The 234,740-nt window shown below is 53.4% G+C and overlaps 1 protein-coding gene across 1 annotated transcript; it reads left to right on the forward strand.

Moving 5' to 3' along the window:
• The first annotated feature begins 14,111 nt into the window (after positions 1 to 14,111).
• On the forward strand, positions 14,112 to 145,404 carry gnmt (glycine N-methyltransferase). The gene is made up of 6 exons (XM_072500186.1): positions 14,112 to 14,410; positions 68,624 to 68,751; positions 109,220 to 109,333; positions 110,266 to 110,408; positions 140,694 to 140,815; positions 145,146 to 145,404. The coding sequence occupies exons 1-6, from the start codon at positions 14,205 to 14,207 to the stop codon at positions 145,315 to 145,317; spliced, it is 885 nt and encodes a 294-aa protein (XP_072356287.1). The 5' UTR covers positions 14,112 to 14,204; the 3' UTR covers positions 145,318 to 145,404.
• Positions 145,405 to 234,740: the final 89,336 nt, after the last annotated feature.

Raw genomic sequence — 234,740 nt, forward strand, 5'->3', positions numbered from 1 at the left:
CCCGCGCCCCCCCCAGGACCCCGGAGCCCGCCCGCGCCGCCTTGTCCCGCCGGTAAGGTAGGTGGTTTAATTTACGCCGGCGGGACAGGCATTTTAGCAGCGGGACTTCGGCCCATCTGGGCCGGAGAATCGCGGGGGGGGGGCTCGCCAACCGGCGCGGCACAATTCCCGCCCCCGCCGAATCTCCGGTGCCGGAGAATTCGGCAACCGGCGGGGGCGGGATTCACGCCAGCCCCTGGCGATTCTCCGACCCGGAGGGGGGGGGTTGGAGAATTTCGCCCCACATCTGGAGTATTGTGAACAGTTTTGACCTCCTTATTTGAGGAAGGATGTGGTGGCATTGGAGGCAGTTCAGAGGAGATGCACCAGATTGATACCGGGGACGAAAGGGTTGACGTTTGAGAAGAGATTAAACCATTTCGGCTTATGCTGGCTGGTGTTTTGAAGGATAAGAGAGGATCTGATTGAGGCGTATACAATACTAAAAGGGATTGATAACGTAAAAGAAAACCAAATGTTCCCCCTTGTAGGGTAATCTAGAACCAGAGGTCACAGATATAGATTGAGAGGCAGTAGACTCAAAACTGAGATGAGGAGGAACTACGTCTCTGAGAGGGTGGTTAATTTTTGGAACTCGCTGCCCCATAGTGCGGTGGAATTGGAGTCATTAAATGGTTTCAAGAAAGAGATAGATATATTTCTGATTTTAAAAATGGGTAAAAGGGATATGGGGAACAGACAGGGAGTGAGATTTGAGACCAGGAAGAGATCAGCCCTGATCTGATTGAATGACGGAGCAGGCTCGAAGGGCTGAATTGCCTATTTCTGCTCCTAGTTCCTAAGTTCCTGTGTTGATGGCGGGTGGTCCGTCCAGTTTCATTCCTTTAAAACTTTATAGCAGTTTAATACAACTCAGTAACATGCTCGGCCATTTCAGAGGGCATTTAAGAGTCAACCCCACTGCTGTTGGTTTGAAGTCACACATAGGCCACGTAAGGATGGCAGATTTTCTTCACTAAAGGACATTATTGAACCAGTTGGGTTTTTATAGCAATCAATAATAGTTTCATGGTCGCTTTTACCAAAACCAGCTCTTAATTCCTGGGGCTGGACTCTCCGCAGCCCCGCTCTGAAATCGCGTTTGGCACGGGGGCGGAGAATCGGAACCGGAAGTGCGGGGGCCCCCATCCGCAGCCAAAGCTGCGTGAAGACCTCGGGTCCCTGCTAGCCCCCAGAAGGGAAGTGAATTGCCTTTTATTTTTTGCAGGAAACTGGGGAGTGCAACGCCTGCGTTTTTACAGCGGCGTCGGGACATAGTCCCATTTAGGGAAAATCCAGGTCTTTTCTTAATTGTGTGAGTTAAAATTTCTCCAGCTGCTGTGTCGGGATTCAAACCTAGAACTTGAGCTGAGGTTTCTGGATTGCTAGTCTAGTGACATTACCTCCCCGATAACCTCGAACTCCATCTGTTCCACCTTTTCATTCATTTCACCTATAACTGACCCCTTGCAAGTTTGTACTCACTCTGCATCACCTGCTGTCCCATCTCATTTACTGCCATCGGCAAAATTTGACATACAGCCCTCTCTATCCCATCATGAAAGTCATTGGGCGGAATTCTTTGATAATGGGGCTATGTCCCCAGGCCCGCGAGAAAACGGGCGCAAATCATTCTAGACTTTCCTGGAGAAAGTCCAGAGTGATTCTCTGTTTTGAAGTGGGCCAGCAGGGCCCCCTATTCCACGCAGGTCCGGCTGCTGATACAGGGCCCTGCACTTGCAGCCGCGATTCTGCGCATGCGCATGGCGGCACCTCGCAACATAGCGGATCCACAGTGGGCCGGCCCCGACATTATAGGCCCCCCCCCAGATCGCCCGTGCCCACCGATCGGTGGCCCCCGATAGAGAGCCTGGCTGTCCTGGAGACCCCCCCCGGTGACAGATCCCCCCCGCCCCCCACCAGGGTGGTTGCGGACTGTGTCCGCAGCCGCCACTCCAAGTGCACTCTGTGAACCATGCCGGCAGGAACTCGGCCAGTTGCCGGCGGAGAATTGCCGCGGGGGACTCTTTCAATGGCCCCCGACCGGCGTTGCGTTCACCACGCGCGCGCGATTGGCGGCGATTCTCCGCTCCCTGGAGAATTGCGGTAAGGAGTCGGACCCGATCGCGGGTCTGACGCCCTGGGCGGGATTTTCCGACCCCCCACCGGGTCGTAGAACCGCCGGGGGCAGGCGTGAATCCCGCCCCCGCCGGTTGCCGAATTCTCCGGCACCGCCCCCTCCCCCCCTCCCCCCCGGCGATTCTCCGGCCCGAATGGACCGAAGTCCCGCTGCTGGAATGCCTGTCCCGCCCGCCGACGTGGATTAAACCACCTCTCTTACCGGCGGGACAAGGCAGCGCGGGCGGGCTCCGGGGTCCTGGGGGGTCACGGGGCGATTTGGCCCCGGAGGGTGCCCCCACAGTGGCCTGGGCCAGGATCAGGGCCCACCGATCCGCGGGCGGGCCTGTGCCGTGGGGGCACTCTTTTCCTTCCGCCTTCGCCATGGCAGAGGCGGAAGAGACCCCCTGCACTGCGCATGCGCGGGGATGCCGTGAGCGGCCGTGACGCTCCCGCGCATGCGCTGCCTGGCAAAGTCATTTCCGCGCCAGCTGGCGGGGCACCAAAGGCCTTTCCCGCCAGCTGGCGGGGCGGAAATCAGTCCGGCACGGGCCTAGCCCCTCAAGGTTAGGGCTCGGCTGCTCAAGGGGCGGAGGATTCTGCACCTTTGGGACGGCGCGATGCCGGACTGATTCGCGCCGTTTTTGTTGCCTGTCGGCGGACATCGCGCCGATTGCGGAGAATTTTGCCCCAGATCCCTAGGGAACACCATTCGTCACACCCCGCCAAGTGACATACAAATCCATTATTCCTAATGTCTCCTTCTTTGTAACCAATTCCATACCCCTGTCAATAAGTTGCCTCCAATTCTTTACTGAAATTAGTTTCAGTCCCCTGTTCTTTATCCCAAATCCCTGGTGGCTGAATTTGCCTCCTCCAGCCTATCAAGTAGCGCATTCTGAATCAGGGCAACTTTGGGAGGCAGTGGTGTTCTCACTGAACTAGTGACCGAGAGACTCAAGGCAATGTTCTGGCCACCTGGATAGAGACCCATCACGGGCCAGGGTTTAGAAAACTCCAAAGTATATAATTGAGTTCACTTGACCTACAACTGTTCACTGATGTTGGTTATGATGAGCACAAGGGCCTGCCTTTCAGGTGTTATTCAACAGAGGCCTTAAGCACTTTTAATCAAAAACAAGCTTTATTCTACAAATTTAGTTAACATTTTTATAAACATACACAGTAAGCATTTTTATCAACTACCAACATAAATACCCCACACAGCTTCAGTACTCTATGTTTAACCCTTAATAAATTCCCCCTTTAACTGTTCCAATTTAATAACAAGATCCCAGAAAGCAGAAAACCCTTCAAAGCTGTGGCCCAAATAGCACTCAAGACCTGGTATGGATGCTCCTGTTTCCTTTCCAAAACAGAAGGTTTGAATTTCTTCCAGAAAACAGTTATTTCTTTTCAAGTTATCAAGCAGTCTGGAAACAGCTTTTAACATGCAGATAGAGTAAAAAACCTTCTTTCAACCTGCGCAGAACAAAACCAGTTCAAACTCAAAACGAAAGTAAAACCAACTCCCAGAGCCACAGCCCAACTCCTACCACACAATGACATCACTGAAGCCATGGAGAAGACAAAAACATTTCTGAAAGGACAGTCCCATGACAAGTGGGTGACCATTAACCTGGACAGTGACTTTGGTGGGGGCAATCAGTCATGCAGTAATGCAGTTTAACTGCATTCACTCATCCTCGTTGGGCTGCATCAGGTCGAAATACCCTAGCTCTAGGCAAGTATGTTCCTCGACCAGGGTGACATGCTTCTTGAATGATTTGCTGTCTGCGGTTCCTCCGACCACAGGTGCAGTACCTCTGAGAGTTGTCCTCCAGGTGTTCAGGGAAGACGCCTTGCCTGGCTGCAGTGGCCCTCTGCCAATGGACTTGGCCCCGACATTGCTCGTGCAAGGGCTGGGTCCCAAAGGCTTTGTTTGTAAGGAGCTCCGTTTGACTGAATGGGGGGCATCCAACTCTATTTACCTCCACTTCTAATGCACCCTGGAGCTCCTGGGCTTCCTTTTCTGCTGTCTCCCATGAGAGGGAGATCTCTATGGTCCTTTTGTGGTCCACAGATTGTCCAGCCAGTAATTCCTGCTGGGTCAACATAGAACATAGAACATAGAAAATACAGCACAGAACAGGCCCTTCGGCCCACGATGTTGTGCCGAACCTTTGTCCTAGATTAATCATAGATTATCATTGAATTTACAGTGCAGAAGGAGGCCATTCGGCCCTTTGAGTCTGCACCAGCTCTTGGAAAGAGCACCCTACCCAAACTCAACACCTCCACCCAACACCAAGGGCAATTTGGACATTAAGGGCAATTTATCATTGGCCAATTCACCTAACCTGCACATCTTTGTTGTTGATTCCGCACACAAACCATCTCTGGTAGGGATGACCCGTAATCGCAGTGCTCAGTAAGTTTGTATCAGCGCACCAGAATCTCAGTTGCGAACTCTGCCCGAGTTCTCTCAGCCATATTGAACCAATACCTTTGGACAATGACACTCAGTTTGGGTTGATAGTAGTCCACTATAAACGCCACCAATTTGTCAAAAGTCTTGGATTCTAGGCCGCAGGGCAGGTCACACTTTTTATGACACTGAAAGTGGGAACGGTCAGGAGTATCACCTTCTGACAGACGTCCCCAATAATGGCGTTTGCACTGAAAAAGTAACAAATTCTTTAAGCGACTGGGCCAAGTCTTCTATACTTGTGCCAAAAGTGTTGAACCTCCAAAACAGTGACATTTGTGAATCAGTGCTAGCCTTGCTCCTCTGTGGTGAGATGCAGCCATAGTCTGAATGTCCAGCAACACCGCCTGTAGTTCCGTTTTGTCCTTGTCGCCAATATATTACTCACAAGGCTTCCCAAAAAGGTTTGTCCAAGAAGTTTTATTGCTGGTACAAAGTAAAACCACACGGCAGTGGAAAACCCAAATCGTGCCAGACTGGACCATCCTAAGATGCTGGTTCCCTTCTGGCCTGGCTTTTATCGGGTGAAATTCGTCCAAGTGCTTTAATTGGCCTCAATCTTTTGGTGCACATGCAACGGACGGACCTCGCCCTGAAAATCTTTGCCGTGGATTCTAGGTTGATATAAATTTTGACCTTTACTTCTCGAATCCAGCCTAGCTAGTTCCGAAACACATCTTTATAATTGTATAAGACTTCCCTGAATACACCGTCTGATATTTTGAAAATCTCCAAACAGTTTAGTTTGATTTAGCGCAGCCAATCCCGCCCCATGAGACTCGACTGTTGACCTTCTCCGACGATCAAGGGGAACTGGGCATTCTCTTGCTGATATGACTGTAGCACTGGTGTAGCAGTTGTCCCAAAATCTTCAGGGTCTCCCCTGTATATGCAGCCAACTTGGTGGTTTTGCTGCTTCGGCTCAATGGCTGAACTCCTCCTCAAAGGTATTTGAAAGTTTGCTCGCCCACAACGCCCCTGTGTCAACCTTCATGCTTATTAGACGTTTGCAGCACGGTAGCATGGTGGTTAGCACAATTGCTTCACAGCTCTAGGGTCCCAGGTTCGATTCCCGGCTTGGGTCACTGTCTGTGCGGAGTCTGCACGTTCTCCCCGTGTGTGCGTGGGTTTCCTCCGGGTGCTCCGGTTTCCTCCCACAGTCCAAAGATGTGCAGGTTAGGTGGATTGGCTATGATAAATTTCCCTTAGTGTCTAAAATTGCCCTTAGCGTTGGGTGGGGTTACTGGGTTATGGGGATAGGGTGGAGGTGTTGACCTTGGGTAGGGTGCTCTTTCCAAGAGCCGGTGCAGACTCGATGGGCCAAATGGCCTCCTTCTGCACTGTAAATTCTATGATTCTAAAACAGACCCTTCGGCCCAACTTGTCCATGCCGCTCAGTTTTTACCACTAAGCTTAATGGCCGCCTGCTAGCCATGCGGACTATTTCTATTGGGGCTGTTTTGCTCACTTTCACCACCTTCAGCTTGTAAGTTTCTGACTATGCACTCGAGTTCTTTTCCGCTATATTCACTGTTGCGATTTTTAAAATTTGAAGGTGTCTTACTTTGCGCGTCAAGGTGTCTGAATGTGGACCTTCCTGCTGCACCTTAAACAGATGAATTCGCTGCAGTGACACATTCCTTGGGGATGATCTCCCCCGCATCTATGGTATTTGATGCACTATCAATTATCACAAAGACGAGAGTAGTGGAATAATCGAGGCTTTATTGAGCAAGTATGTTGTGCCTCCTGTAGCTGGAACCAGAATGGCTGCAGCACTGGCAAGCACACACATTTATACGCCCCCTGCTGGGCGGAGCCAGCAGGCAGGGAGTTACCCATGTACCTCTATTATATGTGTCTTACCATAATACATATAATACTGCTAGTGGTGACTACCACATTCACCCCCTGTTAAAAAAAGAGTCCGGCGGGGTGGTGGAAAACATTACAAGTTCAGTCTGTCAGGGGCCTTGACCCTCCTCTGCGATCGCCTCAGTCCTGGTGGTGATGTGGGCACCGACTTGGTCACCTGTGACTCCGGGAGCGTGTTGTCCTCGTCTTCGTCACCCCTGAGTGGAACCAATGGCAGAACGGATCCTGCTGGGGTGGGGGCTGCGGTGAGGTTTGCTGGAGGGAGGGTGAATGAGACAACCGGGGGGGGTCAGGTCGGGGGTTGTGGGTGGGGATCCAGCGGGTGCCAGGTCCCGGAGGGAGACTGTGTCCTGGTGCCTGTCAGGGTGTGCCATGTAGGCGTACTGCGGGTTCGCGTGTAGGAGGTAGACTTTTTCAACCAAGGGGTCCGACTTATGGGTCCGCACATGCTTCCGAAGGAGGAAGGGCCCAGGAACTGTCAGCCATGTTGGGAGCAAGACCCCGGAGGTGGATTTCCTGGGGAAGGCAAACACCCGTTCGTGAGGGGTCTCATTAGTCGCGGTGCAGAGGAGCGATCGGATGGAGTGGAGCGCGTCGGGGAGGACCTCCTGCCAGCGGGAGACCGGGAGATTTTTAGACCGCAGGGCCAGCAGGACGGCCTTCCAGACCGTCCCGTTCTCCCTCTCCACCTGCCCGTTTCCCCGGGGGTTGTAGCTGGTCGTCCTGCTCAAGGCAATGCCCTTGCTGAGCAGGAACTGACGCAGCTGATCGCTCAGAAAAGAGGATCCCCGATCGCTGTGGATGTAGGTGGGGAAACCGAAGAGAGTGAAGATGCTGTGGAGGGCTTTAATTACTGTGGCAGAAGTCATATCGGCGCATGGGATGGCGAAAGGGAACCGGAGTACTCATCAATCACATTCAGAAAGTACGTGTTGCGGTCGGTGGAAGGAATGGACCCTTTGAAGTCCACGCTGAGGCGCTCAAAGGGGCGGGAGGCCTTCACCAGGAGCGCTCGATCTGGCCGGTAGAAGTGCGGCTTGCACTCTGCGCAGACTTGGCAGTCTCTGGTGATGGTCCTGACCTCCTCAATGGAGTAGGGCAGGTTGTGGACCTTGATGAAATGGAAGAACCGGGTGACCCCAGATGGCAGAGGTCATAGTGGAGAGCCCGGAGTCGGCCAATTGTGCACTGGCACATGTCTGCGGGATAGGGCATCAGGGGGCTCATTGAGCTTCCCCGGGTGATACAAGATCTTATAGTTATAGGTGGAGAGCTCGATCCTCCACCTCAATATCTTGTCATTTTTGATCGTGCCCCACTGTGTATTATTAAACATAAAGGAAACTGACCTTTGGTCAGTGAGGAGAGTGAATCTCCTGCCGGCCAGGTAATGCCTCCAATGCCACACAGCTTCCACAATGGCTTGGGCCTCCTTTTCGACAGAGGAGTGCCGAATTTCGGAGGCATGGAGGGTGCGGGAAAAGAAGGCCACGGGCCTGCCCGCCTGGTTGAGAGTGGCGACCAGAGCTACATCGCTCTCCACCTGGAAGGGGACTCATCGACTGTGTGCATCGTGGCCTTGGCGATGTCTGCCTTGATACGATTAAAGGCCTGGTGGGCCTCAGCCATCAGGGGAAAAACTGTGGACTGAATGAGTGGGCGGGCCTTGTCCGCATAACTAGGGACCCATTGGGCACAGTAGGAGAAAAACCCCAGACATCGTTTCAGGGCCTTGGGGCAGTGGGGGAGTGGGAGTTCCATGAGGGGGTGCATGCAGTCGGGGTCGGGCCCTAGGACTCCATTTTCTATGACATAGGCAAGGATGGCTAAGCGATTGGTGCGGAACACGCATTTCTCCTTATTGTATGTGAGATTAAGGAGTTTGGTGGTCTGGAGGAATTTTTGGAGGTTTGCGTCGTGGTCCTGCTGGTCGTGGTCCCAGATGGTGATGTTATCTAGGTACGGGAAGGTGGCCCGCAGTCCGTACCGGTCAACCATTCGGTCCATCTCTCGCTGGAAGACCGAGACCCCATTAATGACGGCAAAGGGAACCCTAAGGAAGTGAGTGAGGCGGCCATCTACTTTGAACGCAGTGTATTGGCGGTCCTGCGGTCGGATGGGGAGCTGGTGGTAGGTGGACTTCAGGTCCACTGTGGAAAAGACGCGATAGTGTGCAATCTGATTGCCCATGTCAGATATGCGTGGGAGGGGATACTCGTCGAGCTGCGTGTACCGATTGATGGTCTGACTGTCAATGACCATCCTGTGCTTCTCCCCAGTCTTTACTACTACCACTTGAGCTCTCCAGGGGCTGTTGCTGGCCTCAATGACCCCTTCCCGCAGAAGCCGTTGGACCTCCTACCTGATGAAGGTCCTGACTTGGGCACTGTACCGTCTGCTCCTAATGGCGACGGGTTTGCAATCCGGGGTGAGGGGAGATAGATATAGGACAGATGTCAGAGGTAGGTTCTTTACTCAGAGAGTAGTAAGGGCGTGGAATGCCCTTCCTGCAACAGTAGTGGACTCGCCAACATTAAGGGCATTCAAATGGTCATTGGGTAGACATATGGACGATAATAGTGTAGATGGGCTTTAGAGTGGTTTCACAGGTCGGTGCAACATCGAGGGCCGAAGGGCCTGTACTGCGCTGTAATGTTCTATGTACTATGTTCAAACAGGGAAGGTGGATCGACCTTAAGGGTTGTGAGGCCGCATACGGTGAGGGGGGTAGGGGTCCGCCGAATTTTAAGATTAAGCTTTGGAGATGGCACTGGAAGTCCAGACCGAGTAACAGAGCAGCGCAGAGGTGAGGGAGGACGTAGAGCCGGAGGTTGCTGAACTCTATGCCCTGGACGGTGAGGGCCGCGATGCAGTACCCCCGAATTTCCACGGAATGGGATCCGGAGGCCAGGAAGATTTTCTGGGTGATGGGGTGTACCGGGAGGGGAGCAGTGCCTTACCGTAGAGAGGTGGATGAAGCTCTGTGCTCCGGAGTCAAGAAGGCAGGTCGTCTCGTGCCCATCGATCTTCACCGTCGTCGTCGCGGTTGCAAGGTTGCGGGGCCGGGACTGATCCAGGGTGATAGAGGCGAGCTGCGGTAGGTGCTGGGAGTTCCCGGGCTGGTCTGTGGTGGTGGAGGAAGTGGCAGGCGATGGACAGCCAGACGAGCAGGGGTCCTGAGACGCCGTCCAAAATGCCCACGGACCGCACATGTCGGGCGACAGGAAAGATGGTGGCGCCCATGGGCCACACTTCCGAAGAAGATGGCGGCACTCACGGGCTGCATGTGGTTTGCGAAGGGGAAAATGGCCGCACCCGTGGGTCGCACGTGGGGGGTGTAGGAACACCGGGCCTGGAAACAGCGGCGACTGACCGGGCCTGGCAAACGGAAACAAAGTGACCCTTCTTCCCACATCCGTTGCAGGTTGCGCTCCATGCCAGGCAGCGCTGCCTAGGGTGTTTGTTTTGCCCGCAAAAATAGCACTTGGGCCCCACAGAGTTGGCTGGCTGCCGCGCGGCGCAGGCTTGTGGTGAGCTGGAGTCGGCAGCTGGTGGGGTCCACGATGCCCACGAGGGTGCCGCGCGGTCGGGGGAATAGGACTGGATGTTACGGGAGGCCACTTCTAACGAATTAGCGAGCGCCTAGTTCCTGCAAGATCAAGTGTACCCCCTTCCAGTAGCCGCTGGCGGACGTACGCAGACTTCATGCCCGTAATGTAAGAGTCTCGAATTAAAAGTCCGGTGTGCTGGACAGCCGAAACTGCCTGGCAGTCACAGTTCCTACCTAGGATGTGCAGGGCATGCCAGAAATCGTCCAGAGACTTCCTGGGGAGTTGCTGTCTCGTGGTCAGGAGGTGCCTGGCGTATATTTGATTGACTGGTCGAACGTAATGTCCCTTCAGGAGTTCCATCGCTTCGAAGTAAGTGGGCGCATCCCGGATGAGAGGAAAAATGTCAGGGATCACCCGTGAATAGAGGACTTGGAGCTTCTGTTCCTCAGCGGATGTTCGGAGATAGCTTTCGAAGCAGGCTAGCCAGTGGTTGGCTGCTTTAGGGCTCAGCTGCAGGCGATCAGGCTTGATGCGGAGATCCATCATTTAAAAAAATCTTTGCTCAATAAATTGATGCACTATCAATTACCACAAAGACGAGAGTAGTGGAATAATCGAGGCTTTATTGAGTAAAGGTGTTGTGCCCCCTGTAGCTGGAACCAGAATGCAGTACCGGCGGGCACACACATTTATACGCTGCTTACTGGGCAGAGCCAGCAGGCAGAGATTTACCCATGTACCTCTACTATACGGGCAGTGCCATAATACATGTAATATAACTAGTGGTGATTACCACAGTATTCATCAAAATTCCTGGGTTGCTGGTCCATTTTTCGCCCTAACCCCTGACTACGATCCTGCTCCTGGGACCGTGGTGAAATATCTTTTATGCCTGTCGACCTGGGTGCATGCCTTGCAGCTACACTGCTAGTTGGTTTACCTTGCCCTCTGTCTGTGCGGAGTCTGCACGCTCTCCCCGTGTATCCGTGGGTTTGCTCCAGGTGCTCCGGTTTCCTCCCACAAGTCTCAAAAGACGTGCTGTTAGGTGAATTCGACATTCTGAATTCTCCCTCTGTGTACCCGAACAGGTGCCGGAATGTGGAAACTAGGGGCTTTTCACAGTAACTTCATTGCAGTGTTAATGTAAGCCCACTTGTGACAATAAAAATTATTATTATTATTATTATCTTGCTCGCATTGAAACCTTCTCAGCACATTCGGTTGCCTGGTCTCGGGGCATGTCTGTCTCAGCGGGCAATTTCCTCTGCATGTTTTAAAAATTAATCCTTAGATGTTATTATTGATGCTGCATACTAAGCGGTCGTACAGCATATCATTCAATGCCGTGCCAAATTTTGTGCCGGGAGCCTCCGGGGAAGTCAAATTTCTCGTGAGATTGTAGATCTGGGGACAACAAACCATCAATAAAATTACCATCTGTTTTCTTCCTCCATGATTTCATTGGCAATAGAGAAATATCGAAGTTGCTCGACATATTGGCTCAAGTCTTTGGACCCCTGATCGAACGGGTCAGTTTTCCCAATCACAGGCATGGTTTTCTTTATTTTGTGTTCGCTCTTTTTTGATGTAACCCCTTCCCCCGTGAAATTTTGAGATGAGCAATGACTTGCAATTTATATTTGATTTACACTCGTCGCCAATGTAGCGGTTTGAGGCAATACTGCGGAGGCTTCTTGTATAACCAAAAGGGGGTATTGAGAACAAGGAAAAGAATAACGATATACAGGCACAGAGGTCACTAAAATAGGTCTTCATTCTACGACTCCCGGGTCCACGCTACCTGAGCTCCTGCTCCTAGAGCCCCGCACCTTTTCCCCATTGGTCGGGGTTTGCGCGCTCATGCGCGATAGACCCCGAGTCGGTCAGGTAGCCGGCAAGGGATCGCCTCTTAAAATGGCCGCGCTATTACAGTGACACAGCAGGACATTGAGAACTGGAAGAAATTGGCGGAATCCAAAGGAAGAAACTTTGCAGGTGCTGGGGAGAGATTTGGAGTTGAGGAAACAGGAAGGCAGGAGCCAGCCACAGCTTTGTGATGCCATTCTCTTCTCTCATTTCTCCTCACATTACCGTCTGGTCAACCGTTAGACATATTTGGGAGGAGTTCCTTTCTGTATGAGACATATTTGTAGCTACTTGTGAAAGCCATAAGGATGATCTCGAACTGGCACTGATGTTTGTGCTATTCAACCAGGATCATTGGGCTTCGAAGCAGGAGTACGCCATTCGGTCCTTCGAACCTGCTCTGCCATTCTATAAGATAATGGTTGGTCTGCGCTCCCCATAACATTTGTCTCCCATGTCTGTCAAAAGTTTATCTATTGAATTGAATGACCCAACCTCCACTGTTTTCTGGGAAAGAGAATTCTACCCGGTGAGAGAAAAAACCTACTTGCCCATGAACAGAATGACTGGAGACAATTTCTATACTAGGCCCAATGACATATCTGAATGATGAGCTGTTAAGAGATGCTTCTGGCTTCCGTTGCTTTGACTACGGTTTCAGCCAAAACTGCTCTCTGCTCAAAGGCAAACTAAAGTACTCATCCATCCATTCTTTGTACTGCCTTCAGTACAGAGCAAGGGCACATACTGTTGTAACATTGGAAAGCAGGCTTGCCAAGTTCAGCACCCCAGGTATGCAGTGCGCTGCACACCAAGCTTTATCTGCCGGACCTTTAAAAGTCAGCTGCACTGCCTCTTAATCAGATATTTGCTCCATTCTAGTGAGGCTTGTGTTGCCTGGTACTGACATTAGCTGAAGCTGCACTCTGAAGGTCGTTAGAGTCATAGAGTTTTAGGATTAGTGTATGCTATGGCACTTCAAGTTCTCATCTAAATGCTTCTTATTTTTAAAATGTTTTTATTGGCATTTTTCAATTTTACAGAGTGATACCTTTAAGGGATGATGTGTATAGTATTTACATGTTGTACAGTTTCTTATTGACATCTATATTTCTTAACATACATTCTCCCTGTTCCTCCCCTTTGCCCCCTCCCTGTCCCCTCATTGGTAGCCCCCTCTTCTGCCCTCGGTGTCCTACTACTGAGCTCCTATCCTCCTTTCTGTGGCTCTTGTTGTTGATCTTGTGGTTTCAGTGGGGTTGGGGGAGGCTTCCTGCCCCCACCCCTCCCCCCTCTTTTCCGCATGTTTCTCTCTGTGGCTCTCTTGGGTTTCCTCCTCATCTCCTCCCCCCTTCCCCCCCTGTACCTCCTCACTGTATGCATTCTTGTCTGCTCTCTCCCGTCTCCCCCTCTTTCCCCATCGCCTCGGACAGCTCTTGGAACAGGCCGACGAATTCTTAAATGTCAGTGGTTTCTTCAAAGAGACAAAATGGTTCTTTTTTAATATTCAACCAGACCTATCCACTTAGCTGTTACGCTTACATCGCCGGTGTAAGTCCACACGTCGCATGTTGCAAATGGACACAGCCAGAGGATTCTCTTCCGCTTGTCTTTCGAGCGACGAGCACTGTTGAAATGATAATGAAGAGGTTTGGGGACAGCAATGGGATTCATTCTGGATTGTTCTTACAAAGCTTGGCCGGCCTTCACTATAAAAGTCTACCTTCCTAAGACTTCTGCTTTACTCACTCCTCACTGTAACGGTGGGCAGCAGGGTGGCACAGTGGTTAGACACGGGGGAGAAAGTGCAAACTGCACACAATCGCCCGAGGCCGGAATTGAACCTGGCTCCCTGGAGCTGTGAGGCAGCAATGCCAACCACTGTGCCACCGTGCTGCCCGGGTCCCTGGCGCCGTGAGACACCGTACCACCTTGGCTACCTCACCATCTGAGCCACCTTACCTTTGACCTTCACCCAACCCGATCCACCCCCCTCTACCCCTGGCAAGGGGCACCCACAGCTCCCAGAGGAGGCGGGGTCAGCCCTTGCCCATCCTTTGTGACGTACAGAAGGGGGCGGGGTCCCCGGGCCGGGGGGGGGGGGGGGCGGAACCGGGTGTCGCTGATTGGCCGAGAGAGTTTCGCCCGAGTTCCAGACACAAACAGTTTGGGCTGTTTGGTAGGAAGTTTTTGCGGGAAGCAGCGACGGAGTGGCAGGTCCTCACTGCTCCTTGAGTGTGTGCCCATTCCCCACCTCCACCACAGAGATGGTGGACACCGTGTACCGGACCCGCTCGCTCGGGGTGGCGGCTGTCGGCTTGCCTGACCAGTACGCGGACGGCCAGGCAGCCAAGGTCTGGCAGCTCTACATCGGGGACACCAGGAGCCGGACAGAGGAGTACAGGAGCGCCGTGGTGCAGCTGCTGCGCCAGCACAAGTGCCAGCAGATCCTGGACGTGGCGTGTGGCACAGGGTAGGGCAATTGCACCAAACGCACCTTTCAAGCTAAGTTGCTCTCTCCTTCCGCAGCATTGGGCAGAAAACCCACCCAGCGCCTCTGCTGCTCTTTAAAGATCAGCGCAAGAGCTGTAAACACAGCGCCAAGCGTCAGCTTACAGCCGGGAGGCGGACATTGGCACAAAAAAACCCAACGTAGATCAAATGCTGGATAACCTCAGCAGGTCTGGCAACATCTGTGGCGAGAGGGAAACACGTTTCGAGTCGGTGTGACCCTCCCGCTGCTAAATCCCACAGCTTGCCGGGGAAGGTTCCACTGCTTTGGCATTGCTTTGCACCTCAGCCTTGATGTGATGCTAAAGTTGTTCTTTAAAAATCGAGTGTGGTTAATTAAATCCGGCACAAGTGCATCCATCACCATATGGAATCAGCAATCTAAAGTCAGCGGTTTAGCAACCTGACTCTGTGTGTGTGTGGGGTGCCTGCCCCTGTCCCAACCCCCCACCCAGCTTGTGTTGAGGGGAAATAAAGGTCCGTTTATTCATCACTGATGATTGAAAATCATCAGGGCGGCCACGGTCACACAGTGGCTAGCACTATGGCTTCACAGCTCCAGGGCCCCAGGTTCGATTCCCTGCTTGGGTCACTGTGCGGATTCTGCCCGTGTCTGCGTGGGTTTCCTCCGGGTGCTCCGGTTTCCTCCCACTAGTCCTGAAAGACGTGCTTTAGGTAATTTGGACATTCTGAATTCTCCCTCTGTGACCCGAACAGGCGCTGGAGTGTGGCGACTAGGGGCTTTTCACAGTAACTTCATTGCAGTGTTAATGTAAGCCGACTTGTGACAATAAAGATTATTAATTATAAATTAAAATTTATCTTAAAGGAGCCTTTTTCATAGAAGCACGGAATTTGTTACAGGCCCATCGTGTCTGCACCGGCTCTCCAAAGGAGCAATGGTGCCGTTCCCCTGTCTTTTCCCAGTAGCCCTGCACAGACTTTCTGTGCAAGTAATCATGAAATGTCCTCCTGAACACCTCGATTGAATCTGCCGCCACCCTCATTTCTTGGCAGTGCATCCCAGACCCGAACCATTCGCTGTGTGGAAATGTTTTTCCTCACGTCACATTTGCAAATCTCTTTAAATCTATACCCTCTCGTTCTTGATCCTTTCGTGAGCAGGGACAGTGTCTCCCTGTCTACTCTGTCCAGCCCCCTCATGATTTTGAACATCTCTATCAAATCTCCTCTCAGTCCTCTTCTCTCCAAGGACAGCAATCACAACCCCTCCAATCTATCCTCATCACTGACGTTTCTCATCCCTACACCCATTCTTGTAAACCTCTGCTGCACTCTCTCCAATGTGCTCGCAATGTGGGTGACAAGGCGGTTAGCACTGCTGTCTCACAGCTCCAGGGTCCCGGGTTCAATTCTGGCCTCGGTGACTGCCTGCGTGGAGTCTGCACGTTCTCCCCGTGTCTGCGTGGGTTACCTCTGGGTGCCTTGTTTTCCTCCCACAGTCCAAAGATGTGGATTGGCCATGCTAAATTGCGTCTTAGTATACAAAAGGTTAGGTGGGGGGTTACAGGGATAGGGTGGTGGTGTGGGCTTGGGTAGGGTGCTCTTTCCAAGGGCCTGTGCACACTTGATGGGCCGAATGGCCTCCTTCTGCACTGTAAATTCTATGATTCTGCCCTTCCTATAGTGTGGCGCCCAGAACTGTACACAGTATTCCAGCTGAGGTCTGACTAGTGTTGCATAGGTCTTGTGTTCCTCTTGTTACAAAGCAGCGTTCCCATTCCTGGCTAGTTTTTAGCAGGGCTAAAGCTGGCAACTGTTACTTGCAGAATGGATGCCATGGTTTGTTTTGATGGCTGGGATCGTCACTCGATAGAGCTGTGATAAAGTTGTCATTAAAAGTACATTTCATTTGAGCACGGTTACATGATGTTGGCATTGGTGGGTGGGGGCATCTAGTCAGTTCTTTTTGAAGGGCTGGCACAGGCATGGTGGGCTGAAGGGCCTCCACCTGTGCTGTACGATCACAAATCTAGGGGAAATGATTTGCAAAGTTTTACACCACAAAAAGAGGCCTTTCGGCCCATCGTGTCAAGCATGAGGGTGGGATTCTCCGTCCCGCCAGCCCCGTTTTCCGACACATCGTGCCCCCCGACGGCAGCGGAATCCTCCATTCTGGCAGCCAGCCAAAGGGGTTTCCCATTATGGCCATCCCACGCTGTCAGGAAACCCGCGAGCGTGGGTGCGCTGCCAGAGAAGTGCAGCATCCTGCCGACGGAGAATCCCGCAGGCTATCTATTCTGATTTTTCAGCACTTGATCCCTACCTAGCCTTGTGGCGTTACAAATACTCAGTGCTGTGGACAAAAACGGACCAATGGAATTTGGAGGAAATAAAAATGGGGTGAAGGTGGAGGAAGGAGTTCACAGCCTGAGGTTGTTGAAGATAATTAACCTTGTGGATTTATTGGACTATAATTTGCTGTCAGAATACATAGTGGTTAGCACTGTTGCTTCATAGCGGCAGGGACGCGGGTTTGATTCCCGTTTGGGTCACTGTCTGTGCGGAGTCTGCACGTTCTCCCCGTGTCTCCGCGGGTTTCCTCCGGGTGCTCCGGTTTCCTCCCACAAGTCCTGAAAGACGTGTTGTTAGATGAATTGGATAGTCTGAATTCTCCCTCTGTGTACCCGAACAGGTGCCGGAATGTAGCGACTGGGGGATTTTCACAGTAACTTCATTACAGTGTTAATGTAAGTCTGCTTGTGACACTAATAAAGATTATTATTATTTATTAATAATGGCAGGGCTAACAGTGCTCACCGTAAATGGTGTAGTGGTTGATGGTGAGGTGCTTTAGAACATAGAGAACATAGAACATAGAACGATACAGCGCAGTACAGGCCCTTCGGCCCACGATGTTGCACCGAAACAAAAGCCATCTAACCTACACTATGCCATTATCATCCATATGTTTATCCAATAAACTTTTAAATGCCCTCAATGTTGGCGAGTTCACTACTGTAGCAGGTAGGGCATTCCACGGCCTCACTACTCTTTGCGTAAAGAACCTACCTCTGACCTCTGTCCTATATCTATTACCCCTCAGTTTAAAGCTATGTCCCCTCGTGCCAGCCATGTCCATCCGCGGGAGAAGGCTCTCACTGTCCACCCTATCCAACCCCCTGATCATTTTGTATGCCTCTATTAAGTCTCCTCTTAACCTTCTTCTCTCCAACGAAAACAACCTCAAGTCCATCAGCCTTTCCTCATAAGATTTTCCCTCCATACCAGGCAACATCCTGGTAAATCTCCTCTGCACCCGCTCCAAAGCCTCCACGTCCTTCCTATAATGCGGTGACCAGAACTGTACGCAATACTCCAAATGCGGCCGTACCAGAGTTCTGGACAGCTGCAACATGACCTCCTGACTCCGGAACTCAATCCCTCTACCAATAAAGGCCAACACTCCACAGGCCTTCTTCACAACCCTATCAACCTGGGTGGCAACTTTCAGGGATCTATGTACATGGACACCTAGATCCCTCTGCTCATCCACACTTCCAAGAACTTTACCATTAGCCAAATATTCCGCATTCCTGTTATTCCTTCCAAAGTGAATCACCTCACACTTCTCTACATTAAACTCCATTTGCCACCTCTCAGCCCAGCTCTGCAGCTTATCTATATCCCTCTGTAACCTGCTACATCCTTCCACACTATCGACAACACCACCGACTTTGGTATCGTCTGCAAAATTACTCACCCTCCCTTCTGCGCCTTCCTCTAGGTCATTGATAAAAATGGCAAACAGCAACAGCCCCAGAACAGATCCTTGTGGTACTCCACTTGTAACTGAACTCCATTCTGAACATTTCCCATCAACCACCACCCTCTGTCGTCTTTCAGCTAGACAATTTCTGATCCACATCTCTAAATCACCCTCAATCCCCAGCCTCCGTATTTTCTGCAATAGCCTACCGTGGGGAACCTTATCAAACGCTTTGCTGAAATCCATATACACCACATCAACTGCTCTACCCTCGTCTACCTGTTCAGTCACCTTCTCAAAGAACTCGATAAGGTTTGTGAGGCATGACCTACCCTTCACAAAGCCATGCTGACTATCCCTGATCATATTATTATATGTGCATCTACAAAACTTGTTCCCTGTGTTATGCTGCTCCTCTGTTAGCTCTACAGAATCCGCATCTCATCCTTGATCTCTCTTTATTTTGGCACTTGCCCATTAATCGCCCACTGACCTCACCTGATCAAGGTAAGTCATGTTATACCATGCATAAATACTCTTCAAACAGCCTGAAACATATTTTTCCAAGAGAGAACCTTGTTGACGAACCTGAAAAATATTCTTCATATCAGTCAACTGCACTGGCACCAAAAATTACAAGTGTGGAAGCTCATTCTGTCAGGTCTTGAATTTTTCATGGAGATTTTTTAAAAATTGCCAACAGTTTCAAATGTAATCTTATTGCATGCGTCTCCTCTCTTCTCTCTGTCCCTAAGTCAAACCTTTCTCTCTCTTTGCTCCTCTTTTCGCGATTTGACATTTAATTTGCCGCCCTCTTTATTCGCCCTACTTCTCGGTCCTTTTGAATTTTGATTCGCTGATGTTGCAGTTAAACTAATACCTGACGCCTTTTTTCCCCCGTCGTGACGTATCAGCTTTCACTTTCAGCAACTTTGTGGGAAAGATGTTCTCGAGCTGAAGGGTACTGGGGCAAGCCTAACTGAAGGCCGGCACTGTTAGCTGGCCTGCGACTGCAAATTCTGTTTTTTTAAAATAATTCAGCTCAGAAGGACCTTCATGTCTCTGCCAGCTCTTCGAAAAAGCTATCCAGTCCAAACCCACTCTCCCCCTCTTTCTCCCCATAGTCCTGCAATTTTTCCTCAGTCCTTACCCAGTTCCATTTAAAAGCTGCTGTTGAATCATCTCCCGCCATTCTTACAGGCAGTGAATTCCAGATTTCAACAATCCCACTGTGTAAAACAGAAAATAATTCCCCTCCCTTCGGCCTTGATTCCTTTGCCACATGTCTTAAATCTGTAACCTCTGATCGCTGACCTTTCTACCAGTGGAAACGGTTTTACCCCATCTACTCTGAAAACCCCTGGAAATTTTGAACACCTCACAGTGGTTAGCACTGTTGCCTCACAGCACTAGGGACCCGGATTCATTTCCAGCCTTGGGTGAATGTCTGTGTGGAGTTTGCACATTTCCTCGTGTCTGCGTGGGTTTACTCCGGATGCTCCGGTTTTCTCCCGCAGTCCTAAGATCTGCAGGTTAGGTGGATTGGGCATGATCAGTTGCTCCATAGGATTCAAACGTTAGGTGGGGTTGCGGGGATAAGGTGGACCTAGGTGGGGTACTCTTTCAGAGGATCGGTGCAGATTTGATGGGCCGAATGGCCTCCTGCTTTCTACACTGTAGAGATTCTATGAATCTTGCCTTAGCCTTCCCTGCTTCAAGGAGAACAATTCCTGCTTCCCTCGTTTGTTCAGATGGCTAAAGTTCTTTACCCTGGTATAGTACTGTTTAATCTCCACAACACCCTCACTGACACTTTCACATGTGTGGTGGCCAGAATTGGACACGGAATCACATTAGATGCAATTGCTATAATGGTAGAAGACCAACTGGATTGTCATTTTTTATGGCGGTGTGGCACAATGGTATTGTCACTGGGCTAGCTAGTCAGAGACAATACTCTGGATGGAATCCAATGATGACCAGGGGCGCGATTCTCCGACCCCCCCACCGGGTCGGAGAATCGCCGGGGGCCGGCGTGAATCCTGCTCCCGCTGTGTCCCGAATTCTCCGCCACCGGAGATTCAGCAGGGGCGGGAATTGCGCTGGGCCGGTCGGCTGAAATCCCCCGGCGATTCTCCGGTCCGCGATGGGCCGAAGTCCCGCCGCTGTCAACCCACGCCAGCCGGCGTGGATTGAACCACCTTTCGAACGGCGGGACAAGGCGGCGCGGGCGGGCTCCGGGGTCCCCACGGTGGCCTGGCCCGCGGTCGGGGCCCACTGATCCGCGGGCGGGCCTGTGCCGTGGGGGCACTCTTTTCCTTCAGCCTTCGCCATGGTCTCCACTGTGGCGGAGGCGGAAGAGACCCCGTCCACTGCGCATGCGCGGGGATGCCGTGAGCGGCCGCTGACGCTCCCGCGCATGCGCCGCATGGCAAAGTAATTTCCGCGCCAGCTGGCAGGGCACCAAAGGCCTTTCCCGCCAGCTGGCGGGGTGGAAATCAGTCCGGCGCGGGCCTAGCCCCTCAAGGTGAGAGCTCGGCCCCTCAAGATGCTTTCCGCAACTTTGGGGCGGCGTGATGCCGGACTGATTCGTGCCATTTTTGGTGCCGGTCGGCAGACATCGCGCCGATGCGGAGAATCCCGCCTCAGGAAACCATTGTTGATCGCAATGAAAATCCATGCGGTTCACTCATGTCCTTTTGGGCAGGAATTCGACCATCCTTACCTGGTCTGGCCAACATGTGACTCGAGATCCATAGCAATGTGTTGACCCTCTGAAATGGCCTCGCCAAGTTGAAGGGCAGGGTAATAAATGCTGCCCTAGTAACTCTCAGAATTTGGTTGTGTAAGAGAGAGTTAGGCAATTGGATGAACTTTGGGGCAAGTGCACGTTTAAGGGATTCTATCTCACTCTGGCATTGGCAGTTCTGATCAACATTGTTCCCTGATTTCATAGTATCACTACAGTGCAGACGGAGTCCATTTGGCCTGTTAAATCTGTACAGACCCTCTCTGAAAGAGCACCCTACCAAGGCCCATTCCTGTGCCCTATCTCTGTAACTCCAGCTAACCTTTTTGGACACTTATGGGGCAATTTATCGTGGCAAATCCACCTAACCTGCACATCTTTGGACTGTGGGAGGAAACCGGAGCACCTGGAGGAAGCTCACGCAGACACGGGGAGAACGTGCAAACTCCACACAGTCACCCAAGGCCAGAATTGAACCCGGGCGCCTGTGAGGCAGCAGTGTTAACCACTGTGCCACCACACCTCATTTACAAGTAATAAACTGAGTTAAAATAACACTTTTCTTCCCACTTATGCCTCTCAACCTGTTTCTCTGCTAGGTATCTATAACGTTTCTCTTGGAATTCTTTTCAATACGTCTACTGTTACTCATTTCTTCCTCAGAATTCCAGGCTATATGTAAAGTAGTTGCCCCATAGTAGATTTTCTCATTGTGCCAAACACTGTCGTCAAATATCATTCTGCCTCCGTAACAAATCATGCCATGTGAAAAGTTTGTGGAAATGTTAAAACATTTATAATCACAGATCCCGACGTGAATGATTCCATTGAATAATAATAACTTGCAGTTAACTGGAACCTTTTCTTATCAGGAAATGTTCCAAGGGCGGCAAATTAAATGTCAAATCGAGAAAAGAGGAGCAAAGAGAGAGAAAGGTTTGACTAAGGGACAGGGACAAGTAATTAGACACAAATTAACACTGGGCCAATGAAGGGGACACCTGAAAGATGACCAGAAACTTGGTCAAAGAGGTGAGTTTTAACAGGGGTCTTAAATGTGGAGATGAAGTGGGGGAAGATTTTAGGGAGAGAATTCCTGAACTTCGGATCAGCCAAATGAAGGCTGAAAACAGGAATGGGTGAGAGGCTGGAGTTCAAGGAATCGAACGTCTGGCAAGACTGGAGGAGATTGAGTTGATGATGAGAGGAGAGGTTGTAACGTGATTTCAACACAGTAGAGAGGTACGATATGGCTACAACCTGTGATTTCTCCATGCAGTTAGTTCCTGTTTGTAGCCACGCGACTTGAGAATAGTGACGAGCAACATTCAGCTGAAAACCGCAGACTGACATTGGACCTCATACAACAGTCTGTATGGGGACAAGCCAAGGCTATTGGCTCACTTGAATTTATTCCTCCACTTGCCCTGGAGCCCACGATTGAAAAATGGATACAGCCCATCAGCATTTTTACACATGAGGAAAGATTTAACTCCCACAAAGGCTGTCCAAATAGCCCACCATAGCAAGCTTAGGAAGCAAAGCAGAGCGGTTGTTCATGGGGAAAGTGATGTTCCTTGGAGCAAAATAAGTGAAGTCCTCCAATGTATCAGACAAAAGGAGAAAGCACAGTAAAGCAAAAGCCACAAAATGATGAAAAAGCGTGCAACCGCCATCTGGAGATGCTCTCGATGCGGCGGGGAACCTCTCCACTAGTGGGAAGAATGTGGGGTAACTGAGAAGCACAACTGCAGGTGGTTAGGACATTTTAAAATGGCCTGCAGATCCAAAATTTCTGGAGCTCATAGGAAGGAAGAAGTTTAAAAAATAGAAAAATCCAAGAAGTGGGCGGATCACAGAAAAAACAAATAAAGTTGTTTGGAGAACTCAACAAAATAGAAAGTAATTATTGGAGCATTAAATTAGAAATTGATGGCCACTCCACAGAATTCAAGTTGGATACTGGTGCAGATGTTTCAGTCTTATCTGACTCAATTGGTAACTAATTTTATCACCCATTTGGTCAATGTTCCATTCAAAATCGCTTCTATACCCAAGATATTCCAAAGAACAATGCCTCAGACCCTGGAAGGCTTGATCGAGTAATATGCCATATGAACGACATTCGCGTACATGGTTCATTAAGAGAAGAACATGACTGCCGAATGACAGCAGTCCCAGAAGTCCCCAGAAGCAGATTTGAAATTAAATGACAAATGTGAATTAGTACAACCTGAGATAACATTCTTCAGCCACGTTGTGCAAACTTCAGGAACCAGAGCCCACCCAAAGAAAACCAAGATCTTGAGAGAGTTCCCACAACTTAAAACATCACAGAATGGCAAAGATTCCTCGGGGTGGTCAACCAAGTAGGCAAGTTCCCAACAAACCTTGCAGTAGTCAATGAACCGTTACACCAGCTGTTGAGACAAGGCCAACAGTTATGCCCATCACTTGGGAATATCAAAATGCAGAGCAAGAGTCCAGCAGCCAATCCGGTGGCCAGGCATAGGTCACTCCATTGGCGGGTTAATCACAGATTGCTTTAGGTGTGCAGTGAATAGCTGACATCAGTGTGAACCATAGATATCCTCCACTTGTCATTCAAGGCAGCACCTCGGAATGGATTTCTTTGAGGTTAAGGGCAAAGTTTTGATCATCAGTTGCTTACTAATGCATAGCACCACAGCATAGGCAGCCATTACAGCACTAAGACGAATCTTCGCGACACATCGTATCCCGGACGTAGTGGTCTCAGATGACAGACCTCATACTGTTAATGAGTTATTCTAAAATGTATGCTCCGAAAATTCCAGGATCCTCCTGTTTCTGCAGGTTGACTAACTCTCCAAGTATTCTGGCCACTGAGAATAAGCCTACAAACATAACGCCACCAAGACAGGGGCTTCCTCAACATTTGTGGTCCAATGGTAAGATTATGGCGGGATTCTCCGTCCCGCCACGCCTGATTTCTGGGGGTTCAGCACGCCATCGGGATTTTCCGTTTCGCCGGCTGGTCAATGGGGTTTGCCATTGTGGGGCAGTCCCACACCGTCGGGAAACCCCCGGGCTGCTGGCAAAATGGATAATCCCGACGCCGGAGAATCCAGCCCAATTGTTTGGATCAAGACCCTTCAGGAGGGGCACCAATATCCTGGGCGCGAGCTTTGCTGGTGTTGTTCGGAAGGGTTTAAAGGAGTGTGGCGGGAGGGGTGGGGGGGTGGGAACCGGAACAGCAGGCCAGTAAGTGTAGAGACTTTAGAAAAAAGTGAGACTAAGATAAACATAGCGCAGAGTAAGAGCAGGCAGAGGGAATCCGAAGGAGGGCCGAACGGCTTGTTCATATGTTGTACTTTTCTTCGTTCTTTGTTTTGTTCATTGCAACTGAGGTTCTGAGCCAGGGTTCCTGGTCAAACTGTGCCTTTGTGTAAAAACTCCCATCTTGTTTTCAAATCCGTCCATGACTTCATGTCCACCCCCCTTAGCTCTGTAATTGCTTCACAGCTCCAGGGTCCAAGGTTCGATTCCCGGCTTGGGTCACTGTCTGTGCAGAGTCTGCGCGTTCTCCACGTGTCTGCGTGGGTTTCCTCCGGGTGCTCTGGTTTTGTCCCACAGTCCAAAGATGTGCAGGTTAGGTGGATTGGCCATGCTAAGTTGCCCTTAAGTGTCCAAAAAGGTCAGGTGGGGTTACTGGGTTACGAGGATAGGGTGGAGGGTGCTCTTTCCAAGGGCCGGTGCAGACTCGATGGACCGAATGACCCCCTTCTGCATTGTGAATTCAATGATTCTATGAACTCCTTGAGATATCTGCACTCCTGATATTTGAGTATCCCTGAATTTAATTGGTCTGTGAATGGCGAGCTTGCTTTCCAATGGGAAGACTCTAAGCTGTGGGATTTGCTCCCTAAACCTCTGTACTTTCCTTTTTGCTTCCAAGGTTGCTCCTAAAACCTGCCTACTTTTGGTGAAAATTTTATCCATCTGCCCCGATATCACCCAAGTGGCTTTTGGTGTCAAATGTTGCTTTACAATGCTCCTGTGAAGTGCCTGGGGATGTTTTACTATGTAAAAAGTGTTATATAAACATAGGGTTTTGTCGCTGTTCTTGTTGTATTTTCTCTTTTCAAATGCTGGCAGACAGCTGTGCGAACGCGCTTAATATTTCAATTGCAGACTTCTGACATTTTTTTTTGTCTCTCTTCTCTGTGAACACACCTTGTGATTTCCCATGGCAGTTTCCCCATTGTGTTTGATATCCAAATAATCATGTTCAGGAAGTTAGTGGGGTTTTCTGCTTTGGAATAAAAGTTGCAACCCCCTCTCACCTCTCTCTCTCTCTATTCCATTCCGCATTCCATCAGTTCCAGTGTTTGCACAACCATACCATGACATATTACCTCAATGAGTCTCTGTATACACAGATGCATTAAAGTTTGTTAGTTGTCACAAAATTTTAAAAAAAAAACTTCATGTGACTTTGCTTTGGACGTCTTGTTGAATTTGGAGCTTTCAGTTTGTGAGTGAAGTAAACGGGGACTCCCAAATGATCCCCCAGCAATTCGGGCAGAGCCATCGATTGACAGGTCTGACAGAGGACCAGATGAGTATTGAGTTAGGAAGTGGGTGGATGGCAAGAAGTCAGTTCAAAAGGCAAATAAAAGATAGCATTGTGGAATGCAATCCCCCCCCAAATCCTCTAATCCTGATGGAATTTGCTTCATTTAGTCGGCAGAATCCAGTGATTATGGTGGATAGCTGCCCTTTTGGATGCCAGGCGCAAGTCCAGAGCTTTTCTGTCTTGATGGAAATGTGCACAGAATCATAAAATGCAACCTCTCAAAGGATGGTTGAAAAATCGAGAACCTTGATTCCAAAAGAGCAGAATTTGATTCATGCGATGGAATATTATCACCTCGATCTCTGCAAAACGCATGGACCAATGTAGGTTGGAACGGATTTAATTCATTAACTGTTTTAAAATGGCTCTCACCCAGAAACAAATTTATCCTCGCACATCCGGGTTACCAGACCAATCTGTGTGACGTTCTTTTCTTTTTAAATAATATTTTATTAATGTATTTGAAAATTTTCATAACAATGACATCAACAAGGTAAAATAAACATTTTACCCCAGCCCCATTTTCACACACCTCAACCATACAACAACAGTCCCCCCCGCCCCCTGGAATACTGCATCTGCTGACATTTTTAATTTTCCCCGAGAAAGTCGACGAACGGCTGCCACCTCCAAGAGAACCCTAGCGTAGACCCTCTTTAGGCAAACTTTATTTTCTCGAGACTGAGAAACCCAGCCATGTCACTAACCCAGGTCTCTACACTCTGGGGCTTTGAGTCCCTCCACATTAATAAAATCCGTCTCCGGGCTACCGTGGAGGCAAAGGCCAAGACGTCGGCCTCTTTTGCCCCATGAACTCCCGGATCTTCCAACACTTCAAAGATCGCTACCTCCGGACTCGGCACAACCCGTGTTTTTAGTACCGTGGACATTGCCTTAGCGAAACCCTGCCAAAACCCTCTAAGCTTCGGGCATGCCCAAAACATGTGGACATGATTTGCTGGGCTTCCCACGCATCTCTCACACCTATCTTCTACCCCAAAAACCTTGCTCATTCTAGTCACTGTCATATGTGCCCGGTGGACTACCTTAAATTGTATCTGGCGCACGATGAGGATGTATTAACCCTGCTTAGGGCATCTGCCCATAGACCCGCCTTTATCTCTCCTCCTAGCTCGTCCTCCCACTTGCCCTTAAGCTCCTCCGCCGGAGTTTCCTCCGCCTCCGAAAGCTCCTGGTAAATATCCGATACCTTCCCCTCTCCCACCCAGGTACTGGAGAACACTCTATCCTGTATCCCACGTGGCGGCAGCAGCGGAAAGGCCGCACCTGTTTTCTCAGGAAGTCTCGCACCTGCAAATCCCTAAAAACGTTCCCTGCTGGCAATTTAAATTTATCCTCCAAAGCTTTCAAGCTGGGAAAGCTCCCATCTATAAATAGATCCCCCATCCTTCTAATTCCTGCCCTCTGCCAAATCCGGAACCTGCCATCCAGCCTACCGGGTACAAACCTGTGGTTGTTATCAATTGGGGTCAAAATCGATGCTCCCTCCACTCTCTTATATCTGCTCCACCCCCTGATCCTCAGAGCCGTCACTACCCCCATACCTGTGGAGTATCGGGCCGGTGAGAACGGAAGAGGTGCCGTTACCAGTGCTCCCAGACTGGTGTGTTTGCATGACGCTGCGTCCATCCGCTCCCATGACGACCCCTCCCCCATAACCCACTTCCTAACCATGGCTATATTAGCCGCCCAGTAGTAATTGCAGAAGTTCGGCAGTGCCAACCCACCCTCCCCCCGACTGCGCTCCTGCAACACTTTCTTCACTCTCGGGGTGTTACTCGCCCACATAAAGCCCAAAATAATCTTATTCACCTGCTTGAAAAAGGCCTTCGGGATGAAGATGGGGAGGCACTGAAAGACAAACAGAAATCTGGGGAGGACCGTCATTTTCACGGTCTGTACCCTCCCCGCCAGTGATAGCGGGAGCATGTCCCATCTCTTAAAGCCCCCTTCTATTTGTTCTACCAACCGGGGTAGGTTTAACTTGTGTAGTACCTCCCATTTCTGGGCCACCTGTATTCCCAGATATCGAAAGCTCTTCCCTACCATTCTAAGCGGTAGCTCTCCCAGTCTCTTCTCCTGTCCTCTTGCCTGGATCGCGAACATCTCGCTTTTTCCCATGTTCAATTTATACCCCGAAAAATTGCCAAATTCCCCCAAGATTCGCATTACTTTTCCCACCCCCTCCAATGGGTCCAAAATGTACAAGAGCAGGTCAACTGCGTAGACTGAGACCCGGTGCTCCACCCCCACCCCCCCCCCCCCCCCCCACCCCCACCCGCCCCCTGCCCCGAACCAGCCCTTTCCAGTTCCTAGAGGCTCTTAATGCCATGGTCAATGGCTCTATGGCCAGAGCAAACAGTAACGGGGAGAGGGGGCACCCTTGCCTCATCCCTCGGTGTAGTTTAAAATACCCCGCCCTCAGCCGGTTCGTACGCACACTCGCTACTGGTGCCTCATAGAGCAACCGCACCCAGTCAATAAAGCCCTCACCAAACCCAAACCTTCCCAGCGCCTCCCGCAGCTAATCCCACTCCACCCGATCAAAAGCCTTCTCCGCATCCATCGCTACCACCACCTCCATCTCCCCGCCTTCTGAGGGCATCATAATAACATTTAGAAGCCTTCGAACATTGGCCTTGAGTTGTCTGTCCTTAACAAATCCCGTCTGGTCTTCCCCTATCACCCCTGGGACACAGTCCTCTATCCTTGTGGCCAGTATCTTAGCCAGCAGTTTGGCATCCACATTCAGTCGAGAAATCGGCCTGTATGACCCGCATTGCTCCAGATCCTTCTCCCGTTTCAAGATCAATTAAATCAAGGCCTGCGACATTGTTGGGGGGAGGACTCCCTTCTCTTGCTTCGTTAAATGTCCTCACCAGCAGTGGGCTCAATATCTCTGAAAACTTCTCATTGAATTCCACCAGGTAGCCATCAGGCCCCGGGGCCTTGCCCGACTGCATGCCCTCCAGCCCCTTGATTATTTCCTCAATCTCAATTGGGGCTCCCAGCCCCTCCACCAGGTCCTCCTCCACCCTCGGGAACCTCAACTGATCCCGGAATTGCCTCATCCCCTCCACCCCAGCCGGGGGGTCCGACTCATATAGTTTACAATAAAAGTCCTTAAACACCTCGTTCACCTCCGCTGGATCCAGGACAGTATTACAGTCTCTACTCTTTACTTTACCTATCTCTCTGGCCGCCTCTCTTTTCCTGAGCTGGTGCGCCAACATGCTACTTGCGTTTTCCCCATACTCATAGATTACCCGCCTTGCCTTCCTCAACTGTTCCACTGCTTTCCTGTGGTCAACAGCCCAAACTCCGCCTGTAACCTCCGCCGCTCCCTCAGTAGCCCCGCGTCCAGGGCCTCCGAGTATCTCCTGTCCACCTGGAGTATCTCCTCCACTGACCTGTCCCTCTCAGCCCGTTCCACCTTTTCCCTGTGGGCTCGTATCGAGATTAATTCCCTTCTGACTACTGCCTTCAAAGCTTCCCAGACCGTCACTGCAGAGACCTCCCCCGTATCATTTGTTTCAGGTAGTTCTGGATGGACTTGTTAACCCGCCCACAGATCGCCTCGTCCGCTAGCAACCCCACATCCAGTCTCCACAGTGGGCGTTGCCCTCTCTCCACACAAATCCGTAGATCCACCAAGTGCTGGGCATGATCTGACTCTGCGATTGCCGAGTACTCAGTATCCACCACCTCTGGTATTAGCGCCCTGCTCAGAACAAAAAAGCCGATCCGAGAGTATACCTTGTGGACATGTGAAAAAAAGGAAAACTCCTTCGCCCTTGGCCGTGCAAACCTCCATGGGTCTACACCCCCCATCAGTTCCATAAAACCCTTCAATTCCTTTGCCGCAGCCGGCCTCCCTGTCCTGGATTTTGACCGGTCCAATTCCGGATCAATGACTGTGTTGAAGTCCCTTCCTGTGATCAGGTTGTGTGACTCTAAGTCTGGGATCTTACCTAACACCTGCCTCATAAATTCCACGTTGTCCCAATTCGGAGCATATATGTTCACAAGTACCACTCGCACCCCCTCCAGCTTCCCACTCACCATTCTGTACCTACCCCCCTTGTCTGACACGATTCTCCCTGCCTTGAATGCCACTCGTTTGCTGATCAAGATCGCTACCCCCCTGGCCTTTGAGTCCAGTCCTGAGTGGAACACTTGGCTAACCCACCCCTTCCTCAATCTCGTCAGGTCTGTAACCTTTAGGTGTGTCTCTTGTAGCATTGCCACTTCCCCCTTCAGTTCCCTCAAATGCGGGAACACGCGAGCCCTCTTGATCATTCAGTCCTCTCACGTTCCATGTGATCAGCCTGGATGGGGGGGCTTCCAACTCCTCCCCCCCCCCCCTTGCCGACTAGCCATCACCCTTTTTAGACCAGCCTCGCGCCCGCACCCTCCGCTTCCTCGAGTCCGCACTCGGGCTGTCGCCGTTCCCGACCTCACATTTGTCCCCCAGAAACAACACTAAAAACCCAAATCCGATCCCAGGTCCTGATAAACGCACAACTCACAGTTCTCCCACTTGCTGCTCCGTTCTTTCTTGGCCCACCGCAAAACGTGTTCCTTGTCCATGAAACGGTGAAAACATACCACCATGGCCCTCGGCGGTTCGTTCGCTCTGGGCTTCCTTGCGAGGGCTCTGCGCGCTCTGTCCAATTCCAGAGGCCGAGGGAATGCCCCAGCCCCCATCAACTTCTCCAACATGTCCGTCACATAGGCCCTCACATCCGATCCCTCACTGCCTTCAGGGAGGCCGACAATTCTGAGATTCTGCCTCCTGGACCTATTCTCCAGGTCCTCCAGCTTCTCCTGCATTCTTCTCTGGCGGTCGTTCATCATCCCCACCTGGCTTTCCAGCACGGTTATATACTCCTCGTGCTCGGACAACTTTTGTTCGTCCTCCTGGATCGCTCTCCCGTGGGTTTCCTGATTCTGAACCACTTGGTCAATCGAAGCCTTAATCGGGTCCAGCGTGTCCTTCTTCAGCTTGGCGAAGCAATCCTCGAAAAGCTTCACCAGCTGCTCCGTCGACCACTGAGCCCTTGCTCTCCGCCATGCTGTCCCGTGTTACCAGCTCTGCTTGCGTCTCCCATATAGGACTTTGCCGTCTCACACGGCCACTTCTGGTCCAATTCTCCATACACCGGAGGGGGATTTCTCCTTACTGTCTCACTCTTCACTGCTTTATACCATAAAATCCGCAAAAAACCAGGGGAAAAAGGTCCAAAAGTCCGTTACAGGCGGGAGCTATCAAATGTGCGACCTACCCCTCCATGGCCGCCACCGGATGTTCGTGTGACGTTCTTTTCAAGATGTGGGCATCACAGGCATTTGTTGCCTTTCCCGAATTATTCTTGAGGAGGTGGTGGTGGTCAGCCGCCACCTTAAGTCATTGCATTCCATGTTATGTAGGTACACTCTTGGTGCTGTTAGGAAGGGAGTGCCAGGACTACGACCCAGCGACAGTGAAGGAACAGTGGGCGGAATTTTCCAAAGAAAATGGCAAAACGTCCGGTTCCGTCTGAAAACCGGCGTGTCTCTCTCCAGAAACACAGCCAGGTATTCTGACCAGATCAATCTCCCGCCCACCCCCTGCCATCATGGCCATGGAGGACCCCCCCCTCCACAAGCTTCGAGGCGACTCATTCCCCCCCCCAACCACGGAAGTGCCCCCTTCTCCGCCACCCGCCTCATGCATTTGTTTGTGTGCATCCCCCTCCACCCACCACGTATAAAGGAAAATCTCCCTCCAATGGAGGAGGATTGCCCTCTTGGCAGTGCCCACCTCCTTGCCCATCTCAGTACCCCAGCACTGCACCCTGTTACTTTTCCCTGGCACTATTCCCGGCACTTCCAGTGTTCCCGGGGCATTGTCCAACCTTGTCCCTCAACCTCGGGGCCTCCAGACACCTCTGCACCCCCGGCGTGGTCATCACGACTGTTTTTACTTTTCAAATATCGGCAGTGATTCGCACCGACCTGATGTCACCCCCTCCCCGTGCTGAGCATTCCACGGTGCTGAATGCTATGGCGTAAAGCCTTTCAGATTATGATTGAATGGACGTAACTTTGTGGAAATCAAGGGCATGAACCTGATCGTGTCGCCGGCAGGGGGTGGGGAAGATCTCAAACCGAGATCTCGCTGGCGCATTTCCCGTTATGGCCCTTTCAGGAGATTTAACGGACACAGCGGGAAGTGCACTCGCGGCTAACAGACGCCCCCCAAAAAGCATGGTCTGTTTTGGGTGCATTTAGTGGGGTGTTTCTTGACTCCTGCTGTCAGACAGGAGTTTGTTTTTCCCCCACCTCGGTCGGGAACGCCCCGCCGAAGCCCCACGTGCCTCCTTTCCTGCAGTGACAAGCGGAGCCATTATTAAATGCAACTTACCTGTCAATGGGCCTACTTCCCTTACCCCAGCTCGTATGGGGCCTGATCCCTGGCATGGGAAAACTGGCATTTGAATACCTTGGCACTGCCAGCCTGGCACCCTGGCACACTGCTGCCAGGGTGGCAGTGCCAAGGAGCCAGGCTGGTAGTGCCAAGATGTGCACTGGGCAGCAGGAGTGCCGGGGTACTAATCTGCCCAGAGCCAACCACCCTGGGGCTTCCACCCCCCAGGTGCTGTTACGCCTGGTCCACATTAGTGTGGAACAGTATTAAACGGCACCATGGCGAGGTCTCCCAGGTGCGGGTGTTCATTCCCAGGCTTCGGGTGCATCGGGCACCAACATATTTAAGTGAGCCTAACTGCTCGCTTAATGAGGTAAATCTGCATCTTGCCCAGCGACACTGAGATCGCGACATCTCCAACGGGAATTTGTGAGGCTTTCCGAGCGTCGCATCCGGTGAGAGGCCTCTCGTAAGATTTAACGGCCTGGTTGTGTCACCGAGTGGGGCGCGATGAGGCTGTTTGATCATGCCGATTATCACTGTCACATCCCCCACTAACAACATTTTGGGGGTTAACATTGATCCGAAACTGAAATGGATCACCATATAAAGCCTGTGATGACAAGAACAAGCCAGAGGTTGGCAATTCTACAGAGAGTAACTCGCCTTGTGACTCTCCAAAGTCTGCCCAGCATCTACACATCAGGGGCGAAATTCTCCGGAAACGGCGCGATGTCCACCGACTGGCGCCCAAAACGGCGCAAATCAGTTGGGCATCGCGCCGCCCCAAAGGTGCGGAATGCTCCGCATCTTTGGGGGCTGAGCCCCAACCTTAAGGGGCTAGGCCGGCGCTGGACGAATTTCTGCCCCGCCAGCTGGCGGAAAAGGCCTTTGGTACCCCGCCAGCTGGCACGGAAATAACGTCTCCGGGCGGTGCATGCGCGGGAGCGTCAGCGGCCGCTGACGGCATTCCCGCGCATGCGCAGTGGAGGGAGTCTCTTCCACCTCCGCCATGGTGGAGACCGTGGCGAAGGCGGAAAGGAAAGAGTGCCCCCACGGCACAGGCCCGCCCGCGGATCGGTGGGCCCTGATCGCGGGCCAGGCCACCGTGGGGACACCCCCCGGGGCCAGATCGCCCCGCGCCCCCCCAGGACCCCGGAGCCCGCCCGCGCCGCCTTGTCCCGCCGGTAAGGTAGGTGGTTTACTCTACGCCGGTGGGACAGGCATTTTAGCGGCGGGGCTTCGGCCCATCCGGGCCGGAGAATCGCGGGGGGGGGGGGCCCGCCAACCGGTGCGGCGCGATTCCCGCCCCCGCCGAATATCCGGTGGTGGAGAATTCGGCAACCCGCCCCCGCTGATTCGCCGACCCGGCGGAGAATCTCGCCCCAGAAGTCAGGAGAGTGATGGAATACGCTCAACTTGCCTGGATGAGTGCAGCTCCAACAACACTGAAGCTCCACACCCTCTCCAACACCGACGCACAGTGGCAACCTTGTGTACCATCTCCAAGGTTCACTGCAGCAACTCACCAAGGCTCCTTTGATAGCTGCTTCCAAACGTATAACCTTAACCATCGAGAAGGACAAGAGCAGCAGGTGCACCGCCACCTGGGGATTCCCCTCCAAGTCACTCACCATCCTGACTTGGAAATGTATACTGGAACCCACTCCCTAACAGCACAGTAGGTATACCTACACCACACCAACTACAGCGGTTGAAGAAGGCAGCTCAACTCGAGGGAACTTCGGGATTGGCAATGAATGCTGGGCTGGCATCCCCTGAACCAATTTGTAAAAAGTAAGATCCAAGGTAAATCAAATGACTTCGGAAAGAATTGCTCCTGTTCTTTTGGGAAATGCCGCTCTCAGCATGGGAGCATCAGTAGCAGCAAATGACCCAGCAAGCCACACACCATCGTGACTTGGAATTGTATTCGCTGCCATCAGTCAGAAGCCTGGGGCTCCCTGCTTAACAGCACTCTGGATATCTCTACTCCACCATCTTCCCAAGCGCAGGTAGAGATGGGCAAATGAGTGCTGGCCTGACCAGCGATGAAAATCATGCAGGCTTTTGAATGAGTAAATAAGTAGAAACTAACAACTGACAGAGGAGTGGGTAACCAGAGGACAGAGAGTGATGGTGTTTAACAAAAGAATCAGGGGCGTTATGAGTTTCACGCAGGAAGTTGTTATCCAGAATGCACTGCCTGAAATGGTGGTGGAAGCAAATTTAGCCAGAACCTTAAAACGATAATTTGTTAAATGATGGGGGGTGGGGGAATAGTGGGGATCGGGTTGGGAATTGGGGGTGCATTGCAGGGCAGTGTTTATTATAGAGTCATAGAAGTTACAGTGCAGAAGGAGGCCATTTGGCCCATCGAGTCTGCACCGGCTCTTGGAAAGAGCACCTTACCCAATCCCACACCTCCACCCTATCGCCATGCCCCAGTAACCCCACCCAACACTCAGGGCAATATTGGACACTCACGGCAATTTATCATGGCCAATCCACCTAACCTGCACATCTTTGGACTGTGGGAGGAAACCGGAGCACCCGGAGGAAACCCACGCAGACACGGGGAGAACGTGCAGACTCCGCACAGACAGTGACCCAGCGGGGAATCAAACCTCGGACCCTGGCGCTGTGAAGCAATTGTGCTATCCACAATGCTGCCGTGGGACAGCAGAAGCAAACCGCCTGGAAAAGCCTCCTCTTGCTTGACAATGAATGATGGCCTTGCTAGTGACACATACGCTCCATAAACAAATATAAATAAAAAGCGTGCAACAAAATACCTTCACCGATACACTTCAGTGTGACACTCCATGTTAATGCACAGACGGACAACTGTACATTTGTCTTTTGAGTTATCAAGGTATCTGAACATGGAGCTTTTGGAGGGGTCGCGGCAGTATATAAGGGTTGAATTTACATCGGAAGATTGCGGGTGTTTTATCTTTGAGTGCGAAATTACGCAGTTTTTGTTTAAGGGGCAAAAAGGTTGCTCTTCATAGAGATATGGGGCGGGATTCTCCAATCCCGTGGCAAAGTGCCCACGCCGTCGTAAACGGCGTCGCGTTTTACGACGCCGTGAACGGGCCGCTCCCACGCCTAATTCTGGCCCCTACAGGGGACCAGCATGGCGCTGGAGCAGTTCGCGCCGCACCAGCTGCAGATCCCGGCGCGAACTGGGCGTCGCAGGATCGGCGCATGCGCAGTTGTGTCGGCGCCAACGAGGACATGCGCAGTGGCGCCTGCGCCAACGTGCGCATGCGCAGTGGCCTCCTTCAATGTGCTGGCCCCTGTAGCTCTGCGTCATGTTGCGTCGGCGCATAGGAAAGGAGGCCCCGAGCCACAAATACACAATGTATCGGTGGGCCCCGATCGCGGGCCAGGCCACATCGGAGGTGGGACCTGGAAGGTGTGTCTGCGGAGACCGTCCTGGAGGGGGGGTTGGGGGGGATCCGACCCCGGGGGGGGGGGGGGGGGGGCCTCCACGTTGGCCTGACCCGCATTGGGGCTTACCGATCGGTGGGCGGGCTGGTTCCGTGGGGGCCTATGTTCCTCCGTGTCGGGCCCCTGTTGGTCTCCGCCATATTGCTCGGGGTCCGGCGCGGAAACGGGAACCCCCGTGCATGTGCGGGATCACGCCGGCCGTAGCGTGCATGCGCGAACTCGCGCTGGCTGTTCCGCGCTGGCTGGAGCTGCGGGGACCACTCTGGCGCCGACCTACCCCCCCCCCCGCCCAGGAAGAGGAGTATTCCTCATTATCGAGGACCATTGACGTCGGAGTGGTTGGCGCCGCTTTTCTCGCCGGCATCAGAACTTGGCTGCTGGATTGGAGAATCCCGGCCATGGAGTCAGCTCAAAGTTTCAGATTGGGAAAAGCCCGATTTATTTCTCGTGGGAATTCACTGAATTAAAGTATATTGTGGCAGGGCATTGATGGAAATATTCTGCCCATTCCTCATGGCGAGTGAATTTGAACTGAAATTTAGTCAATGGGCCCATTTGTTGGTGGAGTGATGCCAAAACTGACTATTAATTATGTTGTTTGTACACTGGGAAATAACCTAGTGGGAGGTAAAATGCTCCCATCTCCAGGAATGGCAGGCAAGTCCATTGAAACTGATCATATACCAAGGAAATCAGGGACTGTTTCTAATGCTACTGTACAAAGTACTGTTTCAACTGGTAACGTCTGCAAAGAATCAAAAGCTCACACTTCTGAGAGTAAAGAAGGCTTGAGAACGCAGGCAGACAGAAAAAAGTGTTAAAATCAGCCGTAAATGAATTGTATCTGTTTCAGTTAGGCTTACCTGCAGATCCTAAGCCATATGTGTCAAAACAGAATACAGCAGCAGAATTCCAGGCAAATAGTTGAACAAAGAGGAAGTGTGCTTTGAACCAAAAGGAGTTGGCTCAAACAGGCATTATTAGTATTGTGGAATTATGAGGATGCGTTAAAGTTTTTGGAGCACAAAATAAAGTTTCAGAATGAAGAAACTATGGCCCTTGCTCTACAGAATTAAACAAAGCTTATGTCAAGTGAGACGATGAGAATGGAATGAATATAAAAGAATGCAAAAAGGAATATGAAGAACTGTCAATGGAACAGCAGCGTAACCTAAATGAAATTCTTGAAGCAGCGAAACAGAGCAATGATCCTGCATTTAAACAGGAGAAGACAACTGGGATGGTTGGACACCTGGGATTTTTGTTTTGTAGATTTGGACTTTAAAAGCCTTGCAGCAATGAACGAAAATGGAGGTCAAATATTGGAGCTTGGTTCACTGACTGATTCCAAAGAAAAAAAGGACAGCTAAAAACTATATTTGAAGAGGAGTTGTGGTTTTTTGAAATCTTGATGCACTGCTTACGCCCCTGGAACTAGAGAATCACAAGGATTGTCTGCAAGTAAACAGCCTTGACAAAGTGATGTGCCATCAATTATAACAAAGACGAGTTGTGGTACGAAACTGTGGCTTTAATAAGCTAAACGAGAACCTGCTGGTAACTGATCCCGAACTGGGGCAGGGCCAGAGGTCGGCCACCTTTATACAGAGCCTGAGGGGAGGAGCCACAGGCGGAGCCAGCAGAGACAACAAACAATATATACAGTAACAGTGATTTCCCACAATATATATAATACAGTAACAGTGGTTTACCACACAAAGTTTCCCAGATTGAACCTATTGTGCCATCTTTCAACCAAGAATATGGAAATTATATGAATTTTAACCATCTTGAGGAAGGAGATTTACCACAGCGCAACTTGGAAGGTGACGTCCTCAGTCATGTGAGGAAGACATTTAAGAATCGCTGTAAAGAGGACGTTAAACCCTAATTGCCACACGTATTTGGATTAACACATGTTTAACACTGCAACCAAAAGAGAAAATGCTGGAAAATCTCAACAGGTCTGGTAGCATCTGTAAGGAGAGAAAGAGCTCATGTTTCGAGTCCAGATGACTCTTTGTCAAAGCTGTAACATTGTTGTATTGCCAAGGTGGATGATGTAATGGAAAATATGACAGCATGGGGGGAGAATGTTACTTTTACTGAATGCAACGAGTTAGTTGGTAAAATACGCAGTGTTATAAGATTATGAATTTTAATTTATTGGGGAATGTGTTACAATCACAAGGTTTGACTCACCTGAGGAAGGAGCAGTGCTCCGAAAGCTAGTGATTCCAAACAAACCTGTTGGACTTTAACCTGGTGTTGTAAGTCTTCTTACTGTGTTCACCCCAATCCAATGCCAGCATCTCCACATCATATCTAGATTAAGATGCATTTAGTAATCTGTATTCCTAAAACCTGTGTGTAATTGTTAAATTGGGTTGGGGCGGGGTTAAGTCGATTTCGGCGTGAGAACAGCTGGTGAGTCAGTTTCAGCGGGAGCATTGCGGAAGGAGGTTGCTGGGAGGTAAGTCAACCTTTAAAAGCACTTGTCTTTGCAGGGGCAGGCCAGTCGATTTCGGCGTGAGAACAGCTGGTGAGTCAGTTTCAGCGGGAGCATTGCGGAAGGAGGTTGCTGGGAGGTAAGTCAACCTTTAAAAGCACTTGTCTTTGCAGGGGCAGGCCAGTCGATTTCGGCGTGAGAACAGCTGGTGAGTCAGTTTCAGCGGGAGCATTGCGGAAGGAGGTTGCTGGGAGGTAAGTCAACCTTTAAAAGCACTTGTCTTTGCAGGGGCAGGCCAGTCGATTTCGGCGTGAGAACAGCTGGTGAGTCAGTTTCAGCGGGAGCATTGCGGAAGGAGGTTGCTGGGAGGTAAGTCAACCTTTAAAAGCACTTGTCTTTGCAGGGGCAGGCCAGTCGATTTCGGCGTGAGAACAGCTGGTGAGTCAGTTTCAGCGGGAGCATTGCGGAAGGAGGTTGCTTGGAGGTAAGTCAACCTTTAAAAGCACTTGTCTTTGCAGGGGCAGGCCAGTCGATTTCGGCGGGAGTGGAGCTGGCTGGTTAGTCAATTTCAGCAGGAGCTGAGAATTTTTTTTTTTTTTTTTTTAAATTAGTTTTTTAGGCGGGAACAGGAAGTCGACGAGCGGACGTCTGGGAAGACCCTCACCAATAAATTCTGGTGGAGAGGAAACCCGAGACACTACACGTGTAGTGTCTCCCACCCACCCTCCTCCTCTAACCTAATAATAAAACCCATTGGTCTGAGGTAAGTACCATATTTTATTATATTATTATTATTTTTTATAAAAATTTAAGTTAGTTGTTAGCCAGATCTTGGTAGAAGGTTAGAGGAATGGCAGGGAAGGGAGTGCAATGTTCCTCCTGCAGGATGTTTGAGGTGAGGGATGCAGTTAGTGTCCCTGCTGATTTTACCTGCAGGAAGTGCTGCCATCTCCAGCTCCTCCAAGACCGAGTTAGGGAACTGGAGCTGGAGTTGGAAGAACTTCGGATCATTCGGGAGGCAGAAGGGGTCATAGATAGCAGCTTCAGGGAATTAGTTACACCAAAGATTGGAGATAGATGGGTAACTGTAAGAGGGACTGGGAAAAAGCAGTCCGTGCAGGGATCCCCTGCGGTCGTTCCCCTGAGAAACAAGTATACCGCTTTGGATACTTGTGGGGGGGGGGACTTACCAGGGGTAAGCCATGGGGTACGGGCCTCTGGCACGGAGTCTGTCCCTGTTGCTCAGAAGGGAAGGGGGGAGAGGAGCAGAGCATTAGTAATTGGGGACTCTATAGTCAGGGGCACAGATAGGAGATTTTGTGGGAGCGTGAGAGACTCGCGTTTGGTATGTTGCCTCCCAGGTGCAAGGGTACGTGATGTCTCGGATCGTGTTTTCCGGGTCCTTAGGGGGGAGGGGGAGCAGCCCCAAGTCGTGGTCCACATTGGCACTAACGACATAGGTAGGAAAGGGGACAAGGATGTCAGGCAGGCTTTCAGGGAGCTAGGATGGAAGCTCCGAACTAGAACAAACAGAGTTGTTATCTCTGGGTTGTTGCCCGTGCCACGTGATAGTGAGATGAGGAATAGGGAGAGAGAGCATTTAAACACGTGGCTACAGGGATGGTGCAGGCGGGAGGGATTCAGATTTTTGGATAACTGGGGCTCTTTCTGGGGAAGGTGGGACCTCTACAGACAGGATGGTCTACATCTGAACCTGAGGGGCACAAATATCCTGGGGGGGAGATTTGTTAGTGCTCTTTGGGGGGGTTTAAACTAATGCAGCAGGGGCATGGGAACCTGGATTGTAGTTTTACGGTAAGGGAGATTGAGAGTATAGAGGTCAGGAGCACAGATTTGACGTCGCAGGAGGGGGCCAGTGTTCAGGTAGGTGGTTTGAAGTGTGTCTACTTCAATGCCAGGAGTATACGAAACAAGGTAGGGGAACTGGCAGCATGGGTTGGTACCTGGGACTTCGATGTTGTGGCCATTTCGGAGACATGGATAGAGCAGGGACAGGAATGGATGTTGCAGGTTCCGGGGTTTAGGTGTTTTAGTAAGCTCAGAGAAGGAGGCAAAAGAGGGGGAGGTGTGGCGCTGCTAGTCAAGAGCAGTATTACGGTGGCGGAGAGGATGCTAGATGGGGACTCTTCTTCCGAGGTAGTATGGGCTGAAGTTAGAAACAGGAAAGGAGAGGTCACCCTGTTGGGAGTTTTTTATAGGCCTCCTAATAGTTCTAAGGATGTAGAGGAAAGGATGGCGAAGATGATTCTGGATATGAGCGAAAGTAACAGGGTAGTTATTATGGGAGACTTTAACTTTCCAAATATTGACTGGAAAAGATATAGTTCGAGTACAATAGATGGGTCGTTTTTTGTACAGTGTGTGCAGGAGGGTTTCCTGAAACAATATGTTGACAGGCCAACAAGAGGCGAGGCCACGTTGGATTTGGTTTTGGGTAATGAACCAGGCCAGGTGTTGGATTTGGAGGTAGGAGAGCACTTTGGGGACAGTGACCACAATTCGGTGACGTTTACGTTAATGATGGAAAGGGATAAGTATACACCGCAGGGCAAGAGTTATAGCTGGGGGAAGGGCAATTATGATGCCATTAGACGTGACTTGGGGGGGATAAGGTGGAGAAGTAGGCTGCAAGTGTTGGGCACACTGGATAAGTGGGGCTTGTTCAAGGATCAGCTACTGCGTGTTCTTGATAAGTATGTACCAGTCAGACAGGGAGGAAGGCGTCGAGCGAGGGAACCGTGGTTTACCAAGGAAGTGGAATCTCTTGTTAAGAGGAAGAAGGAGGCCTATGTGAAGATGAGGTGTGAAGTTTCGGTTGGGGCGATGGATAGTTACAAGTTGGCGAGGAAGGATCTCAAGAGAGAGCTAAGACGAGCAAGGAGGGGACATGAGAAGTATTTGGCAGGAAGGATCAAGGAAAACCCAAAAGCTTTCTATAGGTATGTCAGGAATAAGCGAATGACTAGGGAAAGAGTAGGACCAGTCAAGGACAGGGATGGGAAATTGTGTGTGGAGTCTGAAGAGATAGGCGAGATACTAAATGAATATTTTTCGTCAGTATTCACTCAGGAAAAAGATAATGTTGTGGAGGAGAATGCTGAGCCCCAGGCTAATAGAATAGATGGTATTGAGGTACGTAGGGAAGAGGTGTTGGCAATTCTGGACAGGCTGAAAATAGATAAGTCCCCGGGACCTGATGGGATTTATCCTAGGATTCTCTGGGAGGCCAGGGAAGAGATTGCTGGGCCTTTGGCTTTGATTTTTATGTCATCATTGGCTACAGGAATAGTGCCAGAGGACTGGAGGACAGCAAATGTGGTCCCTTTGTTCAAAAAGGGGAGCAGAGACAACCCCGGCAACTATAGACCGGTGAGCCTCACGTCTGTAGTGGGTAAAGTCTTGGAGGGGATTATAAGGGACAAGATTTATAATCATCTAGACAGGAATAATATGATCAGGGATAGTCAGCATAGCTTTGTGAAGGGTAGGTCATGCCTCACAAACCTTATTGAGTTCTTTGAGAAGGTGACTGAACAGGTAGACGAGGGTAGAGCAGTTGATGTGGTGTATATGGATTTCAGCAAAGCGTTTGATAAGGTTCCCCACGGTAGGCTATTGCAAAAAATACGGAGGCTGGGGATTGAGGATGATTTCGAGATGTGGATCAGAAATTGGCTAGCCGAAAGAAGACAGAGGGTGGTGGTTGATGGGAAATGTTCAGAATGGAGTACAGTCACAAGTGGAGTACCACAAGGATCTGTTCTGGGGCCGTTGCTGTTTGTCATTTTTATCAATGACCTAGAGGAAGGCGCAGAAGGGTGGGTGAGTAAATTTGCAGACGATACTAAAGTCGGTGGTGTTGTCGATAGTGTGGAAGGATGTAGCAGGTTACAGAGGGATATCGATAAGCTGCAGAGCTGGGCTGAGAGGTGGCAAATGGAGTTTAATGTAGAGAAGTGTGAGGTGATTCACTTTGGAAGGAATAACAGGAATGCGGAATATTTGGCTAATGGTAAAGTCCTTGAAAGTGTGGATGAGCAGAGGGATCTAGGTGTCCATGTACATAGATCCCTGAAAGTTGCCACCCAGGTTGATAGGGTTGTGAAGAAGGCCTATGGAGTGTTGGCTTTTATTGGTAGAGGGATTGAGTTCCGGAGTCAGGAGGTCATGTTGCAGCTGTACAGAACTCTGGTACGGCCGCATTTGGAGTATTGCGTACAGTTCTGGTCACCGCATTATAGGAAGTACGTGGAGGCTTTGGAGCGGGTGCAGAGGATATTTACCAGGATGTTGCCTGGTATGGAGGGAAAATCTTATGAGGAAAGGCTGATGGACTTGAGGTTGTTTTCGTTGGAGAGAAGAAGGTTAAGAGGAGACTTAATAGAGGCATACAAAATGATCAGGGGGTTGGATAGGGTGGACAGTGAGAGCCTTCTCCCGCGGATGGATATGGCTGGCACGAGGGGACATAACTTTAAACTGAGGGGTAATAGATATAGGACAGAGGTCAGAGGTAGGTTCTTTACGCAAAGAGTAGTGAGGCCGTGGAATGCCCTACCTGCTACAGTAGTGAACTCGCCAACATTGAGGGCATTTAAAAGTTTATTGGATAAACATATGGATGATAATGGCATAGTGTAGGTTAGATGGCTTTTGTTTCGGTGCAACATCGTGGGCCGAAGGGCCTGTACTGCGCTGTATTGTTCTATGTTCTATGTTCTATAAAGGCGTATCGTATCATAATCCAATTTATACATTTTCTTTCCTTGTTAAAATCCATTAGCAGTGCTGTGACTCTGTTCCTCCATGTTTTATTTTTAAAAAAAAGTTGCAGTCTTTTGAGCCAACGTTCCATTCTGGGATCTTCCCCATACAGTTATCACATCAACTGGGATTGCAACGGAGGTTACAAAGTTGAGAAAGGCAGAGAACAGAAGTGAACTCTCAGGAGCTAAGAATGATTTGGACTGATTTCTGGAGATTTAAATTTCTGCTCAAAGGAAAGGGTATCCCTGCGAAGTGTGTTTTTCCAGTTGTGCTATAAATAAAATGGAGTTCTCTGCTCTGGCCTCAAGTATAAGTTGCCTATAAAGGTAGTGTTTAATCAAAGAGCGCTTTGACTCTTTTGTTTACAGTAAATATCTTAAAACATGGAAATCTCGTTGCGTTATTCTTTCAGCTGAAAATTTGAATTTACTTTTTAAAGGTTATCGGTCTCCACAGGGATCATGATAAATAATAATAATCGCTTATTGTCACAAGTAGGCTTCAATGAAGTTACTGTGAAGAACCCCTAGTCGCCACATTCCGGCGCCTGTTCAGGGAGGCCGGTACGGCAATTGAACCCATGCTGCTGCCTTATTCTGCATTACAAGCCAGCTATTTAGCCCAGTGTGCTAAACCAGCCCCATAAATGGTTTAGGTGATGGGCCAAACAGCTTCCTATGCTTTATCCTTCAGTGTTATCTTAGTTCCTGTATTATATTTCCTGCTGCAATGGCACCATGATAGATAACATTCACTTTGTTAGAATAAGAGTGCTCTATTGAAAGTGCACCCATAGGAGTACACCCTCGAGAGTAGGTTAACGCTAATAGGCATATGGGGATGGTTTAGCACACTAAATAGCTGGCTTTTAATGCAGAACAAGGCAGCAGCACAGGTTCAATTCCGATACCGGCCTCCCCGAACAGGCGCCGGATTGTGGCGACTAGGGGCTTTTCACAGTAACTTCATTGAAGCCTACTTGTGACAATAAGCTATTATTATTATTATTATAGGGATTCCACACCCAGTAAATTTCTGTGCGTCTGCAAATTCTTCCAGTTGTTCCTTATGTACAAAAGTGGACAGGTGCCACTAGGTAGCTTGTATTTTGAGCCAACACATATCATCAGCAGTAGCAGCATTGAAACAGCCCCAAACTCAAGTCCTGTGCAATCATTTACATCTGAAACCTGGACGGTGACATAACAAGATGCTAGAGGAAGTTAACTCTGAGAGCTGGTCAGGACTGCATGCGATTCAACACAGCTGGAGGCGGAGTGATGGCAGTTATTACATTATTACTTCTTGTCGTCCTTCACGTTCGGGAGTGGAGGCATAAAAGGTGATGCAATCCAGGAAGTAACCCTTTGTGTGCCTCCTGCAGAAAGTCCTGTCAGAAAGGCATTCAGTGCCACTCTTCTATCGGTTGGTGGGTGGCAGCATCAACATATAGAGCTGTAGAGTTAAAGCTGCAACCTTTTATTTATCAAGTTAATTGTTAGCTTTGCTGCTTTGGTGATACTTCCACCTCAAAGCCAAACGATCGCTAGTTCAAGATCCACTGTCAGATTTGAGGCTGTCAGCTGGGCTGACATCCCAGTGTTGCATTGTGGAAGATGTTATGGAGGAAATTGGTTTGCATGGTCACCGCAACTCGATATTTGTTTCCAATAGAATCAAAATGACAAAATCACCGGATAATTTTAGATGAGTCTGGATATTTGGCTCTTTTTTAGTTGCTCCGTCCTAGAGTCCCCACATTGCAGCATCTGGCTGGCACTTAAGTGATTCTAGTCTTTTCACCTCCACAACTCTGTCTGGGTGTCCATTTCATGTCTCGATCACAGCCTGTGTGAGGATGGACCTCCTGTTGTAAAGTTAAAGTTCGGGGCAGCACGGTAGCCTTGTGGATAGCACAATTGCTTCACAGCTCCAGGGTCCCAGGTTCGATTCCGGCTTGGGTCACTGCCTGTGCGGAGTCTGCACATCCTCCCCGTGTGTGCGTGGGTTTCCTCCGGGTGCTCCGGTTTCCTACCACAGTCCAAAGATGTGCAGGTTAGGTGGATTGGCCATGCTAAATTGCCCTTAGTGTTGGATGGGGTTGCTGGGTTATGGGGATAGGGTGGCGGTGTTGACCTTGGGTAGGGTGCTCTTTCCAAGAGCCGGTGCGGACTCGATGGGCTGAATGGCCTCCTTCTGCATTGTAAATTCTATATATTATCTTACATTAGTTTTCTGGTTTTGCTTTCTAACCCGGGAATCATACACGAGATGCTGGATTTGAGGGGCTCCTGGGGTGTCTGCACACCCACTCAACATTGTGCTTTTGGGGGAATCAGAGGCTATGGGGAGAAGGCAGGAGAATGGGGGTGAGAAACATATCAGCAATGATTGAATGGCGGAGCAGACCCGATGGGCTGAGTGGCCTAATTCTACTCCTATTTCGTATGGTCTTATGGTTGCGAGCAATTTTAATTCAGCTTCTTGCTCTGACCCTCCTCACCCTCATATTTGTGTTGTCTGCCTGCTGCCGGTTCCAGTGAAGCTCAGCGCAAGCTTGAGGAGCTGAACCTCCTCGACTCATTAGACCCATTATCGACGCCTGGACTCAAAATTGAGTTCATCAAGTTCAGCCCATGAATTCTGTCTGCCATTTCGAATCTTGTTTTTCATCTTTTCTTTGGCTTCCGGCAGAATTTTTACTTTATTCTGCCACTAACACTTACTCTGGACCAATGCTTTTGTTTCTTTATCCACTTTATCCCAACCATTATCACTCTTTGACTTTTGCTCCTTGCCATCTTTGTCATTCAATCTCCCTCACCCTATAATCTATCCCAAACGTTCCATTTTCTTCTCCCTCCCTCCCCTTCGGCAGCATAAACACCCGTCACATTTCTAACCTCCTTCAGTTTTGACCAAGACTCATATTGAAAATTTTGTCTCCACAGCTGCAAATACACCTGCTAGGTTTTTCCATATGTTTTTTCTATAAACCTGGTGATGCGACCATCAATTCACACGAAACCAGGAGTAGAAGTAAACTGTGGCTTTAATCAACTAGAACAGTGCCTGCCTGCGACTGATCTGTTAGTGGGAGCCGCCTACAGGTCGACTGCTCTTATACCTCCCCTCAAGGGGTGGAGCCAGGGGTGGAACCCACGCAGGCCCCAACATGCCACATCATAGGTAATACCTTACAATGGTCCATAGTTGGAGCCCACATGGGCAACAGCGTAATACAGATATGTACATGGTGAATTGTTACAGCAATAGGGTAGTGGGTGCCTGGAACTTGCTGCCGGAGGTGGTGGTGGAAGCAGGGACGATAGTGACATTTAAGGGGCATCTTGCCAAATGCATGAATAGGATGGGAATAGAGGGATACAGACCCAGGAAGTGTTGAAGATTGTAGTTTAGTCGGGCAGCATGGTCGGCATGGGCTTGGAGGGCCGAAGGGCCTGTTCCTGTGCTGTACCTTGCTTTGTTCTTTGTAATACATTCACCACATTCACCCCCTGTTTAAAAAATGAAGTCTGGCGGGGATGAAGGGTTCATAAGTTCAGCCTGTCCGGCGCACGGATTGTGTGCTGTGATCGCTGAAGCTCTGGTATCGCAGCTGGCCCGGGCGTCAAACTCAGCCGCGCTGGCATCAGTAGTGAAGTCGCCGGTGCGGGCACAGACGTGGGCTCCAGGAGCGTGTCTTCTGGGGCTTCATTCCTGTGGGCCGGTGAAGGGGGAATGGCGGGCGGGAGGGGGTGCAGGTGCCATGTAGGGGTGGGGGCGCTGGTCAGCATAGGTTGGGCGGGGTAAGATGGGGTGGCGGTGGTAGTGGAACTTGCAGATGCCAGGTCCCGGAGGGAGACGGTATCCTGTCGGCTGTCGGGATGTTCGATGTATGCATACTGGGGGTTGGAGTGTAGGATGTGGACCCTCTCGACCAGGGGGTCGGACTTATGGCTCCTGACGAGTTTGCGGAGCAGGATGGGCCCCGGTGTCTTCAGCCAGGGTGGAAGCGAGGCCCCGGGGGTGGATTTCCTGGGGGAAACAAATAGGCGGTCATGAGGGGTCTCGTTTGTGGCAGTCCAAAGTAGGGACCTAATGGAGTGGAGTGCGTCGGGGAGGACCTCCTGCCAGTGGGGAACTGGGGGATTCCTAGACCGTAGGGCCAGGAGGACGGTCTTCCAGACCGTCGCGTTCTCCCTCTCCACCTGCCCGTTTCCCCTGGGGTTATAACTGGTAGTCCTGCTCGAGGCGATGCCCTTACTGAGCAGGTACTGACGCAGTTTGTCGCTCATGAACAACGAGCCCCGGTCACTGTGAACGTACGTGGTGAAACCAAACAGGGTGAAGACACTATGTAGGGCTTTATTGACGGTGGCTGCGGTCATGTCGGGGCAAGGGATTGCAAAGGGGAAGCGGGAGAACTCATCAATAATATTGAGGAAATATGTGTTGCGGTTGTTGGAGGGGAGGGGCCCTTTGAAATCGATACTGAGGCGCTCAAAGGGTCGGGATGCCTTTACCAGGTGGGCCTTATCCGGTCGATAGAAGTGCGGTTTACACTCCGCACAGATTTGGCAGTCCCTGGTCATGGCTCTGACCTCCGCCAATGGGAAGATGGTGGCTTTGATTAGTGGGCAGGCTTTGTCCGCAAAGTTGGGGACCCACTGGGCGTAATCTGAAAAGAACCCGAGGCACCTTTTCAGGGCCTTGGGCAGTGAGGAAGGAGGAGTTGCAGGAGGTCAGGGTCGGGTCCGAAAACCCCGTGTTCCACGACGTAGCCGAGGATGGCTAGTCTGGTTGTGCGGAAAACGCATTTCCCCTTGTTGTAAGTGAGGTTAAGGGTTTGGGCGGTTTGGAGAAATCTCTGGAGGTTGGCATCATGGTCCTGCTGATCATGGCCACAGATGGTGACGTTGTCCAAGTACGGAAATGTGGCCCACAGCCCATACTGGTCCACCATTTGGTCCATTGTCCTTTGGAAGACCGAGACCCCGTTCGTGACACCAAAGGGGACCTGGAGGAAGTGGAAAAGGGGGCCGTCTGCCTCAAAAGCCATGTAGTGGCGGTCCCCCAGGTGGATTGGGAGCTGGTGGTACACAGACTTCAGATCCACCGTGGAGAACACCCAGTAGTAACCATGTCTGCGATCCGGGGAACAGGGTACACATCGAGGTGCGTGTACCGGTTTATGGTTTGGCTGTAATCTACAACCATCTGGTTCCTTTCCCCGGTCCTGTCGACCACCACCTGGGCTCTCTAGGGGCTATTGCTGCCTCGATGATGCCCTCCCGCAAGAGTCGCTGGACCTCGGACCTGATGAAAGTCCTGTCCTGGATGCTGTACCACCTGCTTCTGGTGGCGACTGGTTTGCAGTCGGCGGTGAGATTTGCGAAGAGCGGGGGAGGGTCGACCTTTAGGGCCGTGAGGCTACATACAGTGAGTGGAGGTAGGGGCCTGCCGAACTTCAGGGTTAGGCTCCTGAGGTTACATTGGAAATCCAGTCCCAATAGAAGAGGAGCGCAGATGTTGGGGAGTACGTATAATTTAAAGTTGGCGTACTCGGCGCCCTGTATTGCGAGGGTTGCGGTAGTGCACCCCCGGACCTGCACCGAGTGCGACCCGGAGGCGAGGGAGATGGTTTGATGCGCCGGGAAGATTGGGAGTGAGCAGCGTCTTACCATGTCTGGATCAATGAAGCTCTCTGTGCTCCCGGAGTCAAAGAGGCAGGCGTTTTGTGTCCGTTTAGCCGGACGGTCATCATAGACCTCCGGAGGTGTTTGGGTGCGACTGGTCAAGTGTGGCCACGCTGAGTTGTGGGTAGCCAGCGTGGTCGGAGGTGCTGGGGCGGTTCCAAGATGGCTGCCCCCGTTGGTTGCACGGGTCGGTCGGCGTTGCAGATGGCGGCCCCCATCGGTCGCACTTGTTGGGCAGTGAGGCAGAATGCGTCCAAGATGGCGGCCCCCATGAATCGCACGTGGCGGGCCGCGTGGGCGAGGATGGCCAAGATGGCGGTCCCCAAGGACAATTCGAGGCCGATGACTCGTCCGTTGGGGGGGGGGGTGCGGAGCCGGCAGACACGCTGCCACACTGCGGGATCTGAGGGCCTGTGAGTCTGAGGGTTGGGCCAGCGATTTAGAGTTTTTGGACCTGGCCAGGCAAACTTTAGCAAAATGTCCTTTTCTCCCGCAGTCGCTGCAGTTCGCGTTCCGGGCCAGGCGGCGCTGCTGGGGGTGTTGAGGCTGGCCGCAGAAATAACAGGTTAGCTCCCCGTGGTGGGTGGGCAGCCGCGCGGCACAGGCCTGGGGTATACTTTGGTCGGAGGTCCACGAGTGGGTCGCGTGATCGGACGGGAACGCGTTAAGGCTTTGGAACGCTACTTCCAGAGAGGAGGCTAATTTTACCGTCTCTTCCAGGTCTAGGGCACATTTTTCGAGTAGGCGCTGGCTCACGTAGTTGGACCTGACTCCAGCCACGTAGGTGTCCCGGATGGCGAGGTCCATATGTTGAGTGGCCGTAACGGCCTGGTAATTGCAGCTTCATGCAAGGACTTTGAGGTCGCGTAGGTACACTTCCAGCGATTCCCCGGGACGCTGGCGGCGAGTGGCGAGGTGATGCCGCGCATATACCTCGTTCACGGGCCTTACGTAGAGGCGCTCTAGCATTGCGAGGGAGTCTGCGTAGGTGGAGGCTTCCTCGAGTTGAACAGAGATTCGATGGCTCACCCGTGCGTGGAGGAGACTCAGCTTCTGTTGATCGTCGGTGATGGAAGGCGAGGAGGAGGCAGCGAGGTAGGCCTTGAAACAGCGGAGCCAATGTGAAAAAATCTCTTTCGCCTCCTCGGCCTGCGGATCGAGTTCCAGCCGGTCAGGTTTGTGGGCCGATTCCATAGTGGCGTTGTAGTTGATTAAATTGATGTGACCATCAACTCATACGAAACCAGGAGTAGAAGTAAACTGTGGCTTTAATCAACTAGAACAGTGCCTGCCTGCGACTGATCTGTTAGTGGGAGCCGCCTATAGGTCGACTGTTCTTATACCTCCCTTCAAGGGGTGGAGCCAGGAGCGGAGCCCACACAGGCCCCGACATGCTACATCATAGGTAATACCTTACAAGCACGGTAGCATTGTGGATAGCACAATTGCTTCACAGCTCCAGGGTCCCAGGTTCAATTCCCCGCTGGGTCACTGTCTGTGCGGAGTCTGCACGTTCTCCCCGTGTGTGCGTGGGTTTCCTCCAGGTGCTCCGGTTTCCTCCCACAGTCCAAAGATGTGCAGGTTAGGTGGATTGACCATGCTAAATTGCCCCTAGTGTCCAAAATTGCCTTTAGTGTTGGGTGGGGTTACTGGGTTATGGGGAAAGGGTGGAGGTGTGGACCTTGGGTAGGGTGCTCTTTCCAAGAGCCAGTGAAGACTCGATAGGCTGAATGGTCTCCTTCTGCACTGTAAATTCTATGTCTATGTAGAATGGTCCATAGGTGGAGCCCACATGGGCAACAGAGTAATACAGATATGTACATGGTGAATTGTTACAGCAATACATTCACCACACTTGGATCTGTATATCTGAGGTAATCTTCCACAATCTGAGGATAGGCCAAAGCGTTGTTGCAGGTATAATGTAGGATTGCTGCTTTGAATTAGACTCATCCGACTTCCTCCTGAGCCTTTTCTCCACTACTCGTGGAATCATAAATGCAGCCCATGCCCACTTCCTTCGTGCAGGACTGAGACCTGCCCATGTTCAATCCTGTCGACACTATTCTTTTTTTAAAATCAACTTTATTGTCACAAGTGGGCTTACATTAACACTGCAAGGATGTTACTGTGAAAAGCCCCGAGTCGTCACACTCCGGCGCCTGTTCGGGTACACGGAGGGAGAATTCAGAATGTCCAATTCACCTAACAGCACGTCTTTCAGGACTTGTGAGAGGAATCCGAAGCGCCCTGAGGAAACCCACGCAGACACGGGGAAAACGTGCAGACTCTGCACAGACGGTGACCCTGTAGCATCTGGGATGGCCACTTCCCAATTACAAAATGGACACTTTGCAAAGATTGCAGGGAAAGTGGACAATGCTGAGAAAACAAGCAGGTTCAGGGTTTGTCTGTATATTGGAGCCACAGCTCCCAGACAAGACCCAAACTGTAGGCCCATTAGCATACTAATGGCCCATCTCCGGGAACATTTGAGTAACCAATACTAAGGCAGACACCCCGGCGCCAGAGGAGACCGAAACAAAGCAGGCCAATGGCCACCTAGGACACGCCCAGCCATCAGGGCACCCACCCCTTTATTGGATGCAATCAATAGGAATGATCAAGAAACGGCCCAATTGATTGGGGCCAAGTTCACGTCGCGCCCAAAAGAGTGCGAAGCCCCTTTGGGTATAAGAAGGAGCCCCCAAGAGAGAATCGTTCTCTTGGATCCGGCTCTCACCGAGGAGAGATCTGTCCACCAGCTGCACGGAAGCAAGTAAGTCCAAGGTCAATGCACGCTACCAGACAGACGACCTTAGCTGTTCCCCTTTACCAGTTCAGCCTCAGAACCGAACAACAGCCATTGTTCCTCTGACTGAGTGGGCGCCCGAAGCTAAGTATAGGCTTTAGCAGTAGTGATAGTTTAGTCTGTAGAGTTTTGTGCATGAGTATATTTAACTGTGTGTAAATAAATAAGCATTGACTTAGAACTAACTAACTGGTGTATCGAGTCTTTGATCAGTATTCGGTTTGAACCTTGTGGCGGTATCAAAAGAGCAAACGTAATTAGAATTAAGGAAGGCGATCATATTGACCGCCATTTTCAGAGCCAACCAAAGAGAGCAACAACCCAAGCTGGGAACCAAACCTAGGACGCTGGCCATGTGAAACAACAGTGCTAACCACTGTGCTACCTTCTGCCTAATTGCACAAATTGTCCAATTCAGTCTGAAATTACCTGTGTCCATGGTCACCTAATTCACGTTATAGAATTTGCCAATGAAGCAGGCATCGACTGACCCCCCCCATCCCCACTTGTGTCTGTAAATAGCTTAATGGCCTCAGCCTCAGTTGCACTCATTAATCCCCAGGCACATTTCAGGTAGGACAATGGGACTGTGTGTGCCGCCCGTGCGGTCCGTGAGCCATTCGGGTGGTTTGGCCAGGGAGTGCCGTAGACTGAATCAGTATCGGTGCAGAGTCCTGGGGGGCGGAACCAAACGCAGCATTTGAACTTCTGGGGCGGAATTCTCCGTCTCGCCGCACCATTTTACTGGTGTGGTGCGCCCCCACTGGCGGGGCGTGGGTGGGCAACGGAGAATCCCGCCAGCGGAGAATCCAGCCCCTGATCCCTCCTGATCAACAAGGTGTAATGAAATGGAAGACGCATTGAGGGTAAATGTAACTCCTGCCACTCTTTCCCTCTTGATGAGTGATATTTTAACGAGCAGCTTGGCTTGGGCATTGGTCAAATTTATTATTGAGGTTCCAAATTTTCATTTAAAAAAAAAAAAAAAAAAAAAAAAAAAAAATTTATTTTGGTGCTCATCATTGTGAGGGATGTCAGTGCTGAACCTTCAACATTTTCGGCCATCGTCTGCATTGGGTGCTGCCAAGCCAGGTACGGTTCACAGTAAAGCACCCAACAGTGAACCCTTAGCCAACCACTTCCTGCTGGGCCAACCCTACCATCCTTGCCCGCACAGCCGCAACTCTGGTAGCATTTCAAACTTCCTTTTTGCCCTGCAAACCAGCAGGGAAGAATTTGCTTTGTGGTTTTCTTTTTGTCAGTGGACGCATGACATTTCTCTTGCCAGCTCCTGCAAAAGAAGCAGCCTTGGGTTGCATCACAAGCTTGTGGGTTGAAGCCCCCATAGCGGAGACCTGAGCACACAATCAGGGCTGATAGTCCAGCGCAGCCCGGTAGGTGTGCTATTCTACACAAGAAGCTATACCTTCCAATGCCACTAGTTTCACATCCACACAGCCCACATGTCCCTGTGTACCATTGGCCATCTCTCTGTTACTGCGCACAAGCTGTTTCTTCGCATTGACTTCTCTTTTAGTCTCTCATTCCTGACATCCAACTGAGTGCACTGTGTAACTTCCTTCCCACATTACAACAGGACTGCACTTTAAGAGCACTGCCCTCTTTGCTTTGAAATGCATTACACAAAATGCAATACTTTCTTTCCTCATGAACATGGTGGTGTGCAGTCGAGACTAATTGTGCCCTGTTTGGGAGCTTAAAGGGAAGATCGAACATAGAACAGTACAGGCCCTTCGGCCATGACGTTCTGCCGACCATTTATCCTAATCTAAGATCAACCTAACCTACACCCCTTCAATTTACTGCTGTCCATGTGCCTGTCTAAGAATCACTTAAATGTCCCTAATGACTCTGACTCCATTATCTCTGTGGCAGAGCATTCCATGCACCCACCACTCCCTGTGTAAAGAACCGATCTCTGACATCTCCCCTATACCTTCCGCCAATCCCGTAAAATTATGTCCCCTCATGACAGCCATTTCCACCCTGGGGAAAAGTCTCTGGCTATCCACTCTATCCATGGCTCTCATCACCTTGTACACCTCTAGCAAGTCACACCTCTTCCTTCTTCACTCTAGTGAGAAAAGCCCAGTTTGAATTGTATTGTTTGGTTTGCCAGATTGAGACCTGCCTCAAACAGAATGAGATCTTTTATATCTCGGTGGGCCGTCGAGCCTCTCTGGTTTTGCTGTTGGAGGTTTCCCTGGACAGTCTGCGCGCGCTATTCCAGGAATTTCTGGAAGCCAGCCCGACTGCAAAGCTGTGTGTCAGCGTCTTTATCGAGTTTTAAATCAACGCTTGCAGGGGGGAGAGTGTGATCGGAGGTCAGCTCCAAAGAGGCTACTCAAGGTCACGGCACACAGGCCTGCCGTCAGACATCTTGTCACCTGATCCAAAATGGGGAGGCGGCGGCGCAGTGGTCTTGTCACCAGGATGAATCCAGAGATTGAGGCGTCCGGGTTTTGAATCTCTCCACAGCAGATGGTGTAATTTGAGTTCAATAAATATGTGGAATTAAAAGTCGAATGAGGACCCATGCAACCATTGTCGATTGTTGTAAAAACCCACCTGGTACACTCAAGTCCTTCTCCCGTCCTTACCTGGTCTAGCCTACATATGACTCCAAATCCACAGCAGTGTGGTTAACTCGTAAATGCCACTCAGTTCAGGAGCAATTAGGGATGGGCAATAAATTCTGGCCCAGCCAGATGCGCCCACATCATGTGACTGAATATTGAAGTAAATTTACCCAAGCCCGAACATCTGGTGGGACATAAGCTCAAAATAACCTCCATTACATGGTGCAAACACAGTGGCTATTGTCGTGTTATGTTCCTGTTATTAATAACCTGGAGGCCTGCATTATTAACAACAACAACTTGATGCCATGAATGGTCCCAAGGTGCCTCACAAGGGACATGAAATCAAAATATGAGACCAATGTGAATAAGGAAAGTGAAATGCGGAGGTGGAGAGGTGTAAGGGAGGGAATTCCTGAGCACGCAGCCTTAACAACCAGTGGTGCTACAATTAAAATCAAGGCTACACTGGATAAGTGGAGCTTGTTCAAGGATCAGCTACTGCGTGTTCTTGATAAGTATGTACTGGTCAGGCAGGGAGGAATGCGTCGAGCGAGGGAACCGTGGTTTACCAAGGAAGTGGAATCTCTTGTTAAGAGGAAGAAGGAGGCCGATGTGAAGATGAGGTGTGAAGTTTCAGTTGGGGCGATGGATAGTTACAAGGTAGCGAGGAAGGATCTAAAGAGAGAGCTAAGACGAGCAAGGAGGGGACATGAGAAGTATTTGGCAGGAAGGATCAAGGAAAACCCAAAAGCTTTCTATAGGTATGTCAGGAATAAGCGAATGACTAGGGAAAGAGTAGGACCAGTCAAGGACAGGGATGGGAAGTTGTGTGTAGAGTCTGAAGAGATAGGCGAGATACTAAATGAATATTTTTTGTCAGTATTCACTCAGGAAAAAGATACTGTTGTGGAGGAGAATGCTGAGCCCCAGGCTAATAGAATAGATGGCATTGAGGTACGTAGGGAAGAGGTGTTGGCAATTCTTGTCAGGCTGAAAATAGATAAGTCCCCGGGACCTGATGGGATTTATCCTAGGATTCTCTGGGAGGCCAGGGAAGAGATTGCTAGACCATTGGCTTTGATTTTTATGGCATCATTGGATACAGGAATAGTGCCAGAGGACTGGAGGATAGCAAATGTGGTCCCTTTGTTCAAAAAGGGGAGCAGAGATAACCCCGGCAACTATAGACCGGTGAGCCTCACGTCTGTAGTGGGTAAAGTCTTGGAGGGGATTATAAGAGACAAGATTTATAATCATCTAGATAGGAATAATATGATCAGGGATAGTCAGCATGGCTTTGTGAAGGGTAGGTCATGCCTCACAAACCTTATCGAGTTCTTTGAGAAGGTGACTGAACAGGTAGACGAGGGTAGAGCAGTTGATGTGGTGTATATGGATTTCAGCAAAGCGTTTGATAAGGTTCCCCACGGTAGGCTATTGCAGAAAATACGGAGGCTGGGGATTGAGGGTGATTTAGAGATGTGGATCAGAAATTGGCTAGCTGAAAGAAGACAGAGGGTGGTGGTTGATGGGAAATGTTCAGAATGGAGTTCTGTCACAAGTGGAGTACCACAAGGATCTGTTCTGGGGCCGTTGCTGTTTGTCATTTTTATCAATGACCTAGAGGAAGGCGCAGAAGGGTGGGTGAGTAAATTTGCAGACGATACTAAAGTCGGTGGTGTTGTCGATAGTGTGGAAGGAAGTAGCAGGTTACAGAGGGATATAGATAAGCTGCAGTGCTGGGCTGAGAGGTGGCAAATGGAGTTTAATGTAGAGAAGTGTGAGGTGATTCACTTTGGAAGGAAAAACAGGAATGTGGAATATTTGGCTAATGGAAAAGTTCTTGAAAGTGTGGATGAGCAGAGGGATCTAGGTGTCCATGTACATAGATCCCTGAAAGTTGCCACCCAGGTTGATAGGGTGGTGAAGAAGGCCTATGGAGTGTTGGCCTTTATTGGTAGAGGGATTGAGTTCCGGAGCCAGGAGGTCATGTTGCAGCTGTACAGAACTCTGGTACGGCCGCATTTGGAGTATTGCGTACAGTTCTGGTCACCGCATTATAGGAAGGACGTGGAGGCTTTGGAACGGGTGCAGAGGAGATTTACCAGGATGTTGCCTGGTATGGAGGGAAAATCTTATGAGGAAAGGCTGATGGACTTGAGGTTGTTTTCGTTGGAGAGAAGAAGGTTAAGAGGAGACTTAATAGAGGCATACAAAATGATCAGGGGGTTAGATAGGGTGGACAGTGAGAGCCTTCTCCTGCGGATGGAAATGGCTAGCACGAGGGGACATAGCCTTAAACTGAGGGATAATAGATATAGGACAGAGGTCAGGGGCAGGTTCTTTACGCAAAGAGTAGTGAGGCCGTGGAATGCCCTACCTGCTACAGTAGTGAACTCGCCAACATTGAGGGCATTTAAAAGTTTATTGGATAAACATATGGATGATAATGGTATAGTGTAGGTTAGATGGCTTTTGTTTCGGTGCAACATCGTGGGCCGAAGGGCCTGTACTGCGCTGTATTGTTCTATGTTCTATGATACGCTTGAGGCCCGAGTTGGAGTGCAGACATCTCAGGGGGCTGCGGTGCTGGAGGAGGTTACAGAGATAGGTCGCTCAGAAGATTGTCATGCAGTGCTCACCCGAGGCAACAGAAGAGCTCCTACATGACGGCTTGGAGTCAGTGGACTGGTCCATATTTAAGAACTCAGCGACCCACCTAAACGAGTATACCACCACCATCACAGATGTCATCAGCAAATGTGTAGACGACTGCATGCCAAAGAAAGTAGTACGTATGTTCCCCAACCGGAAACCATGGCTTAATCGGGAGATTGACTCCCTACTGAAGGACAGGTCTGAGATGTTCAAGTCCAGTGACCCTGACCAATACACGAAATCCAGGTACGACCTCTGCAAAGTCATCCGGGATGCCTAGAGACAATATCAGACCAAGCTAGAGTCACAGACTAGCGTTACAGACTTTTGTTGGTAGTGAACCTAGTGGAGTTGTGAAACGACAACAATCTGTCGCTCAACATCAGCAAAACTAAAGAGCTGGTCATTGACTTCAGGAAGCAAAATACTCTAGCACCCGTCAGCATCAACGGGGCTGAGGTGGAGATGGTTGACAGCTTCAAATTCCTGGTGTACACATCACCAAAAATCTGCCCTGGTCCACCCACGTCGACACTATGACCAAGAAAGCACTTCAGCACCTATACTCAGGGAACTAAGGAAATTCGGATGTCCACATTGACTCTGACCAACCTTTACAGGTGCACTATAGAAAACATCTTGGGCGGGATTCTCTGATCTTGCGGCGGATCGGAGAATCGGCGGACGGGGGGGGGGGGCGGAATCCCGCGCCGCCGCTCCAACGATAGTCCGCTGATTCTCCGGCGTCCGGAGAATCGCCGCCAATGGCGCCGGTGTGGCGCCAGTTGGGGGCCGCATTATTCCCCTCGCGCAATGAGAAACTACGTCATCTTCTTCACAGCCTTCAACACGTCATTGATGACGATGAACATCTTGCCAAGGTCATCCCCACACCCCCACTACTTGCCTTCAAACAACCGCGCAACCTCAAACGAACCATTGTTTGCAGCAAACTACCCAGCCTTCAGAACAGTGACCACGACACTACACAACCCTCTCATGGCAATCTCTGCAAGACGTGCCAGATCATCGACATGGATACCACTATTACACGTGAGAACACCACCCACCAGGTACGCGGTACATACTCGTGCGACTCGGCCAACGTTGTCTACCTCATACGCTGCAGGAAAGGATGTCCCGAAGCGTGGTACATTGGCAGACGCTGCGACAATGAATGAACGGACATCGCGCAACAATCACCAGGCAGGAATGTTCCCTTCCAGTCGGGGAACACTTCAGCAGTCAAGGGCATTCAGCCTCTGATCTCCGGGTAAGCGTTCTCCAAGGCGGCCTTCAGGATCCGCGACAACGCAGAATCGCCGAGCAGAAACTTATAGCCAAGTTCCGCACACATGAGTGCGGCCTCAACCGGGACCTGGGATTCATGTCACATTACATTCATCCCCCACCATCTGGCCTGCGAAATCCTACCAACTGTCCTGGCTTGAGACAATTCACACCTCTTTAACCTGGGGTTACCCCATCTCTGGATCTGTAAAGATTTAATCACCTGCTAATGCTCGCATTCCTAGCATTGTTTGGCATCTTTGAATTTGTCTATATATGTGTTTCTGGAACAGACCTCTTCATTCACCTGAGGAAGGAGCAGCGCTCCGAAAGCTAGTGACATCGAAACAAACCTGTTGGACTTTAACCTGGTGTTGTAAGACTTCATTGTAATTTAACCCGGGGATCATCTCCAGCTGCTTCTCCTATCCCACCTGTTCCAATCGCAAATCACTTCCTCTCACACTCCATTAGCAGCTAGTCTCTCAACCAGGATTCCCATCTGGTTCCAGAAATGTCCCCGGGGCTGGGGGCCCATTTCCTGGGTGTTCGGATGTTGACCACTGTGTCCATGGTGTTGCTTCATGCAATGTTCAGGCCCAGTGTCCAGGCCTCACGGTCTGATTGGGATGCTAGACATTAACTCCCACATACTACATGGCACGCCTACCCACAGGAATACTCTTGGGAGGTATGAGGTGTTCACTTAACTACGATTGCGAGTTCCCTATTCGCAATAGCCTTCAGCTGTGTGGCCAGAGGCCTCCGCGATCAGTGGGAGTTATGGGTTTCTGGGTGGTCGGTGGGAAAGACAGGCTGGAACTAGTTTTGCCCCGGAATGGGTGCACACGATCCAGGGGGACTTATCATAGAATTTACAGTGTAGGAGGCCATTTGGCCCATTGAGGCTGCATCGGCCCTGGGGAAGAGCACCCCACGAAAGCCCATGCCTCCACCCTAGCCCTGTAAACCACCCAACCTTTTTGGACACAAAGGGCAATTTATCATGGCCAATCCACCTAACCGCTAAGACACCCATCGCCCCGCCCCCCCTCCCCCCAGACCAGGGGCGGCCTCCCCACCAATGGAGGCCCACTCCAACCCCAGTGCCCCCCAGGCTCATTGCCTGAGAGTGCAGATGGCTACTCACCTCCTCGGATCCCACAGCAACCATTCCGCCAGCCTCATGCTTTTATAAAGGTTTACTAATCGGTGCCCTTGTGACCACTTGCTGGTCAGGCTGTTAGATCACGGGAAGCCATTAGATCGTGGGTCGCTCCTATTAATTACATAGAGATTGGGCTTAAGTGGCGATTATCGTTTTCACGCCACGCCATGGCAAGATCCTGATTTTGCCAACGGGAGTGGGCAGGTTACATCGCAAACCGATCAGCGCCCGTCACGGTTCCCGGTTTTGGCCTCTCCCACGATCTAAGACAATGAAAATTACAGCACAGGAACAGGCCCTTCGGCCCTCCCAGCCTGCGCCGATCCAGATCCTTTATCTAAACCTGTCTTCTATTTTCCAAGGATCTACTTCCCTCTGTTCCCCGCCCGTTCATATATCTGTCTAGATGCATCTTGAATGATGCTATCATGCCCGCTGTGGTGGTATGTATTAGGGGTAATACGGTACACCACGTGTCGACAGGCTATTGGTGGAGGGATGCCAGGTCCTGATAGAATCTGCCACCTACTGGACTCCACCCAGAAATGCCGGTATAAGAACCCAGTTTTTCCCTCCATTTCCCTCAGCAGTTGTATTCTGTAACCACTGGGGTTACACTGGGGCTGCTGGGGATAAAGTTCTGCTTAATAAAGCCTTCAATTGACATTACCTCAACCTGCCTCGCATCATATTGACGGTGCTACAATTTATTAAGCAGAATTTAAATTGAAGAAAACGACGTGGGAACATGGAGCTCCGAATCACCCCGGAGTGCCTGCGCATTGCACCCCAAGCAGCTAACTCGGCCTCTATCTTCAAACACTGGATGGCATGCTTTGAGGGCTACCTCCGAACGGCCCCCGGCACACCGACTGATGAATAAAAGATGCAGGTCCTCTATTCCAGGGTGAGTCCTGACGTCTACTCCCTTATCGAGGACGAGGACGGTTTCACTGGTGCCATCGCCGCGCTGAAGGATATTTACATCCGGCCCACCAACCAGGTTTTTGCTCGCTACCAGCTCGCCACACGACGGCAATTTCCGGGGGAATCGCTGGACGAGTTTTATAACGCCCTGCAGATCCTGGGTCGAAACTGCAACTGCCCGGCGGCAACAGCGAGTGAACACACAGAGCTCCTGGTCCGCGATGCATATGTGGCAGGTTTGGCCTCTTCCCAGATCCGCCAGAGGCTTCTGGAGAAAGAATCTCTGGGACTTACAGAAGCTCGGGCCCTGGCGGCATCCCTCGATGTGGCCTCGCGTAACGCCCGCGCCTACGCCCCCGACCGCACTACAGCGCTTGGGCTCCGTGGACCCCCGCTGCGGTTGACTCTCCGACACCCCCCCCCACCCCTGCAAACCTGCGTGGCCAAAACACCAGACCAACCTGGGGGGCCCCACTGCTATTTTTGCGGCCAGCCGAAACACCCTCGGCAGCGATGCCCGGCCCGCGCGGCTACTTGCAAAAGCTGCGGGAAGAAAGGCCACTACGCGACAGTGTGCAAGTCCCGCGGGGTCGCCGCTATCTCCGGGGAAGAAACGGGACCACAGACCCAGCCCCCCCAGCGATCCACGTGTGACCAATGGACCCCGCCATTTTGGACCCCGGACACCACGAGGGAGAGATGGGCGCCGCCATTTTGTCCACCCCCGACCGCGCTCGATCCGTGGACGCCGCCATCTTGGCTGAAGGACCCCGACACAGACGGCCACATACTGCCTGATTACGATGCTCAATTTCAACAACCACGTCTGGCTTCGACGACCCTCGACCAGTCGCGACCCCGGACGCTCCAGACTGCAACCACTACAGTCCTAGTGAATGGCTACGAGACGCCGTGTCTTATCGACTCTGGGAGCACGGAGAGCTTCATTCATCCGGACACGGTAAGGCGCTGTTCCCTCGTAATTCGGCCAAGCACCCAGAAAATTTTCCTGGCGGCGGGATCCCACTCCGTTCAGATCACCGGGTTCTGCATCGCTAACCTAACGGTGCAGGGGCGGGAGTTCCGAAATTACCGGCTGTGTGTCCTCCCCCATCTCTGTGCGCCCACACTCCTAGGGTTGGACTTCCAATGCAACCTCCAGAGTTTAACATTTAAATTTGGCGGCCCTGTACCCCCACTGACTGTCTGCGGCCTCGCGACCCTCAAGGTAGAACCGCCTTCCTTGTTTGCGAACCTCACACCGGATTGCAAACCCATCGCAACAAGGAGCAGACGGTACAGCGCCCAGGACCGAGCATTTATCCGGTCCGAAGTCCAGAGGCTGCTGAAGGAAGGCATCATCCAGGCTAGCAACAGTCCCTGGAGAGCCCAGGTGATAGTTGTTAAGACCGGGGAGAAACAGAGGATGGTCATCGACTATAGTCAGACCATCAACAGGTACACTCAGCTCGATGCGTACCCTCTCCCCCGCATATCCGGCATGGTCAATCGGATTGCACAGTACAAGGTCTTTTCCACCGTGGACCTCAAGTCCGCATACCTCCAGCTCCCCATCCGTCCCGGTGACCGCAACTATACTGCCTTCGAAGCAGACGGGCGGTTATACCACTTTTTAAGGGTTCCATTCGGCGTCACGAACGGAGTCTCGGTCTTCCAACGAGAGATGGACCGAATGGTTGACCAACACGGTTTATGGGCCACGTTCCCGTATCTCGACAACGTCGCCATCTGCGGCCACGACCAGCAGGACCACGACGCCAACCTCCAAAAATTCCTCCAGACTGCTCACGCCCTGAACCTCACTTACAACAAAGAAAAATGCGTGTTCCGCACCGATCGTCTAGCCATCCTGGGCTACGTAGTGCGTAATGGAGTGATAGGCCCCGACCTTGAATGCATGCGCCCCCTCGTGGAGTTCCGTCTCCCCCACTGTGCCAAACCCCTGAAACGTTGCCTGAGCTTCTTGTCTTATTATGCCCAGTGGGTCCCCCAGTACACAGACAAAGCCCGTGCCCTAATCCAGTCCACTACTTTTCCCCTGACGACAGAGGCATGCCAGGCCTTTAGCCGCATCAAAACGGACATCGCAAAGGCCACGATGCACGCCATCGACGAGTCCCTCCCCTTCCAGGTCGAGAGCGACGCATCGGATGTAGCTCTGGCGGCCACCCTCAACCAAGCAGGCAGACCCGTTGCCTTCTTCTCCCGAACCCTCCACGCTTCAGAATTCCGCCACTCCTCAGTGGAAAAGGAGGCACAAGCAATAGTGGAAGCTGTGCGACACTGGAGGCATTACCTGGCCGGTAGGAGATTCACTCTCCTCACTGACCAACGGTCGGTTGCCTTCATGTTCGATAATGCACAGCGGGGCAAGATCAAGAACGACAAGATCTTGCGGTGGAGGATCGAACTCTCCACCTTCAATTATGAGATCTTGTATCGTCCCGGAAAGCTGAACGAGCCATCCGATGCCCTATCTCGCGGCACATGTGCCAATGTACAAGTGGACCGTCTACAAGCCCTCCACGAGGACCTCTGCCACCCGGGGGTCACTCGTTTCTACCACTTCCTTAAGGCCCGCAACCTCCCTTACTCCGTCGAGGACGTCCGAACAGTCACCAGAAACTGCCAGATCTGCGCTGAGTGCAAACAGCACTTTTTCAGGCCAGATAGAGCGCACCTGGTTAAGGTCTCTCGACCCTTTGAACGCCTCAGTTTGGATTTCAAAGGCCCCCTCCCCTCCACCGATCGCAACGCGTACTTCCCCTTTCGCCATCCCCTGCCCCGACATGACCGCGTCCACGATCATTAAAGCCCTCGGTACCATTTTTACACTGTTCGGTTTCCCCGACTATATCCATAGCGACAGGGGGTCCTCCTTTATGAGTGACGAACTGCGTCAATTCCTGCTCAGCAGGGGCATCGCCTCGAGCAGGACGACCAGATACAACCCCCGGGGGAACGGGCAGGTAGAAAGGGAGAATGGAACGGTCTGGAAGGCCGTCCTGCTGGCCCTCCGGTCTAGGAAGTCCTCGCGGATGCCCTTCACTCTATCCGGTCCCTGCTGTGCACCACCACGAATCAAACGCCTCACGAGCGCCTCCTCCTTTTTCCTAGGAAGTCCTCCTCTGGAACGCCACTTCCGACCTGGCTAGCAGCTCCGGGACCCATTCTGCTCCGGAAACATGTGCGGCGCACAAGTCAGATCCGTTGGTGGAACGGGTGCATCTCCTTCACGCCAACCCGCAATACGCCTATGTGGAGTACCCCGATGGACGACAGGACACGGTCTCCCTGCGAGATCTGGCGCCCGCCGGAGCTACCCACACCCCCCCCAATGCCAATCACCACCTCCTCACTCCCCCCGGTTCATCCCGCAGCCACCCCCTTCCCGGGGGGTTCGGTTCTCCTCCGAGACCCGCCCAGGAGTAAGGACACGGGGGACAGCGCTACGCTCCCAGAGTCGACGGGACTCGAGCCAGCGCCATCACCACCACACCCAAGACGATCGGAAAGGACGACCAGAACAAAGAACAAAGAAATGTACAGCACAGGAACAGGCCCTTCGGCCCTCCAAGCCCGTGCCGACCATACTGCCCGACTAAACTACAATCTTCTACACTTCCTGGGTCCGTATCCTTCTATTCCCATCCTATTCATATATTTGTCAAGATGCCCCTTAAATGTCCCTATCGTCCCTGCTTCCACTACCTCCTCCGATAGTGAGTTCCAGGCACCCACTACCCTCTGCGTAAAAAACTTGCCTCGTACATCTACTCTAAACCTTGCCCCTCTCACCTTAAACCTATGCCCCCTAGTAATTGACCCCTCTACCCTGGGGAAAAGCCTCTGACGATCCACTCTGTCTATGCCCCTCATAATTTTGTATACCTCTATCAGGTCGCCCCTCAACCTCCTTCGTTCCAGTGAGAACAAACCGAGTTTATTCAACCGCTCCTCATAGCTTATGCCCTCCATACCAGGCAACATTCTGGTAAATCTCTTCTGCACCCTCTCTAAAGCCTCCACATCCTTCTGGTAGTGTGGCGACCAGAATTGAACACTATACTCCAAGTGTGGCCTAACTAAGGTTCTATACAGCTGCAACATGACTTGCCAATTCTTATACTCAATGCCCCGGCCAATGAAGGCCAGCATGCCGTATGCCTTCTTGACTACCTTCTCCACCTGTGTTGCCCCTTTCAATGACCTGTGGACCTGTACTCCTAGATCTCTTTGACTTTCAATACTCTTGAGGGTTCTACCATTCACTGTATATTCCCTACCTGCATTAGACCTTCCAAAATGCATTACCTCACATTTGTCCGGATTAAACTCCATCTGCCATCTCTCCGCCCAAGTCTCCAGACAATCTAAATCCTGCTGTATCCTCAGACAGTCCTCATCGCTATCCGCAATTCCACCAACCTTTGTGTCGTCTGCAAACTTACTAATCAGACCAGTTACATTTTCCTCCAAATCATTTATATATACTACAAAGAGCAAAGGTCCCAGCACTGATCCCTGTGGAACACCACTGGTCACAGCCCTCCAATGAGAAAAGCATCCCTCCATTGCTACCCTCTGCCTTCTATGGCCTAGCCAGTTCTGTATCCACCTTGCCAGTTCACCCCTGATCCCGTGTGACTTCACCTTTTGTACTAGTCTACCATGAGGGACCTTGTCAAAGGCCTTACTGAAGTCCATATAGACAACATCTACTGCCCTACCTGCATCAATCATCTTAGTGACCTCCTCGAAAAACTCTATCAAGTTAGTGAGACACGACCTTCCCTTCACAAAACCGTGCTGCCTCTCACTAATACGTCCATTTGCTTCCAAATGGGAGTAGATCCTGTCTCTAAGAATTCTCTCCAGTAATTTCCCTACCACTGACGTAAGGCTCACCGGCCTGTAGTTCCCGGGATTATCCTTGCTACCCTTCTTAAACAGAGCAACAACATTGGCTATTCTCCAGTCCTCCGGGACATCCCCTGAAGACAGCGAGGATCCAAAGATTTCTGTCAAGGCCTCAGCAATTTCCTCTCCAGCCTCCTTCAGTATTCTGGGGTAGATCCCATCAGGCCCTGGGAACTTATCTACCTTAATATTTTTTAAGACACCCAACACCTCGTCTTTTTGGATCACAATGTGACCCAGGCTATCTACACCCCCTTCTCCAGACTCAACATCTACCAATTCCTTCTCTTTGGTGAATACTGATGCAAAGTATTCATTTAGTACCTCGCCCATTTCCTCTGGCTCCACACATAGATTCCCTTGCCTATCCTTCAGTGGGCCAACCCTTTCCCTGGCTACCCTCTTGCTTTTTATGTACGTGTAAAAAGCCTTGGGATTTTCCTTAACCCTATTTGCTAATGACTTTTCGTGACCCCTTCTAGCCCTCCTGACTCCTTGCTTAAGTTCCTTCCTACTTTCCTTATATGCCACACAGGCTTCGTCTGTTCCCAGCCTTTTAGCCCTGACAAATGCCTCCTTTTTCTTTTTGACGAGGCCTACAATATCACTCGTCATCCAAGGTTCCCGAAAATTGCCGTATTTATCTTTCTTCCTCACAGGAACATGCCGGTCCTGTATTCCTTTCAACTGACACTTGAAAGCCTCCCACATGTCAGATGTTGATTTGCCCTCAAACATCCGCCCCCAACCTATGTTCTTCAGTTCCCGCCTAATATTGTTATAATTAGCCTTCCCCCAATTTAGCACATTCATCCTCGGACCACTCTTATCCTTGTCCACCAGTACTTTAAAACTTACTGAATTGTGGTCACTGTTACCGAAATGCTCCCCTACTGAAACATCTACCACCTGGCCGGGCTCATTCCCCAATACCAGGTCCAGTACCGCCCCTTCCCTAGTTGGGCTGTTTACATATTGTTTTAAGAAGCCCTCCTGGATGCTCCTTACAAACTCCGCCCCGTCTAAGCCCCTGGCACTAAGTGAGTCCCAGTCAATATTGGGGAAGTTGAAGTCTCCCATCACCACAACCCTGTTGTTTTTACTCTTTTCCAAAATCTGTCTACCTATCTGCTCCTCTATCTCCCGCTGGCTGTTGGGAGGCCTGTAGTATACCCCCAACATTGTGACTGCACCCTTCTTATTCCTGATCTCTACCCATATAGCCCCACTGCCCTCTGAGGTGTCCTCTCGCAGTATAGCTGTGATATTCTCCCGAACAAGTAGCGCAACTCCACCTCCCCTTTTACATCCCCCTCTATCCCGCCTGAAACATCTAAATCCTGGAACGTTTAGCTGCCAATCCTGCCCTTCCCTCAACCAGGTCTCTGTAATGGCAACAACATCATAGTTCCAAGTAGTAATCCAAGCTCTAAGTTCATCTGCCTTACCCGTAATGCTCCTTGCATTAAAACATATGCACTTCAGGCCACCAGACCCGCTGTGTTCAGCAACTTCTCCCCGTCTGCTCTGCCTCAGAGCCACACTGTCCCTATTCCCTAGTTCTCCCTCAATGCTCTCACCTTCTGACCTATTGCTCCCGCGCCCATCCGGCTCATCGAATCACTTTAACTCTCAACGTTTTCAGTTATTGTGTCTTGTTATAGTTATGGCATCATGCCGACCCTGTTTGGCCCGTTGGCCCAGTTGAAGCGATAATTTTGTGTTTTGTTCAAAGTTACGGCACAGTACCGACTCTGTAAACCCCTACCACCATGCGAACCACCATCCTGCCGGGTTTATTTTCAACAAGGGGTGAATGTGGTGGTATGTATTACGGGTAATACGGTACACCACGTGTCGACAGGCTATTGGTGGACGGATGCCAGGTCCTGATAGGATCTGCCACCTACTGGACTCCACCCAGAAATGCCGGTATAAGAACCCATTTTTTCCCTCCATTTCCCTCAGCAGTTGTATTCTGTAATCACGCTGCTGGGGATAAAGTTCTGCTTAATAAAGCCTTCAATTGACATTACCTCAACCTGCCTCGCATCATATTGACGGTGCTACACCCGCCTCTATCACTTCTGCTGGCAAAGCGTTCCAGGCACCCACCACCCTGTGCGTAAAAAACTTTTCACGCACATCAGTTGTGCGTCACGCCCTCGCTCAAGCCCGACACGGCCGTAAATTCGCACCCATAATCGTTAATTAATTGTTCTTTGTGGGACCTTGCTTTATGCCACTTGCCCCGAAGCTGCAACACAAGACCACGCTTCTAAACGACTGCAGTTTGCTTAAGAAGCGATGTAAATACACACTCTTTCGGTGTGACCTCTGGGGCGTGATTCTCCGACCCTCCACCGGGTCGGAGAATCGCCGGGGGCCGGCGTGAATCCCGCCCCCGCCGTGTCCTGAATTCTCCGCCACCGGAGATTCGGCGGGGGCGGGAATCGCGCCGCGCCGGTCGGTGGAAACCCCCCGGCGATTCTCCAGTCCGCGATGGGCCGAAGACCCGCCGCTGTCAACCCACGCCAGCCGCCGTGGATTGAACCACCTTTCGAACGGCGGGACAAGGCGGTGCGGGGGGGCTCCGGGGTCCTGGGGGGAGCGTGGGGCGATCTGGCCCCGGGGGTGCCCCCACGGTGGCCTGGCCCGCGATCGAGGCCCACCGATCCGCGGGCGGGCCTGTGAAGTGGGGGCACTCTTTTCCTTCCGCCTTCGCCATGGTCTCCACTATGGCGGAGGCCGATGAGACCCCCTCCACTGCGCATGCGCGGGGATGCCGTGAGCGGCCACTGACGCTCCCGCGCATGTGCCGCACGGCAAAGTCATTTCCGCGCCAGCTGGCGGGGCACCAAAGGCCTTTCCCGCGAGCTGGCAGGGCGGAAATCAGTCCGGCGCGGGCCTAGCCCCTCCAGGTGACGGCTCGGCGCCTCAAGGTGCGGAGAATTCCGCACCTTTGGGGCAGCGCGATGCCGGACTGATTTGCGCCGGTTTTGGCGCCGGTTGGCGGACATCGCGCCGATTGCGGAGAATCCCGCCCCTGGTTTCTTCTCTCTGCAAGAAGCATCCTGAGTCTGAAAGGCAAGGAAAATGGAATGCTGGCCTTCCTCTCGAAGAAATGGAGCATAAAAATAGGGAAGTCCCGCCGAAACTATATTGGCCACAGCTGGAATTCTGTGAACAGTTTTGGTGCCTTGATCTCGGGAAAGATATGCTGGCATTGGAGGCAGCCCAGAGAAGGTTCACTAGTTTGATCCCGGGTATGGAGGGATTTTCTTCTGAGGAGATGTTGAGTAGATTGGGGCTCTGCTCATTGGAGTTTAGAAGAGTGAGTGGCAACTTTTATTGAGATATATTGGAACCTCAGGAAGCTTGACCGGGCAGCCGCTGAGAGGTTGTTTCTCCTTGTGGGAGAGTCTTGGACCAGAGGGCACAATCTTTGGTCAAGGGGGTCACCCATTTAAGACAGAAATGAGGAGGAATTAATCTCTGTGAATCTGTGTAATTCTTTACCACAGAGCATAAGAGAGGCTGAATGGTGAAGTGTATTCAAGGCTGAGATAGATTTTTAATCAGTAAGGAATCAAGGGTTTTGTGGATCAGGTGGGAAAGTGGAGTTGAGGATTATCGCATCAGATCAGTCATGATCTCACCGAGTGACGGAGCAGACTTGATGGGCTGAATGGCCTACTTCTGCTCCTGTGACTTATGGTCTTCTGGGCCTTCCTTATCCACAGCGGTCCTGCAAACAGCACGTTTGCCCTTGTCAGGAGTGATGTTGTTACGGTTGAAGGTCTTTTATTGCAGCTGGGCAGCCCCGCTCTAATAGCATTGCCTGCTTTCCTCGACAGAGTGGATTCCATAATGCTTGTGGAAGAAGGCTTCACCATGGTGAGTGCAGATGCCAGTGACAAAATGCTGAAATATGCGTTAAAAGAGAGATGGAACCGACGGAAAGAAGAAGCATTCGATAAATGGGGTAAATATCGGGTCACAAGAGAAAGCAAAAATGAGAATTCTCTGCAGCTTTAGGAACACACAGTAGGCCATTCAGCCCCTCAAGCTTTTTCTGCTGTTCAGTTAGATCATATATCATCTGTATGTGAACTGCACGGTAGCACAGTGGTTAGCACTGTGGCTTCACAGCATCAGGGTCCCAGGTTCGATTCCCGGCTTGGGTCACGGTCAGTGCGGAGTCTGCACGTTCTCCCCGTGTGTGCGTGGGTTTCCTCCGGGTGCTCCGGTTTCCTCCCACAGTCCCAAAAGACGTACGTACTTGTTAGGTGAATTGGACATTCTGAATTCTCCCTCAGTGCACCCAAACAGGCGCCGGAGTCTGGCGACTAGGGGCTTTTCATAGTAACTTCATTGCAGTGTTAATGTAAGCCTGCTTGTGACACTAATCAAGATTATTATGAACTCGCATCTACCCTACTTGGTTCTGTAACCTTTGGCACCTTCACCGACCCAAAAAGCCTGTCGCTCTCAGTTGTGAAATATTTACTGATACCCCCTCATGCCTCTCCTGCTCCCCATCGCCCCCACAGGTCTCAGCCATTTTTTGAGGGAGATGTGGAACAAAGGTAAAGAACAGCCATGATCTAATCGAACAGTAGACCAGGCTCAGCAATTGATTCACCTAGCCCTTTCCGTATAGTGCTGATATCCCAGGCTTGACAATAGAGAAAATTAATGCACACGCGGGACCCAGGCAATTACTTGGGTGAGCTGAAAAAAAAAATGGAATAAAACACCAGCTAATTAGGGTATATTTTGGGCAGCACAGTAGCACAGTTCGATTCCCGCTTGGGTCACTGTCTGTGTGGAGTCTGCATGTTCTCCCTGTGTCTGCGTGAGTTTCCTCCGGGTGCTCCAGTTTCCTCCCACAAGTCCCAAAAGACGTGCTGTTAGGTAATTTGGACATTCTGAATTCTCCCTCAGTGTACCCGAACAGGCGCCCGAATATGGCGACTAGGGGCTTTTCACAGTAACTTCATTGCAGTGTAAGCCTACTTATGACAATAATAAAGTTTAATATTAGAAAGGAAATTTGAACAATTCCTCTCTGATTCCTTTTGGATATTGAACTGGTTGACAGAATAACATAGACCTAGATTTATATAACAAGGGCTATTGTAGGACTACTAAATATGCAGACAGGCAAAGTCCCTTGACCCAGGCTAAAAAGTACGTATCAGTCCACGGCCAGGTCAACTTGTCGTTTGATCAGGTGGCCAGGACACAGTCGCACTGCTTAGATTCAGCCAAAAAGAATGGCTGTGCACTGCCATTGTAGGTCGCTGGTGTGGAACTAACTATGCAACCGCCAAGAGTTTCATCGGAGAGGGAAGGATCGAGTGCCTGTCATCTACAATTCACTAATGACATAAACCTGCAGAGGAACGGATAATCAAAAGTTATTCGCAAACAGGAATCTAATCGAGGGGTTCAGATAGTTTATGTATAGAATAATGGATACCTGGGAGTGATTACAAACTGGAATCTAATCGAGGGGTTCAGATGGTTTATATATAGAATAATGGATACCTGGGAGTGATTACAAACTGGAATCTAATCGAGGGGTTCAGATAGTTTATGTATAGAATAATGGATACCTGGGAGTGATTACAAACTGGAATCTAATCGAGGGGTTCAGATAGTTTATGTATAGAATAATGGATACCTGGGAGTGATTACAAACTGGAATCTAATCGAGGGGTTCAGATGGTTTATATATAGAATAATGGATACCTGGGAGTGATCACAGACTGGAATCTAATCGAGGGGTTCAGATGGTTTATATGTAGAATAATGGATACCTGGGAGTGACACACTGGAATCTAATCGAGGGGTTCAGATGGTTTATATATAGAATAATGGATACCTGGGAGTGATTACAGACTGGAATCTAATCGAGGGGCTCAGATTGTTTATATATAGAATAATGGATACCTGGGAGTGATCACAGACTGGAATCTAATCGAGGGGTTCAGATGGTTTATATGTAGAATAATGGATACCTGGGAGTGACACACTGGAATCTAATCGAGGGGTTCAGATGGTTTAGACATAGAATAATGGATACCTGGGAGTGATCACAGACTGGAATCGAATCGAGGGGTTCAGATGGTTTATATGTAGAATAATAGATATCTGGGAGTGATCACAGACTGGAATCTAATCGAGGGGTTCAGATGGTTTATATATAGAATAATGGATACCTGGGAGTGATCACAGACTGGAATCTAATCGAAGGGTTCAGATGGTTTATATGTAGAATAATGGATACCTGGGAGTGACACACTGGAATCTAATCGAGGGGTTCAGATGGTTTATATATAGAATAATGGATACCTGGGAGAGATTACAGACTGGAATCTAATCGAGGGGTTCAGATGGTTTATATATAGAATAATGGATACCTTGGAGTGATTACAGACTGGAACCTAATCGAGGGGTTCAGATGGTTTATATATAGAATAATGGATACCTGGGAGTGATTACAGACTGGAATCTAATCGAGGGGTTCAGATGGTTAATATATAGAATAATGAATACCTGGGAGTGATTACAGACTGGAATCTAATCGAGGGGTTCAGAAGATTTATATATAGAATAATGGATATCTGGGAGTGATTACAGACTGGAATTTAATCGAGTGGTTCAGATGGTTTTTATATAGAATAATGGATACCTGGGAGTGATTACAGACGGGAATCTAATCGAGGGGTTCAGATGGTTTATAAAGAATAATGGATATCTGGGAGTGCTTACAGACTGGAATCTAATCGAGGGGTTCAGATGGTTTATATATAGAATAATGGATACCTGGGAGTGATTACAGACTGGAATCTAATCGAGGGGTTCAGATGCTTTATATATAGAATAATGGATACCTGGGAGTGATTACAGACTGGAATCTAATCGAGGGGTTCAGATGGTTTTGTATATAGAATAATGGATACCCGGGAGTGATTACAGACTGGAATCTAATCGAGTGGTTCAGATGGTTTATATGGAGAATAATGGATACCTGGGAGTGATTACAGACTGGAATCTAATCGAGGGGTTCAGATGGTTTATATATAGAATAATAGATACCTGGGAGTGATTACAGACTGGAAACTAATCGAGGGGTTCAGATGGTTTATATATAGAATAATGGATACCTGGGAGTGATTACTGACTGGAATCTAATCGAGGGGTTCAGATGGTTTATATATAGAATAATAGATACCAGGGAGTGATTACAGACTGGAATCGAATTGAGGGGTCAGATGGTTTATATATAGAATAATGGATACCTGGGAGTGATTACAGACTGGAATCTAATCGAGGGTTCAGATGGTTTATATATAGAATAATGGATACCTGGGAATGATTACAGACTGGAATCTAATCGAGGGTTCAGATGGTTTATATATAGAATAATGGATACCTGGGAATGATTACAGACTGGAATCTAATCGAGGGTTCAGATGGTTTATATATAGAATAATGGATACCTGGGAGTGATTACAGACTGGAATCTAATCAAAGTGTTCAGATGGTTTTTATATAGAATAATGGATACCTGGGAGGGGTTACAGACTGGAATCTAATCGAGGGGTCCAGATGGTTTATATATAGAATAATGGATACCTGGGAGTGATTACAAACTGGAATCTAATCGAGGTGTTCAGATGGTTTACATATAGAATAATGGATATCTGGGAGTGATTACAGACAGGATTCTAATCGAGGGGTTCAGATGGTTTATATATAGAATAATGGATACCTGGGAGTGATCACAGACTGGAATCTAATCGAGGGGTTCCGATGGTTTATATGTAGAATAATGGATACCTGGGAGTGACACACTGGAATCTAATCGAGGGGTTCAGATGGTTTATATATAGAATAATGGATACCTGGGAGTGATCACAGACTGGAATCTAATCGAGGGGTTCAGATGGTTTATATGTAGAATAATGGATACCTGGGAGTGACACACTGGAATCTAATCGAGGGGTTCAGATGGTTTATATATAGAATAATGGATACCTGGGAGTGATTACAGACTGGAATCTAATCGAGGGGTTCAGATGGTTTATATATAGAATAATGGATACCTTGGAGTGATTACAGACTGGAACCTAATCGAGGGGTTCAGATGGTTTATATATAGAATAATGGATACCTGGGAGTGATTACAGACTGGAATCTAATCGAGGGGTTCAGATGGTTAATATATAGAATAATGGATACCTGGGAGTGATTACAGACTGGAATCTAATCGAGGGGTTCAGATGGTTTATATATAGAATAATGGATATCTGGGAGTGATTACAGACTGGAATCTAATCGAGGGGTTCAGATGGTTTTTATATAGAATAATGGATACCTGGGAGTGATTACAGACTGGAATCTAACTGAGGGGTTCTGTTGGTTTTTATATAGAATAATGGATACCTGGGAGTGATTACAGACGGGAATCTAATCGAGGGGTTCAGATGGTTTATAAAGAATAATGGATATCTGGGAGTGCTTACAGACTGGAATCTAATCGAGGGGTTCAGATGGTTTATATATAGAATAATGGATACCTGGGAGTGATTACAGACTGGAATCTAATCGAGGGGTTCAGATGATTTATATATAGAATAATGGATACCTGGGAGTGATTACAGACTGGAATCTAATCGAGGGGTTCAGATGGTTTTGTATATAGAATAATGGATACCTGGGAGTGATCACAGACTGGAATCTAATCGAAGGGTTCAGATGGTTTATATACAGAATAATGGATACCGGGGAGTGATTACAGACTGGAATCTAATCGAGGGGTTCAGATGGTTTATATATAGAATAATAGATACCTGGGAGTGATTACAGACTGGAATCTAATCGAGGGGTTCAGATGGTTTATATATAGAATAATGGATACCTGGGAGTGATTACTGACTGGAATCTAATCGAGGGGTTCAGATGGTTTATATATAGAATAATAGATACCAGGGAGTGATTACAGACTGGAATCGAATTGAGGGGTCAGATAGTTTATATATAGAATAATGGATACCTGGGAGTGATTACAGACTGGAATCTAATCGAGGGTTCAGATGGTTTATATATAGAATAATGGATACCTGGGAATGATTACAGACTGGAATCTAATCGAGGGTTCAGATGGTTTATATATAGAATAATGGATACCTGGGAATGATTACAGACTGGAATCTAATCGAGGGTTCAGATGGTTTATATATAGAATAATGGATACCTGGGAGTGATTACAGACTGGAATCTAATCGAAGTGTTCAGATGGTTTATATATAGAATAATGGATACCTGGGAGGGGTTACAGACTGGAATCTAATCGAGGGGTCCAGATGGTTTATATATAGAATAATGGATATCTGGGAGTGATTACAGACTGGAATCTAATCGCGGGGTTCAAATGGTTTATATATAGAATAATGGATACCTGGGAGTGATTACAGACTGGAATCTAATCGAGGGGGTTAGATGGTTGATATATAGAATAATGGATACCAGGGAGTGATTACAGACGGGAATCTAATCGAGCGGTCAGATGGTTTATGTATAGAATAATGGATATCTGGGAGTGAATACAGACTGGAATCTAATCGAGGGGGTTAGATGGTTTATATATAGAATAATGGATACCTTTAAATAAAATAAAATAAGTGGCTTAAGGTAGTCATGGCAGGGGAGAATGCACCTGTGAGATGCTCCTTCTGTGCACTGTGGCAAATCATCGAAGCTTCAGTTATCCTGATGACCACGTGTGCAGGATGTGTGTCCAACTGCAATGACTGGATAATTGCATTTCAGCACTGGAGCTGTGTGTGGATTCATTGTGTAATATACGCAATACTGAGCAAGTCGTGGATAGCACATTCAGTGAGATTGAACAGGCAGAAAAGGCACGGGTGCCGACCAACCAGGGTGCCAAAGAAGAATCAGGCAATGTGCCTCAACGACTACAGTCCAGTAACCCTGACATCAGCCAGAATGAAGTGCTTTGAGAGGTTGGTCATGTGACACATCAACTCCATTCTTGCAGACTGCCTTGATCCCCTGCAATTCACATACCACCACAACCGGCCCACAGCAGACGCTCTCTTCCTGGCCCTACACTCATACCTGGAGCATCTCGACAACAAGTGCTCCTGCGTCAGTCTCCAAATCATTGACCAAAGCGCCACCTTCAACATCATAATTCCAGCTAAACTCATATCAAAACTCTAACACCGAGAGCCTGGCTCCTCCCTCTGCAACTGGATCCTCGTCTTCCTGACCCGTAGACCTCAATGAGTGAGAAGAAACAACACCTCCTGGATTGGATTTTTTTATTGTCACGATTACTGAGGTACAGTGAAAAGTATTGTTCTGCGTGCAGCTCAGACAGATCATTCCGTACATGAAAGGAAAATACATAATCGGGCAAATATAAAATACACACTGTAAATACAAAGACTCAGGCATCAGGTGAAGCACACAGGAGTGTAGTGCTACACAGTAGAGATGATGCATGGAGAGATCAGTTCAGTCCAAAGGAGGGTCATTCAGGAGGCTAGTAACAGTGGGGAAGAAGCTGTTTTTGAATCTGTTAATGCATGTTCTCATACTTTTGTATCACCTGCCCAATGGAAGAAGTTGGAAGAGTGAGTAAGTCGGGAGGGAGGGACTTTGATTATGCTGCCCGCTTTCCCCAGGCAGCGGGAGGTGTAGACAAAGCAAATGGATGGGAGGCAGTTTTGTGTGATGGACTGGGAGTGTTCGCGACTCTTTAACGTTTCTTCTGGTCTTGGGCCGAGCAGTTGCCATACCAGCTGTGATGTAGCCAGATAGGATGCTTTCTATGGTGCATCTGTAAAAGTTGGTAAGAGTCAATGTGTACATGCTGAGTTTCCTGAGGATGTATGAGACTCATTGTTGTTCAAGATCCGACCCACCACCGTCCCATCAGAAAACTTGTAGATGCAGTTGGAGTCAAATTTTGCCATGCAATCATGTGTGTACAGGGAGTTGAGTAGAGGGCTAAGTACGCAGCCTTGCGGGGCCCCGGTATTGAGGATTATCACGGAGGAGGTGTTGTTGCTTATCCTTACTGATTGTGGTCAATGGGTCAGAAAGTCGAAGATCCAGTTGCAGAGTGAGGAGCCAAGCCGTAGGCTTTGGAGCTTTGATATGAGCTTGGCTGGGATTATGGGGTTGAAGGCGGAGCTGTAGTCAATAAATAGGAGTCTGATGTAGGAGTCCTTGTTGTCGAGATGCTCTAGGGATGAATGTAGGGCCAGGGAAATGGTGTCTGCCGTGGACCGGTTGTGGTGGTATGCAAATTGCAGTGGATCTAGGCATTCTGGGATTATGGAGTCAATGTGCCTCATGACCAATTTTTCAAAGCACTTCATTTTGATCGATTCCATGGCCACCGGACGATAGTCATTAAGGCACGTTGCCTCGTTCTTCTTTGGCACCGGTATGATGGTGGTGTTCTTGAAGAAGGTGGGGACCTCGGAACGGGGTAGGGAGATGTTGAAGATGTCCGCGAACACATCTACCAACTGGTCCAAGCAAGACCTGAGTGCACCATCAGGGATCCCGTCCGGACCCGTCGCCTTCCCTGGGTTCACGGTCAGGAAGGCCGATCTGACTTTGGAAGCCGTGACGGTGGGTATGGGTGTGTCTGGGGCTGCTGGAGCATTCGACAGCGGCTTGTTGGTTTCCTGCTCGAACCGAGCATAGAATGCGTTAAGTTCATCGGGGAGGGCTGCGCTGCTGCCGGGAGATACTGCTCATAAGACCGCTCATAGGAGCGGAAGTAAGGCCATTCGGCCCATCGAGTCCACTCCACCATTCAATCATGGCTGATTTCAACTCCATTTACCCGCTCTCTCTCCATAGCCCTTAATTCCTCGAGAAATCAAGAATTTATCAACTTCTGTCTTAAAGACACTCAACGTCCCGGCCTCCACCACCCTCTGTGGCAATGAATTCCACAGACCCACCACTCTCTGGCTGAAGACATTTCTCCTCATCTCTGTTCTAAAGTGACTCCCTTTTATTCTAAGGCTGTGCCCCCGGGTCCTAGTCTCCCCTGCTAATGGAAACAACTTCCCTACCTCCACCCTATCTAAGCCATTCATTATCTTGTAAGTTTCTATTAGATCTCCCCTCAACCTCCTAAACTCCAATGAATATAATCCCAGGATCCTCAGATGTTCATCGTATGTTAGGCCTACCATTCTTGGGATAATCCATGTGAATCTCCGCTGGACCCGCTCCAGTGTCAGTATGTCCTTCCTGAGGTGTGGGGCCCAAAATTGCTCACAGTATTCTAAATGGGGCCTAACTAGTGCTTTATAAAGCTTCAGAAGTACATCCCTGCTTTTATATTCCAAGCCTCTTGAGATAAATGACAACATTGCATTTGCTTTCTTAATTACGGACTCAACCAGCAAGTTTACCTTTAGAGAATCCTGGACTAGGACTCCCAAGTCCCTTTGCACTTCAACATTATGAATCTTGTCACCGTTTAGAAAATAGTCCATGCCTCTATTCTTTTTTCCAAAGTGCAAGACCTCGCACTTGCCCACGTTGAATTTCATCAGCCATTTATTTCTTGGACCACTCTCCTAAACTGTCTAAATCTTTCTGCAGCCTCCCCACCTCCTCCATACTACCTGTCCCTCCACCTATCTTTGTATCATCGGCAAACTTAGCCAGAATGCCCCAGTCCCGTCATCTAGATCGTTAATATATAAAGAGAACAGCTGTGGCCCCAACACTGAACCCTGCGGGACACCACTCGTCACCGGTTGCCATTCCGAAAAAGAACCTTTTATCCCAACTCTCTGCCTTCTGTCTGACAGCCAATCGTCAATCCATGTTAGTACCTTGCCTCGAATACCATGGGCCCTTATTTTACTCAGCAGTCTCCCGTGAGGCACCTTATCAAAGGCCGTTTGGAAATCAAGATAGATAACATCCATTGGCTCTCCTTGGTCTAACCTATTTGTTATCTCTTCAAAGAACTCTAACAGGTTTGTCAGGCACGACCTCCCCTTACTAAATCCATGCTGACTTGTCCGAATCCGACCCTGCACTTCCAAGAATTTAGAAATCTCATCCTTAACGTTGGATTCTAGAATCTTGCCAACAACCGAGGTTAGGCTAATTGGCCTATAATTTTCCATCTTTGTCCTTGTTCCCTTCTTGAACAGGGGGGTTACAACAGCGATTTTCCAATCCTCTGGGACTTTCCCTGACTCCAGTGACTTTTGAAAGATCATAACTAACGCCGCCACTATTTCTTCAGCTATCTCCTTTAGAACTCTAGGATGTAGCCCACCTGGGCCCGGAGATTTATCAATTTTTAGACCTCTTAGTTTCTCTAGCACTTTCTCCTTTGTGATGGCTACCATATTCAACTCTGTCCCCTGACTCTCCTGAATTGTTCAGCTTCGCTTTGTAGCCCATTATGTTGTTTACGTCTTGCCACGAGAGTCTGTAATGCTTGTCTGTGACTTTAGCATAGTCTGGTATTGTCTCTTGGCACCCCGGATGACTTTGCGGAGGTCATACTGGATTTCTTGTGTAGGTCAGGGTCGCCTGGCTTGAACACCTCAGACCTGGCCTTCGGTCGAAGCCAATCTCCCAATTAAGCCATGGTTTCCTGTTGGGGAATGCACTTACTAATTTCTTTTGTACTTGGTCATCCATACATTTGCTGATAAAGTCTGTGATGGTGGTGGCATACTCGTTTACGTTTGTCGCTGAATTCTTAAATATGGACCAATCCACTGTCTAAGCAGTCCCGGAGGAGCTTTTCAGTTTCCTCGGACCAGCACTGCACGACCTTCTGAACCTGATTCTCCCACTTAAGTTTCTGATTGTATGCCAGGAAAAGGAGCACCGTCTTTTGGTCTGATTTTCCAAAGTGCAGTCGGGGGATGGAAAGGTAGGCGTCCTTGATTTTTGTGTCGCAGTGGTCAAGAATTTTGTCGCCCCTGGTGGGACAGGAGATGATTTGGTGGATTTTGGCAGTACACTCTTGAGTTTGGCCTTGTTGAAGTCCCCGGCCACAATGAACAAGGCCTCCGGGTGTTCTGTTTCATTGTTGTTTATAACAGTGTGTAATTCATCCAGCGCCTTCTTCACATCTGCCTCGCGTGGGATGTAGACCGCTGTGATAATGGCTGAAGGGAACTCACGTGGAAGTTAGTATGGGCGGCACTTCACGGTCAGGTGTTCCAGCTCCGGGGAGCAGTAGATTGTCAGTGTCGCCACATCCAAGCACCAGGGGGAGTTGATGAGGAGGCAAACCCCTGAGCACTGTTTGCGTATTTGGGGTTGCCCGGGGGGGGGGGGGGGGGGGGCATGTTTGCAATCCGTTCGGGCCCTGGCATTCTGCGAGGATGGGTCTATCTTGCGGCGTGTTCGGCTCCTCATGTGGGATCTCTGCCATTTAGGGGTCTTTAATCTGGGTTTGGGTCACAGGCAGGGGCTTCCTGGGTCAGGTTGGGCTGGGTCTTATATTCTTGTCCAGCTTTGGTGGTCTGGCCGGGGGTTCCTGGAGTCAGGCCTTGGATTAGGCCTGGTCGGGGCTCCACGTGGATTCTTCCTTCCACCCTTCGGTAAGACGGGTCGCTGGGCGGGCCTCTCCGGATTGGTCCGGGTCCCTGGTCGGGGGCTGGGTCCGGCGGTTGGATCGGGCAGAACGGTCTGGTGTCGCATCTTAGGCCGGGTCGGGCGCTCCGAGGTCTGGGTCGGGTCCAAATCGAGGTCGGGGTCGGTCCTCCGGTTTGGGCCTCTTCAACTTACGGGCCAAGTTGGGTCGGGTCATCTGATCCAGTCCATGGGTCTCTGAGGATCTTCAAATCTGCACGAGAACATAAAAGCCAAAGGTTAGTGATAGGTTTGGTGTTATAATTAAGTTTTAAGAAATTAGTACGGTTATAGGAGATGTAAGAAGAGGATCAGTGTGACAGAGCTCACAGAGAGCCACCACACTCCAGCGCCATCTTGATTCCATCTTACTCCACAACAGTCCTCAATACCGGCGCCCCTCAAGGCTCTGTACTGAACCCTACTATACTTCCTATACACACGACTATATCACAAAATTCGGCTTCAACTCTATCTATAAGTGTGCTGATGACACAAGCACAATAGTGGGTCGAATCACAAACAACAATGAGTCCAAATACAGGAGGGAGATAGAGAACCTGGTGGCATGGAGCAATGACAACAATCTCTCCCTCAATGTCAGCGAAACTACTTAACTTCTCATCGACTTCAGGAAGCAAAGTATCGTACATGCGCCTGCCTGCATCAATGGTGCCGAGGTGGAGATGATTGCCAGTTTCAAATTCCTAGGTGTGCACATCACCAACAATCTGTCCTGGTTCACCTACGTCAATCCAACCACCAAGAAAGCACAACAGCGCCTATTCGTGCTCAGAAAACTAAGGAAATTCGGCATGTCCACATTGACTTTCCAATTTTTACAGATGCACCATAGAAAGCATCCTATCTGGCTGTATCACAGCCTGGTATGGCAACTGCTCAGCCCAAGACCATCAGAAACTACAGAGAGTCGTGAACACAGCCCAATCCATCTCACAAACCCGTCTACCATCTATTGACTCCATCTACACCTCCCGCTGAATCGGCAAAGCGGGCAGCATCCCGCTGAATCGGCAAAGCGGGCAGCATAATCAAAGACCCCTCCCACCCGGCTTACTCACTCTTCCAACTTCTTCCATCAGGCAGGAGATACAAAAGTCTGAGAACAGCATGAACAGATTCAGAAACAGCTTCTTCCCCACTGTTACCAGACTCCTGAATGACCACCTTATGGGCTGATCTGATCTCTTGACACATCTTCTCTACTGAGTAGTACTACACTCCGTATGCTTCACCCGATGCCTGAGCCTATGTATTTACATTGTGTATTTCTGTATGTCCTCTGTTTCTCATGTATGGAACGATCTTCTGGACTGTACGCAGAACAATACTTTTCACTGTACCACGGTACACGTGACAATAAATCCAAATCTATATCTAGAGGAAGGCATGTAGTGCTGGAGTTCCCTGTGGCCACCTCCCTTTCGACGGACACACCATTTTGGATGCTGTTGGGGAAGATGACTGCACAGGGAAAAGCAGAGGCAGCCAAATTCATGGCACCATGGATTGGACTGCTGCCAAGAGGGGAGGAGGAAGGATGGCAGGGCTGTCGTGGTCGGGAATTTAATTGTCAGGGGAACAGACAGGCTCTTCTGCTGTTGCGAAAGAGACTCCTGGTGCCCCCCTGGTGCCAGGGTGTTGACCGAGACAACAACTTTATCTTTAAATGCAGCTGGAGCACGATGTTGAAAATGGAAAGTTAGTTTTCCTTTATTGAACACAAGATAAGACCCCAATGCTTTGCACTTCTGCAAGAGAGGTTCTATCATGCACTGCATCAAAAGCACATAAATGATTCTATCTTCCTTTGCTACCACTACGTTCACAAGCAGAGGGTTAAACTACTTATCCCACATCTGGTTGTGGATTTCTGGAGGATGTCACTCCCCAATCGCACTTGGCCGGGTACAAGTGGGAATCGGACTCCGTCTTCAGGCTGGATGCTTCCTTCTTCTGCGATATTGTCCCCCGAGGTTCCGTTGCTGAAATCTCTTTGTCTCTCCTTATACAGATCTCACAGGCAGTGACCTCATGCTTCAATCATGTGCTTACAGGACAGCACTAATCAACCAATGGGTCTTCTGATCATGAATGTTCAAAGAGCCTTGACTCACTTAGGGGCCGTATTTCTTCTGAGGAACACATATACACAGGGGACTGTGTTCAATCACTGTCTGTCCAAGGCATAGCAACAGCCAATATCCTTAGCAACAGCCAATATCCTATCAGCTCCTGTGCTCACTCCCTGGCTGCACATCCTGTTCTTCACTGCAGAACCCCCCCCCCCCCCCACACACACACACACACACTGTTTATGCTGCTTATGCTCATACAGAGTTAGCCTTTTTGACCATCAGGCTTTGCTGGTGTCTTCACCTTTCTGGCTATAGTGTCTCTTTTAACTTGGCCTTATTTCCCAGTAGGCTTAGGGCCAAGGCTCCAAGAGCCAGGGATGTCACTGAACAGCTGCAGAGCATTCTGAAGGGGACTGTAAACAGACCGGTATCGTGGCACATATTGGTACCAACAATATAGACAGAAAAAGCGATGAGGTCCTGCAAGCAGAATTTAGGGAGCTTGGAAGTAAATTAAAAAACAGGATCCAGAAAATAGTAATCTCTGGGTTAGCTCCAATGCCACGTGCTAGTGAGTATAGAATAGGTCAGTCTAGATGAATGCGTGGCTGGAGAGCTGGTGCAGGTGGGAGGGTTTTACATTTCTGTGACATTGGGACCGTTTTGGGGGATGGTGGGACCTGTACAAGGCAAGCGGGTTGCACCTGCACCGAAATGGGACCAGCGTCCTCGCAGGAAGGTTTGCCAGTGCCGCTGGGGAGTGTTCAAACTAACTTGGCAGGGGGGTGGGATCCTGAGAGAGGGTTCAACAGGGGAGATGCTCAGCCAAAATTAGAAAAGACAGCAATTAAGTTAATTTCTAGACCAATTAATTCGCAAGGGAGTTTGGCAAGATTGGATGGTATTTATTTCAATGCAAGGGGTCTGATGAACAAGTCAGATGAGTTGAGGGCACAAATTAAGCATTGGTACTTAATGTCATTGCTCATTGCTGTCACTGAGACATGGTTGAGAGAAGGGCATGATTGGCAGCTCAATATTTCAGGATACATGTTCTTTCGGCGAGACACGGAAGGAGGTAAAAGAGGAGGGGTCCGTGAATAGTTAAAGAAATTAGCACAGATAGTGAGGAGGTTCTGAGTGGTCTGTCATGCATAAAAGTCGATAAATCTCCAAGGCCAGATGAACTGTATCCCAGGCTAAGTAAGGCAAGGGAGGAAATAGCAGGGGCGCTGGCAATAATTTTCAATTCCTCTCTGGCCACAGGAGAGGTGCCGGAGGATCGGTAATATGGTACCAGTATTTAAGAAGGGAGGAAGAGAGAAGCCAGGAAACTACAAGTCAGTTGTTTAACCTCAGTGGTGGGGAAAATATTGGAACCAATTCTGAGAGACAGAACTGATCTGTATTTGGAGAGGCAGGGGTTAATCAAGAATAGTCAGCATAGTTTGGTTAAGGAGAGGTCATTTCTAACCAATTTGATGTAATTTTGAGACGAGGTGACCAGGTGTGTAGATGAGGGCAACTCATTTGATGTAGTCTACTTGGACTTCAGCAAGGTCCCACATGGGAGACAGAGCCCATGGGATCCTGGGAATTTTGGCAAATTGGATCCAAAATTGGCTGAGTGGCAGGAAACAGAGGGAGATGATCGAGGGGTGTTTGACTGGAAGCCAGTGTCAAATGGGCCCCACAGGGGTCAGTATTGGAGCCCTTATTATTTAGATAAATGATTTAGACATGAATATGAGGGTTGATTAGTAATGTTCACAGATGAATTGAAAATTGGTGGAGTGGTAAATAGTCAGGAGCCTTAGATTACAGGACGATACAGATAGGTTGGTCCATAGAATTGCTGCAATGCAGAAGGAGGACATTCGACCCACTGAGTCTGCACCAACCCTCTGAAAGAGCACCGTATCCAGACCCCCTCCCTTCCCCTATCCCCGTAACCCCGCCAAACCTGCACATTCCTGGACACTAAGGGGAAGTTTTAGTCTGTCCAATCCACCTAACCTCCACGTCTTTGGACTGTGGGAGGAAACTGGAGCACCCGGAGGAAACCCAGGCAGAGATGGGGAGAAAGTGCAAACTCCACACAGACGGTCACACAAACCTCGAATTGAACCCGGGTCTCTGGCGCTGTGGGACAGCATTGCCACCATGCCGGTATAGTATAGAAACATAGAAAACAGGTGCAAGAACAGGCCATTCGGCCCTTTAGCCTGCACCACCATTCAATATGATCATGGCTGAGCATGCAAATTCAGTATCCCACTCCCACTTTCTCTCCATACCCCTTGATCCCTTTAGCCGCAAGGGCCACTTCCAGCTTCCTCTCGAATAGATCCAGTGAACTGGTCCCAGCAGCTTCCTGTGGTAGAGAATTCTCACAACTCTCTGAGAGAAGACATTCTTCCTCATCTCAGTCCTGAATGGCTCACCCCTTATTCTTAGGCTGTGACCCCTAGTTCTGGACATCCCCAACATCGGGAACGTTCTTCCCACATCTAACCTGTCCAGTCCCATCAGGATTTTATATGTTTCTGTGAGATTCCCTCTCATTCTTCTAAACTCCAGTGAGTAGAAGCCCAGTCGATCCAGTCTTTCTTCATGTCAGTCCTGCCATCCCGGGAATCAGTCTGGTGAACCTTCGCTGGACACTCTCTTTTAAAAAATATATATATATTTATTAAAGTTTTTTAACACAGTTTTTCTCCCTTACAAACAATAACCCCCCCCCCCCCCCCTTCGTAACAAAAAAAAACGAGAAATCACACAGAGCAAGATATATACATGGCAAAATGATATTTACACAGCTTTGTACACTGGCCCTCACCCGCACGTGCCAGTTTCCCCAACCCTTCATGTTATCTCTTGCTCATCCACCCTCCCAGGCAGTCCCCCCTTCCCGCCCCGCCCTCCCAGGACGTCCCCCCCCCCCAAGGTTGCTGCTGCTGCTGCTGCTGACCGACCTTCCTCTAACGCTCCGCGAGATAGTCTAGGAACGGTTGCCACCGCCTGTAGAATCCCTGCGCAGACCATCGCAAGGCGAACTTAATCCTCTCCAACTTTATGAACCCAGCCATATCATTTATCCAGGCCTCCAGGCTGGGGGGCTTCGCCTCCTTCCACATTAGCAAGATCCTTCGCCGGGCTACTAGGGACGCAAAGGCCAGAATGCCGGCCTCTTTCGCCTCCTGCACTCCCGGTTCGTCCACTGCTCCAAATATTGCTAGCCCCCAGCTTGGCTTGACCCGGACTTTCACCAACTGAGATATTGCTCCCGCCACTCCTCTCCAGAACCCCTCCAGTGCCGGGCATGACCAAAACATATGGACATGGTTCGCCGGGCTCCCTGAGCACCTTCCACATCTGTCCTCTACCCCAAAGAACCTACTCAACCTTTCCCCCGTCAAGTGCGCTCTGTGGACCACCTTAAATTGTATCAGGCTGAGCCTGGCACACGAGGAGGAGGAATTAACCCCACCTAGGGCATCAGCCCACAGACCTTCCTTGATCTCCTCCCCCAGCTCCTCCTCCCATTTACCCTTCAACTCTTCTACCAGCGCTTCGCTGGACACTCTCAATAGCAAGAATGTCCTTCCTCAAACTAGGAGACCAAAACTGCACACAATACTCAAGGTCTGGCCTCACCAAGGCCCTATATAACTGCATCAAACATCCCTACACCTATACTCAAATCCGCTCGCTATGAAGGCCAGCAGGCCATTAGCTTTCCTCACCGCCTGCTGTGCCTGCATGCCAACCTTCAGCGACTGTTCCACCGCCTGCTGTACCTGCATGCCAACCTTCAGAGACTGTTCCACCGCCTGCTGTACCTGCATGCCAACCTTCAGAGACTGTTCCACTGCCTGCTGTACCTGCATGCCAACCTTCAGAGACTGTTCCACCGCCTGCTGTACCTGCATGCCAACCTTCAGAGACTGTTCCACCATGACACCCAGGTCTCATTGCACTTGCCATTTTCCTAGTAAGAAGTCTTACAACACCAGGTTTAAGTCCAACAGGTTTGTTCCGAATCACTAGCTTTCGGAGCACTGCTCCTTCCTCGGGGGCTGGTTTAGCACAGTGGGCTAAACAGCTGGCTTGCAATGCAGAACAATGCCAGCAGCGCGGGTTCAATTCAATACCGGCCTCCCCGAACAGGCGCCGGAATGTGGCGACATTGAAACCTGCTTGTGACAATGACCTATTATTATTAGGTGACTTTTTCCTAAACTGTCACCATTCAGATAATAATCTGCCTTCTAGTTTTTGCCACCAAAGTGGCTAACCTCACATTTACCCACATTATATTGCATTTGCCAAGTATTTGCCCACTCAGCCAGCCTTCCCAAGTCACCCTGAAGCTTTTTTGCATCCTCCTCACAGCACCCTCCTCACAGCACACATAGTGGTGTCTGCAAATTTGGAGATATTGCATGCAATTCCTTTGTTCAAATCATTAATGTTTATTGTGAACAGCTGGGGTCCCAGCACTGAACCTGCGATATGCCACTAGGCACTGATTGTCGCTCTGAAAAGGACCCATTTATTCCCACTCTCTGCTTCCTGTCTGCCAACCAGTTCACTATCCACGTCAATGCATTACCCCCAATTGCATGAGCTTTAATTTTGCTCATCTCTTGTGTGGGACATTGTCAAAAGCCCTTTGAAAGTCCAGATACACAACATCCACTGGTTCTCCCTTGTTCACTTCACTGGTCACATCCTCAAACATTCCAGAAGTTTTGTCAAGCATGATTTCCCTTTAGTGAATCCATGCTGACTTGGACCGATCCTGTCCCCACTTTCCAAATGCTCAGTTATTTCATCCTTAATAATTGACTCTAGCATTTTCCCCACCACCGATGTCAGGCTAACCGGTCTATAATTCCCCATTTTCTCTCTCCCTCCTTTTTGAAAAGTGGGGTTAGATTAGCTACCCTCCAATCCATTGGAACTCTTCCAGAGTCCATAGAATGCTGGAAAATGATCGCCAATGCATCCACTATTTCTTGGGCCACTTTCTTAAGTACTCTGGGATGCAGAGCATCAGGCCCTGGGGACTTATTGGGTTTTAATCCCATCAATTTCCCCAATACAATTTCCTGACGAATAAGGATTTCCTTCAGTTTCTCCTTCATGCTCGACCCTCTGTCCCCTAGTATTTGCAGAAGGTTATTTGTGTTCTCCTTAGTGAAGACAGATACAAAGTATTTGGTCAACTTGTCTGCCATCTCTTTGTTGCCCATTATGAGTTCACCTGATTCTAACTGTAAGGGACCTACATTTGTCTTCACCAATCTTTTTCTCTTCACATATCTATAGAAGCTTTTGCAGTCAGTTTTTATGTTTTCTGCCAGCTTACTCTCGTATTCTATTTTCCCCTTCCGAGTTAAACCTTTGTGTCCTCTTCTGCTATATTTTAAATTTTTCCCAGTCCTCAGGCTTGCTGTTTTTTCTGGCCAATTTACATGCCTCCTCTTTGCTTCAACACTATCCTTGATTTCCCTTGTTGCCATGGTTGAGCCACTTTCCCCATCTTACTCTTGCGTCAGACAAGGATGTACAATTGTTGAAGTTCATCCATGTGTTCTTTAAATGTCTGCCATTGCCTATCCACCGTCAACCCCATAAGTATTCTTTGCCAGCTTATCCGAGCCAATGCACATCTCATACCATCAAAATTAGCTTTCTTTAAGTTCAGGTCCCTTGTCTCAGACTTAACTGTGTCACTCTCCATTTTAATGAAGAATTCTACCGTATTATGGTCACTCTTCTCCAAAGGATCTTGCAATGTTGCTAATTAAACCTCTCTCATTGCACAATACCCAGTTTTGGATGGCCTGCTCTCTAGTTGGTTCCTCAACACATCCCTATCCATACCAGGAAATTCTCATTCATTTCATTGCTATCAGTTTGATTAGCCCAATCAATATGCAGATTGAAGTCACTCATAATAACTACTATACCCTTACTGCATGCATCTCTAATGTCCTGTTTGTTGCCATCCCCAACCTCACAACTACTGTTTGGTGGTCTGTACACAACTCCCACTAATGTTTTTTGCCCTTTGGTGTTCCGCAGCTCCGCCCATACAGATTCCACATCGTCCAGGCTAATGTCCTTCCTTACTATTGCATTAATCTCCTCTCTAACCAGCAACATTACCCTACCTCCATGCTCTTCGTGTTGAGACACAAAGCCTTCAGGCTTGTTTTTATTTACATTTGTTGCCTTTTTAGAATTATGATGTAATGTGGCCATTTTTGATTTTTGTCTTTGGTTTCTCTGCCTTCCACTTTTTCCCTTTACTGCCTTTTGTTTCTGTCCCGACCTTACTTCACTGCAACATCCTGCATTGGTTCCCACCCCCCTACCATATTAGTTTAAACCCTCCCCAACAGCACAAGGAAACTTTGGTTCCTGTCCTGCCCAGGTGCAGACCGACCGGTTTGTACTGGTCCCACCTCCCACAGAACAGGTTCCAGTGTCCCAGAAACTTGAATGCTCTCCTCTTGCACCGTCCCTCAAGCCCACAAAGGGATTTGGGAGTCCTTGTTCACGATTCTCTTAAGGATAATGTGCAGGTTCAGTTGGCAGTTAAGAAGGCCAATGCAATGTTAGCATTCATGTCAAGAGGGCTAGAATACAAGAGCAAGGATGTACTTCTGAGGCTGTAAAAGGCTCTGGTCAGACCCCATTTGTAGTATTGTGAGCAGTTTTGGGCCTCGTATCTCAGGAAGGTTGTGCTGGCCTTGGAAAGGATCCAGAGGAGGTTCACAAGAATGATCCCTGGAATGAAGAACTTATCGAATGAGGAACGGTTGAGGACACTGGGTCTGTACTCGTTGGAGTTTAGAAGGATGAGGGGGGGGATCTTATTGAAACTTACAGCATACTGCGAGGCCTGGATAGAGTGGACATGGAGAGGATGTTTCCAATTGTAGCAAAAACCAGAACCAGAGGACCCGTCTCAGACTAAAGGGACAACCATTTAAAACAAGAGATGAGGAAATTCTTCAGCCAGAGTTTGGTGAATCTGAGGAACTCTTTGTCGCAGAAGGCAGTGGAGGCCAAATCACTGAGTGTCTTTAAGACAGAGGTAGATAGGTTCTTGATTAATAAGGGGATCAGGGGTTCTGGGGAGAAGGCAGGAGAATGGGGATGAGAAAATGTCCGTCATGATTGAATGGAGGAGCAGACTCGATGGGCCGAGTGGCCTAATTCTGCTCCTATGTCTTATGGTCTTAAGCCACGTATTCATCTGAGCCATCCTGCCATTCATGCTCTGACTAGCTCGTGGCACTGGTCGCAATCCTGAGATTAAGCATTAGTAATTGGGGACTCTATAGTCAGGGGCACAGATAGGAGATTTTGTGGGAGCGTGAGAGACTCACGTTTGGTATGTTGCCTCCCAGGTGCAAGGGTACGTGATGTCTCGGATCGTGTTTTCCGGGTCCTTAGGGGGGAGGGGGAGCAGCCCCAAGTCGTGGTCCACATTGGCACCAACGACATAGGTAGGAAAGGGGACAAGGATGTCAGGCAGGCTTTCAGGGAGCTAGGATGGAAGCTCAGAACTAGAACAAACAGAGTTGTTATCTCTGGGTTGTTGCCCATGCCACGTGATAGTGAGATGAGGAATAGGGAGAGAGAGCATTTAAACACGTGGCTACAGGGATGGTGCAGGCGGGAGGGTTTCAGATTTTTGGATAACTGGGGCTCTTTCTGGGGAAGGTGGGACCTCTACAGACAGGATGGTCTACATCTGAACCTGAGGGGCACAAATATCCTGGGGGGGAGATTTGTTAGTGCTCTTTGGGGGGGTTTAAACTAATGCAGCAGGGGCATGGGAACCTGGATTGTAGTTTTAGGGTAAGGGAGAATGAGAGTATAGAGGTCAGGAGCACAGATTTGACGTCGCAGGAGGGGGCCAGCGTTCAGGTAGGTGGTTTGAAGTGTGTCTACTTCAATGCCAGGAGTATACGAAACAAGGTAGGGGAACTGGCAGCGTGGGTTGGTACCTGGGACTTCGATGTTGTGGCCATTTCGGAGACATGGATAGAGCAGGGACAGGAATGGATGTTGCAGGTTCCGGGGTTTAGGTGTTTTAGTAAGCTCAGAGAAGGAGGCAAAAGAGGGGGAGGTGTGGCGCTGCTAGTCAAGAGCAGTATTACGGTGGCGGAGAGGATGCTAGATGGGGACTCTTCTTCCGAGGTAGTATTGGCTGAAGTTAGAAACAGGAAAGGAGAGGTCACCCTGTTGGGAGTTTTTTATAGGCCTTCTAATAGTTCTAGGGATGTAGAGGAAAGGATGGCGAAGATGATTCTGGATATGAGCGAAAGTAACAGGGTAGTTATTATGGGAGACTTTAACTTTCCAAATATTGACTGGAAAAGATATAGTTCGAGTACAATAGATGGGTCGTTTTTTGTACAGTGTGTGCAGGAGGGTTTCCTGAAACAATATGTTGACAGGCCAACAAGAGGCGAGGCCACGTTGGATTTGGTTTTGGGTAATGAACCAGGCCAGGTGTTGGATTTGGAGGTAGGAGAGCACTTTGGGGACAGTGACCACAATTCGGTGACGTTTACGTTAATGATGGAAAGGGATAAGTATACACCGCAGGGCAAGAGTTATAGCTGGGGGAAGGGCAATTATGATGCCATTAGACGTGACTTGGGGGGGATAAGGTGGAGAAGTAGGCTGCAAGTGTTGGGCACACTGGATAAGTGGGGCTTGTTCAAGGATCAGCTACTGCGTGTTCTTGATAAGTATGTACCGGTCAGACAGGGAGGAAGGCGTCGAGCGAGGGAACCGTGGTTTACCAGGGAAGTGGAATCTCTTGTTAAGAGGAAGAAGGAGGCCTATGTGAAGATGAAGTGTGAAGTTTCGGTTGGGGCGATGGATAGTTACAAGGTAGCGAGGAAGGATCTAAAGAGAGAGCTAAGACGAGCAAGGAGGGGACATGAGAAGTATTTGGCAGGAAGGATCAAGGAAAACCCAAAAGCTTTCTATAGGTATGTCAGGAATAAGCGAATGACTAGGGAAAGAGTAGGACCAGTCAAGGACAGGGATGGGAAATTGTGTGTGGAGTCTGAAGAGATAGGCGAGATACTAAATGAATATTTTTCGTCAGTATTCACTCAGGAAAAAGATAATGTTGTGGAGGAGAATGCTGAGCCCCAGGCTAATAGAATAGATGGCATTGAGGTACGTAGGGAAGAGGTGTTGGCAATTCTGGACAGGCTGAAAATAGATAAGTCCCTGGGACCTGATGGGATTTATCCTAGGATTCTATGGGAGGCCAGGGAAGAGATTGCTGGACCTTTGGCTTTGATTTTTATGTCATCATTGGCTACAGGAATAGTGCCAGAGGACTGGAGGACAGCAAATGTGGTCCCTTTGTTCAAAAAGGGGAGCAGAGACAACCCCGGCAACTATAGACCGGTGAGCCTCACGTCTGTAGTGGGTAAAGTCTTGGAGGGGATTATAAGGGACAAGATTTATAATCATCTAGATAGGAATGATATGATCAGGGATAGTCAGCATGGCTTTGTGAAGGGTAGGTCATGCCTCACAAACCTTATTGAGTTCTTTGAGAAGGTGACTGAACAGATAGACGAGGGTAGAGCAGTTGATGTGGTGTATATGGATTTCAGCAAAGCGTTTGATAAGGTTCCCCACGGTAGGCTATTGCAAAAAATACGGAGGCTGGGGATTGAGGGTGATTTAGAGATGTGGATCAGAAATTGGCTAGCTGAAAGAAGACAGAGGGTGGTGGTTGATGAGAAATGTTCAGAATGGAGTACAGTCACAAGTGGAGTACCACAAGGATCTGTTCTGGGGCCGTTGCTGTTTGTCATTTTTATCAATGACCTAGAGGAAGGCACAGAAGGGTGGGTGAGTAAATTTGCAGATGATACTAAAGTCGGTGGTGTTGTCGATAGTGTGGAAGGATGTAGCAGGTTACAGAGGGATATAGATAAGCTGCAGAGCTGGGCTGAGAGGTGGCAAATGGAGTTTAATGTAGAGAAGTGTGAGGTGATTCACTTTGGAAGGAATAACAGGAATGCGGAATATTTGGCTAATGGTAAAGTTCTTGAAAGTGTGGCTGAGCAGAGGGATCTAGGTGTCCATGTACATAGATCCCTGAAAGTTGCCACCCAGGTTGATAGGGTGGTGAAGAAGGCCTATGGAGTGTTGGCCTTTATTGGTAGAGGGATTGAGTTCCGGAGTCGGGAGGTCATGTTGCAGCTGTACAGAACTCTGGTCCGGCCGCATTTGGAGTATTGCGTACAGTTCTGGTCACCGCATTATAGGAAGGACGTGGAGGCTTTGGAGCGGGTGCAGAGGAGATTTACCAGGATGTTGCCTGGTATGGAGGGAAAATCTTATGAGGAAAGGCTGACGGACTTGAGGTTGTTTTCGTTGGAGAGAAGAAGGTTAAGAGGAGACTTAATAGAGGCATACAAAATGATCAGGGGGTTGGATAGGGTGGACAGTGAGAGCCTTCTCCCGCGGATGGATATGGCTGGCACGAGGGGACATAACTTTAAACTGAGGGGTAATAGATATAGGACAGAGGTCAGAGGTAGGTTCTTTACGCAAAGAGTAGTGAGGCCGTGGAATGCCCTACCTGCTACAGTAGTGAACTCGCCAACATTGAGGGCATTTAAAAGTTTATTGGATAAACATATGGATGATAATGGCATAGTGTAGGTTAGATGGCTTTTGTTTCGGTGCAACATCGTGGGCCGAAGGGCCTGTACTGCGCTGTATTGTTCTATGTTCTATTACTACCTTTGAGGTCCTGCTTTTAGGGGCTGTTTAGCACAGGGCTAAATCGCTGGCTTTGAAAGCAGATCAAGGCAGACCAGCAGCACGGTTCGATTCCCGTACCAGCCTCCCCGAACAGGCGCCGGAATGTGGCGACTAGGGGCTTTTCACAGTAACTTCATTTGAAGCCTACTTGTGACAATAAGCGATTTTCATTTCATTTCATTTAGTTTAACTCCTAACTCCCTAAATTCAGGTTGTAGGACCTCATCCCGTTTTTTACCTCGACCCTTTCACCCAGGAGGAAACACACCACCCTGGAGTCTTGTTTGGGGCCACAGAAACACCAGTCTACTCCCCTTACAATCGAATCCCCTATCACCATAACTCTTTTTCCTGCCCTCCTGCACAGCAGCACCAGCCACGGTGCACAAACCTGGCTGCTGCAGCCTTCCCCTGGTGAGCCATCTCCCTCAACAGTATCCAAAAGAGTGTATCTGATCTGGAGGGAGATGACCTCAGGGAACCGCTGCACTGCCTTCCTACTCTTCCTCTTTCTGGTAGTCACCCATTTCCTATCTTCCTCAGTAATGTTTATCTGCAGTGTGACCAATTTACTGAACTTGCTGTCCATGATTTCCTCAGCATCACGGATGCTCCGAAGTCAGTCCATCCGCAGCTCCAGAGCCGTCATGCGGTCTAACAGGAGCTGCAGCTGGACAACATTTGGATTTGGATTTCTTTATTGTCACATGTACCAAGGTACATGGAAACTATTTTTCTGCGAGCAGCTCAAACAGATCATTTGGTACATGAAAGTAAATTAAAATGAAAAGAAAATGCATAATAGGGCAACACAAGGTCCACAATGTAAATACATAGACACCAGCATCGGGTGAAGCATACAGGAGTGTAGTATTAATCAGGTCAGTCCATAAGAGAGTCATTTAGGAGTCTGGTAACAATAAGGAAGAAGCTGTTTTTGAATCTGGTCTTGTGTGCTCTCAGACTTCTGTATCTCCTGCCCGATGGGAGAAGTTGGAATAGGGAATAACCCAGGTGGGAGGGATCTTTAATTAGGTTGCCCGCTTTCCACAGGCAGCGTGAGGTGTAGATAGAGTCAATGGATGGGAGGCAGGTTCATGTGATGGACTAAGATGTGTTCACGACCCTCTGAAGTTTCTTGCGGTCCTGGGCCGAGCAGTTGCCATACCAGGCTGTGATGCAGCCCGATAGGATGCTTTCTATGGTGTATCTGTAAAAGTTGGTGAGAGTCCATGTGGAAATGAAGGAGTGGCCATCCTGCACGTGAAGGAGTCAGGAACATCTGAAGGGTCCCTGAATTCCAACATAATAATAATCGCTTTTTGTCACAAGTAGGCTTCAATGAAGTTACTGTGAAAAGCCCCCAGTCGCCACATTCCGGCGACTGTTCAGGGAGGCCGGTACGGGAATTGAACTCGCACTGCTGGCCTTGTTCTTCATTACAAGCCAGCTGTTTAACCCGCTGTGCTAAACCATCACCCAGGAGGAGCATGACACGGGTCTGGGATCTATTGCCAGGACGTAACTTTTAAGTTAACATTACAACAACGGCAAGAGAGAATAAGAGAAAAGAAAATAGAAATAAAAAATAAAAAACTACTTACCAGTCACCAGCCAACCACTTATTTGCTGGCTGTGCTGTCATGGTAACTGAGTTGACTTCTCCCAGAATCCTCTTCTGACGTCTCTGCTGGATGATCTTCCTCCTGTTTGTCACTGGATGGGTTCTTCGGCTACCCACAGTACAGGCGAGGTGACTGAGTTGACTTCTCCCAGAATCCTCTTCTGCCGCCTCTGCAGTACACTTGCCTTTATTAGCCGAGACATTGAATTTCAGAGCAGAAAGGTTCTGCTGGAACCGAATGGAACGTTGGTTAGGCCACAGCTGGAGTATTGTGTGCAGTTCGAGGGATGTGATAGCACTGGAAAGGGTGCAGAGGCGATTTACCAGGATGTGGCCTGGGCTGGAGAGTTTTAGCTATGAAGAGAGATTGGATAGACTGGGGTTGATTTCCTTCCAGCGGAGGAGTCTGACGGAGCACATGATTGAGATATGAGAGACAGAGGTAGAGTAGGCAGGAAGAAGCTTTTCTCCTTGGTGGAGGGATCAATGACCAGGGGGCAAAGATTTAAGGCTAGGGACGGGAGGTTTTGAAGGGATGTGAGCTAAACGTTTTTCACCCAGAGCCTGTGCAGAGGAGATTCACCAGGATGTTGCCTGGGCTGGAACATTTAAGTTATGAAGAGAGGTTTGATTGGCTAGTGTTCTTTTCGTTGGAGCAGAGAAGACTGAGGGGTGATCTGATCGAAGTGTATTATGAGGTTGAATTGGGTTGATTTGGTTGAATAAACTCGGTTTGTTCTCACTGGAACGAAGGAGGTTGAGGGGCGACCTGATAGAGGTCAACAAAACTATGAGGGGCATAGACAGAGTGGATAGTCAGAGGCTTTTCCCCGGGGTAGAGGGGTCAATTACTAGGGGGCATAGGTTTAAGGTGAGAGGGGCAAGGTTTAGAGTAGATGTACGAGGTAAGCTTTTTACACAGAGGGTAGTGGGTGCCTGGAACTCGCTACCGGAGGAGGTGGTGGAAGCAGGGACGATAGTGACGTTTAAGGGGCATCTTGACAAATACTTGAATAGGATGGGAATAGAGGGATACGGACCCAGGAAGTGTAGAAGATTTTAGTTTAGTCGGGCAGCATGGTCAGCGCAGGCTTGGAGGGCCGAAGGGCCTGTTCCTGTGCTGTACATTTCTTTGTTCTTTGTTCTTTATTCTTTGAGGGGCATGGACAGGGTGGATAGGGAGCAACTATTCCCCTTAGTTGAAGGGTCAGTCACGAGTGGACACATGTACAAGGAGGTTTAGGGGGGGTTTTAAGAAGTATTTTACCCAGAGGGTGGTGACGGTCTGGAACACGCTGCCTGGGAGGGTGGTAGAGGCGGTTTGCTTCACATCCTTTAAAAAGTACCTGGATGAGCACCACGCACGCCATAAAATTCAAGGCTGTGGGTCGTGATATATGAGATTAAGTAGACAGTCAGGTGTTTTTCACGTGTCGGTGCAGGTCCCATGTGATTCTGTGTGTGGTGGGTGTCTGGAACTCGCTGCCTGAAAGGATGATGGAGGCAGAGCCATTCGTAACATTTAAGAAGTATTTAGTTGTGCACTTGCGATTCCAAGGCAAACAAGGCATGGGCTTAGTGCTGGATAATGGCATTAGAACACTGAGGTGGTTGTTTTTGACTGGCCCAGACGCAATTGGCCAAAGTGTTTTTCTGTGCTGTAGACCTCTATGATTCCGTGTAGCTACAGATTGGAATCGAATCGAGGGTTCAGATGATTTATTCATACCTGAATCACTGGTGCAAGCTCTCCATGGGTATTTAAAGCACTGAGCCCAGTTTGAGAATGAGTCAGACAACTGCTGTTCACTGACCCCTGGTGGAATGTACAGATATCTACATGTGCCACGAATAAGGAAGAAGATCGAAGCTGTCATATCCTTCAGTCTTGAATACATTGTTGACAATTACAGATGACGAAAATGATTGATGACAGCACATTCTTTTCAATAATAATTTAATAATCTTTATTGTCACAAGTCGGCTTCCATTCACACTGCAATGAAGTAACTGTGAAAAGCTCCTTTTCGCCACATTCTGGCGCCTGTTCAGGTACATAGAGGGAGAATTCAGAATGTCCAATACACCTAACAGCACGTCTTTTGGGACCTGTGGGAGGAAACTGGAACAGCCGGGAGAACGTGCTAACCACTGGGGCCACCCTGCTGCCCTGCGCTTGAACATAATGGCGGGAGTCAGATAGTATCCATATTAAATAATGGAATCCTAAGAGTGATTACAGATTGGAATCTAATCGAGAGATTAAGATGGTTCAGAAATAGAATAATGGATACCTGGGAGTGATTACAGACTGGAATGTAATCGAGGGGTTCGGATGGTTTATGTATAGAATAATGGACATCTGGGAGTGAATACAGACTGGAATCTAATCGAGGGGTTCAGATGATTTATATATAGAATAATGGATACCTGGGAGTGATTACAGACTGGAATCTAATCGAGGGGTTCAGATGGTTTATATATAGAATAATGGATACCTGGGAGTGATTACAGACTGGAATCTGATCGAGGGGTTCAGATGGTTTATATATAGAATAATGGATACCTGGGAGTGATTACAGACTGGAATCTAATCGAGGGGTTCAGATGGTTTATATATAGAATACTGGATACCTTGGAGTGATTACAGACTGGAATCTAATCGAGGGGCTCAGGTGGTTTATATATTGAATAATGGATACCTGGGAGTGATTACAGACTGGAATCTGATCGAGGGGTTCAGATGGTTTATATATAGAATAATGGATACCTGGGAGTGATTACAGACTGGAATCTAATCGAGGGGTTCAGATGGTTTACATATAGAATACTGGATACCTTGGAGTGATTACAGAGTGGAATCTAATCGACGGGCTCAGGTGGTTTATATATTGAATAATGGATACCTGGGAGTGATTGCAGACTGGAATCTAATCGAGGGGTTCAGATGGTTTATATATAGAATACTGGATACCTTGGAGTGATTACAGACTGGAATCTAATCGAAGGGTTCAGATGGTTTATATATAGAATAATGGATACCTGGAGGTGATTACAGACTGGAATCTAATCGAGGGGTTCAGATGGTTTATATATAGAATAATGGATACCTGGGAGAGATTACAGACTGGAATCTAATCGAGGGGTTCAGATGGTTTATATATAGAATACTGGATACCTTGGAGTGATTACAGACTGGAATCTAATCGAGGGGTTCACAGGTTTATATATAGAATAATGGATACCTGGGAGTGATTACAGACTGGAATCTAATCGAGGGGTTCAGATGGTTTATATATTGAATAATGGATACCTGGGAGTGATTGCAGACTGATCTAATCGAGGGTTCAGATGGTTTATGTATAGAATAATGGATATCTGGGAGTGATTACAGACTGGAATCTAATCGAGGTGTTCAGGTGGTTTATATATAGAATAATGTATACCTGGGAGTGATTACAGACTGGAATCTAATCGAGGGGTTCAGATGGTTTATATATAGAATACTGGATACCTTGGAGTGAGAACAGACTGGAATCTAATCGAGGTGTTCAGGTGGTTTATATATAGAATAATGGATATCTGGGAGTGATTACAGACTGGAATCTAATCGAGGGTTCAGATGGTTTATATATAGAGTAATGGATATCTGGGAGTGATTGCAGACTGGAATCTAATCGAGGGTTCAGATGGTTTATATATAGAATAATGGATACCTTGGAGTGATTGCAGACTGTGATCTAATCGAGTGGTTCAGGTGGTTTATATATAGAATAATGGATACCTGGGAGTGATTACAGACTGGAATCTAATCGAGAGGTTCAGATGGTTTATATATAGAATAATGGATACCTGGGAGTGATTGCAGACTGTGATCTAATCGAGGGTTCAGATGGTTTATGTATAGTATAATGGATACCTGGGAGTGATTGCAGACTGGAATCTAATCGAGGGTTCAGATGGTTTATATATAGAATAATGGATACCTGGGAGTGATTGCAGACTGTGATCTAATCGAGGGTTCAGATGGTTTATGTATAGTATAATGGATACCTGGGAGTGATTGCAGACTGGAATCTAATCGAGGGTTCAGATGGTTTATATATAGAATAATGGATACCTGGGAGTGATTGCAGACTGTGATCTAATCGAGTGGTTCAGATGGTTTATATATAGAATAATGGATACCCGGGAGTGATTGCAGGCTTAATTGAGGAAACGCCCTGACTTTAGCAAGTGTTGCTGTCAGCCATCAAGTATTCTTCCTAAATGATTTCTCTTGGTTTGAAATTGGCTTTGATACATTATTGAGACAGAGGAAGGAATCGCAAGTTGTACCCTGAGGGCCACGCACATCAATGCACCCTCATATCAAAAATCAGTGACCAGGGATCGGAATGTGAACTCTTCCAGATACTAATAATGCTCCTTTATACATTTAATCTGGTGCTTGCACTGAAATTTATATTCTTAGCAGGGACTAGGTCTTGCAGCTGAGTCATTCTGGAATCCTAGCACACTGAGCAAAGAAAAAGCCCTTTCGGCACATCCAGTCCACACCCGCTTTTTCGAAGGCAAATAATTAGACCACTGTCCTCATCTTTCCCCAAATCCCTGAAGTTTTCTCTCCTTCACGTATTTTTCCATTTCCCTTTTGAAAGCAAATTATTGGATCTTGCCTTTAAACTTCTCAACCTTGTTTGCAAATCCATCAATGGTCTTGCCCTCCCCTACCTCCGTGATCTCCTCCTGTCCAACAACCCTCTGTGATATCTGTGCTCATCTAACTCTGGCCTCTTGAACATCCCCTACTTGGTTTGGTAATTCCTAAGAAGAAGGGAAGGGAATGCGAAATGCTTGTGGAGATTGAGTCTATACTGAATGGAGTTTAGAATGATGGCAAATGATCTTCTTGAAATGTGTATCATTTTTAGCGGGCTTGACGAGGCGGATGCTGAGAGAATGTTTTCCTTTGTGAGGGTTGCGTAGTTTCAAAATAGGGAGTAGGAAGGGATCACTTATTTTAGATGGAGATGAGGACAAATTTCCTTTCTCAGAGGGGAGTGAGTCTTTGGAATTCACTACCCGAGAGAGCAATGAAGGCTGGATTATGGATCGGGTTTTCTGAGAAAGATATATTTTTGAACTATAAGAGTGTCAAGGGGGGAAGGGGGGGCAGGAAGTAAAGTGTGGAGTTAAGGCCAAGATCAGGGCTGGAATTCTCCTGTTGGGAGTCTATGGGCGGGATTCTCCCGCACTTGGCTTGATGGCCCGACGCCAAGAACGGCCCGAACCACTCCGGCGTCGGGCCACCCGGAAATTGTGGAATCCTCCGCACTCCTGGGGGCTAGGCCGGCGGCGGAGGGGTTTGCGCTGTGCCAACCGGCACCGAAGGGCTGGCGTGGTCCCGCGCATGTGCAGAACCGCCGGCATGTTCTATACACAGAGAGTTTCTTCTTCGCGCCGGCCATTGCAGAGCCCTACAGAGGCTGGCGCGGAAGGAATGAATGCCCCCACGGCACAGGCCCGCCCGCAGATCGTGGGCCTGGGGCCGGATCCCCCAGCACCCCCTCCCCCCAGGACTCCACTAGACGGCCTCCCAGCCAGGTCCATGTGGGACCATGTCACGTCGGCGGGACTGGCCAAAGACGGCGGCTGCTTGGCCTATTGGGGCCCGGAAAATTGCCGGGGGGGGGGGTGCTGCCAACGGCCCCCGACCGGTGCAACGTGATCCCCGCCCCCGCCCGGAAACCGGCGCCGGAGAATTCGGCAGCCTGCATCAGAGCGGTGGGGCGGGATTGTCCGAGCCGGCGGGGGGGTCGGAGAATCCCGTCCTATATTCTCCCGCTGGAGATGCATCGGAACAGATTTGCGCTCATGCTGGGAGTGAAAATCCAGAGGCAATTCACAATCCTTTGCCGTGCAAATTTTGCATAGCGGGGATTGCGAGGGATTCGGTAGCGAATCCCGCCATTTTGAGTGAGTGACCCGATAGCGAGGTCCAGCGGCCGACCCTCTTTCCCCCCCCCCCCCCAACTGTAACACAATTCTGCCCATCCCCCCATCGGTGTTTTATGGGTTCCCCCCCCCACAGTACGAGGGTGACCTGACTTCTCGCCCCCCCCCCCCCCGCCCCCACCATTCCCCACGGCCTCCCACCAGGGACCCCCGAGAGAGCAATCGGCCAGTTACAGGAAACTCCGATTACAGAGACCCCCACCAGAGGACATGAGGTGTGTAAGAATAATAATCAGGTATTTATACTATGGTATTTCAACACCCCATCATAAATTGGGATAGTCATATTGTAAAGGGGCTACATTTCTTGAAATGTATTCAGGGGAGCTTTTTGTATCAATAAGTACAAGACTGAACAAGAGATGAAGCTATGCTGGATATGGTTCTGGGGAATGAAGCTGGAGAAGAGTTCAATGTAGCAGTGGGGGAGCATTTTAGTGATAGCGAACAAAACACAGTACGGTTCAAGTTTGTTGTGGACAAAGAAAAAGATGATCTGCAAAAGACGACTTTGGATTAGGGGAAGGCAAGTTTTACTAAAATAAGGCAGGATCTGGCCTAATTTGACTGAGAACAGCTTCTGGCAGTAAATTGTACAGTCGAGCAATGGAGGGCATTCAATAAGGAAATGGGGAGAGTACAGGCCCAACATGTTCCCTATGGGGGAAATGTAGGAGCAATATGTTCAGGGAATCCTGAATGTCTAAGCCAATCCAGGACTGAATGAGGAGGAAGAGAAAGGCTTTTAGCAAGCCCAAAGGGAGAAATTCCACTGCTGCCCTAGAGGAATATAGGAAGTGCAACAAGGAACTTAAGCAAGCAATTAGAAGAGTTAAAAGGGGGCATGAAAACAGACCTGTGAATAAGATTAGGGAGAACCCTAAGATTAAGGGGAAGAGGTTAACCAGGGAAAGAGTAGGGCCCATTAGAGATCAAGGGGCCAATCTGTGTGTGAAGCTGCAAGACCTTGCTAGGGTGTTAAATGAATATGACGCATCAGTCTTCACCCAGGAGAAGGAGGACGTAGGTGCAGAATTCAGGAAATGGGATGGTGTGAACCTTGAGCAGTTTGACATAGGAAGTGAGGAGGTATTGGCGGCTTTGGAGGGCTTAAAAATGGACAAATACCCAGGCCCGGATGAATTGTTTCCGAGGCAGCTGTGGGAGGCGAGGCAGGAAATTGCAGGGGTTCTGACGCAAAGTTTTCCAAGAAGGGTGATGGAGATAAATCAGGGAATTACAGACTGGTCAGTATCACGTCAATGGTGGGGGAACTAGCAGAGAGAATTTTGGAGGGTTGATCAGGGATAGTCAGCAGGGCTTTGTCAGAGGGAGTTCATGCCTCACAAATTTGAGAGAATATTTTGATAAAGTGACCGAGTGTGTGTGGAAGTGGAGTTGATGTAGTTCATATGGATTTTAGCAAAGCCTTTGACAAGGTCCTGCATTGGGACTGATTGAAAAGTTTGAAGCCTGTGGAGTTCAAGGAAACTTGGCGAGATGGATCCGAAACTGGCTTAGTGATAGGACACAAAGGGTGGTGATAGAAGGCTGTTTGAGTAACTGGAGGCCAGTGTCCAGCGACGTTCCACAGAGATCAATGCTGGGTCCCTTATTGTTTGTTATATGTATAAATGATATAGAAGAGAACGTGGGGGGAATGATAAGTAAGTAGGTTTGTAGATGTCACCAAGATTGGTTGGGTGGTTAATAGTGAAGAAGAGGGTTGTAGGTTACAAGAAGATATAGATGTGTTTGTCAGATGGGCAGAGCAGTAGCAAATGACATTTAACCCTGATACGTGCGAGGTGATGCACTTTGGAAGAAGAAACAGGACAAGGGAATACATCATGAATGGGAGGAGAATTCCGCAGCCGTAAACAGACGGAGAATCCCGCCGAAAAAGCCTCCATTCTCCAACTTTGCACTTTTCCATTTCCATTTTGTAAAATGCTGACCAGAACTGATCACAGTTCTCACCTGTGAGCGAGCAAACGTTGAATATAACTTCTCTGCTTTTCAATTCTCTCCTAGAAAACTACCCCGGTGCTCTGTCTGCTTTTAAAAAAAATAAAGTTTTTTTTTTAACCTTTGGCTTTACTTTTAGCGATTTATGCATCGCGCATCTCCAAACTCCTCTGCTCCACTGTCCTATTTATTTTGAGAGAATTATGAAGCCTCCTTAGTCTTCCTAATAAAATATAGAACATAGAAGATAGAAAAATACAGCACAGAACAGGCCCTTCGGCCCGCGATGTTGTGCCGAACCTTTGTCCTAGATTATGATAAATGGCAGGACCCTGGGAAGCCAAGAGGATCAGAGGGACCTTGCTGTGCATGTACATTAATCCCTTAAGGTAGCAGAGCAGGTGGATAAAGTGGTTAAGAAAGCATATGGTATACTTGCCTTTATTAGCTGAGGTATGGAGTTTAAGAGGAGGGAGTTTAACTGGAACTGTATAAACATTGGTTAGGCCACAGCGAGAGTATTGTGTGCAGTTCTGGAATCCACATTATAAAAAGATAGAGACACCAGACTCCCAGATGTGTCACCTCTGTGCCCTTTGGCTCAGATCAAGGGCTGGATTCTCCGGTCTCACAGCCGCGTGTTTCTCGGTGGTGTGCGGTTCGCTGGTGGCGGGATTCTCTCTTCCCGCTGTTTGTCAATGGGATTTCCCATTGAAGCCACCCCATGCCGCCGGGAGATGGATTACGCCCTTGGCCTGTCCACCCTGCGCATTGGCTTTGTCATTCTTGAGAAAGGAACACAATTTGTTTTAAAACGTATCACCTCCGTACTGCCAATTACAAGTCCATTCTGCTAAAATTGTTGAGTGGCCTGGACCTCAGATCTGTGGAACCAGTCAGCATTCGTTCACGACCGGTACGCCACTGAAAGTGACAGCAGCTTCTGGAGTCCATGCATGCACAGTTAAATGTGGAAATCCAGATGTTTGTGCCAATGATTCTAGGCTTCTCCAAAGGATGCGCTGTTGAGGGTTCCCCTCCATTCCTGCCCCCACCATCCCCCTCCACGGCCCAACAGAGAATGCAATCAATTACATATCATCGACCTGGTGAGGGACTTTCACTCTCATGCTTTCAATCTAACCGTGACAAAAATCCTTTAAAGTGTTGAATGAATCACTGCAGTGCAAAGGGAGGCCATTTGGCTCATCACGTCTGCACTAGCCCTCTGAAAGAGCACCCTACCTAGACCCACTCCCCCGCTCTAACCCCGTAACCCCACCCAACCCGACCAGAACCTAACCTGCACATCTTTGGACACTAAGGGACAATTTAGCATGGCCAATCCACCTAACCTGTACATCTTTGGACACTAAGGGACAATTTAACAACTAAACCACCTAACTCGCACATCTTTTCTGTAACTGGATTCTTACTGACATACTCAGTCCATGATTATGCATCACTGGCTCTGAAAGAGCAATTTTATTGGTATTGTCACTGGACCAATAATCCAGAGACTCGAGGTAATGTTCTAGGGACCTGGGTTCAAAATCTACCAGGGCAGATTGTAAAATTTAAATTCAATAAGAATCTGGAATTAAAATTCTAATGATGAACGTTGAAACCTTAGTCGATTGTCATAAAACTCCATCAGCTTCACTAATGGGAGGCAGAAGGGGTCATAGATAGCAGCTTCAGGGAATTAGTTACACCAAAGATTGGAGATAGGTGGGTAACTGTAAGAGGGACTGGGAAAAAACAGTCAGTGCAGGGATCCCCTGCGGTCGTTCCCCTGAGAAACAAGTATACCGCTTTGGATACTTGTGGGGGGGACGACTTACCAGGGGTAAGCCATGGGGTACGGGCCTCTGGCACGGAGTCTGTCCCTGTTGCTGAGAAGGGAAGGGGGGAGAGGAGCAGAGCATTAGTAATTGGGGACTCTATAGTCAGGGGCACAGATAGGAGATTTTGTGGGAGCGTGAGAGACTCACGTTTGGTATGTTGCCTCCCAGGTGCAAGGGTACGTGATGTCTTACGGATCGTGTTTTCCAGGTCCTTAGGGGGGAGGGGGAGCAGCCCCAAGTCGTGGTCCACATTGGCACCAACGACATAGGTAGGAAAGGGGACAAGAATGTCAGGCAGGCTTTCAGGGAGCTAGGATGGAAGCTCAGAACTAGAACAAACAGAGTTGTTATCTCTGGGTTGTTGCCCGTGCCACGTGATAGTGAGATGAGGAATAGGGAGAGAGAGCATTTAAACACGTGGCTACAGGGATGGTGCAGGCGGGAGGGTTTCAGATTTTTGGATAACTGGGGCTCTTTCTGGGGAAGGTGGGACCTCTACAGACAGGATGGTCTACATCTGAACCTGAGGGGCACAAATATCCTGGGGGGGAGATTTGTTAGTGCTCTTTGGGGGGGTTTAAACTAATGCAGCAGGGGCATGGGAACCTGGATTGTAGTTTTAGGGTAAGGGAGAATGAGAGTATAGAGGTCAGGAGCACAGATTTGACGTCGCAGGAGGGGGCCAGCGTTCAGGTAGGTGGTTTGAAGTGTGTCTACTTCAATGCCAGGAGTATACGAAACAAGGTAGGGGAACTGGCAGCGTGGGTTGGTACCTGGGACTTCGATGTTGTGGCCATTTCGGAGACATGGATAGAGCAGGGACAGGAATGGATGTTGCGGGTTCCGGGGTTTAGGTGTTTTAGTAAGCTAAGAGAAGGAGGCAAAAGAGGGGGAGGTGTGGCGCTGCTAGTCAAGAGCAGTATTACGGTGGCGGAGAGGATGCTAGATGGGGACTCTTCTTCCGAGGTAGTATTGGCTGAAGTTAGAAACAGGAAAGGAGAGGTCACCCTGTTGGGAGTTTTTTATAGGCCTCCTAATAGTTCTAGGGATGTAGAGGAAAGGATGGCGAAGATGATTCTGGATATGAGCGAAAGTAACAGGGTAGTTATTATGGGAGACTTTAACTTTCCAAATATTGACTGGAAAATATATAGTTCGAGTACATTAGATGGGTCGTTTTTTGTACAGTGTGTGCAGGAGGGTTTCCTGAAACAATATGTTGACAGGCCAACAAGAGGCGAGGCCACGTTGGATTTGGTTTTGGGTAATGAACCAGGCCAGGTGTTGGATTTGGAGGTAGGAGAGCACTTTGGGGACAGTGACCACAATTCGGTGACGTTTACGTTAATGATGGAAAGGGATAAGTATACACCGCAGGGCAAGAGTTATAGCTGGGGGAAGGGCAATTATGATGCCATTAGACGTGACTTGGGGGAATAAGGTGGAGAAGTAGGCTGCAAGTGTTGGGCACACTGGATAAGTGGGGCTTGTTCAAGGATCAGCTACTGCGTGTTCTTGATAAGTATGTACCGGTCAGACAGGGATGAAGGCGTCGAGCGAGGGAACCGTGGTTTACCAAGGAAGTGGAATCTCTTGTTAAGAGGAAGAAGAAGGCCTATGTGAAGATGAAGTGTGAAGTTTCGGTTGGGGCGATGGATAGTTACAAGGTAGCGAGGAAGGATCTAAAGAGAGAGCTAAGACGAGCAAGGAGGGGACATGAGAAGTATTTGGCAGGAAGGATCAAGGAAAACCCAAAAGCTTTCTATAGGTATGTCAGGAATAAGCGAATGACTAGGGAAAGAGTAGGACCAGTCAAGGACAGGGATGGGAAATTGTGTGTGGAGTCTGAAGAGATAGGCGAGATACTAAATGAATATTTTTCGTCAGTATTCACTCAGGAAAAAGATAATGTTGTGGAGGAGAATGCTGAGCCCCAGGCTAATAGAATAGATGGCATTGAGGTACGTAGGGAAGAGGTGTTGGCAATTCTGGACAGGCTGAAAATAGATAAGTCCCCGGGACCTGATGGGATTTATCCTAGGATTCTATGGGAGGCCAGGGAAGAGATTGCTGGACCTTTGGCTTTGATTTTTATGTCATCATTGGCTACAGGAATAGTGCCAGAGGACTGGAGGACAGCAAATGTGGTCCCTTTGTTCAAAAAGGGGAGCAGAGACAACCCCGGCAACTATAGACCGGTGAGCCTCACGTCTGTAGTGGGTAAAGTCTTGGAGGGGATTATAAGGGACAAGATTTATAATCATCTAGATAGGAATAATATGATCAGGGATAGTCAGCATGGCTTTGTGAAGGGTAGGTCATGCCTCACAAACCTTATTGAGTTCTTTGAGAAGGTGACTGAACAGGTAGACGAGGGTAGAGCAGTTGATGTGGTGTATATGGATTTCAGCAAAGCGTTTGATAAGGTTCCCCACGGTAGGCTATTGCAAAAAATACGGAGGCTGGGGATTGAGGGTGATTTAGAGATGTGGATCAGAAATTGGCTAGCTGAAAGAAGACAGAGGGTGGTGGTTGATGGGAAATGTTCAGAATGGAGTACAGTCACAAGTGGAGTACCACAAGGATCTGTTCTGGGGCCGTTGCTGTTTGTCATTTTTATCAATGACCTAGAGGAAGGCGCAGAAGGGTGGGTGAGTACATTTGCAGACGATACTAAAGTCGGTGGTGTTGTCGATAGTGTGGAAGGATGTAGCAGGTTACAGAGGGATATAGATAAGCTGCAGAGCTGGGCTGAGAGGTGGCAAATGGAGTTTAATGTAGAGAAGTGTGAGGTGATTCACTTTGGAAGGAATAACAGGAATGCGGAATATTTGGCTAATGGTAAAGTTCTTGAAAGTGTGGATGAGCAGAGGGATCTAGGTGTCCATGTACATAGATCCCTGAAAGTTGCCACCCAGGTTGATAGGGTTGTGAAGAAGGCCTATGGAGTGTTGGCTTTTATTGGTAGAGGGATTGAGTTCCGGAGTCGGGAGGTCATGTTGCAGCTGTACAGAACTCTGGTCCGGCCGCATTTGGAGTATTGCGTACAGTTCTGGTCACCGCATTATAGGAAGGATGTGGAGGCTTTGGAGCGGGTGCAGAGGAGATTTACCAGGATGTTGCCTGGTATGGAGGGAAAATCTTATGAGGAAAGGCTGATGGACTTGAGGTTGTTTTCGTTGGAGAGAAGAAGGTTAAGAGGAGACTTAATAGAGGCATACAAAATGATCAGGGGGTTGGATAGGGTGGACAGTGAGAGCCTTCTCCCGCGGATGGAAATGGCTGGCACGAGGGGACATAACTTTAAACTGAGGGGTAATAGATATAGGACAGAGGTCAGAGGTAGGTTCTTTACGCAAAGAGTAGTGAGGCCGTGGAATGCCCTACCTGCTACAGTAGTGAACTCGCCAACATTGAGGGCATTTAAAAGTTTATTGGATAAACATATGGATGATAATGGCATAGTGTAGGTTAGATGGCTTTTGTTTCGGTGCAACATCGTGGGCCGAAGGGCCTGTACTGCGCTGTATCGTTCTATGTTCTATGTTCTATAATGCCCTTTAGCGCAGGAAATCTGTCGTCCATACCTGGTCTGGCCTCTATGTGACTTCAGATCCACAGAAATATGCTTGACTTTTAAATGACCTCAGGTCATTGAGTAATAAAATGCCAGCGATGCCCATCCTAGGAACGAATAAATAAATAAATTGCTTCACCTCAATAATGCACAGAAATGCCAGTACACCAATGACTCTCACTTTACTGGACATGAATGAGAATTAACGGAAGGAACGTTAAACTCTCTCCTTCCCCACGTTGAAAGCGCGCACCCTGCAGTTTAACAACAAGGTTAGATTGGTGAGCCGGAACAAAAGAGCTTGAGGAGAGATTTGAAAGAGGTGTACAAGAATATGACAGGCTTAAATAAGCTAGACAAAGAAACGCTGTTCTCATTAGTTGGTGGTACACGGACTCGGGGGACCCGAGGTTTTGGGCAGATGTGTGATGGTGGTGGTGGTGAGGTGGGGGGGGGGGGGGGGGGCTTGGAGGGAGATGTGAGGTGGTAGTGACCTGAAAGGTTGCCCACGAGGGTGATAGACGACAGACCGAATGATTTTGAAAGGGGACTGAATGGGTACTTGAGGGAAATAGACTTTTAGGGCTATAGGTTGCAGCATGGGAGTGGGACTGATTGGATCCCTTCACAGAGGACTGGCATGGATTTAACGAGCCGAATAGTCTATTTCTGTGACATAATGGCCGGGATTCTCCCATACCCGGCGGGCGGGGGGGGTCCCGGCGGGATGGAGTGGCGGGAACCACTCCGGTGTCGGGCCGCACCAAAGGTGCGGATTTCTCTGCACCTTTAGGGGCCAAGCCCTCACCTTGAGGGGCTAGGCCCGTGCCAGAGTGGTTGGCGTGCCGCCGGCCGGCGGGAAAGACCTTTGGTGCCACGCCAGCCGGGGCCGAAGCGACTCCGCCGGTCGACGGAAGTCCGCGCATGCGCGCGGCTGCTGATGTCATCCCCACGCATGCGCAGGGGGGTGTCACTTCCGCATCGGCCATCGCTGAGGCTATGGCCCAGGCGAAAGGAAAAGAGTGCCCCCACCGCACAGGCCCGCCCGCGGATCGGTGGGCCCCGATCGCGGGCCAGGCCACCGTGGGGGCACACCCCTCGAGGACCCCGGAGCCCGCCCGCGCCGCCAGTCCCGCCGGTAATGAAAATGAAAAATGAAAATCGCTTATTGTCACAAGTTGGCTTCAAAATGAAGTTACTGTGTAAAGCCCCTAGTCGCCACATTCCGGCGCCTGTTCGGGGAGGCTGGTACGGGGAATCGAACCATGCTGCTGGCCTGCCTTGGTCTGCTTTCAAAGCCAGCGATTTAACCCTGTGATAAACAGCCCCTTTGAGGAAGGAAAATCTGCCATCCTGGTCTGTGACTCCAGGACCAAAGCAATGTGGTCGACTCTGAAATGGCCTAATAAGCCACTCCGGTGAAAGGCTGTTAAGGGTCAACAATAAATGCCGGCCCAGCCAGTGACACCCACATGCCATGAATGAAATGAAATGAAAAGGTAGGTGGTTTGATTCACGCCGGTGGGACTGGCATGACAGCAGGGGGACTTTGGCTCATCACAGTCCGGAGAATCGCCGGGGGGGGGGGGGAGGCGGGGGGGCCGCCGACCGGCGCGAGATTCGCTGAATTTTCGGTGCTGGAGAAGTCGCCGGCCGGCGGTTCGGGATTCACGGGGGGGGGGGGGGGTCGGAGAATCCCGCCCAATGTCTTTATGTCTCTTTCAATAGTTGAATGAGTTAGTGGCCGAGCAATTTCCATTCTTTGATTCCGTAATTGTAACCGTTAATTACCTCACTTTACTTTGCAGTGATTGAAGAAGCTAACTGGTTGACGTTGCCTAATGACATCCAGAAACCTGGTAATGGATTCGATGCTGTCATTTGTTTAGGAAACTCGTTTGCACATTTGCCGGACGTCAAAGGTAATATTTTATCAGACCTCTCATTCTTTTATGACCAAAGATAATGGTGACAAGTATCCTCATGTGATACCGGCAGGCCAAGTTCGCAGCTCATGGAAGGCTGGCGTAGTGAGATTGTCACGGGACCAGAAATCCAGAGACCCAAATCAACGTTCTGAGGGAACCTGGGTTCAAATCCCACCACAGCAGATGGTGAAATTTGAATTCAGTAAAGATCTGGAATTAAAAGTCCAACGGTTATCATGGAACCATTGTTGGTTGTCGTAAAAACCCATCTGGTTCACGAATGCCCTTTGAGGAAGGAAGATCTGCCATCCTGGTCTGTGACTTAAGGATCAACAATAAATGCCGGCCCAGCCAGTGACACCCACATGCCATGAATGATGAGTAATGGATTAGTAAGACCCCTTTTGGAACGTGAAGGGTCATTGGGGAGAGCTTAGAGAGAGAAAGAGAGTGGTCACAGAATGATATACATGGAAATCATAGAGCTGAGGAGGTGGGTTTAGCGATTAGCTTGTTAAAGCTGGGGATACAGCCATGCTCCACATGTCCCAGAAGCCGTGCTGCAAAAATACTTTACTTCCGGATCTGCTCCTTCTCCACTCGTTTTGTTTTCCAAAGGATTAGGGATGGGCATAAGTGCTTAAGAGCAAAGAGGGCCCAGCCTGTGAGGTCCACATTCCATGAATGAATTGAAAAAAAAAATCCTTGCCGATTGGGTTTAAAACTATAAACACTGTCAAAACGGAGGACACTGGCTCTTTAAAAGTTTCATCTCGCTTCCTGGGACCGGATTGCTCGTACTGCCCTCATTGCATCTCTTCAGGGCGGAAAGGGTTCTCACTCAATCTTTTTTCATGGATTTAACTCACCCTTTGAAACCCGTGAATGGGCCAGTTGGAACTGTTTTGAGTTTTGTTCCACTCCAGGTGACCAGAGTGAACAAAAGCTTGCCCTGAAAAATATTGCCAGCATGGTGAAACCAGGCGGGATTTTAATCATTGACCACCGGAACTACGATGCCATCCTGGAAACTGGCCAAGCACCAAAAGGCAAAAACATTTACTACAAGGTAATTCACCTCAGTAAAACGGGAGCTGTTGCAAGGTGTGCTGCCTTTGTGTGCAGTGTTTTCTATCTAAGGGGGTTACAAAATGCTTCTTATTTTATATTTCATGTATCTACATCTGCCTGTTCTGCATCCTGCTCATGTATTTGCTTTGTTTGGCCCTTGTTCCGCACTGTAACCAATCACTGTTTGTCGATGTACTCTGTTGATTATTCTTTTTGTCTACTGTGTATGTACTGTGTATGTTCCCTTGGCTGCAGAAAAATACTTTTCACTGTACATCCGTGCATGTGACAATAAATCAATCAATCCTGTCCCAGAGGACTGGGAGGTTTTTAGCATCCAGCAGCAAAAGACTCACTAAGGGAGAGAATGAATTTGGAGAGAAAACTTGCATGCGGTATAAAAACAAACAAGAGTTTCTATGAATATGTAAATAGGAAGCGGGCAGTGAAGGTAAATGTCAGACTTTTGTTGAATGAGGTTGGTGAATTAACAAGAGAAAACAAAGAATTGGCGGATATGCTAAATAAATCTTTTGCGTCAGTCTTCACCGTGGAAGACACCGTGAATATCCCAAAGAAATTAGATGGGCTGCTTTCAAATAACATGGTAGAACTTCCAAAAATCCCAATTGCAAGGGATAGATTATTAGAGAAACTCAAGGGGCTAAAAGAGAGACAAGTCACCAGAACCCGATGAACTGCACACTAGGGATGTAATGGAAGTGGCTGCAGAGATAGTAGGCCCATTGGTTGCAATTTTTTGTAACTCGCTAAATTCTTGGAGGGTACAAAAGATTGGAAAACAGCCAATGTGAGTCCCCTCACATTGTTCAAAAAGGGAGAAAGGCAGAAGGCAGGGGATTCTCGGACGGTTAGTTTAACATCTATTTTTGGTAAAATGCTGGAGTCAATAATCAAAGAGGAAATAGCGAATCATTTAGGAAAGCTGAATATTATCAAACCTAGTCAACATGGTTTTATGAAAATTAAATCATGTTTGACAAATGTGCTCAAATTCTTGGAGGGTGCAACTGGGAGAGTCGATAGAGGGGAACCTGTAGATGTGGTGTATTTAGATTTCCAAATTTAGATTGACCGGGTGCGGCATAAGAGGCTGGTGCATAAAGTAAAATCTCTGGAATTGGAGGAAGTGTGTTAGCATGGATTGAAAACTGTCTGTCACATAGAAAACAGAGAGTTGGAATAAATGGATCCTGTTCAGATTGGAAACATGTAACTAGTGGAGTACCACAGCGATCAGTTCTTGACACGCAATTGTTCACAGTTTACATCAATGATCTGGAAGAAGGAAAAGAATATAAGGTTTCCTTAGGACTATCCAAATTGATACTGTGGCTACCAGGCTTGATAGCTTGGAATCCTACTGTGAGTAACTCACCTCCTGACCCCCCCCCCCCCGCAAAAAAAACATCTACAACGCACAGGTCAGGTGTGTAATGAAATACTCTCCAGTTGCCTGAATACGTGCAGCCCCAACAACACTCAAAAACCTCAACACCATCCAGGACAAAGCAGCCCGCTTGATTGCTCCTCCTTCCACAAACATTCAAACCCTCCACCACCGACGAACAGTGGCAGCTGTGTGTACCATCTACAAGATGCACTGCAGTAACTCGCCAAGGTTCCTTAGACAGCACCTTCCAAATCCACGACCATCTAGAAGGAGAAGAGCAGCAGATTCCTGGGAACTCCACCACTTGGAGGTTCCCCTCCAAGTCACTCAGCACCCTGACTTGGAAATATATCACCGTTCATTCACTGTCACTGGGGTAACATTCTGGAACTCCCTCCCTCACAGCACAGTGGGTGTAGCTACACCTCAGGGACTGCAGCGGTTCAAGAAGGTAACTCAATGCGTTCTGAAGGGCAACTAGGGATGGGCAATAAATGCTGGTCTAACTAGCGATGCCCACATCACGTAAATGCTTTTTAAAAAGTTGCCGAGGATACGGAAATAGGTGGAAGGGCATGTTGTGATGAGGATATTGTGATTCTGCAAAAGTTGTTCTTTGAGAAGGTAACAAGGAAGTTAGACAAAGGAGAACCAGTGGACATGATTAATTTAGATTTCCAGAAGGCCTTTGACAAGACGCCGCATAGGAGACTGTTAAATCAGTTAAAAGCCCATGGTGTTAAGGGTAAGATCCTGGTGTGGACAGAGGATTGGCTGACTGGCAGAAGGCAGAGAGTGGGGATAAAGGGGTCTTTTTCAGGATGTCAGCCGGTGACTAGTGGTGTGCCTCAGGGATTTGGGCTGGGACCACAACTTTTTACAATATACATTAATGATCTGGAAGAAGGTACTGAAGGCACTGTTGCTAAGTTTGCAGATGATACAAAGATCTGTAGAGGGACAGGTAGTATTGAGAAAGCAAGGGGACTGCAGAAGGATTTGGACAAGCTAGGAGAGTGGGCAATGAAGTGGCGAGTGAAATACAATGTGGAAAAATATGAGGTTATGCACTTTGGAAGGAGGAATTTGGGCATAGACTATTTTCTAAATTGGGAAATGCTTAGGAAATCAGAAGCACAAAGGGACTTGGGAGTCCTTGTTCACGATTCTCTTAAGGTTAATGTGCAGGTTCAGTCGGCAGTTAAGAAGGCAAATGCAATGTTAACATTCATGTCAAGAAGGCTAGAATACAAGACCAGGGATGTACTTCTGAGGCTATATAAGGCTCTGGTCAGGCCCCATTTGGAGTATTGTGAGCAGTTTTGGGCCCCGTATCTAAGGAAGGATGTGCTGGCCTTGGAAAGAGTCCAGAGGAGGTTCACAAGAATGATCCCTGGAATGAAGAACTTGTCGTATGAGGAATGGTTGAGAACTCTGGGTCTGTACTCGTTGTAGTTTAGAAGGTTGAGGGGGATCTTATTGAAACTTACAGGATACTGTGAGGCCTGGATAGAGTGGACGTGGAGAGGATGTTTCCACTTGTAGGAAAAGCTAGAAGCAGAGGACACCATTTCAGACTAAAAGGACAATTCTTTAAAACAGAGATGAGGAGGAATTTCTTCAGCCAGAGGGTGGTGAATCTGTGGAGCTCTTTGCCGCAGAAGGCTGTGGAGGCCAAATCACTGAGTGTCTTTAAGACAGAGATAGATAGGTTCTTGATTAATAAGGGGATCAAGGGGACTTCAGGTGGTGACTATGAGGGAGTAGGTCGCACATTTGGTGGCTCCCGTTTCGGTCAGACTTTTGGACCTTTTCCACCGACTTTTTTGCACTTTTGAGAGCGGAACTGGAAAGCAATAGTACTCAGGCACTGAACCCATACAGAGTTACATGGACTTAAGAAGCCGGAGGGACCGTAAACAGCATAATAAGTGGTCAAACAAGGGCACGGTGGAGGCTGTGAGAGAGACCAATATGGCCGGTGTCCAGAGCAAGGCGCCGACTGCCCAGCCTCCAATGGAGCAGCTGCTACAGGCCATGCAGAAGGGCTTTTCAGCTCTGATGCGTGATAATTTGGAGCCGCTCCAGAAGTCGATGGACCGATTGGAAAAAAGGCTGGATGATCAGGCTGAGAAGCTCCAGAAGCTGGAGAAGACGGTGGAGGAGCAGGCCGACTTTCAAACGGTGGCAGACATGGAGATTCGGAGGTTGAGGGATCAACAAAAAATGCTCCTGGAAAGGCTGGAGGACCTGGACAATAGATCTCGACGGCAGAATGTAAGAATTGTTGGCCTCCCGGGGGGGCTGAGGGGCTGGATGCTGCCGTGTATGTGGTAGATATGTTCCAGAAGCTGCTGGGGAATGAGGTGTTCCCTCGCCCGCCGGAGGTGGACAGGGCACACAGAGCGCAGGTGAGGCGCGACGAGGGGACCCCGCACGAGCGATGGTGGTCCGATCCCACAGGTACCTGGACAAGGAGCGGGTTCTGCAATGGGCCAAGAGCACACAAAGCTGTACCTGGGACAATAGCACCCTGCATGTTTACCAAGACCTGAGCACTGAGGTGGCCAGGAGGAGGGGAGGCTGTAGGCAGGTGAAGCAGATTTTGTACAAGAACAAGGTGAAATTCGGGCTGCTTTTTCCGGCGCGACTGTGGGTTACGTATGAGAGTCAGCACCACTATTTTGAGGAACCCGAGGAGGCGATGGACTTTGTTAAGAAGCAAGGGCTGGCTCTGAGCTAAGGACTCTTGGACTCATGGTTGAACTTTTAAGTCCAGTTTGTTTCTCTCGCTTTGAGAGATGCCTGCATGCTTGGGTCCGTTCTTTTCGTTTTCTCAACCTTTTTAGGTTGATGTATTTTGTTGCGATGTGTTTTTCTTGTTCTTTTTCGTGGTTTCCCTGAATGTTTCCTTTTTGGGCTTCTTGTTTGGTTGGAGGTTTGGTAGGGGGAGAATAAAAAAGAAAATAGTTAAAAAGGTGTGGTTATGATGGGGGTTTTGGGGGAATTCTTTGCAATCTTTTTCTGTGTGTGGAGGGGAAGGGCTGAGAGTGCCTGGTACTTCTTATCTCTATCTGTTTGATCTAAATTGCACTATTGTTGGGGATGTCTTTGACTTGTATATGTCGTGTGGGTGTTCCGCTATACAAACGAACCAACACGGTTTTTTGATGGTTCAACTCTGCTTTATTACTCTTGATAACAACATCTGTTAACTTATGGCTGTGGTTCGTACTTTACCCGTTAACCTGTGGACCCAGTCCTAACACTATCTTAGAGAGGCACTCAGCACATGGTGTGTGTCTGAGTGGCACGCTGTGAGCTCTGTGCTCCGAGCTATCTCCTGCTGGAATGAGCGGGAACTGTGGTGTTCCCTGTTTTATAGTGCGTGTGCTCTCACTGGTGATTGGCTGTGATGTTGCGTGTGTGTTGATTGGAACGTCGATCTGTCCATCAGTGTGTGTGTGTGATTGCACCATGATTTGTTTATATGAATATCATGACATCCCCCCTTTTTTTACAAGAATATGTGCTTATAAGGTAATAAATATTGGTGTGTACTGAGTGCAGCTGAATATGTGTGTGCAATATCTACAACATGTACATGAGGCTAAACTATATACATAGGAAGGTGTCGGGTGCAACAGAGCAACGAGGTTGTACCACAAAACAAAACAAGTGCAATCATCAAAAATCGAAAGAGTCACTTCCGGGTGCGGCGATGACCAGCTAAGTCGCACGTTTCGGCAGCTCCCGGTGGAACGGACTTTTGGGCTCTTAATAGGAGCCCCAACGGCAATTTTAACGGCTAAAGACACTGTGCGGTAAACCAGAAGGGAATCCCCCCTGGACACGGATGGAAAAAGGAGAGGAAAGTGGCCGGATTGCGGTGGATCCTCTAGAGCAGCGGCCAGGAAGGCAGGCACAAAGCAAGATGGCGTCGGAAGGTGGCAGTTTAATATGGGGCCCTGACCAACAAGAGTTCCTGCGGCGCTGCGTGGAAGAACTTAAAAAGGAGATGAAGAAGGAGCTGTTGGCCCCGATATTACAGGCGATTGAAGGGCTAAAGGAGGAGCAAAAGACCCAGGAGCAGGAGCTTCGGGTCGTGAAGGCAAAGGCTGCTGAGAATGAGGACGAAATACAGGGCCTGGTGGTGAAGACAGAGATGCACGAGGCACAACACAAAAGGTTTGTGAAAGGCTGGAGGTGCTGGAGAATAATGCGAGGAGGAAGAATTTAAGGATTCTTGGTCTTCCCAAAGGTGCAGAAGGGGCGGACGTCGGGGCATATATGAGCACGATGCTTCACTCGTTAATGGGATCGGAGGCCCCGACGGGCCCGTTGGAGGTGGAGGGAGCTTATCGAGTTATGGCGCGAAGACCGAGGGCTGGAGAAATTCCTCGAGCCATAGTGGTGAGATTTCTCTGATATAAGGACAGAGAGATGGTCCTCAGATGGGCAAAGAAAACCCGGAGCAGTAGGTGGGAGAACGCGGTGATCCGCGTATATCAAGATTGGAGTGCGGAGGTGGCGAGAAGGAGGGCAAGCTTTAATCGGGCCAAGGCGGTGCTGCACAAAAGGAAGGTTAAATTTGGAATGCTGCAGCCGGCAAGACTGTGGGTCACACATCAAGGGAAACATCACTACTTTGAAACGGCAGAAGAGGCGTGGACATTTATTGTTGAGGAGAAACTGGAATAAGCGGGCTAGAAAAAGAACGTTTGGGACAAAGTGGTGGGGTGATTACGTGGGGTGAAGGGGGGGAAATGGGGGAAGAGATGATTTCCCAAGTTGTTAATCCTGCGACCCTGTAATTTTTCTCTCTTCCCCATGTCGTGGGAGGGAGGATGAGGAGCAGGGGGCGCCGGCCATTGGGGGGGGGGGGGGGGGGGTGGGGGATTAACTGGGTTGCTGCTGCTGGGGAGAAGGGGGAGCTGGTATGGGGTGGGGTGGTCGGGGCGGGCGGGCGCCGTTGGGGGGAGATACGGCTACGTGGGAACCGGGTGAGGAGCTGGATTGAAAAAGGAGATGGCTAGTCGACAAGGGGGGGGGGGGCGGTAAAGAGCCCCCCCAACCCGGCTGATCACGTGGAATGTGAGAGGGCTGAACGGGCCGATTAAGAGGGCACGGGTACTCGCACACCTAAAAAAACTTAAGGCAGATGTGGTTATGCTGCAGGAGACGCATCTGAAACTGATAGACCAGGTCAGACTTCGCAAAGGATGGGTGGGGCAGGTGTTTCATTCGGGGCTAGACGCAAAAAACAGGGGGGTGGCTATATTAGTGGGGAAGCGGGTAATGTTTGAGGCAAAGACCATAGTGGCGGACAGTGGGGGCAGATACGTGATGGTGAGTGGCAGATTGCAAGGGGAGGCGGTGGTTTTAGTGAACGTATATGCCCCGAACTGGGATGATGCCAATTTTATGAGGCGTATGTTGGGACGCATCCCGGACCTAGAGGCGGGAAAGTTGGTAATGGGTGGAGATTTTAATACGGTGCTGGACCCAGGGCTGGATAGATCGAGGTCCAGGACCGGAAGGAGGCCGGCTGCAGCTAGGGTGCTCAAGGACTTTATGGAGCAGATGGGAGGAGTAGACCCCTGGAGATTTAGTAGACCGAGGAGTAAGGAGTTTTCGTTTTTCTCCTATGTCCACAAAGTCTATTCACGGATAGACTTTTTTGTTTGGGAAGGGCACTGATCCCGAAGGTGACGGGGACGGAGTACACGGCTATAGCTATTTCGGACCACGCTCCACATTGGGTGGACCTGGAGATAGGGGAGGAAAAGAACAGCACCCACCCTGGAGAATGGACATGGGATTATTGGCAGATGAGGGGGTGTGTTTAAGGGTGAGGGGGTGTATTGAATGGTACTTGGAACTTAATGACAATGGGGAGGTTCAGGTGGGAGTGGTCTGGGAGGCGTTGAAGGCTGTGGTTAGAGGGGTGCTGATATCTATTAGGGCACATAAAGGAAAGCAGGAGAGTAAGGAAAGGGAGCGGTTGTTGAAAGAACTTCTGAGGGTGGATAGACAATATGCGGAGGCACCGGAGGAGGGACTGTACAGGGAAAGGCAAAGGCTACATGTAGAATTTGACTTGTTGACTACGGGTAATGCAGAGGCACAATGGAGGAAGGCACAGGGTATACAGTACGAATATGGGGAGAAGGTTGCTGGCCCACCAACTGAGGAAAAGGAGAGCAGCGAGGGAGATAGGGGGGGTGAGAGATGAGGAGGGAGAGATGGAGCGGGGAGCGGAGAGAGTGAATGGAGTGTTCAAGGCATTTTATGAAAGATTATATGAATCTCAGCCCCCGGAAGGGAAGGAGAGAATGATGTGCTTTCTGGATCAGCTGGAATTTCCTAAGGTGGAGGAGCAGGAGAGGGCGGGACTGGGAGCACAGATTGAGACGGAGGAAGTAGTGAAAGGGATTGGAAGCATGCAGGCGGGGAAGGCCCCGGGACCAGATGGATTCCCAGTGGAATTCTATAGGAAATATATGGACTTGCTGGCCCCGCTACTGATGAGAACCTTTAATGAGGCTAGGGAAAGGGGGCAGCTGCCCCCGACTATGTCAGAGGCAACGATATCACTCCTCCTAAAGAAGGAAAAAGACCCGCTGCAATGCGGGTCCTATAGGCCCATTTCCCTCCTGAATGTGGATGCTAAGATTCTGGCCAAGGTAATGGCAACGAGGATAGAGGATTGTGTCCCGGGGGTGGTTCATGAGGACCAAACTGGGTTTGTGAAGGGGAGACAGCTGAACACAAATATACGGAGGCTGCTAGGGGTAATGATGATGCCCCCACCAGAGGGGGAAGCGGAGATAGTGGTGGCGATGGATGCCGAGAAAGCATTTGATAGAGTGGAGTGGGATTATTTGTGGGAGGTGCTGAGGAGATTTGGCTTTGGAGATGGGTATATCAGATGGGTACAGTTGCTGTATAGGGCCCCGATGGCGAGCGTGGTCATGAATGGACGGGGGTCTGATTATTTTCGGCTCCATAGAGGGACGAGGCAGGGATGTCCTCTGTCCCCGTTATTGTTTGCACTGGCGATTGAGCCCCTGGCCATAGCATTGAGGGGTTCCAGGAAGTGGAGGGGAGTACTCAGGGGAGGAGAAGAACACCGGGTATCTCTGTATGCGGATGATTTGTTGTTGTATGTGGCGGACCCGGCGGAGATAATGCGGATACTTGGGGAGTTTGGGGATTTTTCAGGGTATAAATTGAACATGGGGAAAAGTGAGTTGTTCGTGGTGCATCCAGGGGAGCAGAGCAGGGAAATAGAGGATTTACCGTTGAGGAAGATAACAAGGGACTTCCGGTACTTGGGGATCCAGATAGCCAAGAATTGGGGTACATTACACAGGCTTAATTTAACGCGGTTGGTGGAACAGATGGAGGAGGACTTTAAGAGATGGGACATGGTGTCCCTGTCACTGGCAGGTAGGGTGCAGGCGGTTAAAATGGTGGTCCTCCCGAGATTCCTTTTTGTGTTTCAGTGCCTCCCGGTGGTGGTCACGAAGGCTTTTTTCAAGAGAATCGAGAAGAGTATTATGAGTTTTGTGTGGGCCGGGAAGACCCCGAGAGTGAGGAGGGGATTTTTGCAGCGTAGTAGGGACAGGGGGGGGTTGGCACTACCGAGCCTAAACAACTATTACTGGGCCGCCAATGTTTCAATGGTGTGTAAGTGGATGGGAGAAGGGGAGGGAGCGGCGTGGAAGAGATTGGAGAGGGCGTCCTGCAGGGGGACTAGCCTACAAGCAATGGTGACGGCGCCGTTGCCGTTCTCACCCAAGAAATACACCACAAGCCCGGTGGTGGTGGCTACATTGAAAATTTGTGGGCAGTGGAGACGGCATAGGGGAAAGACGGGAGCCTCGGTGCGGTCCCCGATAAGAAATAACCATAGGTTTGTTCCGGGGAGAATGGATGGGGGATTTGGAGCATGGCAAAGAGCTGGGGTAGTACAATTGAGAGATCTGTTCGTAGATGGGACGTTTGCGAGTCTGGGTGCGCTGACCGAAAAATATGGGTTGCCCCAAGGGAATGCATTTCGGTATATGCAACTGAGGGCTTTCGCGAGGCAACAGGTGAGGGAATTCCCGCAGCTCCCGACGCAGGATGTGCAGGATAGAGTGATCTCAGAGACATGGGTGGGGGACGGTAAGGTATCAGGCATATACAGGGAAATGAGGGACGAGGGGGAGATCATGGTAGATGAGCTGAAAGGGAAATGGAAAGAAGAGCTGGGGGAGGAGATTGAGGAGGGGCTGTGGGCTGACGCCCTACGTAGGGTAAACTCATCGTCCTCGTGTGCCAGGCTAAGCCTGATACAATTCTACACAGGGCGCATATGACTGGAGCACGGCTCAGTAAATTTTTGGGGGTAGAGGATAGGTGTGGGAGATGCTCGAGAAGCCCAGCGAATCACACCCACATGTTCTGGTCATGCCCGGCACTACAGGGGTTCTGGGTGGGGGTGGCAAAGGTGCTTTCGAAGGTGGTGGGGGTCCGGGTCGAACCAAGCTGGGGGTTGGCTATATTCGGGGTTGCAGAAGAGCCGGGAGTGCAGGAGGCGAGAGAGGCTGATGGGATTTTTCAGGGTATAAATGACCTTTGGGTATAAAGGGCCTTTGCGTCCCTAGTAGCCCGGCGCAGGATATTGTTAATGTGGAAGGAAGCCAAACCCCCGGGTGTGGAGACCTGGATAAACGACATGGCAGGGTTTATAAAGTTAGAACAGATCAAGTTCGTATTAAGGGGTTCGGCTCAAGGGTTCACCAGGCGGTGGCAACCGTTCGTCGACTACCTCACAGAAAGATAGAGGGAATGGAAAAGAAGAAGACAACAGCAGCAACCCAGGGGGGAGTGGGGGGGGGGGAACCGGACGGACTCTCAGGGATGTCATTGTATATGTATAGACACTTGTTATAGGTAATGTATATTGGACTGTTGGATTGTATCTTTGGAGAGTTACTATTTTTGACAATGCAGTTGCCACTCAGTTTTGTTTTTGTTTTTGTTTATATGTTATTTATTTATTTGTTTAAAATTGGCCACGGTTATTTACATTGCTTTGTTGTTGTTCAAAAGAAAAACTATGTACTGTTATGTTTGGCCACAAAATTTTGAATAAAATATATATATTTTTTAAAAATCGAAAGAGAACTCCTGGAACGACAAAAAGAGAAACACATTAACATTGTTGCATAACAATTCAGTGAGTCCAATGTGCAAACTGGCTCATAAGTCCAGCCTAGTAGGTGGGCGACGACTTCGGGTTGACCGCCTCAAGGGTGGGTCAGGATCCACCGGCTGAGGAATGGGCCTGGCCACTGGCGATAGAGGAATAGGCATAGTGGCAGGAAGCTCCATGAAAGTGACATCAGGGACAACAGGCGGGCGTGGCACCGGTGCATGATCACGTAGCGAGCGCGGAAGCAGCCGATGGGCCCGCCGATTATGCCGGCGAATGGACCCATCAGGCATGCGAACCAGGAAAGAGCGGGGAGCCACGTGGCGGAGAACCTTGGCGGTTGCTGACCAGCCACCCTCTGGTAGGTGTATGTGGACGTTGTCTCCAGGTGCCAGGGCAGGAAGATCAGTTACCCGAGCGTCATGTGCCACGTTCTGCTGAGCACGCTGCTGTCGCATCCTCTGCAGTACCGGAGCACGGTCGGGTTTAGGAACATGAATGGACGGTACAGTGGTCCTGAGGGCGCGACCCATCAACAGCTGGGCTGGTGAGAGGCCTGTGGACAGTGGGGCCGAGCGATATGCCAGCAGGGCTAAACAGAACTCGGATCCGGCATCAGCAGCCTTGCAGAGGAGCCGCTTCACGATATGGACGCCTTTTTCCGCCTTGCCATTTGACTGGGGATGCAGAGGGCTTCACGTGTGTGAAGTCGTATGAAGTGGCAAAAGAAGACCATTCTTGGCTCGCAAAACAGGGCCCATTGTCCGACATGACGGTAAGCGGAATGCCATGGCGAGCGAAGGTTTCCTTACATGCTCTGATTACAGCTGATGATGTCAAGTCGTGCAGGCGTATCACGTCCGGATAATTTGAAAAATAATCAATTATGATGACATAGTCCCTGCCGAGCGCATGAAAAAGGTCCACACCCACCTTCGCCCAGGGGGACGTTACCAACTCATGGGGCTGAAGCGTCTCAGGGGGTTGCGCCGGCTGAAACCTTTGGCAGGTGGGGCAGTTGAGCACCATGTTGGTGATGTCGTCGCTGATGCCCGGCCAGTAGACAGCTTCTCGGGCCCTCCGCCTGCACTTTTCAACCCCGAGATGGCCTTCGTGTAGTTGGTCGAGGACCAGCTTGTGCATGCTGTGTGGAATCACAATCCGGTCCAACTTTAGGAGGACACCGTCAATGACGGCCAAGTCGTCCCGGACATTGTAGAATTGTGGGCACTGTCCTTTGAGCCACCCTTCCGTCATGTGGCGCATCACACGTTGTAGAAGGGGGTCAGCCGCAGTCTCACGGCGAATACGGACCAGACTTGCATGATTAGCTGGCAGATTGGCTGATGTGAAGGCCACATGCGCTTCGACCTGACAGACGAACCCCCCCCCGATTTGGGTGGTGTGCTCACTGCTCTGGACAGGGCATCCGCGATCATAGATCATAGAATTTACAGTGCAGAAGGAGGCCATTCGGCCCATCAAGTCTGCACTGGCTCTTGGAAAGAGCACCCCACCCAAGATCAACACCTCCACCCTATCCCCATAACCCAGTAACCCCACCAAACACTAAGGGCAACCTTGGACACTAAGGGCCATTTATCATGGCCAATCCATCTAACCCGCACATCTTTGGACTGTGGGAGGAAACCGGAGCACCCGGAGAAAACCCCACGCACACATGGGGACGATGTGCAGACTCCGCACAGACAGTGACCCAAGCCGGAATCGAACCTGGGACCCTGGAGCTGTGAAGCAATTGTGCTAATTACTATGCTACCGTGCTGCCCATTGTATCTTTGTATCTCGAGCAGTGTCGAAGAACGCCAATACCGGAGCTGTGGTGAGCTTAATCTTGAGCTCCTCCCATTCCTTCTGGTGTGCGGGCAGCCACTGGAACTCCGTAGTCTTCTTCACCAGGTGGCGAAGAGCCGTTGTGTGGGAGGTTGAGCTAGGTTGGGAATAAACTTCCCCAGGAAGTTGACCATCCCGAGAAAGCGAAGCACTGCCTTCTTGTCTGCCGGCTGCGGCATGGCTGTAATAGCTGTCACTTTGTCTGCATCCGGACGCACTCCTGACCGGGATATGTGGTCCCCCAGAAACTTTGGCTCGGTTTGGCCAAAAGAACACTTGGCTCGGTTGAGGCGCAGGCCGTGTTCTCGTATCCGAGCAAAGACGCGCTGGAGACGACCGATGTGCTCCTGTGGTGTGGTGGACCAGATGATGACGTCGTCAACATAGACGCGCACCCCTTCGATACCCTCCATCATCTGTTCCATGATTCGATGAAACACCTCGGATGCCGAGATGATGCCAAACGGCATTCTATTGTAGCAATACCTGCCAAAGGGAGTGTTGAAGGTGCACAGCTTCCTGCTGGACTGATCCAGTTGAATCTGCCAAAAACCCTTTGAGGCATCAAGCTTTGTAAAAATTTTAGCCCGGGCCATTTCGTTCGTGATCTCTTCCCGTTTGGGTATGGGGTAGTGTTCCCTCATGAAGTTGTTGTTCAGGTCTTTCGGGTCAATGCAGATCCGGAGTTCGCCAGAGGGCTTTTTTACGCACACCATGGAGCTGACCCATGGCGTCGGCTCCGTGACCCGGGAGAGCACTCCTTGGTCCTGGAGATCCTGCAGCTGCTGCTTGAGGCGGTCCCTGAGTGGTGCTGGGACCCTGCGAGGTGCATGAATGACCGGGGTGGCGTCCGGTTTGAGCCGTATTCTGTGTGTAGGGCAGTGTGCCCATGCCCTCGAAAGCCTCCTGTTTGTGGGCGAGGAGCGAGTGGAGCTGTGCCCTAAAGCCTGCATCTGGGAAATCGGACATGCCTTCTGGAGACAGAGCGTGTACCCGCTGAACGAGGTGGAGAACCTTGCACGCCTGTGCGCCTAGCAGGGAGTCCTTCGATGATCCAACTATCTCAAAAGACAGTGTGGCTGTATGTGAATAACCTCGAGCTGGCAGGACCCCATGGCCGGGATAACATTCCCGTTGTAATCAACCAGCTGACAGCGGGATGGCCGAATCGGTGGTTTGACCTTCAAGGCGTAGAAGGCTGACCATGCAATGAGATTGTCGGAGGCACCAGTGTCTAAACGGAATGTGATTGGTGATCGGTTGACCGTTAGGGTAGCACATCATTCATCACCCGGATTAACACTGTGTACTGGCATCGGCTGGTGGGTCCTACTTGGGGACATCCGATTTCTGTCAATTACTGCAACACGGAAGGCTTCCCGGTCGTCGGTATCACCGGTCTGTACGTCGTCAGGGTATGACTCGGTGTATGGAGGCTGAATGGCTCGCACGTCCCTGCGAGGCTGGCGGAATTGGGGAGCGTTGGCAGGTTGAGCTGCTCGACAGCAGGCAGCGTAGTGGCCCATCTTGCCACAGCGGAGGCATTGTCGATTCTTTTCTGGACATTGCCGCATTAAATGTGCGGATCCACAGTTGCCGCACGTCGTGACGTCATGGCGTTAGTTGCGCCACCGCGCATGCGCAGTTCGGTCCTGCGTAGAGCACACCTGCGCGTCACGTCCCTCTGCGTCGACGCCTCTTTTGGCGCGTACAAGTGGCCTCGGAAAGCGCGCAAAATGGCTGCCCTCGTCCGGGCCGCAGGCCGGGAGGAACTCGATCGACTGGACCCGCTCGGCCTCGTAGGATCCCTGCCTTGCCGATTCGGCCGCCTGGAATTGGGAGTATCGGCTGGAGGACGCAGGTTTCGATGGCGGTGGCTCGGTTGAGGCTCTTAATTTTGAGGAGCTGGTGGTGTAGGGTGCCCGAGGTGACCCCAAAAACTATCTGGTCCCGAATCATGGAGTCGGAGGTGGCCTCATAGCCACAGGACTGCGCGAGGATACGGAAGTGTGTCAGAAAAGATTGAAAAGGCTCCTCCTTACCCTGCAGGCGCTGCTGGAAGAGATACCTCTCGAAGCTCTCATTCACCTCGACGCTGAAATGTTGCTCAAGTTTTAGAAGGACCGTCTTGTACTTCATCTTGTCCTCACCTTCCGCGACTATCAGGGAGTTGTAGGTGTGGATGGCGTGTTGCCCTGCCGTGGAGAGGAGGAGGGCAATCTTCCTGGTGTCCAATGCATTCTCCCTTTCGGTGGCTTCCAGGAAGAGCTGGAAGCGCTGTTTAAACAGCTTCAAGTTGACGCCGAGGTTTCCAGTGATTTGGAGCGGCTGCGGCGGGCTGATGGTGTCCATGGCGCAGGATGGCGGATTCCTGAAGATGTGCAGGTAGGTCTCACAGTTGCTGGGTTCCAATCCTGGTACTATGTCCATAAGACCATAAGACATAGGAGCGGAAGTAAGGCCATTCGGCCCATCGAGTCCACCGCCATTCAATCATGGCTGATTTCAACTCCATTTACCCCCTCTCTCTCTATAGCCCTTAATTCCTCGAGAAATCAAGAATTCATCAACTTCTGTCTTAAAGACACTCAACGTCCCGGCCTCCACCGCCCTCTGTGGCAATGAATTCCACAGACCCACCACTCTCTGGCTGAAGAAATTTCTCCTCATCTCTGTTCTAAATGTCGTGTCGGGTGTTCCGCTATACAAATGAACCAACACGGTTGTAGATGGTACAACTCTGTTTTATTACTCTTGATAACAACATCTGTTAACTTATGGCTGTGGTTCGTACTTTACCAGTTAACCTGTGGACCCAGCCCTTGCACTATCTTAGAGAGGCACTCAGCACATGGTGTATGTCTGAGTGGCACGCTGTGAGCTCTGTGCTCTGAGCTATCTCCTGCTGGAATGAGCGGGAACTGTGGTGTTTCCTGTTTTATAGTGCGTGTGCTCTCACTGGTGATTGGCTGTGATATTGCGTGTGTGTTGATTGGTCCGTTGATCTGTCCATCAGTGTGTGTGTGTGATTGCACCATGATATGTTTCTATGAATATCATGACAGTATAGAGTATGTGTTTAAGCAGGGCTGGTTTGGGGAAGTGGTATACAAAGAACAAAGAAAATTACAGCACAGGAACAGGCCCTTCGGCCCTCCCAGCCTGCGCCGATCCAGATCCTTTATCTAAACCTGTCACCTATTTTCCAAGGATCTACTTCCCTCTGTTCCCCGCCTGTTCATATATCTGTCTTGTTGCATCTTAAACGATGCTATCGTGCCCGCCTCTACCACCTCCGCTGGCAAAGCGTTCCAGGCACCCACCACCCTCTGCGTAAAAAACTTTCCACGCACATCTCCCTTAAACTTTCCCCCTCTCACCTTGAAATCACGACCCCTTGTAATTGACATCCCCACTCTTGGAAAAAGCTTGTTGCTATCCACCCTGTACATACCTCTCATAATTTTGTGTACCTCAATCAGGTCCCCCCTCAACCTCCGTCTTTCCAACGAAAACAATCTGAATCTACTCAACCTTTCTTCATAGCTAGCACCCTCCATACCAGGCAACATCCTGGTGAACCTCCTCTGCACCCTCTCTAAAGCATCCACATCCTTCTGGTAATGTGGCGACCACAACTGCACGCAGTATTCCAAATGTGGCAGAACCAAAGTCCTATACAACTGTAACATGAACTGCCGACTCTTGCATTCAATACCCCGTCCGATGAAGGCAAGCATGCTGTATGCCTTCTTGACCACTCTATCGACCTGCGTTGCCACCTTCAGATACAATAGACCTGAACTCCCAGATCTCTCTTACATCAATTTTTCCCAGGACCCTTCCATTTACCGTATAGTCCGCTCTTGAATGAGATCTTCCAAAATGCATCACCTCGCATTTGCCTGGATTGAACTCCATCTGCCATTTCTCTGCCCAACTCTCCAATCTATCTATATTTTGCTGTATTCTCTGACAGTCCTCCTCGCTATCTGCAACTCCACCAATCTTAGTATCATCTGCAAACTTGCTAATCAGACCACCTATACCTTCGTCCAGGTTATTTATGTATATTAAGTAGTGTCACACGGGAGGGTTTAAACTAGTATGGCAGGGGGGTGGGTACGGGAGCAATAGGTCAGAAGGTGAGAGCATTGAGGGAGAACTAGGGAATAGGGACAGTGTGGCTCTGAGGCAGAGCAGACGGGGAAAAGTTGCTGAACACAGCGGGTCTGGTGGCCTGAAGTGCATATGTTTTAATGCAAGGAGCATTACGGGTAAGGCAGATGAACTTAGAGCTTGGATTACTACTTGGAACTATGATGTTGTTGCCATTACAGAGACCTGGTTGAGGGAAGGGCAGGATTGGCAGCTAAACGTTCCAGGATTTAGATGTTTCAGGCGGGATAGAGGGGGATGTAAAAGGGGAGGCGGAGTTGCGCTACTTGTTCGGGAGAATATCACAGCTATACTGCGAGAGGACACCTCAGAGGGCAGTGAGGCTATATGGGTAGAGATCAGGAATAAGAAGGGTGCAGTCACAATGTTGGGGGTATACTACAGGCCTCCCAACAGCCAGCGGGAGATAGAGGAGCAGATAGGTAGACAGATTTTGGAAAAGAGTAAAAACAACAGGGTTGTGGTGATGGGAGACTTCAACTTCCCCAATATTGACTGGGACTCACTTAGTGCCAGGGGCTTAGACGGGGCAGAGTTTGTAAGGAGCATCCAGGAGGGCTTCTTAAAACAATATGTAAACAGTCCAACTAGGGAAGGGGCGGTACTGGACCTGGTATTGGGGAATGAGCCCGGCCAGGTGGTAGATGTTTCAGTAGGGGAGCATTTCGGTAACAGTGACCACAATTCAGTAAGTTTTAAAGTACTGGTGGACAAGGATAAGAGTGGTCCGAGGATGAATGTGCTAAATTGGGGGAAGGCTAATTATGACAATATTAGGCGGGAACTGAAGAACATAGATTGGGGGCGGATGTTTGAGGGCAAATCAACATCTGACATGTGCGAGGCTTTCAAGTGTCAGTTGAAGGGAATACAGGGCAGGCATGTTCCTGTGAGGAAGAAAGATAAATACGGCAATTTTCGGGAACCTTGGATGACGAGTGATATTGTAGGCCTCGTCAAAAAGAAAAAGGAGGCATTTGTCAGGGCTAAAAGGCTGGGAACAGACGAAGCATGTGTGGCATATAAGGAAAGTAGGAAGGAACTTAAGCAAGGAGTCAGGAGGGCTAGAAGGGGTCATGAAAAGTCATTGGCAAATAGGGTTAAGGAAAATCCCAAGGCTTTTTACACTTGCATAAAAAGCAAGAGGGTAGCCAGGGAAAGGGTTGGCCCACTGAAAGATAGGCAAGGGAATCTATGTGTGGAGCCAGAGGAAATGGGCGAGGTACTAAATGAATACTTTGCATCAGTATTCACCAAAGAGAAGGAATTGGTAGATGTTGAGTCTGGAGAAGGGGGTGTAGATAGCCTGGGTCACATTGTGATCCAAAAAGACGAGGTGTTGGGTGTCTTAAAAAATATTAAGGTAGATAAGTCCCCAGGGCCTGATGGGATCTACCCCAGAATACTGAAGGAGGCTGGAGAGGAAATTGCTGAGGCCTTGACAGAAATCTTTGGATCCTCGCTGTCTTCAGGGGATGTCCCGGAGGACTGGAGAATAGCCAATGTTGTTCCTCTGTTTAAGAAGGGTAGCAAGGATAATCCCGGGAACTACAGGCCGGTGAGCCTTACTTCAGTGGTAGGGAAATTACTGGAGAGAATTCTTCGAGACAGGATCTACTCCCATTTGGAAGCAAATGGACGTATTAGTGAGAGGCAGCACGGTTTTGTGAAGGGGAGGTCGTGTCTCACTAACTTGATAGAGTTTTTCGAGGAGGTCACTAAGATGATTGATGCAGGTAGGGCAGTGGATGTTGTCTACATGGACTTCAGTAAGGCCTTTGACAAGGTCCCTCATGGTAGACTAGTACAAAAGGTGAAGTCACACGGGATCAGGGGTGAGCTGGCAAGGTGGATTCAGAACTGGCTAGGCCATAGAAGGCAGAGGGTAGCAATGGAGGGATGCTTTTCTAATTGGAGGGCTGTGACCAGTGGTGTTCCACAGGGATCAGTGCTGGGACCTTTGCTGTTTGTAGTATATATAAATGATTTGGAGGAAAATGTAACTGGTCTGATTAGTAAGTTTGCAGACGACACAAAGGTTGGTGGAATTGCGGATAGCGATGAGGACTGTCTGAGGATACAGCAGGATTTAGGTTGTCTGGAGACTTGGGCGGAGAGATGGCAGATGGAGTTTAATCCGGACAAATGTGAGGTAATGCATTTTGGAAGGGCTAATGCAGGTAGGGAATATACAGTGAATGGTAAAACCCTCAAGAGTATTGAAAGTCAAAGAGATCTAGGAGTACAGGTCCACAGGTCATTGAAAGGGGCAACACAGGTGGAGAAGGTAGTCAAGAAGGCATACGGCATGCTTGCCTTCATTGGACGGGGCATTGAGTATAAGAATTGGCAAGTCATGTTGCAGCTGTATAGAACCTTAGTTAGGCCACACTTGGAGTATAGTGTTCAATTCTGGTCGCCACACTACCAGAAGGATGTGGAGGCTTTAGAGAGGGTGCAGAAGAGATTTACCAGAATGTTGCCTGGTATGGAGGGCATAAGCTATGAGGAGCGATTGAATAAACTCGGTTTGTTCTCTCTGGAACGAAGGAGGTTGAGGGGCGACCTGATAGAGGTCTACAAAATTATGAGGGGCATAGACAGAGTGGATAGTCAGAGGCTCTTCCCCAGGGTAGAGGGGTCAATTACTAGGGGGCATAGGTTTAAGGTGAGAGGGGCAAGGTTTAGAGTAGATGTACGAGGCAAGTTTTTTACGCAGAGGGTAGTGGGTGCCTGGAACTCGCTACCGGAGGAGGTAGTGGAAGCAGGGACGATAGGGACATTTAAGGGGCATCTTGACAAATATATGAATAGGATGGGAATAGAAGGATACGGACCCAGGAAGTGTAGAAGATTGTAGTTTAGTCGGGCAGTATGGTCGGCGCGGGCTTGGAGGGCCGAAGGGCCTGTTCCTGTGCTGTACATTTCTTTGTTCTTTGTACAACAACAGTGGTCCGAGCACAGATCCCTGTGGAACACCACTAGTCACCTTTCTCCATTTTGAGACACTCCCTTCCACCACTACTCTCTGTCTCCTGTTGCCCAGCCAGTTCTTTATCCATCTAGCTAGTACACCCTGAACCCCATACGACTTCACTTTTTCCATCAACCTGCCATGGGAAACTTTATCAAACGCCTTACTGAAGTCCATGTATATGACATCTATAGCCCTTCCCTCATCAATTAACTTTGTCACTTCTTCAAAGAATTCTATTAGGTTTGTAAGACATGACGTTCCCTGCACAAAACCATGCTGCCTATCACTGATAAGTCTATTTTCTTCCAAATGTGAATAGATCCTATCCCTCAGTATCTTCTCCAACAGTTTGCCTACCACTGACGTCAAGTTCACAGGTCTATAATTCCCTGGATTATCCCTGCTACCCTTCTTAAACAAAGGGACAACATTAGCATTTCTCTAGTCCTCCGGGACCTCACCCGTGCTCAAGGATGCTGCAAAGATATCTGTTAAGGCCCCAGCTATTTTGTCCCTCGCTTCCCTCAGTAAACTGGGATAGATCCCATCCGGACCTGGGGACTTGTCCACCTTAATGCCTTTTAGAATACCCAAAACTTCCCCCTTCCTTATGCCGACTTGACCTAGAGTATTTAAACATCCATCCCTAGCCTCAACATCCGTCATGTCCCTCTCCTTGGTGAATACCGATGCAAAGTACTCATTAAGAATCTCACCCATTTCCTCTGACTCCACGCATAAATTCCCTCTTTTGTCTTTGAGTGGGCCAATCCTTTCTCTAGTTACCCTCTTGCTCCTTATATACGAATAAAAGGCTTTGGGATTTTCCTTAACCCTGTTAGCCAAAGATATTTCATGACCCCTTTTAGCCCTCTTTATTGCGTGTTTGAGATTTGTCCTACTTTCCCGATATTCCTCCAAAGCTTCATCAGATTTAAGTCACCTAGATCTTATGAATGCTTCCTTTTTCATCTTAGCTAGTTTCACAATTCCACCCGTCATCCATGGTTCCATAATCTTGCCATTTCTATCCCTCATTTTCACAGGGACATGTCTGTCCTGCACTCCAATCAACCTTTCCTTAAAAGACTCCCACATTTCAAATGTGGATTTACCCTTAAACTGCTGCTCCCAATCCACATTCCCTAGCTTCTGCCGAATTTTGTTATACTTGGCCTTTCCCCAATTTAGCACTCTTCCTTTAGGATCACTCTCGGCTTTGTCCATGAGTATTCTAAAACTTAGGGAATTGTGATCGCTATTCCCAAAGTAATCACCGACTAAAACTTCAACCACCTGGCCGGGATCATTCCCCAATACCAGGTCCAGTATGGTCCCTTCCCGAGTTGGACTATTTACATACTGCTCTAAAAAAACTCTCCTGGATGCTCCTTACAAATTCTGCTCCACCTACGCATCCAACACTACATGAGTCCCATTCAATGTTGGGGAAGTTACAATCTCCCATCACGACCACCCTATTGCTCCTACATTTTTCTATAATCAGTCTACATATTTGTACCTCTACTTCACGCCCGCTTTTGGGAGGCCTGTAGTAAAGTCCCAACAATGTTACTACACCTTTCCTATTTCTTAGCTCTACCCATATTGCCTCAGTGCTCGAATCCTCCATCGTGGCCTCCTTAATCACAGCTGTGATATCATTTCTGACCAGTAATCCAACTCCTCCATCTCTTTTACTTCCCTCTCTATCCCTTCTGAAGCATCTATACCCTGGGATATTTAGTTGCCAGTCTTGCCCTTCCCTCAACTAATTCTCAGTAATACCAATAACATCATATTCCCAGGTACTAATCCAAGCCCTAAATTCATCTGCCTTACCTGCTACACTTCTCGCATTGAAACAAATGCACCTCAGACCACCTGTCCCTTTGCGTTCATCATCTCTTCCATGTCTACTCTTCTCCTTAGTCACATTGAGTTTATTATCTAGTACCTTACTGGCTTTAGTTGTTGCCTCTTTACTGACCTCTAACTTCCTAATCTGATTCCCATCCCCTGCCACATTAGTTTAAAACCTCCCCAACAGTGTTAGCAAAAGCACCCCCTAGGACATTGGTTCCAGTCCCACCCAGGTGTAGACCATCCGATTTGTAATGGTCCCACCGCCCCCAGAACCGGTTCCAATGTCCCAAAAATCTGAACCCCTCCCTCCTGCACCATCTCTCAAGCCACGTATTCATTCTGACTATTCTTGAATTTCTACTCTGACTGTCTCGTGGCACTGGTAGCAATCCTGAGATTACTACATTTGAGGTCCTACTTTTTAACTTATCTCCTAACTCCCTAAATTCTGATTGTAGGACCTCATCCTGTTTTTTACCTATATCGTTGGTGCCTATATGCACCACGCCAACTGGCTGTTCACCCTCCCCCTTCAGTATGTCCTGCAGCCGATCTGAGACATCCCTGACCCGTGCACCCGGGAGGCAACATACCATTCGGGAGTCTCGTTTTCGACCACAGAAACGCCTGTCTACTCCCCTTACGATTGAATCTCCTATGACTATAGCCCTGCCAGCCTTTTTCCCGCCCTTCTGTGCAGCAGAGCCAGCCACGGTGCCATGAGCCTGGCTACTACTGCCTTCTCCTGGTGAGTCATCTCCCTCAACAGCATCTAAAACAGTATACCTGTTTTGGAGGGAGATGACCGCATAGGCCACCTGCCCTGCCTTCCTGCTCTTTCTCTGCCTTGTGGTCACCCATTCCCTGTCTCCCTCACCAATCCTAATCTGCGGTGTGACCAACTCACTGCTATCCACGACCTCCTCAGCATCGCGGATGCTCCAAAGTGAGTCCATCCGCAGCTCCAGAGCCGTCATGCGGTCTAACAGGAGCTGCAGCTGGACACATTTCCTGCACATGAAGGAGTCAGGAGCATCGGCCACGTCCCTGAACTCCCACATTGAGCACGAGAAGCATAACACGGGTCTGGGATCCCCTCCCATTTTTACACTTTACCTTAACTGATTACAAATATAATATCAAATAATGAATAAGTGAAAGGAATAAAGATTTTACTTGCCAATCACAATACTTACCAACACACGAAGAGTTAAATTTTTCCCAGCTACTGCCAATTGGAGCACTTTCCTTACTAGCCAATCAGGTCACTGCTTTGCTGTGATGTCATGTGATGTCACTCTTCAAGGTAAGTTTTTAAAGAGGAAAACTTACCTTCCCGACAGACCCCTGGCCACTGCTCCCGCCGAAAATCTGAAGGCCGCTTCTCCGGCAGCTGTGTCCCCGCTGCTCTCCTCGCGCTCTTTTATCCTGTGTCCCCGCAGCTCTCCTCGCGCTCTTTTATCCTGGCCCCGCTGCTCTCCTCGCGCTTTTTTATCCTGGCCCCGCCGCTCTACTCGCGCTCTTTTACCCTGTGTCCCCGCAGCTCTCCTCGCGCTCTTTTATCTTGTGTCCCCGCAGCTCTCCTCGTGCTCTTTTATCCTGTGTCCCCCCCGCTCTTTCACTGTATTCACGCCGCTCTCCTCGCGCTCTTTTATCCTGTGTCCTCGCCGCTCTACTCGCGCTCTTTCACTGAGTCTCCGCCGCTCTCCTCGCGCTCTTTCACCAGCAGTCACTCTGTTCTCACTCCGACCGGATTCAGCTGGAAACTCACAACAGTAAGTTTAAAAGAAATTTACTCCCCTTCTCAACAAGCACTCACTCAGCAACCACTGCGCCCCGCACGATAACACCTCAGGGAAAAGAAAATCTACTTACCAGTCACCAGCCAATCACCTACCTGCAGGCTGTGACGTCACGGTTCAACTTCTTTCTACTTCTACCTGCCCTCAAGTCTCCCTCTTGATCTTTACTCGGCTGGGATTGTTACAGTGATTGTCTTTTTTTTTGGTTAGAGGAGGAGGTAGGGAGGGAAACACTGAAGAAGTGTTTCGGGTTTAACTGTCACTTGACAACAGCTCCTCCACAAACCACCTTCAAGATACGGTGACCGCAATGCAAATTTTCCCCGCAACAGCCAATCAGCAGCTCCGCTTTACTGCCCTCTGCTGGATGCTTGCCTTGACTTGCACATCTAGGGTGTCTTGCTCAGGTACACTTTCTGGACGCAGAAACCGCAATGCACTGATGCAAAGTTCCCCGCAACAGCCAATCAGCAGCTCTGCTCTATTGCCCTCTGCTGGATGGGCCAGGAGGAGGTGAGCCAGGGAACAATGGGTGAGAGTCGCGCTGGCGCCGAAGCTGGGAGCCACCAGGCTAACTGGGTGGGCTAGCCAAGGGAAGCCAGGTTGGGGGGGGGGGGGTTCATATAGTTAGACTAGAGCAGGGGTTAGGTGGTAGGATGGTGTTACTAGGGGAGGAAGGGGGGAAGTTGATCTGCTGACAAGGATGGAAACTGGACATGGCAACAGTGGGGAGGTCATGGGTGGAGCCGGCCTGGAGGCGGACCAGAGGAAGCGCGACACATGGCTGGAGGGCTGGCCAAGGAAAGGGGATGGCTGGTCGGCAAAGCGGGGGGGGCGAAGTGCCCCCAACCAAATGTTTCACCTGGAATGTTAGAGGGCCAAATGGGCCAGTGAAGAGGGCGCGTGTGTTCGCACATTTGCGGGTTCTGAAGGCGGACATGGTCTTGCTGCAGGAGACGCACCTGAAAGTGGCAGAACAGGTTAGGTTAAGGAAGGGCTGGGTTAGTCAGGTCTTTCATTCGGGGCTCGACACTAAGACTAGGGGGGTCACGATCCTGATTAATAAAAGGGTTCAATTTGAGGCGGAGGGTACAGTTGCGGATGGGGGCGGCAGATTTGTTATGGTTAGGGGTAAGCTCGAAGGGGTGAGAGTAGTCTTGGTCAGTGTGTGTGCCCCTAATTGGGACGATGTGGATTTTATCAGGAGGTTGCTAGGGAAGATCCCCGACTTGGACTCGCGCAAACTGATCATGGGTGGGGACTTTAACACAGTCCTGGACCCGAGCCTGGATCGGTCGTCTTCAAAAACAGGCAGGTTGCCAGCGATGGCAAAGGAACTGAGAGGGTTCATGGAGCAAATGTGGGGAGCTGATCCGCGGAGATTTAGACGGCCATCGGTGAGGGAGTTTTCGTACTACTCCCACGTCCATAAGGTGTATTCCCGAATGAATTTCTTTGTCATGAGTAGAGACTTGCTGGCCGGGATGCTGGGGGCAGAATATTCAGCAATTACCATATCGGACCATGCTCCGCACTGGGTAGACCTACGGATTTGTAAGGATAGTTTTCAGCGCCCACAATGGAGGTTGGACGTTGGATTGCTAGCAGACGAGGCGGTGAGTGAGAGACTCAGGTGATGCAGAATTACCTGCAGATAAATGATACCGGAGAAGTCTCAGCAGCAGTGCTCTGGGAGGCACTGAAGGCAGTGGTGAGAGGGGAGCTGATCTCAATCCAGGCTCATAGGGACAGGACAGACAGGGCAGAAACGGACCAACTGGTTCAGGAAATTTTATGGACGGACAGGAGCTACGCGGAGTCCCCGAGGCCAGAGTTACTCAGGAAACGATAGTGGCTGCAGGCCGAGTTTGGGGTGCTGACCACAGGCAAGGCTGTAGAGCAGCTTAGAAAGGCAAAAGACGCTATATATGAGCATGGAGAGAAGGCCAGCAGAATGCTCACGCAACAACTAAGGAAGAGAGAAGCAGCTAGGGAGATAGGAAGGATAGCGGATGGGGAGGGAAATCTGGTGGGGGACCCGGCAGGGCTGAACAACGTGTTTAGGGACTTTTATAGTAAGCTGTACACTTCGGAACCCCCCAGGGGACCGGAGGGGATGAGGCGATTCCTGGACGGACTGACCTTCCCAAGAGTAGGTAGGGGGTTGGTAGACGGACTGGGGGCCCTGGTTCGGATCGAAGAGGTATTGGGGGACCTGAAGGTCATGCAGTCAGGTAAAGCCCCGGGGCCGGATGGGTATCCGATGGAGTTTTACAAAAAGTTTGCCGAGATAGTGGGGGCGATGCTGGTCAGGGTTTTCAACGAGACAGAGGGGTCCTACCCCCGACGATGTCGCAGGCTACTATTTCGCTTATTCTGAAATGGGATTAAGACCCAGAGGTGTGTGGGTCTTACAGGCTGATCTCTTTGATCAACGCAGACGCTAAATTACTGGCCGTGATCTTGGCGACTAGAATTGAGGACTGTGTACCGGATGTAATTGTGGAGGACCAAACCGGGTTTGTAAAGGGGAGGCAACTGGCGGCCAATCTAAGAAGGCTGCTTAATGTGATCATGCTGCCCCCGGAGAGCAGGGAGGCAGAGATAGTGGTAGCTATAGATGCGGAAAAGGCTTTTGACCGAGTCGAGTGGGACTATCTGTGGGAGGTGCTGGGAAGGTTTGTGTTCGGGGAGGGGTTCATTGACTGGGTTAGGCTGTTATATCAGGCCCCAGAGGCTAGTGTAAGGATGAACAGGACAACATCAGATAACTTCAGACTGCACCGCGGGACAAGACAGGGTTGCCCTCTCTCCCCACTGCTGTTCGCGTTGGCCATAGAGCCGCTGGCAATTGCTCTGAGAGCTTCAAGGGACTGGAAAGGGCTGGTCCGGGGGGGAGTGGCACATAAAGTCTCGTTATACGCGGATAACCTGCTGTTATCTGTGTCAGACCCAATGGCGAGGATGGACGGTATCGTGGAAATCCTGAGGGAATTTGGCCGGTTTTCAGGATATAAATTGAACATGGCTAAGAGCGAGATATTTGTAATTCAGGCGAGGGGCAGGAGAGTAGGCTGAAGGGGTTGCCATTCAGGCTGGTAGGAGAAAGCTTTAGATACTTGGGGATGCAGGTGGCACGGGACTGGGGCAGGTTGCATAAGCTCAACCTGTCACGATTTGTGGAACGAGTGAGGGAGGAGGTTCGGAGTTGGGAGATGCTCCCGCTGTCACTAGCGGGGAGGGTGCAGATAGTTAAGATGACGATTCTCCCGAGATTCTTGTTCATATTTCAGTGTCTCCCCATTTTCATCCCGAGGTCCTTCTTTAAGAGGCTGAATAAAATTATCCTGGGATTTGACTGGGCGGGGAAGTCCCCGCGGGTGAGGAAGGTGATGCTCGAAAGGAACAGAGTGCCGGGGGGCTGGTGTTGCCAAACTTTAGCAACTACTACTGGGCGGCTAACATAGCGATGATAAGGAAATGGATGGTGGGCACGGGGATCGTTTGGGAGCGGATGGAGGCTGCTTCGTGCAGGGGCACCAGTTTAGTAGCCCTGGTTACAGTGCCTCTGCTGCTCCCGCTGGCGCGGTACTCCACCAGCCCTATAGTGGTGGCGGCTCTGCGGATCTGGGGCCAGTGGAGAAGGCATATAGGGGAAGTGAGAGCATCGGTGTGGACCCCAATCTGCGGCAATCACCGATTTGCCCCGGGGAACATGGACGGTGGGTATCGACTGTGGCGGAGGGCGGGGATTGTGAGGGTGGGTGATCTGTTCCTGGAAGGGAGCTTTCCGAGCATGAGGGCGTTGGAAGGAAAAGTTTGGGCTGGCGGGAGGGAATGACTTTAGATACTTACAGGTGCGGGATTTTGTGCGCAGACTGGTCCGTCCTTCCCACGCCTCCCGCCAAAGGGGAGGCAGGACAGGGTAGTATCGAGGGGAGAGGTAGGTGAGGATAGAGTCTCAGATATTTACAAAGAACTAATGGGAGCAGAGGATACACAGATTGAGGACCTGAAGCTTAAGTGGGAAGAGGAGCTCGGTTGGGGGGGGGGGGGGGGGGGGGAGATGGAGGACAGTATTTGGGCAGAAGCTCTGAGCAGAGTAAACACGACCGCAACATGCGCCAGGCTCAGCCTGATCCAGTTTAAGGTGCACCGCCCCACATGACGGTGGCCCGGATGAGTAAATTCTTCGGGTTGCAGGACAAGTGTGCCAGATGCGCCAGTGGGCCAGCTAATCACATGTTCTGGTCGTGTCCTAAACTCAGGGAGTACTGGCAGGGATTCGCGGACATCATGTCCCGGGTTTTGAAAACTGGGGTGGTAATGAATCCTGAGGAGGCAATCTTTGGAGTGTCGGAGGACCCGGGAGTCCAGGAGGAGATGGAGGCCGATGTCTTGGCCTTTGCTTCCCTGGTAGCCCGGCAACGAATACTGTTGGCATGGAGGGACTCAAGGCCCCTGAAGACCGAAGCATGGCTATCGGACATGGCGAACTTTCTCGGTCTAGAAGAGGTTAAGTTCGCCTTGAGAGGTTCACTATCAGGGTTCGCCCGGAGCTGGCCATTCATTGACTTCTTCGCGGAGAATTAATCATCAGCAGGGGGGGGGGGGGCGGGGGGAGGCTAGGTAGTGTAGAGTAGGGGGTGGTTTAGGAAGGTCCTTGCGAGAACAGAGTTGTGGTTTGTACTATGCGTTATTTGCTTTTCCTTTTGTACAGTACTATACAATGTCATTGTTTTTATGCCAGAAATACCTCAATAAAATTTTCTTTTTATAAAAAAAAAAAAAAAATTTAAATAAGGGGATCAGGGGTTATGAGGAGAAGGCAGGAGAATGGGGATGAGAAAATATCAGCCATGATTGAATGGCGGAGCAGACTCGATGGGCCGAATGGCCTAATTCTGCTCCTATGTCTAATGGTCTTATGGATATAGATAGATTGGGTGACTGAATGAAAACTTGGCAAATGGAGTGTAATGTGGGAAAGTGTGAGGTCTTGCACTAGGTAGGAGGAATCAAACGACAGATTATTATCTAAATGGTGAGAGACTGCAAGTGAGTGAAGTACAGAGGGATCCAGGTTTTCTAGTGTATGAATCACAAAAAGCTCCCAGGCAGATCCAACAGATAGTGAAGAGGGCAAATGGCATTTTGGCCTTTATTGCAAAGGGGTTGGAGTTTAAAAATAGGGAGGTTTTGTTGCAAATGGACAGGCTGTTGGTGAGACCTCACCTGGAATACAGTTTTGTATCCCTTACCCAAAATAGGATATAGTAACATTGGAGACAGTCCAAAGGAGATTCACCAGGCTAATTCCTGGGATGCGAGTGTTGTCCGATCAAGAGAGACTAGTCTTGGTCTGTATTTCTTGGATTCTAGAAGAGTGAAGGGTGACCTTATTCAAACATCCTGAGGCGGCTTGACAAGGTAGATGGCTTTGACAAAGAGTCATCTGGACTCGAAACGTTAGCTCTTTTCTCTCCCTACAGATGCTGCCAGACCTGCTGAGATTTTCCAGCATTTTCTCTTTGGTTTCAGATTCCAGCATCCGCAGTAATTTGCTTTTATTTTATAAGGTAGATGATGAGCTGGTTTCACTAGTAGCAGAGTCGCCAACAAGGAGACATAGCTACAAGTTAAAGGGCTGGTCATTTAAAAGTGAGGTGTGCAGAAATGTCTTCTTGCAGAGGTTGGTGAATCTCTGGAATTCTCTGCCCCAGAGGGTGGTGGATGCTGGACCATTAGAAGTATTTAAGGGCTTATGGGGTTGCAGGGATAGAGCGGAGTAGTGGGCCTAGGTTGGGGGCTCTTTCAGAGGGTCGGTGTCGACTCAATGGGCTGAATGGCCTCCTTCTGCACTGTAGGGATTCTATGATTGATTTAGACTGTAAATTCATCCTTAATTAATGATGCCTTAACACATACGTTAAATGATCAGGTCTATAATTACCTGAGTTCACGTTTTGACAGTGGGATGTCGCCAATCCTCTACTAGACAATCTCACTCACTGGAACCATGAAATATAATTGGCCAAAGAATGAAAGGCATGATAGGAGGCACTTTTGTTCAAAAACCGCGCGTTGTGTTGATCTGCAATGCATTTCCCAAAAGGGTGGTGGCAGCAGACTTAATAACCACATCCAGACACCAATTGAAATGGATATTCTGCAGGGAAATGAAGCAAGAGCAGGATTGGGACTAATTCCAAGGAGATGGCACAAAGAGAATGGGCCAATGGACCCATCCTGTGCGACATAATTTAATGATATCTCATCAGGTTGCAGCATGTTGTCCTACTTCGGTTTGACTGCCATTGTCATTGAAAGGACCCACTGTTAAAGCCACATTCCAGGTCAGTCGCAAAGCAAAGGCCCCTCTTCTCTACAACAACGGTGCCCCACTTCACCAGCATTACCCTCGTGGCACCGTGACAGAGCTGACTATTTAAGAGGTTCTCTCCTCATTGATCTGGGTTTAGTTCAAACCAGGCTGCCAGAGCGAAAAGGAGGTTTCAACATGTTTGATATTCCCTTTTGTACTGTGTTCAGAGTTACAAATGAGGAGACCTACATCAATATGTTTGGTGGAGATTAGGTCCAGTTTTCATTACCTATTCAAAGAACCGTGACCTGTAGTTAAAACAGTGGGTAGCACTGTTGCTTCATAGCTCCAAAGTCCCAGGTTTGATTCCCGGCTTGGGTCACTCTCTGTGTGGAGTCTGCACGTTCTTCCTGTGTCTTCGTGGGTTTTCTCCGGGTGCTCCAGTTTCCTCCCACAAGTCCCGAAAGATGTGCTGTCAGGTGAATTGGACATTCTGAATTCTCCCTCAGTGTGTCTGAACAGGCGCCGGAATGTGGCGACGAGGGGATTTTCACAGTAATTTCGTTGCAGTGTTAATGTAAGCCTACTTGTGACAATAAAGATTACTAGTATTATTAAATCAGTTGAGAAGAATAAATATTGTGTAACTTATGTCTTCCAGAGTGACCTTACCAGAGACATAAACACCTCGGTGTTGTATATAAACAACAAAGCTCACATGGTGACGTTGGATTATACAGTTCATATCCCAAACCAGGACACTGATGGACAACCAGATGTGAGGTAGGTATGTTCCCTAGAACAGGAGTGGGCAATAGAAATGTGAGGAGGCAAAATCAAAATTTAATTTTGAAATTGGTCAAATGCTGTCTTGATGTCGCAGTCGCTCTCGCCTCAGAGGGCATTTAAGAGTCAACTACATTACTGTAGGCCTGGAGTCACGTGTAGCCAGACTAGATAAGGATGGCACGTTTCTCTCCGTAAAGAACACCAGTTAACCAGATGGATTTTTACAACATTTTATCTGGAGACACATTTGACCAAGTGTGGCATTGAGAACCCAGAGCAAATCTGGAGCCAATGAGAATCAGGGGAAAAACTCTCCGCCAGGGGAACTTTGCTGTCCTATGACACATATCATAGGAACGTAACATGCAGTGCAGGAAGCAATAAGGAAGACAATTGGTAGTTAGCCTGTATCAGAAAGGATTGGAGTGCAAGAACAAAGCCATCTTTCTACAATTGAACTGGTGAGACCACACCCGCAGCACAGTGCACAGTTCTGAACCCCTCCTGATTGTGGAGTCCAGTGCTCGAGGTCACAACCTCACAATAAAGGGTCAGCCATTTAGGGCTGAGCTGAGGAGAAATTCCTTCCCTCAAAGGGTTGTGAACCTTTGCAGTTTTGAACCATGGCAACTCAGTTGTTGAGTACATTCAAGACAGAGATCAAGATATTTTAGGATGATTATATTGAATGACAAAGCAAGCTGGAAGGGCCAAATGGCCTCCCCCCACTCTCATGTCTTAAGTTTCCTTCTTGTGGCTCTTACTACCTTTGCTGCACACTAGTGCTTTTGTATAAGCCAGCTCTCCTCGGATCCCATGTGATTTCACCTTTTGTACCAGTCTACCATGAGGTACCTTGTCGAAGTTTAGATTATTTGTCCATGACTCACCCTTATCCCTCTCAAACCTTTCTTCTCTCAGGGCAGTGAATCTGTAGAATTCTTTACCGTCGAGGGCTTCTGAGGTTGGGTCATTGAGCATGTTCATGGTTGTGATAGACAGATTTTCTAAGCAGCAAAGGAATCAAGGGTTTTAAGGCGGGAAAGTGGAATTGAGGATTATATCAGATCAGCCTTGAATGGCAGAGCAGAGTCGATGGGCCGAATGGCCTACTTAGGCTCCGATGTCTTGTGGTCCAACCCTAATATTAAATTCTATCATATTATGGTCACTGTTAGTTAAGTGTTCTCTTACCATTAGATCACTGTCTAGTTGAGGCTCGTTGCACATTACAAAATCGAATGTGGCTTGTTTTCTTGTTGGTTTAAGAAATGATTGTTCCAGGAATATGTGCACATAAAGTTTTGTGCCTTTGGGACTTGAGCTGTTTTGCTTCTGCTACCCGTTGGGGATGGAGAATGGGGTGCGGGGGGGGCGGGGGGGAGTGCAGGGGGGGGGGAGCGCCTGGAGGGGGTGGAGGAGGCTGGGAATACCGATACGTATAACCTGGAATATTTATCTACCGCCCGTGTCCAGCTTTCAGTCAGATTTCCGTGATGATACCAGGCACCCTATTTTATTTATTCATTCTTTCAAGAGATGTGAGAAATATGAGAATGACTAGAGCGAGGGTAGGTCCGATCAAGGACAGTAGCGGGAGATTATGTATTGAGTCTGAAGAGCTAGGAGAGGTCTTGAACGAGTACTTTTCTTCTGTATTTACAAATGAGAGGGGCCATATTGTTGGAGATGACAGTGTGAAACAGACTGGTAAGCTCGAGGAAATACTTGTTAGGAAGGAAGATGTAGAACATAGAACATTACAGCGCAGTACAGGCCCTTCGGCCCTCGATGTTGCGCCGACCTGTGAAACCACTCTAAAGCCCATCTACACTATTCCCTTATCGTCCATATGTGTTGGGAATTTTGAAAACCTTGAGGATAGACAAGTCCCCCGGGCCTGACGGGATATATCCAAGGATTCTATGGGAAGCAAGAGATGAAATTGCAGAGCTGTTGGCAATGATCTTTTCGTCCTCACTGTCAACAGGGGTGGTACCAGGGGATTGGGGAGTGGCGAATGTCGTGTCCCTGTTCAAAAAAGGGACTCGGGATAACCCTGGGAATTACAGGCCAGTTAGTCTTACTTCGGTGGTCGGCAAAGTCATGGAAAGGGTACTGAGGGATAGGATTTCTGAGCATCTGGAAAGACACTGCTTGATTAGGGATAGTCAGCACGGATTTGTGAGGGGTAGGGCTTGCCTTACAAGGCTTATTGAATTCTTTGAGGAGGTGACCAAGCATGTGGATGAAGGTAAAGCATTGGATGTAGTGTACATGGATTTTAGTAAGGCATTTGATAAGGTTCCCCATGGTAGGCTTCTGCAGAAAGTAAGGAGGCATGGGATAGTGGGAAATTTGGCCAGTTGGATAACGAACTGGCTAACCGATAGAAGTCAGAGAGTGGTGGTGGATGGCAAATATTCAGCCTGGATCCCAGTTACCAGTGGCGTACCGCAGGGATCAGTTCTGGGTCCTCTGCTGTTTGTGATTTTCATTAATGACTTGGATGAGGGAGTTGAAGGGTGGGTCAGTAAATCTGCAGACGATACGAAGATTGGTGGAGTTGTGGATAGTGAGGGGGGCTGTTGTCGGCTGCAAAGAGACATAGATAGGATGCAGAGCTGGGCTGAGAAGTGGCAGATGGAGTTTAACCCTGAAAAGTGTGAGATTGTCCATTTTGGAAGGACAAATATGAATGCGGAATACAGGGTTAACGGTAGAGTTCTTGGCAATGTGGAGGAGCAGAGAGATCTTGGGGTCTATTTTCAAACATCTTTGAAGGTTGCCACTCAAGTGGATAGAGCTGTGAAGAAGGCCTATGGTGTGCTCGCGTTCATTAACAGAGGGATTGAATTTAAGAGCCGTGAGGTGATGATGCAGCTGTACAAAACTTTGGTAAGGCGACATTTCGAGTACTGTCTACAGTTCTGGTCGCCTCATTTTAGGAAGGATGTGGAAGCTTTGGAAAAGGTGCAAAGGAGATTTACCAGGATGTGCCTGGAATGGAGAGTAGGTCTTACGAGGAAAGGTTGAGGGTGCTAGGCCTTTTCTCATTAGAACGGAGAAGGATGAGGGGCGACTTGATAGAGGTTTATAAGATGATCAGGGGAATAGATAGAGTAGACAGTCAGAGACTTTTTCCCCGGGTGGAAAAAACCATTATAAGGGGACATAAATTTAAGGTGAATGGTGGAAGATGTCAGAGGTAGGTTCTTTACCCAGAGAGTAGTGGGGGCATGGAATGCACTGCCTGTGGAAGTAGTTGAGTCGGAAACATTAGGGACCTTCAAGCAGCTATTGGATAGGTACATGGATTACGGTAAAATGATATAGTGTAGATTTATTTGTTCTTAAGGGCAGCACGGTAGCATTGTGGATAGCACAATTGCTTCACAGCTCCAGGGTCCCAGGTTCGATTTCGGCTTGGGTCACTGTCTGTGCAGAGTCTGCCCATCCTCCCCGTGTGTGCGTGGGTTTCTACCGGGTGCTCCGGTTTCCTCCCACAGTCCAAAGATGTGCAGGTTAGGTGGATTGGCCATGATAAATTGCCCTTAGTGTCCAAAATTGCCCTTAGTATTGGGTGGAGGTGTTGACTTTGGGTAGGGTGGTCTTTCGAAGAGCCGGTGCAGACTCAATGGGCCGAATGGCCTCCTTCTGCACTGTAAATTCAATGATAATCTATGATTAATCTAGGACAAAGGTTCGGCACAACATTGTGGGCCGAAGGGCCTGTTCTGTGCTGTATTTTTCTATGTTCTATGTGGGCTATATTGTCCTTGAACTGAGTGGCTTCCTAGGCAATTTCAGAGGTCATTTAAAAGGTTATTTAGTTGCATTTGCACATCACATTCACTTGTGCATTTCCCTCAAGGTACGTGGTCTTTGGTTTGGACTCTGAAACTCTGTTTTATTTGCATTTGCATAAATAAGCAGCAAAGGCTGCAATTCATCTTTAGTCATTTATGCAGCACAGTGTAACATGGTGGCACAGTGGTTAGCACTGCTGCCTCACAGAGCCAGGGGCCGTGTTCAATTACGACCTTGGGTGACTGCCTGTGTGATGTTTGCACACTCCCAGTTTCCTCCGGCTGTGCCGATTTCCTCCCATAGTCCAAAGATGTGCAGATTGGGTGGATTGGCCATGCTAAGTTGCCTCTTCGTGTCCAGGGATGTGCCGGTTAGGACAGGGCAGGGGAGTGGGGCTGGGCGGAGTGCCCTTTCGGAGGGCCGGTGCAGACTCGATGGGCTGGTTGGCCTCCTTCTGCACTGTAGGGATTCTATAAACCCCGTGAAACACTTAACCCTTTTATCTTTTCCTCAGCACCTTCCGTCTGTCCTACTATCCTCATCGCGTGGATGCCTTCACCAAGTTGCTGAAGGACGCTTTCCAAGGACAATGCCAGCACAGCCTGTACGGTGACTTTAAACCCCACAAGCTCGGCCAGGACTGCGTTCCATGCTACTTCATCCACGTCGTGAAGAAGGCTGGTTGAGCCCCGACTCTCCAGATAGATCGAAACTTTGACCCCGGAAACCACCTCCCTCCTACCCCTTTCCCCCCCCCTCCTCCTCCTCCCCCCCCCCCCCCCCACACCCCACACCCCCTCCTCCCCCCTCCCTGGAAAAAGAGGAAGACGAAAACCAGAAGTGAGGGGTGGTGAAGAGGGGCTATAAACGATTATTGTAGCAGGGTATAGGTTCAGGTCTTCAGGTCTTTTAATTAGCAATTGGTGTGGATCATGGACGGGATTACCATTTTAATTATACTGTAATTAATAAACGCATGTGGGTGTTGGTTGTTAACCCTGTAGCAGATCCAGTGCTGTCAGTATTGGACTAATGTCAGATATTCATGGTCAGAAATAAGGACTTCATCTCAACCACAATCGCCCCCTCTGCCCCCCCCCCCCCCCCCCCCCCGCCATTCCAACCCATTACCTACCCCCAACCCCCCAATTCCCCACCAACCAGCTCCCATCTTCTGAAGTTGGTGGTGCTCGGCAGGCAACAATCAGTGTCTGAATCAACATAGAACATACAGTGCAGAAGGAGGCCATTCGGCCCATCGAGTCTGCAGCGACCCATTTAAGCCCTCACTGTCACCCTATCCCCGTAACCCAATAGCCCCTCCTAACCTTTTTTGGTCACTAAGGGCAATTTATCATGGCCAATCCACCTAAGTCAGTGAGGCAATCGTACATGCAATCATCCGTTGTTACCCAGTGAGATCAGCTAATTTAACCTAGGATCTGCCAGAATCTAAATATTTAGCACGTGACAAGAGCACTATAGCAGTTCGATGATGCAGCCTTGTGAATCAAGGAAAAATGATCTGAGCCACAGCAGGTACACCACATTCACCAGAGGCCCACAATACTGCTCAGAAAGGATGAAGTGAGCACTTTTCCTGTATTGTGTCTGTTCCTAAAGGGCATAATTGTGCCAACTGGTTTTGAAGGCGCTCTCGGCCTTTTTGATTTCCCATTGTATGAATAAGAAAAGTACACTGCCAGAATCTACAGCAACTTCCATCGCTAGAGAGATACAGATGAACTCATCCATCCGAAAACGACCACACAGATCACCCATCAGAGCATCCAACTGCTTATTAAACAATTTCTCATATTTTTGCCATAACTACCTTACTTGTAAATCCATTCCCAAGTGTTGATCATTCTTTCTGTGACTAATTTCATGACTTCAATGTTAATTTCCCCCTTGCCCACGTGTTGTCTTGCCCTAGTTTAGCTTTCTGGATTCATCTTTTCTCGACTAATTACTGACTTAAATATTTCGAAATGTTTCCTTTTCCAGCCAGGGAGCGGGTCTTGGCTCGTAATCGAGCCCATTTCCCCAGGGATCTGTCTTGTGTAGTGTATTAAAAAGGTTCCGTGGCCTTTGCGACGCCAGTGTATGATGTGACGTGGTCACAGTGTGCAGTGCAACATCCTCCCATACATTACATTGAGGCTGAATAGTTCCCCATTCTCCATGAGTGTGCTGATCAGTCGATAGTTTCAGTGAACTTTGATCGTGTCTCCTCGGAATGTTTGAGAAGGTAAATTTGCTGAGGGTTACAGACCCAAATGCCAACATGCACTTTTTAAGCCTTCAACGACTATCAACCTTGTTACTGTTGTTATTGAAATACACCATGAAACTTCTCAGGACTGTGGTCTAACCTGATTCATTGTTAACAAGTGAATATACTTGTTGTCTGTATCAGAGTTTCTTGTTTCTGCCAATGATTAATACAAGCTGTGACTAATGTCTGGTTATTTAAAAGTGGATCCTTTATTGTCAAATCTCCAGTCCTCTAGCACTCATCCACACTCAGTATGAAATGTGTAATCCAAGGCCTGGGCTAATTCCTCCCTCGCCCTCTCTTTTCACCACTGGCTGGGGCCTCTGGAATTTTGGCCCTCCGAGGTCAGTGAGCTACGGTTTGACACACTTTGAGCACAAGGCCGCTTGTTGACTAATGAGGCTGAAATCCCAAAGTGCTCAGCTTTGTGCGGGGATAGTATTGATCTCTTTATTTAAGGAAAGATGTAAATGTATTAGATGGAGGGGCGGGATTCTCCCGTACCCGTCGAGGCGGGCGGTCACGGCGTCGAGGAGTGGAGTGAACCACTCCGGCGTCGGGCCACCCCGAACGTGCGGAATCCTCTGCACCTTCGGGGTAGGCCAGCCGGCCCGGAAGTGGCTTGGCGCACAACCGGCGCCGAAGGGCCTCCGCCGGCTGGCACGAGTTGGCGCATGCGCGGGAGCGCCAGCGTGTGGTGGAGTCATCCCAGCGCATGCGCAGGGGTGTTCATCTCCGCGTCGGCCATGGCGGAGGACCACAGCAGCCGATGCGGAGGAATAGAGTGCCCCCACGGCACAGGCCCGCCCGCGGATCAGTGGGCCCCGATCGCGGGCCAGGCCACCGCGGGGGCACCCCATGGGGCCAGATCCCCCCGCACGCCCCCGAGGTCCCCGAAGGCTACCCGCGCAGCCAGGTCCCGCCGGTAAGTACCTACTCTAATTTACGCCTGCGGGACCGGCCGAAAACGGGCGGCCACTCGGCCCATCGTGAGCCGGAGAATCGCCGGGGCCGATGGGCGATTCCCGCCCCTCCGACCGGCAGGGGGTCGGAGAATCCCGCCCCAGTTCAGAGAAGATTTCCCAGACTAATACCAGCAATGGGCGTGTTTGATTGTGCACGCCCGCTGACTGAAGTAGCGCCGAGTACGTGACGACATCCGGAGGCACATCCCTCAACTTTTGATGCGATTCCGCACTCTACTAGGTTGGGCGTATCTGCGCCAGCAAAATAGAATTCTGACCCAAGAATGGGCGGGTTGAGGAAAGGCTGGAGAGCTTAGGCTAAGGTCCACTGGTGTTTAGACGAATAAGAGGTGACTTGATTGAAACGTGTGAGATCCTGAGGGATCGTGACCGGGTGGGTGTGGAGAGGACGTTTCCTTTGCAGGGAGAATATAGAACTAGGGGTCACTGTTTAAAAATAAGGCATCACCCATTTTATAATCTTTATCTTTATTGTCACAAGTAGGCTTACATTAGCACTGCAATTAAGTTACTGTGAAAAGCCCCTAGTCGCCACATTCCGGCGCCTGTTCGGGTACACAGAGGGAGAATTCAGAATGTCCAATTCATCTAACAAGCACGTCTTTCGGGACTTGTGGGAGGAAACCGGAGCACCCGGAGGAAACCCACGCAGACACAGGGAGAACGTGCAGATTCCACACAGACAGTGACCTAAGCTGGGATTTGAACTTGTGACACAGGCTCGTGGGGCCAAATGGTCGACTTCTGCTTTTTTGTGTGAAGCTCACCAGAACCTGGGGATTGGTCATCCTTTAAATGACAGTCCACTGAGTAATGCCTTGACCATTCAGAGTTAATCTGCCTGGTTTACATTTTTTTTTAAATTGCAGTTAACTGTCAATTATCAGCTAACTGGTGCATTCTCCATGGCAATGCCTTTACCAACCATAACACAGCCAATGAATCATCACTCTCTTATGACGCATAAATAGTTGTTCCATTTACATTTGGTATTCTTGTGATTCATCCTGATGAGTGCAAAATGAAAAGCTTCGACAACCCGTGTCTTTTTTTCAGCAATAGAAACATTCTGGATGACCAGAAATAATTGTCTCACATGTAATTCCAATCACCAGGGAAAGGGCACTGAGAAAAATTGCTAATACATAGATTCCCTACAGTGCAGAAGGAGCCCATTCAACCGATCGAGTCTGCACAGACCCTCCAAAAGAATAACCGACCGAGCCCCCGCCCCCCCCCCCCCCCCCGGGCACCATATCTCAATACCCCCCACCCAACTTGCATATCCCTGGAAACGAAGGGGTTATTTAGCATAGCCAGTACACCGAATCTGCATAACTTTGGACTGTGGGAGGAAACCGGAGTACATGGAGGAAACACGCAAACATGAGGAAATGGCTGAGGAACTGAACAGGTTTTTTGGGTCGGTCTTCACAGTGGAAGACACAAATAACATGCCAGTGACTGATGGAAATGAGGCTATGACAGGTGAGGACCTTGAGAGGATTGTTATCACCAAGGAGGTAGTGATGGGCAAGCTCATGGGGCTAAAGATAGACAAGTCTCCTGGCCCTGATTGAATGCATCCCAGAGTGCTAAAAGAGATGGCTAGGGAAATTGCAAATGCACTAGTGATAATTTACCAAAATTCTGTAGATTCTGGGGTGGTCCTGGCGGATTGGAAATTAGCAAACGTGACACCACTGTTTAAAAAAGGAGGTAGGCAGAAAGTGGGTAATTTTGGCCAGTTAGCTTAACTTCGGTAGTCGGGAAGATGCTGGAATCTATCATCAAGGAAGAAATAGTGAGGCATCTGGATGGAAATTGTCCCATTGGGCAGACGCAGCATGGGTTCATAAAGGGCAGGTCGTGCCTAACTAATTTAGTGGAATCTTTTGAGGACATTGCCAGTGCGGTAGATAACGGGGAGCTAATGGATGTGGTATATCTGGATTTCCAGAAAGCCTTTGACAAGATGCCACACAAAAGGTTGCTGCATAAGATAAAGATGTATGGCATTAAGGGTAAAGTAATAGCATGGATAGAGGATTGGTTAATTAATAGAAAGCAAAGAGTGGGAATTAATGGGTATTTCTCTGGTTGGCAATCAGTAGCTAGTGGTGTCCCTCAGGGATCAGTGTTGGGCCAACAATTGTTCACAATTTACTTAGATGATTTGGAGTTGAGGACCAAGTGCAATGTGTCTAAGTTTGCATGCGACACTAAGATGAGTGGTAAAGCAAAAAGTGCAGAGGATACTGGAAGTCTGCAGAGGGATTTGGATAGGTTAAGTAAATGGGCTAGGGTCTGGCAGATGGAATACAATGTTGACAAATGTGAGGTTATCCATTTTGGTAGGAATAACAGCAAAAGGGATTATTATTTAACTGATAAAATATTAAAACATGCTGCTGTGCAGAGAGACCTGGGTGTGCTAGTGCATGAGTCGCAAAAAGTTGGTTTACAGGTGATGGAGAAGGCAAATGGAGTTTTGTCCTTCATTGCTAGAGGGATGGGGTTTAAGACTAGGGAGGTTATGCTGCAATTGTATAAGCTGTTAGTGAGGCCACACCTGGAGTATTGTATTCAGTTTTGGTCTCCTTACCTGAGAAAGGACGTACTGGCGCTGGAGAGTGTACAGAGGAGATTCACTCGGTTCATCCCAGAGCTGAAGGGGTTGGATTACGAGGAGAGGTTGAGTAGACTGGGACTGTACACGTTGGAATTTAGAAGGATGAGGGGGGGGGGGGGGATCTTATAGAAACATATAAAATTATGAAGGAAATAGATCGGATAGATGTGGGCAGGTTGTTTCCACTGGCGGGTGAAAGCAGAACTAGGGGGCATAGCCTCAAAATAAGGGGAAGTAGATTTAGGACTGAGTTTAGGAGGAACTTCTTCACCCAAAGGGTTGTGAATCTATGGAATTCCTTGCCCAGTGAAGCAGTTGAGGCTCCTTTATTAAATGTTTTTCAGATAGATAGATAGTTTTTTGAAGAATAAAAGGGTTAAGGGTTTTGGTGTTTGGGCCGGAAAGTGGAGCTGAGTCCACAAAAGATCAGCCATGATCTTATTGAATGGCGGAGCAGGCTCGAGGGGCCAGATGGCCGACTCCTGCTTCTAGTTCCTATGGGGAGAATGTGCAAACTCCACACGGGGAGTCACCCAAGATCGTAATCGAACTCAAGGCCCCTGGCGCTGAGAGTCAGCAGTCCTGACCACTACGCCACACTGCTGCCCTCACTGCTCTGTCATTGTGACTGGTTAAGACCAGAGTATCTAATTGTGTGCGGGACCTTGTACAAGTGATCAACATCAGTTAATTCATCCCCAAACCCCATAGCCTTCCAACAGAAACAGCAGCCTGAAACATGGCTCAATACATCACACCCATTTCATTAGCCTACCAATAATCTCCATCAACATTGTCGGACAATGATAGATACACCTCACCAACAAAGACAGGACCAGAGCTGGGTTTACAATGAAATACACTGTGGGTGCTGACCGATGTGTGTGGGGGGGGCGGGGGGGTGGATACTGCCCGGTGTCTATCGGCACAAAGCAGAGCTTGAGAACTCTACATGGTAAGGGGCGATAAAGCCGCCAGAGTCTTGCCCATCAGGCGAGGCAGAGGGACATCAGACTCTGATTGGTTGAGCCACTTAGAGTGGGAAAACAGACTCGTGCAAATGTCGAGGCGCTGGGATTTACCGGGACGGAGACCGAGGACGCTGGGATTTACCGGGACGGAGACCGAGGACGCTGGGATTTACCGGGACGGAGACGGAGGACGCTGGGTTTTACCGGGACGGAGACGGAGGACGCTGGGTTTTACCGGGACGGAGACGGAGGACGCTGGGTTTTACCGGGACGGAGACGGAGGACGCTGGGTTTTACCGGGACGGAGACGGAGGACGCTGGGTTTTACCGGGACGGAGACCGAGGACGCTGGGATTTACCGGGACGGAGACCGAGGACGCTGGGATTTACCGGGACGGAGACGGAGGACGCTGGGTTTTACCGGGACGGAGACGGAGGACGCTGGGTTTTACCGGGACGGAGACGGAGGACGCTGAGTTTTACCGGGACGGAGACAGAGGACGCTGGGTTTTACCGGGACGGAGACGGAGGACGCTGGGTTTTACCGGGACGGAGACGGAGGACGCTGGGTTTTACCGGGACGGAGACGGAGGACGCTGGGTTTTACCGGGACGGAGACGGAGGACGTTGGGTTTTACCGGGACGGAGACGGAGGACGCTGGGATTTACCGGGACGGAGACGGAGGACGCTGGGTTTTACTGGGACGGAGACGGAGGACGCTGGGATTTACCGGGATGGAGACGGAGGACGCTGAGTTTTACCGGGACGGAGACGGAGGACACTGGGATTTATTGGGACGGAGACGGAGGACGCTGGGTTTTACTGGGACGGAGACGGAGGACGCTGGGATTTACCGGGACGGAGACGGAGGACGCTGGGTCTTACCGGGAGGGAGACGGAGGACGCTGGGATTTACCGGGACGGAGACGGAGGACGCTGGGTTTTACCGGGACGGAGACGGAGGACGCTGGGTTTTACCGGGACGGAGACGGAGGACGCTGGGTTTTACCGGGACGGAGACGGAGGACGCTGGGTTTTACCGGGACGGAGACGGAGGACGCTGGGTTTTACCGGGACGGAGACGGAGGACGCTGGGTTTTACCGGGACGGAGACGGAGGACGCTGGGTTTTACCGGGACGGAGACGGAGGACGCTGGGTTTTACCGGGACGGAGACGGAGGACGCTGGGTTTTACCGGGACGGAGACGGAGGACGTTGGGTTTTACCGGGACGGAGACGGAGGACGCTGGGATTTACCGGGACGGAGACGGAGGACGCTGGGTTTTACCGGGACGGAGACGGAGGACGCTGGGATTTACCGGGATGGAGACGGAGGACGCTGAGTTTTACCGGGACGGAGACGGAGGACACTGGGATTTATTGGGACGGAGACGGAGGACACTGGGTTTTACTGGGACGGAGACAGAGGACGCTGGGATTTACCGGGACGGAGACGGAGGACGCTGGGTCTTACCGGGAGGGAGACGGAGGACGCTGGATTTTACCGGGGCGGAGACGGAGGACGCTGGGTTTTACCGGGACGGAGACGGAGGACGCTGGGATTTACCGGGACGGAGACGGAGGACGCTGTGTTTACCGGGTTGGAGACGGAGGACGCTGGGTTTTACCGGGGCGGAGACGGAGGATGCTGGGATTTACCGGGACGGAGACGGAGGACGCTGGGATTTACCGGGACGGAGATGGAGGACGCTGTGTTTACCGGGTTGGAGACGGAGGACGCTGGGTTTTACCGGGGCGGAGACGGAGGACGCTGGGTTTTACTGGGACGGAGAAGGAGGACGCTGGGTTTTACCGGGGCGGAGACGGAGGACGCTGGGTTTTACTGGGACGGAGAAGGAGGACGCTGGGATTTACCGGGGAGGAGACAGAGGACGCTGGGTTTTACCAGGAGGGAGACGGAGGACACTGGGTTTTACCGGGGCGGAGACGGAGGACGCTGTGTTTACCGGGGAGGAGACAGAGGACGCTGGGTTTTACCGGGACGGAGACGGAGGACGCTGGGTTTTACCGGGACGGAGACGGAGGACGCTGGGTTTTACCGGGACGGAGACGGAGGACGCTGGGTTTTACCGGGACGGAGACGGAGGACGCTGTGTTTACCGGGGAGGAGACAGAGGACGCTGGGTTTTACCGGGTTGGAGACGGAGGACACTGGGTTTTACCGGGGCGGAGAAGGAGGACGCTGGGTTTTACCGGGACGGAGACGGAGGACGCTGTGTTTACCGGGGAGGAGACAGAGGACGCTGGGTTTTACCGGGTTGGAGACGGAGGACACTGGGTTTTACCGGGGCGGAGAAGGAGGACGCTGGGTTTTACCGGGACGGAGACGGAGGACGCTGGGTTTTACCGGGTTGGAGACGGAGGACACTGGGTTTTACCGGGGCGGAGAAGGAGGACGCTAGGTTTTACCGGGACGGAGACGGAGGACGCTGGGTTTTACCGGGACGGAGAAGGAGGACGCTGGGTTTTACCGGGACGGAGACGGAGGACGCTGGGTTTTACCGGGTTGGAGACGGAGGACACTGGGTTTTACCGGGGCGGAGAAGTAGGACGCTGGGTTTTACCGGGACGGAGAAGGAGGACGCTGGGTTTTACCGGGACGGAGACGGAGGACGCTGGGTTTTACCGGGGCGGAGAAGGAGGACGCTGGGTTTTACCGGGAGGGAGACGGAGGACGCTGGGTTTTACCGGGACGGAGACGGAGGACACTGGGATTTACCAGGACGGAGGACACTGGGTTTTACCGGGGCGGAGAAGGAGGACGCTGGGTTTTACCGGGAGGGAGACGGAGGACGCTGGGTTTTACCGGGACGGAGACGGAGGACACTGGGATTTACCAGGACGGAGGACACTGGGTTTTACCGGGGCGGAGAAGGAGGACGCTGGGATTTACCGGGACGGAGACGGAGGACACTGGGTTTTACCGGGACGGAGACGGAGGACACTGGGATTTACCAGGATGGAGGACACTGGGTTTTACCGGGGCGGAGAAGGAGGACGCTGGGTTTTACCGGGGCGGAGACGGAGAAGGCTGGGTTTTACCGGGACGGAGACGGAGGACGCTGGGATTTACCGGGACGGAGACGGAGGACGCTGGGATTTACCAGGACGGAGGACACTGGGATTTACCGGGACGGAGACGGAGGACGCTGGGTTTTACCGGGACGGAGACGGAGGACGCTGGGATTTACCGGGACGGAGGCGGAGGACGCTGGGTTTTACCGGGACGGAGACGGAGGACGCTGGGATTTACCGGGATGGAGACGGAGGACGCTGGGTTTTACCGGGACGGAGACGGAGGACGCTGGGATTTATTAGGACGGAGACGGAGGACGCTGGGATTTACCGGGACGGAAACGGAGGACGCTGGGATTTACCGGGACGGGGACGTAGGACGCAGGGATTTACCGGGGCGGAGACGGAGGACGCTGGGATTTACCGGGGCGGAGACAGAGGACGCTGGGATTTACCGGGACGGGGACGGAAGACGCAGGGATTTACCGGGGCGGAGACGGAGGACGCTGGGATTTACCGGGGCGGAGACAGAGGACGCATGGGTTTTACCGGGACGGAGACGGAGGACGCTGGGATTTACCGGGGCGGAGACAGAGGACGCTGGGATTTACCGGGACGGGGACGGAGGACGCAGGGATTTACCGGGGCGGAGACGGAGGACGCTGGGATCTACCGGGATGGAGACGGAGGACGCTGGGTTTTACCGGGGCGGATACGGAGGATGTTGGGATTTACCGGGGCGGAGACGGACGACGCTGGGTTTTACCTGGGCGGATACGGAGGACGCTGGGATTTACCGCGACCGGTGCCTCTTGGCAGGCGGGCCTGAAGAGAAGCCGGCAGCAGCGACGCTCCGAGCCAACGCCGCGATACAAGGTGCAAGGGTCAGCCGGCCATGAGCTGATATGGCGGCGGCAAGACGGCAGCTGAGACACACGCTGTAAATTTAACTCTCCTGACACTGAAAATGGAGAGGCCTGAGAGTGGAGCAGTGTGAAAGGAGAGGCCTGGGAGTGGAGCGGTGTGAAAGGAGAGGCCTGGGAGTGGGAGTGGAGCGGTGTGAAAGGAGAGGCCTGGGAGTGGAGCCGTGTGAAAGGAGAGGCCTGGGAGTGGGAGTGGAGCGGTGTGAAAGGAGAGGCCTGGGAGTGGAGCCGTGTGAAAGGAGAGGCCTGGGAGTGGAGCGGTGTGAAAGGAGAGGCCTGGGAGTGGGAGTGGAGCGTGGTGAAAGGAGAGGCCTGGGAGTGGAGCAGTGTGAAAGGAGAGGACTCGAGTGGAGCGGTGTGAAAGAGAGGCCTGGGAGTGGAGCCGTGTGAAAGGAGAGGCTTGGGAGTGGAGCGGTGTGAAAGGAGTGGCCTGGGAGTGGAGCGGTGTGAAAGGAGAGGCCTGGGAGTGGAGCCGTGTGAAAGGAGAGGCCTGGGAGTGGAGCGATGTGAAAGGAGAGGCCTGGGAGTGGAGCGGTGTGAAAGGAGAGGCCTGGGAGTGGAGCCGTGTGAAAGGAGAGGCTTGGGAGTGGAGCGGTGTGAAAGGAGAGGCCTGAGAGTGGAGCGGTGTGAAAGGAGAGGCCTGGGAGTGGAGCCGTGCGAAAGGAGAGGCCTGGGTGTGGGAGTGGAGTGGTGTGAAAGGAGAGGCCTGGGAGTGGTGCAGTGTGAAAGGAGAGGACTGGGAGTGGAGCCGTGTGAAAGGAGAGGCTTGGGAGTGGAGCGGTGTGAAAGGAGAGGCCTGGGAGTGGAGCGGTGTGAAAGGAGAGGCCTGGGAGTGGAGCCGTGTGAAAGGAGAGGCCTGGGAGTGGAGCGATGTGAAAGGAGAGGCCTGGGAGTGGAGCGGTGTGAAAGGAGAGGCCTGGGAGTGGAGCCGTGTGAAAGGAGAGGCTTGGGAGTGGAGCGGTGTGAAAGGAGAGGCCTGGGAGTGGAGCCGTGCGAAAGGAGAGGCCTGGGTGTGGGAGTGGAGTGGTGTGAAAGGAGAGGCCTGGGAGTGGTGCAGTGTGAAAGGAGAGGGCTGGGAGTGGAGCCGTGTGAAAGGAGAGGCTTGGGAGTGGAGTGGTGTGAAAGGAGAGGCCTGGGAGTGGAGCGGTGTGAAATGAGAGGCCTGGGAGTGGAGCGGTGTGAAAGGAGAGGCCTGGGAGTGGAGCCGTGTGAAAGGAGAGGCCTGGGAGTGGAGCGATGTGAAAGGAGAGGCCTATGAGTGGAGCGGTGTGAAAGGAGAGGCCTGGGAGTGGAGCCGTGTGAAAGGAGAGGCTTGGGAGTGGAGCGGTGTGAAAGGAGAGGCCTGAGAGTGGAGCGGTGTGAAAGGAGAGGCCTGGGAGTGGAGCGGTGTGAAAGGAGAGGCCTGGGAGTGGAGGCGTGTGAAAGGAGAGGCCTGGGAGTGGAGCGATGTTAAAGGAGAGGCCTGGGAGTGGAGCGGTGTGAAAGGAGAGGCCTGGGAGTGGAGCGGTGTGAAAGGAGAGGCCTGGGAGTGGAGCCGTGCGAAAGGAGAGGCCTGGGTGTGGGAGTGGAGTGGTGTGAAAGGAGAGGCCTGGGTGTGTGAGTGAGCGTGGTGAAAGGAGAGGCCTGGGAGTGGAGCGATGTGAAAGGAGAGGGCTGGCAGTGGAGCGGTGTGAAAGGAGAGGCCTGGGAGTGGAGCCGTGTGAAAGGAGAGGCCTGGGAGTGGAGCCGTGTGAAAGGAGAGGCCTGGGAGTGGGAGTGGAGTGATGTGAAAGGAGAGGCCTGGGAGTGGAGCAGTGTGAAAGGAGAGGCCTGGGTGTGGGAGTGGAGCAGTGTGAAAGGAGAGGCCTGGGAGTGGTGCAATGTGAAAGGAGAGGCCTGTGAGTGGGAGTGGAGCAGTGTGAAAGGAGAGGCCTGGGAGTGGAGAAGTGCGAAAGGAGAGGCCTGGGAGTGGGAGTGCAGCGGTGTGAAAGGAGAGGCCTCGGAGTGGAGCAGAGTAAAAGGAGTGGCCTGGGAGTGGAGCGGTGTGAAAGGAGAGGCCTGGGAGTGGAGCGGTGTGAAAGGAGAGGCCTGGGTGTGGGAGTGGAGCGGTGTGAAAGGAGAGGGCTGGGAGTGGGAGTGGAGCAGTGTGAATGGAGACGCCTGTGAGTGAAGCAGTGTGAAAGGAGAGGCCTGGGAGTGGGAGTGGAGTGATGTGAAAGGAGAGGCCTGGGAGTGGAGCGGTGTGAAAGGAGAGGCCTGGGTGTGGGAGTGGAGCGGTGTGAAAGGAGAGGGCTGGGAGTGGGAGTGGAGCAGTGTGAATGGAGACGCCTGTGAGTGAAGCAGTGTGAAAGGAGAGGCCTGGGAGTGGGAGTGGAGTGATGTGAAAGGAGAGGCCTGGGAGTGGTGCAGTGTGAAAGGAGAGGACTGGGAGTGGAGCCGTGTGAAAGGAGAGGCTTGGGAGTGGAGTGGTGTGAAAGGAGAGGCCTGGGAGTGGAGCGGTGTGAAAGGAGAGGCCTGGGAGTGGAGCGGTGTGAAAGGAGAGGCCTGGGAGTGGAGCCGTGCGAAAGGAGAGGCCTGGGTGTGGGAGTGGAGTGGTGTGAAAGGAGAGGCCTGGGTGTGGGAGTGAGCGTGGTGAAAGGAGAGGCCTGGGAGTGGAGCCGTGTGAAAGGAGAGGCCTGGGAGTGGAGCGATGTTAAAGGAGAGGCCTGGGAGTGGAGCGGTGTGAAAGGAGAGGCCTGGGAGTGGAGCCGTGCGAAAGGAGAGGCCTGGGTGTGGGAGTGGAGTGGTGAAAGGAGAGGCCTGGGAGTGGAGCGATGTGAAAGGAGAGGGCTGGCAGTGGAGCGGTGTGAAAGGAGAGGCCTGGGAGTGGAGCCGTGTGAAAGGAGAGGCCTGGGAGTGGAGCCGTGTGAAAGGAGAGGCCTGGGAGTGGGAGTGGAGTGATGTGAAAGGAGAGGCCTGGGAGTGGAGCAGTGTGAAAGGAGAGGCCTGGGTGTGGGAGTGGAGTGGTGTGAAAGGAGAGGCCTGGGTGTGGGAGTGAGCGTGGTGAAAGGAGAGGCCTGGGAGTGGAGCGATGTGAAAGGAGAGGGCTGGCAGTGGAGCGGTGTGAAAGGAGAGGCCTGGGAGTGGAGCCGTGTGAAAGGAGAGGCCTGGGAGTGGAGCCGTGTGAAAGGAGAGGCCTGGGAGTGGGAGTGGAGTGATGTGAAAGGAGAGGCCTGGGAGTGGAGCAGTGTGAAAGGAGAGGCCTGGGTGTGGGAGTGGAGCGGTGTGAAAGGAGAGGCCTGGGAGTGGAGCAGTGTGAAAGGAGAGGCCTGGGTGTGGGAGTGGAGCAGTGTGAAAGGAGAGGCCTGGGAGTGGTGCAATGTGAAAGGAGAGGCCTGTGAGTGGGAGTGGAGCAGTGTGAAAGGAGAGGCCTGGGAGTGGGGGTGCAGCAGTGTGAAAGGAGAGGCCTGGGAGTGGAGAAGTGCGAAAGGAGAGGCCTGGGAGTGGGAGTGGAGCGGTGTGAAAGGAGAGGCCTCGGAGTGGAGCAGAGTAAAAGGAGTGGCCTGGGAGTGGAGCGGTGTGAAAGGAGAGGCCTGGGTGTGGGAGTGGAGCGGTGTGAAAGGAGAGGGCTGGGAGTAGGAGTGGAGCAGTGTGAATGGAGACGCCTGTGAGTGAAGCAGTGTGAAAGGAGAGGCCTGGGAGTGGGAGTGGAGTGATGTGAAAGGAGAGGCCTGGGAGTGGTGCAGTGTGAAAGGAGAGGACTGGGAGTGGAGCCGTGTGAAAGGAGAGGCTTGGGAGTGGAGTGGTGTGAAAGGAGAGGCCTGGGAGTGGAGCGGTGTGAAAGGAGAGGCCTGGGAGTGGAGCGGTGTGAAAGGAGAGGCCTGGGAGTGGAGCCGTGCGAAAGGAGAGGCCTGGGTGTGGGAGTGGAGTGGTGTGAAAGGAGAGGCCTGGGTGTGGGAGTGAGCGTGGTGAAAGGAGAGGCCTGGGAGTGGAGCGATGTGAAAGGAGAGGCCTGGGAGTGGAGCGGTGTGAAAGGAGAGGCCTGGGAGTGGAGCCGTGCGAAAGGAGAGGCCTGGGTGTGGGAGTGGAGTGGTGTGAAAGGAGAGGCCTGGGTGTGGGAGTGAGCGTGGTGAAAGGAGAGGCCTGGGAGTGGAGCGATGTGAAAGGAGAGTGCTGGCAGTGGAGCGGTGTGAAAGGAGAGGCCTGGGAGTGGAGCCGTGTGAAAGGAGAGGCCTGGGAGTGGAGCCGTGTGAAAGGAGAGGCCTGGGTGTGGGAGTGGAGTGGTGTGAAAGGAGAGGCCTGGGTGTGGGAGTGAGCGTGGTGAAAGGAGAGGCCTGGGAGTGGAGCGATGTGAAAGGAGAGGGCTGGCAGTGGAGCGGTGTGAAAGGAGAGGCCTGGGAGTGGAGCCGTGTGAAAGGAGAGGCCTGGGAGTGGAGCCGTGTGAAAGGAGAGGCCTGGGAGTGGGAGTGGAGTGGTGTGAAAGGAGAGGCCTGGGAGTGGAGCAGTGTGAAAGGAGAGGCCTGGGTGTGGGAGTGGAGCAGTGTGAAAGGAGAGGCCTGGGAGTGGTGCAATGTGAAAGGAGAGGCCTGTGAGTGGGAGTGGAGCAGTGTGAAAGGAGAGGCCTGGGAGTGGGGGTGCAGCAGTGTGAAAGGAGAGGCCTGGGAGTGGAGAAGTGCGAAAGGAGAGGCCTGGGAGTGGGAGTGGAGCGGTGTGAAAGGAGAGGCCTCGGAGTGGAGCAGAGTAAAAGGAGTGGCCTGGGAGTGGAGCGGTGTGAAAGGAGAGGCCTGGGTGTGGGAGTGGAGCGGTGTGAAAGGAGAGGGCTGGGAGTGGGAGTGGAGCAGTGTGAATGGAGACGCCTGTGAGTGAAGCAGTGTGAAAGGAGAGGCCTGGGAGAGGGAGTGGAGTGATGTGAAAGGAGAGGCCTGGGAGTGGTGCAGTGTGAAAGGAGAGGACTGGGAGTGGAGCCGTGTGAAAGGAGAGGCTTGGGAGTGGAGTGGTGTGAAAGGAGAGGCCTGGGAGTGGAGCGGTGTGAAAGGAGAGGCCTGGGAGTGGAGCGGTGTGAAAGGAGAGGCCTGGGAGTGGAGCCGTGTGAAAGGAGAGGCCTGGGAGTGGAGCGATGTGAAAGGAGAGGCCTGTGAGAGGAGCGGTGTGAAAGGAGAGGCCTGGGAGTGGAGCCGTGTGAAAGGAGAGGCTTGGGAGAGGAGCGGTGTGAAAGGAGAGGCCTGAGAGTGGAGCGGTGTGAAAGGAGAGGCCTGGGAGTGGAGCGGTGTGAAAGGAGAGGCCTGGGAGTGGAGCCGTGTGAAAGGAGAGGCCTGGGAGTGGAGCGATGTTAAAGGAGAGGCCTGGGAGTGGAGCGGTGTGAAAGGAGAGGCCTGGGAGTGGAGCGGTGTGAAAGGAGAGGCCTGGGAGTGGAGCCGTGCGAAAGGAGAGGCCTGGGTGTGGGAGTGGAGTGGTGTGAAAGGAGAGGCCTGGGTGTGGGAGTGAGCGTGGTGAAAGGAGAGGCCTGGGAGTGGAGCGATGTGAAAGGAGAGGGCTGGCAGTGGAGCGGTGTGAAAGGAGAGGCCTGGGAGTGGAGCCGTGTGAAAGGAGAGGCCTGGGAGTGGAGCAGTGTGAAAGGAGAGGCCTGGGTGTGGGAGTGGAGCAGTGTGAAAGGAGAGGCCTGGGAGTGATGCAATGTGAAAGGAGAGGCCTGTGAGTGGGAGTGGAGCAGTGTGAAAGGAGAGGCCTGGGAGTGGGGGTGCAGCAGTGTGAAAGGAGAGGCCTGGGAGTGGAGAAGTGCGAAAGGAGAGGCCTGGGAGTGGGAGTGGAGCGGTGTGAAAGGAGAGGCCTCGGAGTGGAGCAGAGTAAAAGGAGTGGCCTGGGAGTGGAGCGGTGTGAAAGGAGAGGCCTGGGTGTGGGAGTGGAGCGGTGTGAAAGGAGAGGGCTGGGAGTGGGAGTGGAGCAGTGTGAATGGAGACGCCTGTGAGTGAAGCAGTGTGAAAGGAGAGGCCTGGGAGTGGAGCGGTGTGAAAGGAGAGGCCTGGGAGTGGAACAGTGTGAAAGGAGAGGCCTGGGAGTGGAGCAGTGTGAAAGGAGAGGCCTGGGAGTGGAGCAGTGTGAAAGGAGAGGCCTGGGAGTGGGAGTGGAGCAGTGTGAAAGGAGAGGCCTGGGAGTGGAGCAGTGTGAAAGGAGAGGCCTGGGAGTGGAGCAGTGTGAAAGGAGAGGCCTGGGAGTGGGAGTGGAGCGGTGTGAAAGGAGAGGCCTGGGAGTGGAGCAGTGTGAAAGGAGAGGCCTGGGAGTGGAGCGGTGTGAACGGAGAGGCCTGAAGTGCAGCAGTGTGAATGGAGAGGCCTGGGAGTGGAGCAGTGTGAAAGGAGAGGCCTGGGAGTGGAGCGGTGTGAAAGGAGAGGCCTGGGAGTGCAGCAGTGTGAAAGGAGAGGCCTGGGAGTGGAGCAGTGTGTAAGGTGAGGCCTGGGAGTGGGAGTGGAGCAGTGTGAAAGGAGAGGCCTGGGACCGGAGCAGTGTGAATGGAGAGGCCTGGGAGTGGGAGTGGAGCCGTGTGAAAGGAGAGGCGTGGGAGTGGAGCAGTGTGAAAGGAGAGGCCTGGGAGTGGGAGTGGAGCCGTGTGAATGGAGAGGCCTGGGAGTGGAGCAGTGTGAAAGGAGAGGCCTGGGAGTGGAGCAGTGTGAATGGAGAGGCCTGGGAGTGGAGCAGTGTGAAAGGAGAGGCCTGGGAGTGGGAGTGGAGCAGTGTGAAAGGAGAGGCCTGGGAGTGGAGCAGTGTGAAAGGAGAGGCCTGGGGGTGGAGCCTTGTGAAAGGAGAGGCCTGGGAGTGGGAGTGGAGCAGTGTGAAAGGAGAGGCCTGGGAGTGGAGCAGTGTGAAAGGAGAGACCACGGAGTGGAGCAGTGTGAAAGGAGAGGCCTGGGAGTGGAGCCGTGTGAAAGGAGAGGCCTGGGAGTGGAGCCGTGTGAAAGGAGAGGCCTGGGAGTGGAGCCGTGTGAAAGGAGAGGCCTGGGAGTGGAGCAGTGTGAAAGGAGAGGCCTGGGAGTGGAGCAGTGTGAAAAGAGAGGCCTGGGAGTGGGAGTGGAGCAGTGTGAAAGGAGAGGGCTGGGAGTGGAGCAGTGTGAAAGGAGAGGCCTGGGAGTGCAGCAGTGTGAAAGGAGAGGGCTGGGAGTGGAGCAGTGTGAAAGGAGAGGCCTGGGAGTGGAGCAGTGTGAAAGGAGAGGCCTGGGAGTGGAGCAGTGTGAAAGGAGAGGCCTGGGAGTGGGAGTGGAGCCGTGTGAAAGGAGAGGCCTGGGAGTGGAGCCGTGTGAAAGGAGAGGCCTGGGAGTGGGAGTAGAGCCGTGTGAATGGAGAGGCCTGGGAGTGGAGCAGTGTGAAAGGAGAGACCTGGGAGTGGAGCGGTGTGAAAGGAGAGGCCTGGGAGTGGAGCGGTGTGAAAGGAGAGGCCTGGGAGTGGAGCCGTGTGAAAGGAGAGGCCTGGGAGTGGGAGTGGAGCAGTGTGAAAGAAGAGGCCTGGGAGTGGAGCAGTGTGTAAGGAGAGGCCTGGGAGTGGGAGTGGAGCAGTGTGAAAGGAGAGGCCTGGGAGTGGAGCAGTGTGAAAGGAGAGGCCTGGGAGTAGAGCAGTGTGAAAGGAGAGGCCTGGGAGTGGAGCAGTGTGAATGGAGAGGCCTGGAAGTGGAGCCGTGTGAAAGGAGAGGCCTTTGAGTGGAGCCGTGTGAAAGGAGAGGCCAGGGAGTGGAGCAGTGTGAAAGGAGAGGCCTGGGAGAGGAGCAGTGTGAATGGAGAGGCCTGGGAGTGGGATTGGAGCCGTGTGAAATGAGAGGCCTGGGACTGGGAGTGGAGCCATGAGAAAGGAGAGGCCTGGGAGTGGAGCGGTGTGAAAGGAGAGGCCTGGGAGTGGAGCGATGTGAAAGGAGAGGCCTGGGAGTGGAGCGGTGTGAAAGGTGAGGCCTGGGAGTGGAGCGGTGTGAAAGGAGAGGCCTGGGAGTGGAGCCGTGCGAAAGGAGAGGCCTGGGTGTGGGAGTGGAGTGGTGTGAAAGGAGAGGCCTGGGTGTGGGAGTGAGCGTGGTGAAAGGAGAGGCCTGGGAGTGGAGCGATGTGAAAGGAGAGGCCTGGGAGTGGAGCCGTGTGAAAGGAGAGGCCTGGGAGTGGAGCCGTGAGAAAGGAGAGGCCTGGGAGTGGGAGTGGAGTGATGTGAAAGGAGAGGCCTGGGAGTGGAGCAGTGTGAAAGGAGAGGCCTGGGTGTGGGAGTGGAGCAGTGTGAAAGGAGAGGCCTGGGAGTGGTGCAATGTGAAAGGAGAGGCCTGGGAGTGGGAGTGGAGCAGTGTGAAAGGAGAGGCCTGGGAGTGGGGGTGCAGCAGTGTGAAAGGAGAGGCCTGGGAGTGGAGAAGTGCGAAAGGAGAGGCCTGGGAGTGGGAGTGGAGCGGTGTGAAAGGAGAGGCCTCGGAGTGGAGCAGAGTAAAAGGAGTGGCCTGGGAGTGGAGCGGTGTGAAAGGAGAGGCCTGGGTGTGGGAGTGGAGCGGTGTGAAAGGAGAGGGTTGGGAGTGGGAGTGGAGCAGTGTGAATGGAGACGCCTGTGAGTGAAGCAGTGTGAAAGGAGAGGCCTGGGAGTGGAGCGGTGTGAAAGGAGAGGCCTGGGAGTGGAACAGTGTGAAAGGAGAGGCCTGGGAGTGGAGCAGTGTGAAAGGAGAGGCCTGGGAGTGGAGCAGTGTTAAAGGAGAGGCCTGGGAGTGGGAGTGGAGCAGTGTGAAAGGAGAGGCCTGGGAGTGGAGCAGTGTGAAAGGAGAGGCCTGGGAGTGGAGCAGTGTGAAAGGAGAGGCCTGGGAGTGGGAGTGGAGCGGTGTGAAAGGAGAGGCCTGGGAGTGGAGCAGTGTGAAAGGAGAGGCCTGGGAGTGGAGCGGTGTGAACGGAGAGGCCTGAAGTGCAGCAGTGTGAGTGGAGAGGCCTGGGAGTGGAGCAGTGTGAAAGGAGAGGCCTGGGAGTGGAGCGGTGTGAAAGGAGAGGCCTGGGAGTGCAGCAGTGTGAAAGGAGAGGCCTGGGAGTGGAGCAGTGTGTAAGGTGAGGCCTGGGAGTGGGAGTGGAGCAGTGTGAAAGGAGAGGCCTGGGACCGGAGCAGTGTGAATGGAGAGGCCTGGGAGTGGGAGTGGAGCCGTGTGAAAGGAGAGGCGTGGGAGTGGAGCAGTGTGAAAGGAGAGGCCTGGGAGTGGGAGTGGAGCCGTGTGAATGGAGAGGCCTGGGAGTGGAGCAGTGTGAAAGGAGAGGCCTGGGAGTGGAGCAGTGTGAAAGGAGAGACCACGGAGTGGAGCAGTGTGAAAGGAGAGGCCTGGGAGTGGAGCCGTGTGAAAGGAGAGGCCTGAGAGTGGAGCCGTGTGAAAGGAGAGGCCTGGGAGTGGAGCCGTGTGAAAGGAGAGGCCTGGGAGTGGAGCAGTGTGAAAGGAGAGGCCTGGGAGTGGAGCAGTGTGAAAAGAGAGGCCTGGGAGTGGGAGTGGAGCAGTGTGAAAGGAGAGGGCTGGGAGTGGAGCAGTGTGAAAGGAGAGGCCTGGGAGTGCAGCAGTGTGAAAGGAGAGGGCTGGGAGTGGAGCAGTGTGAAAGGAGAGGCCTGGGAGTGGAGCAGTGTGAAAGGAGAGGCCTGGGAGTGGAGCAGTGTGAAAGGAGAGGCCTGGGAGTGGGAGTGGAGCCGTGTGAAAGGAGAGGCCTGGGAGTGGAGCCGTGTGAAAGGAGAGGCCTGGGAGTGGGAGTAGAGCCGTGTGAATGGAGAGGCCTGGGAGTGGAGCAGTGTGAAAGGAGAGACCTGGGAGTGGAGCGGTGTGAAAGGAGAGGCCTGGGAGTGGAGCGGTGTGAAAGGAGAGGCCTGGGAGTGGAGCCGTGTGAAAGGAGAGGCCTGGGAGTGGGAGTGGAGCAGTGTGAAAGAAGAGGCCTGGGAGTGGAGCAGTGTGTAATGAGAGGCCTGGGAGTGGGAGTGGAGCAGTGTGAAAGGAGAGGCCTGGGAGTGGAGCAGTGTGAAAGGAGAGGCCTGGGAGTAGAGCAGTGTGAAAGGAGAGGCCTGGGAGTGGAGCAGTGTGAATGGAGAGGCCTGGAAGTGGAGCCGTGTGAAAGGAGAGGCCTGGGAGTGGAGCCGTGTGAAAGGAGAGGCCAGGGAGTGGAGCAGTGTGAAAGGAGAGGCCTGGGAGTGGAGCAGTGTGAATGGAGAGGCCTGGGAGTGGGATTGGAGCCGTGTGAAATGAGAGGCCTGGGACTGGGAGTGGAGCCATGAGAAAGGAGAGGCCTGGGAGTGGAGCGGTGTGAAAGGAGAGGCCTGGGAGTGGAGCGATGTGAAAGGAGAGGCCTGGGAGTGGAGCGGTGTGAAAGGAGAGGCCTGGGAGTGGAGCGGTGTGAAAGGAGAGGCCTGGGAGTGGAGCGGTGTGAAAGGAGAGGCCTGGGAGTGGAGCGGTGTGAAAGGAGAGGCCTCGGAGTGGAGCGGTGTGAAAGGAGAGGCCTGGGAGTGGAGCCGTGTGAAAGGAGAGGCCTGGGAGTGTAGCATTCTGAAAGGAGAGGCCTCGGAGTGGAGCGGTGTGAAAGGAGAGGCCTGGGAGTGGAGCGGTGTGACAGGAGAGGCCTTGGACTGGAGCCGTGTGAAAGGAGAGGCCTGGGAGTGGAGCCGTGTGAAAGGAGAGGCCTGGGATTGGGAGTGGAGCGATGTGAAAGGAGAGGCCTGGGAGTGGAGCAGTGTGAATGGAGAGGCCTGTGAATGGAGCCGTGTGAAAGGAAAGGATTGGGAGTGGAGCGGTGTGAAAGGAGAGGCCTGGGAGTGGGAGTGGAGCAGTGTGAAAGGAGAGGCCTGGGAGTGGGAGTGGAGCAGTGTGAAAGGAGAGGCCTGCGAGTGGAGCGGTGTGAAAGGAGAGGCCTGGGAGTGGAGCAGTGTGAAACGAGAGGCCTGGGAGTGGAGCGATGTGAAAGGAAAGGCCCGGGAGTGGGAGTGGAGCAGTGTGAAAGGAGAGGCCTGGGAGTGGGAGTGGAGCAGTGTGAAAGGAGAGGCCTGCGAGTGGAGCGGTGTGAAAGGAGAGGCCTGGGAGTGGAGCAGAGTGAAACGAGAGGCCTGGGAGTGGAGCCGTGTGAAAGGAGAGGCCTGGGAGTGGAGCAGTGTGAAAGGAGAGGCCTGGGAGTGGGAGTGGAGCCGTGTGAAAGGAGAGGCCTGAGAGTGGAGCAGTGTGAAAGGAGAGGCCTGGGAGTGGGAGTAGAGCCGTGTGAATGGAGAGGCCTGGGAGTGGGAGTGGAGTGATGTGAAAGGAGAGGCCTGGGAGTGGAGCAGTGTGAAAGGAGAGGCCTGGGTGTGGGAGTGGAGCAGTGTGAAAGGAGAGGCCTGGGAGTGGTGCAATGTGAAAGGAGAGGCCTGGGAGTGGGAGTGGAGCAGTGTGAAAGGAGAGGCCTGGGAGTGGGGGTGCAGCAGTGTGAAAGGAGAGGCCTGGGAGTGGAGAAGTGCGAAAGGAGAGGCCTGGGAGTGGGAGTGGAGCGGTGTGAAAGGAGAGGCCTCGGAGTGGAGCAGAGTAAAAGGAGTGGCCTGGGAGTGGAGCGGTGTGAAAGGAGAGGCCTGGGTGTGGGAGTGGAGCGGTGTGAAAGGAGAGGGTTGGGAGTGGGAGTGGAGCAGTGTGAATGGAGACGCCTGTGAGTGAAGCAGTGTGAAAGGAGAGGCCTGGGAGTGGAGCGGTGTGAAAGGAGAGGCCTGGGAGTGGAACAGTGTGAAAGGAGAGGCCTGGGAGTGGAGCAGTGTGAAAGGAGAGGCCTGGGAGTGGAGCAGTGTGAAAGGAGAGGCCTGGGAGTGGGAGTGGAGCAGTGTGAAAGGAGAGGCCTGGGAGTGGAGCAGTGTGAAAGGAGAGGCCTGGGAGTGGAGCAGTGTGAAAGGAGAGGCCTGGGAGTGGGAGTGGAGCGGTGTGAAAGGAGAGGCCTGGGAGTGGAGCAGTGTGAAAGGAGAGGCCTGGGAGTGGAGCGGTGTGAACGGAGAGGCCTGAAGTGCAGCAGTGTGAGTGGAGAGGCCTGGGAGTGGAGCAGTGTGAAAGGAGAGGCCTGGGAGTGGAGCGGTGTGAAAGGAGAGGCCTGGGAGTGCAGCAGTGTGAAAGGAGAGGCCTGGGAGTGGAGCAGTGTGTAAGGTGAGGCCTGGGAGTGGGAGTGGAGCAGTGTGAAAGGAGAGGCCTGGGACCGGAGCAGTGTGAATGGAGAGGCCTGGGAGTGGGAGTGGAGCCGTGTGAAAGGAGAGGCGTGGGAGTGGAGCAGTGTGAAAGGAGAGGCCTGGGAGTGGGAGTGGAGCCGTGTGAATGGAGAGGCCTGGGAGTGGAGCAGTGTGAAAGGAGAGGCCTGGGAGTGGAGCAGTGTGAAAGGAGAGACCACGGAGTGGAGCAGTGTGAAAGGAGAGGCCTGGGAGTGGAGCCGTGTGAAAGGAGAGGCCTGGGAGTGGAGCCGTGTGAAAGGAGAGGCCTGGGAGTGGAGCCGTGTGAAAGGAGAGGCCTGGGAGTGGAGCAGTGTGAAAGGAGAGGCCTGGGAGTGGAGCAGTGTGAAAAGAGAGGCCTGGGAGTGGGAGTGGAGCAGTGTGAAAGGAGAGGGCTGGGAGTGGAGCAGTGTGAAAGGAGAGGCCTGGGAGTGGAGCGGTGTGAAAGGAGAGGCCTGGGAGTGGAGCGGTGTGAAAGGAGAGGCCTGGGAGTGGAGCGGTGTGAAAGGAGAGGCCTGGGAGTGGAGCGGTGTGAAAGGAGAGGCCTCGGAGTGGAGCGGTGTGAAAGGAGAGGCCTGGGAGTGGAGCCGTGTGAAAGGAGAGGCCTGGGAGTGTAGCATTCTGAAAGGAGAGGCCTCGGAGTGGAGCGGTGTGAAAGGAGAGGCCTGGGAGTGGAGCGGTGTGACAGGAGAGGCCTTGGACTGGAGCCGTGTGAAAGGAGAGGCCTGGGAGTGGAGCCGTGTGAAAGGAGAGGCCTGGGATTGGGAGTGGAGCGATGTGAAAGGAGAGGCCTGGGAGTGGAGCAGTGTGAATGGAGAGGCCTGTGAATGGAGCCGTGTGAAAGGAAAGGATTGGGAGTGGAGCGGTGTGAAAGGAGAGGCCTGGGAGTGGGAGTGGAGCAGTGTGAAAGGAGAGGCCTGGGAGTGGGAGTGGAGCAGTGTGAAAGGAGAGGCCTGCGAGTGGAGCGGTGTGAAAGGAGAGGCCTGGGAGTGGAGCAGTGTGAAACGAGAGGCCTGGGAGTGGAGCGATGTGAAAGGAAAGGCCCGGGAGTGGGAGTGGAGCAGTGTGAAAGGAGAGGCCTGGGAGTGGGAGTGGAGCAGTGTGAAAGGAGAGGCCTGCGAGTGGAGCGGTGTGAAAGGAGAGGCCTGGGAGTGGAGCAGAGTGAAACGAGAGGCCTGGGAGTGGAGCCGTGTGAAAGGAGAGGCCTGGGAGTGGAGCAGTGTGAAAGGAGAGGCCTGGGAGTGGGAGTGGAGCCGTGTGAAAGGAGAGGCCTGAGAGTGGAGCAGTGTGAAAGGAGAGGCCTGGGAGTGGGAGTAGAGCCGTGTGAATGGAGAGGCCTGGGAGTGGGAGTGGAGTGATGTGAAAGGAGAGGCCTGGGAGTGGAGCAGTGTGAAAGGAGAGGCCTGGGTGTGGGAGTGGAGCAGTGTGAAAGGAGAGGCCTGGGAGTGGTGCAATGTGAAAGGAGAGGCCTGGGAGTGGGAGTGGAGCAGTGTGAAAGGAGAGGCCTGGGAGTGGGGGTGCAGCAGTGTGAAAGGAGAGGCCTGGGAGTGGAGAAGTGCGAAAGGAGAGGCCTGGGAGTGGGAGTGGAGCGGTGTGAAAGGAGAGGCCTCGGAGTGGAGCAGAGTAAAAGGAGTGGCCTGGGAGTGGAGCGGTGTGAAAGGAGAGGCCTGGGTGTGGGAGTGGAGCGGTGTGAAAGGAGAGGGTTGGGAGTGGGAGTGGAGCAGTGTGAAAGGAGAGGCCTGGGAGTGGAGCCGTGTGAAAGGAGAGGCCTGGGAGTGGAGCCGTGTGAAAGGAGAGGCCTGGGAGTGGAGCAGTGTGAAAGGAGAGGCCTGGGAGTGGAGCAGTGTGAAAAGAGAGGCCTGGGAGTGGGAGTGGAGCAGTGTGAAAGGAGAGGGCTGGGAGTGGAGCAGTGTGAAAGGAGAGGCCTGGGAGTGCAGCAGTGTGAAAGGAGAGGGCTGGGAGTGGAGCAGTGTGAAAGGAGAGGCCTGGGAGTGGAGCAGTGTGAAAGGAGAGGCCTGGGAGTGGAGCAGTGTGAAAGGAGAGGCCTGGGAGTGGGAGTGGAGCCGTGTGAAAGGAGAGGCCTGGGAGTGGAGCCGTGTGAAAGGAGAGGCCTGGGAGTGGGAGTAGAGCCGTGTGAATGGAGAGGCCTGGGAGTGGAGCAGTGTGAAAGGAGAGACCTGGGAGTGGAGCGGTGTGAAAGGAGAGGCCTGGGAGTGGAGCGGTGTGAAAGGAGAGGCCTGGGAGTGGAGCCGTGTGAAAGGAGAGGCCTGGGAGTGGGAGTGGAGCAGTGTGAAAGAAGAGGCCTGGGAGTGGAGCAGTGTGTAATGAGAGGCCTGGGAGTGGGAGTGGAGCAGTGTGAAAGGAGAGGCCTGGGAGTGGAGCAGTGTGAAAGGAGAGGCCTGGGAGTAGAGCAGTGTGAAAGGAGAGGCCTGGGAGTGGAGCAGTGTGAATGGAGAGGCCTGGAAGTGGAGCCGTGTGAAAGGAGAGGCCTGGGAGTGGAGCCGTGTGAAAGGAGAGGCCAGGGAGTGGAGCAGTGTGAAAGGAGAGGCCTGGGAGTGGAGCAGTGTGAATGGAGAGGCCTGGGAGTGGGATTGGAGCCGTGTGAAATGAGAGGCCTGGGACTGGGAGTGGAGCCATGAGAAAGGAGAGGCCTGGGAGTGGAGCGGTGTGAAAGGAGAGGCCTGGGAGTGGAGCGATGTGAAAGGAGAGGCCTGGGAGTGGAGCGGTGTGAAAGGAGAGGCCTGGGAGTGGAGCGGTGTGAAAGGAGAGGCCTGGGAGTGGAGCGGTGTGAAAGGAGAGGCCTGGGAGTGGAGCGGTGTGAAAGGAGAGGCCTCGGAGTGGAGCGGTGTGAAAGGAGAGGCCTGGGAGGGGAGCCGTGTGAAAGGAGAGGCCTGGGAGTGTAGCATTCTGAAAGGAGAGGCCTCGGAGTGGAGCGGTGTGAAAGGAGAGGCCTGGGAGTGGAGCGGTGTGACAGGAGAGGCCTGGGACTGGAGCCGTGTGAAAGGAGAGGCCTGGGAGTGGAGCCGTGTGAAAGGAGAGGCCTGGGATTGGGAGTGGAGCGATGTGAAAGGAGAGGCCTGGGAGTGGAGCAGTGTGAATGGAGAGGCCTGTGAATGGAGCCGTGTGAAAGGAAAGGAATGGGAGTGGAGCGGTGTGAAAGGAGAGGCCTGGGAGTGGGAGTGGAGCAGTGTGAAAGGAGAGGCCTGGGAGTGGGAGTGGAGCAGTGTGAAAGGAGAGGCCTGCGAGTGGAGCGGTGTGAAAGGAGAGGCCTGGGAGTGGAGCAGTGTGAAACGAGAGGCCTGGGAGTGGAGCGATGTGAAAGGAAAGGCCCGGGAGTGGGAGTGGAGCAGTGTGAAAGGAGAGGCCTGGGAGTGGGAGTGGAGCAGTGTGAAAGGAGAGGCCTGCGAGTGGAGCGGTGTGAAAGGAGAGGCCTGGGAGTGGAGCAGAGTGAAACGAGAGGCCTGGGAGTGGAGCCGTGTGAAAGGAGAGGCCTGGGAGTGGAGCAGTGTGAAAGGAGAGGCCTGGGAGTGGGAGTGGAGCCGTGTGAAAGGAGAGGCCTGAGAGTGGAGCAGTGTGAAAGGAGAGGCCTGGGAGTGGGAGTAGAGCCGTGTGAATGGAGAGGCCTGGGAGTGGAGCAGTGTGAAAGGAGAGACCTGGGAGTGGAGCGGTGTGAAACGAGAGTCCTGGGAGTGGAGCGGTGTGAAAGGGGAGGCCTGGGAGTGGAGCCGTGTGAAAGAAGAGGCCTGGGAGTGGGAGTGGAACAGTGTGAAAGAAGAGGCCTGGGAGTGGAGCAGTGTGAAAGGAGAGGCCTGGGAGTAGAGCAGTGTGAATGGAGAGGCCTGGGAGTGGAGCCGTGTGAAAGGAGAGGCCTGGGAGTGGAGCCGTGAGAAAAGAGAGGCCTGGGAGTGGAGCCTTGTGAAAGGAGAGGCCTGGGAGTGGAGCAGTGTGAATGGAGAGGCCTGGGAGTGGGATTGGAGCCATGTGAAAGGAGAGGCCTGGGACTGGGAGTGGAGCCATGAGAAAGGAGAGGCCTGGGAGTGGAGCGGTGTGAAAGGAGAGGCCTGGGAGTGGAGCGATGTGAAAGGAGAGGCCTGGGAGTGGAGCGGTGTGAAAGGAGAGGCCTGGGAATGGAGCAGTGTGAAAGGAGAGGCCTGGGAGTGGAGCGGTGTGAAAGGAGAGGCCTGGGAGTGGAGCGGTGTGAAAGGAGAGGCCTGAAGTGCAGCAGTGTGAAAGGAGAGGCCTGGGAGTGGAGCAGTGTGTAAGGAGAGGCCTGGGAGTGGGAGTGGAGCAGTGTGAAAGGAGAGGCCTGCGAGTGGAGCGGTGTGAAAGGAGAGGCCTGGGAGTGGAGCAGTGTGAAACGAGAGGCCTGGGAGTGGAGCGATGTGAAAGGAAAGGCCCGGGAGTGGGAGTGGAGCAGTGTGAAAGGAGAGGCCTGGGAGTGGGAGTGGAGCAGTGTGAAAGAAGAGGCCTGCGAGTGGAGCGGTGTGAAAGGAGAGGCCTGGGAGTGGAGCAGAGTGAAACGAGAGGCCTGGGAGTGGAGCCGTGTGAAAGGAGAGGCCTGGGAGTGGAGCAGTGTGAAAGGAGAGGCCTGGGAGTGGGAGTGGAGCCGTGTGAAAGGAGAGGCCTGAGAGTGGAGCAGTGTGAAAGGAGAGGCCTGGGAGTGGGAGTAGAGCCGTGTGAATGGAGAGGCCTGGGAGTGGAGCAGTGTGAAAGGAGAGACCTGGGAGTGGAGCGGTGTGAAACGAGAGTCCTGGGAGTGGAGCGGTGTGAAAGGGGAGGCCTGGGAGTGGAGCCGTGTGAAAGAAGAGGCCTGGGAGTGGGAGTGGAACAGTGTGAAAGAAGAGGCCTGGGAGTGGAGCAGTGTGAAAGGAGAGGCCTGGGAGTAGAGCAGTGTGAATGGAGAGGCCTGGGAGTGGAGCCGTGTGAAAGGAGAGGCCTGGGAGTGGAGCCGTGAGAAAAGAGAGGCCTGGGAGTGGAGCCTTGTGAAAGGAGAGGCCTGGGAGTGGAGCAGTGTGAATGGAGAGGCCTGGGAGTGGGATTGGAGCCATGTGAAAGGAGAGGCCTGGGACTGGGAGTGGAGCCATGAGAAAGGAGAGGCCTGGGAGTGGAGCGGTGTGAAAGGAGAGGCCTGGGAGTGGAGCGATGTGAAAGGAGAGGCCTGGGAGTGGAGCGGTGTGAAAGGAGAGGCCTGGGAATGGAGCAGTGTGAAAGGAGAGGCCTGGGAGTGGAGCAGTGTGAAAGGAGAGGCCTGGGAGTGGGAGTGGAGCGGTGTGAAAGGAGAGGCCTGGGAGTGGAGCAGTGTGAAAGGAGAGGCCTGGGAGTGGAGCGGTGTGAAAGGAGAGGCCTGAAGTGCAGCAGTGTGAAAGGAGAGGCCTGGGAGTGGAGCAGTGTGTAAGGTCAGGCCTGGGAGTGGAAGTGGAGCAGTGTGAAAGGAGAGGCCTTGGACCGGAGCAGTGTGAATGGAGAGGCCTGGGAGTGGGAGTGGAGCCGTGTGAAAGGCGAGGCGTGGGAGTGGAGCAGTGTGAAAGGAGAGGCCTGTGAGTGGGAGTGGAGCCGTGTGAAAGGAGAGGCGTGGGAGTGGAGCAGTGTGAATGGAGAGGCCTGGGACTTGAGCAGTGTGAAAGGAGAGACCTGGGAGTGGGAGTGGAGCAGTGTGAAAGGAGAGGCCTGGGAGTGGGAGTGGAGCAGTGTGAAAGGAGAGGCCTGGGAGTGGAGCGGTGTGAAAGGAGAGGCCTGGGAGTGGAGCCGTGTGAAAGGAGAGGCCTGGGAGTGGAGCAGTATGAAAGGAGAGGCCTGGGAGTGGAGCGGTGTGAAAGGAGAGGCGTGGGAGTGGGAGTAGAGCAGTGTGAAAGGAGAGGCCTGGGAGTGGGAGTGGAGCCGTGTGAAAGGAGAGGCTGGGAGTGCAGCAGTGTGAAAGGAGAGGCCTGGGAGTGGAGCCGTGTGAAAGGAGAGGCCTGGGTGTGGAGCCGTGTGAAAGGAGATGCCTGGGAGTGGGAGTGGAGCCGTGTGAAAGGAGAGGCCTTGGAGTGGGAGTGGAGCAGTGTGAATGGAGAGGCCTGGGGGTGGGATGGAGCTGTGGGAAAGGAGAGGCCTTGGAGTGGGAGTGGAGCAGTGTGAAAGGAGAGGCCTGGGTGTGGGAGTGGAGCCGTGTGAAAGGAGAGGCCTGGGAGTGGGAGTGGAGCAGTGTGAAAGGAGAGGCCTGGGAGTGGGAGTGGAGCAGTGTGAATGGAGAGGCCTGGAAGTGGAGCAGTGTGAAAGGAGAGGCGTGGGAGTGGAACGGTGTGAAAGTAGAGGCCGGGGAGTGGAGCCGTGTGAAAGGAGAGGCCTGGGAGTGGAGCCGTGTGAAAGGAGAGGCCTGGGAGTGGGAGTGGAGCGATGTGAAAGGAGAGGACTGGGAGTGGAGCAGTGTGAAAGGAGAGGCCTGGGAGTGGAGCCGTGTGAAAGGAGAGGCCTGCGAGTGGAGCGGTGTGAAAGGAGAGTCCTGGGAGTGGGAGTGGAGCAGTGTGAAAGGAGAGGCCTGGGAGTCTGAGTGGAGCAGTGTGAAAGGAGAGGCCTGGGAGTGGGAGTGGAGCAGTGTGAAAGGAGAGGCCTGGGAGTGGAGCAGTGTGAATGGAGAGGCCTGTGAATGGAGCCGTGTGAAAGGAAAGGAATGGGAGTGGAGCGGTGTGAAAGGAGGGGCCTGGGAGTGGGAGTGGAGCAGTGTGAAAGGAGAGGCCTGGGAGTGGGAGTGGAGCAGTGTGAAAGGAGAGGCCTGCGAGTGGAGCGGTGTGAAAGGAGAGGCCTGGGAGTGGAGCAGTGTGAAACGAGAGGCCTGGGAGTGGAGCGATGTGAAAGGAAAGGCCCGGGAGTGGGAGTGGAGCAGTGTGAAAGGAGAGGCCTGGGAGTGGGAGTGGAGCAGTGTGAAAGGAGAGGCCTGCGAGTGGAGCGGTGTGAAAGGAGAAGCCTGGGAGTGGAGCAGAGTGAAACGAGAGGCCTGGGAGTGGAGCCGTGTGAAAGGAGAGGCCTGGGAGTGGAGCAGTGTGAAAGGAGAGGCCTGGGAGTGGGAGTGGAGCCGTGTGAAAGGAGAGGCCTGAGAGTGGAGCAGTGTGAAAGGAGAGGCCTGGGAGTGGGAGTAGAGCCGTGTGAATGGAGAGGCCTGGGAGTGGAGCAGTGTGAAAGGAGAGACCTGGGAGTGGAGCGGTGTGAAAGGAGAGTCCTGGGAGTGGAGCGGTGTGAAAGGGGAGGCCTGGGAGTGGAGCCGTGTGAAAGAAGAGGCCTGGGAGTGGGAGTGGAACAGTGTGAAAGAAGAGGCCTGGGAGTGGAGCAGTGTGAAAGGAGAGGCCTGGGAGTAGAGCAGTGTGAATGGAGAGGCCTGGGAGTGGAGCCGTGTGAAAGGAGAGGCCTGGGAGTGGAGCCGTGAGAAAAGAGAGGCCTGGGAGTGGAGCCTTGTGAAAGGAGAGGCCTGGGAGTGGAGCAGTGTGAATGGAGAGGCCTGGGAGTGGGATTGGAGCCATGTGAAAGGAGAGGCCTGGGACTGGGAGTGGAGCCATGAGAAAGGAGAGGCCTGGGAGTGGAGCGGTGTGAAAGGAGAGGCCTGGGAGTGGAGCGATGTGAAAGGAGAGGCCTGGGAGTGGAGCGGTGTGAAAGGAGAGGCCTGGGAATGGAGCAGTGTGAAAGGAGAGGCCTGGGAGTGGAGCAGTGTGAAAGGAGAGGCCTGGGAGTGGGAGTGGAGCGGTGTGAAAGAAGAGGCCTGGGAGTGGAGCAGTGTGAAAGGAGAGGCCTGGGAGTAGAGCAGTGTGAATGGAGAGGCCTGGGAGTGGAGCCGTGTGAAAGGAGAGGCCTGGGAGTGGAGCCGTGAGAAAAGAGAGGCCTGGGAGTGGAGCCTTGTGAAAGGAGAGGCCTGGGAGTGGAGCAGTGTGAATGGAGAGGCCTGGGAGTGGGATTGGAGCCATGTGAAAGGAGAGGCCTGGGACTGGGAGTGGAGCCATGAGAAAGGAGAGGCCTGGGAGTGGAGCGGTGTGAAAGGAGAGGCCTGGGAGTGGAGCGATGTGAAAGGAGAGGCCTGGGAGTGGAGCGGTGTGAAAGGAGAGGCCTGGGAATGGAGCAGTGTGAAAGGAGAGGCCTGGGAGTGGAGCAGTGTGAAAGGAGAGGCCTGGGAGTGGGAGTGGAGCGGTGTGAAAGGAGAGGCCTGGGAGTGGAGCAGTGTGAAAGGAGAGGCCTGGGAGTGGAGCGGTGTGAAAGGAGAGGCCTGAAGTGCAGCAGTGTGAAAGGAGAGGCCTGGGAGTGGAGCAGTGTGTAAGGTCAGGCCTGGGAGTGGAAGTGGAGCAGTGTGAAAGGAGAGGCCTTGGACCGGAGCAGTGTGAATGGAGAGCCCTGGGAGTGGGAGTGGAGCCGTGTGAAAGGCGAGGCGTGGGAGTGGAGCAGTGTGAAAGGAGAGGCCTGTGAGTGGGAGTGGAGCCGTGTGAAAGGAGAGGCGTGGGAGTGGAGCAGTGTGAATGGAGAGGCCTGGGACTTGAGCAGTGTGAAAGGAGAGACCTGGGAGTGGGAGTGGAGCAGTGTGAAAGGAGAGGCCTGGGAGTGGGAGTGGAGCAGTGTGAAAGGAGAGGCCTGGGAGTGGGAGTGGTTCAGTGTGAAAGGAGAGGCCTGGGAGTGGAGCGGTGTGAATGGAGAGGCCTGGGAGTGGAGCAGTGTGAAACGAGAGGCCTGGGAGTGGAGCCGTGTGAAAGGAGATGCCTGGGAGTGGGAGTGGCGCAGTGTGAAAGGAGAGGCCTGGGAGTGGAGCGGTGTGAAAGGAGAGGCCTGGGAGTGGAGCGGTGTGAAAGGAGAGGCCTGGGAGTGGAGCCGCGTGAAAGGAGAGGCCTGGGAGTAGAGCCGTGTGAAAGGAGAGGCCTGGGAGTGGAGTGGTGTGAAAGGAGAGGCCTGGGAGTGGGAGTGGAGTAGTGTGAAACGAGAGGCCTGGGAGTGGAGCAGTGTGAATGGAGAGGCCTGGGATTGGACAGTGTGAAAGGAGAGGCCTGGGAGTGGAGTAGTGCGAAAGGAGAGGCCTGGGAGTGGAGCCGTGTGAAAGGAGAGGCCTGGGAGTGGAGCCGTGTAAAAGGAGAGGCCTGGGAGTCGAGCCGTGTGTAAGGAGAGGCCTGGGAGTGGAGCAGTGCGAAAGGAGAGGCCTGGGAGTGGAGCAGTGTGAAAGGAGAGGCCTGGGAGTGGGAGTGGAGCAGTGTGAAAGGAGAGGCCTGGGAGTGGAGCAGTGCGAATGGAGAGGCCTGGGAGTGGAGCAGTGTGAAAGGAGAGGCCTGGGAGTGGAGCAGTGTGAAAGGAGAGGCCTGGGAGTGGAGCAGTGTGAAAGGAGAGGCCTGGGCTTGGGAGTGGAGCCATGTGAAATGAGAGGCCTGGAAGTGGGAGTGGAGCAGTGCGAAAGGAGAGGCCTGGGAGTGGAGCAGTGTGAAAGGAGAGGCCTGGGAGTGGAGCAGTGTGAAAGGAGAGGCCTGGGAGTGGGAGTGGAGCAATGTGAAAGGAGAGGCCTAGGAGTGGAGCAGTGGGAATGGAGAGACCTGGGAGTGGGAGTGGAGCAGTGTGAAATGAGAGGCCTGGGAATGGAGCCGTGTGAAACGAGAGGCCTGGGAGTTGGAGTGGAGCAGTGTGAAAGGAAAGGCCTAGGAGTGAAGCCGTGTGAATTGAGAGGCCTGGGAGTGGGGCCGTGTGAAACGAGAGGCCTGGGAGTGGAGCCGTGTGAAAGGAGAGACCTGGCAGTGGAGCCGTGTGAAAGGAGAGGCCCGGGAGTGGGAGTGGAGCAGTGTGAAAGGAGAGGACTGGGAGTGGGAGTGGAGCAGTGTGAAAGGAGAGGCCTGGGAGTGGAGCCGTGTGAAAGGAGAGGCCTGGTAGTGGAGCAGTGTGAAAGGAGAGGCCTGGGAGTGGAGCCGTGCGAAAGGAGAGGCCTGGGAGTGGAGCGGTGGGAAAGGAGAGGCCTGGGAGTAGAGCCGTGTGAAAGGAGAGGCCTGGGAGTGGAGTGGTGTGAAAGGAGAGGGCTGGTAGTGGGAGTGGAGTAGTGTGAAACGAGAGGCCTGGGAGTGGAGCAGTGTGAATGGAGAGGCCTGGGATTGGACAGTGTGAAAGGAGAGGCCTGGGAGTGGAGTAGTGCGAAAGGAGAGGCCTGGGAGTGGAGCCGTGTGAAAGGAGAGGCCTGGGAGTGGAGCCGTGTAAAAGGAGAGGCCTGGGAGTCGAACCGTGTGTAAGGAGAGGCCTGGGAGTGGAGCAGTGCGAAAGGAGAGGCCTGGGAGTGGAGCAGTGTGAAAGGAGAGGCCTGGGAGTGGGAGTGGAGCAGTGTGAAAGGAGAGGCCTGGGAGTGGAGCAGTGCGAATGGAGAGGCCTGGGAGTGGAGCAGTGTGAAAGGAGAGGCCTGGGAGTGGAGCAGTGTGAAAGGAGAGGCCTGGGATTGGAGCAGTGTGAAAGGAGAGGCCTGGGCTTGGGAGTGGAGCCATGTGAAATGAGAGGCCTGGAAGTGGGAGTGGAGCAGTGCGAAAGGAGAGGCCTGGGAGTGGAGCAGTGTGAAAGGAGAGGCCTGGGAGTGGAGCAGTGTGAAAGGAGAGGCCTGGGAGTGGGAGTGGAGCAATGTGACAGGAGAGGCCTAGGAGTGGAGCAGTGGGAATGGAGAGACCTGGGAGTGGGAGTGGAGCAGTGTGAAATGAGAGGCCTGGGAATGGAGCCGTGTGAAACGAGAGGCCTGGGAGTTGGAGTGGAGCAGTGTGAAAGGAAAGGCCTAGGAGTGAAGCCGTGTGAATTGAGAGGCCTGGGAGTGGGGCCGTGTGAAACGAGAGGCCTGGGAGTGGAGCCGTGTGAAAGGAGAGACCTGGCAGTGGAGCCGTGTGAAAGGAGAGGCCCGAAAGTGGGAGTGGAGCAGTGTGAAAGGAGAGGCCTGGGAGTGGGAGTGGAGCAGTGTGAAAGGAGAGGCCTGGGAGTGGAGCCGTGTGAAAGGAGAGGCCTGGTAGTGGAGCAGTGTGAAAGGAGAGGCCTGGGAGTGGAGCCGTGCGAAAGGAGAGGCCTGGGAGTGGAGCGGTGGGAAAGGAGAGGCCTGGGAGTGGAGCCGTGTGAAAAGAGAGGCCTGGGAGTGGAGCGGTGTGAAAGGAGAGGCCTGGGAGTGGGAGTGGAGCAGTGTGAAAGGAGAGGTCTGGGAGTGGAGCGGTGTGAAGGGAGAGGCCTGGGAGTGGAGCAGTGTGAAAGGAGAGGCCTGGGAGTGGAGCAGTGTGAAAGGAGAGCGTTGGGAGTGGAGCAGTGTGAAAGGAGCTGCCTGGGAGAGGAGCAGTGTGAAAGGAGAAGCCTTGGAGTGGAGCAGTGTGAAAAGAGCGGCCTGGGAGTGGAGCAGTGTGAAAGGAGAGGCCTTAGAGTGGGAGTGGAGCAGTGTGAAAGGAGAGGCCTGGGAGTGGAGCAGTGTGAAAGGAGATGCCTGGGAGTGGGAGTGGAGCCGTGTGAAAGGAGAGGCCTTGGAGTGGGAGTGGAGCAGTGTGAATGGAGAGGCCTGGGGGTGGGATGGAGCTGTGGGAAAGGAGAGGCCTTGGAGTGGAGCCGTGTGAAAGGAGAGGCCTGGGTGTGGAGCCGTGTGAAAGGAGATGCCTGGGAGTGGGAGTGGAGCCGTGTGAAAGGAGAGGCCTTGGAGTGGGAGTGGAGCAGTGTGAATGGAGAGGCCTGGGGGTGGGATGGAGCTGTGGGAAAGGAGAGGCCTTGGAGTGGGAGTGGAGGAGTGTGAAAGGAGAGGCCTGGGTGTGGGAGTGGAGCCGTGTGAAAGGAGAGGCCTGGGAGTGGGAGTGGAGCAGTGTGAAAGGAGAGGCCTGGGAGTGGGAGTGGAGCAGTGTGAATGGAGAGGCCTGGAAGTGGAGCAGTGTGAAAGGAGAGGCATGGGAGTGGAGCGGTGTGAAAGTAGAGGCCGGGGAGTGGAGCCGTGTGAAAGGAGAGCCCTGGGAGTGGAGCCGTGTGAAAGGAGAGGCCTGGGAGTGGGAGTGGAGCGATGTGAAAGGAGAGGACTGGGAGTGGAGCAGTGTGAAAGGAGAGGCCTGGGAGTGGAGCCGTGTGAAAGGAGAGGCCTGCGAGTGGAGCGGTGTGAAAGGAGAGTCCTGGGAGTGGGAGTGGAGCAGTGTGAAAGGAGAGGCCTGGGAGTCTGAGTGGAGCAGTGTGAAAGGAGAGGCCTGGGAGTGGGAGTGGAGCAGTGTGAAAGTAGAGGACTGGGAGTGGAGCGGTGTGAAAGGAGAGGCCAGGGAGTGGAGCAGTGTGAAAGGAGAGGCCTGGGAGTGGAGTGGTGTGAAAGGAGAGGCCTGGGAGTGGGAGTGGAGCAGTGTGAAAGGAGAGGCCTGGGAGTGGGAGTGGTTCAGTGTGAAAGGAGAGGCCTGGGAGTGGAGCGGTGTGAATGGAGATGCCTGGGAGTGGGAGTGGCGCAGTGTGAAAGGAGAGGCCTGGGAGTGGAGCGGTGTGAAAGGAGAGGCCTGGGAGTGGAGCGGTGTGAAAGGAGAGGCCTGGGAGTGGAGCCGCGTGAAAGGAGAGGCCTGGGAGTAGAGCCGTGTGAAAGGAGAGGCCTGGGAGTGGAGTGGTGTGAAAGGAGAGGGCTGGTAGTGGGAGTGGAGTAGTGTGAAACGAGAGGCCTGGGAGTGGAGCAGTGTGAATGGAGAGGCCTGGGATTGGACAGTGTGAAAGGAGAGGCCTGGGAGTGGAGTAGTGCGAAAGGAGAGGCCTGGGAGTGGAGCCGTGTGAAAGGAGAGGCCTGGGAGTGGAGCCGTGTAAAAGGAGAGGCCTGGGAGTCGAGCCGTGTGTAAGGAGAGGCCTGGGAGTGGAGCAGTGCGAAAGGAGAGGCCTGGGAGTGGAGCAGTGTGAAAGGAGAGGCCTGGGAGTGGGAGTGGAGCAGTGTGAAAGGAGAGGCCTGGGAGTGGAGCAGTGCGAATGGAGAGGCCTGGGAGTGGAGCAGTGTGAAAGGAGAGGCCTGGGAGTGGAGCAGTGTGAAAGGAGACGCCTGGGAGTGGAGCAGTGTGAAAGGAGAGGCCTGGGCTTGGGAGTGGAGCCATGTGAAATGAGAGGCCTGGGAGTGGGAGTGGAGCAGTGCGAAAGGAGAGGCCTGGGAGTGGAGCAGTGTGAAAGGAGAGGCCTGGGAGTGGAGCAGTGTGAAAGGAGAGGCCTGGGAGTGGGAGTGGAGCAATGTGAAAGGAGAGGCCTAGGAGTGGAGCAGTGGGAATGGAGAGACCTGGGAGTGGGAGTGGAGCAGTGTGAAATGAGAGGCCTGGGAATGGAGCCGTGTGAAACGAGAGGCCTGGGAGTTGGAGTGGAGCAGTGTGAAAGGAAAGGCCTAGGAGTGAAGCCGTGTGAATTGAGAGGCCTGGGAGTGGGGCCGTGTGAAACGAGAGGCCTGGGAGTGCAGCCGTGTGAAAGGAGAGACCTGGCAGTGGAGCCGTGTGAAAGGAGAGGCCCGGGAGTGGGAGTGGAGCAGTGTGAAAGGAGAGGCCTGGGAGTGGGAGTGGAGCAGTGTGAAAGGAGAGGCCTGGGAGTGGAGCCGTGTGAAAGGAGAGGCCTGGTAGTGGAGCAGTGTGAAAGGAGAGGCCTGGGAGTGGAGCCGTGCGAAAGGAGAGGCCTGGGAGTGGAGCGGTGGGAAAGGAGAGGCCTGGGAGTGGAGCCGTGTGAAAAGAGAGGCCTGGGAGTGGAGCGGTGTGAAAGGAGAGGCCTGGGAGTGGGAGAGGAGCAGTGTGAAAGGAGAGGTCTGGGAGTGGAGCGGTGTGAAGGGAGAGGCCTGGGAGTGGAGCAGTGTGAAAGCTGAGGCCTGGGAGTGGAGCAGTGTGAAAGGAGATGCCTGGGAGTGGAGCAGTGTGAAAGGAGAGCGTTGGGAGTGGAGCAGTGTGAAAGGAGTTGCCTGGGAGAGGAGCAGTGTGAAAGGAGAAGCCTTGGAGTGGAGCAGTGTGAAAAGAGCGGCCTGGGAGTGGAGCAGTGTGAAAGGAGAGGCCTGAGAGTGGGAGTGGAGCAGTGTGAAAGGAGAGGCCTGGGAGTGGAGCAGTGTGAAAGGAGAGGCCTGGGAGTGGGAGTGGAGCAGTGTGAAAGGAGAGGCCTGGGAGTGGAGCCGTTTGAAATGAGAGGCCTGGGAGTGGAGCCGTTTGAAAGGAGAGGCCTGGGAGTGGAGCGGTGTGAAAGTAGAGGCCCGGGAGTGGAGCCGTGTGAAAGGAGAGGCCTGGGAGTGGAGCCGTGTGAAAGGAGAGGCCTGGGAGTGGGAGTGGAGCGATGTGAAAGGAGAGGACTGGGAGTGGAGCAGTGTGAATGGAGAGGCCTGGGAGTGGAGCCGTGTGAAAGGAGAGGCCTGCGAGTGGAGCGGTGTGAAAGGACAGTCCTGGGAGTGGGAGTGGAGCAGTGTGAAAGGAGAGGCCTGGGAGTCGGAGTGGAGCAGTGTGAAAGGAGAGGACTGGGAGTGCAGCGGTGTGAAAGGAGAGGCCAGGGAGTGGAGCAGTGTGAAAGGAGAGGCCTGGGAGTGGAGTGGTGTGAAAGGAGAGGCCTGGGAGTGGGAGTGGAGCAGTGTGAAAGGAGAGGCCTGGGAGTGGGAGTGGAGCAGTGTGAAAGGAGAGGCCTGGGAGTGGAGCGGTGTGAATGGAGAGGCCTGGGAGTGGAGCAGTGTGAAACGAGAGGCCTGGGAGTGGAGCCGTGTGAAAGGAGATGCCTGGGAGTGGGAGTGGCGCAGTGTGAAAGGAGAGGCCTGGGAGTGGAGCGGTGTGAAAGGAGAGGCCTGGGAGTGGAGCGGTGTGAAAGGAGAGGCCTGGGAGTGGAGCCGCGTGAAAGGAGAGGCCTGGGAGTAGAGCCGTATGAAAGGAGAGGCCTGGGAGTCGAGTGGTGTGAAAGGAGAGGGCTGGGAGTGGGAGTGGAGTAGTGTGAAACGAGAGGCCTGGGAGTGGAGCAGTGTGAATGGAGAGGCCTGGGATTGGACATTGTGAAAGGAGAGGCCTGGGAGTGGAGTAGTGCGAAAGGAGAGGCCTGGGAGTGGAGCCGTGTGAAAGGAGAGGCCTGGGAGTGGAGCCGTGTAAAAGGAGAGGCCTGGGAGTCGAGCCGTGTGTAAGGAGAGGCCTGGGAGTGGAGCAGTGCGAAAGGAGAGACCTGGGAGTGGAGCAGTGTGAAAGGAGAGGCCTGGGAGTGGGAGTGGAGCAGTGTGAAAGGAGAGGCCTGGGAGTGGAGCAGTGCGAATGGAGAGGCCTGGGAGTGGAGCAGTGTGAAAGGAGAGGCCTGGGAGTGGAGCAGTGTGAAAGGAGAGGCCTGGGAGTGGAGCAGTGTGAAAGGAGAGGCCTGGGCTTGGGAGTGGAGCCATGTGAAATGAGAGGCCTGGGAGTGGGAGTGGAGCAGTGCGAAAGGAGAGGCCTGGGAGTGGAGCAGTGTGAAAGGAGAGGCCTGGGAGTGGAGCAGTGTGAAAGGAGAGGCCTGGGAGTGGGAGTGGAGCAATGTGAAAGGAGAGGCCTAGGAGTGGAGCAGTGGGAATGGAGAGACCTGGGAGTGGGAGTGGAGCAGTGTGAAATGAGAGGCCTGGGAATGGAGCCGTGTGAAACGAGAGGCCTGGGAGTTGGAGTGGAGCAGTGTGAAAGGAAAGGCCTAGGAGTGAAGCCGTGTGAATTGAGAGGCCTGGGAGTGGGGCCGTGTGAAACGAGAGGCCTGGGAGTGGAGCCGTGTGAAAGGAGAGACCTGGCAGTGGAGCCGTGTGAAAGGAGAGGCCCGGGAGTGGGAGTGGAGCAGTGTGAAAGGAGAGGCCTGGGAGTGGGAGTGGAGTAGTGTGAAACGAGAGGCCTGGGAGTGGAGCAGTGTGAATGGAGAGGCCTGGGATTGGACATTGTGAAAGGAGAGGCCTGGGAGTGGAGTAGTGCGAAAGGAGAGGCCTGGGAGTGGAGCCGTGTGAAAGGAGAGGCCTGGGAGTGGAGCCGTGTAAAAGGAGAGGCCTGGGAGTCGAGCCGTGTGTAAGGAGAGGCCTGGGAGTGGAGCAGTGCGAAAGGAGAGACCTGGGAGTGGAGCAGTGTGAAAGGAGAGGCCTGGGAGTGGGAGTGGAGCAGTGTGAAAGGAGAGGCCTGGGACTGGAGCAGTGCGAATGGAGAGGCCTGGGAGTGGAGCAGTGTGAAAGGAGAGGCCTGGGAGTGGAGCAGTGTGAAAGGAGAGGCCTGGGAGTGGAGCAGTGTGAAAGGAGAGGCCTGGGCTTGGGAGTGGAGCCATGTGAAATGAGAGGCCTGGGAGTGGGAGTGGAGCAGTGCGAAAGGAGAGGCCTGGGAGTGGAGCAGTGTGAAAGGAGAGGCCTGGGAGTGGAGCAGTGTGAAAGGAGAGGCCTGGGAGTGGGAGTGGAGCAATGTGAAAGGAGAGGCCTAGGAGTGGAGCAGTGGGAATGGAGAGACCTGGGAGTGGGAGTGGAGCAGTGTGAAATGAGAGGCCTGGGAATGGAGCCGTGTGAAACGAGAGGCCTGGGAGTTGGAGTGGAGCAGTGTGAAAGGAAAGGCCTAGGAGTGAAGCCGTGTGAATTGAGAGGCCTGGGAGTGGGGCCGTGTGAAACGAGAGGCCTGGGAGTGGAGCCGTGTGAAAGGAGAGACCTGGCAGTGGAGCCGTGTGAAAGGAGAGGCCCGGGAGTGGAAGTGGAGCAGTGTGAAAGGAGAGGCCTGGGAGTGGGAGTGGAGCAGTGTGAAAGGAGAGGCCTGGGAGTGGAGCCGTGTGAAAGGAGAGGCCTGGGAGTGGAGCAGTGTGAAAGGAGAGGCCTGGGAGTGGAGCCGTGTGAAAGGAGAGGCCTGGGAGTGGAGCCGTGTAAAAGGAGAGGCCTGGGAGTCGAGCCGTGTGTAAGGAGAGGCCTGGGAGTGAAGCAGTGCGAAAGGAGAGGCCTGGGAGTGGAGCAGTGTGAAAGGAGAGGCCTGGGAGTGGGAGTGGAGCAGTGTGAAAGGAGAGGCCTGGGAGTGGAGCAGTGCGAATGGAGAGGCCTGGGAGTGGAGCATTGTGAAAGGAGAGGCCTGGGAGTGGAGCAGTGTGAAAGGAGAGGCCTGGGAGTGGAGCAGTGTGAAAGGAGAGGCCGGGGCTTGGGAGTGGAGCCATGTGAAATGAGAGGCCTGGGAGTGGGAGTGGAGCAGTGCGAAAGGAGAGGCCTGGGAGTGGAGCAGTGTGAAAGGAGAGGCCTGGGAGTGGAGCAGTGTGAAAGGAGAGGCCTGGGAGTGGGAGTGGAGCAATGTGAAAGGAGAGGCCTAGGAGTGGAGCAGTGGGAAAGGAGAGACCTGGGAGTGGAGCCGTGTGAAACGAGAGGCCTGGGAGTTGGAGTGGAGCAGTGTGAATGGAAAGGCCTTGGAGTGAAGCCGTGTGAAATGAGAGGCCTGGGAGTGGGGCCGTGTGAAACGAGAGGCCTGGGAGTGGAGCCGTGTGAAAGGAGAGACCTGGAAGTGGAGCCGTGTGAAAGGAGAGGCCCGGGAGTGGGAGTGGAGCAGTGTGAATTGAGAGGCCTGGGACTGGAGCCGTGTGAAAGGAGAGGCCTGGGAGTGGAGCGGTGGGAAAGGAGAGGCCTGGGAGTGGAGCCATGTGAAAAGAGAGGCCTGGGAGTGGGAGGGAAGCAGTGTGAAAGGAGATGCCTGGGAGTGGAGCGGTGTGAAGGGAGAGGCCTGGGAGTGGAGCAGTGTGAAAGGAGAGGCCTGGGAGAGGAGCAGTGTGAAAGGAGAGGCCTGGGAGTGGAGCAGTGTGAAAGGAGAGGCATGGGATTGGAGCAGTGTGAATGGAGAGCGTTGGGAGTGGAGCAGTGTGAAAGGAGCTGCCTGGGAGAGGAGCCGTGTGAAAAGAGCGGCCAGGGAGTGGAGCAGTGTGAAAGGAGAGGCCTGAGAGTGGGAGTAGAGCAGTGTGAAAGGAGAGGCCTGGGAGTGGAGCAGTGTGAAAGGAGAGGCCTGGGAGTGGGAGTGGAGCAGTGTGAAAGGAGAGGACTGGGAGTGGAGCCGTTTGAAATGAGAGGCCTGGGAGTGGAGCAGTGTGAAAGGAGAGGCCCGGGAGTGGAGCCGTGTGAAAGGAGAGGCCTGGGAGTGGAGCAGTGTGAAAGGAGAGGCCTGGGAGTGGGAGTGGAGCAGTGTGAAAGGAGAGGCCTGGGAGTGGGAGTGGAGCGATGTGAAAGGAGTGGCCTGGGAGTGGAGCAGTTTGAAAGGAGCGGCCTGGGAGTGGAGCAGTGTGAAAGCAGAGGCCTGGGAGTGGATCAGTGTGAATGGAGAGGCCTGGGATTGGAGCACTGTGAAAGGAGAGGCCTGGGAGTGGGAGTGCAGCAGTGCAAAAGGAGAGGCCTGGGAGTGGGAGTGGAGCAGTGTGAATGGAGAGGCCTGGGAGTGGAGCAGTGTGAATGGAGAGGCCTGGGATTGGAGCACTGTGAAAGGAGAGGCCTGGGAGTGGGAGTGCAGCAGTGCAAAAGGAGAGGCCTGGGAGTGGAGCAGTGTGAAAGGAGAGGCCTGGGAGTGGAGCCGTGTGAAAGGAGAGGCCTGGCGTGCAGCAGTGTGAAAGGAGAGGACTGGGAGTGGTGCCGTATGAAAGGAGAGGCCTGGGAGAGGACCAGTGCGAAAGCAGAGGCCTGGGAGTGGACCAGTGTGAAAGGAGAGGCCTGGGAGTGGAGCAGTGTGAAAGGAGAGGCCTGGGAGTGGAGCAGTGTGAAAGGAGAGTCCTGGGAGTGGGAGTGGAGCAGTGTGAAAGGAGAGGCCTGGGAGTGGAGCAGTATGAAAGGAGAGGCCTGGGAGTGGAGCGGTGTGAAAGGAGAGGTGTGGGAGTGGGAGTAGAGCAGTGTGAAAGGACAGGCCTGGGAGTGGAGCGGTGTGAAAGGAGAGTCCTGGGAGTGGGAGTGGAGCAGTGTGAGAGGAGAGGCCTTGGAGTGGGAGTGGAGCATTGTGAAAGGAGAGGCCTGAGAGTGGCAGTGGAGCAGCGTGAAAGGAGAGGCCTGGGAGTGGAGCAGTGTGAAAAGAGAGGCCTGGGAGTGGAGCAGTGTGAAAGGAGAGGCCTGGGAGTGGGAGTGGAGCAGTGTGAAAGGACAGGCCTGGGAGTGGGAGTGGAGCGATGTGAAAGGAGAGGCCTGGGAGTGGAGCGGTGTGAAAGGAGAGGCCTGGGAGTGGAGCAGTGTGAAAGGAGAGGCCTGGGAGTGGAGCAGTTTGAAAGGAGAGGACTGGGTGTGGAGCGGTGTGAAAGGAGAGGCCTGGGAGTGGAGCAGTGTGAAATGAGAGGCCTGGGAGTGGAGCAGTATGAAAGGAGAGGCCTGGGAGTGGAGCGGTGTGAAAGGAGAGGCGTGGGAGTGGGAGTAGAGCAGTGTGAAAGGAGAGGCCTGGGAGTGGGAGTGGAGCAGTGTGAAAGGAGAGGCCTGGGAGCGCAGCCGTGTGTAAGGAGAGGCCTGGGAGTGGAGCAGTGTGAAAGGAGAGGCCTGGGAGTGGGAGTGGAGCGATGTGAAAGGAGAGGCCTGGGAGTGGAGCGGTGTGAAAGGAGACTCCTGGGAGTGGGAGTGGAGCAGTGTGAGAGGAGAGGCCTGGGAGTGGGAGTGGAGCAGTGTGAAAGGAGAGGCCTGGGAGTGGCAGTGGAGCAGTGTGAAAGGAGAGGCCTGGGAGTGGAGCAGTGTGAAAAGAGAGGCCTGGGAGTGGAGCCATGTGAAAGGAGAGGCCTGGGAGTGGAGCCGTGTGAAAGGAGAAGCCTGGGAGTGGGAGTGGAGCAGTGTGAAATGAGAGGCCTGGGAGTGGAGCAGTGTGAAAGGAGAGGCCTGGTAGTGGAGCCGTGTGAAAGGAGAGGCCTGGGAGTGGGAGTGGAGCCTTGTGAAAGGAGAGGCCTGGGAGTGGGAGTGGAGCAGTGTGAATGGAGAGGTCTGGGAGTGGAGCAGTGTGAAAGGAAAGGCCTGGGAGTGGATCAGTGTGAAAGGAGAGGCCTGGGAGTGGGTGTGGAGCCGTGTTAAAGGAGAGGCCTGGGAGTGGGAGTGGAGCAGTGTGAATGGAGAGCCCTGGGAGTGGAGCAGTGTGAATGGAGAGGCCTGTGATTGGAGCACTGTGAAAGGAGAGGCCTGGGAGTAGGAGTGCAGCAGTGCAAAAGGAGAGGCCTGGGAGTGGAGCAGTGTGAAAGGAGAGGCCTGGGAGTGGAGCCGTGTGAAAGGAGAGGCCTGGAGTGCAGCAGTGTGAAAGGAGAGGCCTGGGAGTGGTGCCGTGTGAAAGGAGAGGCCTGGGAGAGGAGCAGTGCGAAAGCAGAGGCCTGGGAGTGGAGCAGTGTGAAAGGAGAGGCCTGGGAGTGGAGCCGTGTGAAAGGAGAGGCCTGGGAGTCGAGCAGTGTGAAAGGAGAGGCCTGGGAGTGGGAGTGGAGCAGTGTGAAAGGAGAGGCCTGGGAGTGGAGCAGTGTGAAAGGAGAGGCCTGGGAGTGGAGCCGTGTGAAAGGAGAGGCCTGGTATTGCAGCAGTGTGAAAGGAGAGGCCTGGGAGTGGAGCCGTGTGAAAGGAGAGGCCTGGGAGAGGAGCAGTGCGAAAGGAGAGGCCTGGGAGTGGAGCAGTGTGAATGGAGAGGCCTGGGAGTGGAGCCGTGTGAAAGGAGAGGCCTGTGAGTGGAGCGGTGTGAGAGGAGAGGCCTCGGAGTGGGAGTGGAGCCGTGTGAATGGAGAGGCCTGGGAGTGGAGCAGTGCGAAAGGAGAGGCCTGTGAGTGGAGCGGTGTGAAAGGAGAGGCCTGGGAGTGGAGCAGTGTGAAAGGAGAGGCCTGGGAGTGGAGCAGTGTGAAAGGAGAGTCCTGGGAGTGGGAGTGGAGCAGTGTGAAAGGAGAGGCCTGGGAGTGGAGCAGTGTGAATGGAGAGGCCTGGGATTGGAGCACTGTGAAAGGAGAGGCCTGGGAGTGGGAGTGCAGCAGTGCAAAAGGAGAGGCCTGGGAGTGGAGCAGTGTGAAAGGAGAGGCCTGGGAGTGGAGCCGTGTGAAAGGAGAGGCCTGGCGTGCAGCAGTGTGAAAGGAGAGGACTGGGAGTGGTGCCGTATGAAAGGAGAGGCCTGGGAGAGGACCAGTGCGAAAGCAGAGGCCTGGGAGTGGACCAGTGTGAAAGGAGAGGCCTGGGAGTGGAGCAGTGTGAAAGGAGAGGCCTGGGAGTGGAGCAGTGTGAAAGGAGAGTCCTGGGAGTGGGAGTGGAGCAGTGTGAAAGGAGAGGCCTGGGAGTGGAGCAGTATGAAAGGAAAGGCCTGGGAGTGGAGCGGTGTGAAAGGAGAGGCGTGGGAGTGGGAGTAGAGCAGTGTGAAAGGACAGGCCTGGGAGTGGAGCGGTGTGAAAGGAGAGTCCTGGGAGTGGGAGTGGAGCAGTGTGAGAGGAGAGGCCTTGGAGTGGGAGTGGAGCATTGTGAAAGGAGAGGCCTGAGAGTGGCAGTGGAGCAGCGTGAAAGGAGAGGCCTGGGAGTGGAGCAGTGTGAAAAGAGAGGCCTGGGAGTGGAGCAGTGTGAAAGGAGAGGCCTGGGAGTGGGAGTGGAGCAGTGTGAAAGGGCAGGCCTGGGAGTGGGAGTGGAGCGATGTGAAAGGAGAGGCCTGGGAGTGGAGCGGTGTGAAAGGAGAGGCCTGGGAGTGGAGCAGTGTGAAAGGAGAGGCCTGGGAGTGGAGCAGTTTGAAAGGAGAGGCCTGGGTGTGGAGCGGTGTGAAAGGAGAGGCCTGGGAGTGGAGCAGTGTGAAATGAGAGGCCTGGGAGTGGAGCAGTATGAAAGGAGAGGCCTGGGAGTGGAGCGGTGTGAAAGGAGAGGCGTGGGAGTGGGAGTAGAGCAGTGTGAAAGGAGAGGCCTGGGAGTGGGAGTGGAGCAGTGTGAAAGGAGAGGCCTGGGAGCGCAGCCGTGTGTAAGGAGAGGCCTGGGAGTGGAGCAGTGTGAAAGGAGAGGCCTGGGAGTGGGAGTGGAGCGATGTGAAAGGAGAGGCCTGGGAGTGGAGCGGTGTGAAAGGAGACTCCTGGGAGTGGGAGTGGAGCAGTGTGAGAGGAGAGGCCTGGGAGTGGGAGTGGAGCAGTGTGAAAGGAGAGGCCTGGGAGTGGCAGTGGAGCAGTGTGAAAGGAGAGGCCTGGGAGTGGAGCAGTGTGAAAAGAGAGGCCTGGGAGTGGAGCCATGTGAAAGGAGAGGCCTGGGAGTGGAGCCGTGTGAAAGGAGAGGCCTGGGAGTGGGAGTGGAGCAGTGTGAAATGAGAGGCCTGGGAGTGGAGCAGTGTGAAAGGAGAGGCCTGGTAGTGGAGCCGTGTGAAAGGAGAGGCCTGGGAGTGGGAGTGGAGCCTTGTGAAAGGAGAGGCCTGGGAGTGGGAGTGGAGCAGTGTTGAATGGAGAGGTCTGGGAGTGGAGCAGTGTGAAAGGAGAGGCCTGGGAGTGGATCAGTGTGAAAGGAGAGGCCTGGGAGTGGGTGTGGAGCCGTGTTAAAGGAGAGGCCTGGGAGTGGGAGTGGAGCAGTGTGAATGGAGAGCCCTGGGAGTGGAGCAGTGTGAATGGAGAGGCCTGTGATTGGAGCACTGTGAAAGGAGAGGCCTGGGAGTAGGAGTGCAGCAGTGCAAAAGGAGAGGCCTGGGAGTGGAGCAGTGTGAAAGGAGAGGCCTGGGAGTGGAGCCGTGTGAAAGGAGAGGCCTGGAGTGCAGCAGTGTGAAAGGAGAGGCCTGGGAGTGGTGCCGTGTGAAAGGAGAGGCCTGGGAGAGGAGCAGTGCGAAAGCAGAGGCCTGGGAGTGGAGCAGTGTGAAAGGAGAGGCCTGGGAGTGGAGCCGTGTGAAAGGAGAGGCCTGGGAGTGGAGCAGTGTGAAAGGAGAGGCCTGGGAGTGGGAGTGGAGCAGTGTGAAAGGAGAGGCCTGGGAGTGGAGCAGTGTGAAAGGAGAGGCCTGGGAGTGGAGCCGTGTGAAAGGAGAGGCCTGGTATTGCAGCAGTGTGAAAGGAGAGGCCTGGGAGTGGAGCCGTGTGAAAGGAGAGGCCTGGAGTGCAGCAGTGTGAAAGGAGAGGCCTGGGAGTGGTGCCGTGTGAAAGGAGAGGCCTGGGAGAGGAGCAGTGCGAAAGCAGAGGCCTGGGAGTGGAGCAGTGTGAAAGGAGAGGCCTGGGAGTGGAGCCGTGTGAAAGGAGAGGCCTGGGAGTCGAGCAGTGTGAAAGGAGAGGCCTGGGAGTGGGAGTGGAGCAGTGTGAAAGGAGAGGCCTGGGAGTGGAGCAGTGTGAAAGGAGAGGCCTGGGAGTGGAGCCGTGTGAAAGGAGAGGCCTGGTATTGCAGCAGTGTGAAAGGAGAGGCCTGGGAGTGGAGCCGTGTGAAAGGAGAGGCCTGGGAGAGGAGCAGTGCGAAAGGAGAGGCCTGGGAGTGGAGCAGTGTGAATGGAGAGGCCTGGGAGTGGAGCCGTGTGAAAGGAGAGGCCTGTGAGTGGAGCGGTGTGAGAGGAGAGGCCTCGGAGTGGGAGTGGAGCCGTGTGAATGGAGAGGCCTGGGAGTGGAGCAGTGCGAAAGGAGAGGCCTGTGAGTGGAGCGGTGTGAAAGGAGAGGCCTGGGAGTGGAGCAGTGTGAAAGGAGAGGCCTGGGAGTGGAGCAGTGTGAAAGGAGAGTCCTGGGAGTGGGAGTGGAGCAGTGTGAAAGGAGAGGCCTGGGAGTGGAGCAGTGTGAATGGAGAGGCCTGGGATTGGAGCACTGTGAAAGGAGAGGCCTGGGAGTGGGAGTGCAGCAGTGCAAAAGGAGAGGCCTGGGAGTGGAGCAGTGTGAAAGGAGAGGCCTGGGAGTGGAGCCGTGTGAAAGGAGAGGCCTGGCGTGCAGCAGTGTGAAAGGAGAGGACTGGGAGTGGTGCCGTATGAAAGGAGAGGCCTGGGAGAGGACCAGTGCGAAAGCAGAGGCCTGGGAGTGGACCAGTGTGAAAGGAGAGGCCTGGGAGTGGAGCAGTGTGAAAGGAGAGGCCTGGGAGTGGAGCAGTGTGAAAGGAGAGTCCTGGGAGTGGGAGTGGAGCAGTGTGAAAGGAGAGGCCTGGGAGTGGAGCAGTATGAAAGGAAAGGCCTGGGAGTGGAGCGGTGTGAAAGGAGAGGCGTGGGAGTGGGAGTAGAGCAGTGTGAAAGGACAGGCCTGGGAGTGGAGCGGTGTGAAAGGAGAGTCCTGGGAGTGGGAGTGGAGCAGTGTGAGAGGAGAGGCCTTGGAGTGGGAGTGGAGCATTGTGAAAGGAGAGGCCTGAGAGTGGCAGTGGAGCAGCGTGAAAGGAGAGGCCTGGGAGTGGAGCAGTGTGAAAAGAGAGGCCTGGGAGTGGAGCAGTGTGAAAGGAGAGGCCTGGGAGTGGGAGTGGAGCAGTGTGAAAGGGCAGGCCTGGGAGTGGGAGTGGAGCGATGTGAAAGGAGAGGCCTGGGAGTGGAGCGGTGTGAAAGGAGAGGCCTGGGAGTGGAGCAGTGTGAAAGGAGAGGCCTGGGAGTGGAGCAGTTTGAAAGGAGAGGCCTGGGTGTGGAGCGGTGTGAAAGGAGAGGCCTGGGAGTGGAGCAGTGTGAAATGAGAGGCCTGGGAGTGGAGCAGTATGAAAGGAGAGGCCTGGGAGTGGAGCGGTGTGAAAGGAGAGGCGTGGGAGTGGGAGTAGAGCAGTGTGAAAGGAGAGGCCTGGGAGTGGGAGTGGAGCAGTGTGAAAGGAGAGGCCTGGGAGCGCAGCCGTGTGTAAGGAGAGGCCTGGGAGTGGAGCAGTGTGAAAGGAGAGGCCTGGGAGTGGGAGTGGAGCGATGTGAAAGGAGAGGCCTGGGAGTGGAGCGGTGTGAAAGGAGACTCCTGGGAGTGGGAGTGGAGCAGTGTGAGAGGAGAGGCCTGGGAGTGGGAGTGGAGCAGTGTGAAAGGAGAGGCCTGGGAGTGGCAGTGGAGCAGTGTGAAAGGAGAGGCCTGGGAGTGGAGCAGTGTGAAAAGAGAGGCCTGGGAGTGGAGCCATGTGAAAGGAGAGGCCTGGGAGTGGAGCCGTGTGAAAGGAGAGGCCTGGGAGTGGGAGTGGAGCAGTGTGAAATGAGAGGCCTGGGAGTGGAGCAGTGTGAAAGGAGAGGCCTGGTAGTGGAGCCGTGTGAAAGGAGAGGCCTGGGAGTGGGAGTGGAGCCTTGTGAAAGGAGAGGCCTGGGAGTGGGAGTGGAGCAGTGTGAATGGAGAGGTCTGGGAGTGGAGCAGTGTGAAAGGAGAGGCCTGGGAGTGGATCAGTGTGAAAGGAGAGGCCTGGGAGTGGGTGTGGAGCCGTGTTAAAGGAGAGGCCTGGGAGTGGGAGTGGAGCAGTGTGAATGGAGAGCCCTGGGAGTGGAGCAGTGTGAATGGAGAGGCCTGTGATTGGAGCACTGTGAAAGGAGAGGCCTGGGAGTAGGAGTGCAGCAGTGCAAAAGGAGAGGCCTGGGAGTGGAGCAGTGTGAAAGGAGAGGCCTGGGAGTGGAGCCGTGTGAAAGGAGAGGCCTGGAGTGCAGCAGTGTGAAAGGAGAGGCCTGGGAGTGGTGCCGTGTGAAAGGAGAGGCCTGGGAGAGGAGCAGTGCGAAAGCAGAGGCCTGGGAGTGGAGCAGTGTGAAAGGAGAGGCCTGGGAGTGGAGCCGTGTGAAAGGAGAGGCCTGGGAGTGGAGCAGTGTGAAAGGAGAGGCCTGGGAGTGGGAGTGGAGCAGTGTGAAAGGAGAGGCCTGGGAGTGGAGCAGTGTGAAAGGAGAGGCCTGGGAGTGGAGCCGTGTGAAAGGAGAGGCCTGGTATTGCAGCAGTGTGAAAGGAGAGGCCTGGGAGTGGAGCCGTGTGAAAGGAGAGGCCTGGGAGAGGAGCAGTGCGAAAGGAGAGGCCTGGGAGTGGAGCAGTGTGAATGGAGAGGCCTGGGAGTGGAGCCGTGTGAAAGGAGAGGCCTGTGAGTGGAGCGGTGTGAGAGGAGAGGCCTCGGAGTGGGAGTGGAGCCGTGTTAATGGAGAGGCCTGGGAGTGGAGCAGTGCGAAAGGAGAGGCCTGTGAGTGGAGCGGTGTGAAAGGAGAGGCCTGGGAGTGGAGCAGTGTTAAAGGAGTGGCCTGGGAGTGGAGCAGTGTGAAAGGAGCGGCCTGGGAGTGGAGCAGTGTTAAAGGAGAGGCCTGGGAGTTGATCAGTGTGAAAGGAGAGGCCTGGGAGTTGGTGTGGAGCCGTGTGAAAGGAGAGGCCTGGGAGTGAGAGTGTAGCAGTGTGAAAGGAGCGGCCTGGGAGTGGAGCAGTGTTAAAGGAGAGGCCTGGGAGTTGATCAGTGTGAAAGGAGAGGCCTGGGAGTTGGTGTGGAGCAGTGTGTAAGGAGAGGCCTGGGAGTGGAGCAGTGTGAAAGGAGAGGCCTGGGAGTGGGAGTGGAGCGATGTGAAAGGAGAGGCCTGGGAGTGGAGCGGTGTGAAAGGAGACTCCTGTGAGTGGGAGTGGAGCAGTGTGAGAGGAGAGGCCTGGGAGTGGGAGTGGAGCAGTGTGAAAGGAGAGGCCTGGGAGTGGCAGTGGAGCAGTGTGAAAGGAGAGGCCTGGGAGTGGAGCAGTGTGAAAAGAGAGGCCTGGGAGTGGAGCCATGTGAAAGGAGAGGCCTGGGAGTGGAGCCGTGTGAAAGGAGAGGCCTGGGAGTGGGAGTGGAGCAGTGTGAAATGAGAGGCCTGGGAGTGGAGCAGTGTGAAAGGAGAGGCCTGGTAGTGGAGCCGTGTGAAAGGAGAGGCCTGGGAGTGGGAGTGGAGCCTTGTGAAAGGAGAGGCCTGGGATTGGGAGTGGAGCAGTGTGAATGGAGAGGTCTGGGAGTGGAGCAGTGTGAAAGGAGAGGCCTGGGAGTGGATCAGTGTGAAAGGAGAGGCCTGGGAGTGGGTGTGGAGCCGTGTTAAAGGAGAGGCCTGGGAGTGGGAGTGGAGCAGTGTGAATGGAGAGCCCTGGGAGTGGAGCAGTGTGAATGGAGAGGCCTGTGATTGGAGCACTGTGAAAGGAGAGGCCTGGGAGTGGGAGTGCAGCAGTGCAAAAGGAGAGGCCTGGGAGTGGAGCAGTGTGAAAGGAGAGGCCTGGGACTGGAGCCGTGTGAAAGGAGAGGCCTGGAGTGCAGCAGTGTGAAAGGAGAGGCCTGGGAGTGGTGCCGTGTGAAAGGAGAGGCCTGGGAGAGGAGCAGTGCGAAAGCAGAGGCCTGGGAGTGGAGCAGTGTGAAAGGAGAGGCCTGGGAGTGGAGCCGTGTGAAAGGAGAGGCCTGGGAGTGGAGCAGTGTGAAAGGAGAGGCCTGGGAGTGGGAGTGGAGCAGTGTGAAAGGAGAGGCCTGGGAGTGGAGCAGTGTGAAAGGAGAGGCCTGGGAGTGGAGCCGTGTGAAAGGAGAGGCCTGGTATTGCAGCAGTGTGAAAGGAGAGGCCTGGGAGTGGAGCCGTGTGAAAGGAGAGGCCTGGGAGAGGAGCAGTGCGAAAGGAGAGGCCTGGGAGTGGAGCAGTGTGAATGGAGAGGCCTGGGAGTGGAGCCGTGTGAAAGGAGAGGCCTGTGAGTGGAGCGGTGTGAGAGGAGAGGCCTCGGAGTGGGAGTGGAGCCGTGTGAATGGAGAGGCCTGGGAGTGGAGCAGTGCGAAAGGAGAGGCCTGTGAGTGGAGCGGTGTGAAAGGAGAGGCCTGGGAGTGGAGCAGTGTTAAAGGAGTGGCCTGGGAGTGGAGCAGTGTGAAAGGAGCGGCCTGGGAGTGGAGCAGTGTTAAAGGAGAGGCCTGGGAGTGGATCAGTGTGAAAGGAGAGGCCTGGGAGTTGGTGTGGAGCCGTGTGAAAGGAGAGGCCTGGGAGTGGGAGTGGAGCAGTGTTAAAGGAGAGGCCTGGGAGAGGAGCAGTGCGAAAGCAGAGGCCTGGGAGTGGAGCAGTGTGAAAGGAGAGGCTTGGGAGTGGAGCAGTGTGAAAGGAGAGCCCTGGGAGTGGAGCAGTGTGAAAGGAGAGGCCTTGGAGTGGGAGTGGAGCTGTGTGAAAGGAGAGGCCTGGGAGTGGAGCAGTGTGAAAGGAGAGTCCTGGGAGTGGAGCCCTGTGAAAGGAGAGGCCTGTGAGTGGAGCGGTGTGAGAGGAGAGGCCTCGGAGTGGGAGTGGAGCATTGTGAAAGGAGAGGCCTGGGAGTGGAGCAGTGTGAATGGAGAGGCCTGGGAGTGGAGCCGTGTGAAAGGAGAGGCCTGTGAGTGGAGCGGTGTGAGAAGAGAGGCCTCGGAGTGGGAGTGGAGCATTGTGAAAGGAGAGGCCTGGGAGTGGAGCAGTGTGAATGGAGAGGTCTGGGAGTGGAGCGGTGTGAAAGGAGAGGCCTGGGAGTGGATCAGTGTGAAAGGAGAGGCCTGGGAGTGGGTGTGGAGCCGTGCGAAAGGAGAGGCCTTGGAGTGGGAGTGGAGCAGTGTGAATGGAGAGGCCTGTGATTGGAGCACTGTGAAAGGAGAGGCCTGGGAGTGGGAGTGCAGCAGTGCAAAAGGAGAGGCCTGGGAGTGGAGCAGTGTGAAAGGAGAGGCCTGGGAGTGGAGCCGTGTGAAAGGAGAGGCCTGGAGTGCAGCAGTGCGAAAGGAGAGGCCTGGGAGTGGTGCCGTGTGAAAGGAGAGGCCTGGGAGAGGAGTAGTGCGAAAGCAGAGGCCTGGGAGTGGAGCAGTGTGAAAGGAGAGGCCTGGGACTGGAGCAGTGTGAAAGGAGAGGCCTGGGAGTGGAGCAGTGTGAAAGGAGAGGCTGGGAGTGGGAGTGGAGCAGTGTGAAAGGAGAGGCCTGGGAGAGGAGCAGTGCGAAAGGAGAGGCCTGGGAGTGGAGCAGTGTGAATGGAGAGGCCTGGGAGTGGAGCCGTGTGAAAGGAGAGGCCTGTGAGTGGAGCGGTGTGAGAGGAGAGGCCTCGGAGTGGGAGTGGAGCAGTGTGAATGGAGAGGCCTGGGAGTGGAGCAGAGTGAATGGAGAGGCCTGGGATTGGAGCACTGTGAAAGGAGAGGCCTGGGAGTGGGAGTGCAGCAGTGCAAAAGGAGAGGCCTGGGAGTGGGAGTGGAGCAGTGTGAAAGGAGAGGCCTGGGAGTGGAGCAGTGTGAAAGGAGAGTCCTGGGAGTGGAGCCCTGTGAAAGGAGAGGCCTGTGAGTGGAGCGGTGTGAGAGGAGAGGCCTCGGAGTGGGAGTGGAGCATTGTGAAAGGAGAGGCCTGGGAGTGGAGCAGTGTGAATGGAGAGGCCTGGGAGTGGAGCCGTGTGAAAGGAGAGGCCTGTGAGTGGAGCGGTGTGAGAAGAGAGGCCTCGGAGTGGGAGTGGAGCATTGTGAAAGGAGAGGCCTGGGAGTGGAGCAGTGTGAATGGAGAGGTCTGGGAGTGGAGCGGTGTGAAAGGAGAGGCCTGGGAGTGGATCAGTGTGAAAGGAGAGGCCTGGGAGTGGGTGTGGAGCCGTGCGAAAGGAGAGGCCTTGGAGTGGGAGTGGAGCAGTGTGAATGGAGAGGCCTGTGATTGGAGCACTGTGAAAGGAGAGGCCTGGGAGTGGGAGTGCAGCAGTGCAAAAGGAGAGGCCTGGGAGTGGAGCAGTGTGAAAGGAGAGGCCTGGGAGTGGAGCCGTGTGAAAGGAGAGGCCTGGAGTGCAGCAGTGCGAAAGGAGAGGCCTGGGAGTGGTGCCGTGTGAAAGAAGAGGCCTGGGAGAGGAGCAGTGCGAAAGCAGAGGCCTGGGAGTGGAGCAGTGTGAAAGGAGAGGCCTGGGACTGGAGCAGTGTGAAAGGAGAGGCCTGGGAGTGGGAGTGGAGCAGTGTGAAAGGAGAGGCCTGGGAGTGGGAGTGGAGCGATGTGAAAGGAGAGGCCTGGGAGTGGAGCCGTGTGAAAGGAGAGGCCTGGGAGTGGAGCCGTGTGAAAGGAGAGGCCTGGGAGTGGAGCCGTGTGCAAGAAGAGGCCTGGGAGTGGAGCAGTGTGAAAGGAGAGGCCTGGGAGTGGAGCAGTGTGAAAGGAGAGGCCTGGGAGATGGAATGGAGCCGTGTGAAAGGAGAGGCCTGGGAGTGGGAGTGGAGCAGTGTGAAAGGAGAGGCCTGGGAGTGGCAGTGGAGCAGTGTGAAAGGAGAGGCCTGGGAGTGGAGCAGTGTGAAAAGAGAGGCCTGGGAGTGGAGCCATGTGAAAGGAGAGGCCTGGGAGTGGAGCCGTGTGAAAGGAGAGGCCTGGGAGTGGGAGTGGAGCAGTGTGAAATGAGAGGCCTGGGAGTGGAGCAGTGTGAAAGGAGAGGCCTGGTAGTGGAGCCGTGTGAAAGGAGAGGCCTGGGAGTGGGAGTGGAGCCTTGTGAAAGGAGAGGCCTGGGAGTGGGAGTGGAGCAGTGTGAATGGAGAGGTCTGGGAGTGGAGCAGTGTGAAAGGAGAGGCCTGGGAGTGGATCAGTGTGAAAGGAGAGGCCTGGGAGTGGGTGTGGAGCCGTGTTAAAGGAGAGGCCTGGGAGTGGGAGTGGAGCAGTGTGAATGGAGAGCCCTGGGAGTGGAGCAGTGTGAATGGAGAGGCCTGTGATTGGAGCACTGTGAAAGGAGAAGCCTGGGAGTGGGAGTGCAGCAGTGCAAAAGGAGAGGCCTGGTAGTGGAGCCGTGTGAAAGGAGAGGCCTGGGAGTGGGAGTGGAGCCTTGTGAAAGGAGAGGCCTGGGAGTGGGAGTGGAGCAGTGTGAATGGAGAGGTCTGGGAGTGGAGCAGTGTGAAAGGAGAGGCCTGGGAGTGGATCAGTGTGAAAGGAGAGGCCTGGGAGTGGGTGTGGAGCCGTGTTAAAGGAGAGGCCTGGGAGTGGGAGTGGAGCAGTGTGAATGGAGAGGTCTGGGAGTGGAGCAGTTTGAAAGGAGAGGCCTGGGAGTGGATCAGTGTGGAAGGAGAGGCCTGGGAGTGGGTGTGGAGCCGTGTTAAAGGAGAGGCCTGGGAGTGGGAGTGGAGCAGTGTGAATGGAGAGCCCTGGGAGTGGAGCAGTGTGAATGGAGAGGCCTGTGATTGGAGCACTGTGAAAGGAGAGGCCTGGGAGTGGGAGTGCAGCAGTGCAAAAGGAGAGGCCTGGGAGTGGAGCAGTGTGAAAGGAGAGGCCTGGGACTGGAGCAGTGTGAAAGGAGAGGCCTGGGAGTGGAGCAGTGTGAAAGGAGAGGCTGGGAGTGGGAGTGGAGCAGTGTGAAAGGAGAGGCCTGGGAGTGGAGCCGTGTGAAAGGAGAGGCCTGGGAGAGGAGCAGTGCGAAAGGAGAGGCCTGGGAGTGGAGCAGTGTGAATGGAGAGGCCTGGGAGTGGAGCCGTGTGAAAGGAGAGGCCTGTGAGTGGAGCGGTGTGAGAGGAGAGGCCTCGGAGTGGGAGTGGAGCAGTGTGAATGGAGAGGCCTGGGAGTGGAGCAGAGTGAATGGAGAGGCCTGGGATTGGAGCACTGTGAAAGGAGAGGCCTGGGAGTGGGAGTGCAGCAGTGCAAAAGGAGAGGCCTGGGAGTGGAGCAGTGTGAAAGGAGAGGCCTGGGAGTGGAGCCGTGTGAAAGGAGAGGCCTGGAGTGCAGCAGTGTGAAAGGAGAGGCCTGGGAGTGGTGCCGTATGAAAGGAGAGGCCTGGGAGAGGAGCAGTGCGAAAGCAGAGGCCTGGGAGTGGAGCAGTGTGAAAGGAGAGGCCTGGGAGTGGAGCAGTGTGAAAGGAGAGGCCTGGGAGTGGTGCAGTGCGAAAGGAGAGGCCTGGGAGTGGAGCAGTGTGAAAGGAGAGGCTGGGAGTGGGAGTGGAGCAGTGTGAAAGGAGAGGCCTGGGAGTGGAGCCGTGTGAAAGGAGAGGCCTGGGAGAGGAGCAGTGCGAAAGGAGAGGCCTGGGAGTGGAGCAGTGTGAATGGAGAGGCCTGGGAGTGGAGCCGTGTGAAAGGAGAGGCCTGTGAGTGGAGCGGTGTGAGAGGAGAGGCCTCGGAGTGGGAGTGGAGCAGTGTGAATGGAGAGGCCTGGGAGTGGAGCAGAGTGAATGGAGAGGCCTGGGATTGGAGCACTGTGAAAGGAGAGGCCTGGGAGTGGGAGTGCAGCAGTGCAAAAGGAGAGGCCTGGGAGTGGAGCAGTGTGAAAGGAGAGGCCTGGGAGTGGAGCCGTGTGAAAGGAGAGGCCTGGAGTGCAGCAGTGTGAAAGGAGAGGCCTGGGAGTGGTGCCGTATGAAAGGAGAGGCCTGGGAGAGGAGCAGTGCGAAAGCAGAGGCCTGGGAGTGGAGCAGTGTGAAAGGAGAGGCCTGGGAGTGGAGCAGTGTGAAAGGAGAGGCCTGGGAGTGGAGCGGTGTGAAAGGAGAGGCGTGGGAGTGGGAGGAGAGCAGTGTGAAAGGAGAGGCCTGGGAGTGGGAGTGGAGCAGTGTGAAAGGAGAGGCCTGGGAGTGCAGCAGTGTGAAAGGAGAGGCCTGGGAGTGGAGCCGTGTGAAAGGAGAGGCCTGGGAATGCGAGTGGAACCGTGTGAAAGGAGAGGCCTGGGAATGGGAGTGGAGCCGTGTGAAAGGAGAGGCCTTGGAGTGGGAGTGGAGCAGTGTGAAAGGAGAGGCCTGGGAGTGGAGCAGTGTGAAAGGAGAGGCCTGGGAGTGGAGCCGTGGGAAAGGAGAGGCCTGGGAGTGGGAGTGGAGCAGTGTGACAGGAGAGGGCTGCGAGTGGGAGTGGAGCAGTGTGAAAGGAGAGGCCTGGGAGTGGGAGTGGAGCAGTGTGAAAGGAGAGGCCTGGGAGTGGAGCAGAATGAAAGGAGAGGCCTGGGAGTGGAGCGGTGTGAAAGGAGAGGCGTGGGAGTGGGAGGAGAGCAGTGTGAAAGGAGAGGCCTGGGAGTGGGAGTGGAGCAGTGTGAAAGGAGAGGCCTGGGAGTGCAGCAGTGTGAAAGGAGAGGCCTGGGAGTGGAGCCGTGTGAAAGGAGAGGCCTGGGAGTGCGAGTGGAACCGTGTGAAAGGAGAGGCCTGGGAATGGGAGTGGAGCCGTGTGAAAGGAGAGGCCTTGGAGTGGGAGTGGAGCAGTGTGAAAGGAGAGGCCTGGGAGTGGAGCAGTGTGAAAGGAGAGGCCTGGGAGTGGAGCCGTGGGAAAGGAGAGGCCTGGGAGTGGGAGTGGAGCAGTGTGACATGAGAGGGCTGCGAGTGGGAGTGGAGCAGTGTGAAAGGAGAGGCCTGGGAGTGGGAGTGGAGCAGTGTGAAAGGAGAGGCCTGGGAGTGGAGCAGTGTGAAAGGAGAGGCCTGGGAGTGGAGCCGTCTGAAAGGAGAGGCCTGGGAGTGGAGCAGTGTGAAAGGAGAGGCCTGGGAGTGGGAGTGGAGCAGTGTGAAAGGAGAGGCCTGGGAGTGGGAGTGGAGCGATGTGAAAGGAGAGGCCTGGGAGTGGAGCCGTGTGAAAGGAGAGGCCTGGGAGTGGAGCCGTGTGAAAGGAGAGGCCTGGGAGTGGAGCCGTGTGCAAGAAGAGGCCTGGGAGTGGAGCAGTGTGAAAGGAGAGGCCTGGGAGTGGAGCAGTGTGAAAGGAGAGGCCTGGGAGATGGAATGGAGCCGTGTGAAAGGAGAGGCCTGGGAGTGGGAGTGGAGCAGTGTGAAAGGAGAGGCCTGGGAGTGGCAGTGGAGCAGTGTGAAAGGAGAGGCCTGGGAGTGGAGCAGTGTGAAAAGAGAGGCCTGGGAGTGGAGCCATGTGAAAGGAGAGGCCTGGGAGTGGAGCCGTGTGAAAGGAGAGGCCTGGGAGTGGGAGTGGAGCAGTGTGAAATGAGAGGCCTGGGAGTGGAGCAGTGTGAAAGGAGAGGCCTGGTAGTGGAGCCGTGTGAAAGGAGAGGCCTGGGAGTGGGAGTGGAGCCTTGTGAAAGGAGAGGCCTGGGAGTGGGAGTGGAGCAGTGTGAATGGAGAGGTCTGGGAGTGGAGCAGTGTGAAAGGAGAGGCCTGGGAGTGGATCAGTGTGAAAGGAGAGGCCTGGGAGTGGGTGTGGAGCCGTGTTAAAGGAGAGGCCTGGGAGTGGGAGTGGAGCAGTGTGAATGGAGAGCCCTGGGAGTGGAGCAGTGTGAATGGAGAGGCCTGTGATTGGAGCACTGTGAAAGGAGAGGCCTGGGAGTGGGAGTGCAGCAGTGCAAAAGGAGAGGCCTGGGAGTGGAGCAGTGTGAAAGGAGAGGCCTGGGAGTGGAGCCGTGTGAAAGGAGAGGCCTGGAGTGCAGCAGTGTGAAAGGAGAGGCCTGGGAGTGGTGCCGTGTGAAAGGAGAGGCCTGGGAGAGGAGCAGTGCGAAAGCAGAGGCCTGGGAGTGGAGCAGTGTGAAAGGAGAGGCCTGGGAGTGGAGCCGTGTGAAAGGAGAGGCCTGGGAGTGGAGCAGTGTGAAAAGAGAGGCCTGGGAGTGGGAGTGGAGCAGTGTGAAAGGAGAGGCCTGGGAGTGGAGCAGTGTGAAAGGAGAGGCCTGGGAGTGGAGCCGTGTGAAAGGAGAGGCCTGGTATTGCAGCAGTGTGAAAGGAGAGGCCTGGGAGTGGAGCCGTGTGAAAGGAGAGGCCTGGGAGAGGAGCAGTGCGAAAGGAGAGGCCTGGGAGTGGAGCAGTGTGAATGGAGAGGCCTGGGAGTGGAGCCGTGTGAAAGGAGAGGCCTGTGAGTGGAGAGGTGTGAGAGGAGATGCCTCGGAGTGGGAGTGGAGCCGTGTGAATGGAGAGGCCTGGGAGTGGAGCAGTGCGAAAGGAGAGGCCTGTGAGTGGAGCGGTGTGAAAGGAGAGGCCTGGGAGTGGAGCAGTGTTAAAGGAGTGGCCTGGGAGTGGAGCAGTGTGAAAGGAGCGGCCTGGGAGTGGAGCAGTGTTAAAGGAGAGGCCTGGGAGTGGATCAGTGTGAAAGGAGAGGCCTGGGAGTTGGTGTGGAGCCGTGTGAAAGGAGAGGCCTGGGAGTGGGAGTGGAGCAGTGTTAAAGGAGAGGCCTGGGAGAGGAGCAGTGCGAAAGCAGAGGCCTGGGAGTGGAGCAGTGTGAAAGGAGAGGCTTGGGAGTGGAGCAGTGTGAAAGGAGAGCCCTGGGAGTGGAGCAGTGTGAAAGGAGAGGCCTTGGAGTGGGAGTGGAGCAGTGTGAAAGGAGAGGCCTGGGAGTGGAGCAGTGTGAAAGGAGAGTCCTGGGAGTGGAGCCCTGTGAAAGGAGAGGCCTGTGAGTGGAGCGGTGTGAGAGGAGAGGCCTCGGAGTGGGAGTGGAGCATTGTGAAAGGAGAGGCCTGGGAGTGGAGCAGTGTGAATGGAGAGGCCTGGGAGTGGAGCCGTGTGAAAGGAGAGGCCTGTGAGTGGAGCGGTGTGAGAAGAGAGGCCTCGGAGTGGGAGTGGAGCATTGTGAAAGGAGAGGCCTGGGAGTGGAGCAGTGTGAATGGAGAGGTCTGGGAGTGGAGCGGTGTGAAAGGAGAGGCCTGGGAGTGGATCAGTGTGAAAGGAGAGGCCTGGGAGTGGGTGTGGAGCCGTGCGAAAGGAGAGGCCTTGGAGTGGGAGTGGAGCAGTGTGAATGGAGAGGCCTGTGATTGGAGCACTGTGAAAGGAGAGGCCTGGGAGTGGGAGTGCAGCAGTGCAAAAGGAGAGGCCTGGGAGTGGAGCAGTGTGAAAGGAGAGGCCTGGGAGTGGAGCCGTGTGAAAGGAGAGGCCTGGAGTGCAGCAGTGCGAAAGGAGATGCCTGGGAGTGGTGCCGTGTGAAAGGAGAGGCCTGGGAGAGGAGCAGTGCGAAAGCAGAGGCCTGGGAGTGGAGCAGTGTGAAAGGAGAGGCCTGGGACTGGAGCAGTGTGAAAGGTGAGGCCTGGGAGTGGAGCAGTGTGAAAGGAGAGGCTGGGAGTGGGAGTGGAGCAGTGTGAAAGGAGAGGCCTGGGAGTGGAGCCGTGTGAAAGGAGAGGCCTGGGAGAGGAGCAGTGCGAAAGGAGAGGCCTGGGAGTGGAGCAGTGTGAATGGAGAGGCCTGGGAGTGGAGCCGTGTGAAAGGAGAGGCCTGTGAGTGGAGCGGTGTGAGAGGAGAGGCCTCGGAGTGGGAGTGGAGCAGTGTGAATGGAGAGGCCTGGGAGTGGAGCAGAGTGAATGGAGAGGCCTGGGATTGGAGCACTGTGAAAGGAGAGGCCTGGGAGTGGGAGTGCAGCAGTGCAAAAGGAGAGGCCTGGGAGTGGAGCAGTGTGAAAGGAGAAGCCTGGGAGTGGAGCCGTGTGAAAGGAGAGGCCTGGAGTGCAGCAGTGTGAAAGGAGAGGCCTGGGAGTGGTGCCGTATGAAAGGAGAGGCCTGGGAGAGGAGCAGTGCGAAAGCAGAGGCCTGGGAGTGGAGCAGTGTGAAAGGAGAGGCCTGGGAGTGGAGCAGTGTGAAAGGAGAGGCCTGGGAGTGGTGCAGTGTGAAAGGAGAGGCCCGGGAGTGGGAGTGGAGCAGTGTGAAAGGAGAGGCCTGGGAGTGGAGCAGAATGAAAGGAGAGGCCTGGGAGTGGAGCGGTGTGAAAGGAGAGGCGTGGGAGTGGGAGGAGAGCAGTGTGAAAGGAGAGGCCTGGGAGTGGGAGTGGAGCAGTGTGAAAGGAGAGGCCTGGGAGTGCAGCAGTGTGAAAGGAGAGGCCTGGGAGTGGAGCCGTGTGAAAGGAGAGGCCTGGGAGTGCGAGTGGAACCGTGTGAAAGGAGAGGCCTAGGAATGGGAGTGGAGCCGTGTGAAAGGAGAGGCCTTGGAGTGGGAGTGGAGCAGTGTGAAAGGAGAGGCCTGGGAGTGGAGCAGTGTGAAAGGAGAGGCCTGGGAGTGGGAGTGGAGCAGTGTGAAAGGAGAGGCCTGGGAGTGGAGCAGTGTGAAAGGAGAGGCCTGGGAGTGGAGCCGTCTGAAAGGAGAGGCCTGGGAGTGGAGCAGTGTGAAAGGAGAGGCCTGGGAGTGGGAGTGGAGCAGTGTGAAAGGAGAGGCCTGGGAGTGGGAGTGGAGCGATGTGAAAGGAGAGGCCTGGGAGTGGAGCCGTGTGAAAGGAGAGGCCTGGGAGTGGAGCCGTGTGAAAGGAGAGGCCTGGGAGTGGAGCCGTGTGCAAGAAGAGGCCTGGGAGTGGAGCAGTGTGAAAGGAGAGGCCTGGGAGTGGAGCAGTGTGAAAGGAGAGGCCTGGGAGTGGAGCGGTGTGAAAGGAGAGGCGTGGGAGTGGGAGGAGAGCAGTGTGAAAGGAGAGGCCTGGGAGTGGGAGTGGAGCAGTGTGAAAGGAGAGGCCTGGGAGTGCAGCAGTGTGAAAGGAGAGGCCTGGGAGTGGAGCCGTGTGAAAGGAGAGGCCTGGGAATGCGAGTGGAACCGTGTGAAAGGAGAGGCCTGGGAATGGGAGTGGAGCCGTGTGAAAGGAGAGGCCTTGGAGTGGGAGTGGAGCAGTGTGAAAGGAGAGGCCTGGGAGTGGAGCAGTGTGAAAGGAGAGGCCTGGGAGTGGAGCCGTGGGAAAGGAGAGGCCTGGGAGTGGGAGTGGAGCAGTGTGACAGGAGAGGGCTGCGAGTGGGAGTGGAGCAGTGTGAAAGGAGAGGCCTGGGAGTGGGAGTGGAGCAGTGTGAAAGGAGAGGCCTGGGAGTGGAGCAGAATGAAAGGAGAGGCCTGGGAGTGGAGCGGTGTGAAAGGAGAGGCGTGGGAGTGGGAGGAGAGCAGTGTGAAAGGAGAGGCCTGGGAGTGGGAGTGGAGCAGTGTGAAAGGAGAGGCCTGGGAGTGCAGCAGTGTGAAAGGAGAGGCCTGGGAGTGGAGCCGTGTGAAAGGAGAGGCCTGGGAGTGCGAGTGGAACCGTGTGAAAGGAGAGGCCTGGGAATGGGAGTGGAGCCGTGTGAAAGGAGAGGCCTTGGAGTGGGAGTGGAGCAGTGTGAAAGGAGAGGCCTGGGAGTGGAGCAGTGTGAAAGGAGAGGCCTGGGAGTGGAGCCGTGGGAAAGGAGAGGCCTGGGAGTGGGAGTGGAGCAGTGTGACATGAGAGGGCTGCGAGTGGGAGTGGAGCAGTGTGAAAGGAGAGGCCTGGGAGTGGGAGTGGAGCAGTGTGAAAGGAGAGGCCTGGGAGTGGAGCAGTGTGAAAGGAGAGGCCTGGGAGTGGAGCCGTCTGAAAGGAGAGGCCTGGGAGTGGAGCAGTGTGAAAGGAGAGGCCTGGGAGTGGGAGTGGAGCAGTGTGAAAGGAGAGGCCTGGGAGTGGGAGTGGAGCGATGTGAAAGGAGAGGCCTGGGAGTGGAGCCGTGTGAAAGGAGAGGCCTGGGAGTGGAGCCGTGTGAAAGGAGAGGCCTGGGAGTGGAGCCGTGTGCAAGAAGAGGCCTGGGAGTGGAGCAGTGTGAAAGGAGAGGCCTGGGAGTGGAGCAGTGTGAAAGGAGAGGCCTGGGAGATGGAATGGAGCCGTGTGAAAGGAGAGGCCTGGGAGTGGGAGTGGAGCAGTGTGAAAGGAGAGGCCTGGGAGTGGCAGTGGAGCAGTGTGAAAGGAGAGGCCTGGGAGTGGAGCAGTGTGAAAAGAGAGGCCTGGGAGTGGAGCCATGTGAAAGGAGAGGCCTGGGAGTGGAGCCGTGTGAAAGGAGAGGCCTGGGAGTGGGAGTGGAGCAGTGTGAAATGAGAGGCCTGGGAGTGGAGCAGTGTGAAAGGAGAGGCCTGGTAGTGGAGCCGTGTGAAAGGAGAGGCCTGGGAGTGGGAGTGGAGCCTTGTGAAAGGAGAGGCCTGGGAGTGGGAGTGGAGCAGTGTGAATGGAGAGGTCTGGGAGTGGAGCAGTGTGAAAGGAGAGGCCTGGGAGTGGATCAGTGTGAAAGGAGAGGCCTGGGAGTGGGTGTGGAGCCGTGTTAAAGGAGAGGCCTGGGAGTGGGAGTGGAGCAGTGTGAATGGAGAGCCCTGGGAGTGGAGCAGTGTGAATGGAGAGGCCTGTGATTGGAGCACTGTGAAAGGAGAGGCCTGGGAGTGGGAGTGCAGCAGTGCAAAAGGAGAGGCCTGGGAGTGGAGCAGTGTGAAAGGAGAGGCCTGGGAGTGGAGCCGTGTGAAAGGAGAGGCCTGGAGTGCAGCAGTGTGAAAGGAGAGGCCTGGGAGTGGTGCCGTGTGAAAGGAGAGGCCTGGGAGAGGAGCAGTGCGAAAGCAGAGGCCTGGGAGTGGAGCAGTGTGAAAGGAGAGGCCTGGGAGTGGAGCCGTGTGAAAGGAGAGGCCTGGGAGTGGAGCAGTGTGAAAAGAGAGGCCTGGGAGTGGGAGTGGAGCAGTGTGAAAGGAGAGGCCTGGGAGTGGAGCAGTGTGAAAGGAGAGGCCTGGGAGTGGAGCCGTGTGAAAGGAGAGGCCTGGTATTGCAGCAGTGTGAAAGGAGAGGCCTGGGAGTGGAGCCGTGTGAAAGGAGAGGCCTGGGAGAGGAGCAGTGCGAAAGGAGAGGCCTGGGAGTGGAGCAGTGTGAATGGAGAGGCCTGGGAGTGGAGCCGTGTGAAAGGAGAGGCCTGTGAGTGGAGCGGTGTGAGAGGAGATGCCTCGGAGTGGGAGTGGAGTCGTGTGAATGGAGAGGCCTGGGAGTGGAGCAGTGCGAAAGGAGAGGCCTGTGAGTGGAGCGGTGTGAAAGGAGAGGCCTGGGAGTGGAGCAGTGTTAAAGGAGTGGCCTGGGAGTGGAGCAGTGTGAAAGGAGCGGCCTGGGAGTGGAGCAGTGTTAAAGGAGAGGCCTGGGAGTGGATCAGTGTGAAAGGAGAGGCCTGGGAGTTGGTGTGGAGCCGTGTGAAAGGAGAGGCCTGGGAGTGGGAGTGGAGCAGTGTTAAAGGAGAGGCCTGGGAGAGGAGCAGTGCGAAAGCAGAGGCCTGGGAGTGGAGCAGTGTGAAAGGAGAGGCTTGGGAGTGGAGCAGTGTGAAAGGAGAGCCCTGGGAGTGGAGCAGTGTGAAAGGAGAGGCCTTGGAGTGGGAGTGGAGCAGTGTGAAAGGAGAGGCCTGGGAGTGGAGCAGTGTGAAAGGAGAGTCCTGGGAGTGGAGCCCTGTGAAAGGAGAGGCCTGTGAGTGGAGCGGTGTGAGAGGAGAGGCCTCGGAGTGGGAGTGGAGCATTGTGAAAGGAGAGGCCTGGGAGTGGAGCAGTGTGAATGGAGAGGCCTGGGAGTGGAGCCGTGTGAAAGGAGAGGCCTGTGAGTGGAGCGGTGTGAGAAGAGAGGCCTCGGAGTGGGAGTGGAGCAGTGTGAATGGAGAGGCCTGTGATTGGAGCACTGTGAAAGGAGAGGCCTGGGAGTGGGAGTGCAGCAGTGCAAAAGGAGAGGCCTGGGAGTGGAGCAGTGTGAAAGGAGAGGCCTGGGAGTGGAGCCGTGTGAAAGGAGAGGCCTGGAGTGCAGCAGTGCGAAAGGAGATGCCTGGGAGTGGTGCCGTGTGAAAGGAGAGGCCTGGGAGAGGAGCAGTGCGAAAGCAGAGGCCTGGGAGTGGAGCAGTGTGAAAGGAGAGGCCTGGGACTGGAGCAGTGTGAAAGGTGAGGCCTGGGAGTGGGAGTGGAGCAGTGTGAAAGGAGAGGCCTGGGAGTGGAGCAGTGTGAAAGGAGAGGCTGGGAGTGGGAGTGGAGCAGTGTGAAAGGAGAGGCCTGGGAGTGGAGCCGTGTGAAAGGAGAGGCCTGGGAGAGGAGCAGTGCGAAAGGAGAGGCCTGGGAGTGGAGCAGTGTGAATGGAGAGGCCTGGGAGTGGAGCCGTGTGAAAGGAGAGGCCTGTGAGTGGAGCGGTGTGAGAGGAGAGGCCTCGGAGTGGGAGTGGAGCAGTGTGAATGGAGAGGCCTGGGAGTGGAGCAGAGTGAATGGAGAGGCCTGGGATTGGAGCACTGTGAAAGGAGAGGCCTGGGAGTGGGAGTGCAGCAGTGCAAAAGGAGAGGCCTGGGAGTGGAGCAGTGTGAAAGGAGAAGCCTGGGAGTGGAGCCGTGTGAAAGGAGAGGCCTGGAGTGCAGCAGTGTGAAAGGAGAGGCCTGGGAGTGGTGCCGTATGAAAGGAGAGGCCTGGGAGAGGAGCAGTGCGAAAGCAGAGGCCTGGGAGTGGAGCAGTGTGAAAGGAGAGGCCTGGGAGTGGAGCAGTGTGAAAGGAGAGGCCTGGGAGTGGTGCAGTGTGAAAGGAGAGGCCCGGGAGTGGGAGTGGAGCAGTGTGAAAGGAGAGGCCTGGGAGTGGAGCAGAATGAAAGGAGAGGCCTGGGAGTGGAGCGGTGTGAAAGGAGAGGCGTGGGAGTGGGAGGAGAGCAGTGTGAAAGGAGAGGCCTGGGAGTGGGAGTGGAGCAGTGTGAAAGGAGAGGCCTGGGAGTGCAGCAGTGTGAAAGGAGAGGCCTGGGAGTGGAGCCGTGTGAAAGGAGAGGCCTGGGAGTGCGAGTGGAACCGTGTGAAAGGAGAGGCCTAGGAATGGGAGTGGAGCCGTGTGAAAGGAGAGGCCTTGGAGTGGGAGTGGAGCAGTGTGAAAGGAGAGGCCTGGGAGTGGAGCAGTGTGAAAGGAGAGGCCTGGGAGTGGGAGTGGAGCAGTGTGAAAGGAGAGGCCTGGGAGTGGAGCAGTGTGAAAGGAGAGGCCTGGGAGTGGAGCCGTCTGAAAGGAGAGGCCTGGGAGTGGAGCAGTGTGAAAGGAGAGGCCTGGGAGTGGGAGTGGAGCAGTGTGAAAGGAGAGGCCTGGGAGTGGGAGTGGAGCGATGTGAAAGGAGAGGCCTGGGAGTGGAGCCGTGTGAAAGGAGAGGCCTGGGAGTGGAGCCGTGTGAAAGGAGAGGCCTGGGAGTGGAGCCGTGTGCAAGAAGAGGCCTGGGAGTGGAGCAGTGTGAAAGGAGAGGCCTGGGAGTGGAGCAGTGTGAAAGGAGAGGCCTGGGAGATGGAATGGAGCCGTGTGAAAGGAGAGGCCTGGGAGTGGGAGTGGAGCAGTGTGAAAGGAGAGGCCTGGGAGTGCAGCCGTGTGAAAGGAGAGGCCTGGGAGTGGGAGTGGAGCGAAGTGAAAGGAGAGGCCTGGGAGTGGAGCGGTGTGAAAGGAGACTCCTGGGAGTGGGAGTGGAGCAGTGTGAGAGGAGGGGCCTGGGAGTGGGAGTGGAGCAGTGTGAAAGGAGAGGCCTGGGAGTGGCAGTGGAGCAGAGTGAAAGGAGAGGCCTGGGAGTGGAGCAGTGTGAAAAGAGAGGCCTGGGAGTGGAGCCATGTGAAAGGAGAGGCCTGGGAGTTGAGCCGTGTGAAAGGAGAGGCCTGGGAGTGGGAGTGGAGCAGTGTGAAATGAGAGGCCTGGGAGTGGAGCATTGTGAAAGGAGAGGCCTGGTAGTGGAGCCGTGTTAAAGGAGAGGCCTGGGAGTGCAGCAGTGTGAAAGGAGAGGCCTGGGAGTGGGAGTGGAGCCATGTGAAAGGAGAGGCCTGGGAGTGGGAGTGGAGCAGTGTGAATGGAGAGTTCTGGGAGTGGAGCAGTGTGAAAGGAGAGACCTGGGAGTGGATCAGTGTGAAAGGAGAGGCCTGGTAGTGGGTGTGGAGCCGTGTGAAAGGAGAGGCCTGGGAGTGGAGCAGTGTGAATGGAGAGGCCTGGGAGTGGAGCAGTGTGAATGGAGAGGCCTGTGATTGGAGCACTGTGAAAGGAGAGGCCTGGGAGTGGGAGTGCAGCAGTGCAAAAGGAGAGGCCTGGGAGTGGAGCAGTGTGTAAGGAGAGGCCTGGGAGTGGAGTCGTGTGAAAGGAGAGCCTGGAGTGCAGCAGTGTGAAAGGAGAGGCCTGGGAGTGGTGCCGTGTGAAAGGACAGGCCTGGGAGAGCAGCAGTGCGAAAGCAGAGGCCTGGGAGTGCAGCAGTGTGAAAGGAGAGGCCTGGGAGTGGAGCAGTGTGAAAGGAGAGGCCTGGGAGTGGAGCAGTGTGAAAGGAGAGGCCTGGGAGTGGGAGTGGAGCAGTGTGAAAGGAGAGGCCTGGGAGTGGAGCAGTGTGAAAGGAGAGGCCTGGGAGTGGAGCTGTGTGAAAGGAGTGGCCTGGGAGTGCAGTAGTGTGAAAGGTGAGGCCTGTGATTGGAGCACTGTGAAAGGAGAGGCCTGGGAGTGGGAGTGCAGCAGTGCAAAAGGAGAGGCCTGGGAGTGGAGCAGTGATTAAGGAGAGGCCTGGGAGTGGAGCCGTGTGAAAGGAGAGCCTGGAGTGCAGCAGTGTGAGAGGAGAGGCCTGGGAGTGGTGCCGTGTGAATGGAGAGGCCTGGGAGAGCAGCAGTGCGAAAGCAGAGGCCTGGGAGTGCAGCAGTGTGAAAGGAGAGGCCTGGGAGTGGAGCAGTGTGAAAGGAGAGGCCTGGGAGTGGAGCAGTGTGAAAGGAGAGGCCTGGGAGTGGGAGTGGAGCAGTGTGAAAGGAGAGGCCTGGGAGTGGAGCAGTGTGAAAGGAGAGGCCTGGGAGTGGAGCTGTGTGAAAGGAGAGGCCTGGGAGTGCAGTAGTGTGAAAGGTGAGGCCTGTGAGTGGAGCGGTGTGAGAGGAGAGGCCTCGGAGTGGGAGTGGAGCATTGTGAAAGGAGAGGCCTGGGAGTGGAGCAGTGTGAAAGGAGAGGCCTGGGAGTGGAGCAGTGTTAAAGGAGTGGCCTGGGAGTGGAGCATTGTGAAAGGAGAGGCCTGGGAGTGGAGCCGTGTGAAAGGAGAGGCCTGGGAGTGCAGCAGTGTGAAAGGAGAGGCCTGGGAGTGGGAGTGGAGCCATGTGAAATGAGAGGCCTGGGAGTGGGAGTGGAGCAGTGTGAATGGAGAGGTCTGGGAGTGGAGCAGTGTGAAAGGAGAGGCCTGGGAGTGGATCCGTGTGAAAGGAGAGGCCTGGGAGTGGGAGTGGAGCAGTGTGAATGGAGAGGCCTGGGAGTGGAGCAGTGTGAATGGAGAGGCCTGGAGTGCAGCAGTGTGAAAGGAGAGGCCTGGGAGTGGTGCCGTGTGAAAGGAGAGGCCTGGGAGAGGAGCAGTGCGAAAGCAGAGGCCTGGGAGTGGAGCAGTGTGAAAGGAGAGGACTGGGAGTGGAGCAGTGTGAAAGGAGAGGCCTGGGAGTGGAGCAGTGTGAAAGGAGAGGCCTGGGAGTGGGAGTGGAGCAGTGTGAAAGGAGAGGCCTGGGAGTGGATCAGTGTGAAAGGAGAGGCCTGGGAGTGGGTGTGGAGCCGTGTGAAAGGAGAGGCCTGGGAGTGGGAGTGGAGCAGTGTGAATGGAGAGGCCTGGGAGTGGAGCCGTGTGAAAGGAGAGGCCTGTGATTGGAGCACTGTGAAAGGAGAGGCCTGGGAGTGGGAGTGCAGCAGTGCAAAAGCAGAGGCCTGGGAGTGGAGCAGTGTGAAAGGAGAGGCCTGGGAGTGGAGCCGTGTGAAAGGAGAGGCCTGGGAGTGGATCAGTGTGAAAGGAGAGGCCTGGGAGTGGGTATGGAGCCGTATGAAAGGAGAGGCCTGGGAGTGGGAGTGGAGCAGTGTGAATGGAGAGGCCTGTGAGTGGAGCAGTGTGAATGGAGAGGCCTGTGATTGGAGCACTGTGAAAGGAGAGGCCTGGGAGTGGGAGTGCAGCAGTGCAAAAGGAGAGGCCTGGGAGTGGAGCAGTGTGAAAGGAGAGGCCTGGGAGTGGAGCCGTGTGAAAGGAGAGGCCTGGAGTGCAGCCGTGTGAAAGGAGAGGCCTGGGAGTGGTGCCGTGTGAAAGGAGAGGCCTGGGAGAGGAGCAGTGCGAAAGCAGAGGCCTGGGAGTGGAGCAGTGTGAAAGGAGAGGCCTGGGAGTGGAGCAGTGTGAAAGGAGAGCCCTGGGAGTGGAGCAGTGTGAAAGGAGAGGCCTTGGAGTGGGAGTGGAGCAGTGTGAAAGGAGAGGCCTGGGAGTGGAGCAGTGTGAAAGGAGAGGCCTGGGAGTGGAGCCCTGTGAAAGGAGAGGCCTGTGAGAGGAGCGGTGTGAGAGGAGAGGCCTCGGAGTGGGAGTGGAGCATTGTGAAAGGAGAGGCCTGGGAGTGGAGCAGTGTGAATGGAGAGGCCTGGGAGTGGAGCCGTGTGAAAGGAGAGGCCTGGGAGTGGAGCGGTGTGAGAAGAGAGGCCTGGGAGTGGGAGTGGAGCCATGTGAAGTGAGAGGCCTGGGAGTGGGAGTGGAGCAGTGTGAATGGAGAGGTCTGGGAGTGGAGCAGTGTGAAAGGAGAGGCCTGGGAGTGGATCCGTGTGAAAGGAGAGGCCTGGGAGTGGAGCAGTGTTAAAGGAGTGGCCTGGGAGTGGAGCATTGTGAAAGGAGAGGCCTGGGAGTGGAGCCGTGTGAAAGGAGAGGCCTGGGAGTGCAGCAGTGTGAAAGGAGAGGCCTGGGAGTGGGAGTGGAGCCATGTGAAATGAGAGGCCTGGGAGTGGGAGTGGAGCAGTGTGAATGGAGAGGTCTGGGAGTGGAGCAGTGTGAAAGGAGAGGCCTGGGAGTGGATCCGTGTGAAAGGAGAGGCCTGGGAGTGGGTGTGGAGCCGTGTGAAAGGAGAGGCCTGGGAGTGGGAGTGGAGCGGTGTGAAAGGAGAGGCCTGGGAGTGGATCAGTGTGAAAGGAGAGGCCTGGGAGTGGGTGTGGAGCCGTGCGAAAGGAGAGGCCTGGGAGTGGGAGTGGAGCAGTGTGAATGGAGAGGCCTGGGAGTGGAGCAGTGTGAATGGAGAGGCCTGTGATTGGAGCACTGTGAAAGGAGAGGCCTGGGAGTGGGAGTGCAGCAGTGCAAAAGGAGAGGCCTGGGAGTGGAGCAGTGTGAAAGGAGAGGCCTGGGAGTGGAGCCGTGTGAAAGGAGAGGCCTGGAGTGCAGCAGTGCGAAAGGAGAGGCCTGGGAGTGGTGCCGTGTGAAAGGAGAGGCCTGGGAGAGGAGCAGTGCGAAAGCAGAGGGCTGGGAGTGGAGCAGTGTGAAAGGAGAGGCCTGGGACTGGAGCAGTGTGAAAGGAGAGGCCTGGGAGTGGAGCAGTGTGAAAGGAGAGGCCTGGGAGTGGGAGTGGAGCAGTGTGAAAGGAGAGGCCTGGGAGTGGAGCCGTGTGAAAGGAGAGGCCTGGGAGAGGAGCAGTGCGAAAGGAGAGGCCTGGGAGTGGAGCAGTGTGAATGGAGAGGCCTGGGAGTGGAGCCGTGTGAAAGGAGAGGCCTGTGAGTGGAGCGGTGTGAGAGGAGAGGCCTCGGAGTGGGAGTGGAGCATTGTGAAAGGAGAGGCCTGGGAGTGTAGCAGTGTGAAAGGAGAGGCCTGGGAGTGGAGCAGTGTGAATGGAGAGGTCTGGGAGTGGAGCAGTGTGAAAGGAGAGGCCTGGGAGTGGATCAGTGTGAAAGGAGAGGCCTGGGAGTGGGTGTGGAGCCGTGTGAAAGGAGAGGCCTGGGAGTGGGAGTGGAGCAGTGTTAATGGAGAGGCCTGGGAGTGGAGCAGTGTGAATGGAGAGGCCTGTGATTGGAGTACTGTGAAAAGAGAGGCCTGGGAGTGGGAGTGCAGCAGTGCAAAAGGAGAGGCCTGGGAGTGGAGCAGTGTGAAAGGAGAGGCCTGGGAGTGGAGCCGTGTGAAAGGAGAGGCCTGGAGTGCAGCAGTGTGAAAGGAGAGGCCTGGGAGAGGAGCAGTGCGAAAGCAGAGGCCTGGGAGTGGAGCAGTGTGAAAGGAGAGGCCTGGGAGTGGAGCAGTGTGAAAGGAGAGGCCTGGGAGTGGAGCAGTGTGAAAGGAGAGGCCTGGGAGTGGGAGTGGAGCAGTGTGAAAGGAGAGGCCTGGGAGTGGATCAGTGTGAAAGGAGAGGCCTGGGAGTGGGTGAGGAGCCGTGTGAAAGGAGAGGCCTGGGAGTGGGAGTGGAGCAGAGTGAATGGAGAGGCCTGGGAGTGGAGCAGTGTGAATGGAGAGGCCTGTGATTGGAGCACTGTGAAAGGAGAGGCCTGGGAGTGGATCAGTGTGAAAGGAGAGGCCTGGGAGTGGGTGTGGAGCCGTGTGAAAGGAGAGGCCTGGAGTGGGAGTGGAGCAGTGTTAATGGAGAGGCCTGGGAGTGGAGCAGTGTGAATGAAGAGGCCTGTGATTGGAGCACTGTGAAAGGAGAGGCCTGGGAGTGGGAGTGCAGCAGTGCAAAAGGAGAGGCATGGGAGTGGAGCAGTGTGAAAGGAGAGGCCTGGGAGTGGAGCCGTGTGAAAGGAGAGTCCTGGGAGTGGGAGTGGAGCAGTGTGAAAGGAGAGGACTGGGAGTGGAGCAATGTGAAAGGAGAGGCCTGGGAGTGGAGCCCTGTGAAAGGAGAGGCCTGGTAGTGCAGCAGTGTGAAAGGAGAGGCCTGGGAGTGGAGCCGTGTGAAAGGAGAGGCCTGGGAGAGGAGCAGTGCGAAAGGAGAGGCCTGGGAGTGGAGCAGTGTGAATGGAGAGGCCTGGGAGTGGAGCCGTGTGAAAGGAGAGGCCTGTGAGTGGAGCGGTGTGAGAGGAGAGGCCTCGGAGTGGGAGTGGAGCATTGTGAAAGGAGAGGCCTGGGAGTGGAGCAGTGTGAAAGGAGAGGCCTGGGAGTGGAGCAGTGTGAAAGGAGTGCCCTGGGAGTGGAGCAGTGTGAAAGGAGAGGCCTGGGAGTGGATCAGTGTGAAAGGAGAGGCCTGGGAGTTGGTGTGGAGCCGTGTGAAAGGAGAGGCCTGGGAGTGGGAGTGGAGCAGTGTGAATGGAGAGGCCTGGGAGTGGAGCAGTGTGAATGGAGAGGCCTGGGATTGGAGCACTGTGAAAGGAGAGGCCTGGGAGTGGGAGGGGAGCAGTGTGAAAGGAGAGGCCTGGGAGTGGAGCCGTGTGAAAGGAGAGGCCTGGGAGAGGAGCGGTGCGAGAGGAGAGGCCTGGGAGTGGAGCAGTGTGAATGGAGAGGCCTGGGAGTGGTGCCGTGTGAAAGGAGAGGCCTGTGAGTGGAGCGGTGTGAGAGGAGAGGCCTCGGAGTGGAGCATTGTGAAAGGAGAGGCCTGGGAGTGGAACAGTGTGAAAGGAGAGGCCTGGGAGTGGAGCAGTGTGAATGGAGAGGTCTGGGAGTGGAGCAGTGTGAATGGAGAGGCCTGGAGTGCAGCAGTGTGAAAGGAGAGGCCTGGGAGTGGTGCCGTGTGAAAGGAGAGGCCTGGGAGAGGAGCAGTGCGAAAGCAGAGGCCTGGGAGTGGAGCAGTGTGAAAGGAGAGGACTGGGAGTGGAGCAGTGTGAAAGGAGAGGCCTGGGAGTGGAGCAGTGTGAAAGGAGAGGCCTGGGAGTGGGAGTGGAGCAGTGTGAAAGGAGAGGCCTGGGAGTGGATCAGTGTGAAAGGAGAGGCCTGGGAGTGGGTGTGGAGCCGTGTGAAAGGAGAGGCCTGGGAGTGGGAGTGGAGCAGTGTGAATGGAGAGGCCTGGGAGTGGAGCCGTGTGAAAGGAGAGGCCTGTGATTGGAGCACTGTGAAAGGAGAGGCCTGGGAGTGGGAGTGCAGCAGTGCAAAAGCAGAGGCCTGGGAGTGGAGCAGTGTGAAAGGAGAGGCCTGGGAGTGGAGCCGTGTGAAAGGAGAGGCCTGGGAGTGGATCAGTGTGAAAGGAGAGGCCTGGGAGTGGGTATGGAGCCGTATGAAAGGAGAGGCCTGGGAGTGGGAGTGGAGCAGTGTGAATGGAGAGGCCTGTGAGTGGAGCAGTGTGAATGGAGAGGCCTGTGATTGGAGCACTGTGAAAGGAGAGGCCTGGGAGTGGGAGTGCAGCAGTGCAAAAGGAGAGGCCTGGGAGTGGAGCAGTGTGAAAGGAGAGGCCTGGGAGTGGAGCCGTGTGAAAGGAGAGGCCTGGAGTGCAGCCGTGTGAAAGGAGAGGCCTGGGAGTGGTGCCGTGTGAAAGGAGAGGCCTGGGAGAGGAGCAGTGCGAAAGCAGAGGCCTGGGAGTGGAGCAGTGTGAAAGGAGAGGCCTGGGAGTGGAGCAGTGTGAAAGGAGAGCCCTGGGAGTGGAGCAGTGTGAAAGGAGAGGCCTTGGAGTGGGAGTGGAGCAGTGTGAAAGGAGAGGCCTGGGAGTGGAGCAGTGTGAAAGGAGAGGCCTGGGAGTGGAGCCCTGTGAAAGGAGAGGCCTGTGAGAGGAGCGGTGTGAGAGGAGAGGCCTCGGAGTGGGAGTGGAGCATTGTGAAAGGAGAGGCCTGGGAGTGGAGCAGTGTGAATGGAGAGGCCTGGGAGTGGAGCCGTGTGAAAGGAGAGGCCTGGGAGTGGAGCGGTGTGAGAAGAGAGGCCTGGGAGTGGGAGTGGAGCCATGTGAAATGAGAGGCCTGGGAGTGGGAGTGGAGCAGTGTGAATGGAGAGGTCTGGGAGTGGAGCAGTGTGAAAGGAGAGGCCTGGGAGTGGATCCGTGTGAAAGGAGAGGCCTGGGAGTGGAGCAGTGTTAAAGGAGTGGCCTGGGAGTGGAGCATTGTGAAAGGAGAGGCCTGGGAGTGGAGCCGTGTGAAAGGAGAGGCCTGGGAGTGCAGCAGTGTGAAAGGAGAGGCCTGGGAGTGGGAGTGGAGCCATGTGAAATGAGAGGCCTGGGAGTGGGAGTGGAGCAGTGTGAATGGAGAGGTCTGGGAGTGGAGCAGTGTGAAAGGAGAGGCCTGGGAGTGGATCCGTGTGAAAGGAGAGGCCTGGGAGTGGGTGTGGAGCCGTGTGAAAGGAGAGGCCTGGGAGTGGGAGTGGAGCGGTGTGAAAGGAGAGGCCTGGGAGTGGATCAGTGTGAAAGGAGAGGCCTGGGAGTGGGTGTGGAGCCGTGCGAAAGGAGAGGCCTGGGAGTGGGAGTGGAGCAGTGTGAATGGAGAGGCCTGGGAGTGGAGCAGTGTGAATGGAGAGGCCTGTGATTGGAGCACTGTGAAAGGAGAGGCCTGGGAGTGGGAGTGCAGCAGTGCAAAAGGAGAGGCCTGGGAGTGGAGCAGTGTGAAAGGAGAGGCCTGGGAGTGGAGCCGTGTGAAAGGAGAGGCCTGGAGTGCAGCAGTGCGAAAGAAGAGGCCTGGGAGTGGTGCCGTGTGAAAGGAGAGGCCTGGGAGAGGAGCAGTGCGAAAGCAGAGGGCTGGGAGTGGAGCAGTGTGAAAGGAGAGGCCTGGGACTGGAGCAGTGTGAAAGGAGAGGCCTGGGAGTGGAGCAGTGTGAAAGGAGAGGCCTGGGAGTGGGAGTGGAGCAGTGTGAAAGGAGAGGCCTGGGAGTGGAGCCGTGTGAAAGGAGAGGCCTGGGAGAGGAGCAGTGCGAAAGGAGAGGCCTGGGAGTGGAGCAGTGTGAATGGAGAGGCCTGGGAGTGGAGCCGTGTGAAAGGAGAGGCCTGTGAGTGGAGCGGTGTGAGAGGAGAGGCCTCGGAGTGGGAGTGGAGCATTGTGAAAGGAGAGGCCTGGGAGTGTAGCAGTGTGAAAGGAGAGGCCTGGGAGTGGAGCAGTGTGAATGGAGAGGTCTGGGAGTGGAGCAGTGTGAAAGGAGAGGCCTGGGAGTGGATCAGTGTGAAAGGAGAGGCCTGGGAGTGGGTGTGGAGCCGTGTGAAAGGAGAGGCCTGGGAGTGGGAGTGGAGCAGTGTTAATGGAGAGGCCTGGGAGTGGAGCAGTGTGAATGGAGAGGCCTGTGATTGGAGTACTGTGAAAAGAGAGGCCTGGGAGTGGGAGTGCAGCAGTGCAAAAGGAGAGGCCTGGGAGTGGAGCAGTGTGAAAGGAGAGGCCTGGGAGTGGAGCCGTGTGAAAGGAGAGGCCTGGAGTGCAGCAGTGTGAAAGGAGAGGCCTGGGAGAGGAGCAGTGCGAAAGCAGAGGCCTGGGAGTGGAGCAGTGTGAAAGGAGAGGCCTGGGAGTGGAGCAGTGTGAAAGGAGAGGCCTGGGAGTGGAGCAGTGTGAAAGGAGAGGCCTGGGAGTGGGAGTGGAGCAGTGTGAAAGGAGAGGCCTGGGAGTGGATCAGTGTGAAAGGAGAGGCCTGGGAGTGGGTGAGGAGCCGTGTGAAAGGAGAGGCCTGGGAGTGGGAGTGGAGCAGAGTGAATGGAGAGGCCTGGGAGTGGAGCAGTGTGAATGGAGAGGCCTGTGATTGGAGCACTGTGAAAGGAGAGGCCTGGGAGTGGATCAGTGTGAAAGGAGAGGCCTGGGAGTGGGTGTGGAGCCGTGTGAAAGGAGAGGCCTGGAGTGGGAGTGGAGCAGTGTTAATGGAGAGGCCTGGGAGTGGAGCAGTGTGAATGAAGAGGCCTGTGATTGGAGCACTGTGAAAGGAGAGGCCTGGGAGTGGGAGTGCAGCAGTGCAAAAGGAGAGGCATGGGAGTGGAGCAGTGTGAAAGGAGAGGCCTGGGAGTGGAGCCGTGTGAAAGGAGAGGTCTGGAGTGCAGCTGTGTGAAAGGAGAGGCCTGGGAGTGGAGCAGTGTGAAAGGAGAGGCCTGGGAGTCGAGCAGTGTGAAAGGAGAGTCCTGGGAGTGGGAGTGGAGCAGTGTGAAAGGAGAGGACTGGGAGTGGAGCAATGTGAAAGGAGAGGCCTGGGAGTGGAGCCCTGTGAAAGGAGAGGCCTGGTAGTGCAGCAGTGTGAAAGGAGAGGCCTGGGAGTGGAGCCGTGTGAAAGGAGAGGCCTGGGAGAGGAGCAGTGCGAAAGGAGAGGCCTGGGAGTGGAGCAGTGTGAATGGAGAGGCCTGGGAGTGGAGCCGTGTGAAAGGAGAGGCCTGTGAGTGGAGCGGTGTGAGAGGAGAGGCCTCGGAGTGGGAGTGGAGCATTGTGAAAGGAGAGGCCTGGGAGTGGAGCAGTGTGAAAGGAGAGGCCTGGGAGTGGAGCAGTGTGAATGGAGAGGTCTGGGAGTGGAGCAGTGTGAAAGGAGAGGCCTGGGAGTGGATCAGTGTGAAAGGAGAGGCCTGGGAGTGGGTGTGGAGCCGTGTGAAAGGAGAGGCCTGGGAGTGGGAGTGGAGCAGTGTTAATGGAGAGGCCTGGGAGTGGAGCAGTGTGAATGGAGAGGCCTGTGATTGGAGTACTGTGAAAAGAGAGGCCTGGGAGTGGGAGTGCAGCAGTGCAAAAGGAGAGGCCTGGGAGTGGAGCAGTGTGAAAGGAGAGGCCTGGGAGTGGAGCCGTGTGAAAGGAGAGGCCTGGAGTGCAGCAGTGTGAAAGGAGAGGCCTGGGAGAGGAGCAGTGCGAAAGCAGAGGCCTGGGAGTGGAGCAGTGTGAAAGGAGAGGCCTGGGAGTGGAGCAGTGTGAAAGGAGAGGCCTGGGAGTGGAGCAGTGTGAAAGGAGAGGCCTGGGAGTGGGAGTGGAGCAGTGTGAAAGGAGAGGCCTGGGAGTGGATCAGTGTGAAAGGAGAGGCCTGGGAGTGGGTGAGGAGCCGTGTGAAAGGAGAGGCCTGGGAGTGGGAGTGGAGCAGAGTGAATGGAGAGGCCTGGGAGTGGAGCAGTGTGAATGGAGAGGCCTGTGATTGGAGCACTGTGAAAGGAGAGGCCTGGGAGTGGATCAGTGTGAAAGGAGAGGCCTGGGAGTGGGTGTGGAGCCGTGTGAAAGGAGAGGCCTGGAGTGGGAGTGGAGCAGTGTTAATGGAGAGGCCTGGGAGTGGAGCAGTGTGAATGAAGAGGCCTGTGATTGGAGCACTGTGAAAGGAGAGGCCTGGGAGTGGGAGTGCAGCAGTGCAAAAGGAGAGGCATGGGAGTGGAGCAGTGTGAAAGGAGAGGCCTGGGAGTGGAGCCGTGTGAAAGGAGAGGTCTGGAGTGCAGCTGTGTGAAAGGAGAGGCCTGGGAGTGGAGCAGTGTGAAAGGAGAGGCCTGGGAGTCGAGCAGTGTGAAAGGAGAGTCCTGGGAGTGGGAGTGGAGCAGTGTGAAAGGAGAGGACTGGGAGTGGAGCAATGTGAAAGGAGAGGCCTGGGAGTGGAGCCCTGTGAAAGGAGAGGCCTGGTAGTGCAGCAGTGTGAAAGGAGAGGCCTGGGAGTGGAGCCGTGTGAAAGGAGAGGCCTGGGAGAGGAGCAGTGCGAAAGGAGAGGCCTGGGAGTGGAGCAGTGTGAATGGAGAGGCCTGGGAGTGGAGCCGTGTGAAAGGAGAGGCCTGTGAGTGGAGCGGTGTGAGAGGAGAGGCCTCGGAGTGGGAGTGGAGCATTGTGAAAGGAGAGGCCTGGGAGTGGAGCAGTGTGAAAGGAGAGGCCTGGGAGTGGAGCAGTGTGAAAGGAGTGCCCTGGGAGTGGAGCAGTGTGAAAGGAGAGGCCTGGGAGTGGATCAGTGTGAAAGGAGAGGCCTGGGAGTTGGTGTGGAGCCGTGTGAAAGGAGAGGCCTGGGAGTGGGAGTGGAGCAGTGTGAATGGAGAGGCCTGGGAGTGGAGCAGTGTGAATGGAGAGGCCTGGGATTGGAGCACTGTGAAAGGAGAGGCCTGGGAGTGGGAGGGGAGCAGTGTGAAAGGAGAGGCCTGGGAGTGGAGCCGTGTGAAAGGAGAGGCCTGGGAGAGGAGCGGTGCGAGAGGAGAGGCCTGGGAGTGGAGCAGTGTGAATGGAGAGGCCTGGGAGTGGTGCCGTGTGAAAGGAGAGGCCTGTGAGTGGAGCGGTGTGAGAGGAGAGGCCTCGGAGTGGAGCATTGTGAAAGGAGAGGCCTGGGAGTGGAACAGTGTGAAAGGAGAGGCCTGGGAGTGGAGCAGTGTGAATGGAGAGGTCTGGGAGTGGAGCAGTGTGAAAGGAGAGGCCTGGGAGTGGGTGTGGAGCCGTGTGAAAGGAGAGGCCTGGGAGAGGAGCAGTGCGAAAGCAGACGCCTGGGAGTGGAGCAGTGTGAAAGGAGAGGCCTGGGAGTGGAGCAGTGTTAAAGGAGAGGCCTGGGAGCGGAGCAGTGTGAAAGGAGAGGCCTGGGAGTGGGAGTAGAGCAGTGTGAAAGGAGAGGCCTGGGAGTGGATCAGTTTGAAAGGAGAGGCCTGGGAGTGGGTGTGGAGCCGTGTGAAAGGAGAGTCCTGGGAGTGGGAGTGGAGCAGTGTGAATGGAGAGGCCTGGGAGTGGAGCAGTGTGAATGGAGAGGCCTGTGATTGGAGCACTGTGAAAAGAGAGGCCTGGAGTGGGAGTGCAGCAGTGCAAAAGGAGAGGCCTGGGAGTGGAGCAGTGTGAAAGGAGAGGCCTGGGAGTGGAGCCGTGTGAAAGGAGAGGCCTGGAGTGCAGCAGTGTGAAAGGAGAGGCCTGGGAGAGGAGCAGTGCGAAAGCAGAGGCCTGGGAGTGGAGCAGTGTGAAAGGAGAGGCCTGGGAGTGGAGCAGTGTGAAAGGAGAGGCCTGGGAGTGGAGCAGTGTGAAAGGAGAGGCCTGGGAGTGGGAGTGGAGCAGTGTGAAAGGAGAGGCCTGGGAGTGGATCAGTGTGAAAGGAGAGGCCTGGGAGTGGGTGTGGAGCCGTGTGAAAGGAGAGGCCTGGGAGTGGGAGTGGAGCAGAGTGAATGGAGAGGCCTGGGAGTGGAGCAGTGTGAATGGAGAGGCCTGTGATTGGAGCACTGTGAAAGGAGAGGCCTGGGAGTGGATCAGTGTGAAAGGAGAGGCCTGGGAGTGGGTGTGGAGCCGTGTGAAAGGAGAGGCCTGGAGTGGGAGTGGAGCAGTGTGAATGGAGAGGCCTGGGAGTGGAGCAGTGTGAATGAAGAGGCCTGTGATTGGAGCACTGTGAAAGGAGAGGCCTGGGAGTGGGAGTGCAGCAGTGCAAAAGGAGAGGCCTGGGAGTGGAGCAGTGTGAAAGGAGAGGCCTGGGAGTGGAGCCGTGTGAAAGGAGAGGCCTGGAGTGCAGCTGTGTGAAAGGAGAGGCCTGGGAGTGGAGCAGTGTGAAAGGAGAGGCCTGGGAGTGGAGCAGTGTGAAAGGAGAGTCCTGGGAGTGGGAGTGGAGCAGTGTGAAAGGAGAGGACTGGGAGTGGAGCAATGTGAAAGGAGAGGCCTGGGAGTGGAGCCCTGTGAAAGGAGAGGCCTGGTAGTGCAGCAGTGTGAAAGGAGAGGCCTGGGAGTGGAGCCGTGTGAAAGGAGAGGCCTGGGAGAGGAGCAGTGCGAAAGGAGAGGCCTGGGAGTGGAGCAGTGTGAATGGAGAGGCCTGGGAGTGGAGCCGTGTGAAAGGAGAGGCCTGTGAGTGGAGCGGTGTGAGAGGAGAGGCCTCGGAGTGGGAGTGGAGCATTGTGAAAGGAGAGGCCTGGGAGTGGAGCAGTGTGAAAGGAGAGGCCTGGGAGTGGAGCAGTGTGAAAGGAGTGGCCTGGGAGTGGAGCAGTGTGAAAGGAGAGGCCTGGGAGTGGATCAGTGTGAAAGGAGAGGCCTGGGAGTTGGTGTGGAGCCGTGTGAAAGGAGAGGCCTGGGAGTGGGAGTGGAGCAGTGTGAATGGAGAGGCCTGGGAGTGGAGCAGTGTGAATGGAGAGGCCTGGGATTGGAGCACTGTGAAAGGAGAGGCCTGGGAGTTGGAGGGGAGCAGTGTGAAAGGAGAGGCCTGGGAGTGGAGCCGTGTGAAAGGAGAGGCCTGGGAGAGGAGCGGTGCGAGAGGAGAGGCCTGGGAGTGGAGCAGTGTGAATGGAGAGGCCTGGGAGTGGAGCCGTGTGAAAGGAGAGGCCTGTGAGTGGAGCGGTGTGAGAGGAGAGGCCTCGGAGTGGGAGTGGAGCATTGTGAAAGGAGAGGCCTGGGAGTGGAACAGTGTGAAAGGAGAGGCCTGGGAGTGGAGCAGTGTGAATGGAGAGGTCTGGGAGTGGAGCAGTGTGAAAGGAGAGGCCTGGGAGTGGGTGTGGAGCCGTGTGAAAGGAGAGGCCTGGGAGAGGAGCAGTGCGAAAGCAGACGCCTGGGAGTGGAGCAGTGTGAAAGGAGAGGCCTGGGAGTGGAGCAGTGTGAAAGGAGAGGCCTGGGAGTGGAGCAGTGTGAAAGGAGAGGCCTGGGAGTGGGAGTGGAGCAGTGTGAAAGGAGAGGCCTGGGAGTGGATCAGTTTGAAAGGAGAGGCCTGGGAATGGGTGTGGAGCCGTGTGAAAGGAGAGTTCTGGGAGTGGGAGTGGAGCAGAGTGAATGGAGAGGCCTGGGAGTGGAGCAGTGTGAATGGAGAGGCCTGTGATTGGAGCACTGTGAAAGGAGAGGCCTGGGAGTGGGAGTGCAGCAGTGCAAAAGGAGAGGCCTGGGAGTGGAGCAGTGTGAAAGGAGAGGCCTGGGAGTGGAGCCGTGTGAAACGAGAGGCCTGGAGTGCAGCTGTGTGAAAGGAAAGGCCTGGGAGTGGAGCAGTGTGAAAGGAGAGGCCTGGGAGTGGAGCAGTGTGAAAGGAGAGTCCTGGGAGTGGGAGTGGAGCAGTGTGAAAGGAGAGGACTGGGAGTGGAGCAATGTGAAAGGAGAGGCCTGGGAGTGGAGCCCTGTGAAAGGAGAGGCCTGGTAGTGCAGCAGTGTGAAAGGAGAGGCCTGGGAGTGGAGCCGTGTGAAAGGAGAGGCCTGGGAGAGGAGCAGTGCGAAAGGAGAGGCCTGGGAGTGGAGCAGTGTGAATGGAGAGGCCTGGGAGTGGAGCCGTGTGAAAGGAGAGGCCTGTGAGTGGAGCGGTGTGAGAGGAGAGGCGTCGGAGTGGGAGTGGAGCATTGTGAAAGGAGAGGCCTGGGAGTGGAGCAGTGTGAAAGGAGAGGCCTGGGAGTGGAGCAGTGTGAAAGGAGTGGCCTGGGAGTGGAGCAGTGTGAAAGGAGAGGCCTGGGAGTGGATCAGTGTGAAAGGAGAGGCCTGGGAGTTGGTGTGGAGCCGTGTGAAAGGAGAGGCCTGGGAGTGGGAGTGGAGCAGTGTGAATGGAGAGGCCTGGGAGTGGAGCAGTGTGAATGGAGAGGCCTGCGATTGGAGCACTTTGAAAGGAGAGGCCTGGGAGTGGGAGTGCAGCAGTGCAAAAGGAGAGGCCTGGGAGTGGAGCAGTGTGAAAGGAGAGGCCTGGGAGTGGAGCCGTGTGAAAGGAGAGGCCTGGGAGTGGGAGTGCAGCACTGCAAAAGGAGAGGCCTGGGAGTGGAGCAGTGTGAAAGGAGAGGCCTGGGAGAGGAGCGTTGCGAAAGCAGAGGCCTGGGAGTGGAGCAGTGTGAACGGAGAGGCCTGGGAGTGGAGCAGTGTGAAAGAAGAGGCCTGGGAGTGGAGCAGTGTGAAAGGAGAGGCCTGGGAGTGAGAGTGGAGCAGTGTGAAAGGAGAGGCCTGGGAGTGGAGCAGTATGAAAGAAGAGGCCTGGGAGAGGAACAGTGCGAAAGCAGAGGCCTGGGAGTGGAGCAGTGTGAAAGGAGAGGCCTGGGAGTGGAGCAGTGTGAAAGGAGAGGCCTGGGAGTGGAGCAGTGTGAAAGGAGAGGCCTGGGAGTGGGAGTGGAGCAGTGTGAAAGGAGAGGCCTGGGAGTGGAGCAGTATGAAAGGAGAGGCCTGGGAGTGGAGCGGTGTGAAAGGAGAGGCGTGGGAGTGGGAGTAGAGCCGTGTGAAAGGAGAGGCCTGGGAGTGGGAGTGGAGCAGTGTGAAAGGAGAGGCCTGGGAGTGCAGCAGTGTGAAAGGAGAGGCCTGGGAGTGGAGCCGTGTGAAAAGAGAGGCCTGGGAGTGGAACCGTGTGAAAGGAGAGGCCTGGGAGTGGGAGTGGACCGTGTGAAAGGAGAGGCCTTGGAGTGGGAGTGGAGCAGTGTGAAAGGAGAGGCCTGGGAGTGGAGCAGTGTGAAAGGAGAGGCCGGGGAGTGGAGCCGTGGGAAAGGAGAGGCCTGGGAGTGGGAGTGGAGCAGTGTGACAGGGGAGGCCTGCGAGTGGGAGTGGAGCAGTGTGAAAGGAGAGGCCTGGGAGTGGGAGTGCAGCAGTGCAAAAGGAGAGGCCTGGGAGTGGAGCAGTGTGAAAGGAGCGGCCTGGGAGTGGAGCCGTGTGAAAGGAGAGGCCTGGGAGTGGGAGTGCAGCACTGCAAAAGGAGAGGCCTGGGAGTGGAGCAGTGTGAAAGGAGAGGCCTGGGAGAGGAGCGTTGCGAAAGCAGAGGCCTGGGAGTGGAGCAGTGTGAACGGAGAGGCCTGGGAGTGGAGCAGTGTGAAAGAAGAGGCCTGGGAGTGGAGCAGTGTGAAAGGAGAGGCCTGGGAGTGAGAGTGGAGCAGTGTGAAAGGAGAGGCCTGGGAGTGGAGCAGTATGAAAGAAGAGGCCTGGGAGAGGAACAGTGCGAAAGCAGAGGCCTGGGAGTGGAGCAGTGTGAAAGGAGAGGCCTGGGAGTGGAGCAGTGTGAAAGGAGAGGCCTGGGAGTGGAGCAGTGTGAAAGGAGAGGCCTGGGAGTGGGAGTGGAGCAGTGTGAAAGGAGAGGCCTGGGAGTGGAGCAGTATGAAAGGAGAGGCCTGGGAGTGGAGCGGTGTGAAAGGAGAGGCGTGGGAGTGGGAGTAGAGCCGTGTGAAAGGAGAGGCCTGGGAGTGGGAGTGGAGCAGTGTGAAAGGAGAGGCCTGGGAGTGCAGCAGTGTGAAAGGAGAGGCCTGGGAGTGGAGCCGTGTGAAAAGAGAGGCCTGGGAGTGGAACCGTGTGAAAGGAGAGGCCTGGGAGTGGGAGTGGAGCCGTGTGAAAGGAGAGGCCTTGGAGTGAGAGTGGAGCAGTGTGAAAGGAGAGGCCTGGGAGTGGAGCAGTGTGAAAGGAGAGGCCGGGGAGTGGAGCCGTGGGAAATGAGAGGCCTGGGAGTGGGAGTGGAGCAGTGTGACAGGGGAGGCCTGCGAGTGGGAGTGGAGCAGTGTGAAAGGAGAGGCCTGGGAGTGGGAGTGGAGCAGTGTGAAAGGAGAGACCTGTGAGTGGAGCAGTGCGAAAGGAGAGGCCTGGGAGTGGAGCCGTGTGAAAGGAGAGGCCTGTGAGTGGAGCGGTGTGAGAGGAGAGGCCTCGGAGTGGGAGTGGAGCATTGTGAAAGGAGAGGCCTGGGAGTGGAGCAGTGTGAAAGGAGAGGCCTGGGAGTGGAGCAGTGTGAAAGGAGTGGCCTGGGAGTGGAGCAGTGTGAAAGGAGAGGCCTGGGAGTGGATCAGTGTGAAAGGAGAGGCCTGGGAGTTGGTGTGGAGCCGTGTGAAAGGAGAGGCCTGGGAGTGGGAGTGGAGCAGTGTGAATGGAGAGGCCTGGGAGTGGAGCAGTGTGAATGGAGAGGCCTGGGATTGGAGCACTGTGAAAGGAGAGGCCTGGGAGTGGGAGGGGAGCAGTGTGAAAGGAGAGGCCTGGGAGTGGAGCCGTGTGAAAGGAGAGGCCTGGGAGAGGAGCGGTGCGAGAGGAGAGGCCTGGGAGTGGAGCAGTGTGAATGGAGAGGCCTGGGAGTGGAGCCGTGTGAAAGGAGAGGCCTGTGAGTGGAGCGGTGTGAGAGGAGAGGCCTCGGAGTGGGAGTGGAGCATTGTGAAAGGAGAGGCCTGGGAGTGGAACAGTGTGAAAGGAGAGGCCTGGGAGTGGAGCAGTGTGAATGGAGAGGTCTGGGAGTGGAGCAGTGTGAAAGGAGAGGCCTGGGAGTGGGTGTGGAGCCGTGTGAAAGGAGAGGCCTGGGAGAGGAGCAGTGCGAAAGCAGACGCCTGGGAGTGGAGCAGTGTGAAAGGAGAGGCCTGGGAGTGGAGCTGTGTGAAAGGAGAGGCCTGGGAGTGGAGCAGTGTGAAAGGAGAGGCCTGGGAGTGGGAGTGGAGCAGTGTGAAAGGAGAGGCCTGGGAGTGGATCAGCTTGAAAGGAGAGGCCTGGGAGTGGGTGTGGAGCCGTGTGAAAGGAGAGTTCTGGGAGTGGGAGTGGAGCAGATTGAATGGAGAGGCCTGGGAGTGGAGCAGTGTGAATGGAGAGGCCTGTGATTGGAGCACTGTGAAAGGAGAGGCCTCGGAGTGGGAGTGCAGCAGTGCAAAAGGAGAGGCCTGGGAGTGGAGCAGTGTGAAAGGAGAGGCCTGGGAGTGGAGCCGTGTGAAACGAGAGGCCTGGAGTGCAGCTGTGTGAAAGGAAAGGCCTGGGAGTGGAGCAGTGTGAAAGGAGAGGCCTGGGAGTGGAGCAGTGTGAAAGGAGAGTCCTGGGAGTGGGAGTGGAGCAGTGTGAAAGGAGAGGACTGGGAGTGGAGCAATGTGAAAGGAGAGGCCTGGGAGTGGAGCCCTGTGAAAGGAGAGGCCTGGTAGTGCAGCAGTGTGAAAGGAGAGGCCTGGGAGTGGAGCCGTGTGAAAGGAGAGGCCTGGGAGAGGAGCAGTGCGAAAGGAGAGGCCTGGGAGTGGAGCAGTGTGAATGGAGAGGCCTGGGAGTGGGGCCGTGTGAAAGGAGAGGCCTGTGAGTGGAGCGGTGTGAGAGGAGAGGCCTCGGAGTGGGAGTGGAGCATTGTGAAAGCAGAGGCCTGGGAGTGGAGCTGTGTGAAAGGAGAGGCCTGGGAGTGGAGCAGTGTGAAAGGAGTGGCCTGGGAGTGGAGCAGTGTGAAAGGAGAGGCCTGGGAGTGGATCAGTGTGAAAGGAGAGGCCTGGGAGTTGGTGTGGAGCCGTGTGAAAGGAGAGGCCTGGGAGTGGGAGTGGAGCAGTGTGAATGGAGAGGCCTGGGAGTGGAGCAGTGTGAATGGAGAGGCCTGGGATTGGAGCACTGTGAAAGGAGAGGCCTGGGAGTGGGAGTGCAGCAGTGCAAAAGGAGAGGCCTGGGAGTGGAGCTGTGTGAAAGGAGAGGCCTGGGACTGGAGCCGTGTGAAAGGAGAGGCCTGGGAGTGGGAGTGCAGCACTGCAAAAGGAGAGGCCTGGGAGTGGAGCAGTGTGAAAGGAGAGGCCTGGGAGAGGAGCGTTGCGAAAGCAGAGGCCTGGGAGTGGAGCAGTGTGAACGGAGAGGCCTGGGAGTGGAGCAGTGTGAAAGAAGAGGCCTGGGAGTGGAGCAGTGTGAAAGGAGAGGCCTGGGAGTGAGAGTGGAGCAGTGTGAAAGGAGAGGCCTGGGAGTGGAGCAGTATGAAAGAAGAGGCCTGGGAGAGGAACAGTGCGAAAGCAGAGGCCTGGGAGTGGAGCAGTGTGAAAGGAGAGGCCTGGGAGTGGAGCAGTGTGAAAGGAGAGGCCTGGGAGTGGAGCAGTGTGAAAGGAGAGGCCTGGGAGTGGGAGTGGAGCAGTGTGAAAGGAGAGGCCTGGGAGTGGAGCAGTATGAAAGGAGAGGCCTGGGAGTGGAGCGGTGTGAAAGGAGAGGCGTGGGAGTGGGAGTAGAGCCGTGTGAAAGGAGAGGCCTGGGAGTGGGAGTGGAGCAGTGTGAAAGGAGAGGCCTGGGAGTGCAGCAGTGTGAAAGGAGAGGCCTGGGAGTGGAGCCGTGTGAAAAGAGAGGCCTGGGAGTGGAACCGTGTGAAAGGAGAGGCCTGGGAGTGGGAGTGGAGCCGTGTGAAAGGAGAGGCCTTGGAGTGGGAGTGGAGCAGTGTGAAAGGAGAGGCCTGGGAGTGGAGCAGTGTGAAAGGAGAGGCCGGGGAGTGGAGCCGTGGGAAAGGAGAGGCCTGGGAGTGGGAGTGGAGCAGTGTGACAGGGGAGGCCTGCGAGTGGGAGTGGAGCAGTGTGAAAGGAGAGGCCTGGGAGTGGGAGTGGAGCAGTGTGAAAGGAGAGACCTGTGAGTGGAGCAGTGCGAAAGGAGAGGCCTGGGAGTGGAGCAGTGTGAAAGGAGAGGCCTGGCAGTGGGAGTGGAGCAGTGTGAAAGGAGAGGCCTGGGAGTGGATCAGTGTGAAAGGAGAGGCCTGGGAGTGGGTGTGGAGCCGTGTGAAAGGAGAGGCCTGGGAGTGGGAGTGAAGCAGAGTGAATGGAGAGGCCTGGGAGTGGAGCAGTGTGAATGGAGAGGCCTGTGATTGGAGCACTGTGAAAGGAGAGGCCTGGGAGTGGGTGTGGAGCCGTGTGAAAGGAGAGGCCTGGAGTGGGAGTGGAGCAGTGTGAATGGAGAGGCCTGGGAGTGGAGCAGTGTGAATGAAGAGGCCTGTGATTGGAGCACTGTGAAAGGAGAGGCCTGGGAGTGGGAGTGCAGCAGTGCAAAAGGAGAGGCCTGGGAGTGGAGCAGTGTGAAAGGAGAGGCCTGGGAGTGGAGCCGTGTGAAAGGAGAGGCCTGGAGTGCAGCTGTGTGAAAGGAGAGGCCTGGGAGTGGAGCAGTGTGAAAGGAGAGGCCTGGGAGTGGAGCAGTGTGAAAGGAGAGTCCTGGGAGTGGGAGTGGAGCAGTGTGAAAGGAGAGGACTGGGAGTGGATCAATGTGAAAGGAGAGGCCTGGGAGTGGAGCCCTGTGAAAGGAGAGGCCTGGTAGTGCAGCAGTGTGAAAGGAGAGGCCTGGGAGTGGAGCCGTGTGAAAGGAGAGGCCTGGGAGAGGAGCAGTGCGAAAGGAGAGGCCTGGGAGTGGAGCAGTGTGAATGGAGAGGCCTGGGAGTGGAGCCGTGTGAAAGGAGAGGCCTGTGAGTGGAGCGGTGTGAGAGGAGAGGCCTCGGAGTGGGAGTGGAGCATTGTGAAAGGAGAGGCCTGGGAGTGGAGCAGTGTGAAAGGAGAGGCCTGGGAGTGGAGCAGTGTGAAAGGAGTGGCCTGGGAGTGGAGCAGTGTGAAAGGAGAGGCCTGGGAGTGGATCAGTGTGAAAGGAGAGGCCTGGGAGTTGGTGTGGAGCCGTGTGAAAGGAGAGGCCTGGGAGTGGGAGTGGAGCAGTGTGAATGGAGAGGCCTGGGAGTGGAGCAGTGTGAATGGAGAGGCCTGGGATTGGAGCACTGTGAAAGGAGAGGCCTGGGAGTGGGAGGGGAGCAGTGTGAAAGGAGAGGCCTGGGAGTGGAGCCGTGTGAAAGGAGAGGCCTGGGAGAGGAGCGGTGCGAGAGGAGAGGCCTGGGAGTGGAGCAGTGTGAATGGAGAGGCCTGGGAGTGGAGCCGTGTGAAAGGAGAGGCCTGTGAGTGGAGCGGTGTGAGAGGAGAGGCCTCGGAGTGGGAGTGGAGCATTGTGAAAGGAGAGGCCTGGGAGTGGAACAGTGTGAAAGGAGAGGCCTGGGAGTGGAGCAGTGTGAATGGAGAGGTCTGGGAGTGGAGCAGTGTGAAAGGAGAGGCCTGGGAGTGGGTGTGGAGCCGTGTGAAAGGAGAGGCCTGGGAGAGGAGCAGTGCGAAAGCAGACGCCTGGGAGTGGAGCAGTGTGAAAGGAGAGGCCTGGGAGTGGAGCTGTGTGAAAGGAGAGGCCTGGGAGTGGAGCAGTGTGAAAGGAGAGGCCTGGGAGTGGGAGTGGAGCAGTGTGAAAGGAGAGGCCTGGGAGTGGATCAGCTTGAAAGGAGAGGCCTGGGAGTGGGTGTGGAGCCGTGTGAAAGGAGAGTTCTGGGAGTGGGAGTGGAGCAGATTGAATGGAGAGGCCTGGGAGTGGAGCAGTGTGAATGGAGAGGCCTGTGATTGGAGCACTGTGAAAGGAGAGGCCTGGGAGTGGGAGTGCAGCAGTGCAAAAGGAGAGGCCTGGGAGTGGAGCAGTGTGAAAGGAGAGGCCTGGGAGTGGAGCCGTGTGAAACGAGAGGCCTGGAGTGCAGCTGTGTGAAAGGAAAGGCCTGGGAGTGGAGCAGTGTGAAAGGAGAGGCCTGGGAGTGGAGCAGTGTGAAAGGAGAGTCCTGGGAGTGGGAGTGGAGCAGTGTGAAAGGAGAGGACTGGGAGTGGAGCAATGTGAAAGGAGAGGCCTGGGAGTGGAGCCCTGTGAAAGGAGAGGCCTGGTAGTGCAGCAGTGTGAAAGGAGAGGCCTGGGAGTGGAGCCGTGTGAAAGGAGAGGCCTGGGAGAGGAGCAGTGCGAAAGGAGAGGCCTGGGAGTGGAGCAGTGTGAATGGAGAGGCCTGGGAGTGGGGCCGTGTGAAAGGAGAGGCCTGTGAGTGGAGCGGTGTGAGAGGAGAGGCCTCGGAGTGGGAGTGGAGCATTGTGAAAGCAGAGGCCTGGGAGTGGAGCTGTGTGAAAGGAGAGGCCTGGGAGTGGAGCAGTGTGAAAGGAGTGGCCTGGGAGTGGAGCAGTGTGAAAGGAGAGGCCTGGGAGTGGATCAGTGTGAAAGGAGAGGCCTGGGAGTTGGTGTGGAGCCGTGTGAAAGGAGAGGCCTGGGAGTGGGAGTGGAGCAGTGTGAATGGAGAGGCCTGGGAGTGGAGCAGTGTGAATGGAGAGGCCTGGGATTGGAGCACTGTGAAAGGAGAGGCCTGGGAGTGGGAGTGCAGCAGTGCAAAAGGAGAGGCCTGGGAGTGGAGCTGTGTGAAAGGAGAGGCCTGGGAGTGGAGCCGTGTGAAAGGAGAGGCCTGGGAGTGGGAGTGCAGCACTGCAAAAGGAGAGGCCTGGGAGTGGAGCAGTGTGAAAGGAGAGGCCTGGGAGAGGAGCGTTGCGAAAGCAGAGGCCTGGGAGTGGAGCAGTGTGAACGGAGAGGCCTGGGAGTGGAGCAGTGTGAAAGGAGAGGCCTGGGAGTGAGAGTGGAGCAGTGTGAAAGGAGAGGCCTGGGAGTGGAGCAGTATGAAAGAAGAGGCCTGGGAGAGGAACAGTGCGAAAGCAGAGGCCTGGGAGTGGAGCAGTGTGAAAGGAGAGGCCTGGGAGTGGAGCAGTGTGAAAGGAGAGGCCTGGGAGTGGAGCAGTGTGAAAGGAGAGGCCTGGGAGTGGGAGTGGAGCAGTGTGAAAGGAGAGGCCTGGGAGTGGAGCAGTATGAAAGGAGAGGCCTGGGAGTGGAGCGGTGTGAAAGGAGAGGCGTGGGAGTGGGAGTAGAGCAGTGTGAAAGGAGAGGCCTGGGAGTGGGAGTGGAGCAGTGTGAAAGGAGAGGCCTGGGAGTGCAGCAGTGTGAAAGGAGAGGCCTGGGAGTGGAGCCGTGTGAAAAGAGAGGCCTGGGAGTGGAACCGTGTGAAAGGAGAGGCCTGGGAGTGGGAGTGGAGCCGTGTGAAAGGAGAGGCCTTGGAGTGGGAGTGGAGCAGTGTGAAAGGAGAGGCCTGGGAGTGGAGCAGTGTGAAAGGAGAGGCCGGGGAGTGGAGCCGTGGGAAAGGAGAGGCCTGGGAGTGGGAGTGGAGCAGTGTGACAGGGGAGGCCTGCGAGTGGGAGTGGAGCAGTGTGAAAGGAGAGGCCTGGGAGTGGGAGTGGAGCAGTGTGAAAGGAGAGACCTGTGAGTGGAGCAGTGTGAAAGGAGAGGACTGGGAGTGGAGCAGTGTGAAAGGAGAGGCCTGGGAGTGGAGCAGTGTGAAAGGAGAGGCCTGGGAGGGGGAGTGGAGCAGTGTGAAAGGAGAGGCCTGGGAGTGGAGCAGTATGAAAGGAGAGGCCTGGGAGAGGAACATTGCGAAAGCAGAGGCCTGGGAGTGGAGCAGTGTGAAAGGAGAGGCCTGGGAGTGGAGCAGTGTGAAAGGAGAGGCCTGGGAGTGGAGCAGTGTGAAAGGAGAGGCCTGGGAGTGGGAGTGGAGCAGTGTGAAAGGAGAGGCCTGGGAGTGGAGGAGTATGAAAGGAGAGGCCTGGGAGTGGAGCGGTGTGAAAGGAGAGGCGTGGGAGTGGGAGTAGAGCAGTGTGAAAGGAGAGGCCTGGGAGTGGGAGTGGAGCAGTGTGAAAGGAGAGGCCTGGGAGTGCAGCAGTGTGAAAGGAGAGGCCTGGGAGTGGAGCCGTGTGAAAGGAGAGGCCTGGGAGTGGAACCGTGTGAAAGGAGAGGCCTGGGAGTGGGAGTGGAGCCGTGTGAAAGGAGACGCCTTGGAGTGGGTGTGGAGCAGTGTGAAAGGAGAGGCCTGGGAGTGGAGCAGTGTGAAAGGAGAGGCCGGGGAGTGGAGCCGTGGGAAAGGAGAGGCCTGGGAGTGGGAGTGGAGCAGTGTGACAGGAGAGGCCTGCGAGTGGGAGTGGAGCAGTGTGAAAGGAGAGCCCTGGGAGTGGGAGTGGAGCAGTGTGAAAGGAGAGGCCTGGGAGTGGAGCAGTGTGAAAGGAGAGGCCTGGGAGTGGAGCCGTGTGAAAGGAGAGGCCTGGGAGTGGGAGTGGAGCAGTGTGAATGGAGAGGTCTGGGAGTGGAACAGTGTGAAAGGAGAGGCCTGGGAGTGGATCAGTGTGAAAGGAGTGGCCTGGGAGTGGGTGTGGAGCCATGTGAAAGGAGAGGCCTGGGAGTGGGAGTGGAGCAGTGTGAATGGAGAGGCCTGGGAGTGGAGCAGTGTGAATGGAGAGGCCTGTGATTGGTGCACTGTGAAAGGAGAGGATTGGGAGTGGGAGTGCAGCAGTGCAAAAGGAGAGGCCTGGGAGTGGAGCAGTGTGAAAGGAGAGGCCTGGGAGTGGAGCTGTGTGAAAGGAGAGGCCTGGAGTGCAGCAGTGTGAAAGGAGAGGCCTGGGAGTGGTGCCGTGTGGAAGGAGAGGCCTGGGAGAGGAGCAGTGCGAAAGCAGAGGCCTGGGAGTGGAGCAGTGTGAAAGGAGAGGCCTGGGAGTGGAGCAGTGTGAAAGGAGAGGCCTGGGAGTGGAGCAGTGTGAAAGGAGAGGCCTGGGAGTGGAGCCGTGTGAAAGGAGAGGCCTGGGAGTGCAGCAGTGTGAAAGGAGAGGCCTGGGAGTGGAGCCGTGTGAAAGGAGAGGCCTGGGAGAGGAGCAGTGCGAAAGGAGAGGCCTGGGAGTGGAGCAGTGTGAATGGAGAGGCCTGGGAGTGGAGCCGTGTGAAAGGAGAGGCCTGTGAGTGGAGCGGTGTGAGAGGAGAGGCCTCGGAGTGGGAGTGGAGCATTGTGAAAGGAGAGGCCTGGGAGTGGAGCAGTGTGAAAGGAACGGCCTGGGAGTGGAGCAGTGTGAAAGGAGAGGCCTGGGAGTGGGTGTGGAGCCGTGTGAAAGGAGAGGCCTGGGAGTGGGAGTGGAGCAGTGTGAATGGAGAGGCCTGGGAGTGGAGCAGTGTGAATGGAGAGGCCTGGGATTGGAGCACTGTGAAAGGAGAGGCCTGGGAGTGGGAGTGCAGCAGTGCAAAAGGAGAGGCCTGGGAGTGGAGCAGTGTGAAAGGAGAGGCCTGGGAGTGGAGCCGTGTGAAAGGAGAGGCCTGGAGTGCAGCAGTGTGAAAGGAGAGGCCTGGGAGTGGTGCCGTATGAAAGGAGAGGAGCAGTGCGAAAGCAGAGGCCTGGGAGTGGAGCAGTGTGAAAGGAGGCCTGGGAGTGGAGCAGTGTGAAAGGAGAGGCCTGGGATTGGAGCAGTGTGAAAGGAGAGGCCTGGGAGTGGGAGTGGAGCAGTGTGAAAGGAGAGGCCTGGGAGTGGAGCAGTGTGAAAGGAGGGGCCTGGGAGTGGAGCCGTGTGAAAGGAGAGGCCTGGGAGTGCAGCAGTGTGAAAGGAGAGGCCTGGGAGTGGAGCCGTGTGAAAGGAGAGGCCTGGGAGAGGAGCAGTGCGAAAGGAGAGGCTTGGGAGTGGAGCAGTGTGAATGGAGAGGCCTGGGAGTGGAGCCGTGTGAAAGGAGAGGCCTGTGAGTGGAGCGGTGTGAGACGAGAGGCCTCGGAGTGGGAGTGGAGCATTGTGAAAGGAGAGGCCTGGGAGTGGAGCAGTGTGAAAGGAGAGGCCTCGGAGTGGAGCAGTGTGAAAGGAGTGGCCTGGGAGTGGAGCAGTGTGAATGGAGAGGCCTGGGATTGGAGCACTGTGAAAGGAGAGGCCTGGGAGTGGGAGTGCAGCAGTGCAAAAGGAGAGGCCTGGGAGTGGAGCAGTGTGAAAGGAGAGGCCTGGGAGTGGAGCCGTGTGAAAGGAGAGGCCTGGGAGTGGAGCAGTGTGAAAGGAGAGGCCTGGGAGTGGAGCAGTATGAAAGGAGAGGCCTGGGAGAGGAACAGTGCGAAAGCAGAGGCCTGGGAGTGGAGCAGTGTGAAAGGAGAGGCCTGGGAGTGGAGCAGTGTGAAAGGAGAGGCCTGGGAGTGGAGCAGTGTGAAAGTAGAGGCCTGGGAGTGGGAGTGGAGCAGTGTGAAAGGAGAGGCCTGGGAGTGGAGGAGTATGAAAGGAGAGGCCTGTGAGTGGAGCGGTGTGAAAGGACAGGCGTGGGAGTGGGAGTAGAGCAGTGT

Source organism: Scyliorhinus torazame, chromosome 4 (assembly GCF_047496885.1).
Source record: "Scyliorhinus torazame isolate Kashiwa2021f chromosome 4, sScyTor2.1, whole genome shotgun sequence".
Lineage (NCBI taxonomy): Eukaryota > Metazoa > Chordata > Chondrichthyes > Carcharhiniformes > Scyliorhinidae > Scyliorhinus > Scyliorhinus torazame.

Excerpts from the sequence above, each read along its gene's own strand:
- gnmt (XM_072500186.1), top strand. The coding sequence starts at position 14,205 with ATGGTGGACACCGTGTACCGGACCCGCTCGCTCGGGGTGGCGGCTGTC. Across the intron at positions 14,411-68,623 it reads GACGTGGCGTGTGGCACAGG|AGTGGATTCCATAATGCTTG; the intron begins GTAGGGCAATTG and ends TTTCCTCGACAG. Across the intron at positions 110,409-140,693 it reads GCAAAAACATTTACTACAAG|AGTGACCTTACCAGAGACAT; the intron begins GTAATTCACCTC and ends TATGTCTTCCAG.